This window comes from Emydura macquarii, unplaced genomic scaffold, assembly GCF_026122565.2.
Source record: "Emydura macquarii macquarii isolate MOO-44397 ecotype Brisbane River unplaced genomic scaffold, CSIRO-AGI_Emac_v2 contig_719, whole genome shotgun sequence".
Taxonomy (NCBI): domain Eukaryota; kingdom Metazoa; phylum Chordata; order Testudines; family Chelidae; genus Emydura; species Emydura macquarii.
Window position 1 is genome coordinate 3,585,747 of NW_027130856.1, and position 288,358 is coordinate 3,874,104.

The 288,358-nt window shown below is 40.1% G+C and overlaps 1 protein-coding gene across 2 annotated transcripts; it reads right to left on the minus strand.

The window, feature by feature from the left end:
* Positions 1-67,788: 67,788 nt before the first annotated feature.
* On the minus strand, positions 67,789-190,040 carry NRP1 (neuropilin 1). Of its 2 annotated transcripts, none has more exons than XM_067542618.1 (17): positions 189,647-190,040; positions 185,845-186,019; positions 141,099-141,280; positions 135,220-135,447; positions 127,713-127,868; positions 124,071-124,237; positions 106,724-106,879; positions 103,347-103,491; positions 100,552-100,883; positions 95,307-95,451; positions 91,341-91,424; positions 87,209-87,268; positions 79,110-79,247; positions 75,145-75,416; positions 74,560-74,653; positions 72,686-72,742; positions 67,789-71,467 (listed from the first exon to the last, which is right to left on the minus strand). In XM_067542618.1, the coding sequence occupies exons 1-17, from the start codon at positions 189,711-189,713 to the stop codon at positions 71,175-71,177; spliced, it is 2,751 nt and encodes a 916-aa protein (XP_067398719.1). In that variant the 5' UTR covers positions 189,714-190,040; the 3' UTR covers positions 67,789-71,174. The 2 variants fall into 2 exon arrangements, with proteins under 2 accessions (XP_067398719.1, XP_067398718.1); XM_067542617.1 differs by having other exon boundaries at positions 91,320-91,424.
* Between the last annotated feature and the right edge of the window lie 98,318 nt (positions 190,041-288,358).

Below are 288,358 nucleotides of genomic sequence, written 5' to 3' on the forward strand. Positions count from 1 at the left end.
TTGCCTGAATACAGATTTGTCCCATTGTCTTTTCATCTAATTTCTGTAAGAGGTTCCTCCATAGCAACTCCCTGTACAGTTACTCTGACCGAATTCTGTGTTTTCCACCTGGTGTTTCTTTTCCTCTCCATGACTTGTCAGCAGCACTCATCATTTGATAGCTGGCATCTCTTTAATTTGCAGCAGAACTTGCATATCCCACAGAACCACCCAAAACAAATATTAAATATCTTTTAAAAAAACTCATTAATTTACATTTTGCACACAGAACCACAACTTTTACTGGCCAAATTACATTATAATTTATAAAAATCCAAATCCAAAACTCCTTTCTGACTCCAGACAGGTTGAATGAACAGACCAATACAAAAAGAAGTGTTAGCAGTGAACTAATAATAATTAGAATGTTCATGAATAATTCTTCCAATAACTATGAAAGCAAGAGGCTGATTAGTTCAAAGAGGTTCCAGCTGTGAAGTATATCCAGTATAATCATTTGTTAGAAAAATGTAAGGAAAATACTTGTTCTAAAAGCAAAAGCTCACTTTAAATTGGACAGCTATACTAGATGTCTGCATTTTTCTGCACATACTCAAGGCCTGTGGCTATTTATGTAACCACACACTTTAACATGTGTCTTTGCTTTCATGCAGTAGCTGAGGTTTAGATAAAACTAAAATTTTCCTAGTAGACCATAGTCTGTCCTCAGACAAGAACATGCTGAAGTAAATGAGAGTTCTGTGTCTTCTTGCCCAGCCAGCCCCAATTTCCCTGCCACACCAGCTCCTTCACCCCCACTTCCTCCTCATCCCAGACCTTCCCCAGTCCTAGTTTCCTGCCCTGGCTCCCAGACGCCTTACTCAGCCGGTCCAAGAATTCCCCTTACCCTGATTCCTAATCCCTGGCTCCTTGATCTAATTTACTTGTGGCCCCTCTGGGCCTGGCTCCTCACGCCTCTGAATTTTAGTCAGGCTGGGCTGTCCTTCTGCATGCTTCTTGAGTTCCAGCAAGGGAAGCATTGAGAGCACAAGAGAGGCAGTCCCCTTAATCTCAGGGTCATAGGTGCTATGGTGAAGTAGCTATGCTGATATAATCCCATGGTGTTGATATAGCCTACGCCAATAGAAGGGGTTTTCCAGTGGAGCAGGAACATTGAACAACGGTAGCTAAGTTGACGGAAGCGTTCTTCCATCGACATAGCTGAATACACTGGGGGATAGGTTAGCATAGTTAGGTCGGTCGGGGGTATGGATTTTTACACTCCTGACTGACAGCTATGTCAACCTAACTTAAGTGTAGAACAGGCTTTAGTTCCTGTGACTGGTGCCACGGCAGCCCCCAGGAAATGGGAACAGGAGTTAAAGGGAAATATCCTGCTCAGCCCCTGCAACTCAGAGCTGGAGCCAACCCAGTGCAGGGGGAATCTTGGGAAAATGTAGCTGCCAAATTTTAACAGGTGTCTACTGAACATGTTTGAACTAAAATGTTTTCAGTTTTAGCACTTGCCCAAATTTGGACAGATGTTTATGGAAACAGCACAAATCACATCCCTGTCATAAAGGAAGGCAGCCCACCTACTAAATTTGGAGTCCATTCCCCAAAGCACAGACATCTTAGAGCTTCTCAATGAAACAGTTGTAAGAATTTTTTTAAGAAGGGCAAAACACAGTATTTTTCCCTCACCTTGTTCTAGGAAATGTCAGAATTATATTTGCTGAAACTTTCAGTAATAAGTGAGTCTCAGGCAGACACATGTCATGGAAAATTTCAGCCTGAATGGTTAAGGTTTGGCAAAGTTATAAGCAACTGAAAACAAGGTTTTATAATGGCAAGTGTTAGGCAGCCTTAACTACAAGGCAGCATTAGGAGATTCACCTATAATGTTGTTTTGGGAGATATAAATGGATATTGACAAGTAGTTTAGACTCCAAATATTTTTACTACTTAACCTCCCACTTCGCCCCAACCAATTAACAGAAATGGTGGCATGATTAAAAAATAAATACAAAATTTTATTTAATATACTTATTCTCCTGCAGTAGGGGAAACCTAAGTGCCATGACTTTATACTAATGCATGAGAACCAAAAGGTGACACTGACCAGTGTAATTTCACTGCTCAAGCTGGATAACATGCAAGTTAAAAACACCCTCATCATAAAAAATAAATTACAATTTTAAAACATTCTTCCCATTTTGATCATTTAAAGAATTATTGGTAACATAAGTATTTTTTAAAAGACTATTATTATTATTTGTCTTAATTTATTATAATTTGCCTTTAATTTTTTCTTAATTGTGTTAAAGAGTGCTAAAACTTTAATATTTTACTTTACATGTCTATCTCACTGTTTTCACTACTTGTTAAATAAAAATCTACATAAATCGGTTACACAACAAATCCAACTTTTTGTCAGAGATTATGACTTTTGGTGCTTTATAAAACATAAACACTGTTGCTCTTCAAGGATTCTTCATGGGCAGATTCTTCATGGGCATAAGCAGGATGGGGACCCAGGAGCAAATATTTAGGTGTAGTAAATTATCACTGCTCCACTGGATTCAATAGTCAATGGAGCAATGACAATTTACACTAGCTGAGGATCTGTCCCATTAATGTTTCCTGTATGCTTTGTCAAATGTTGAGCACACACTCCGTGCTCCACATAAACTAGCAATTATCAATGTTTAAACTTGTTTAAACTATTATTCAACAGGTTTCTGAGTAACAAGAAAGTTTAGGTCTGATTTAAGGTGTTACAGGAAGCTCTATATGATGTCATTTGTTAAATAGATTAGAGACTATTGGCCAAGTCCTGAAGCCTTTACTAAGTTCTTACTCAGTCCTTATTTAGTGAACACTCTCAGTGAAGTATTTGCATTTAGTGTTCTGTTCTGCAGTCCGTGGGGATGGTTAATCAGAAATCTTCCTGCAATGTAAATCAGTCTTATTATGCTTCAATATAAATATAATGTATATCAGCCAGGATGTTATGCACACTGGGGGAGGGGGGAAAGGGAATAGTTGGAAGCATTCCATATTCATTGCAGCTTTATTGCTATATGACTTCTAGCTTACTTTGCGTCATTTTCAAAACTGCCATATAATTCAATGGCATGAAGAGTTCACTAACTGCTTTCAAACTGATTTGTCTCAGTAGTGGGTGATTTGGAGACAGTCTTATTTCTGGACTCCATTCAGCTATTATTCACAATTTGGGCTACAAATACTGTAATGTAAATAATACAAAACACTGAATTGATAAAAATACTGGCATTTTACCTGTTCTATTAATTTAATTGCAAACTTTTAAAGGAGAGTTCCCCAAAAACATACATTCATAGGCTTTCCTGTGTGGTGAGGAGCACTGCATTGCTCTAAGCTATAGTACCATAAAAGTACACTGCAGTGACTCAGGCTGACTCGTATTTAGGGCAGATAATGCTTACAGTTCAGTTGTATCTGCATAGACTCATAGGTTGTTTATACTAGAAGATTCTGAGCCTTTAAAATGACTTGTTCATCTTCCTTTACTTAAATGTTTTGTTTTTACCCAAGTCATTGCATCTGTTTTACCTTTTCTTTTTTTAATGAAAGTAAATGAATTAAAATTGTTATAGATATAATTTCCTTTGGGAAATAAAATACTGTGTTACCCATATGTATGCTGTCCTTTTTTATACTGCCAGTTGAGAAGAACAAGCTGTGAGATACCCAGTTGTATTGTCAGATAAAGACTGAAGTGAAGATTAGCAATAATAATGACACTTATTGTTGGGAGTGGCTTTGGTATCAAAGTGAAAAGAGGAAATTGATTCACCTGAAGGAAGAGATTAGGACTCACTATTATGAGAGCTTTGCTTGGTTAGTAACAGTTTGTCTTTTGCTCCTTTGTGATTATTAGTCGAAGAAAGAATGATACAATACCGATAAATACATAATAAACCTATTTCACCATCTCTTTTTTTGTAACAAATCTATTCCTTAAAGAGGGTTGTATTATTTCCTGAAATATACTCTAGATTGGAACACAGTAAATACATTCGTTTAAGACACCTTTCTTTCAGCAGGTCATTTTCTGGCATTTTATTTTTAGTATATTAGAAGTTTATGCTTTTCACAGGCTTCTTTTATTATGATTAATTTAAAAATACTTAACTGAATGTAACTGTGTGTGTTTTGTTTTGGCACTTGGAAAATTAGTTATTCACTGTAAGTGGACTCATATACTATGTTCTGGGATTAAACTTTTGAGTATGGATAGAAGCCACTTTCATGAATGATTTACTCACTTTAAGCAATGATGGGCAAGATTCACAAAGAAAAAAAGAAATGTAGATGTCACCACACCAAGCTTATAGGCTCCTAGAAAATTGCTGAGATGCACAAAGCCTGAGTTCAGTGCCTAGTCTTCCTATACAATGAATGGGGTGTGATAGGCGCCTTAGAATGCGATTCACAAAAGTTAATATAGTAAGAAGCTCCTTGCCTAAAACAGCTTCTGACATGTGCCAAGCCAAGAGGTGTGTGCTAAGTCCCGCACCTCTCATGGAGATAGGCATTAAGTCCAGGATGCAGGGAAGTCAGCTTTGGGATTCTCAGCTGCTCTCTTGGCATTTGTTCTCTATGTCATTTTAGTAAGTAGCAGGGGAGAGTTGGGGGAGAAGGAGAGGGCCACCTCCCTCATAACTTTTAGCCTAGATGTTATGGTACTCACTGGGATGTAGGACACCCATGGTGAGAAGGGTTTTGAACAGCGATCTACCACATCTCAGGTGAGTGCTCTAACCACAGAGATATAGGATATTCTGTTGTGGGGCTCCATCAGTCTCTCCTGTGGAAGCTATTCCATATGGATAAATAATTAAAGAACCATTGAATCAGGGGGACTGGATCCAGGGTCTTCCATTTTTCTTGTGGAACAGCTTCAACGCTGGGCCAAAGAAATGTGAGGTCTCCCTCATCCCAGGTGAGAACACTAACCACAGGGCTAAAAGTTATGAGGAAGGTTCTCCTCCCCTTCTACTCCCAAGCTGTTTTGTGTAAGCTTGTCTATCTGAGCACACTTATTGGAGCAGGCCCCGCAGCAATTTAGGCAAAGGAATGCCTATCTTTTTCTGGTTTATGCATTGCTCTGGGACTCAGGCGTCCAGACACTTGGCATGGGCATGCAATGCCCATGCACAGAGGCAAAAACATAGGCTCCTAGGGAACTTGTACTGCAAATATTTAGGTGCCGAGTGATTTTAGATGCCTGCAGGGCTTTGGGGTAGCTGAGTGGGGTTTTGTGAGTCCCCCTGGGGCCTGATTCTGTGATTTAGGTGCCTAATTCCTATTGTGAATCCAGCCAAAAGATACTCTGAAAGCTGTGGAAGCCTGGTTCTAATGTGCACATCTCTTCACTTGATGCTACTGCTGAGCAGTTTTGCTTTGAATTAGTGTGCACAAACCTCTTGTAATGATTTATCACTGGGAGATGATAATCTCTCCAGAGTCAATATTGTAGCTTCTTTTCTATTATAAACCTAAATTTGAATCCCCTCTTATTTCACTAAAACTCACCAAAATCATTTGAAATTTCTCATGTGTCAGATAAGAATATTTTGGACAGATTTCAGCTTAAGTGGACATGGTAAACTAAATTCAGAGATGCTGTGTAAAGTGATGTAAGTTGGTGATAGTCTGACTTTCCCCATGTGTCTTAGAAAGTTTCAAGACAAGACACTTTTAAAAAATTGTAAGTAATGTGAAAATGAGGCTTAACCTATCAGAGTAGAGGCTGCACAACTATCTAACTTCCTACAAGAATCCTTTGCACTTGTTGATTGTTTTTTTGTGATCCATGATAATTAAGGTTTACTTTTCCACCATTCTCTCAATGTACAGAGATGATGGGGAGTGTTATAAATATGGCATGAACCCTCTTCCTGTTAAAAAATAAAACCACTACCACATCTACATTCCAGTGCCTACCTGTCTTCAGAGCATGAACTTTGGCCTTAGTCCCATTTACATTTCCTGTATGGTATCTGGCCAACCTCATGTTCTCTCCAACAATAGATAGACAATAGATAAACAAATACTAAATCCTTTTTTCTTCTGTTTCTCAAAGGAACCTTTACAGTAAGAATGAAAAATTATGTAATTATAGCATCTGTAGAATGCTGCAATTCAGACTTTTGATCCAGATTATATATAAAATTATGTTTTTTCAAAATAAGTTTCTAATTATCTGCCTTTTATCTTTCCACCGGAAGTGACCAGTTTGGAAGTGGCCCTCTTTTTCCTGTGTACCAGAAGTTTATCATTTTTAGTTAAATCACAGTGGTCATAATCTGTCATTTCTAATCCTCAACACTTTAAATACCTCTTTTAACTGAGGTAGGTATTTCCTGATATCTTCAAATTTATGAGCCCAATACAGGAGTTTGTATACAGGCAACCATGTTGTTGACTTCAGTAACCTAAATAAAAACTACAGGTTCTTCAGGTATGTTAACATTATATTTGCTAAGAATTATGTAAGTGAATTATATGTTTCCTTTCCTGTTCCATGCCTCTATAACAGTCCCAATATTTTTTAGGGATAACTAGGATTTCAAATATATATCTATAGGCCTGATAATTTCTCTTTGACTGATATGTCATATGGTGCTTGGAAATGAAGGAATTTTAAGGATACATTGAGGTATGTATCTTGTTTACCTCTGGGGCTCATAACTAAAATTCTTGACTCTTCTAGTGAAAAGAAGTGAAAAGAGCAAATGATATAAAAAGGGCCCAAAAGTGGAAATTTTGTACTTTGTTCTAATATACTACTACCCATTCTTAAATTATTATAAAAATATCTAATTTGGATGACTGAACAGGAAACTCACCACCCAGTCTCTGAAGATTAGCTAGTCTGATATTTTGTCATACCTCCAAAGCTATTTCCTCCAAATGACTTTTGCAGGTTTTTTATATGTCCTTGTTTTGCTGTAATGCTGGTTAAAATTACATTAACTAGCTGGAAATCAATAAATGTTATCAATGAAGTGAACAATCCTATGAATCTGAGAAACACAAGAACCTTTCCTCACAAGGCATCAAAGAAATTCTTTAATAGTTGTTCAACCAACCCTGTGCTATTTCTGTCAAAGCATTTAAACATAAAAAGATACGCTTTAAAAACAATCAACTTCTATTTTAATCTATTTAGAATAGTTATGCTGTTTTACATACATTTTCAGCTAATTAATTTAAAAAGAAATATGCCCACAGGGTGAAATTCACCATACCCCTTCCCAGAAAAAACAGAATAATAGGGCTTTGTGTGAGGAACTCCACAGGCATTAGAGGAGTCAGCTCTGATTTCAGCTATAGGGTTAGCGTGCTTTCCGCTGGCCCTGCCATTTAGGAGTTCGGGCCAGGTGGGATCCATACAAATATAACTCCAGTGGCTTCCTCCCTGACCCACTTTCAAATCCTCCCTCTGCAGTTCTACAGTGCAGAGGTCTTTCTTAGAACTTTACAGGTGTGTGATTTTCACCCATTATCAACAACTCTCAGAAGTTAGGGGCTTGATGTAGGAATCGCTGAGTGAAATTCTATGGTCTGAATTATGCAAGGCAGAGTATGCAATCCTAGTGGTCCCTGCTGGCTTTCTAAGCTATCAGTGAGGATCCTGAGAATCTTCCATTGGTTGCTACTACCGACACTGAATATTGAGGTGGTTGAAGCCAAGGGGAGGTTTTGATTTGCAAAATATCATCAGTAATGTTTGAAAAAAACACAAAAACTGGATTTGTTCAGTTCTGGAGCCCATTTTATTTCCTCCACTCCCCAAAGTTCAATTGGTAAGGGGTTGGACAAATTCTTCTAGCTTGGGTTTGTTTTCAATTTATTAGAAAAAGGTTCTAAAGAACTGAAAACAAAAATGCCCAGAATATACAGCAATTATAAAACTATATTTCAAAAGACAAAATTGCTATTGAATTTAATAGCTGTTGTGTGTTTAAAGGTTTTGTGGGGATTTCTTATACCTTCTTTTTTTCTCTTTCCTTTTTAATAACGTAAAGAAATAGAGTTTTTGCAAAGCTCACTGGGATTGACAGTGAAAGAAAACAGCAGCCTGAAGGTATTGGCCCAAGTTTTTCAAAATATAAGTTGCATGATAGGTGTGGTTTGCCTTTCCACTGTGTAATACTTCTAGCAGGCAGGGCAGCATTGCTGAACATGGGATTGTCTCATCACAATTATATGAGTAGTTAGGCTATGATTTTTGTTTTGTTTTGTTTCATTAAATGTTGCCAAAAAGTTTTTTTTAAAATTATGGTAAATCAACATGAGCCATAAAGCTTTGCACATAAGTTAATAACAACAAGGGAGCTAGAAGTTGGTTGAAGAGAGCCACAGAAGACTGGTTTCAGCGTATAGCCATCTAATCTCCTCCTAGAGAGTGGAGGAGTGCCTCTGGCAGCAGTGTCTCCTCTGACATCTTTCTTTCCCAAAAAAGCAGGAGAAGAGAAACTCCTGCTCTAGTCTCCCAGATAAGAGACTTCACAGAAATCCAAAATGTGGCCCTGATCCTGTGAAGTCTGTGTGTCCAGAAACCCCAGTGAATTCAGTTCATCACCACACAGAACTGAGCCCTTTAGTTGAAGGATATACCAATACATTAATATTGAAATGAAGAGACAGCTCAGTCACCCTACTGTAAATATAATTACACTAAACTACAGCTATTAGGGGAGGCCGTGTGCCCAGTGGATAGAGCACTGGATTGGAGTCCAGGAGGTCTAGGTTCTATTCCTGGCTCAACCACTGGCCTGCTAGGTGACCTTAGGTGAATCACTTCACCTCCCTGTACCTTAGTTTCCGCATCTGTAAAATGGGAGTGATACCAGCCTCTTTTGTAAAGTTTCTTTGAAATCTTACCGATGAACTAGCACTATACAATACTTTGTGTATTTTTATTATTAGTTAGAGTTAATTAGGATTATGTTTATGGGAATTATTTAAATAAAGCTTGTTAGCATTTTTCCATTTTCCTTAATATAAAAACACTTGTATTCAAATATTGGCTCATTCTTGTGCATCAGCTTCCTACCTCTCCCTACACTAGTAACCCAGGTAAGGTTGTTATAGAATGTGGGATAGGGACTTGGCGTCACTCCCTCACCTTAGTTCCAGACTTCAAACCTATATAAATTTTGAATATGTTCTCTAAATTAGATATTGATTTGGGATGATCGTGTTCATTTGTTTTAAAAGAAAATTTAGATGGAATTTTAACTGCAATACTGCTTGGGCATTAGCAGAATATGTGCTATTCAGGTACATCAAATCTGCATCAATTTCTTAATGTAAAAAATAAAATAAAAGTAAAGATCCAAAATTATAATCACATTCCCCCAAAGCAGCTTTGTTTACAATTGCACTACATACAATAACACTTAATATATGACAGGACCGGTTTTTTCTTTTTAAATTAAAGCAACATGAAAGTTGTTTTGTCTTTTCATCATCCTGAGATCAGGTTTAATTAATCTTGGCCACTCTTCAGAAATGCAATATCGGGCCAAGACAATCATATCTTCAGAAGTCAGTGCTTTCTATCACCTCTTTCTCAGAAAAAGGGAAGGGCATTTCCCCTCTATTCAAGTTAATGACACAGTCGACAGATCAGGTTAGTCAGGTCAACAAGTCCATTCTAGTAGTAAGTTAGAATGTCTGAACATGCACTAATAATCTGTGTACAGCATTTGGCACTGATAAGCATTGTTAGAGACAATAAACTAAGATTCCTGTTACCTGTACTCCTAAGAGATAAGATCTCTGCTACTTTCAAAAAAGGAAGAAGGTATAAACATAGGGTGAAATTCTGGGATCATTGAAGTCAATGGGATTTTGCCTTTGACTTCAGCGGGGCAAGGATTTCACCCCTAATGTCCTGACCAACATTCCCCTTGTCAGTAAAAGAACTTCAAGGCTCTGTGTAATAAATTGATGTGCTTCTGTACACACTCACTGCATGTATTCGAATGGTCTGTCTTAAAACTGTCTTAACATAGGCCCTTGTCCTGAAATGATCTGTGTAGGCAGAATCTTTGCTCCACTGATTTCAGAGAAGTTGTGGAGAGTCACAAGGCTTCATCATCCATGTGGGTGTGATTGCAGGATCAGAGCCTAGGACTGTATTCCCTTCAGGGAAGAATTAGTGCCTTTCTTTTTTTGGTCTGTAAAGCGTCATGGACACTTATGGGATTATATAAATAGAAAATAGCAATAATAATTAATTTCTCTCCAAAGCACTTTGAATCATGAGTATTAGCTCATCTCTTCCATCCCTCTGCCCATGAAGAATTGTTCCATACAGAACATTCAAGCGGGATTTGTAAATGACTCAAGTGATGAGGTTTTATCACATATCTTGAATATGTTATAGTCTAGTAAACCTAGGACATTTTTCCCTGATACTTGGCCAAAGTATACCTTTTCTCTATTTTATATTGTTACACCTAGTTACAGTATATTCCCTTGATCATCCTAAAGAATTATTTTCCCTCCTTGATGTCTGCACTCTTCAGATACTTGGTAACCAATCTCCTCTTATTTTTTAGCCAAACTATACATATTAAGTTCCTTTAATATTACCTCCTAGCTCCCTAATCCTTTTGGTTGCTGTTCTTTGAATACTTCCTAGAACTGTATGGAGTATTCTAGGTGCAGTCTCACTAGAGTTCTGTAGAAAGAGATCATCTCCTCCTTGCTCTGATATGCTGCCTTTGCAACCTCAAATCAGTTCAGTTTACCCCACACACTGCACATGACATAGGAAGCTCACTCTGAATTTTGGGGGGCACGACTTCTGTCTAAGGCCAGGTCTACACAATCAACCTATATCAGTATAACTATGTTGCTCAAGGGTGTGAAAGATCCACACCTCTGAGCGATGTAGTCATACCGAACTATCTCCCCATGTAGACAGCGCTATGTTGACAGGAGAGCTTCTCCCGTCAAAATAACTACTGCCTCTCATGGAGATGGATTAACTATGCCCACAGGAGAAGCTCTTTTGTCGGCATAGGAGTGTCTTCACTAAGTGGTACAGCAGTGCAGCTGCACTGGTGCAGCTGCGCCACAGTAGCGCTGTATGTGAGGACAAGCCTTAAGGACATATCTACACTACCCTGCTGTTGAGACAATGCAGTGTGAATAGCAGTATGCACTGGGATGCTGCATGGTAACTCCCCTGTGTGGACACTGTGGACGTGAACTAAAAGGTTCCTACTTCTCATTAATGTAGTCCTGGATTAAATTGTGGCCTATTGTAAATTACATCTACTGTGTTCCTTTCATCCTCTAATTTTGTAAATCAGGAAATAAAGTGGTTTAGTTTGTCAGATGTCGTTTGTTCTTTATAAACTTCCGGTAATACTGGTTCTTGCTATGGTTCTTTTATCATCTGGCTGCTAATACCTATTTGCTTGTATTAGTCGATCCATTATTTTGCCAGGGCTGGACTTCACAGATGGTTGTTTGGCACGATTGCTGTTTTATATTTTCTAAAAGATTCGCTCCATGTTTACTTTTTCAGACTATGAGAATGAAAGATTCACTGTAAACAATTAAAAACCAAAATAGTTTTGGTGGTTAAATGTTTAAGTGTAGCCTCTCTTCTAGAACATGCTGTAAGCCAACTCAAGGTGATGTGACAAGAGGGCATCAAAAGAAACATTTAAAAAATGTAGTTTGTGCATGACCTTGAGTGTGACTGAGCCTTGGTCTACACTTACCGGGCGATTTGGCGGCAGTCTACGGGAGATACACAAGCTATGCAGTGTAACTCCCGTTGATTGCTGTGCTTCTCTTCTGAGTGGCGCCTTCACTGCACTGCACCAACGGGAAACGCGTTCCCATCAACACAGCGCTACGCCACTTGAGGGGGTGGTTTTACTGCATCGACTTCTGGATCGACTCAGCGGGTTTTCACTGACCGCTCAGTCGATCCAGATAGGTTGATCTGATGGTGGCGACTTTGCCCCGTCAATGTAGATATACCCTATGTGTTCATCTTCAACATAATGGGCAAAATTTATCCCTGACCTTCCACCAATGACTGCAGTGAAATGGCACCAGGAAAGAGTTTGGCCAGTCTTTTGAAAATATACCTTAAAGAGTTCATTTCAAAGCAAACACTTTAATACTATTTATTGGTTATTTTTGAGTTTGGGATTTTTAAGCTTTTTAATGAGCTATTTTTTTTTGAGCTATCTTCTTTGCAAAGAGGCCTTTTGCTTAAAGGAGTCTGTTTGGGCCAGAGTTTCCAGAGCTAAAATTACTAGAGGAGGCTTTTAAAGGATGCAGCCCCAAAAGCTGGAATAGCGACTGTGTTTTCCCCCCCTCAGCCTTTGGATCTCTTATTTTAGGAAAACTTGTCAATGTAAAACGAACTGAAGTGAGTACTTACTTCAGCTCACTAAGCAAATCCCTGGGCCTGCAAGAGAATCCAGGTGATAGACACTTACACTCCCAACATGTCCCACTGTACTCAAGGTGTTGTCACATAGATTGGGCCCTACACTGTCTCCTGTGCTATGTTTCTTTTGTATTGAAATGCCGTCCTCTGTGACCATACCAAAAATAAAGTATGCAGGTTTTTCGTGAGGCTGTCTCAGTGAGCAAAATTTCAAATAAATAGGAAATATTAATAGCAACAGGGGAGATTGAGATTTTATAGAAAATGTTATTTTCACTGCGTTTCTGTAGTATTCCTTGCATGTGCCACCCTATGCTCTGTACATTATCAGTATTCAGGATGAATACTTTGATCCTGTGTTTCTGAGCCAAGTAAAAAGTAATACAGTGGTTATTGTATGCCATCTAGTGTTCTGCCTGGAAAATATAGTTTTCAACAAAGAATTGTCTAAATAAAGCCTGTTTGTTATCACCGCGATTACTGTCTCAGATCCTGCCATGTGCTAAACCAGCTTTGCTCTGTTCCCCCTGTGCAGAGGAATATTATGTATGGTGTGGCATTACTATGGTAGCGCCTCTTTCACCTGACTCCTGGCTGCCAGTGCAAGGGGCATAGCCAGGGTGTGCCTATGCCCTGGCCACCAAAGCAGTCCTTTGCGGGCCATAAATAGACAGATGGTACCATTTTTAAACACTGGCAGGCAACTCTCAACCCATTGTAATGGGCACTAGATCAGGCCCCGGGATTAGGAGAGCACAAAGGTGGTTCAAAGAAATGGCACTGAATACTTCTTGGCCACAGGGCAAGATCTGAAGCTAGGAGTGTAAATCACACCCAAGCAGTGCTTGGGGGCTTACAAGTCCAGGGGTCCTGCAGGAGCTGCTGCCATCCCAGCGAGAAGAGATGGACTCTAGATATATTTACTGTAAGCCATAACTTACCTGCCTCAGCTTTGCTGTTTTCTTCTCTTGTAAACCTCCTTATTTACAGTTCATGTAGGAAAATTACTCACTGTCAACATTTCTGTTTAACTTTTATATAAAATTAACTAAAAAAACAATCCCTGAGCTGAGTGACTGTTATTCTGTTATAGTCTGGCTGGGTACAGATGACAGCATTTGAAAAATATTAAATAGAGCTGTGGGAAATGACGGGTCTCTGGATATAATACCACTGATCTGAACTGAACTTGTCAAAGATCACACAGGTAGTGTGTAGTGGAGTACAGAATTGAATCTTGGGGTATGTCTACACTGCAGAGTGAAGTCATTTACTTTAAATCAACTTTCACCCACTGAACTGTAGAAGTCACAGGAGTGTGATCACACCATGCTCCTTGTGTCGGGCTCTTGCATCTCCACTCACAACGCTTGGGTCAACGTTCAAAGAAGTGCACCATGGGTAGCTATCCCACAATGCAACTAGCCACAGAGGCTTTTGGGAAGCTTGTCGTCCTCCCATGATGCAATGTATTTCCTCCCCCTCCCTTCTTATCCCAAACAAACTGCAAACGCTTTTTCACACCATTTTTCTATGCTGCGTGCACGCCGTTGCTGGAGAGGCATGGAGCCCGCTCAGCTCAGCACTATCATTGTGAGAATCACAAATATCTCACGGCTTATCCTGCAATATTTTCAAAGGCAAGAGAGGCGCCTCAGCATGGAAAATAGCAGAACAATTCCCGTTTGCTGCAGACTGTCACGCATCATCTTCAGTCCGTAGAGTACTGGTTCTGGTCCTGGGAAACAAGCACAGATTGGTGGGATTGCATCATTATGAAGGTGTGGGATGATGAGCAGTGGCTGCAGAACTTTTGTATGTGAAAGGCCACTTTCTTTGAACTTTGCACGAAGCTGTCCTCAGCCCTGAAGCATGTGAATATTCGCTTGAGACCAGATCTAAGTGGAAAAGTGAGTGGCCATCGCTCTGTGGAAGCTGGCAATTCCAGACTGCTACCGGTCAGTTGGAAATCAATTTGGAGTCCGTAAATCCACCGTTGGAGCTGCTGTGATGCAAGTGTGCAGGGCCATTAATAGACTTCTGCTACAAAGGGTAGTGACTTTGGGAAACGTGCAGGACATAGTGGACGGGTTTGCCACAATGGGTTCCCAAACTGTGGAGGGGCAACAGATGGCATGTATATCCCTATCCTAGCACCTGACCATCTTGCCACAGAATACATAAACCGGAAAGGATACTTCTCAATGGTGTTGCAGGCCCTTGTGGATTACAAGGGATGTTTCACCGACATCAGTGTGGGGTGGTCAGAAAAGGTGCATGATGTGCGCATCTTTAGGAACTCTGGTCTGTTCAGTAAGATGCAGGTGGGCACTTTCTTCCCTGACCAAAAAATAAATATTGAGGATGTTGAAATGCCAATAGTGATCCTGGGGGATCCTGCCTACCTCTTGCTCCCTTGGCTAATGAAGCCCTACACCAGGCACCTAGACAGTGAGAAGGAGCGTTTCAATAACAGGCTCAGCAAGTGCAGAATGGTGATGGAATGTTCATTTGGGTGTTTAAAGGCCAGATGGAGATGTCTGTTCACTAGGCCTGACATCAGTGAAAAAAGATCCCATCAGTTATATCGGCATGCTGTGTGCTCCGTAATTTGTGTGAAACAAAGGGTGAAAAAGTCCCCCAGGGCTGGGCTGTGGAGGCTGATAGGTTGGCTACAAATTTTGAGCAGCCAGATTCCAGTGCTACACTCAGCGCCAACCATGGAGTGCTTTGCCTACGGGAAGCACTGAAAAATCGGTTTTGCAATAAATTGCATTAATGTATGTCTCTGTTGTGCCTTTCTCTTTCCCATCCCCCACCCTCGCATCAGCAGCCCCCTCCTCTTCCTTCCCCTCCCAAGCTATGAATTAATAAGACAGATGTTTTTTAAAGCTGTGAAGTTTTATTTGTGACCCATTTCAATGGGGGGAAAGAAGGATAAATTAACATTGTAAAGTGTCACTGTGGAAGCAACTGTGGTTGCGTGCAGTTCTTAAAGGGTCGTTGTGTCTTTTTGCTCACCTCCACCAGTGTGGAGTGCAGCACATACTGCACCCTGCTCAGCCTCCTCCTAAAGCACTTGGGAGTGGGGCTGATAACAAAGTGGTAGGCAGTGGAGTGTTTTGGAGAGGCTGCAGAGAGAGTCTGTCCTGCCCCTGCTCTTCCTGGAGCTCTACCAAATGTCTCAGCATGTCGGACTGATCCTTCATAATATACAACATCTCCTGTTGTGTATCAAGCGCCTCCTCCTGTGCTGATCTGGTCTAGTTTTTCAGACAAGGACATCCTCCAGGCTCTGAGCTCTGTGTCAGCAGCCATGGAGGCGTTCATTAGTTTGCTAAACATGTCATCCTGTGGTTTTTTTTTCCGCTTCCTAATCTGGGAAAGTCTTTGAGCAGGAGTCCTGCAAGGTGGGCCGAAGGCCAAAGTGTCGAGTGTAAGAAAAGCAAAGCACAAGTTGCCATTGTTAGCTGACCCAAAGTAGTAAAAGAAATGTTACAATGTAAAAAGAGCTCCCTTTCATGTTCACAAGGCTAAACCAGACCTGCATTCCAATCTGTAAGTAGCGGACGGGTCGGAGTGGCGCTCCAGACATGGTAAGCAAGGGGCCCTTTGCCCCATGCCTCATCCATTATGGAGAAGTTTAATTAGCACTAAAATCCACAATCTACACTTGAGCAAGGAGAGGGATCATCGGGCTTCCTTGTAACATCCCGAGGACTGGTTTGGGAGAACATGGGCAAAACAAATTAGAGGATGCAGCAGGTGAAGTGTAGCAGCAGAAAACATAGGGCAACCAATGTCCTGACCCATAATGCCCATAGCAACAATACCAGTACTAGGAATTGTCTTGGGGAGGTGCCCAGGGACATTGGCCATGGCAGAGGAATAACACGGAGTGACTATATTAGTCAGGTATTTTAAACTTGCGCTATCTTCCCTAGGTGCCATGTGTGATATCCGTCTCCTGAGGGTAACACAAGTGGAAAGGGAAGATTTGCTGCAACCATTGGGGTACAGGCCTGGCCCTTATGCTGCTATGCTGTGTTCCGCAATGATGCCTGCTCATTTAACAGTAAAGTGGCGTGGTAAAGTCTCCTACCATGGCAGAAGAAATAAGGCTGCCCTCCCCAGAAACCTTCTGCAAAGAATTACAGATTACCTACATGAAAGTTTCCTTGAGATATCCACAGAGGATTCTCAGAGCATACCTCTGCACATAGATAGTCTGTTCTGGGAGTAACCCTCCACTGAAATTTGGCAACACCCAGGAAGCCCATCCCCTCAAAAACACAAACTTCTTTTAAGAAGCTGGACTGGGGACATAACTGCAAAAATTAGATTTGCGACACACACTCACAAGATGTGCCTTTCCCGGCATCTTGATCAGGCCTGCTGTCCTGTGTGTGGCAGGGCTGTTCTGGGGTAACGAACAGGTCCAGGCTTTCAGGGAGAATGGATACCTCACTTTCCTGCACTCTGCTCTCCTCATCCTCATCCTCCTCATCCACAGAGTCCTCCTCATTCATTCTGGACTGGGATTCTGCGGAGGTATCGATGTTGCGTGGTGGCACAGTGGTGGGGTCACTGCCAAGAATTGCATGCAGCTCCTTGTAAAAGCGGCATGATTTGGATGAGGAGCCAGAACGGCTGTTAGCTTCCCTAGTTTTCTGATAAGTCTGCCTCAGCTCTTTGATCTTAACATTGCACTGCTGTGTCCCCCAGTTGTGCCCCTTCTCCAACATGCTGCGAGATATCTTCTCGTAGATATCTACATTTCTTTTGCTGGCTTGGAGTTGTGCCAGAACAGACTCTTTGCCCCACAGACCAATGAGATGGAAGACCTCTGGTCGACTCCATGCAGGAGCGCATTTGGGCCATGAGCGGTTCAGCTACAAAGCTCTCTCCATGCTGTCTACACCGGAAATGGTCATTCAAAATTTCCTGGGGCTTGAGGGGAGGAGCTATTTCCTGTTTACCTGGCTACGTTACAGCAGATCGCGAATGTCCAGAGTGGTCACAGTATTATGGGATAACTCCCGGAGGTCAATGGCATCAATTTACGTTGCGCTTTGTCTACACTGATGCAAATACGACCCATGGAATTCGACTTCAGCCTACGCCACTTGCGGAGGTGATTTTATTAGCTCAACTTTTACCATGATTTAGATCAGCAGAGCTTACAGGCATCGACATAAGAGGCTTTATGTTGACCTCCATTGCCAGTGTAGACCAGGCCAGAGTCTCCTGGCTAATACCCTGATCACCAGATTAACTTCTCTCTCTGATACTGCCGCTCTGATTTTACTCCTGGGATGGCTGTAGGCAAAATAGCTGCTTTCATACCCATTTATTATCAAACGTTATACATGGTATTATGTAGTTAAGGAGAACTAAAGAGTTGAGAAAAGGAAAATTAAATAAAAACAATCATTGAGGTAGCGTTGGTGCTAGAGAAGGAGAAAGAAGTGTTAGTGGGAAAAAGGGAAGAAACAGCCCAAAAGACAGACCACGTAGCACAATGTAAATTAAAAGTTGGAGTTTGGCAGATGTAACCTACATTAGCCATTTTTTACTTTTGTTTTATCAAAATATCAATTATTTTTATAGATTCTATTTCTAAACAAAGGTCAGCATAAACAAGTACAAATATAATATAGAAATAAAAGATAAATCAAATCAAATGTTGTTTGTCAATAGTCCTTGGTCCACAGTAAATCACATTCATAGGGAAATGTTTCTTTTTAAAAAACAAAAATATCATTCAAAGTGCAGCACTTGACTGAAATACTATAACTAATTTAACTTGCTGATGTCTCATTGTTTTCTTGTACTCCCTTGTCTATCCCTCCACTGTCTTTTGTGTTACACTTAGACCATGTCTACGCTACAGAGTTTTGTTGACACAAGTTATGCCAGCATACAGCCACCGCTGTAATTAAACCCCTGTTGAATATTCTCACTATGCTCCTTGTTTCAATAGAGTGCATTCACAGTACCAGCTCTTGCATGGACCCAGGGAGCAATGCATTGTGGGTAGCTATCCCACTGTGCAACTGCATGCAGGATGTTTTGGGAAGGGTTTGCAATGCCTCATGGGGCAAGCACAGCATCACATAATGAAGGTTTCTGAATCCCATTGTTCCATGGGCACCCAAATAGATTGACAGCTGCTTTTCAACTACCCTGTCAGCCAAACTGACATTGCTGAACACAAACACAAGAAGACCACAGACGTGTGTGTGAGAGAGAGAGAGCGAGAGTGAGTAACAGAGAGTTGGGGGACAGTGAGTGTGTCCGCACGCTGTCACTTTAAATTCAGACAGCAGTCGAAAGCAACCAATCTTGATGCAGAAGCTGGTGCACAGACAGCTGGTGTCTCCCTGTCGCCCCACTCAGCAGAGACCTGTACGCTGGCAGGGGGAGGAGAACACCCCGACATCAGCCCCTCACCACCCTCCTTCAGGCCCTGCACAGCACATCAGGAATCTCTCTGCCCTCCTCCCCCAGCAGCAGCCTGCATTGCCTGCATGCCTGCCACAGGAGAGCAGGATTGATTCCCTCAGAGTTCTCCCACAGCCTCGTCTCCCCACAGACCCAGGAGAATGATCCACCCCTTCCCCTGTAGTCCAGTCAGGACTGTGTTTACTGCTGGGAGCCGGCATGCTCAGCTGGGCAGTAGCTGTGTGAGCTCTCCACATTGAGTCATTTCAAAACTTACTGAGGCTTAGAAAGGGGAGGGGCGCATGGTGGCTGGAATGCAGGGCAGTGCAGCCGAGTTCAAAACAGTGAGCAGAGCGGTCAGCGTAGGCATTGTGGGATAGCTCCTAGAGACCAGCGTTTACACTGATACTTTGTCACTCTAACTTTGCCGCATAAAGCTCTATGCCTCTTGTCGAGGTGATTTTATTCCAAAGCAGGCGAGTATTTTTCAGCTGTGGGAAGCGTTGTAGAGTGTACACCTCCACAGTTTTGTCACCAAAACTCAGCTTTTGGTGACAAAACTCTGTAGTAGACCAGCCCTTAGATTGCAAATTTCTTGGGGCACAGACTGTCTTTCTGTTCTGTGTTTGCACAATGAATCCTGATTCTAGGCACTATAGTAATACACATAATAAATTAATAATTACAGTAACATAGTAATCATAATTTTGTTTCCATCCTCCAAAATCCTCAGGAATCGTGTGTTCATGCAGCCAAATCCATTGTACTTGGTATAAAGCCACCATGGAGAGGAAATTGTGATGATAGAGGCTTATTGAATCCAGACACACAGCAGAAGCAATCCCTGATCAATTATTCTAGTTGGCTGGAATGTGCTTCCTGTGGTAAAGCCCATGGCTGTGTCTCAGAGAGGAAATTCCACACAGAATCTCTTACAGAGCTGCTCCCTGCTCAGTCGGGTGGGGGGTGATGTTTATCTCCACACTGAATGAGCTGCAGGAGCCACCCCTGAGCCCAGTGGATATAGGGTGATCAGCAAGAGGGCTAGAGCCATCCACACAAAGGCCCTGTGTTTCTTCATCCCCAGTGTCCCAGCTCTCTGGAAGCATGTGTCCCAATAATGCTATGTTATCAGGAACTCCCCTTAGGTCCTTAAAGAGCATGTCCCATCATGGACAGAAGGGGAGGGAGAAGGTAGTGGGAAAGATACTGCAGCCCCATGCTGTTCTTATCTTTTCTTTGTAATGGCAAGTGGGCCAGTGGGGGATGATGTACATGTTCTGGGACCCTGCCTTTGGCTCACTGACTCTTCCAGCCCCTTGTTGATACTGGGCACTTAGTGATCAGTGTGAATACCAGTGAGACACAGTACACCCGATTTGCAGATCAATAAGGTTTAATGTGCAAGGTTCTCTATAGATATACTAGTTGAATTCAAAACCTAAAATGAACTACAATATATCATACTCACTAAGCCTGGAGAGCTAAGCAGTTACTCAGAAAGCTGTATACAGGAATGGCTTTCTTCAGGGGCCCCTTTGGTCTGACCGGCAGCACCTCCTGCGGAGTCAGGTGTTGATGGAGCACGCCCCTTTGTCTAAGTAATGACTTCTTATACCCTTTCGTAAACAGCTTTCACCTACTCATTATGCCAATTACCTACACTGGGTTTTCACCCTTAACTACATTCCATTCTTACCATGATAATTGGGTTTGTCAAAACAATATCTGGTGATAGGAGGGGCAGTGTAAAAATATGCCCCCTGGCAATGAAACAGTGTACCCCCCTGACGTTCAAGGATAATTTGTTGTTCCCATCATCGTTATCTATGTGCAGCTGCAACCATACATATTGAATATTTTGTTTTGTTATATGCCATGGTCTGCAGAAACGGAGACATCTGCAAGGTTACTCAGTAGTCCTGTTCATCTCTGCCTAGTGGATGATGTCATGCTACAGGGGTCAGAATAGCCAAGCAAGCAATTGAAGCTATGCTAGGCCTGTAAGACAGTGGTCAAGCAATTCAAATTGTACTGAGTCTCCAACACCCCCTACTGACTGGTCCTCTTTCCCCTAGCAGATCTCTGGACCAGTGGAACACCTTCCATGGGGCCAAGAGGAAATGGGGAGAGTTTAAGTCCTTCTCCTGTGTGGTAAAAGGGAGATCCCTGAGTAGATGGTCCCCTTCATGTATGGATTTGTGGAGCAGAGTCCCCTGCCATATAGAGTCATAGGATTAGAAGGGACCAAAGTGCCATCTAGTCTAACCCCCTGCCATATGCAGGGTTTGCTGGGTCTATACCATCCATGACAGATGGCTGTCCAGCCTCCTTTGGAAAACCTCCAGTGAAGGAGCTTCCACGACCTCCCTAGGCAGTCTGTGCCATTGTCCTACTGTTCTTACAGTTAGGAAGTTTTGCCTGAGATTTCGTCTGAATCAGCCATGCTGTAGTTTGAACCCATTGCCACTTGTCTTGCCCTCTATGGCAAGAGAGAACAACTTTTCTCCATCTTCTTGATGGAAGTCTTTCAAGTACTTGAAGACCACTATCTTGTCCCCCCCTTAATTTCCTCTTTTCCAAGCTAAACATGCCCAGTTCCTTCAGCCTTTGCTCATATGGCTTGCATTTCATCCCTTTGATCATCTTTGTCATTCGCCTCTCAATTCTTTCTAGTTTTGCTACCTCCTTTCTATACATGGGTGACCAAAACTGGACACAGTACTCCAGCTGAGGCCTAACCAGTTCTGAATAGAGCAATACTATCACCTCCTGTGACTTGCATGCTACGCCTCCGTTAATGCAACCTAAAATTAGTTTTTTGCAACAGCATAGCATTGCTGACTCATGTTGACGTTGTGATCCATCACAACTCCTAGATCCTTCTCAGTAGTGCTCTGCCAAGCCAGTTATCCCCCATTCTGTATTTGTTATTTGTTTTTTCTTCTCTAAGTGTAGCACTTTACATTTGTCTTTGTTGAATTTCATTTTGTTATCTATAGCCCAGTTCTCCAATTTATCAAGATCCCTTTCAATTTTAGTTCTACCCTCCAAAGTGTTTGCAACCCTCCATCCCCCGAGCTTTGTATCATCTGCACGTTTGATCAGTATGCTCTCTACTCCTACATCCAGGTCATTAATAAAGATGTTCAAAAACAATGGACCCAAAACAGGTCCCTGTGGATCCCCACTTGACACCTCCTTCCAATCTGACATCATTCCATTAATAGCTACTCTTTGTTTGCTGTTGTTTAACCAATTATGTCTCCACTTAATGGTCATTCTGCTAAGCCAGCATTTCTCCAGTTTACTAATCAGAATGTCATGTGGGACTGTGTTAAAAACCTTGCTAAAGTCCAGGTATATTATATCCACTGCATTCCCCCTATCCACCAAACCAGTTATCCTGTCAAAGAAAGAAATTAATCTGGTTTGGCGTGATTTGTTCTTGGTAAATCCATGCTGGCTACTAGTGATTACTCCTTCATCCTCCAGGAGTTCGCAAATTGAACATTTTATACATTGCTCTGGTAGCTTCCCAGGTACCAAAGTCAGGCTGACTGGTCTATAATTCCCCGGCTCCTCCTTTACTCCATTTTTTAAAGAGGGGCACGACATTAGCCCTTCTTCTCCTGTCATTCATGAGTTTGCAAATATTATTGCCAGTGGCTCTGAGATTTCTTCATCTATTTCCTTCAGCACTCTGGGGTGAATAACATCAGGCCCCGCTGATTTTAATTAATTCAAGTTAGTCAGAAGATCTCTGACATGTTCTTCACTTATCCTCATCAGCATTCCTTCCCCTTTATTGTCTATGGCAGTGGTTCCCAACCTTTTTGACTCAAGGGCCACAGATATCATTTTTAAAACCCTGAAAGGCCATGAGTCTCCGCCAGCAGCCTCCCCCTACCCCCTCAACTGCAGCCAGATAGAAGGAGTTCAGGGCGGAGGCTGCCTCCCTCCCTGCTGATCTCCCATCCCCCTGACTGCAGCAGGGAAACCACAGCGTCCTGTAGCCACGTGTGCTCCACCTGGGCCCCTGGGCAGTGGCTCCCTTCTGCAGCCACTGCTAGGGGGATGGGAGATCACTACTCCCCTTCTTCTGGCTCCAACAGGGACCCCAATCCCTAGGGACCCAGGTGGAGCCCTTTGCCATGCTCCCTGCTACAGCCAGGGGGAGGGGAGCGCTGATCTCCAATCCCCTTGGCTGCAGCAAAGAGCCTGCTCCTGTCTTGTAGCTCCGCAACAACGCACTCTGCCTGGCTCCTTGGGCAGCGGCTCCCTATGCAGCCAGTGGGAGGGGAGTGGCGGGCCACTTTGAAAGCCCCAGTGGATCACGTTTGGGCCCCGGGCCACAGGTTGGGAACCACTGGTCTTTGGCAACTTCACTAGTCATCCAATCATATTAGTTTTTGTGAGAAGACTGAAGCAAAGTAGGCATTGTGCAGCTGTGTATACATACCTCAGCTTTAATTCTGTGGTTCTGTATAACTCAAACAGCAAATGGGACAGAGCACACCTTCCCACAACCTAATAAAGGGGAACAAATACACATTGCACATGGCAACGTGTAATGATAAAGCAATCAGTTGCCTACGTGAAAGATGGGGAAGCACGTCTCTCTCGCTCAGCAAATAAATCAATGTTCTCATCACTCATAGTTTGGAATGTTAACCCTAAGCAACAGGCTGCAAATGCAGGGAGAGAATTAGTTTAAAAATTGTACCTAAGGGACATTAAATTAGTGACTTTGGATTTTCAATCTGAGCATAGATTTTTAACTAGGATAAGCAGATTTTTCAGATAAAAAAACCTAGGAGATTTTCTTAAGCTTATTAGCAGGTGAGGAAGGGGGGAAATAAATTGTGTTGAGTAGAAGGGTTTTTACAGCTGGAGGCATGTACACTAAGGATTTGGAGTTGCTGGCTGGGTGGGAGGGAAAGTTTTAGGACAAATGTCACTGAGGGGGGAGATACCCATTACTCCTTGCCCTCCAATTGCCTGGCATTCCAAATTCCTCCCCTCCTGACCTCAAGCAACTCACCCAACCATAATGCTGAAATTAGAACCAGTGTCTTTGTGCTGCACTTATATGAACAGTCAGTCGTGTTCTTCTTGAATTCTGTGCATGCTCCCACAGTGCAGGATATGACATTTTAGAATAAAGAACTTTTCAAAGGGTATCCTGAAAATATCTCTGATGTAATAATCAGTGTTAATAACAAGACAATGCTATATTACTTCCCTGAAGAGTTATCATCATTGCTAGTCAGACTTGCTGAGGGACTAAGCGTCACATGTTCTGCTTTCTGGGAAAAAAACACAGGAGGGGGAAAAATATGAAGGAATCTTTGTCATGTTCACAGTGTGGAGTTTCCTCCACTCATGAGGGTGAGACCTGGAAGCCCCCGTACAGCAGGAAAACTTTTTGTCCTTGCAGATCCCTATTGCCTTGGAAGTTGGCCCTCTATGCACTGCTTCCCTGTTCCCTTGAAGCACAGCTCCTGAGTAGGGTGCAGTGGATAAAAATATAGAGCACGAAATAATTGCTGTAGAAATTTTAAAAAACGCTGACAAACATCTTCATAAGAGAGGCTGAGTTCAAAAGGTTACATGTTCCAGTCTGTCTGACTCATGTCAGCCTGCTTCCTTCCAGCATTGCAGAGTGGAGGGATGCTTTCACAACTCTTCAGAAGCATGTTTGGCCTCCCTGCCCAGCTCAGAGCCTAGAGCTGTTATGGCTCATTGCTTTTCAGATTTTCAAAATACATAAAGGGAGATGTTTTGCTTCTTGGTATCAGATTCCTTAGAGTATTGATCTAATCATCTGTATGCACATCAGGCCGGCTGCAAAAGTCACAACTGTGAGGATAGTTGAATATTTACCTTCTCTTTCAAATGTCTTTTCAACTGTAATGCCTTTTGAGGCACATGATTCAGCTTTAATGTTAACTCAGTCTTAACTTAAAGTTAATGATATTTTTGTCTGTTAATTATCTCTCTTTTACAGATAAGGAAAAAGAGATCCAGGGTGAGATCCTGCTCCCACTGAAGTCAATGGGAGTTTTGTTACTGACTTCAATGGAGTTAGGATTTCATTCCCAGAGACGTTAGGTGACTTGCTACAGATTGCATTAAAATAGTTTGAGAATGATGAGAGCTCCTGCATGTTCACACATTATTACTTATGTTTAGCAGTTATTTGCTTTGAATGATTGGGAACAAGTACAATCTGGAGTAGAAACAGTGGGCCAGAGCCTTAGCTGGTGTAAATTGGTTAACTCTTGACTTCAATGGATATTCCACTCCCCTAAGTACTTGAGGCTTTACACAAAAGAACTGGTGGCATTCAAAATACACTGACTTATCTGGACATTAAATGGGAGTAAAATCAATCAAGATGGCTGTATACATAGCAGTAAAACTGAAGTGCAGGAAACTGACTCAGCAGAAGTCTAACCTTTAAGTAGATGCATGCAGATAAAAAACGGAGAACAAAAAGTGAAGTTCCTTGAAAATAAGTGGATGGCAAAGACACTCATAGATGAAAACATCACGGAAGACCTAGATCTTAGTGATTTTGCAAATGGGATAATTCCTACCATATGGGATTTGGATAATGATTCATTGTATACCGAACAGTTTTCTGATCCCTAGAAAAGGGGAAATAATCCTGAAACACAAGAATTTTCATAACAAAACATTTGGGCAGAGAGTCCTTGAACAAGCAAAAGCCAAAAAAGATTTTGTTTGAATATGAGAGATACTGGATCCGATTTTTCTACTGGATTTAGAATCAGCAACAGTTGGCAAGATGAGATATTTCATGTTGATAAAGTAAAGATTTCTGAATCTAAACATCTCAGCAACTCTTTTCTTACCTGTCAGTAGAATTCATATTTTAGGACAACTCTGCCAAGAAGCTTTTAAAGAAAAAAAACCCCCAAAAGTCTAGAACTGGACTCTAAATTAGATGCTTCTGATTGTTCTACCATGTGATAGGACTTTTTAGTATTCCATAAGATTGGCTGAACAACATGAATATGGAACTAGCAGAATATGGTTTACAAATTAAGGGCTACATAAATCTGTAAACAAAAAGTGCTTAAAAGTTTTAATAAATATATCATCATCCAGAGGCTGAACATATCACTTGATCCAGATTTTAACATGCATTAGATCTATAATTCAGAACAGATGACATTAAAGATGGAAGTGCTTTTTCCATATGTTTCATAGATATTCTTCTGTTTTGTTTATAACTGTCTTTCCCTCTCCCCTACAACTGTGATAGTTAAATGTTATTGCTGTTTGTTGAAGATGTTCCCTTATTTAAATTTAATTATTTTTCCTCTCATTTACATCCAGTACAAGAGTCCATTGTGAAAAAGAATCTAAAACCTAAATCTGAAGTTGTATTCTAATGGAGTTTATGATTGCATGACTCCAACGATTTGTTCGTGGTATTTTTATAACTTGATGAAACAGTAAAGAATATTTGCACGTGTATACCAAGAAAAAAAGCAATGCATTTTTAAAAAATTGTGATATCATCAAGAAGAAACAAGAAAAATACATTACTTACCTCACATGCTACAACTTGCATCAAATCCATCTTCAGAAGAATCCAAATTGCCAGAGATAGATTGTTTTTCTATCAGATCATTAAACAATTTTTTCTTACTTGTAAGACTAGGCGCATATTTTATAGCTGAATGAATGTGTGCTTTCATCACCTCTGATTAGTTGATGTTGTGCTCAAGTAAGGATTTGCTTGTATTTACCAACTCAAGGCCTGATACTACTATACTTCCTCATGCGGACCCATACTTACTTCCATCTTAATGTACTACTTAGCATGACTAGAAGTGGCAGAATTGGGCTCTAAATAGATTTCAATGCATTGAAAGTACAAGTGTGTTTCAAAGGAGAGAAGGAATTAAGTGATACCAACTTAGCCACCATTGCTATAGAGCAACTGTTTTAGGGTCTGATCCAAGACCCAGTGATGTGGATGGAAAAAAACTCCTCTTAACTCCAGGGGGCTTTGAATTAGGCTCTTAATTCTGCCATGTTTGCCCACGAGTGCTCCTTTAGCACCAGTGAAAGAAATCCTATTGGAGTTGCATGTTTTTCTAATAGTTCAAAGGCATTGAATGTACTAAAGAAATGGCAGGATTTTCTTAAGGAAACATGGCTGATAAAACTTCCTTATATTTATAGGACATATTTTAAAAGGATTTTTGAATGTGCTTATCCTCCTATTGTATAGTATCTGAATGCCAGATGTGGTTTTATTGTGATGGTTGTATTCTTGTGTTGCTCCATGGCTCAGTCCAACAGTCCTCACTCAGCCCAAACGTGTATTGAAATTAAGGTGAGCTGTGCCTAGGTAAGGACAACAGGATTTGTCTATGGATGCTAAGAGTGCACTACTCAAGTACACTAAGAAAGTGAAAAGTAAATGTAAAGAATCATTGCACATGTACCAGCTTTAATGGGGAGAAGGAGGAATGATTAGTGGAGAAAGAGTGGCAGGAAAGGGACAATAAGTTAAAACTAATTTTCAGCAGGTTTAATTTGCATTGGCCATTTAATGGGTGCACTGTAACTTGCATCATGAGAGAGCAAGAGCTTGTTCACTGTAGCAGATTCCCTCTGGTGCTACCTGGTCTCTATTCCTCTGTGACTGCCCGTGGATATTTAATTGTGTGGGAATATTTTAACAGGAAAATTCAGCATATGGCTAAACTAGGTCAAAGAAGATTTATGAAGCTCTCTCATGTAACTTACAGGAAAAGTCTGTGCAAAGAAATCTTTTTTTGTTTTTCCTGGTAGTGAGTGGCTGAAGTGTGTGTCTCTCTTGCCTTTCTTTCATTCAGCATATTTATGGATATGTTTATTTATTAATGAAAGTTCTTAAAAGCAAACATTAGACAAACACATCCATTCTCAAAACCACTTACGGTAGCTTTGTAAACTTTCTGGATCTATCACTCACTTAGAGATTGTAAATTCCAGTAAAAAGCGTGTCTAGTTTGAAGGGTCGAGAAGAAGTATTCGGTAAATTTGCAAACATTGTTCTTTTAAAAATATTTGAAGTTTGAAAGCTGGATAGTGCCAGGTGTATGTGTATGTTTCAAGAGCATGCTATAAGCTCTGGTTGATAAACGGCTCTACTAGGAGTAGGTTTTATGTAGTTTTAAGAGTGAATGAATTAAGACTGAAATTTTCAAAGGATCCTAAGGGATTTGAATGCCCAATTCTCATTAAAATTCATAGAAGTTGGGTGCTTAAGGGTATGACTACACTAGAAATGCTTTATTTTGCATTTATTTATTTATTTAATTAATTTATCACTGCTACCATGCAAGGGCTTATCTAAATTGGTTTAGTTACACCAGGACAAAGAGCCTGTGTATAACTCAGCTCTTAGATCTACACCAGGTTCTCTGGGTTGGTGACTGCTAACTTCTTTGTTTGTCCAGAATACAGGACTGCTAGGGGATCCTGCATTATCATGTGAATAGCTTTGTAACTGTGGGCCAAGTCCTGGCCCAGAGACTTAAATGGCAAAACTAAGAACATAAGAACGGCTGTACTGGGTCAGACCAATGGTTCATCTAGCCCAGTATCCTGTCTTCTGACAGTGGCCAATGCCAGGTGCTTCAGAGGGAATGAACAGAACAGGAAAGTTATTGAGTGATCCATCCCTTGTTCTCCACGCCCAGCTTCTGGCAGGCAGAAACTAGGCACAGCCAGAGCATGGGGTTGCATCCCTGACCGTCTTGTCTAATAGCCATTGATGGACCTATCCTCCATGAACTTGTCTAGTTCTTTTTTGAACCCAGTTATTATTTTGGCCTTCACAGCATCCCCTGGCAATGAGTTCTATAGGCTGACTGCATTGTGTGAAGAAATGCTCTTTTGTTTTAAACCTGCTGCCTATTTATTTCATTGAGTGACCCCTGGTTGATGTGTTATGTGAAGGAGTAAATAACACTTCCTTATTCACTGTCTCCACACTATTCACAATTTTATAGACCTCTATCATATCCGCTCTTAGACATCTCTTTTCCAAGCTAAAAAGTCCCAGTCTCTAATCTTGCCTCATACGGAAGCTGTTCCATACCCTTAATCATTTTTGTTGGCCTTTTCTGTACCTTTTCTAATTCCATTATATCTTTTTTGAGAAGGGGGTAACCAGAACTGCACACAATATTCAAGGTGTGGGCTTACCATGGATTTATAAAATGGCATTATGATCTTTTCTATCTTATTATCTATCCCTTTCTTAATGTTAGATTTTTGACTGCCACTGCACATTGAGTGAGTGCTTTCAGAGAACCATCCACAACTCCTAGATGTCTTTCTTGATAGGTAACAACTAATTTAGACCCCATCATACATCATTGTATGTATAGTTGGGATTATGTTTTCCAATATACATTACTTTGCATTTATCTACATTGAGTTTTATCTGCCATTTTGTTGCCCAATCACCCAGTTTTGTCAGATCCCTTTGTAATTTTCAAAGTCAGCTTTGGACTTAACTATCCTGAGTAATTTTGTATCATCTGCAAAGTTTGCCACCTCGTTGTTTACCCCTTTTTCCAGATTATTTATTAATATGTTGAACAGTAGTGATCCCACTACAGCTCCTTTGGGAACACCACTATTTATCTCTCTGCATTCTGGAAACTGACCTTTTATTCCTGCCCATTGTTGCTTGTCTTTTAACTAGTTTCTGATCCATGAGAAGACTTCCCCTCTTATCCCATGATTGCTTACTTTGCCTAAGAGCCTTTGGTGAAGGACCTTGTCAAAGGCATTCTATCCCTTGGATCATCCTTGTCCGCATGTTTGTTGACACCTTCAGAGAATTCTAATAGTTTGATGATTCCAATATATAGTTTTCCTTTACAAAAGCAGTGTTGAGTGTTCCCCAACATATCATGTTCATTTATGTGTCTGATCATTCCATTTGTTACTATAGTTTCAACCAATTTGCCTGGTATGAAGTTAGGCTACCGGCCTGTAATTCCCAGTATCGCCTCAGGAGCCTTTTAAAAAAATTGGCATCACATTAGCTATCCTCCAGTCATCTGGTACAGTAGCTGATTTAACTGATATGTTACATACCGCAGTTATCATTTGACTTCCATGGAACCAGGATTCGGTCCTGAGAACTGATCTGAAATTTTAAGATCTCTCTAGTGTGCTTTTTACTTTTGGATTCCCTGAAGAAAATGAACACTCTACACAACCCCAGCAAATAATTACTTTGACAACCTTCTGATGCTCTATTGAATACTATGACATAGCAAATTTATTGTTGCAATGGTGCTTTAAAAGAGTAATTTTTTCTTAGAATTCCTTAGCTCTTTTTATTTCATTCCTGAAAGCTTTTCTCTTTGCTTTTTATTATGATGGCTTTCCCAGGTCTGCAGTGTTGTGACTTCATCAGGGATCCATTTTCTGGCATCTCACTGCTTGTACATCTCTCTGCAGTCTTTGTTGTCTTGAAAAGCCTGGATAGGGTAGCTTCAGTGGCTGTTCTGAAGCATATCCATGTTTTCTCTGGATCATAGCTCTGTAAGTGACCTAAATTTCAAGTTATAGCTCTACCTTAGTTTCAATATTCTCTTATTCTCATGATGGAAGGGATTCCCTTGCCTCTGATATGCTCTGTAGTTGTATTACAGATTTTGTTTTGAATTTATCTTGTTCTGAATTTATTTTTATTGGATGTTTTGGTTTTATCTGAGTTTACCAAGAGCTAGAATCCCAGATTCCTTACATATGTTAGAAAAACCCTAAAAAGGTTTCCAATGTCAAATCCTTCAGATTCCACCTTCTTCCACATGATGCCCATTGTTTGTACTCCTAAAATACCAAATGACAGCAGGCTTCATCAATGACAATGTCACCTTCTATCTCCTTTCTGCTCTTCGAGTTAAAAGGTAGCAGTTTCTAGTACCCACCCTGGATTTCTAATAAATTGTGATCTGGAAGCTTTGTGAAGAGTCTTTAACATGCCACCATCTCCTTGTCTTCTTTCGACTTCTAGTAACATCCTTTAGATTTATGTGATGTGGTTTCCTTGTGATGTACTGTCCTCCATGGGCTGACATTTTGTATGACCTCTTCATCTTCCACTCTGTTAATTAAGCTTTGCAATATTTTTTCAATATTATTTTGAATACTTCTAACCAAGTTTTAAAACTTGTATTCCTTTTTACTCTTATCAGAATATATTTTCTCACTCTTATCCCTAAATTAAGCTGGCACACAATGGATCATTGTTGTTGTTGGTGATCACAAGATATTAGAGAGACACGACCTGAAGAGCTTGGTGTAGCTTGATAGCTTGTCTCTTTCCCCAACAAAATTTGTCCCAATAAAAGATATTACTTCACCCACATTATCTCACTTATTTTCAGTTTAATTATGAACCCTGGAATTGGGTTGTGTATTCCTTAGATGGAATACTTATGTCTTTGTGGAATGTGACTAACTAAATTATCTTCTTAAAGCACTTTTCTGTGTGATTATTTAACTAAGCTACCCTAAAAAAAGAAAACCAAAAGAGAGAATTTTAGTTAATAAAGAAACTAGGGAAAATTATAGTACTGTGCTAGAAGTTTCAAAATAGCCCATGATTTCAAACTGATTTGGAATAATGAAGTTAGTAACTAAAATTTAGAATTGAAAAATGTAGCTACCATTGCAATGCGATGAGACAGAATTAGAGTTTCCTTGATTCTCTCTTGTAAAAGTCAGTATCACTCACTGAATTTTTCTGAACATAGTAAATTGTAAGAAATGCTATAGATAGGAGGAACTTAAGGGCAATATTTAAGAAATTCAAATGAAGAAATAGGAGAAAATAAATAGTAAGGTAAGAAATGGCAGATCAGGGTAAGATATCAGGAAAATAATTTTTAAGATTAATACAATGAAAATTTCCAAATCAATTCTTATTTATAATAAATTTTATTGTGAGATTAAATTGAATTTCATTTTAAGATAGCTTCCAAAGGAAATTGCCTATGATGCAAACCTCCAGCACTACATAATTTGACTTTTATATTTATTTATCATTAGGAAAAATCTCCATATCCTATTTAATTCATTTTAACCAGTAAACCCTATATTTTATTAACTGAAAATGTGAAAGAAAGATGACAAAACATAAAACAAACCAAAACAACAAAGAAGTCCCCATCTCATTAAGATGAAGAGCCTATAATGATTTACAGGGTCTCAGTTTCAATTGGTTATGTCATTTTATGTCATTTTTCAATGTAGAAATAAGATACACATTTTTACCAGTGAGGATAATTAACCACTGGAACAATTTACCAAGGGTTGGAGTGAATTTTCCATCACTGGAAATTTTAAAATCAAGACTGGAAGTTTTTCTAAAAGATATGCTCTAGTCTATTGCATATATTGGACTTGAAGCACAAATTAATTTGGGGAAGTTCTCTAACTTGTGTTATGCAGGAGGTCTCACTGCGTGATCCCTTCTGGCTTTGTAATCTATGAAGCTATCAATTTTTTGTATAAATCACAGGTTAAGAAAATAATCCCAATTTATAAAAAAAGAAAAATTATGTTTAGCTGTAAATCTACCCTTACTTTAAGTGTTCTTCTACTCTTAAAAATGATTATGTACAACGTCTTTCTCAATGGATCTGCTCCCTGTGTGTATTCCAGGTTATATCTGGAGACTTTAATGACAGCAGTAAATTTGTACTAGCCACACAAAGCCTATTTAGTCAACTGCTGAGAGAGACGGAAATCTTTGGCTCAATCTTGTGCATTATCACATGATGGTTTAATAGTTATACTCAAGTATACCTGTTCTGCCCCACTGGAAACAAAGGGCTTGTACATGTATCACTGAGGGTATAAATGTAAGGAAATGAGACTGTATAGGTGTTACTTGACCTGCAGAACCTCCTACTGGTGATGGTTGTCACGGGGGTTGGAGGCCTCGTACAATCTGAGTTTCTCGACCACTGTCTTACAGGCCTAGCATAGCTTCAGTTGTTTGCTTGGCTATTCTGACCCCTGTAGCATAACATCTTCTAGTTGGCAGAGATGAATAGGACTACTGAGTAACCTTGCAAATGTCTCAGTTTCTGCAGACCACAGCACATAACAAGACAAAATACAAACATGTCTGCTTGCAGCTGCACATAGCTAACGGTTCAAGTTATTCTTGAATGTCTGGGGGTACACTGCTTCATTGCCAAGGAGCATATTTTTACACCGCCCCTCCTATCACCAGGTATTGTTTTGACAACCCCAGTTATTATGGTGATAATGGAATGTAATTAAGGGTGAAAACCCAATGTAGGTAATTAGTATATATGATAATGAATAGAGAGGTAATTAGGTGAAAGTTGCTTTTGGAAGGGTATAAGAAGTCATTACTTAGACAAAGGGGTGTGCTCCGTCAACACCTGACTCCACGGGAGGTGCTGCTGGTCAGACCAGAGGCAGGACCCTGTGGAAAGTCATTCCTGTATACAGCCTTCTGCTTAGCTCTCCAGGCTTAGTGAGTATGATATATTGTAGTTAATTTTAGGTTTTGTATTCGACTAGTATATCTACAGAAAACCTTGCACATTAAACCTTATTGATCTGCAAATCAGGCGTACCATGTCTTACTGGTATTCACACTGATCACTAAGTGTCCCGTATCAACATACCCCATCCCTCTTTTGGGGTGGGGGAAAGGGTGTTGTGGCCCCATAGTTTTAAATGTCCACGCTGCACTTCAGGGCAGCATATCCTATGGGCCAGCGTCAATAAAGTGGTGTTTTTGGTCAGGACAGTGTGGCCTAATGGCCGGAGTCAATAAAGTCACCCACCTCTATGGGATAATGTGACCTAGTGGCATGTTAGGTTAGTGGGGCACCACCTAAGGGTGTGTGGTGTCCAGGATAGGGGGGCTTGGGCCCTCCCTGTTTCTTTGAGCCCCAGCCCAGGGCCCTGACAGTGGCAGAGGTACTCACTATTGAGTCAGCGTGGATCCTCCCAAAACACACTGACCAGTTCCCCAATTCTCCCACCATAGCAATGTTTAAGTCCTCTGGGCTACTTCCTACCCCATTCTCTGACACCAACGTCCATAGCTCTCTCAGGTTTCTGGGGTCATCAACTGGTGCAGCTCCCAGCGACTCCATTCCCTCTGGGGTTCCTTCAGACAGTGGGACATCCGCCTGGGTCACGGTGCTCTTGGCCTCTGCAATCTGGGGCGTAGGCAGCTCCTGGGCAGGAACCTGCAAGGTGTATCCTCTCTCCTCAGCAGTCAACCCCAACTGAGCTGGGCTACTGTCTCTTATGCTGATGCTGCAGGTGAAGGATGCCCAGTAGAGTTGAAGGGGTGTAGCCTCCTCGGCCCACAGAGTGGGATTAACCCCTGCTGGTCCAGTGCAGGGCTTGTACACCCCCATCACTGTGATGTTAAAAAACAACCGACATCTTTACTGAGTTTGTAAGGCTGGCAATTAGAAAAAAAGAGTCTTGTGAACTGAACACGTTTGATGCAGACATCACTGAGCAACAATAAACATGGAACAATTTTTACAGGATCTCTTTTCAGATTAGAACCACACTTAAACAAACGTGTTCCTGTGTATATTCCCTACAGACACAATATTGGAGACTGTGATAGTATTTGTCCCCCTCAGTTTGCGCTTGGTCATTATACCAGCTTCTCAATAAGTCATAAACAAGTGAGGAACAGAACTCACCTGGTGACAGTGAAATTAACATGTTTTGCAGTGTATGGTAAGTAAGTGGCTAGAGAGGGCTTGGTCTTTGCACTGGTGCATATGGAAGACACTCAGCTATGTAAACAACTGAAGTGCCTGTCGTACAGTACCTGCTGGCCAATGACATTATAGAAGAGCTCTATCAATGTTCCCTTTTTCTCTTAGCAAGGTAACTGGCAGCTGTATAACTGAAAAGTGGCCCTTTGCCCAACACAGAGTGAGCTTCAGAGGGACCAGGTTGTGGGTCTCTCCGTCTCCTAGACTGCTGGCTAGTTGGTTGGCCATAGCAGTAGCACCATAAGGAGCTGAATGGGAAGAGAGAGAAAGCCTAGAAAGCAAAGGTTTGTATTTTGAAGTTGCTAGTGAGAGAGCAGTGGAGTGGGCAGGACACCAGGTGAAAGTGGAGGAAGAAGCCCTGAGCAAAGAGCTGAAGTGGGGGCTGAAGAACTGGATCAGGCATCGCTTCCCTTAAGGCCATGGTCAGCAATTCTTTCTGGAAGAGACATTCCTGCATTTCCCTGGACTGAGGGACAATCAAGTGTACAGAACATTGGGAGGGAGTTGGAGCCAAGAGGAGGACTGGACTATCACTGGAGTTCTGTTCTCTTTCCGTTTGAACTTTCATTCATTATCCTGGAAGGGTGTTTGGTTTAACTAGGCCAGGGAAAGTGAGGAAATGGCTGCATCTGTGCTAACGGAAAGGTGCACTGTGGCATTCATGATACTTCTCTGCTTTACATTCAGGATGCTTGCGGACCATTACCAGTGGAATGGAACAGTATGCTAGAATGGTTCACTCTTGTGTCCAGGAGCTTGTTAGAATTTGTGACTTTATTAAAGAAATTAGCATCTATTTGTGATTTTGAAGCCATGCTACTGGAATGGCTGATATAGCGACAGGCAATGGGGAGCCAAATAGTATTGAACTGTTGTGAGCAAACAGCTTTACAAGTTTGCCATAAGCACCACATGACCCAGCATTCATGCAACCAACATCCTAGCAATTATATTTATAGGAGGCAGATGAAGATTAATGCAATAGTAGCATTATCCATATAACCTTGCCACCTTTTCGTCGTCTTCTTCTTTTTTTTTTTTTTTGCAAACATTTTCCTCATTTGTTTGGATGCCACGGCAGTGGTATATGGAGTTTATTCTCCCTCCCGCCCCCGGAATGAGTCAGTTGAAACAACAACAAACAAAAGAGGTGTTAAGAGTAAGTTGTAGCTCTGGGATGGCTCTGGAATGCCATATGCTAACTGAAGCAATGGACAAAATGTTAGCAGAAAGGGAAGCAGAATCAGTGATATTCCTCCATGCCCTGTAGTAACTTGGTGACCCCAGTGGTTTAAGTCCTCAGGGTAGATGGCTCAGTCTGTTTGTTGAAGCCTACAAAATAACTGTGAATCTGCAGAGTTTCATTACCAATGCTGCAGGACTTGTATGCCAGCCTGTAAGAGGATCAGTCTTTTCCATATTGGACTTCCCACAAACTTACAAACAGATGTCACTAGATTCAGCTTCCCAAAAGTTTCCATAGGCAACATATGGGCTGCATCAGTGCAGCGGTTTGGCTCATAGGATGGTTGGTGTGCTTGTGTTTTTTCAAAATGTTATGGGCCAGTTATTGAAAGGGTTGCCTATGCCTGCGTATTATCTAGACAATATTCTTATTAGAGAAAAAGACACCCAAAAGTACTTACCAAATTTGGATAGGTGTTTCCCTGAGGTTGAAGCCATTTTTTGGCACCATACTGGTGTTTTTCTCATTCCAATACTCATTATACTCCAGAGGCAATGATTTCTACTCTGTGATGCACCACTAGTTCTGGCTGTGGTTGCCAACTTCTAACTTGTCCTGTTAAACTGATTTAGGTGCTGTATTAGGAATTGGGGTTATTCAGGTAGGGGGTTATATTGATACAACTGTTCTAGAGAGGGACTCTGTGACAGGGATGCTGGGTATCCTCCAGCTCTGTTGGATCCTAAGCCTCTCAAAGGGTCCCATGTTTCTACCATTGCCTTGGAGGGCAGGAGGAAGTAGTGGTGTGATCTGGGGTTGCTGATTACTTCTCACCTTCTAATAGGGAGCAGAGAGTGTCTGACATCAGCTAGTCCTTCTGGGTAAGTAGAGTTGCATAGACTTTGGTTTCAGACATTTATACTGACAGCGTATACTTGCGAAATGGCTTTGGACTGTGGTTTCTGGTGGATTTTGGATGTTGTTTTTACACAGCATTCCCATCAAGCATAAGCTTTACTTTGGCCCTCATTATAATTATTATTTGTATTATGGTAGCTATAACTGATACTGGGACCCTATTGAGCTACGGACTGTATAAACATGTAGTAAGAGATAGTCCTTTCTTTGAAGGCCTTACAGCCTTAAGCTTGGTCCAACATAAAATGTGTATTGGTGTAGCTTTGTCTTCTGGGGATGCGAAAAAAAATATTTCTCCCTAGTGACACAGGTATGCCAACAAAACTCCCAGTGTAGATGCAGCTTTGTTGATGGAAGAAGGATTCTGTCAATGTCACTAACACCATTCAGGGAGAGGATATTCCTACCCAAGCAGAAAAACTCCTTTTGTCGGTGTAGGCTACGTCTACGGTAGGAGGCTAAGTTGACATTACACTACTGAGCCTATCCTGGTGTAACTGACATACCTTAATAGACAAGAAAGACAAAGGATGGAAGGGGAAACAGAGAAGTGAAATGATTTGCTAAGGTAACACAGCAACTCAGTGGCAGGGCTGGGCATAGTACAAAGTTCTCCTGATTGCCAGTCCGGTACTCACTTTATCCATCCATTCATCTTATCCCATTACCACAGTATCAGAGTATCAACAGCAAAGCCCCTCATGGGCTTCATAGAGGCTCCTTTTGCGAGGTCAGAACTCTGCTGGGAGTGGGCTTTTTGAGGGGTTGCTAGTGGGGGGCTTAGGACTAAAAGGGTTGCTTGAATTGTGTGTGTCACCTATAGTGGAAAGGCTTTCTCAAAGAAGGCATTGCAACATGTCCTAAAGACAATCAGACTCTGGATTTGCCTGATGTGCTCTGGAAGACTGTGCTATAGCTGGATCCCCTTGACAGAGAATGCGTTGTCCCTAACTCCCAGAGGGTTCATCCTGGGCTATGCACTGCCCTAGAGGAGTGTGGTTCATAGATCAAAATTTGGTCTTCGATGTAGCTGGGGTGCGATCCATTAGTTGCTTTGAAAAATAAGACCAAAGCCTTAAACTGGCATCAAAAGGAGTTTAGGAATCAGTGGAGGAGCTTGAGCACAGGCCTGATGTGTTCATGGCAGCTGAGCCATGGAGAAGGCAAGCAGCCACATGTTGTACCAGCTGGAGCCTCTGCATATTCTTCTCCTACAGCTTCAAATACAATAAATTACAGTTATCCAGCCTCGAGGTCAAAAAAGCATGGATTACTGTGGCCAGGTCGTTGTCTGGAAGGAAGGGATGAAGTTTCCTAGCAAACTGGAGGTGAAAGAAGGCATTTTTGGAAACTCATGCAACCTAGTCATCCAAGCTTAGTGAAGAAACAAACAGGATTCCAAGGTTTCCCACCACTTTGAAGAATGGCTGTATGCCTTTGATGGAAGGTGGAGCCAACATCTTGCCCAGCTCTTCAGAGCATTTCTCTTTTTCCATCATCCAAAGCATCACTTTTGTCTTGGTGGGGTTCAGCTTGAGCCAGCTGCTCTTCAACCAGGAACTAACATCCTGTGGACATTGACATTTTAGAAGTGGTGGTGATTTCATCAATTGAGAATGAAAGACAGAGTATCATCAGTGTGCTGTTGGCAGCTAAGCGTATGGTGCCTCACTATCTCTTCCAGTGGGCTTGTGTAGATACTGAAGAGAAAATGAAATAATAATATGGATCCCTGTAGGATCCCGCAGGTGAGAGCGTTTGACAAAAGAAGAGCTATTAGCCTTGGCCTCGCTGAATTGCACTGCTAGAGAGGAACGACCGAAGCCATTGCTGTGCTGGGTCATCTACTCCTCTGTGTTATGTAGGCCTATTCATTAAATCATACTGTCTCTATTGCTAGACGGGAGGAGTGCCTTTAAAGGACAGTTAAGGGTAATACCACTATTTGTTCTATTTGGGTACACTATTTGGTGTCTGTCTGTTTGCGATCCTGCCCTTTGTGGCTTTCCTGTGTCCTTTCCATTTGCTCTGTGTCAGTTCCTCTAGTTACTGTGTGTCTGTCAGCCAGTTGCTATGCAGGAAGCAGGTCACTGTGAGTTAAGTTTTACTGCAGGCATTCATGTTGTTACCTTTCCTTGTCTGCCAAGTGTTTCCTGCTGATGCAAGTGGGAGAAGGCTGACATTGTGGTCAAAATGCATTAACTGGAGAAGTAGGAACGATTTTGTTGCGGGGGGGAGAAAGAAAGATAGCAGTCAAACAAAACAAAAAATAGTACTGAAAATAGCAGGGTATTTCCACAGCTTCCCATATTTTCACTGACATAATTTAACAGGCCAGCTCAATTTCACAGGAAATCTGGATGCTGTCTTCTACCATTAGGCTCTATGGGGATTAGTTCAGGAGAGTGCCTAAATACTATATAGCTATTGCAGAACAACTGTGCAACATTATTAATTTACATAAAGAGGTAAATATGCTGGAAGGGAATTGTTTGAAAATGTATGTAGAGCATTGGATGATAAAATATTATAGGATTACACCTCCTTAGCGTACAAGTCCCACTTGGTGAGTAAAGGTCATATTACACAAGTAGAGTCAGCCTTAAATATTATGTAGTAGAAAGATGTAGGTCTATCACCATTTATTTGAATTTTTATTTTCCATCTCACCAGCAACTCAAAAATATTTTTTCTCCTTACTCTAACCTATACTTGGATGACAGCATGACATTAGAAAGAACATGTGCTAGTATTGGAAGGATAGAACACTTGTATTATTTATTTATAGGCCTTTCTATAACACTTCACACAATAGTACCTGACACTCTAGTAACTTAACACCTATTGGAGTTGAGTTTCTGCAAGTTGCATCTATAGATGACTGACTTTTTGCTGTGTTTTATGTAGGCTAATTGTACAATTTAAAATAAAATCAATGGGAGTGGCAATGAACTTTTTCATGAAAGGTTCCTGTTCCTAATGCAAGAGATATCTTAAGAAAATATGACACAGTAATACACAATTCCTGTACATTCCTTTGAAATAAGCTTACAATAAATTACAGTCTGTATTAATTTTAAAAAAAACTACTTTCATCCATTTTTTAATAATTCCCTTTTGGGTTGTACAGATTGGGTTGAGATCCTTAAACATTTTTAATATTGATTTGAAACCCACTTGAGCAAAGATGAAAACTGGGCTTGTGTTTTTAACATATGAATTCATATTGTTGGGGCATGTGGAGGAGGGGTTAATCATATTTGTCATAGCTTAGTGATTTGTAGTCAGTCACTAACTGTATTCCCAATCCCAAGTGTTAAAAAATAATCATGAATGGGGCAGGCAGAGAGAAAAGGAGTAAGTCGAGTATTACAATAATAATGAATCAGTTACAACAAGGAAATACATATTTTGCTGACAAATTATTTTTGTTTTTTTTTAATTGTAGTCTAATCTCAGGCAACACATCAAAAGAGTGTAAAAGAGTGTTTCCTACTAATCTACAGACTGTCAAAGAGTACAGCTTTTCTGGAATAACTGGCACAGAGGCTGTGTAGCATAGTGGCTTCCTCAAGACTCAGAATCTTGAAGTATATGAGTACTAACTCTAATGGGTGACCCATTGCTTCCATATTTCTTGATTATTCATTCTATCATAGCATTATTCCATGTAATCTACGCACCCACACACAAAGCTGGCCACACCCTGGACCTGGTCTTCAAGTCCTAAATTTTCAAAGGTGCCCATACCATCCAGTGAATTCGGTTGTGGCCATCATGTGTATTGTTTTTTACATAACAGAAAAAAAACCATAATCAACTGAAGACAGCTTTTTGACTATTATAAACTAGAAGGAATTCCTCTAGATTTTTCTGAATATCTCCATAGCACTTAGCATTTAGATACTACTGTCTAAGGAAGAAAAAAAAATACCAAAACTTCCGCCTTTTGACATTGATCAAGAAGTCCAAAAGCAATAGTCCTGCTCTATAATTATGGTACTCAAGAAAAAAACTAAATCGTTTTGTATAGATTTCTGAAAGATCAATATCGTCGCTGTATTTTATATCTGTCCCATGACACAGATAGAAAAGTTGCTAGAAAAGTAGTGCATTTGGCTACTGCAGATATGGAAAAGCTACTGAAGAGACTCTTTAGATGCTGAAAGAAACAAATAGAGTTTTTTATTCCATTGTTTGGGCATGTAGGAGTTTAAGATGTTCCCAATAAATGCATTGTAGTGGTCTCATGTGATAATGGTTGAATTGCCACAGGTAAAACAGCCTCTAAATCATAAAAGGCTTTGAAAATGATTCATTACAGAGTTAGGAATTCAAGATGGTGTTGTTGAGAATGCTTTATTCTTTTTCCCCATATAAACTGGGACAATAAGAGTGTAGGGTCAACATGGCCACAATCAAGGGATTCTGCCTTTTCTGAGTCCTGTTGCTGATTAAATATAGTTTCTTGAGGTCTGGATTTTGTCAACAAACCAAAATATAGCTGTGCTTGAATCCCTCTGTTCTTATTTCCTCATAAGGGAAATACAGAAGATCAGAAGATGATTAAACAATGCCAGGAAATGCTCTTATTTATTTTCAGTCTTATTCTTCAGTCTTTTTTTCAAGCAAAACTCCCAGTGAGGTCAGTAGCTGGGTAAGGATTTCAGGACTGAAAGGGCAGTGTGTTTTATTTGTGTGTTAACTAAAGGCCTGGATAAGTCCAATAGTTCAGTTAAACAAATAAGGAAAAGAAAATGCATTCCTGATGTAAAGTTCTGGTTGTGATAAGTCTTAGGGCTGTATGAAAAGGGAATAGGGATAGTTGGTGAGGATTTAAAGTCACATTTCTCCCTGCCTGTGTACAGTCTAGTGTATAGGCAGGGAGAGATTTCTAGCAAGTGATAATGTAACTTATTGGGGCATTTGGAAAGAATGGAATTGGAATTGCATAGGAATTAAAAGGTAGATCCTAGTGCTAATATTAGGTGGTGATAATATTTGCAGCTGAGAGAATGATTAGAAAAATGAGGTGTTAATAATATGCAGTTGGAAGAGAATTTTAATGAACTAAATAGATGGGGGTGAGGTAAAAATAACTAAAATTATATTTAATGAGGGAAATAGAAAAGTTTAGCATTGTTTATTCTCTAAGGCAATGGGAAGGAAGTTGAATGGGATTAGGGGATAGAAGCGAAAATAGGAAAGAGTAAGTGCAGAAAAAATGAAAATTCTAATCTGTTTCTATTTGTTGGCGATATTAAAAATGGTTAAAAAAATAGCTGTGACATTAAGGGAATGACATATTCCTGGATGAAAAAATAAGTCCCACTTGGTCTATATTTGATAATTTGTTAATCTTAAAGTATTAGAGATTTGGCTAGTGTTTTTCCCTTAATTAATATTGGCTACTTTCGAGGGAGATAGATAATATTAGAGAAATCCTTTATCACATTTAACACAGCTTTAAGAAACTAAAGTTTAAAAAACTAAAATTCAAAACACAACATTTTAGGAGGTTCATCTGTATTTGAGGTGAACATTCCCATCTCTCTCTTTAACTGCATAATACTATGTTTTGGCCAACATGCCTTGGCTCATTCTTGCACGTGGAAAAGGGCGCAGCTGTGTAATATGTAGCATGATTAAAATACCGACTTCTGCATCTGCTGCAATTAACCCTCTCCCCAATGTTTATTAGACAAATCCACATCAATATCATATGATACGTACACAATCCTTCACTATTAAATTACCTAGTATATAGTCTATAGAATTTCTGTATCAAAGTTTTTTAGAAAGGGTGACAAGTCATAGTATCCCCAATATAAACATAAAGACTGAAACATAGAGAGGTTAAAACAATTGCCAAAGGTACATAGTGAGTCAGTAGCGGAGTTGGGAATAAAACAAATTGCCTGACTCCCAGTCCACTGTTCTATCTATTGAATAACATTGCCTCTCTAGACACAGCTCCCTGAGGACAAGTTGAAGGTTCAAATAGCTGTAGTAATATAAATCATTTTTATTATCAATACAAAAATAATATTGAGATTTAAGGTATAGAGATAAGGAACCAGTGTTATGGAAATTCAGGGGGGAACACAGCATCCCTGAGCCTTTTGGTACAGCATTCCCAAAACATGCTGGATAACAAAGTTATTTTTAGTAGAAAGACTAAAGAAAGTGCAGATGCTGCTCCCTATCTCATTCTTAGAATCAGAGTAGCTCAGCAGATCCTAAAGTCTCATGTGTCAGTACCATTTGAAGACAGTCTGATATCCATCAGAGAAGACAGAATATTGCAGTTTCAAAATGACTGCACGTGTGTTCTCCCTCTGTGGTCCACTAAGGGCACATCCTTTAAGATTTATGGCTCCCTCTTTTGGGCAGAAACCCACATCTCACGCCCTCCTTCATTTTATTGATCAGTACAAACTTTTTAGAACTGAGAGGCCTGATTCTCAGTTTTGTCATTGGCTGACTAGCAATCCTTACCTCATCAGTGCCTTAAGGCTTTCTAGTGTATTCTTCCAGAGACATAGGCTACTAAAGCAGTCTGCTAGCTGGAAGAGTAAAGTGGGAAGGTGGCAGCCTTATAAAGGCTTGTTTCACTTCATTTCAATCCCGCAGCTTCTCTAGAGGTGGGTCTGCTGTCTTTTCTTCACTTCCGTGGCAATTGTCCCAGCTGCAGAGGCTCAAGTAAATAGGTGTATGATCTCTCCTGAGGTTGGTTGTTTCTTGAACTCTTCTGCCCATGGCAGCAGCTAGTTATGAAGCACAAGAATCTGAGTCCTCTCTTTCCCTCACTCCAACCAGTAGATATGTAATCCATTTGAAACAGGGATATGGTCATCTATGATGATCCTTTATCTTTGTCCAATAAGAACCAGCAGTTGGGGAGTGGGGTGGGGCAGAAGAGAGACGCCTCATGTGAAATGCAGTATTCTGTTTGTGCAAATATTCATATGGAAGCAGATATGTTTTTTCTGCTAAAGCAATATGTTAGAGAGACAGGGTGGGAGAGTTAATATTTTATTGGACCAAATTTTGTTGGTGAAAGAGTCAAGCATCCGAGCTACACACAGGTCTTCTTCTGGTCTGGAAAAGGCACTCCAAGTGTCACAACGAAATAAAAGGCTGAAGAGAGAGTTTAGCATAAGTACTTAGCATATATTCTACTTATGTAGCTCAAAAGCGTGTCTCTTTTACCAACAGAAGTTGGTCCAATAAAAGATATTGTCTCATGCACCTTGTCTCTCTAATATTCTGGGACCAACACGGCTATAACACTGCATAAAGCAGTATGTTGTAGCTCTTGGGGGCTATAACCCCTCTCCTGCCAAACCTCATGACCTTAAATACTATTATCCATAAATTAATATTTCACTACTTTTAAAACAGTAAAGGACCATATGATCCAACTGGAATGGCCTCATTCTGCCCACCACAGAAAGTTGTTATTTATTAAACTAGCACTGTCACCAAGGTAGGGTAGTAGTGAAAACAGGGAAGAAAACATTGGTGCTAAGTTTACTTTTTAAGGAACAGAAAGTCTGCAAAGTGGGTGGTGTTCCTGTCTTCTATGCTAAAATGGCTTGTCAAGCGTGAAGATATCTTGTCACATGGAATTAGGTGTGAAAGCCACAGGTTTTAACAACAACATACATATATATATGTATGAACCTTATCTAGGCGCTTACAAGAAACATCTGCAATATTATTTCCTGCTTAGAAGTGTAAGAATTTAAGAAGCTGTCACATGTTCAAATGTTTTTGCTTACATTTCAGTAGCTGGAAATAAAAGAGTTAGAACTACAGTACCAAAAGACTTCAAATGATATCAAAATAGAATGGTAATTTTCTTTGTTGTTAGCTGCAAACTAAATTCCTGCAAAATATTAGGCAGACTGTTAATACCAAATGGTCTGACTTGAAAGACTACATTTTACTCACAACAGAAAGCCACATTAATTGCTAGCTTATGCGTTTTACTGGATCTCCACAAGTGGAACTGAAACCCTAAATGCAGTGCAAGTGCCAACCTTGTATTTCATTTTGAGCTGCTTATAATTTACTGCCAAATCCCTAATACTTCCCACTTCCCATGACTTAAAACCAAAGGAACCCACCATGCTCAGGAGGAAGAATCTATATTAATTTAACCTTTCCTCCACTCATTGTAAAAAGGGTAGAAAGATAATTGTAAAGAATGTGTCCCTTTAGGATTATGCACATTATGACCACTAAGAGCTCATGGCAGCAATGGTAATAGAACTGTGATTTTTCTCTTCTAAAAGCATTTGAGCTAAAGGTGTTGGTTTTTTTTTCTCCTTTCCCTGCAGTACCAAAGATAGCTGGAGATGGGACACTGGACAGAGTGAGTCAGTGCTCTGAAGTATTACATAGATTTCTCTCTCAGGTGCTTGACTGGCTGGTTTCTTGCTCACATATTTATGGTCAAACTGATAGCCATATGTGGGGTCGGATGTGGGGGTCAGGAAGACATTTTCCCCCAGATCACATTGGCAGTAACCTTGGGGTGTTTTCACCTTCCTCAGCAGTGTGGGGCATAGGTTGCTTGCTAGGACTACCGGGAGTATATCTCACTTAATCAATTCCCTGTCTTTGCGCGTCAGTGGACCTCGGTCCCTCCTATTCTCTGCCTGTGGTACACCATAGCTTAGTCTCCTGAGGGCTGTAATATTTTGGTCTAATTTCATTTGTTGGGTTTAGTGTGTAAGCACTGGGTGATGTTGGTGGCATGAGCTATATAGGAAGTCAGACTATGTCATCTTGTGGTCCCTTCTGGCATTAAAGTCTATGATTTAAAGGAGAAACTATGTTAGCTGTATTAGTGGCCTACACAGCTAAACCATACTGGCAATACACCAGCTGATTTAAACACTAAACTAATCTCTACCTAGGGCTGTATTATCCATTAGGCACAATAGGCACCGTGCCTGGGGCCTACGAAACTTTCAGGGCCTACGAAAAAATTTTTATATATAATTTTTTTTTATTTAAAAAACTATTTATTAATATCTTAAAATCAAAATAGTTATTTCGGTTGGGGGGCCAATGAAGGCAAGTGTGCCTAGGGCCTACGAAGGTCTTAAAATGGCTCTGTCTCTACCTGGTAGGGGTTAGGATGTGATGACATTTTCATGGGGACAGGTTATCCAACCTCTCCCTTCTGTGGCAGTTCTTGCACTTTCCTGTGAAGCATCTTGTGCTGACCACTGTTGGTGTCTGAACCTTGGGTCTGATCCAGTATGCCAGTTCCTCTGTTCCTATTATAATACATTTTACAAAATAAGATTTTGTCATGGTTATTTTTAATAAAAGTCAGGGACAGGTCACGGGCAATAAACAAAAATTAATGGAAGCCCGCAACCTGTCCCTGACTTTTACTAAAAATAACTATGACAAAATGGGCCTGAATGGCAGATGAGAGCAGCAGAGAGGGTCCAGCACGCTGCTATGGCTGACAGTTCCATGGCCTCCCACTGCCTACAGTGGCTCGGAGCTGTAGGGTCAGGACTGGAAGCTGTGGGTCTGTGGGCCCCCTGCTACCCTGCAGGACTGGTGGCTCAGAGCTCTGGGGTCCCCCCCACCACCTGCAGTAGCTTGGAGTCATGGGTCCCTCTGCAGCCCATGGTGGCTTTGAGCTCAGGAGCCAGTGGTTGGGAGCTGCGCAGTCCCCCGCTGCCTGCAGCGGCTGGGAGCTGCAAGGGCCACCTGCGACAGCTGGGAACTGTGGGGGTCCCTCACTGCCTGCAATGGCTAGGAGCTACTGGTACCCTCTGCCACTTACGGCAGCTGGGAGCTGCAAGTCTTCCTGCCACCCACAGCGGCTGGGAGCTGCAGGAGCTGCCCGCAGCGGCTCATCGTTCCAGGTCCCCTCACCATCCACAGAAGCTTGGAGCTCTGGGGCCAGTGGCTGGGAGTTGGGGGGGCCCTCGCTGGCTGACAGCTCTGGCCCCACTGCCCCAAGGCTGAAGCAAAAAATGTCACGGAGGTCTCAGAAGTCATGGATTCCATGACCTCCATGACGTAATCTTATCTGTAAAAATAACGTAGTGGAATATGAATGAATAGCACGTAACATATAGGCCTTGTCTTTTAGCTAGGTCTCAGCCACACTGTCCTATTATGAATACAGTTCAATTCAGGTGCAAAATTAGACATCCTTTTGGTTTGTATTTATGTGATGCAAGTTTGAGCCTGCAAAAGTTGAGGCTGTTTTTGAAAATGTAGGGTATAATGAGCTGAGCATTATGTTGATTTATAATGTACTTTTCCTTTAAAGAGAGAGGTAAATTATGTTTAGGCTTGGAAAGATTAGATTTTTTCTGTAAATGTCTGAACATTGATTTCATCGTACACATCCAAACCAACGAAAAAATGTTTCCATCTATAATAACCAAAATTTACAGTTAGGCAAAGTAGGAAAAATGCTACTTGAGCATTCCGTTTGATCTAAGGATATTTACTTCGCATATTTTGATGTGTGATGTTGAACATTTGTGTTTTAACAGTTATCAAGCTTTAACTTTTAGAATCTCAACATCTACTGTAATTAAATAGTTGATTTCCCGCCTTTGTAAATAATTTCCCGCCTTTGTAAAAGCTTAATAAAAATAAAAAATGCTTAAAGTAAACATTGATATTATCTCTGTCGAAATAATATCGAATTGTGACAAACCTAAGTATATTTCAAGATCTGCTCCACAGTGGAGCCAGACTTACCCAGGCCCCACCCAGTAGAATCTTGTTCATTCAGAGCTCCACTGCATCCCACCGTATCTCTTTGTACACTGCTGCAGGCTCCCATATCTCTCTGCTACAACCCTGCTCCCCTCATGTTAGAGCCTCCTGGTAGAGCCTGGCTCCTGCCCATGTTCTATTTTTAGGGCTAAAAAATTAGATTTAAGTGGTGCATAGCCTTGAACTGTCTTCTGCAGAGGGATGAATTTCATTCTCTATGCAAAGTTGTGTAGACTAGGATGATTCTGGGAGCCTGACAAATGATTTTTTAAATAATACATTTTGTAGAAATCCTGGGTCAGATACGTCTGCCCTGTCCTCAGAAACAGCTGCCTTGAGCCTCTGTATTTCTGCAGGACTTACACAAAACTCAAACAGATCCACATTCTGTGCTCCTTTTCCTCCCTCAGTCCTTGTCCTTTGCACATGAGATACTCCTAGTCAAAGGCTCCCTGGCCTACCTAGTCTGGGAAGGAAATGTGGCTTGACCATTACCCTTCCTTTTGTGCAGATGCTCTTCAACACAAGGGAATGGTCTTAACTGAACCAGAGAAAAACAAAGTATTCTTTAATTCAGACAATCCTCTTAACATCTCTGGGTGTAGTTATTGCAAGTTATCTTTAACTCTTTCTATGGAAAGTTTAGCCTGGGTGCATATACACCAATGACCCCTAATGCCATTAGAATCTTTCGTCCTACCAATATATTGAGTTTTGTATTCATTCAGCATCTCACCGTTCCCTCAAATGTCTAGTGACATGTTTCATAATATAACAAGTTGGCACTTCCACTCAGTAGTGGAATGAAATTCAAGTCCTCAAAAGGCATGCCTGTAATGTATGCAGCATCAGTGCCAAAGTGGAGCCTATCTGTTGTAAAATGACTTTGATACATTGATGAATGGAGCTAGCTGACAAAAATTCTTTAACAATGAAGTATAATTTCAAAGCCAATATTTTTTTAAGTGCTGTAAGGTACAAGGAGCCTTTAATGACTAGCTGAGGATCATTATGTATGCAGGTACAAAATGAAGATGACGGATTTTATATCAATCTCTCGCACTATGCACTCAACTGCCAGCAGTGAGTTTTTCACTCCTTTCATTTTCTGTAGCCAAATACCACAGAAGCAGACCTGTAAGCAGAGCATTTGGGGGGTGGCATTTACATTAAAAATGAACCTTTTACATAAATTATGACCTCTTTTGTTTCCCTGCTGACTGATGCACTTTAGTTGTCACATTCCCATTGTAAAGAGCCTGTTCTCTCATTGATGTGTTCATGTAGCTCTCATTAACATTAAGAGAAGTTACAGGCATTCATTCAGGGGCAGACAGAACCCAGGGTGCTGCTAAGACAGAGTTCCATGGTATAAGGAATGCAGGGGTATGTCACGCCATGAATAGCTAGTTCTATGTGTTTGGTAGAGGACTAGAGTCAAAGTCTTGCACCCATGTCTTCCTGCCCCCTTTGTGGAGGTTATTAATGCTGTTGGATTGTACAAGGACTGGGACTGAACCTGGCTCATGCACAGAAGTATTGGTATGTGGAAAGAGAAGGTTCCTTGTTAGAGTTGGAGGATTTTTTTTCAATTAATAGTGTAATTGGGGTGGGGAGGAAGCATTTTTTGGGTCCCAAAACCCGTTATTCAATTTCAGCAAAAGGTTTCAGTTGAAAAGTTCTTTCCAAAGAACCAAAATGTTTTGTTTTGATTTCATGTCAAGATATTTAGTTGTGGGGAAGTCAAAACATTTTGAGTTGACTCAGAACTATATTTTTCAGTTTGAGTTTTGATGAAAACTTTTTGGGGAAAAAGATTTTTGGTTCAAATTGAACCAGAATATTTGAGAGTTTGGGAGCCGAACCAAAAAAACTATTAGTTGCTCAGCCCTTCCTCTCTCTCTCCATTTTGTGTTCATACAAAGGTCCAAATCCAATCCGGCACTAACATGTGAAACTAGACATTGCAGACTGACAGCCTGATACAGCATGATTGCTCGGGAGAGGCCAGAGAGTAGAATAACAGAGATGTCGTTCAGACAGACCCAAACACAAAAGTCCTATTCCAAGATGCTGTAGTGACAGGGGCAAACAGAACGTGCTTCTCATTTGCCACAGAGGCAACACAATCTTTCTCCTCAGAAATCTCTCAGATGGTGAATCATAATGTAAATCTGAACTGTCTTCACTTGACCCCAGAACCAAGCATCTGTCATGGTGAATAACTATCATTGCATTTCTGAGGAACAATCACCTGCATCCAGGATGACCTTTTGAGGCACCGTGCCGCACCAGGCCAACAGACCACAGTCAGAACAGGAAACACAACACTCTTATTCCACGAATTTGATCTATTTGCACAAGAGGGAGTGATGGATGGGAGGATTGACAGTATGCAGGATTACCACCTGCAGCTCTGACCCTTGGTTTCCCTGGCTGGTGAAAGAACAGGGAACACCTAGGGCCTCTACTAACTGAAATTGTCAGTTCCTCATTTGGAATAAGACTCCTGTTTCTCACTCTAAAACATGCAATAGTCCAGCCAGCACTAAAGAAACCTACACTCAACTCAGGTAATTTATCCAGAGAAGGGAGATGTGGGATAAATGATCTGGAGTATTTTATCTCCCAGGGTAGATAGCATCGACTCTGAGCTTCCAAAAAAAAAAAAAAGGTTTAGGACCAAACACAACAATAAAGTCTCACAGATGTCCACAGTTTGGCATAGGGAAGAACACAACTTCTCTAAGGAAAAGGAAATTAAAGAATGACCTTCCTTGCTTGCCAGCTTAAGCTGAGTATCGATTACATCTCTCTTAAAATTACAAATCTTGAAAGAGATAAAACTGGCAAGAATGAGTACAATGTAACACAGTGTATGCACTCAGCCTTTCACTTCTCACTCCAGATCTGGTCCTCTGACCTTTTATACTTGGTCACAGTTGCTTCATCTCAAATTAATCTCTTGGTTTACATATGTAGGGATCTTACCTTGCTTTTGGGGTAACTCTTACATAAGCAACCTGCTACTCTAATCTTAGAGCGAGGTGGCCCCTCCCTCCCATCAGTCTCTTTGTTGGGTCTGTATAGTAAGAGCTGTTCCTTCCAATACTAAATGGACCTGGGGAGCAGGATGCTGCTGTGTTTCCACAGTACAGCAGGAAGAGGCACACTTTGCCATCTGGCTCAGTGACTGAGTGTAGGGGGTTTCCTAGCAACTCAGGGTTATTGGGCTTTCGAGACTGAATTGAAACTGAGATGCCTTCTAATCTCTTGAATTTGGTTGCCATGAAACCTTCAGGGGTTCATCATCTAAAGCCCTACAGTGTATTGTGTGCCTGTCAGCTCCTGTGCTCTGGCACCTTTCACAAACACAAAATTAAAAAAACAAACAAATACACATACCCCTGGCCATTTTATAACTTTAGGAACATACATCTTCGCACTAAACATTTTCCTCCTGTCAGGCAACTGAAAGCCTTTCGCTGCTCAACGCATCAGAGTTGTGGAAGTTTGACCATGGAAAACACATAATGGTGTGTTGCACTTCTTCCTATGAAAAGATATTTCTTATTGAAAATAACTACAATTTGTTTCTTTAAAGTCTCCTTCTTGGGCACTTGTATTCTTAATACTTGGCAGAAAGTCTTGTTTTTAAATATAAACAGATGGACAGACTGCCAGCGTGGCAGAGTATAACTCTAAGGCAGTGAAACTGATAGTGTTTGAGAGATTGTAACGGTTATTTGAAGGAACTTTAATGTGTTTGAACAACTGTATTTGCTTTATCTTGGCTGTGATTCTGGTCTGAATGTTTCAGACACTTCCCCTGTGAAGAAGTGCAGCCATCATTGCATGTGTTTTAGTGCCGAGCCAACCCACAGCTTTATCAGTGCCAAAGGCAGTCTATTTTTCCCCTCAGACTCAGAGACTAATAAATCCTATGGATTGCTGTCATCTCCTGGCTGGCGCTACGGAATGCCTGATTTCCTGTACTAGCCAGGAGGCCAAATAACTCTCCAAAAGGACTATCAACTGGTTGCCTCTTGGTCTGGGGAGAGTGGAAAGATGAGAAGAAAATAGATGGTGACAAAGCAACCAGAAAAAGGAGTTAGATGTTAAAGGAAGACAAAAAGAAGGGGATAAGAGATAAACGCGAGATGGCTGGAGGTAGCATTAGATCTTACGTCCATGTGTCATGGTGTACTGGGGCTGCAAGCCAGACTAGTAAGGGGTTCTGTCGCCACTTGCCCTGCAACCCTGCATCCCAGCCTGTGGCACCCATAACCAGCCTACAAGCATGCAGGTCACAGCTTGAGTGTCTGTGTGCTAGATAGCCCTGGTTCATTAGCTCTGACTCCAGCACTCTGTCTACAACTTCCACCAGCCATGGTTACAACCAGCAAGGTGACCAACATCTTCCCAGTCCTGAATTTCCCCGAAACTATGTTCTCTGCAATGTCCAGCCCTCTCCTGGGCAGCTCAGAGAAATAAAGTTTGTTGCTCCTTTAAAGAGTCAAAAACAAATTACAACTTATTAAGCTAACTGCAGTAAATACACCTTCCCATCAAACACAACGCTAAGTTGGTTATAGTAAAAATAAAACAAATATATTAACAGGTTATAGGTTAAGTGATGCCAAGTAAAAAGAATAAAGTTAGAAAGGATTACAAGCAAATAAAAGTGAAGACACATCTAAAAGTCTAAAACTTAATTAGAAAGGTACACACTTCGTTCAAGATGTTTTCTCTCACCAGGCTTCCTTCTTCCCAGCCATGGCTGACTTTCCCTCAGTCAGTTCCACAGAAGCACAAAAAGCTGATTTCCCTTGTCTTCCTAGGTGAAAAATCTTTGCCTAATGTGGGCAGCTTTCTCACCTATATTGAGACTGCAGCACCCCCCCTCGGTTGAAGGACCCGTCTTTCTCAGATTGCTAGAGCTCTGTTTCTTTGTGTCTGCTTAGTAATGGATGCCAAAGATGGCTTTGGTCTTTGCTTATATCTTCCAAAGTTCAATGACTTTGTTTCAAGAGGAAGGATGACCTCATTCTGTTCTTCCTTTCCTGTGGGCTTCCCCTCCCTCTCCCACTCCGGCTGATCTTGATGTAAATGGAGTTTCCATTCTTTTTGGTTTCCTCTTGCTTAATTTCACTGGAAATAGGTAGATAGCTGTGATGTTCCCTCCTGTCTGGGAGAGACTTGTTTCTCCCTTTGTTTGGTCACAGACTGTGTAAAGCATAATATTACCAAGTATCTATAATTCCTTATGTAGTGTTAATACATGCAATTCACAGTTATATTAATCACCAATGTATCATAGGCTTCCATAAAACACCTCACTCTATAAACTTTTTTATTAGTCATATTGTTTACAATCAGTTGATTTAATTACTTATAACTTGAGGTTCAGACCTCCTGTCTTTATAGTCTATACAAAGTTTCACTTCCCTGATGGAAGCTGTCTCCTCCCTGACTTGTTAGCTTTCTTTACCTAATACATAAATGGACCTTCATTTTCTCTGTCTGATACCTGGGCTGGTCAGAGAAACAAATACACATTGCTTTGTCTAGGGCTGATCTGATTACCAACTCACCTTGACATGCTTGGCTTTAACACATTTTAGTCATCATTCCAGTATGTATCCATACTTCTTAATACACACTATATATATACATCATGCAAATATATTAGTGAAAAGTGAATTATTCATTTTCCAATGGCATATTACATGACACCTGGAGGCAGGCTGAGCCGGCAATGGAGTGATACTTCCCTGCACAGCCACATAAGAACTGTGATGATCTAGCCCTAAATAACAGCTCAGATGTTCCAGACCCTTTCATTCCAGAGGATTGCCAAACACCTTAGAAACTATATATAGTGATCACTTCACCCACCACTAAAATGCAGCAGATGAAACACTGCAACTACTCACTGGTACAAGGCAACAGTACAGGCTAGAGCAGGAAGTGAAGAAGGATACTGTGTCCAGTTTAAACTTCTAGGGAATTTAGGTAATCAGAACTGGCCGTTAGAATTTGTTCAAGACACCCAGATCAAATCTAGATTCTTAGTAAACTGTTCTTTATCTAAGTAATGAAGGCAATAATGTAACTAAGTTGTGTCCCCACAGGCAAGGCCTTCAGTGAAGAGCCAACAAAAAGGGAGAACTGATATTTGCCATAGCATGAACCCTGCTTCACTGCAAGGAGAAGATTTTGATGACTACTGGTTCTATTTCACACAGTCATTGCAAACACTGACATGTATTGTCCACATAGAGATAAAGACAGAATGTAAGGCACCTCTTTAATTACACCCTTTGATTAAATAGAAGTAAAAGGATATGGTTAATTATGCTCTCTGTACACACAGAAATCCAAGTTCAGATGAAAAAAGGTAGTATTTTAAATGCTCTTTCTGCAACTGTTTCAACATATTCACATTAAAGTTGAAAGAGGTTTCAAGCTGAGCTTTCAAAATGTTCTCACAGTGCATGACCTCTGCTTCAGGGGATCATTACATCTTCATCGGCTGACAAGATATGCTGTTATTTAGTCTCATAGATATGGTTTGTTTTAAAGGTTTAAAACAGTCCACGGTCTTTGGAGGGTTCAGGCTGGAGTTCATACTGAATATACCCTTAGTGTGTGGGCAAATTTCACAGACATGTCAGGAAAAGCATGGTGATTTTGTAATCAAACCATAATGATGGTTTGAAAAGTTTAACTCTAGTTTCTAGCAGCTGCACAAGAGTTCAACTAGTGTATAGTTGAGAATGAATTTAAAAAAGAGAATATTTAACAATAACTATCAAGCACATTTTACAGTAAAAGAGAATAGGTTTTTTCTGTGCAATACTGAGATTATACCAAGTCCTATAGATATGGTTTTAAACTACTTGCTTGTTTATGCTGCAGCATATGGTGGTCACCTCTCTGGTCAAAAATCCTGGATAGATTCCATGTGCGTATTAATATGTAGCTGTCGTTTTCAAGGTTTCCAATAAAAGCAGAAGTGAGCAGAAGAATTTCAGTGAAGCTATGCAAAACTGCCAAATGTTCATGGCTTGTTTGCCAGCTGCCTGTTTGATACATTATGAGTAGCCAGCGGGAACTGCTTATGGCCTAAGGTATCCTGACATATGTGGTAGAATATCAGAACAGGACTTCTTGTAGAATAAGGTGTTACTAAACCTGAGTAAGGGTATCAAAATCTAGCTCTACAGTTTTTGAATGGTTTGCCATGTGAACATTGATTTGAGTAAAAAATTCTTAAGATCTGTGATGTATCCCAGCATGAAATTCACATTTATTTTACCACATTTTTGCAATTTACAGTTGTAATGTATAGGAATTTTAAATTCCTTGTGTGCCCCTTTGTAGCTTCTCTGTTTTCTATTGCAAAAGGCACCAGAACCTAATCAAGCCACAGTGCATATGTAACTAGGCATTGTATGTTTGGATATTAGTAAACATGGTTATTTGGAATCAAACTGTCCCTGTGGTTTCCTCATATTGTTTACATTGTGTATAGAGCAAAGACACAACTAAAATTTAAGTTTCAATGTCAAAAAAATCATTTTAATGTTGGAGATCAGAGACTAAAATGCCATTGGCAAAGACTAAAATGCTTATAGGGAAAAATGTGATCTTAAAACTGGTGTGAATTGTTAATGCATAGTTTATCCTTTATTTCAGCAATTGGTTAAAAATTTCTTAGTTCTTCTCTGCTCTTCTTATTAATGTTTGGTTCCAGAGGTGAGGGGTCTCACTAATATCCTTTTAAAGTACTGATGTTGCCATAGAGTGCACAACATTTTTACCCTTTACTCATGTAAAAATCCCATTGATTTTAGTGGAAGTATCACTTGAATATGGAGTGCAGAATTAGGCCCATTAGGATTGGTAGCAGCAAGAGCCCAGGGCATATATTCTTGACACTTCCCTAGTGACAGCATTGCCTTGGGAAGCCAGGACATCTTATCACTTCAGTTCAAAAGGAAAGACTTGGAAATTTTGTTTGTACAATATCTTTCAGCTATTTGATATCATCTACACCTAAGGGATAGCAGCTGTCTGCTGCTTTCACTCAGATTTGGTTAAGAACTTGTACTGGACCTGAGGCAATAATACTAAAAGGATGACATATTTATTAGAGTGACTGACCGGGAGGCACAGCCAATATTGATGTTATTCCTGCAGAGGGGGACGAGGGGAAGTAGGAGATTGGCCCTCAGGAGATAAAAGCTAAAGTTACCCAAAATGTCTAGGATTCTCAAATCAGTATCAGAAGATAACAGAGCAGCTCCAACTCTAATCTCTCTAAGCGCACTCTGTGGGCAGCAAGCACAAAAAATAGGACGTATATCACCACACTGGTAAGTTTCTTCATACATGTCATGTATTGTAGTCTGCCTTGTTTGCCACATAAATGCTAAGGAAGGAAGTGAGGGAAGATGGGTTGTGACATTGCTGTTAAAATACCATTTCAGAGAGGAAATACAGGCATCACTAATAAGAGACAATCTGACGTCCTTGCCAGAGGATGTTGTGAAGGCCAAGACTATAATGGGGTTAAAAAAAGAACTAGATAAGGTCATGGAAGATAGGTCGATCAATGGCTATTAGCTAGGATGGGCAGCGATAGCTGTTTGACAGAAGCTGGGAATGGGCGATGGGATGGATCACTTGTTCTGTTCATTCCCTCTGAAGCACCTGACATTAGCCGCTGTCGAAAGATAGAATACTGGAGTAGATGGACCATTGGTCTGACCCAATATGACTGTGTGTGTGGCGCCACCTGCTGTCATGCAGGGTGTTAACAGAGTACAGAGGGACTGGCTGCTTATCAGCAGAAAACATGGTTGTAGGTCAGCCCAGGCTGGAAGGGTAGGGATGCTCAGTGGTATTCCAGTTTCCAGGCTGCACCCCAGAGTGTGCACTCCATGACAGAGCCATCATAAGATCCTGTGTCATTGACAAAAGTATGTTTTTGCCTGAGAGCAATACCCAAGGAATCTGCTAAAATGGTAATCTAAAATGCTTTGTGGGGGGAGGGGGGAGACACAAAACAAAAGAACTACTTCTTACAGCATGAAGAAGTTTGAGACCTTCCACAGACAGCCCAGAATTGGACTTGTGAAAGATATGTCTTATTTAAGAAGTTGGAAGAAGCAGGAGCCTACAAAATCTAAACAAAAACCTAAACAAAAGCCTAAAAATCTCTTTTAAAAGAGAGCCTCATGCAAAACTATGCATGGAGATCAGAATGAAACTGAAATACAAGAAAATGGAATAAAGAACATTAGTATGTGACTGTAAAGTAGGCAAAGAACAATTTACAGCTGGCACTATACAAACTTAGGGTGTCTAAATTAGCTGCTATCACTCAAGAAAGATCTTGGAATCATTGTGGCTAGTTCTCTAAAAACATCTGTTTAACATGCAGCAACAGTCAAAAAAGCTAGCAGAATGTTAGGAACCATTAGGAAATGGATATATAAGGCAGAAAAGATAAAATGCCACTATATAAATCCATAGTACATTCACACCTTGAATACTGCATGCAGTTCTGGTCACCCTATCTCAAAAGTAGACAGTAGGGCAACAAAAATGATTAGGGGTATGGAACAGCTTCCATATGAGTAGAGAGAAAAAAGTTTGGGACTTTTCACCTTGGAAAAGAGATGACTAAGGGAAGATATGATAGATGTCTATAAAGTCATGAATGGAGTGGGAAAAGAATAAGGAAGTGTTTTTTACCCCTTTGCATAACACACGAACAAGGAATTACCCAATGAAATTAATGGGTAGCAGGTTTAAAACAAAAGGAAGTTCTTCACATAGTGCACAGTCAATCTGTGGAACTCATTGCCAGGGATGTTGTGAAGGCCAAAAGTATAACTGGGTTATAAAAAGAGTTAGGTAAATTCATGGTAGTTAGTTTCCCCAATGGCTATTAGTCAAGATGCAACCCCATGCTCTGGTGTCCCTTTAACCTCTGACTGCTAGAAGCTGGGACAGGATGACAGGACAGGGATCACTCGATAAATTGCCCTGTTCTGTGCATTCCTTCTGAAGCATCTGGCAGGGGCAGCAGTTGGAAGACAGGATACTGAGCTAGATGGACCATTGGGCCAACCCAGTTTGGCCAGTCTTATGTTCTTATACAGCTAAGATTTACTTAGCTCCTAGAAACCAGACCAAAGTGAATTTAATAGTAAAAGTTACAGTGGCCTCCTGACTATAAAGGTCCTGGTTTGAGTCTCAGTGGAGGGAAGAGACACATGCAGGATATATACACACACGCACACAGAGCAAGTCGGGTGAGGAGACTTTTCAAAGGCATCGCTACGCTAGGACAATTATGCCACATGATTCAGAGTAGGACTAGATACACAGTGATAAAAAGATTTAAGTTCTGTCCACATTACAGCTTTCCCCACTGCCACCACTAATAGAGACGCACGGGTGGCAAATTATGAGTCCTAGTTTTCTTAGTGTAGCCCAAATGGTTAAATCTGCACTAGTGTCTTCCCGTCAGCTGGCCAGCCCAATAGAGATTATTAAGAGATTAAAAACAATGAAAGCCATTCAGATCTTTGTCCTTGACACTCAAGGATTGGAAATACAGAGACAGGAGAGAAGCTGTAAACAACAGAGGACTAACTGACTGCACTGTTACCAGTATGAAATACTTTTGGATCAGGTAATGGGAAGCAAGCAAAACCCTAAGGAGACCAGAGTGGATAGAGTTAGCAGCAGAGCATTTAAACAGAGAGGTTAGGTTTTAAAACACACGATATCAACATTATTAGCTTTGGGACACAGACTCATTTTCTATATTTTTGTACAGGACTTAGGACAATAGGGCCGTGCAGGTATTACTGCAATATATATGTTAAGTAATAGTAATGATTATTGTAGCTCATAGGATAGACAGATGGTATCCATTCTATTAAGTAACTGAGGAACTTAGTAAACTGCTCATGCGTAGTATGAAGGGATGAATTCACCACTGGCACCTCCTCCAGTGGCTGTTCCACCTATGCACTGGCCTGCCTCTTCCTGTGATTTGGCCCTACAGCCAGGTCACTTCAAAATTTCTCCCCTTCCAGGGTAGTCCATAAACAAAAGGCAAAGGGCATTAACACAAATCTAAGAGGGAGAGCAGAATGATTCTTTCTCAGGGTGTATCAAGATCTGGCCCTCCCTTCCCTTGGGGAGGTGCCTTCTGTCAGTGGTTGTCTGGGAAGCTCCTGCCTTCAGTCAGCCCTTTCCTCAGGCACTTAGGGTTAACAATCTGTGCTTGTCCCCGGGCTCCCCACAAGTGAGCCATTCTGCTCCCCTTTTAATCTCCTCCTCCAGCCTCTGCATGCCTTGCAGGTGTGGCGGTGTGGTGTGGAGCTGGCTGAACCCAGAGCAGCTCCTTCACCCCTAGTTGTCTAGGATGGGGTTTTTATACCCTACCACACATAGGTTATAAAGTTATGATTGTAAAATAAATAAATGATGTATGTCTGGAAAGAAATGGTGTACGTCTTCATAAAAAAAAGAAAAGAAAAAAAGAAATTGGTTTTTCTAAAAGCCATTTAGATCTGTGACATCACTGAAACTGCACAGTTATGTACAAAGAAATTTCCTAATGAATGTGTTGAAAATATGGATGGACAAAAAGAAAAAAAGGGGAAAGAAAGAAAGGCTTCTATATACAAAGCAGGTTCTAAATGCTACAGCAGTTTTATATTAAATGAGTCTGAGTCTGTTTAATATTCTTCTTTTGGTAACCTGAATTGACAATGCTCCTTTTTAAAAAATAAACATGTCCAAAACCTCATTTAAACTCTACATTGGTAAAATGAAATGCAAAATTACTGAACAGATTATGCAAATAATACACACTGTTAGACAAAGTCATACCACTGTATTCAAAATTTGCTTTGTGTAGCTCCTTGTGCATTGCATGTAGAAATGGCTAACGATTCTCTTCTTCAGCACTACATAACCTGAAATGGAGAATTTCCTAGAATACCAACATGAGAGTGAGTTGAAAACAGTTCCACTGAAAAAGACTGTTTCTTACCATGGGTATATACAAGAGCTAACATAAAGAGGTTCCAGTCTTAGCTGAGGTTTCTAGGTGCTTCTCTAACACAAATAACTATTACCAATACAAGGCAAAATAAAGCTTCTTGTGCAAACTAAAAAGTAGCCTTTTAAAAAAATCTGGGACCTTTAGACTAACCTTATATTAACAACACTTCTGAAACTAGGTTCACCTTGTATTGTTGAAATATGTACCTCTGCTAATTGTAGCAGAATCATGTTTGCACACCACAAGCTTAGTATAATCTATCTATCTATCTATCTATCTATGTATCTATCATCAGTCCAAAAGATAAGCCAGGAAAATGTCAGAAGGCTGTTATTCCTGCAAATCTATAATGAAGTGCCTAGAGAAAGTATGTGCGAAGCTAAAACTACAAAGGCCAGACTAGTGCTGTTCTGTACATTAAAATACAGATTCAGGAGAAATGACAATCTGTATTAAAATTCAAAATCTACAGGAAACTGGACTTGATTAATACAAGTTGTAAACTCTGAACTAGTTCTTTATGTGAAGGGAACAAAAAATCACAACTCAAAATCACACGATGCGTAGAGCACTGTTGCTGATATCTTTTCATATGAGTTTAAAGTAGGGATTGCCTTGTAATAAAGCACTGGATGCAACTGTAATGTAGGGTCAGTAATACAGGAGCAAGAAGAATAGCGTTACATTAAAGGAAATGAAAGAGCTGACTGACTCTATCAATTTGCCCCTATTATTCATGATGAAAAGTAAAATGAAGCTTGTGACCCCTTCCACTCTGCCTCCCTCTCTACTCCTTCATATCCTTCCTCAAAATGCATTTCTTCAAAGAGATCCAGAAGGCCATGGTTTTTCCCTCTCTCTCTCTCTCCTCTCTGTCTCACACACACACACACACATTTATATAAACAAAAAGAAAAAAGAAAAGCTGTAACTGCTGTAGGTTACCACATGATCTTATGTTTGTCACTCTCATCCTTCCTTCCCTTTATCTCCCCAGCCACCCTCTGTCAGTAATGCTTATTTTGTTTTTTCTCTTAATCTGGATTGTAAACTCTTCAGAGCAAGGACTTTGTTTTGCTATCAAGTTTTATGCAGATTTATGACACCATAAAAATGACAAATAAGAAGAACCACCAAGAAAGTGGGCTGGTGCCAATTTATTTCAGCTTAAAGGGTAAACTCATTGCTTTAGTAACCAACTACTACTTAACTTTCCCTCAGAGAGCCTTACTAAATAGGACCTTCAGCAAGACACTTATCCTCTGTAGAAATTCATCTTTGCAGTAATAGCTACTAAGAGCCATAAACTAATTGTAGATAATGGCCTACCATTCAACAGCAGTGAGTTCAGCCACTTTGCTAAGAAATATGAATTTAAGATGTCTACTTCAAGACCTCATTATGTACTTAGAAAGGAGAATGGATAGTGAGAAGACGCCTTACAGCAGCATAGATGATTCTTTCTAGCCTACACAGTGAGGCCTTTAGACAATAGATGATATTCAGCTGAACGTCTAATGGACCACATATTGCAAAAAGTATCAAGGCGGCTGTGAAAAGTTGCAGAAGAGGCAGTAAAAATGCTGCAACTAAAGAAATGAAGGTTCTGCTTCTGCAATGTGTTTAGCACTCCCGATTACCATCGGCCCAGATCCTCAAAGACTCTAGGTATTGCTTCACTCAGCATTACAAAACCTAACCCCAAGCGGTTTGCCTATTGGTGACTTCTCATTCCCAAGCTAGGTAGTCAGGCTCCCCATATATTGCAGGGGGGAGAGTTAGACACCTAATAAAAGGATTCTTAGAAACTTGCAAGCTGAGTGGGGAGCCTCCTGAGTTACCCAGGAGTGAAATGCTGTGGAGAGGGGCAGGGAGAGGAAAGTGTGTGGGTGCCTAAGCAGCTGACTGGTGCCTCTGGCTGATGGGCCAGACATAGGCACCTCCCGCTCCCTGGAATCCTCAACTGCAAACCCTATCTAAGCCAGGTCAGCTATGCAGGTAACCCACACCTTAGCAGCTGAAACGGTGTCGCTCTTTTGCTCATGCTTGATACCTCCTCTTATGCCCACCCTACATTTCCCCTATGCCCTTGGCTGTCTTTGGTACAGGTGCTCTGCTGCCCCATCAACTATCTATGGCCTGCATCTGGCCCTCCTGCTATGGGGGCTGACAGATATTAGGTCTTGGGTATGCTTAAAGTACACCTACAGAACTGGGCCCGGCTAACAAGATCGGATTCCCTCAACAAGATTCCCTCATTCACTTTGAGAATCCACTTCAGGGCCTCCTGGGCTTCAGCTTGAGCTAGGGCGTCAAGCTGCTCATTAGCTGTGGGGTGGCATCAAGGATTAGGCACCTTTGTGACTGCTTACCGGTGGAGACTTTGGCACCTATGGAGTTAGGCAGCAATTGAACAGTGGTTTTTAAAATGTCAGCGGAACCTAAATTGTGGCCTTCGGCACCGGAAGAGGGAGACTGGGGCCTAAATATCTTTGAGGATCTGGGCCCTAGTGATGCATGTGCTCTGCACAATGCAATGCTGTGTGTCTTATTGGACCTCGCCTGAAATATTTGGCGGTGGATGACGGTGAGAAAAGGAAAGGAAGGATCTGAAGCCACTCTGACTGCAGCAAGTTGGGCAGCAGCTAACAGGATTGTGTTGGAGTATGCAGCTAAGCAATGTAAGCAAATTGACATCACTTCTTTCAGGTACAGTACAGCAGCTAAGGGGTCCAGGGAGAGGAGGAGGAAAAGAGAATGAGAATCGCGGCTCAAACAATCTGACTGAAAATCTCTGCAGGGATTATCTATATACTATCATTAGTTCCATTTTAACTCCATCTTGGGACTCACACGCAATGGAGACATACTGTACTTGTCCCATTTTTGGGAGACCTGCTTTACAGGGTTAGATGAACACAGCATAGTTATATCATCTCCTCAGTGACTGCAGGGGCCTCATCCCTGATCAAATCACCAGTGGCTGACACTTCACTAGCCGTCACTTCACTAGCCATAGACATTTGTATTAACAGCATGAACTTAAAACCAGGATCCTTGTCTGTTGACACCTCCAACCTTCTAAGGATCAATTTTCCTGTCTTGTCTCTCTCTGTCCATCACCAAAGGAGTCAAAGGACCCAAACCCTGGAGGTGGCACAGAGAAGGGGTTCTATGGCAATATTTAAACCAGATGTGAACAGAAAACAGCTGTAAGAAAATACATCAAGAAAATGAAAAAGAACAATTGTTTAATCAAGGTGAATCAGAATCAAAACACCTGACTTGGAAAATCATACTAGGAAGAGGGGAAGGGAAGTTCTGAAACTGAATATAGTACTTGTAATTGACAGCCCTGGAATCAGATTCCTTTATTAATAACATCCACAAAACAGGTGTAGATAGCAGCCATACAAGCTTTTTTCGTACTGCTCCCTCCCCATAACCATGTCCGGAAGCACTGTGTCTTGGAGTCAGGAGGATAGTCTAGGTTCCGTGCCCATTCAGTCCTTGGCAATTGCCATTGTGATTTTTCTGATGCATAAAGTGGCTCAGATTCTTAAAATGGAAAACTGGGGCACCGTGATATGGTTATGGAAGAAGAAGTGGAGGAGCTGAACATGCAAATTCTCTGAAAAGCACCTCTCAGCTGTCAAATGCCATGTCTTTTAAGACAAGCCTCTCAGCTGAATGCCATCCTAATTGCTAACACCCTCCAGCCTGCGGTTGTGTTAATCTATACTTTGAGCTGAGGGTGTTATCCCCAGCTTGAGGAGGCATACCTGCGAGCTAGTGCGCTAAATAGAAGAGTATAGTCCCTGCAGTGTAAGCGGCAGGAGGGGCTAGTCACATTAAATATATATAACTAGCACCTCAGATGGCTGATGACAAGCCCTACCCAACCTGCACCTCCTGCCTAAACCTTCCTGACCCTTTCATTCTGGGTGCTGAAGGTACTCCACTCATTACAAAGAACAGTGATTTTTCTATAGAAACCACCCATTAAGAAAGTGCAGTCACTCTGGTGTGAAACACAATAACGTTAACAGTGTACAGTAATGTTGCACAATGATTTAGGACAGGAATTAAAGACCTTAGAGGCAATTAAAACTGTAGGATAATTTTAGGTAGACAGAATATAATTACCGAAGGTAGAATTAGGTTTTGCTGCATGATAAGACTCCCCATTCACTTGTGAAAAATGCCAGAGGATTTGTAGTGAGATTTAGTGAGTTTAGATATTGGTATTATTTATTAGTACTTAGATGATAAGATTATAGCTTGATGGAGTATGACTGTAAGACCAGAAATATATATTGTGAACTGATCTACTGTTGTAGAAAAGAATATGTTTTAAAGAACAGGGTAATTAGAAACCTGGAACTGAAACTAGTTGGACTTCTGAGATCAAACATTAGTGATGTTACTAAATTTAACATTTATGTGATAGTCAAAACCAGTTTCAACATTCTGACTGCAGGTAAGTTAGAAGTGAAGAATGTAAGAGAAAAATAGACTAGTTATACATAATAAAAGGATCAGCTTTAAATAACACCAGTGAAAATATACTCTCTGAGCCTAAATATAGACTTTCCTTTTAGCCCTGTCTAACTAGTTGGTAATGAAATGGAACAGAAATTTTAATTATGTAACCCTTACAATGGAGTATGATGATAAGGACATTGAGGAAAAACAGGAAAGTCCTGTACTAGAAAAAGGGAGTTAGAGTTGCACAAAGTCATTTTAATGCACAGTACTTGGAGCGACAGTGGATGGTATACAGTGAGTTTGCGGTATTTTAAAAGATAGTGGGTAAAGGAAATGACATGAGAGAGTTTTAAATGTGTGCCATACTTTAATATGGTTACAAAACTGGAGAATTAAAATCATGCCATCAGACATCATCTATGTACACTAGGTACTGGAGGAGTGGTATGCGTTACAGGGGCCACCTTGTTTGTGGGTAACACTCATTTGACATTCATGGGGCTTATTGGTGCGCTGCAGGGTGAAATTCGCCTCTCTCCACACAAAACTTGAGCAGGTTCTGTGGGAGTGAAGGTGTGGTCCACAGCCTCTGTGAAATATTCCAGAACATTGCATCTGCGCAAACACTGACCCAATGGCCTCTGTTCAGCCCACCCCAGCTTAAACTCTGCCAAGAAAAAAGGAGGGCCAGTAAGTTTAATACATTTACTAAAGGAAAAACAACAAGCCTACAAAATGAAAGGAGTTTTGCATCTGCCCTTATGCACAAGACCTTGTCATCATTACAGCACATCTTGACACAAGTTCTTGAAAAATTCCTCCCATGATTTTTGCACAAATCAGGCTTTTCTTCGGTGTCAGGCCAGCGAGTCTTCATGCTCATCCATGGTTTTCCTGGAAAAGCACCTTCACTGTAGACAGTAAAAGGGAAAGCTCCTTGCCAAGTGCAGTACATTTGAGTTCATCAGGGTCTCCTGAGTATTCTGGAGTAGAATCCTACAGCAAAGCTAAAATGGATTTGTGGCTAAAGCATTAGTATGAAAGTCCAGATTCTATTCCCAGCTCTATCAAATATCTGCTTGTGTCCATGGTAAGCTATATAACTAATCTGTTCCTCCCGTTCCCCATGTGAGGAATAGATATGATAATACTTTCTATCTCACAGGGGTATTGAGAAGCTTAATTCAGTGATGTTTGCAAAGCGTTTCATGTTCTTTGGATAGGAGATGCCATACGGCTGCAAAGCATTATTAAAAATCCTTGCCTTATTCAATGTGCACATGAGATGCGAGTGATATTTATTAACCGTATTTATTAACCACTTTTGCCAGTCACAATTCCATTGGCATGGCAATGAAACGCATTGTCTGGATCATGGCTAATGAAAGCTGAGAGTGTGCCCCTTGGTTCTTTGTTTTAGATAGAAGTAGAAAATGTAGCAGCTTATAGAGCCATGAAAACAAACCCTATTACCACGCAGCATCCTTCTATGTCAGAGTTACAGTTCTGAGGCAGTGCGTCCCATGTTATCTCATGAACCCAACTGTCGCCCATGCAGTAGACGGGGCTGCCCCATTTGCATTCTGTTACCATGTAGAGTTTTGCTGACTACAGAGTAAAGGACATAGCAGATATTCATCCTTCATATGGTGGAAAATGGGGCATGCCCGTGTCCATATTTGAAATCTGGAGTCCAACTTGGGTCCACAGAGCCATGATTCTCAATTAGGAATGAACATTTTCACCATTTAAATGCTCTTTGTGCTAGGTAACGTGCAGCGAGTATTGCACAGGCCTTTTGCTGACCATCTGCACAGGGGTGAGTTTCAGCCAGTGTGTAGATGAGACTATATAATGATTAGGGTTTTTGAGAAAATAAAAAGAGACATGGTGGGATTTTTGTGTTTAAGTGAAAGTGCATGAAAGTCTTTGATTTTGATCATTGCATTTTCCAAGACATGCAGGAATTTAGCTGTGTATTTCTTTCCTTAGCAATGGGAATTGCATGGTGAAATTCCTGGACACTGGCTGTTTTGGAGGGAAAATGTACTCTATTCCCATCTCCACCCAGAATACCAAAGTCTGCTCAAGCTCCCGGAATCACACTGCTACAGTTATGAGCAAGGACAAAGTTAGCAGTGCTGACATTTAAATTGTCATCACTGGGCTTCTCGCAGTGAATGGCTGGAGCTAACACTGTTGTTTCTATCTGTCCATCATTTGAAAGGCTTTCTTTGCCCTCAAAAGGATTAGAAATTATTTTTTTAAATGAAAGCCTAAATTCTGCAGTGACTGATTGGGCTACCAAAGCATATTGTTCCATATATATTAGATCAGTCCAACCCATATGTATGCTGCATGCAAGACTGAAGGGTTAGTGTTAAGGATCCATTAGATTCTAGGTTAATTCATTTGCAATAAATGAAGGTAAGAGATTTTTTTAACTTGAACCATTTTCTCCAATTCCCTAAAAGTGACCCTAGGTGGACTAATTCTATATCTGTATTCTTCACAATACCTCATCTCCACCTGAAATAGTGAAATAAAATACATTATAAGGAATCTGGGTTTGCTGATTATTCTGAAATCCACTTTTCCAAACAGTTTTTGTGAGCAACTCCAGACCTGGGCAGACAGCAAGACCATGCGTAGGCATATCTCCATAGCAGCATCTCATATTTTATACTGCAAGTCGCAACAGCAGTCCCCCTGAAATGGATGAGGCAATGCTTCCTGATCAATCATTATCATCATCAACATTAGGTGTAATAAGTTCTGTGATGTTTTTCCCCTGTGGTGGTAAAGTAGATAAAGAAAAATGTATAAACAACCTAAGAGCACAAAGGAGTGCATGAAAGTGTTTAGGGATGCAACTTAAAATAAGAATAGGGCTTTTAGAAAGTTTAAAATGTACGTGGATCAATATTAAAAAGAAACATGTGGACAAGTATAATCAAAAGGGCAAAGCTAATAAAATATGCAACTTGCAGTTTATGCAAGGTCTGGGATCAAACTACTTGACAATATTACTATTGATTTGTATTCAAAGCTCCCACTGAAATTAGCGGTAGATCAACACCACCATGATTACAGGATTGGGCCTTCGGATCCTACTCTTGCCACATTTACTCACGTAAGTAATCTGCATTTAAATTAATAATCACCTTGGCACTGATCCTGCAGTCTGAGCTGCATGAACAGAACCCTTCATGTATGTAGGTCCATTCAATGGAATTCTGCATTGGGTGTTTGGATCCACATCAAGGCCATTGACCTTAAGTGGTGCATATCCTCTCTGCTGCTCTTCTGTAAAAGGGGGCATTTCACTTTCATGAATAATTGTGGCAGCCTTGGGTTTCCTATGAATTCAATGTCAGTCAATGCAGATTGAGTCAAGGAAAATAGTGTATTTCATCTTTTTATTCTAACCAGTATGATTCTCTTCTAGAAAATGAGACTCTAGTAGTATATTGTGCTTGTTACAAGGTATTAAAAAAGACAAGCTATTTTAAAAACAATCCACCTAAGCATAATAAAAGGCGTGAAGTCTGGGATATTTTATGAAAATGTTTAATTCAACTGTTTCTTTGGAATGTAGTAGTCATAGTTTGGAAATTTTAAGTTACAGTTCAGTTCTATGTGGTTTTTATGCTACTCAGTGACTGAGAATACAAATGTCATTTAAAGTTAAGGCTTCACTGTTCATTTTGAAACAACAATTTACAAGTGTCATCTTGTCATAGAAAATAAAAATTTCTGTAAAAAAAATTTGCACAAAATTTTATGATGGTACAAAACATGAAGGAATAATATACCAGTAAAATGAAATCATTTTACTACAGAAGATTTTTATAGTTTTTCAATAAAGAAAAAATATGTTATTTTACACTTTAAAAATTATGAAACAATCTAAAACAATATAAACTGAACATTTTGTAACACTGCCTTTACAAATTAATAACTTTATAAACATATAATTTTTTAAATATATTTATCAGTGCAAGATACTTTATCAATGTAAAGTTGCAGTATCATTTTTCCTTTATTGAAGGGCAACTTCCATTCCATCACCTTCAGAGAAATCAAATCATCAGTGCTATATTCTTATTATGATAATAAGGGCTGGATACCACAGGGGAGATATATTCCTTTTTTGTTCCTTAATAATTTTTTTCATTCAGATTAGACCAAGACTAGCAGGTGATCCAAAATCCATTGAAAACAGTGGAAAGACTTTGGATCAGGTCCCCCAAACTGGGATTTCTTTTATAAGGCGACACATGTATGTAGGTTAATGGAATGTACATTTTCTTATCTAAGAAAGAACAGACCCTAATGCAATTAAATTGCATTACTGTGATACAAATACAGTGAAAACAATTTTGAAAAACAATCTTCTTTGGGATAATTAACTAGCTGTCTTGATACCAATTTGGTCAGATTACTGTATGAATTGTATGTTATGAATAAAAATCCTGTCCCCATTGGAATCGATGAGAGTTTTGCCACTGATTTGAACAAGGCCAGGATTTCACCCTAAATCTCTACCTTTTGAGGGCTTTCCATTTTTTTCTTACGTTCCTGAAGGACTTCATAGCATTAGCAACTAATAGGTGATTTTTCTATTTTGTCTTATACTTACATTTTCTCATCCCCACTGTCCTGTCACGAGGATACTCACAGATTTTCTGCAAGACTTTCTGGTCTATTGTTAGGACTGGTTGAATAATATACTTGAAACCATTTATTTGATGAATATTTATTAAATCTAACACTTACGTTATTCAGGACCAGATTGAGACTGTACTTTTTCCTAGCCCTGCGTAGGGATACTGCATGGCTGTCCTATGGAAGCAGCCCCGAGAAAGAACTATGTGTCATAAAAATCACAATGCTTTCCCTGGTTCCACTTTACTCCAAGAAGGACACGAACTACTACAGTGCTTTACTCGGATTCACTTTCCCCAACTTCTTTGTGTTGAAGTAACTCCACTGGTTGGTACATTAGGGGCATGTGGTGTCAAAGTTCTGCCTACTTCCACCCCTCTCCACCTGCCCCCTCTCCCCACACTTGCTTGTGGGGAAGGCGCTGTTTTCACACCTACACCTGAAATGGTGATCAGCCAGGCCATGAAAGGACTTTTGAGATGGTTCTTATACACTCTTACTCCCCTGTCTGGATACCAAAGGGCAGTGGCACTTTTGCCTCAGTAACTAATTTCTTCTTTACCTTGTTGGATCAGCTGCACAAGTTGCTGAGTATTTATTTACTGAACAATTTATCTGATGAATTTGTCACATCATCAAACAATTATTTGTGAATATTTGTTTACATTATTCAACCAGTTATATCTATCACTACTTCCAAAAAGTGGGGGTACAAGGAAGCTGTATGCCCTATAAAGAGTGCTGCTCATTCACTTGTAGCCAATAGTAAAAAGGCCTGGAAACCATTTGGTATAACCTGGCCTAAATCTCATGTCCTACGTACAGTGTGGGATCTTATTCTGCCCCCAATGCCCATGAGTAACCCTGATTAGCATGAATGTAACTCTGATTAGCTCGAAAATATACACATACTTCAAGGGAAGAATATAACCAGGGGAGGGGAATGTTTCTTGCTTTGGAGGCAATCTTTCAATAAGGAAATTCTTAATCATTTTCCCAACTGTAACTACATATTAATAGGCATCTTGGATAGGGTAAAAACATGTTTCATGAGGAAAAAAGATACTGTCACTTTATGCTGCTAACAAGAAACCCAAAGTTCAACTTTGGAGAGTAAAGTTAAGAATTTTCCCTTATTTTTTTAACACAAAGTCTAGTAAAATCCTTTGCCATTACCAGCAAGTTAAAGCTGCAATTTTCTTTCCTTTATAATGGCAAATGCTTATGCAAGCTACTCAGAGAGAAAAAGCGAGAGAAAGAGAGAGTTTACATTTGAAAATACATTCTATATGAAAGAACAATAAAAGGGAATATTGCAGCTTTATACAAAAGGGTCAAGAGACATGAAATTGAAATACAGAAAGCAGAACAATCAAGCCAAGTTGTCAAATGTGATTAGCCCTTGCCTTTCCGAGGCTACTTTCTTACACTAAAATATACTTTCTTTTTAGTCAGTGAGCCACCAGAGAATGATTAAAGACAAGGGCTTTAACTGGAGGAAAACAGAGCTGCAGTTAATGTTAACACAATGAGAAGCAGTACAAACAAAAAGGCACTTGAGAGGACATACACTAGCCAGTGCCAAGGACTTTTTTTAGATTCTAGGCAGTACACTCGGTTGTCAATTGTGTCTGATGATGGCACATATTCTTGTATGGAATTCACAAGCACAAAGTTTAGTACAACACTGAAAAACATCAATAAAATTTGACCGTATTGCTTCGTAAACAGAGCTGACACACTATATCAGTACTGATGCTACAGTACATTTCAAAAACACCCTAACCCTTCTTTGCCTACGCACAACACGAGCAATTATATACAAAATATAGGTGCAGGAGTCCACTAAATTGCCGTTACTGCAATATTTTCTGGGCACTGAGCTACAAACAGCATGTCCATCAAAAGGACCCCACTGAATACACTTTGTGACAGCATCTCGGATTTTGCACAATAAAAATAAAACTATCCATAAAATAAAAACAAGAGAGAAGGAGAAAAAGAAAGACAAAATGAACTATAAGTCAATCATACTTGGTCTCAATACCAGCATTTGATTATTCCAAATAAAACCAACAGGAAAAGCAGACTGTACATGATTCAGATTGTTAACACAGATTGTTATCCATGTTTATCGGTTATACTCATTGAAGCTCCTGAGAAAAGCTTGGCTCAGCGTCATCAACGCACTTTTCAGCCTGTACAGTAAAAGAAGATCAACAGTTCCCCAGCACAATCAAGATATGTCCTTCTATTCCAATTCTCTGAAACTTCCTTAGTTGCTTTTTACTTTCATGCTTCTGAATAAGAATTCTGTGTATTTAGTTTATCTTTTTTCAATTTTACACCATCCACAAGTTCAAAGTTGTAATTCTCCAGTGCAGATAAGTTCCTGTCTGACATTCCATTGTGCCAACAGGCACAATACAGGACGACTCCACAGATGGCTCCTAAAAGTACCCCCAGTGCACTCATGGCTATAATAGTAATAAGAATGGGGTCTAGGGTCTTTAGCACGTTGCCTTGCTTTCTGGTGATGTTATTCTTGTAGGGGTCTTCAGTCTCACGATATTGAGGAGTAAACCCTGAAATAGAATAAATAATTGCAGCATTCATAGGACTGAGTATAAGAATGGGTATAAGAAACTCAGGATAAGAATGCACCAGTTTCTTTGCGAATGAAAGTGAGGTTTGGAGGAAGAATGTCTAGATTTTGACATAAATTGATGCATGGTTTGAAAACCTAATTCCTTTGGGATGCTAGTTTATAGGTAAAAACTACTGTAAGGCCTTGATACTATTTCAAGTTCTATTCTTATCTCTGAGTTTGCTGTTGCTCATTAAGGGTCTTATTCTTCTGCCTCAGAATTTGAGTGAGGCAGTGAGAGTCACTGATATCCTGTGGCAAAAGTGTAGTATTCACCTGAGGCCCTTTGTCAGTGTTCTGTCATATAATAAAATGTGACTACTTTGGCTCCCAGAGATCAGAATCAGGCCCTGAGACAGGAACAGGGGAAAAAGTACTTTATAGATGAATTTGTTCTGCCTCCTTATGTAAAATATTCAGTTGATGTCATAATGATTTCCTCCATCTTTATCTGGATTTATTACAGACCTATGATGAGTCTATAAAACCTGCTAACTTTACATTAAAAACGGAAAGGGATCGCTGGGTTAATCTTGCTCCCGATTCAATCATTAATAACATTTCCACTGAATTCAGTGGCAGCAGGATTAGCCTCTTTGACTGCAAACTCTGAGCATATTGGGGCTATTTTTTTTATCAGGATAATATGACAATTATTATACTTTTAATGAATATGTTGAATGATCAATGTTTTTAGAATATCTTTATTACCGCTGGAGAAAACTGCACTGCTTTGGTAGACTGGTCATAAAGTTACATTTTCATGGTACTGAAAAAAATAGTAGCCAGAAGAGTTTTGAGTCTAATTACCTGGGTACTGTGTGAACATAAATTATACTATTTTCTTTAACATTGGAGATCACTTACAGACAAGAAAATTCTAACCAGGCTTGCATTATATTGTGAGCTTTAGAATGAAAGATGTATAGTTTATGCTACTATTCCTTACAACCTGATGTATTTTATTTATACCTATTTCAAACCTCTTTAAATGTAATATACTGTGCAAAATATAACATTGACAGATAAATCATAAATATTCAATACCATATATGATTATAGAATTTAATTTAGTGAAATGGGATGATAATAAATACTCAAATTCACATGAAAATACGCCTTTTAATTTATTCCATTTTAACAAGACCATTTTTACCTGTTTGATTAATTTCTGGGTCTTCTCCGTCTATTTCATTCTTCACATCAGTTGATTCTAATGAAGCAAAGAGAAATGACATTGATTATTAGGGTTACAAACACTGATTGACTATCATGCTGGCAATAATGGTTTTGCAGATTTTTCTGTCTCAGAGCATCATTATGTCAGCTTGACAGAGCTGTTCATTACGATGGGCTCTGAAAATTAACGGAGAAAAAAGAAAGGTTTAAAAACTCCCCTCCGCCCAATCTTGGCACAGTTTTAGAGTTATCAGCAGGGGTTTTCCATGTCTGGGAAAGAGAAATCAGTATGAGAAATTAGCATCTCATTCAGCATATTTACAATTTTGGTGTTCAATCCTGCAACCCTTAATCAGAGAAGTAATACTTAAGCACAAGAGTAGCTCCAGTGACTGCAGTGGGACTACTTATGTGAGTAAGAGTTGCAGGATTGGGCCCTTGATTTGAACACAAGCATCCAGCCTGTGTACTGGGGAAGCATGTGTTGGTGGCAGGGGCTGGGGAGCGGGGGAAACTAGGGAGTTAGTGTGGGACAGGAGATGCTCTACAAACTTGGCTTTATGGTTCTAGTGTCCTGCTTTACATGGGGGAGGTTACTGGAAAAACTGGGTTGTCCCAAACAACCAATGCATGACAGAATGCAGGGTGCACCACTTAGCTGGTTCTCACACTATGGAGGGAATGTACTCAAATCCTGCCCCATACCGCTGCAGTGAAGCCACAATGGATCTACTGTGTGTATGCATAACACGCTGGCTCAGTTTTGTCCCCTGCTAGTGAACACAGAGGATAAGTGCCTACTGTAGGTTATCGTGTTAGCTCAAATGACAGAAGCTGGTGCTGAAGGCAGAGTCATTACATAAGGCTCTTAAAGACAATGGGGTGGGGATAGGACTTCGTGCTTGGTGTACAGCTGGGATTGCTGCCAGATTAACTGCAGTATGCTCTACCCAGGGAGTTATTAGTGAATGGAGTAACTAGAGACTGATCAGGAATTAAAGGACTGAACTGTCCAGATGCTCCCAGATATGAATATCCATCTTTTGCACTGAGTGGCTCAATGTGCCATGTTCTTACATCACTCAATGTACTACACCTCTTCAAGGTGGTAGTTAGGGGAATCAGGTCACAACCACTGCTGAATTACAGATTTAGCAGATGAAAGGAACATGGCAGATGTGATATATCTGGATGTAATATATCTGGATTTTCATAAAGCATCTATTGGCATAGATAGGAATATATAGTATGTGGTTTGAAAACTGAGTAAAATATTATAAATAAAGGGTAATGATAACAGCATCAAGCTTTTGGGGAAGGTGATTAATGGGTCTGGGCTGGGATCACTGTGACGGTCAGTCTTGTACAATATCTCCCCTGATGATCTAGAAGAGGAAGTAAACAGCATGTTCATGAAATTCACTGATTATACTAAATTGGTTGGAATTCTGAATATCAATTAGAACAAAGAAATGGTAGAAAAGGACCTTAAAGGTCTAGCATCATGATGATCTAAAAGGCCTTTTAATTTCTATCTTTTGGGATTATATGGTTACCTCATCCTAGGATGCTATCCCCAGTTAGAGGTTATTATTTCAGAATTCTTTCATCCAAGATGGTGGCATGCACCATCTTGGCCCTGATCCTGCAGTCCTTGACTTTATTGGAAGTTCTGATTGAGTAAAGACCAAAGCAGTAGGCCAGATCTTGACCTTGTTCAGAGTGCAAAACTCTTACTATCATCAATAAATAATCAGTCAAAAACCTTTTCTCAGCAAAGCAACAGCCATCAAAGAAGAATGAATAGTGTTCTGGGTGAGACTTTTGTGGTTTCTTGCTAGTCATACTTACTTCGGCAATCCTCTTGTGCTATGTGGTTGTCAATATTAATGTCATCTACAGCAATTCCTCCATGTCCTTTTCCAATTTCTCCCTCGACAACCACCTGGCAAAATTAGATAATTTCACATTGACTTTAGTGTTAATGTCCAATACCTGTGTTCAGGAATTCTCAAATAGTTCTTAAAACACATCTAGCTTTTTTATTTCACAGGATGTTACATGTGCATATACTTTGCTTGTTGTTAGTCAATATTTATTACATGTCAATATTGCATTATGTAGTTTCACACCTTTTCTAAGCTTTTAAATTTAGAACAATAGATGTAGTGAGGCTGAAACTTTATAATAGGTGAGAAATGATTTGTAAAGCAGTTCATTTAGCCTTCTGCAACACATTGCTTGTATGACTGTCATCTAGAATCCCATGAAATATGCCACTGTTATTATTGTCACAGCAACAGCCTCCCACATGCAGCTACAATATTGTCTACAAAAATTGTTTCTTGACATTTTCTACTATCTCATCTGAAACATAGCCAGCACAATCTCTTAAACCTTGACTCTGTTGCCCCAAAACAATCCAACCAATCTTACCTGATAATGTTTCACAGACTTGTGAAGAAGGACACGTCCTTCTTTCCAGCAGTTCCCCTGATGTCCACTCAATGTCCACAGAACCTGATCATATTCATCTGGCTTCTGGTATCTCAGTTTGATCTTCAGGGTGCCAACATGGGGCCCAGACATATGATACCAGAATGTCATGCAGTGTGCAGAGTTCTGAGAGTAAATCACAGGGCTTAGCAGCCGTGCAACCTTGCCTTTCTGGTTTTCATCAGCTTGCGAGTAAATAAAATTGCCATCTCCTGCTGTCACAATAATACTGTATTAGAAACAGTGACCAAATTTCATTTTTTGTTAGTCTAACAATCCAAAACATTCCAAATCACTCTATTCTCTTTTAGATTTATCTGTCAGGAGTCACAGTGTTTAACTAGATGGAGTAATTACCTTGGGAATTTTAAAAAAATCCCAACATTAGCAATAACTTCTTTTGGTTGTAGATTACTGCTAATGACTTTTTGTAATTCACCATGATAAATAAGTCCGATAGTGAACTAAACCATAGCACCATTGTTGATATTCCCTGCTCAGGCATACAGAGGTCATTCACAATTGCTCAGGAAAGGAGACTAGAACATGCTCATTACAATGAGTGTTCGCTTTTTTAGTGTGTGCCTACTAACAAGAGACATCCATGATGTAGCAGGCTAGATATAAAAACACATTGGCTTACCCTACATTTATTGTGTGAAGGACTATTTTACATCTGTTTTTAAATTGTTCAGTGTTTATTTTTTTTAGAAAGGGAGGAACATAGAAATATAAAACCATTTTAAATAACCATAGCTAGACGTCAGGAACTGAAATACAAACATTTCTGCAGAAATGATTCAATGTAAAGCTGAACCACAATAAATAATGTCTGGACAAATTAATCCCTGGCATTACTCGATTAACTTGAGGGATGAATTTTAGTTTAATATATTTGTGTGAGACACTCTCCCAAAATATCAAGAATGTGGCTGGGATTTCCAAGGAATTCAAGTGAGTTAGGTGTCCTGGGATTTGGGTGTCTAACTCCCTTAGGCTCCTTTAGGCATCTCAGCCTTAATGACATTAAAGGAGAAAAATGTGAAAATTTTGTTCAGTTTGGGTAACAAAATAACACCAGGATGTTTCTTGTAATGTCCATCCAACAAAGGATTATATTTTTAAATTTCCATCCAAGAAAGATTACTTTATAGTTCATATACAATACAGTTATAAAACCAGACCATATGCTGGTGTAAATCAGAAAATCTCTATTGAAGTCAGGGGTGCTATGTTCATTTACACCAGCCAAGGATCTGGTCCATAATCCTTAAATCTCTAAAATAATTGCTACAAAAGATTCAGATGGCAGGACATAAGACTTATCCTGAGATCAGGTAACAATGCATTGTGATTGCAGATGTAGTTCTGCATATGAAGGGATGCAAATGGCACTTTCCTCTGATTAGTACTAAGTAATTTTGAATGTAGGAGGGAGAAAAGGAACAATAAAGGCATATAACACCTGAATTCTAAATTAAGTAATATCTGTATGTGCGCATACCCAGTATTTAAACAAAAGAAGGGGGGGGGGGGAAAAGGTTGTAACATAAGGCTATGGAAGAACAAGGCTATATTTTCAGTGCTGATGTTCATTTACATACAATATAGTGATATTAATATCCTAAAGTACCTTTAGAACAATTTAAATTGAGTGTTTTGTTGAGGTGTTGTGATGTTGTTCCAAACTGGGCTAATGAGTGGCAGACCAGCCATGCCACCCTGAGAAGTATAAGAGGGAGGAAATAATAAAAGCTGAACCAGGAAGAAAGAAGAGAGGAGTGAGAGCCAAGGGCTAAAGAGGAGAGAACTGTCCATTTAATGTGACATGAGGGTATTTCAACTTTATTATCCCTGTTCATTATCCTTTATTTATCCCTGTTCAGTCAGAGATACCCAGTCCAAAGGGGATGCAGGACAGATTAAGGTTTGGAAGAGCTGTGCACAGAATGGAGAGCTAGGATGAAGCAGAGGATGATTCTTTCAGTCTTACTGCAATAAAATTCTGTTCAGCTTCTCAGAAAAGGGCTTCTATGACTGAATGTTCCTCCCAGCCCTCCCTTCTGTTCAGGCTGCAACATATACATGTGCAAGTATGCCTAAAAGTTGGTGGTAGGGAAATCCAGCGGGTTAGGGGAAGGAGGGAAATGACTGAAGAGTTAGGCTGACTAGGTTGGGAAGACCTAACTCAGTCCAAAAATAGCCCTATAGAGGCCCAAACACTTTTTCAGTTGAGTCTCACACCACATGTGTATGCAGAAGTCATGTAAGACAAGGCTTAAAGCTATTGCTTCATGGAAGGTGCTGTTGATGTGAACATAACTTCAGTGGAGTAACTCCAGATTTATACAAGTGTAAATGAGAGTAGAATTTGACTCAGAATGGTTAAAAATTTCTCTCCCATAATATATAAACAGCTCTTGGAGGGGGATTGTCTAATTTTAGTGACTTCAGACACTGATCAGCTTGTTGATTGCTGCAGTTCTGTTCAACCATACTGCTTTCTAGTAATCTGCCTCCCTATCCATTTGTGTAGCTGCTGCTGGGTGGGTGGCAAGTGAGGGAGGGGGAGACCACCTTTGAGTCAGAGAGGAAATTTAGGAACTCTTTGTGTGTTGAAGTGGGAGGGAGGGAAAGGCGCTTCAAGATACTGCCTTGGAAACATATCAAGGCTACAGCTACTGGAAAGAAAAAGGTCCCTGTAATAGCAGAGCTTGGTGGGAGCAACAAAATCTCATTTAAGAAATATAATTCCTTCAGCTCTTGACTGAAGACAAGTTCGGCCTCTATAGTCTTTGGTAGCAAAGTGCAGATATTTCTCATTTCCAGAATATTATTGCAGTGCTGGGTCAGGAACTCTGTCTTCATTGTCTTAATTAGAGCTTTACTTATGCATGGCTTTTAGATTTTGTCAGTCTCTGGCTAAAGTAGCTTTTAACCTCCTTTCAATGTCAGATCTTACTGAGCCATTTAACTTTACTTTGCATCAATTTTTCCACCATTACAGCCTTCATTTCAGCTAACTGCGCTTAGTTAATTTGATGCCATTTATTTGTACGGTGCCATTTATAGTCAAAGTATTTTAAGTTTTTTTCTAAAACTACTGTACTTGTCTTAAGATTCAATTGAAAGTGTCTCAGAATTTAAGGAGTCCAATTTTATCTAATTTCCTTGTCATTCTCATTAGGCAAAGGGACTGCAGAAGTGGAAAGGGGGAATACATCTCTAGCACATTTAATTAGTCTACACATGTAAAAAAGAGGACACTGAAACTGAAGACATGCAGGTCATGAAACACCCTCCCCTCTCTGCTACTCATCGGTGAGCCTGCTAGGCTGAAGCCTGTGTCTAGAGGCACTTCTGGGGCAGGGGTTCCTCAACACCAGCCAATCAGTTCCCAGAGATGTTATTTCTGGAAGATCCACGTGTGAGAAGAGGGGACACCATTTGAGGTAGGTGGGTGTTTGAAGGAGTCTTGGAAGTTACGAGTCTATCGTACATAATGCTCCTTTCGTAGATGTATGCCCATAATTATTAACAAGAATGCATAAAGATTCATTCATTATTATATCAGTTGTTAAATAGCAGTTACAGGGTGATTGACAGGGTGGAAGGGTACTTGAATTCTTAGTGCCCCATAGGGGAGTTATCAGCCAGGGAAGTGGGAGTGATGATTGTCTTTAATTCCTGCCTAAAAGACACACTGCTCTTGGGAGGCAAATTCAGGAGATCATGACTGTAAGTCATAGACTGGTTTAACTAGAGCATCCTCCTCCTGAATACGTATTTTAGAATGTAGATTACTTAGCTTGATACAGCAAAGTCTCATGCTCTGGAAGATCCTCTGACATTAAACAAATTACCCATTCCCCTAAAAAGTGACTCCATCATGAACTCATGATTACCTGCATGATCTTGAATAGGACCGGTTTTGCTAGTCAGCACTGACCACTTTAAATCCACTTGGCTGTCATGTTCCCAGTGGCACAAAGTCTTGTGAGATCCCCAGCCAAATTCACAGTTGAAATCATACGCTAGCAACTCTGCAGGAACAGAGGAAGGTGGGGCAAGAAAAAGAATACAATTTATCAATATAACTTAGAATTTGTATTTAAACAATAACAGACTACCTTGATGAGTCTATGGAAATAACCATTTCTAACTGAAATTCTGGGAAGCCCTTACAGATCAGAATTTCTAGGCAATAGCTAAAATTGCAAATTATTTACAATAACTTATTTAGCTATTTTCTCTGGTCTTTATAGGCCAGATTGTGGCAAGGAACCTTGCTCATTTACAAGAGCCAGCCCCAATGTGGCTGGGGAGCGAAGCCACTGCTCCATGTGATGGTGGTGTTCTCCTCAACAAAAGAACTGGGATGAACATACAGCAAGCAGAGTTGACTCCATGAAGTGTGGAGGATAGAGTGATGGAGTAGCTGCTGCTGTAGAATTCCACCCGGGAATCCAATCGCAGCTTGGCTCTTCCACACACTCCAAGACAGGGCTTTTTAGGCTACGTCTACACTATACGTAGCTTGGGGTGTGATTCCTCTGCTCTCCTCATTGAGCTAGCATGAGTCTAAATAGCAGTGTAGCCACGGTAGCACTGGTAGTGGCAGCAGAGGTATGGTTGAGCCATGGCAAGTACAAACCTGCTTGAAACTGGTGGGAAGTACTCAGCATGTCTCATCTGTGCCTCCACTGCTGCTACCATGCTACCGTGGTGGCTACACTGCTATTTAGACTCATGCTAGCTCAATGTACACGCAAGCAGGGGAATCACACCCCTAGTTCGCTGTGTAGTAATATCCTTAGGCACAGGTAAGCCCTATGTATGGCAATGCCAATTGCTTTACATTAAAATGCAAGAACCATTTCTTTCAACAGCATATACATGATAAATGTCAAATGTCTGCCTGCTCACATCTCTACTCACAATATTTATAGTAAAAATGTGCTTGAGGATCAGAAGGAACAATTGTGCCAAAGCCACAAAATGAGAGTCTCTTAATTAGTAATGAGTGAATCATATGGAGATTTGGTCTGGATAATCCATCAAAAATTCAGAGGATTATCTATGCCTCTGAGGAGGGCTACTAAACTGTTTGAAAACCTCACAAGAAGAGGTTTTTTAGGACTTCTGGTCCCAGGCAGAAGCAGGAAATGCAGAGGGCCTTGGAAATGGAAGAATAAAATAAAACTATTCAAATATTTTTGAATATATAAATGTTTGGGTCCACTCTCATTTTATGTGATCTGATTAACTCATCTGCTTTTCAAGACATTATCAGATAACTTTTGTTGTAATACCTGAGGCTCAAAGGAGATGCTGTTCCAATTATCAGAAATGTTTGCTAATTGTTTATACCATACCATAACATTTAGATCTGTGTAATAGCTCACAATAAAATTTGAATAGAACAACAACAAAAAGTCAGCAACACTAATGAAAAGATTTGGGATCAACATGGCTACAATAACAATGCAAACAACTCTGTAGGAAAGGCCTTTTGGCAATTATAATACCTAGGTTTAGTAGCAAACTGTTTCAGCTTCTTCCAGACAACTTGGCCCACAAGATGGCAGCATTGAAATGGACAAATCAAAAATGGAAAGAGACAAATGTGGCCCATTGCTCACAAGTCCCATGTAAAACAAGGAAAGTCTGGTATTATGGGGTTTATTATGGTCAGGATGAGATCATATCTTGCTTTCAGCTTCTCTTCAACTCTGCCCAAAGGTTTTATACAAAGCAAATTTCAATGGAACTTGGAATTTGAATGGATAGATTATACAAGAGATAGGGTGGAATTCTTTGTATTTCTGGTTTCCAAAAACTATTTCAAAATCTGGCACACTCTGTTCCCACCAGTGTGAACTTTTGGATGAAGGGGCTCATCTGAAGCAATGAAAACTTACAGTGGAACAACCCCCACTCACAACAATGTGACTGCTCAAAGGGCTAAATCCTGAAGTTGTTACTCATTTGTTAGTCAGTCCTTATTAAGCAAAAACTTCCATTAACTTCAGTGAGAGTTTTGTGTGGGTAAGGACTAAGAACAGAGGGCCCCCACTCCAATCAGTATCAGTTCTGGGACATGACCTGTGTTCCTTCTCATTTTTATCTCTAACTCACAAGGAAAGCCAATGCAAACAGAATCTGCTGTATTACAGGGTGCTGTATTACAGGGTGAACCATGCTCTAGGGGAGGTACAGAAGGCAATTTCAGTAGGGGGAACCCTTGAAATCATGGCTCCTGAAGGATCCATGGAGATGCAATGGAGCTGGGTTGTAGAAAAGAGGCAAGGGGCAACTGTGTGGATTCCCTATTCCAGTGGATCTCTGTTTGGACCATGGGCATCCAAAGCTTGAAGGAGCAGAACTCACAGCTTCTCCACATAGCAGGAAGGACCATTTGACTTGGAGGAAAGAATGAGTAAGAAACTCCACAAAATGAAATTAATTGAGTTTCCTTCCCCTACATAGGTTCTTCTCACAGACAATGGGGGCCTGAGTAAATATTAAAGGGATTTGGCCCTAAAAGGGGACACTCCAAAGTTAAGGGAAGTTTTTGAAGGAAGGGAGTCATGTTGTAGTGATGTGAAAGTTAGCAAAAAATATCCTTTCACAGCAAAAGATGAGAGAGACAGCTATATCACATGGCTGTGACATCACATCTATGAAATAGGACTTCAAAAAAGTAGAAGAAGAACCTTAAATAACCTTTATCTTATTGAACCCCAGAGGTAGCATCACACAAAGCTTGTGATATCCCTCACAACATACAAAACACAGCACAGGAAAGTTGTGATATACATAGCACATTGGTCTGAAGCTATCACACAGCACAAACAAACACAAAGGGACGGAAAAGATTAGGACTGTTTACCTTAGAAAGGAGATGAGTAACAGTGTTCATGATAAAAGTATATAACATACTGAATGGTCTAGAGAAGATTAGTTAATGCTAAAAAAAGAGTGCTGGAAGAAATACAAAATCATATGCTTCAGCATTTAAGTCAATCTCTAACTACAGTAGAACCTCAGAGTTATGCAGACCAGAGTTACGAGTTGACTGATCAACCACACACCTCATTTGAAACCAGAAGTATGCAAACAGACAGCAGCAGAGACAATTAAAAAAAAAAAAGAAAAAAAGCAAATACGGTACAGTACCGTGTTAAATGTAAACTACCTAAAATGATAAAGGGAAAGCAGCCTTTTTCTTCTGCATAATACAGCTTTGAAACTTTACTAAGTCAATGTTCAGTTGTAAACATTTGAAAGAACAACCATAATGTTTTGTTCAGAGTTATCAACATTTCAGAGTTAAGAACAAACTCCATTCCCAAGTGTTCATAACTCTGAGGTTCTACTGTGGTAGGGATTCAGATGAGACCTTCATGGGGAGGGGGTATATTATCCCACAGCAGCCTATTGTGGAGTTTCTTGTATCTTGCTCTGGTGTTGGTCACTGTCAGAGACAGAATACTGGACCATAGTCTGAATCAGCATGGCAATTCCCATATTCCTGAGCTTTAGTGTGGTAGATACCAGGATTTGGGGTGAAAATGGGCAGCTTTACCCAAGTAGTCCCATTGATTTCAGTGGGCTAAATCTGGCTCATCTTACTCACATGAGTAGTTCCACTGAAGTTAATGAGACTCCTTTTGTGTATTAGGCAAACAAGCTTTGGGTCAGTATGGCAGAGAAGAGGGTGATTAAGCTCTTCGGTACCTCTGGCACCCCCAACCCAGCTGCCTGGACTGGGATAAGGTGGGCCAGCAGGGCCCCAGACTGCAAGCAAGGAATCCACAGCTGACCACTCTGATTAGAGCAAGCCAGAACCTTGCCTAATGAGGCAATGGAGGACAGCTGTTTCCCTAGCTGGGTGGAGGGAGGTATATAACCCAGCCAGGGAGAACCCAAGGGATAGGTGTGGCTAGGGAGGAGGGTGGAAGCCTGGTACTTTAGTTTGTCTCCTGGCTAAAGATGGGTGAGCAGCCTAAGGCCTTGTGGCCAAGTGGGCCTGGTTTGGGAGTGGAATTTGCATTTGCACACTGTAAATAAATGAGCATGAGTGATTGTATCGGGTGAAGCCTGAGGGTTGAGACCACTGAGAAGACCCAGAAAGGCAGGGGGCCCATGGCAATCTGCTGCAATCCATATATGCTTGCAGTTATCTGCAGTATTCCTTACTCTGTCTCTATCGTTTTCTCAAAAATTCTCTTGATGCTAGTTCATATTTGAGAAAAACAGCAGCAATGCAAGGGAAAGATAAGACATTTCAGTGTGTTTAGAAAACAGCAGAATGGGGAAATGCAGGAATGGGCAGTAAAGAGATTGGGAGTTTAAAAGGGCCCATAAAATGAGAAATGAACATTTTAGCTATAGACATTTGGTTGAGGAGCACCCAGTGTAGAGCTGCTCTAAATCACCCTGTCAAAGGTCCCAAGGGGGTGATACAATAGGTAGAGGTCAGCTATTGTTACTCTCCCACATTCTATGTCGATGTACACTATGTTGGCAGCTGGGAGAAAGGAAGTGTTGACGCTGCAACACTAGCTATGCCACTGGAAGTTCCTCCTGCAGGACGATCCTCTCATGACTAGTTCAGCAATCCTTACGTTTGCTTTGTGTCAACAGCAATGGAGTAAATTGGCCATAGTGCAACTGCATATCAGGCTGTTTGGACTAGAATCAATTAGTGATGTGTGGCAAAGACCTACATTTTTAAAGAGTGGGGAATGTGTGGTATGGAATTAAACCAATTTATCCTCTCAGAGAGCAGCCAATGGATGTACTTCTAGGCTACATCTTGCTCACAGCTGTAATCATTAATGCTGCATATGAACAAGCTAGTTATTTGAAAATCCGGCTGGGTGAGTTTCTTTCAAATCCATTTGTCTTCCTTGAGAACTATCTGACATGGTTCTACAGTTCCACCAACTGGAGGCAAGAAGGAGCAGAGTGGCATTAAAGTCATGAAGGAAACTCTTCATAGGTGCTGTTAATCAGGGGTATTTGAACATTAAGATGAGGCTGTATCAACATAATTGGACCACTTCAATGCTAACATACTGCAAATGAGAATCAGGTCCAGTAAGGGTTCTTTATACCGCTCTGACAGTATAAAGCAGCCTTAAACTGGGAGTAAATTATATTTTCACATACTTTAAGGTCCCTTTACACTACTATAGTGGTGTCAAGTTGCTCTAATGTAAAGAGAATCAGATACACTCTACCTTGAAAATGGTTTCTTATCATAGGTCTTAACCCCTCATTTCCTAGGACTTATTTTTCTTAAGCCAGTTATTACAGTGGCATGAAACAAAACATTTGATTTATGGACTTTCCTGATTTACACAGGGCTGCACACACCTGCTGAGCACATATAATGCAAATGCACAGCTTGGTTTATCTGCAAATAGGCAAGAGTTGAGTGTGCCACTTAGTTCTTTAAATCAATTCCTTGTCACTGTAAGAGAGGTGTTTAAAAAAGAGCTGGGCTGACAAGGTACAGAAACAACACCTATCAGGTAGTCTCCTTGGTGGGCGAAGGCAAAAATCTCATTGATTTAAATAGAAGCAGGACTGAATCCAAGGGCTCAGTCATCTGCTGTGCTGAATTTACACTTGGGCAGCTGAGGAGAGGGGGTGGAGAAAGGTGGCTCTAAGCCACTCTCCCAATTCTGGGTTAGCAAGGACCAAAGATGTCCCTGGAATAATTTAGACAAGCTTCAAGACTAGTTTAAATTACACTGCTTGCAACCAGTAGCTGCAGAAATTGGGGATCTGGCTAGGTGTCTTGCACTCTACCCAACCCCATCCCTCCCAAACTTACTCATCCCCTTCCTGCCACTCCATGCTGACCCTTACGACAACAGGAACTGAGGGTGTAGAGCCACTTACACTGGCATCACATCACTAGAGGTTTCCCCAATGTTAGGGAGCATACTCAGCTGCCCTTTTATGTAGCTTTAAGGATGTCTTGCAGTGAGGAAATGCAAAGCCTTTATAGCTTAAACTAGAGATTCTGGAACTTTTGTTTTTATTGATAAGCATTTTTAAGGGATCATCACTATTTATCTGGCTGCTCATCTGTCTATGAGCCTTTGTAATGTGCTGCCACATAGAGAATTGGAGTTTGGGATCGGAGCTTATCCCTTATGCCCTGGGGAGAAGCAGTGCCGAGTGACTCAAGTGAGTCTGACTGAACAATTCAGGGAAATAACATTGGCAAGCTCCGAAGGGAGGCTCAGAGCAATGTCTTTAGCTAGAAAAATGCTGGCTCATCATGGGGCGAGGGAAGTAAAGAAAGACAATGAGGAGATCCTGAAAGACTCTCCTCTGCCCTTGCCAGAAGTAGTCAATCATATTATGGGACAGTCCACTGAAGCCAACAAGACTCAGCATAACTAGCAAGTAGAGCTATGTGTGGAGTGGAAATGCCCATTTCATGGAGGATTTTGAGATTTTCAAATTTGTTTTCATTCCAATCTGGAACAAAATCCAAAAAAATGTCAAAATTTTCTGTGGAAAAAAAATTAAAAATCAATCATTTCGGCTTGGTCAGAATGTTTTGTTACAATATATGATACACAATCAAAATGTTAGAAATGAAAAATCATTTTGAAAGGAAAAATCAATCTTTCATTCTGAAAATGTCATAATGGGATATTTTGGAACTCCCCCCCACTCCTTTTTACTCCAAAACAAAATGTTGACCACACTGACATGATTTCACCATGTGTTTCGATTTTGACAGAACGGCGCTTTCCGATGGATAACTGCTTTGTCAACTTTTTCTGACCAGCTCTACCTGCAGGCAGGTTGTTCCCTTTAACTGAGGTGGTGCAGGGGCAGGCAGGCAGAGCTGTCCGTCTCGAAATCCCATCTTGACTCTAAAGCAGGACATTGCTCAAAAAAGTACATGCTGACTAAACAAACACATAGGACAAGGGCAACAAACTCTGAGGTGGGGGAAAGTTTTCATTTCTACAGCATGGGAACTCAGCAGGTAAGAACAAAAACAACCTCTAAATTAAGTCAATTTTGCTTCTTATTGAGGTCAACACCATCAGTGTCCATAAAAAAGCACTTTAATTATTAACCACAATTCTTTTTGCTCGAAGCAAAGCCTGACGGTGTCCTACTGTAGAGGAAACAGTGATATACACTTACACACTCTGTTAATAAATTACTTGGGAGACTGTGCCTGGCTGTACTTTACTAAAGGAAATGGAAGTAACTGAACATTGACCTTCTCACCAACCCTCAATTATTAATGCAGGGTATTTAAAATTGCTGCTCATACTTTTAGGAGTTTGGATTTTTTTTAAAAAAATAAATTGTACAGGATATTAAAAAAGGGCCAGAACTCAAATGCTGTGAAACCTGGGCTGTGAAGCAGGGGGAAGTAGCAAATGAAGGATTGTAAAAGCTGTTAGCTATTGTATTGATTAAGGAAAGATGACTTGCTGCCAGTGACAGCTCCTTTCCTCTTAGTGCAAGTTTATGGTAGCAGTTTATATAACCCCATTTTGAGATTACTTGCTAGAAAACAATATTGTAAACTTGCCAACTCTGTGGTGGAGAAACTGGCAAACTTTGTCTTGATTTTTGCAGAATTGTGAGGGATGTCAATAGAGAATCTGCCTTTGTGGCTGTTTGTTTTTTCCCCTGGAGTTCGCAAAAACACAGTGTCATACATATGCTGCATTTAAACAGAGTTTGCAAGTTGGTTTAGTTTATAGCTAGTACCATCTCCATTAGGCATTTGCTGCTGCAGAAGGAAATCTTGCTGTCTACTTCATATACATGTGGATGAAAGGAATTAAATATTTACTGTATGAAGCTCAGAGACCAGATGCTTCTTTACTTCAGAGACTTTTAGGGAACAGAAAGCCAGGAAGTGCTGCAATTCATTATTTTTGTCTTTGGCATGAGATTTGGGTCAGGAATTTACTATGTTTTTAATGAGAAAATGTCTTTTTTTTACCTGGCTGTACTGTAGTGTCTACTACTGTCGGCTTGTCCGTAGTCAGCGCTGTAGTACCACCTGAAAAATAAATTACACATGGTCTGACACATGAAACAGGACAGTGAGACACAGCAATTGTTAAGAGAGTTCCTAAATATACATGTGAAATATTACTGAGATGTTTGTCTGCCTAAGCCCATACATGTGTAAATGCGCATGCATAAATATCTCACACACACACACAGGCCTGGTTTCCTTTATCAACAAGAGAATAATAGAAAATAATAATAGTAATAAATAGCAATGATATAGAGCTTTATATCTAAGAAACCCTTTACGAACACTAACTAATTAATCCTCACAACAGCCACAGTGATTGTCCTGAATTTAACTACCTGAAAGGAGGTTCCAGGGAGGAGGGGGCTAGGCTGTTCTCGGTGGTGGCAGATGACAGAACAAGGAGCAATGGTCTCAAGTTGCAGGGCGGGAGGTCTAAGTTGGACATTAGGAAAAAATTTTTTACTAGGAGGGTGGTGAAGCACTGGAATGGGTTACCTAGGGAGGTGGTGGAATCTCCATCCTTAGAGGTTTTTAAGCTGAGGCTTGACAAAGCCCTGGTTGGGATGATATAGCTGAGGTTAGTCCTGCTTTGAGCAGGGGGTTGGACTAGATGACCTCCTGAGGTCCCTTCCAACTCTAATATTCTATGATTCTATGATTCCTCATTTTATGAATGGTGAAAATCAGGCAAAGAAATGAAGTAACTTATTTCAAGTCACTGGCAGAGCTGGAGACTAGAATTCAGGACTTCCTAAAAACCCCCTCTGTGCTCATTCATCCATACCATGCTGCCTCCCACATCATGGATAGAAAAGATCTACATTAGGGAACCTGTCCATCCCCAGACACTATAGCATCCTTCCCCAGCATTGTCTTACAGCTAAGTTGTAAGAAGTGTTCATCAAAACTCCACAAGGCTCAACTGGATTTGGGCTAGAATGTGACTCGGACTTTGTGTCTCAGGAAGGGAGAAGATGGATGAAGAGCCTCTCTTATATCCCTTCGTGGACAGCCCAGATCTTGTGTTCTGGCACACAGGATAGAGTGGAGACACTATCCTGCTTGTTTTCTTCTTGGAGCAGGGAATTGGTAGAGCCTTGGGTCCAGCCTGCACTCAGCAATTTACTGCTGATGTATTTTATACACTTTGCCTTCCCCGGCCATCATCATATTGATAAAGGAAATAAAAAGTAAAGGAAAAGGAACGCTTGTTTATCAAACAATAGGCTGCTGATCATCAGCCAAATCTCCTTTCCCTCACCAGTGAGCAAGTGTTTTACGTGTTATAAAGAGGATGCCTATGACAGTAAGGTTGAGATTTTGTCACAGTTATTTTTAGTAAAAGTCACGGACACCTCGCGGGCAGTACACAAAAATTCATGGAAGCCATGACCTGTCTGTGACTTTTACTAAAAATAATGGGGAGATGGGCTGACAGGGGCTGACTGAAGCTTGAGGGGAGGGGATGAGACCCTGAGCCCCTTTGCGGAGGGAGGCGGGTCCAGCACCTGCTGCTCATTGCGGCTCAGAGGTCTGGGGTACCTCCAATGCCTGCGGTGGCTTCGAGCTCTGTGGCCGGTGGCTGGGAGCTGCAGGGTCTACCTGCCACCTGTTGGAGGCTGAAGGCTGCAATGGCCCCTGCCGGCTGACAGCTCCCGCCCCACCACCCAGGGGCTGAGATGGAAAATGTCCCAGAGGTCTCTGGAAGTCACAGAATCCGTGATTTCCGTAACCTAATCTTCTCCTTAACGATGAGTTGTAATAAAATTGAATGCCCAAACTATATTGGTTTTCTGTCTCAGAGAGAGTGATATAATGGAGAGTCTGATGAAGATGCAGTTAGACACACAAATAATTTAGCTATATTTGGGGCCAAAGTGTACCAGGAAAGAATCTGGTCTACAGTGTAATTACAGTTATATTGTCAGATGAGATTATTCTGATACTCACGCGTGTGTAAATACGATCAGGCAGGAGCTATACATTTGAAAATGTGTGCACTTCACACGCTAATTGAAAATTAGCAAAAGAAGGGAAGTAGCTGAAAAATCATCTCTTCACCTGTCCAGTATCCTTAGCGGGGCACACAATTTACACACCATAAAACTTTCCTTTTATACATTTTGAAAAAGCACTTAAAACAATTCAATTACTGACAATATATGTTTGTGTAATATATACTATCTCCATAAAATAGTGTGTGTCTGCACAGTGCCTAGCAGAATGGGGGCTGAGACGGGTTTTGGGTTTCTAAGTGCTATTGTAATACAAACAATGAATATTATTAAATCCTGAAGGTTTTATTTATAGAAAGGTAGTGGAGTTGAATGGAAATAAGGCACTGAACTGGGAGTCAGGAGACTTAGGTTCTGTTCCCTCCCCAGCTGGCTGGCGCTTAGGGAAGATGGAAGGCTGCATTGCTGTTGGATGGTACAGACTGCTGCCTGTGGTGTATTATAGAGTCGGCCAATGTGGATGGTTGGGGCCCTGGCTCATATCCTCCTGCCCCCAGGGGCATAGAGGGGTGCAGTTCCTTGCTCCCTGGAGATCAGGGACTATGAATGTGAACAGGGAAGCTCTTTGTGTGGAAGCTCCTTCTTCCTCCTACTTTTCAGACTGCGCATTTGTGCCACTCAGTCTGCCCCTAAACTGTGGGCCTTGCAACTGGGAGCCCCAGTCAAATGGCTTTACAGGAGGTCCCAGATTTCTTTGAATCAACTCTGGAGATAAGTGCATGCAAGAAATCCAAAGGGTTACTCATGGTGAAAGCTTCCTGAACTATTTAGCAGTCAGACACTATTTCCTTATTTCAGATTCACTGCTTTCGCTATTTTCAAAAGAATACAAATCAGCTGGGATACTGTGATTTGAAAACCAAGGATGGGGCTTGTGCAGTGTCACTTCTGCTCAAAGGATTTTTATTTTTTTAACTATGAATAAAACTCCCTATTTGCAACTTGCGTATACAGGAAATATAGTGAAGGCTCAGAAGGAGCCGGACGCTGAAAGTGCAGGTTTTTTTGCATCCACTCTAGGGTGTTCCACTTGGCTGCTTCCACCCCTACTATCGAAGGTTATCTAAAGTGCTTTGAGACACAGCGTGCCAGATTTGAGCATATTTTATATCATGGATATAGGAAGCAATACACATTTAGCAGGCTAGCCATGGCAAGGAGTGATAGTGCAATAACTTGTATCAGCTTGTTTGAAAATAAACCCAGTCGATGTAGGTATATATTTACGCTAACTGAAGGCCTTATCCAATATACCAGACACATAACCCTGTGGGATATGTAAGCCCCAGAAGGATACCTAAGTTGACTGTGCAGCACCAACCTATGCAGAGGGAAGAGGGCTCTATGCATAAGAGCAAAAAAGAAACATAAACACCATGGTCTGTGACTGTATGAGCCCACCAGAGACCGGATTCTTTGTCTTCTTCTCTCCAAGCTGTGAGGGCACCTTGAAAAGTTTGCAGCCATGCCCTATACGGCTGTATTGGAGGGGTGGTGGAGAAGAGATAGGTAGATCACAGATATCTCTCTCTGTGTGAAAGTGTGTGTTTGTTAATGAAACAGTCCTGCAGTTCTGAGCAGAGGCTTTTACTCAGTGGCCTCCTGGGAAAGGGCAGTGGCTGAGTAGGGAATCCTACCCCAGATGTCAAGAGGACAAAAGAAATGTGAAAATGGGTCTCCTGAATCTCAGCAATACTCTCTTTTTGAGCTCCCCTTGGTGTCAGAGAATAAATCTTCTCATAAAGGTCTGTCCAAGGTTTTTTTTCCCAAGGGAAAATTAAATAGTGCATTTGATTAGATGCAATTCTTGGTGCAAAAATGCCCTGTCTGTCTGCTAGTCACTATTACACAAAAATTACACAGTGGAAAAAACAATCAAAAGTATTGTCACATATAAAATGCAGATGCCGATGTTGTGACAGTGCAGACAATGCAAACTGCATACCAATGTCCATTTGCCATGAGTGATTCAATCAAGACAGACATTTAGCTGATAATTGGTGATCAACATGAACTAAAATGAGGCTGCAATGGAATGAGGATGGTTTTTGCACCTGTCAGTTGGTAGTCATCACCTGTTCCGCTGTGACAGTTTGCCTGGTCATCATCACACTCATCCACAGGATTGCCCTCTGTAGTGGTCGGGAGTGATGTAGGTGCTGGAACAAAATCCCAAGGTTACTCAATTAAAATGTGTTCTGGAGACTTGTAATAGTCTCAGCTGCATGATTTTCATGAACAAAGTATGCTGTGCTTCATGTGCTACAGCAGACGAAAAGAATCACCTCGTGTTTCCTTGCTGTGATCTGTTCACTGCCCCCCTTTAACCGCCCATTAAGATGTTCTGCAGTGTTTGTTTGATCTGAAGTGCAGTGAGGGAATGAGGGATTTTATCATAGTAACATCCTTCTGCTATTTACAATTTGATGAGTGATATGCTTCTACTGATGAAGGGTAAAATCCTGGCAGAGTAGAGTACAGGGCAGGTGGGAGGGAATAGAGCAGGTGCTGTATTTGGTACAAGAGCCATCCTTTTGCTGCAGAGCAGGGTGCCCATGGGTGCACCTGTGAGAGGGAATATTCTGGTGCATACTCATGTGCTACATGCCACATACTTCACTAGTGGCCTAGCTGTTGGCCACACCTGGCATACCAAGTGCCTTGGGAGGCAAGGGAGCGTAGGACTGTGCAGAAGCCAGTGTGAAGGGGAAGAAAGAGACAGAGGGAGCATTTTTTTTCTATAGAGCAGGGTATATACTTCACATTAGGAGAGGGACTCCACTACCCTGCAGGCCCATGCACCACAGCCACAAGCCAGCATGATCTCTCATTAGAGAGGTAGGTCCAGGACTCCGCCAGCCAGCACATACACATCAGTCAGCAGCATGTGCTAGTCTGGGGGACATCCTGCTGTACAGCAGGCCCATCCAGCAGGACCCTCCCCTGGTTTGATCACCGGATTTATCTCTAGGATCCCTTGTTCTCATTTATCTCCAACTCCAGCCAGGACAAAATTTGACTCTTAGGATTAAGCTGATCTGGATTTAGTCCTCCTTCAGTAGTGTTTACTTAGCAAATATTAATCCTTGAAAATTTTAAACCAATATTAATCCACCCACCCCTCTGATTACTGTTTTAAGCGTCATCCTGGTGTTTGTATAACTAAGACATTAAAAATGGTAGGTAACATATAACCTCTCCCTTCAGAGTGCACGTGGGAGAGGAACTGAGTATAGGCACGGTATCAGTGACAGGAAAGTATCTTTATTGATGCTATTGCTCCATTTGCAGCTCTGAGGGTTATTTATTTTAAGATATAAATAAACACGAGACATTAATGATGTCAGTAATCACTGCTGGCTACCTGACTTGCTTATGGCTGGTGATGTTATTCTGGTAGCTGCCTATCCAATAAAAGTCTGACTCTTTTGTTACTGTGATTAAGCGCTGTGATTTGCACAATGTGCCAGAAAATGTAGCTAAGACCCAATGTTAAGCAAACAAACAGCAATAACAACTGGGAAATCACATAACATAGATAGCAGACACACTATTTCGACTTTAGATTTAGATTTTGTATCAGGAGTGTGTAGCTATGCCAGCTCCAGTTAGCTGACTCAGTGTAATCAGCACAGGAAACTTGTTCCAAACTTTTGTCTTCTCTGGACCGTTACTATTTTCAGTAACAACTAGTCATTGTACTTAAAGCCCATGCAATAATGTCTCTCTCTCTCGAACTCCTCCCTGCACTGCATCAGCCCGCAGTGCTGGCCAACCATGTCAGATAGCTTATGCACTCCCCTTGTATGCCAGAAATTCCAGAATGGATTGAGGTTCCTCTAGAAGCTCCATTCTGGGATGAAACATGGTGGAGCCACATGGCCTGTATGCAGCCCTGTGCCTTAAAGGCACAATGTAGTCCCAGTTACATACAGAACATAGTACATCTATTCCCTTCACTGGCTTCCTCTAGCCTTCTGCACAAAGTTCAAGCTTTTTATTTTGACCTTTAGGACCCTGCATAATCCCACCTTTGCCTGCATTTCAGCTCTCATTTCATCCTTACTTCTCTGAATGCCCTGATCGCATGCAAACCTTCCTCCTAATCATTCCCATTGGATTCTTCTCCCGCTCCCATCATTGTGACTTCTTCAGTGCTTCCCTTCCTATCGCAATTTCTATCCCCTCTTTGACTAGGCAATTCTGCTGGTCAGGGTGTGATAGTGTGGTGAAGCCATGGACCTACTTCTTCACCACTTCTGGAGTGGCTAGTAATTCTAGTGGCAATATCATCACTCATCCTTGTGTTCAGGTGAGCACAAAGACTGTGACTCTGGTCAGCCCCTGAATGAATGTATAGAAGGGAGATTCTTTGGCCCCTTCCACTTCTACTCAGAGTACAGTGTAGTGCTGTGTGTCTGCTTTAGGGTTTGATACTATTCCTATAACTATCAATAGCAAAACTGCCATTGAGTTCAATGGGAGACCGATTGCACCCGTTGGCTGCAAGTGCCTTTTGGGCAGATACTGTGTCTTCTTTTCTCTTTGATCAAGCGCAAGTGCAATCTCCTGCAGGAAGTGAGAATGGCCCCAAAACAGAGACCTCTCTCCAACCTCATCACTTTGCAGGCCAAGCGTGAAGCACATTTCTTCAACCCAGCTTTCACAAATAAGCAGAGGTGGCCAAATTTACTGATCCTCCGACTCGCGTACAACAATCTTCAGACCTTCGAGAGCCTAGGTGCACCTGCCGGGGCCTCGGACTTCAACCCTGCATTGGGGTGGTGGGGCTAGGGGCTTCAGACCTGGGGGGAAGGGGGTCTTGGGGCTTCAGCCCTGCAGGAGGTGCCTACAGGGGCTCCAGCCTTGCTCCTGCGGAAGCCCTGAGCCCCGCATATGTGCCCCGTGGGGCTGAAACCCCAAGATCTCCCTCTGCACTGGGCAGAAGTCTTTAGTCCCATCAGAGCTCCCTCCTTCTCATTCTAGTAGGCGGAGAATGGGTGGGAGCATGGGGGGAGGGGCTATGTGAGCCACGCTTTGACTCTAAAAGAGCTGCATGTGGCTCGTGAGCTGCAGTTTGGCCAGCCCTGGCATATAGAAACATCAGCTTAACAGCACCCCACACACTTTCCCCTGGGGAAACTAACAGAGAAGGAAACACATGTCATATATTAGTCGCTTTGTTTAATTTATCTTTGGAAGGTGCTCAGATACCACTGTAACAGGACTGGTATAAGAACCTGAATAGTCTTGAATAGTGGTGCCTCATAAATACAAATAAGAATAATGCAGAAGGTCAATAGCAGTACAGTTTGTAACTGCCACCCTATTGCGCAGTCATCCATCTGAGAAAATGACCAAATGCACACCACTTATTTGGTATAACAGAAATGAAGTCACTGTGATACTGTAGGGCACTGCTGAAGGATCGATCCCTCGACTTTGCATTGCCTGGCCAGGCCATCTATCTTCTAGGTGCCTGATGCAGAACAGGGGCCTTGATTAGCAAAAAAACAACCAAACAAAAAACAATGACAACCATCCAACCAACATACTAAAGCCCCCAGAGGGGGTAAAATGATGCCTATCTTGCAGAAACAAGTGATCTCGCAATCTTATTTTGTGTAAACCTTCCTCCCCAAAAGCCTTCTTTTCCTGTGGCATCTCCGATAGCTAACATCTATCGTAAACCCCTTGGTTTGATCTTTGATCTCTCTGAAAAGTGCTACACACCCCTCTAATGTAATATACAAGTAATCCTCAGAGTGCTTAAAGAAGCAGAAGTCTCTATGCAGTGAGACCATCACTCTGATTCACAAGGGAACTGTGGAAAAATAATATATAACTGAGAGCCCCAGACATATTCAAATGTCCTCAGTGAGGACACTGACTGGGCCAACAAACAGCACTGATGGCAGTCACTGAAGCAAGAGTTCCATGTGTTACCTCTATGGAGCAGCAGTGCTCAGCAGTACTCTAAGCAAGAGTGTATCTGTATGAAAATAATTAATACAATGCATTCATATCCGTCAAACAATTACCTTCAAACTCACAGCCCAGTAGTTCCATTCGCAGCCCCAGTCCTCCATGTGTGGCTCTTTCAGGGTAGACGCGAATTAATCTGGTTGTTATGGGTTCAAAAGTCCGTAGCTCAGGTGTATCATAGTTGGTGTTGCCTTCAAATGTCTGCAAAGCATGACAAATGCTGCTTGTTAAAAAAAGGAGATTGCTTTCAACAATGTCTTTTTCTCTTTAGGTCTCCAGTATTTGAATTGGATGAGAAGTAGGCCAAACCCTACCAATTTAATAAGTGCCTGACATTCCTTTCTTAAATGAGGAAGGAACATGTCGTTAAAGCTTCTCTAAAAAGTGACACATTTCATTTTTCATAAACTCAGTAGCAACCAATCTATCAGGGTCATAACAGGAGCTGAGTGTCTAATGAGACATGTTTTTAAATGACACTCTGATCTGGGGTTTTAGTGGGTGACATTTTCAGCACTTCATGGGGGGAAAATGACTGAGGAAAAGATCCTGTCACCTTTTAAGTAGTTATAATAATAACCCAACTATTCAAGAGGAAACTTCAATCTGATTTCCCCCAGTGACAGAGTCAGAATTTCGTAAGTTATAGTTATTTCAAAAAGGTGTAAATTAAACTCCAGGAGCAGCAGCTGCAAGAGTTCTTCCAATGAAACTGGTCTTGAATAAGAACAAAGAAAACTACCTACTGACAGAGCTGCAGAGAATACCCACAGAATCTAAGAGGCCCTGGTAAGTTGATGGACATTTGTTTGGGACAAAAAATCTCGTCTCCGAGCAGCATTGTGGATCCCTTAGCTATACTGCAGTTCTCAATTGCTTATGACTCCTGCTGATGTCAGTGAAATGAAAGTTCTGCCTATGGATCAAGTTATTACTATTTATTATTTGTATTTCATCAATACCTAAAGGCACCAATTGAGAACAGGGCCCACGTTGTGCTAGGTGCTGTACACTCACAGCACATACACAGTAAACAACAGTTCCTGACATGAAGAACTTACAATCCAAATATAGAGGATAAAGGGTAAGAAAAAGGAAATATGATGATTCCCATTTTACAGATAGGGAACAGAGCTATTAAGTGCCCAAGATCTTACAGAAGGTCTGTGGCACTGGAACCTAGATCTCCTGAATTCCAGCATTACCCATAAGACCATCTTTCATTAAAGTACAGGATAGACAAAAGAACAGAGCAACAAACTGTGTGTAAAGCAGCTGAGATTTTACTTTATAAGAACTGGCTGAATCGCAAAACTAATCAAAATCTCCTTTGAACTGGAATCCAACTTTGAGATTATGGTGACATTTTAGAGAACTTCCAGCTCTTAGTCATGCAGGATGAAACTTCCTTTTTGCATTGATAAAAAAAGCAGCTGCCACATATCCTTCTCATTTGGATGAGACCACAACTCAACACACAGTACTTTCCTGCTAATGATCCAAAGGCAGACAAAGCAGAGGCTGCAGGAAAAGCTGGTTTTGTATTTCAATGCAGGGATAGGCCACAGGAAAAGCTGATTTATTGATATTTTCTGTCAGTGTAATTCTAAAAATGCCACTTGTTTTTGGTTTAAATGTCTATATAGTAAGAGAGTGGTTCCCAGCCCTTTCTGGCAACTGTACAAGTTTACTCAAGTGAAACTTTGGCCGTACCAGCTAGTGCCCTGCTGCTTCCTATTCAATTGTGCGTGGTCTAACCCACAATTAATCTTGGGCTGTTTGGAGCGTCTCAGAGACTGGGCTTTGCAACAGACCAAGCCTTACTGTGGAGTGAACAAGGCACAGTTAAATGGGTGGTGTATATATGCATATGCAAGGCCTTGCAATAAATTATTATTCTAGAGGACATGCTCCTGCTCCTTTTGAAATCAATTCCGAGCAAAATCTGGCCCTAAAGTGGGGAGTTGAGTCTTGAGTATCATTCACAAAAACCAATAGTACCAATAAAGGTAAATATGCCAATAGCTGGGATTACTGGTAGCCAGAGCTGCTTATAATAATGACATGACTACCCTCACTCCCTACGGGAGACTGGATTTCTGAGATTTCTTTCAAAGAGCACCGGAGTGGGTAGTGTTCTGAGAGAACTCAGAAGATTTCTGCCAGGAATGGGTATTCAGAATGCACCGTGATTTGTATCTAATTAATTTACAATTATTAAGGTTTTGTCTTATATTTCTATATTTTAATACAGCTCAGAAGGTCATAGTAGCTACCTACTGTATGAGAAAGTCGATGACAAGCCATTTTATGAGTAAAAGTAGGCAGACACATTATCTAAGGAATCCTGGCTTCCCTTTTAATAATAGTCTTAATAGCAACATATAATAATGAAAACTGTGTTATAAAAGACGTCAGTACTCAGTACTGACACCTAGGCATTAAAATTCAATAGGCATCTAGAATTATATTGTATCATTGTCTTTTGTAGTATAGACCTGCCTCTGATTCAGTTTTGACTGTTCATTTACGACATGCACCAGTCTTTGCGGGGGTGGAGGAAGAGGCATACAGCAAAACGTTGTTGCGAGTTGTGTCTTTTGTACAGGCTGTACCATAAAATGCTTTATTTGGTTACAAAGATAAACAATAGCTCAGTAAAAGGGAAGCTAAGAAGTGCTGGAAAGAGAGAAAAGATATGATTCCCAATGACATTTTAAAACAAAGTCAGCCTGGCAGACCGATTAAGGAAGATTGTTCCAGATGGCAGGAGAAGCAGAGGAGAAGATTCTTGCAGCATCAGTGGTCAGAAGGCGTGGAAGGAGAGTGAGAAGGTCAGCAGTAGATGAGTAGAAGGAGTGAGGAGGGAGAATGGAAAAGGAGAGACAACCTTCAGGAGATAGGCAGGCGCAAATCTACAGGGGGCGGGGTTACATACAAGCAGAGCAAACATAAATTGAATCCTAAAATGAGGGGGGAGCCAATGAAGTTGCCTGAGAATTGAAGTGATATATGCTTCTTTGTATGTCTGAGGTAGGTGGAGACATGCTGGAGTGTGGAAGAGCTGGAAATTGAGGAGACCATGGAGAAGAGAATTATAATAGACCAAGTGAAATGAGATGAAGACATGGATGGGGAGATAGGAGTAAAAGAGGTGGCAGACACAGGGCAATGTTTTATACCCTTGACATATATTGCTGATCCATTTAGCTTTTCAGAGTTCTTTCTTTACTTATATAGCATGCAACTGCTTGTTTTTCAAAGTCAAGATTGTAACCAAGTGAAAATGATGTGTTTCATTTCATAAAACAGAGATGTTTCCAATCCACTTTCATGCTGGGACTCAATATTGCTAGCATTCCATACAATCCAGCTCTATTTGCATTTAAAAATAATACATGCCTGTATTAACATTTTAAATCCATCAGTCTCCCAAATCCTAGGATTTATCAGATTCCCTTTTAATAAAACTTTTTCTATGGATGAAAATGTTTTGAATTTTTGGGGAGGATTATACTGTTATAAAAAACAACATTTTTAAAAAAGTCATTAATCTTGGAAGTTAATTTCTGATAGCAATGAAAGCTCTGGGTGGACTTAAATGGATTAGCTAGCATTCATTTTTTGTCAAGATTGTTAGCTTTTGACAATGATGACAAGTGCTTGGATTAGAAACAGAAGGCCATGTAGCATACGGTGTGCCATTTGAAAACATATGACAACATTTTTTTTTCTTATTGAAGTAGAGTGTGGAAGTACATGTCAAAACAACATCCATTTTAGCAGAGAAATGGTTAGATCCCAGTATTGATTTACACCCTCTTCACACTTTATGGTGAAATCACAACTCATAGTAACAAGAAAGCGTAATCAGTTTCAAAAGATGAACCCATTTTTTGTTCATCCCCAAAACAAATGATGAAAAAAAATAAGCAACTGAGAAGGACTCAGTTCTGAGAAGGACATTTACAGTGGAGTTACAACAGAAGAAGAAGAATGAAGCCCAATATTTACAAAATGTGCTAAGAAAAGCTAGTCATGAGTCCACTTAGCTATAATGCTGGAAAAGACATTCTTTGTTTTTAGGACACACAGGTTTGTCCAATGTATTGATGGGGCCAGAGAAGAGAACAGCCTTTATACCTAAAAACTCCAGACTAACACAGCTGGGATAAAGAGCGGCTAAGCAGGTGTGTGGAAATTTATACTGCATCTGTCACTGCTGTTCCTCTCTTTATCCCCTTCTTATAGGGAAATTCATGGTTCCTTGTTATGACCATACCAGTAGCAAAGCATTATGCCCTGCACAGGGAATGGTGATATCTCTTAAAGAACAGAGTAGGAGGCACAGGCAAATTATACAGGTGACAGTATCTTTTTAGGCAAAAATGTCTAAATATGCATTCTGGTCAAAAGATACCAAATAGCACATCAGACTAAATGAATGGGATTTTGGCTAGATATTTTAAAAACATTCCAGAGTGTGCATCCAGGATCAGACCTAGGCAAATACACTATTTGGGGCCTGTTGTTGGTTTCTGATCTCTTTCTTCCTCCTACCAGCTCACTCACATGGCAACCCACTTGGTACTCTATCTATATCATTTCTTCCTCTGTAAAATTTTTGCTATTTCTGCTCAGCCACGTGTGACAGTTGTCTCTAGTTCCCAGACAGGCTCCCAAATCCTGCACTGGTAATAATATAATAGTACTATGCATTGAAGGCACGATCCCTATCTTATCAAAAACATTTGAAAGTCTTTCCACTGATTTGAATGGGCATTGCATCAGGCCCTATCAAACACCTCTGTCTCAAAGCCATTTACATTCAATTCAGTAATTCTAAGACCAGCCCTTTAAGGTAAATAGCATTATCCCCATTTTACAGCTAGGGAAAATGAAGCAAATACAGATTTAGTGATATGCCTAAACTCACAAAAAATCCATAGCAACGTTAAGAATAGAATCCTCCAGAATTTCTTTTCAGCATTTGTCACCATATCATTGCAAAGGAGTCTGAGGTACACCTGAGACCCATAGGGTGCCTGCTGCACATGACTGAACAGAAATAGGGATCACACTCATTTGCAGGGGATGATAAATAAGCAAAAGCTCCATAACAGGGAGGAACAACTTGAGACTGGCCTGTTGGAGCCTGACCACAGTCACAGTACTGTTTTAGTAACATCCCTTTAGATTTGCTGCTGAAGAAGTCCTCCTACTTAGCTTAGACCTAGAGTCACCTCAACACAACCTAAGTGCTCTGTAAAAGGGATTCAGATGTAGTGATTTCTCCCTCACCTTTATCTTCTTCTTACTAGCATCCATGATCATTTTCCAATCGGATCCATTGTTGCTGTAGCCAATCTTGAATTTTTTCATGAACACTTTGTTTTCTCGGTGCTTGCCTCCCTGAACAATTATGCCCCGCACTATTTTCTCTTCACCGAGATCTACCTGAAGCCATTCCTTTGTATACGAGTGAGTAGTTGGTGGCAGTGCCCAGCCTGAACGGCTTGTTATAAGACGAGCATTTTCTGGGATCCAGTTTCGATCAACTTGACTAGATGCTGTAATCTGAGAGTCGGTAATGAGTCCTGACACCATACCCAACATCCCAGAGCAAGGATAATCTATAGAAGAAACAGACAATGTTTAACAGTTAATCTCTGCAAATCTATACAGCCATAAATCAAAGTACAAAAGAAGGACATGCCACAGCCAGTTCAAAGAATATAAGAAATTATTTGACCCTTTCTCATTCTGCTTGAGTCTTTAATTTAATTTATTTTTTGTTTGCTTAATTTTGTACTTCCTGGTTTTGGAAGGTAGTGGAAGTGCCAAAATACCACAAGTATTTCTGGCTTGATGGGAACTAGGAAGCATCAGAAAACTCATTGTCAAGTCTATTGTTATGAGTTTTCCAGCCTGATTTCAAAAGCAAAGGAGAGGAGAGGTCACATCTGAATTTGTGGATGCTTATTCAAATATTCTGAAGTTTGCCATCACCAGTAAGCATTTTGCAGACATAACTATATAAATTCTGTATGATTTTATTAGTGGTCTAAATACTAGGTATCTTCATGTTTGAAGAAGAACTCTGTGTAGCTCGAAAGCTTGTCTCTTTCACCAACTGAAGTTGGTCCAATAAAAGATATTACCTCTCCCATTTAATCTCTAATAACCTGGTACAAACATGGCTACAACAACACTGCAAACAATAAAGGGCATTTGACATTTATAATAAAACTCCTATTTTTAATGATTTATAATGAAACCATTAAAATTTGATCCAAGCTGAAACTTTTCATGAAAGATCTTAGCTCAGAAGTTTATTTTTGTTTTAAATGAAAATATTTAACACACCTGTTGAGGTAAATGGGAATTCTAAGAATAAAAAAAAAGAGAAAAGAAGTAGCTTTTTAAAGTTCTTGGTTGCACCCGTTTTATTAAAAATGGTTATTTTGGTGTGTGTGTGTTTTTTTTTAAAGACAGTATTTTGCTGGTAATGAGGGCAATATGCTGTCATTTCAGAAAGTACTTACATGGATTATTTGGGCAGTTCTCTGTGCCACATAAGGCCAGCAGCACTCGAAGCAGACTAATGCTCTTTCACAAATGGGAATCTGGCCTGATATGTCTAGTTGTTGGACTGGTTGGTTTCACATCTTGCCTAATTTTCAAACATGGGTACTCACTATATACTATAAAGAGAACATGCAATCTTAGTGCTCAAATAAGCATTTAGGCTTGAAGGATGGGCATTTATGCATCTCGTATAAGTGATGATTGAGTTTCAAGTGCAAATCTAGACACCTTGTTTAAGAGTTCCAGAGTGGTAGCCATGTTAGTCTGTATACAGCAAAAACAACGAGAGTTCTGTAGCACTTTAAAGACTAACAAATTTAATTTCAGCAGGCATAAGCTTTCGTGAGCTTCAGCTCACTTCCTCAGATGCAGTTGGTAGAAATGATGCAGCAAATAGGAAACATATATAGAAGGCAACATATGCATATGCAAGGGCATAGATAAAAATGGGGTAGGTGGATAAAAGCCAGGTACTTGAGGCATAATGACAACCATTGAGTAGGAGGTGAGAATGGGTGATCAGAGCAAATTACTTCTTGTAATGAGAGAGCCATTCCAAATCCCTGTTTAAACCAGTTTGAATGTGTCAAGTTTGCAGATAATTTCTAACTCAGCAGTTTCTCTTTCAAGTCTGTTTTTGAAGTTTTTTTTGAGAAGTACAGCTACTTTCAGGTCAGCGATAGAGTGCCCTGGGAGATTGAAGTGTTCTCCCACTGGTTTATGGATGTTATTATTTTTATGTCTGATTTGTGTCCATTTATCCTTTTGCGCAGTGATAGTCCAGTTTGGTCAATGTACATGGCAGAGGGGCATTGCTGGCACATGATGGCATATATAACATTAGTGGATGTGCAGGTGAATGAGCCCCTTATGGTGTGATTGATGTGGTTAGGACCAATGATGCTGTCACTAGAGTCGATGTGTGGGCAGAGCTGGCAACGGGGTTTGTTGCAGGGATAGGTTCCTGGATTGGACTTTTTGTAGGGTGTATGGTTGCTGGTGAGTGAAGCAAATACTGCATACAATCAACCTGTGGAACTCTTTGTCAGAGGATGTTCTGAAGACCAAAACTATAACAGGGTACAGAAAAGAACTAGATACGTTCATGGAGGATAGGTCCTTCAATGGCTATTAGCTAGTATGGGCAGGGATACAATACCATGCTCTAAGTGCCCTAGCCTCTGTTTGCCAGAAGCTGGGAATGAGTGACGGGATGGATCACTTGATGATTGCCTGTTCTGTTTATTCCCTCTGAAGCACCTGGCATTGGCCACTGTTGGAAGACAGTATACTGGGCTGGATGGACCATTGGTCTGACCCACTATGGCCGTTCTTATGTTCTTATGCAAACCATACCCATGTTTAGGGCTCTGACCATGCAAATGTGGAAGACATGAGGACCTAGAGAACAGTCATTTTTAAAGAACATTAAAAAAAAGAAAGAAAGAAAAAAGTGCCAAATGTAAGTACAACTGATGTCAGCTTTTCAAAATTTTCCTGGCACCTACCTGTTATCTTACAGCCATAAACTTCAAATCTCAACGATATACCATTTTCCCAGGTTGCAGGTCTGATTCGAACAAATCGTGCTAAAACTGCCTTGGGAAAAGTCCTATAAATAACGTCAGTGGGGTTGACATTTCCTTGAAATACCTTTAGGAAGAAAGGAAAAGCACCATTTAAAAAAAAAAAAAAGTATTCTTTTTTAAATGTAGTTTATAATTCTGTGTTTTACACATACCAACAATCCAAAATTTAAGCCGTTTTTTGCACAGAGGAATATATCATTAAACTACTTGCATCATTTCTGCAAGCAACTAAGTCTGGAAGATGCAGCTGTATGACATACTCATGCTTAACAATCTAACTGCTGTACTGGGGCTTTATGAAGAAAATTAAAGAAGACACAATATATATGAGAATACTGAATGTAATTGTTAATCCATTATAGTTAGACTGGGATTCATTGGACAGGTCCTGAACCTCATGCTCAGATGAGCTGTGCTCAGTGCAGCACATGAGGTGTTGGTAAATGTAGCTATATGCTGCCTAGATACTCCTGTGAGGATCTGTTTGACACTCCCTCCCCCGCCCGCCACTGAAGAAGATAGAACAGCTTCAGGGAACATTCGGTGAGCGGAGGAGCACCAGAGTGTAGCAATGATCTGGCTATGCCTCTTCTCTCCTGGCATGCCCCTCGTGCCAGGTATCTGTGTGGAGAGCCTGATGTAGCGCCAACTGCACTGGGTCGATGCCATCCAAGGACCGTGCAATGCTGGAAGAAACCTCAGCTCCCTAGTTAGGGCAGCATATTATGGCTTCACTGAGCTGCATAGAGGCTGTTGTGTGAGGTAGGGTCTTTTTCTACGTCTGACTCAGAATCAAAGATCTGGTTTGAATTCAGTGAGGAATTATCTGCATTTTAGACTGTATAAAAGTTCCTTTACTAAATCAGGATAAAATATGCATTCCTTTGCTTGTATTTGGAGTCTGAGTTTTGCAGGGTAGAATATTGCTTATTTTGACCTTCTGTTATATAAAATTCTTCTTAACAAATACCAAAGTTCTTCTTTTATCTTGTATGGTGAGGTTTAATCTTTATAGCTGATTGTTTTCAATCTTCTAGGATCCTGTCTTTGTCCCTTTAGGCCCAGGGTCAAACAATAAGTCCCACAAATAACTTTTGTATTGGTCTTTGCTTTCTAGTTGGGATGTGGTAAACACACACTTCTGTAATAGGGTCAAAACTTCTAAAAGTCACAATGCAGAGAAGGTGACTCAGTTTCCTGCTTCTTTCTCAGATAATGTGAGGACAACATTTCCTGGGTTTTTTTTGTTTTTTTTTTAATGTATGTAGTCTTAAGAACTTCTCCTTTTATGGGAGATTTGACAGCTTCTTATACATAATTCCAGGTTTCCTGTTTGCCATTTTCAGTTGCTGCACTAATTTAGCGAGTTAGCTGTTTGCAGCCATCAGCTCATAACCCTAAATTATTCCTTAGAGAATTAAATATACTGGATTTATTATCTAGGGAGAGCCCCTAGACTGATGTTCAACTTCTGATCCATTTCTTTTAGCGAAATCTTTCCAAGAAGAATTGCTCTGGTTTTTCTTAGTGGGTGAATCTGGATGCACCCAATGATTCTGATTAAAGGCATGAAACTCCACGTTATGCTGTAGCTATAATCATTTCAAAATGAAGGCCTCCTCAAAGAGGTTTGTAGTTTCATGTGCCTGTTGCTGCATCAATAGCCCCAGCTCCCCTGCCTTTTGTTTTTTGAACAGGGATATAAAAATTGAAAGTCAGCCTAGTGTAGATATGTGATTTTTTTTTTAGTACTCTGACCTATGGTAAAATATTGCTGTTTTCCATCAGTTTTGCTTTGACTAGAGAAAAAAGTTTTTAAACTCTTCTAACCAATAAGACAGAACTGTCAAATCTTTTGATTATTACAGCAAAGCATGTACAATAGCCATGTAAATTGTAAGTTTTCCAAGGAAACTGAATTTTGAGATTAATTGTGAAAGAGACATTTGTTCTGACCACACAACTAACAGCCAGGAAACCCTAAGTGCTAATACCAACTTAAACACTGTCTTCCTCCATGACTTTGGATGAGTCACTTCATATCTCTGTATCTAAGTTCTTATATAGTGTCCATCATTGTGGCATTTGACCTTCTCAGCTTCCCCTCATTTGTAAAAGAGGGATAAAAGTACTATGTCACAAGGCTGCTTTGAGGATTAATTTGTTATTGTTTGTTAAAGTGCTTAGAAGATTGAATGAGCTACGTTAAGTGATAGAAATTATCATCATTTTGAGTGGACCCTTTTGTTGAAGGTATGGGATAGGACTATAACATACAGACATGTCAGGATCAAATCTATAACTAGATATGTATATATATTTATATTATACAACTATGGCATGACTTCAACAGTCTGCTCAAAACAGCTATCTTGAAAGAAGGCAGCATGCAATAATTCAGTTTCTATTAGGTCACATTAGAAACTATTGGGAACACTGGCTCCTGGGTGAGCATATGAAGGAAGTTTGAGTGGGAAAGTGTAAGCATCAGTATGACGACTCATGTGAGTAGGGTGAGCAGAATTTGACCCTTAAACAAATTACCTTCATGCCCACCATGGCAGACAATGAGGATTTTTCTTACAAGTGGTAAAAACTATTTCAGTTGGAGGACAGAGAAGGCAAATCCACAGACAAATGGAGTAGGAAAGGTGATTTAATAATCTTTATAAGGTTGCAAAGATATGCTCAGTTATCTATCTGAAGTACTTATATGTCCCCCATCACCGTAGTGTCTAAGAGTATGTCTACACTCCAACTGGACAGCTATGCCAGCTGACTCAGGCTCATGAGGCTTGGGCTAAGGGTCTGTTTAATCACAGTGTTTAGACGTTTGGACTCAGGCTGGAACCAGGGCTCTAGGTCTCGGTGAGGTGGGACAGTCCCAGATGTTGGGCTGCAGCCCAAGCCTGAACATCTACACTGCAATTAAACAGCCCCTTAGCCTGAGCCCCACAAACCCGAGTCAACTGACCCGGGCCAGCCATGGGTGTCTAACTGCAGTGTAGACCTACCCTAAGAGCCTCACAACCTTTTAATTAATGTATTTACATAGCACTCCTGTGAGTAGGAAAGTACTATTATCCCTATTTTACAAATAGGAGCTGGGGCACAGAGAAATGAAGTGATTTACCCAAGGTCACACAGAAATCTGCTGTAGAGCAGGGAATTGAATTTGGGTTTCCCACATCCCAGGCTAGGGACCTAACCACTTGACCATCGTTCCTTTCTCATTATTGTAGCTATTACAATGGTTCACAACTTGCCAAGAGTGAGGTGAAATGGAAAAGACTTACCAAAGGTTTATTTCCCTCTTTAAGTGTAATCCAGTCTTCTCCATTGGAGCTGACATCTACTCGGTATGATTTCACATAATACTTTTTCTTAGTTTCCTTTGAGATGGCTCCCTGGGTCCCGATGCCAGAGACAAATCGGAGAAGCCCTAGGTCTACCTGTGATAAAAAATATGGAGATGTGGACAATCTGTTTAGAGAATAATCATGTTACAATAACAGAAAACAGCCTTCCTTCCAAAGAAGCATAAGGGGTTAAGAAAAAAAAAAAAAAGAAAAGTATCCCATTATGGATGGCAATATGATCTGTAGCTTGTATTCTGTGACTGTGGTTCAATTTATTCCTAAACTGTATTACAATAGTATGTGAGAACATCTGCCTTTTCAGTCAAGAGGAGAAGGCATATACTAAAAAGTTCTCTTTCATATATAGCAGAGGCACCAGAGATTCCCATCAACTTTAATGGATCATATTCCAGGAACTGTTTATTACTGTAGTGCCTAGGAACCTCCCTCATGGACCAGGTGTTATACACCCATTGTGCTAGGTGTTGTACGCAGAACAAAAAAACAGTCCCTGATAAACTTATGAGTAAAAGTCCTTGGTAAATACCTCTGTTCTGACAAATACCATGCAGTTGAATCATCAGAATCCATGATATAGTTAAGACGACCTAAATTCCCATGTAGACAGTGATAATAATTCTTCTATTTCTTCTATAAACCTATCTACCACCTCTCGGGGAGGTGATTTTACTACAGGGAGGGCAGAACCCTTCCCATTACAGGGGCAGTGCTGTGCCGCTTGCATTTTAAGTGAGCCATAGCCTGACATTTTCCAAACTGCTGGGGGAAATTAATGCCATTCTACGAGGATTTCTATGCAGTATATATGTGTGAGTGTGTACACAGACACACACACACATGTCCACATTGTGTGTTAGATGCATTCTCGCTCCCTCTCTCATACACATGGACAGCATCTAAAGGGTTGAGGGCAACCAATAATCATAGCTCCATAACTTTTACTCCTTCCTTATTTTCTTTCTTTGTGCAAAACAGTAAGAGGTGCTAATTAAAATTGAGTGCATTAATCTGTCTCCCAAAAAGCTGTAATCTATCTTTTGCCTCTTATAACAAATTATTTAATTTCAATATAAGAAATATAATTATTCACAAAATATTAGCCCTACTAATATACTCCCCTAAAAAGAAACAAAAGAGACACTATGAAGTCCACAAGAACGTCACTATTGCTACTGATTGTATGTGAAAAGTGCCCAGATACTACAGTGAGGGGCAGCACTACAAAACCCTAAGGTAGGTAGATTTATAACAGTTTCATGAGTCTTTATAATTAATTCTGTAGGAATGAGATTGATAAAATCATGTTCCTAATCAACATGGGTCACTAAAACTTAAAAATGTCATTGTAAAAGCAAAAAACCCCAAAATCTTGTCTGTTGCGGCAATGCAGCTATCATTAAGGAATAAATTGCTCGAATATTTGGTTCCTGAACAAATCCCTATTGAATCCCTCTCTCCAGCTACAGCATAATATCCTATTGCCCAGCCATTAATAGGTTGAATTAACTCCTCTTGTGCTAATGTCCCATGCATGTCTCAAGCTTTTCCATTATTTTCAAAGCATGCAGGATGCAGAATGTATGTCTCCAGTGTCCCATAAGCATTCTTTTTCCTGGATGTGCTATGTCATACATCCAAAGGCACTGGAGTGGCTAAATCAGTATGCTCTGCATTCTTTCTCAGATAGCTGTAGGAAGTGTTATTCAGGACAGGGTGGCTGCTATTTTGATTTCCATGTCATATACAAGTCATTTTGAAATCCTGCTGCAAAAGAACAGTAGTACTATGTGGGAAGGATAGTGCTGACTTTCACTGCAAAACCCTTGTCTCTGCCATGGTTTTTAAGGCTGGTAATGCCTATACTTGCATTTTAGCTTGATGCATCAAACATAGCCCTTGCATGTGACTTTCTAGGGGAGAAATGCTGCAAAGATTTATTTGTAACAGGAAAAAAATTCTCTCTCTCTCTTAAAAAAAAAAATTCCAACTCTGCCTTACAAAAACAATCAAGTGATTTAAAGTTACTGGAGAGCCTCAAATGTTAGATTGCTACAATCTGAAAGTTCATGGGGGAGTCTGGGTATCACTGCACAGAGCAATCTCAACTTAACTTGAAATGCTCTCAAAATTGTACTCTACTGATTGTAAAGTGTGCTGCACAGAGTCATGTCCAATATCACATTCACTTCCAGGCTGAAGTGCACTTGAAAATCTGAAAGTCTGCGAGAGTGTAGTGCTGAGTTATTTAAATGAACTGCTTCTCTTAACATTTCCAACAGCTCTTCAGGTTTGAAATGATTAGGGTCCTAAGCATGTACAGTTCCAGCTGATTTGAAATGACTCTAGTGGGTTTTTTTTTTTTAACATACAGTATGTAATTCATTTTGAATGAAGTCAAGCAACAGCATATTATGAGAGTTCTAGATATTTGAAGCCACGGTAAAAGTTAACATCAGACGCTAGGGGAAAGGTTTGACAAGTTGACTCTAAGGCAAACAGTTATTGCCATCAAACCAGAACTTCAAACACTATGTTTATGAATCCTTCTTACTAATTGAGGTGATAGCAATAATATAAAAAAGACGGAAACTACCTTGGAAACTGCATAAGAAATTTATCTCTGTGCAAAAGGTTTAAGTGTTGCATCGGCCAATAGTAATTTCAATCTATATCCAAATTCCTGCTACCCCCTGGCAACTGAAGGGATAACTATGGCCAGACACAGCTGCTCAGTGTTAGAATTTCCCGAAGAACCATCTTCAGAGGGCAGTAGTTCAAGGATGGCTGTGTCATCATTTCCTTAGATGTTGTTATGCTTTTGGGGTAGTGCTTATAGGAACAGCTGTACCTACGCTTTCTAGTGGGGTCTGTGTATAACAGTATGCTCACTTTTACACAAAGGCTTCCAAACATTAATGTACAGAGATTGCTCATTTTTCTCAAACTCAATCAGCCCATGTCCATTTGTGATAGTAATAAGATAATTTGACAGCTGGCTTTTTGTTTTATATTAGTTATATTTTTGTACATTGGTTTGAAGAACTGTTTTGTGTTAATTTGAACTGGGGAGAGATGTGGTGACGAAAGACTGTACATTTGAAGCGGAACATCAAATGCATTCACTAAAATTATTTGACATTTCACTCTGTGTGTGATAAACAAACATCTGGTATTTATTTTATGGGATGCAAACTATTTTGTATAAGTTTATTGCACTTTGTGTGGTTGAGTGGCTGTTATCTGAGCTAGGCTATACAATCCACAATACTGACATCATGACCAGTACCAGAATTTTATTTTTGGTTATCGTATCTCGATTATTCTCTTCTTGAGTCTTTCCCTACCTTAATTCAGATGAAAACTTGTATCACTTCTAAAAAAAAGGATGCATTAGGGCCTGATCCCATGTACTCTGCTTAGCGTATTACTTGTTGCAATGAGACTACCTGTGCTGGCAAGCACTACACTCGGTAGCAAATGTGTAAAGGATTGGACCCTTAGTTTACATGAAATGAGGAAAATCTGAGATATATCATTTTTCTGAGAGAGAAATGGCCCTATCAAAGGAAAACAGTTGTTCTTGCTCACTGCATCAGGCTTCTTAAAGCAATTCCTGCCCTATGAAAGCATATTGAAAAATGCTGTCTGTTTATGTTTATGAACTATTGCCTCACTATTTATTCTGCAATGCCTCTTTGCACCCAGTAAAAATATTTTTATAGCTGCACTATTGTCTGACAAACTATAGGAGTCCCATGCCTGAGATATAGATATGCAAAGTGCTGCACACATATTTTATTCAAACCACTTAAGGAGGAGGACAAAGAAGCATATGTAGCACTGTGCAGTAAATCATGTAGCAAATCTCTGCAAACTGCTGGTTAAAGAGCAGCATGTAACTTGCAAGCCATGAAATGAATATTACTACTTCCTATAATCATACATAATCATGTCATAATGAGGAAGGCCTTATTTTCAAAATGAAAATCTGCTTTTCTCAATAAAATACAGTCCACTGAAGCAGTCATGGCACAGGGGTAGTGGTTACCAGCTATTAACACCCTTTCTGTAGGCCTGTGCAACAGCCTGAGAAAATAAAGGACAAAGGGCTGGAGTTTGATTAACAACAGGAAGCTTTTTGTTGTGAGCATCTTGTGGCTTGAAAAGCTGTATAATTCATCACTTGACACTACATACCAAAGTAAATATTTTGAGAGAATTGTGTCATTTCCTTAGATAACATGAATCGCCCTGAGAGTCAAATTAACTATTGTGATACTTCACTGCTCTACTATCTGCTACTCTAATTATCCAATTGATCAGCATTGTCTTTCATTAGCATTGTCTCCCATTAGCATAATCTTTTTTTTTAGCTGCTGTTGATTTGATTGATCACTTTGGCCCATGCTGTGTGTAGAACTATTACTCAATTCAATATTTATCGATATTTAAGTCCCCGGGGTTACAGCTTTTAATTGAAACGCTAAAGGAACTTTTTATTTAGCTGGCAAATCAAATTAATTCCAATAGTCTTCACCCTTGAAATCTGTGGTCATTACAAAAGTACAACTCCTTGACTTCCACTTTGGTGTTAAGGGAGTAAAATTATCCTTCGTCTTTCTGCAAAACTCCAACTGATATTAATGACAGCTCCATAAGGAGAATAAGGCGAGAATATGGCCCTTAGAGAGGGCTCTACCATGCACCAATGGACTGACCTCAGCAGAAGCAGGGCCTAAGTTCATTAGTAGAAATGTATACTAAACGTGAATATGAAATTTGTGTCAAAGGACAAAAATATCACAGCAGCAAAACAAGAGCCCCTCTTGCTTTAATAGTTGAAATATTCTTCACAATCTTAGCTTCGAGCCTAAATCCCCATTGCTGCTTTGTAACAGCAAAACGTAAATGCAAAGGAGGCTATTGCATTCAGGCACTGACACTGGTGTTGCAGTACTGAGTACAGAGAGATTTTTCTGAAAGGCAGATTAACCAGCTCTGATAGGAGAAAACTTTGGAAAAGGATGAAAAGGTTTGGCTGCAAGGTATAAAGGAGGTTCAGCAACTGTCAGCACTGTGCTTGCTGAAGAAAGAAAAATGCAAAAAGTGTAAGAAAAATGAAGTCCAAAAAGAAAAAGAAAAGACCTCTGTTTTTTTTGACAGAGAAAAGATAATGCTTGTGTGGGCTGTGTTGCATCTGGATTCATGGCACATTCTCCCACTCTTATGTTAATTTTTTTTTTTGCATAAATCAGAAGCAACTAATTAAAAAAGAAATATTTAATTCTGACATGTTCTTTGAACTGGTGTTCCATCTGGTTCTGTTTGAATAGTAAAATCTGCTGTAGTTGTAAAAATTGGCAAGCAGCACTCTGGTAAGAGAAACAAAAGAGACTCAGTACAGCAGGTTAATACACTAGCATTTCAACTTGAGACATTTCCAGAATTCAGCAAACCAAATCGCTCCAGTATGGAAACTATAAAGATCAAATGTGAAAGAGAAAAATGCTGTTAGTGGGGTGGGAGAAGCACTGCCACTGGTCTACATTAGCTCTGTATGATATTTATAGTCTGAGTCTTTGAAAAGAGTTTGGTTTAAAAGCACAAGGAACGCAATGTTCTGATGAAATGGGCTAAATGTATTTTATGAAATACATTCATTGCATGTACAATGCTGAGAAACAAGTCTTCAAATACTAATTTCCATGCTCCACTAAAATATATAGTTTTAAAATGTCTGAAGTAATATAATTATATTCAAAAGAATCAGAAAAACAACATCTCTCTAATTTATCTTATGCCTGATAACTCCTTAAAACCTGGACACCAAGATACAATAAACTCTGATAACAAATAGTGTAAAATGTAATAGTATTTGGATTTCTATGGACTCCAGAATCTAAGTAATCAGCATTTTATGCAATTTAAAACTTCCCTGTAGCAATGAACAGAAAGGTTGATGTACTCCCAGTGCTTTAGAAAAAGATTATTTTACATGTTCAAGAAGAATATCTAATTGTGAAATATTACTTTAAAATTAAAACATTTGCTTCAACTCTGCATTAAGTTGCAGATGGATACCTAAGACGTGTACAATGACTAGATCAGAAAAAGAAAAAAATGTGAATGGCCCTTTTCTCCAGCTAAGATACTTAGGAACCCTTGCTGAGTAATAAATGATTCAAGAACTTAATACTTTTAATTAACATTTTTTGAATACTTATTTGTAATTTACATTTAATTTTAAACCTGAGCTTAATCCTGTGATCTGGAATAAAGACAAGTATTTAGTACAGTCTGAATGTAACCTTCCTAAGTTCGTGTTAGAGACTATAGAACTGGGAAACTCTATAGCAATACTTACAGAACTGGTTTCTTTTAACAGAAGAAATAATTATAGGACTTTTTTCAAAATTAATGAGTAACTAACACTCACAAATGAGAGGCAAGCACCCCAAAGTCTCCCAGTCAAATTGCTTCTTCCCATGTGAGCAGCTGGGCTTTGTGTGAGAAGCAGTGAATTTCACCTATACAGCAATGTTGTGACATTCTTTTGCCAGTTACACTAATAATAGATAATCATGTCCCAGAGGTATCATACAGCATAGGTAGCAGGACCTGTTGCCTAATACATTTTGGCATTCTGAATCCAAGTACATTACTATACACATGTAAAAACATACAAATAACCTTAGCTGCCCCCTGTATTTCTGCTTTACCACCCACTCTAATGCAGTAAAAGAAAGTTGGTAAGCATGAGGAAGATACATTATAATAGATAAATAAAACCTCTACTGACTTAGATCTTGATTCTGCAAATAGATCTGCATGTGTAGCCACTGACATCCAGGAAGAGGCCCAGAGATAGACCTGATATTCATGAACATGGCAGTAAGTAGGTAGCCTGAGTTACATGTGCATATCCATGTTTTCTTGTTATGTGTGAGCAGCTCTCTCTTTCTCGAAATTTGACATAATTTCTGCAAATCAGGCAATTGCTCACTTTTTTTCTGCATTCATTTTTTTCTCTTTTAAAGGAGGCTATCAAGTTTGTCAGGCCAAAAACTTGACTCCCTATTTCCGGCACAGCACATGCTGCCTGTTGTTTTTTTGTTTACTATTACCCTAACAATAAGTCAAGTTTTTTAAAAATAGATTCCCTTTTGGGGAAAATCCAGTAACTATGATGAGATGCTGTGGTGACTGGCATGCTGTAAACAGAGAGAGAGAGAGAGAGAGAGTACATACATACAAGGATCATCTTACAGTGTCCTTAATATTTCCCCCCTCATTTGAGAGAGGTTTTAGGATTCCCACAAGAGATGAGACCTGGAAATGCAACAGAGCCAAGCAACATTGGCATAGATCCTATCCATAGGTAACCAGCCTCTAAGTGGTGATCTCTGAGCCCCCTCCACTCTTCTGACAGCATTTCTAAAGAACCTGCATTGCCATTGGCTCTCTCCTGGTGCTAAAGGAGGGGAGTGCAGAGTAGGGGGAGATGCAGATGGAAGATAATGGTAATTCAAACTATATTAATTGCCAGGAGGATTTCCCTCGGAAATCTTTTAGTAGCTGAAGGGAACCTGATGTGTTGAATGGCCATTCCCCAGTTCAGCCCTTCTCCCTGCACACCTGTCTAACTCAAACCATGCAGATTTCATGTTGAGGAGTTTCCAAGGGCAGGGGTTGATTCCATGGAGCTGCTGTTCCTCTTCTCTGTGTTCCCCACCCTGTTCTTGCAGAAGCTGCTCCCCTCAAGAAATGTAAAGGGGACCCTTACCTATTTTTAGCATCTTGGTTTTTGAAAACAAACACAAGAGTGGATTTACTGAGGTAAGGATGTCATTACACAGAGGACCACTGACAGGAAGTCAATCTTCTGGCCAAACAAAATTGATAACACCACTTAAAAATTATTTCTGTACTGCAAGGCCCATGTCAGTCCAGAGCAGAATCTGACCTTAATGGGAGTTGTATTGGTGAATCAAGGACAATACCTAATCTTAAGGGTGTCTTTAGCTACTTCTTTCAGTATTAAAATAGTCTGCAGCCTTTATGTGGTTTGTTAAAAAATGTAGCTGCCTCAATTCATGCCATAATGGGACAAGCTCATCCCTGGAGTAGTTTCAGTTGAGCGACACCATGAATGAATTTAGATGAATGCGTTCAACATAGGAGGCTGCCAAGAAGAGAAAAAACAGGCTACATAGATACAGCGAGTTGTTAAAAGTTCTGTATAAACAGTCTCTGAAGAAAAGCCAGTTGTTCCTGAGAGCAGATGAGATGAGCCTCAGTTTAATGTTTGGTCAGTTATGTTTTCTCTGTTGGAAGCTTTGTTTATCAGACAGTTATGAAGTTTACATGGATGCCTCTTTGAAGATCATTTTAAAAAAAAAACAGAAAAAAAAATGAATTAAACTTGTAGACATGAGCCAAAAATAGAACTGGTTCCCTGTAGAAATATACTCCTCTTCTCCCCCTGTGTTCTGTGAGCAGGGTGTAACAAAACTTGGGAGAGAAATTGAATTAATGTATTGTGAAGGGCAGATATTTACTACATGGAGAGAATCTCCTTTGTCCTTCCCCCTTACCTATTGGGCAAGTGAAAGTGTCACCTGGTGCACAAAACAGAATTAAACTAAGACAAAAAGGCAGGGAAACCCATGGACATACAAAGCAAATAACAACAGAAACCCTGGAGCATGGTTGGGGGAATACGAATTGACCCACAGGACCCATAAAATTCTCAGCTTCATAACATTGTACAGATGTGGAAAGAATGGGCAAAAAATGCCTGATAGTCTCAGTGAGGTACTCTGCTGTAAAATAAAGTCGTCTATCATCTACACATAATGGACAGGCCCCACAGGCACAAAGCTCTCTGGGTCAGTAACAACTATCCTTATTATAACACACCTCAGCTGTGTGTTCTGACGCACAGCCCAATATTTCTTGCTGTTACTTTCCGTCATACTCTTCCCACTCTTGCTTTTTGCCTCTGCTGCAGTCTGACACCTGTCTTGTCTTGTAATTAATTTTATTTCTGTGGCACTTAAAGTCAAATCCTGCTCCTTCCTTCATGTGTGCAGATGGCCTTGGATGCACTGGAAGTGGTGTGATTCCACTGCATGATGGTGGGAGGCAGAACCAGAGAAGCCCATACAGAGGGTCTGCTCATCTCCAATGGGGCTTTTTCCTCACAGCTGTGAAAGGGGGTGACGGTGCACTCCCCACACTGGCTTTGAGAGGGTTCAGGCAGAACAGGTAGGTCCAATCAGCCAATTAGGCTGGAAGTTGGGGGAATGAAGGATGGGAGGAAAACCCTAATTAGAAGGAAGTTCTCTTCAGCAGAGGTGGATTGGGCAAGTAAAAACCCAGGAAGCTGGCAGCAGCAGCAGCAGCAGCAAGGGCTGCTGGGAAAGTTTGTAGTCACTCCCTGGGAGGAGGGAGTTGGGAGGCTGGCACACCCAGAGAGGGAGAGAGTGCCAGATGGCAAGGAAAGGGCTCAGGGAAAGGCAGTAAGGTCAAGAAGGGAACAGACATTGGCTGCTGACTAGAGGGTCCGTGAGCTGGACCTTAGAGTAAAGGGTAGGCCCAGGTTCCCCTGCCAGCCACAGAGGTCATGACATCATGGGTCAGTGAGTGGGAAAACTGCCTAAGATTGCTGAAGAAAGACTTTAAAACCACTGAAGGGAGAAATGTATAGTGACCTGGCTCATGGAGCAAGATAAGCAGGGAGATGGTGTGCAACTGTAGGAAGGGACGTTGACCTTGGGAAGCTAATCCCCAGAATGACCAGGAGGAGGTGCCATCCTAGTGGTGAGAAGAAGAGCCTGTCACAAGGTGATTTGGAGCAGGGCTGGGAAGTGTGTGCATGGCTAGTAGGTCTGTGACTATATTGATCCACTGACCCCTGCATAATGGGTGATGTGTACAGAGTAGTCTATTATAGCAATAAGGCTGCAAGTGCAGCCTTGGAGTAGCTGTGCTGCAGTTGCTCCCATATGCTGGAGAGAGGATTGCCCCTTAAGGCCCACATGACCCCTCTATATCAAGCCTGGCTATTAAGGTTTGTAACGGGAGTAGGAAGGGTTACCCTGAGTGTCCCCTCACCATTCTGACTTCCCGGGGATAAAGGTAAGGCCTGGGGGATCTCTTGGTTTGAACTGGCTCATGAAATGTTTGAAACATTCCAAACTTCATACTTTCTATGGCTCTTCTACTTCTACTATTTGGTTTCAGTATTTGCCTTTGTCAAATTGTATCATTTATTCCCATGTCACAGCTTCCTCCTGGTCAATTAACCCAGGTCCTGGCCTGTGCCATCTATACTCTGTAATAATCTCCAGAAAGGAAGATTCCTGTATCATTCTTTACCTTCATACAAACATATCTTAAGACCATAAGACAGCCATAATGATTTTCCTCACACAACTGAAGAGCCAGCATTGCTTGTTATAATTTTTCTGGAGTGGTATTGTGAACGGTAAAATGACATGAAGTGAATATATAACTTGTATTCTTAAAGGAGGGAAAGGGAAGAATTGACAGTTACTGTGCTTTCATGTCAGTGCACTCCCTAATGATGGGTAAAGCCCAGCAATAAAGCCTGTGAAGTTCAGCTCTCAGGCAGCCTTTCAAAGACTGAGAGGACTTAAAAGCTGAGTTTTTCCAGGTTTCATCTTATCACATGCAGTTGTATGATGCACTTTACGGCAATGCAAACTCCAAAAGAACCAAAAACAAAAAAACACAGGCACCACTGGTTTGTACTTCCCCAAGCATTCATGTGAAACATTTAGATAAGCTTGCTCAGGAAAGCCAACCTAAACAACTGCCTGATGTAAGAATAACCCTGTTAAAGAAATTAATGTGCTGTGTACCAGCCTATATAAATACTGACTGTATTTCTAAGTGAATACCTGATAAGGAAATAGGCCAGTTACACAGATGAAAGCCCAAGGCACCAAATGATGAAATGCAATTATTTTCAGACTTACAGGAATAAATCTGCTATGCACCAATTTATATCAGTTCTGCATGCTTTTGTGTCACACTTAAAGGGATAAATATTAAGGAATATAGATAACTGCAAATTTAAAGGAAGAAAGACAAATGTGGAATGAAAGCTCCATTTCAGAAGTCCCTGCCAGTCTTCTGAACTACTCTGTACACAAAAATGTTTAAAATCAATATATATTTTCCCTGCACTAAAGAATTAGCGGTAAATATACAACTGATATCTTAATCAAAGGAGATGGCAGGCAGGGATTCAGAGTATTATTTAAGAAGACCTATTCTTACCTCCCTGCTTCAGACTTAGATTTACATGGCCACAAGAGGCATGTAAACCCCAGAAGACTTAGGAAACCGACTTTGTACCCTGTCTTCTGATCCTCCTGAGGACAGTCGGGTCTAGTGAGTACCTTGACTAGGTGTTCAGCTCCCACAGAGATGGATGTGGTATAAGAATCTAGACAGACGGACAGGAGGATAACAGGGGACCTGCTCCATGGCCAGAAGCCTGCTGCTCAATCTAAGTGCTTGCGTAATTAATAGACAGGCTGTGTCTTCTTTGCAAGCAACCTGATTCTGGAGGGCTTGTTAAATATTACAGGAGAGAAAAAGAATTACACCATCAAGGAGCTACTGCCCAGCTAGGTGGATTGAATAAGAAACACACCCCGAGATGCCATTGCCAAGCTGTGCAGAAAGATGAAAAATTGCACACCCCAGACACCATTGCCCACTATTGGAAAGAATAAGAGTGTCACATGGACCAGAAGGAATATTTTGTTAGTAACTTGCAGATTCTGCAGTAAATATATCCAAAAAGTGTTGTCCACAGAGGGCTTGAAAACCTGTTTTGGCATGAGAATTACTGATAGTGTAGGTTACCAGTGGGTCTAGTAATGAACAGCAAGTCTCCTTTCAAAATCAAAATATATGTTGGTCTCCAGTGTCTTCTGTTTAATATACCTTCTCTGATGTTATGCTCTTTTTGTAGCACTGCAGTCATTTACATTCCCCCTTGAAGGGAAGTGGCTAAGATCTGTTACAGAGGCTCAGAGATATAAAGGCCTGTCATGTTTAGGAATGCCTGGGTTTTGCTCAAGGGCTTCAAAAACAAAACAGGAACACTATTTAAATATAAGAATTTCATGTGTTACGTTACACACTGTAATGTAACTGTAGGTCCTCAATGTGAACATTAAACGTACTCTGTAAAAAATACAATTACTGGTTCTAGGGCAGAAATCAGCCATCCCTTTTAAAGAAAAGTTTTGAAAGTGCAGTCATAAAATCCTTGCATGTTATGGATTTCATTAACATTGTACTCCCCTAGGATTCCCAATTGTACAATAACAGGAGTTCTTTAAATTTTAAATACCACAGACAGGAACAGATTTCACTAAAGCCAGATGTGGAACCGTCACTCTGGCCTTACTGGTTCTAAGAGCTGAAACTGTTTGGTAATTGATATCTATTAACATGTTTGTTGTTTAGATTACAGAAATGGAAACACTATACTATTTATATTAAAGGATATGTTAATGAGGGACACTGACTTACGTTTCAACAACAGTATCTTGCCCTTGATTAAATTAAAGGGTTGTTTTTATTTATTTTTAAAATAATTCTATTTCTTCAAAGAATGGAAACCAAATGTATGAAACATAAGTGAAATAAACAAGTAAGTTTAACTTAAGGTCAGGACTCAGTAACATTCCGTGTGACAATGAACTAACTTAAGGCTTATTTTTGCTAAATATCATCACCTGTATTCCTTTCATGTCTTAATTCCATTCTTATTTGTATATTCATAGAAAATATTTATATGTTAACTTAAAATGCACTAGAAGAAATTCAGCCCAGGGTGACTCCACTGGAGACAACAGGGTTGCCTCTTGGTTCAAGCTTTTTCAGCAAATTTTAAAAATGTGTATAAGTGTAACAAGAAATGGAGAAAGAGCTATGAAGGTGTGTGGTATGGTTTTGCTCTTGATTTTTTGTCTGAGCTTTTGACATATATTTCAAAATGAAAAACAAAAGAAAGTGTTTATTTAGCACAGGAGGGTGTGCAACTGGTATTTCGCTGAGTTAGTGACATATTTTATGGGCACAAAGGGAGAATCTAATTTTCCCACTGAAGAATAGATCCTATGTCCACAGCTGGAATTCCTGCCGGTCTTTGTTCAATTAAATGTTACAACAAGCATCCACCATTTTGCTAACTTTCTTCAGTGAAACGGTCCAAGAGACACCAACATTTCAAGGAAAATAATCATATCACATGCCCTCTAGATGTTCCTCTCAGGATATGGAACTGATTTTTTCTTTTAGCAAAAACATTAACCTTGAAGGGAGGGGAAAGGAAGGGAAAGGAGATTGGTAATATTTGCCTCTTACAAAGAATGGCAAACCAAGGAAATTAATGGTTAGGGCTACGTTTTCAAGCATCTTTGCATACATACAGGTGCACTGCACACATCTCATTTGTATTCCTGATTTGCATGTGTGTTTCAGAAATTTAAAGTAGTATTGTAGCTATGTCGGTCCCCGGACGTTAGAGAGACAAGGTGGATGAGGTAATATCTTTTATTGGGCCAACTTCTGTTGGTGAGAGAGACAAAATTTTGAGCTTGAAAGCTCAAAACTTCCTCATCCACCTTGTCTCTCAGGAATTTAAAAGCAGACATGGCCACTTAGCCACCTAACTGTTCATACGTAAATTGGGGACTCACAATTGTGAGTGGATCAATAAATACACAAACTTTTGAAAATCTGGTCCTTAAAGCTAAGGATCTTTATCTAACTCAGTGTTTCTTAACCTGGGGTTTTAGAGGGGTCGCAAGTGCAGAGCTGGTATTGGGGGTGGCAAGAAAGGCAATTGCCTGGAGCCACAGGGGCGCCATGAAACTAAGTTACATGCCTCAGCCCCGTGGGGTTGGGACTCAGGCTTCAGGGGTACAGTAGTTTGGAAAGGTTAAGAACCACTGATCTAACTAGTATTCTAAGAGAAGTATTTCCACTTAACTGTAGAAGTTTCAGGTTCAGCATTGATATATCATTCAGCCTGTTTTGCGGGTTCTCTGAATCCTAGTTTTCTTACTATGTGCACCTAGTAGTCACTATATTACAGGAACCTCTTTATTTCATATTGCGTGAGTAAATATTTGTATAGAAGTCACATTTAGCCAGCTCATAATTCCACCCAGAACAAAGGAGACTGGATCCTTCACACAATCAGCTTCCTCTTTTTAGAAAGTGAATTTTCTTTCTTTCGCCAAACACTGATGAATATTTTGCAAGGAGTACATCACTGAGCTGTGAGCCCCCATGGAGCTGCATGTCCTTTTTTGGGGAAATTTATGTAAAGGAAAAATGGCATTTCCATATTTTATTCAGGTAAAACCCTACAGCACAGGTTTATTACAAGTGGCACCAAAAGACGCTCATGCACAACAGTCGAGATTTTCACAAATGGGTGCCAAAGTCCGTGTGGAGGTGTCTGATTTTCAGAAGTGTTGAGTGGCTGACCCAACAGCTTCAACTGACATCAGGGGAAAGCACCTAGCCCATTGTTCTTCAGTATTTAATAAAATAAATAAATATGATCCTAATACTGATGATCATTTAAATCAATCAATTTATGTCTTCCGGCATTTTAAACTTCTGAGCCAATTGGGAGGAAAGACAAGTAAAAAAGGAATTCAGCTACTGAAAATGGTGTTGGGACCAAGAGATGGACTCCTCAGCCCCAACACGCTAATCTATCTGAGCTGCCAGTGTGTGTGACTGCTGCCACTGCAGAAAATAGGTGTGAGCAATGGATGTGTCCCACTTCTTCCCCTCACCCCCCTCCCAGGGCCCGACTGGCCTTTACGCTGAAAGCTCTGGCAATGTAAAGGGGCCTCAAAATTACACCTGTTTTGTGGCCCTGTTATGCTACTGGAGTGGTGTAAAGGGGTCTTGGTGTAAATAAGAAACAGGCCCACAGACTTTGGGTCCATATGTCTGCACTGTCCTTACATCCAGTGGCCCCACTGTTTGCATGCTCCTGCCCCAGCCACATTTCCCTCTTTCTGGTGAATTGCAGAGACCTGTAATGCAGAGCTCCTCTGCAGCATGCAGGCTGGGCAGAGTTTTCATACGTAGTGTAACGAATCTTCAAATAGGATTTTATTTTATGGGCTCAGTCATGTCAATCTGTCCCAGCCCTGCATTGGGAGCAGGATGGGTATGAAGCTGTTTTGGCTCAGGATGGCTCTGGGATTAATTATGCCTCAGAGCGACAATTCCCACTGGAGACCCGAGGACATGGGGAGAGTGATGTGAGGCTATGCCACTTCAGGTATAGGTAGGGTCTAGGAGAGGTCAGCTAGGAGTGTGCCAATATGAAGCACATGGCACTCTACCAGTTTGTTGGGTGGCACACCAGCTGGCTGCAGCCTGAAGTCACTCTAAATTATGTTGGGGGCTTTTTTGGCCCTTTGCTATGCTAGATGACTTAAAGCCACTTCCCCTCCTTCCCATCAGCTGTCCCAAGCATAAACTTTGGAGCAGTTTAAGACTGGACCCATTGTGTTATATTTTTGTTATTAAAAAATAAAACATAAAAAAACTATCCCAAAACTTTTTCCTGGAAAGATCTAGTTTTTCAGTTCAGGAATTGAACTACATGTATGTAGTTACTATAAGTGAATAAAGCACGAAGCCACATGAATTAGATTTGACTAACCTGCTTGTTTTGATTATGCAGCAATAAATGCACAAGTTAAAGAGAAAGAAAGAAAGAAAGAGGCAGGCAGGCAGATGAAACACATGGAATTTGATTTGGATGCATTCCACTCTTTTTTTTTCACACACATTCCATGGATTTCAAGTAGCAGTGATTAATACCAAGCCTATTACTTAGGTAAAGATTGGGAGGTTTTAACTCTTATTTATGGTTAGGGAGTAAGAATCAACTGCTTTATTTTGCCACATTCAAGTATTACTAAGTCCATCACTTAAAATTAGCAAGTTTCCAGCAACTCAGGATATGTCTGGGCCTCTTAAGCAGGATACCTGAGAGTCCCATTGTGTGCAAAGAATCAGAAATGTAAGAATTTTCCTTTCTTTCTTCCCCTTACTGACTACTGCTCAACATGTTTTTAAGCTTTCTTGCATACAGCAAACCCCACAGGAAGCACCAGTGTGAACATTCTTGTTGATGGCTAATGATGTATTGTTTTTATATGTCAGTTAGTAATTTCCTATGGAAAACAATAGAAGCAGAAAGAGAGCTCTAGGTATTTAAACTACTGTAAGCCTTAAATACAGCATTATTAATCTAACACAGCATTATTAATCTAATACAGCATTACTAATCTGAAACTTCTCCTGACTCTGCCAGCAACAGAGTTTGGATCACAATTAAGGCAAGAAGTGAAAAAGACTCTAAATAAATAATGCAGATAAGTTTGTATTTTTTTTGTACGTGTGTGATATATAAATATGTGGTATAGAAATATTAGTATTGGTCTTTTAAAATGAATTAATTTGGTTTTATTCCACAATAATTAATATGAATAATTCTAAACAGCAAACTATGGACCTGATCTTGAAAATACTTAAAAACATAAGTAGTCCCTCTGAACTCAAGGAGAGTATTCACGTGCATAAGTGTTTGCAGGATCAGGGCCTATATAAACAGTTCTTTGGTGCCTAGATTGCCAGTCATGCTAAAGAATGTTCTGTTTTGTGAGATGGAAGAATAGCTACTGAGGGCAATACTGAGAACAGTGAACTCATTTCATTTCTGACATAATCTAGAATTGGATTCAGGTATTTAGAGGTGAAATTCTAGTCCATTAAAACATGGTACCACATAACTCTTAAGTATTCTCAGTTAGAGGGTTAGCACATGCTCAGTTTACTGGGCCATTTCACTTTAAGTGTATGTTAAACTAATATTGACTTTTCCACTAAACCAAAATCTTTGTTATTTGTGCCCAGAAGGCTGAAAAAATAATAGACGCAGGAAGCAGAAGAATTAATCTTCTTGACCTTTTCTTTGTTATACCTTCGGGAGTCAGTCTTTTTTGTGTGTGTGTGTGTCTAATAGAGAATGTGAGAGATTCACTTGGAATGGTTCTGCAATTTATTCAGAAATATTTTACTCTATTATTTTGTACATTTCTTTACATTTTTCCATTGCTACCTTGAGTACACTCCACAGAGTCTTATTAATATCTCTATAACATTATCTTCTTACCTGTATCCATTCTCTACTGGAATCTTCTCCAGGGGTCCATCCATTTTCAGCATAATTTAGCCGGGACCTTTCTGAAGACCAGTTGGTGCTATACTGGGAGGAGACAGTGATTTGATCAGAGTGAATTTCTCCTGATTCCATACCTAGTGGTTCCATGCATTGGAAATCTGAATAAAAAAAAATTACCATAATTACTATAGTCAGCTATTTCAGTTTAGTCTCAGGATAATGACAACACGTTTTCCTGTTCTGAATATGAAAACCTAAAGAATTTATTTTATATGTGACTTTGAATTCTTTAACAACTTTAAATGAGGCAGAATGGGTTTGTAGTGTCATTCTTAATGCTGTCACTTGCGTTGCCATGGCAATTCCTGCAATAATAATGTGATACAAATATTTTTAGCCCAGTATTGTAGTCATTTCAACACAGGACAATTAAATCCTTTCCTAGGATAGCAAAACACTTCTGTGGGTGGATTTATAACATAAAACAATGTATGTTTAACCTATAATTATACAAAGAACTGGAGAAAACAAGCCAGAAGACCCATCAAAATTTTTAATGTGTGACCCTTTGTAATGTAGTGGAATCAAGTATAAAAATACTTTAAAATGTATTATTACAAAGTCCATCAAGTCTTCCTACACCCTGGATACTGAGAAAAACAAACCAGGTTTGAATCTAGCCCAGGTGTTTAATGACTAAAAAGAGTTGCCATGATAACTAGTTGTGTGTTACATGAATTGATAGTCCCCATCCAATCTCAGTAGACACAAACATTACCATAACAATTTAGCATTACTTGGCAGCCCAGTTGGTAGTCTTTACAGATTGACCAAAGGCTGAATGGGCCGTGGAGACTAAATTAGCCTCTCACTCCTGGAGAAGGTTACTCCAGTCAAGGGTGAGGCACATTTGCATGGTGGTGGTGTCACTGCCTATGCTATACCTGCTCTGTGTGGGGAAAAAAGAGGAGCTGAGTTTAGTTTCCAAAGCTGTAATCATAGACGGCGCCTGCTTCCTGAATTTTGGGAGGCTGGTTCCTCCTCTGAGGCCCTGCCTCTATCTGCCTCCTCCTTCTGAGGCCCCACCCATGCTCCCCCCCACTTGGCCCCAGATCCCGCCCCCTTCCCCAAGGTCCCCTGCTAGTGCTGCTCGCTCCTCTTGGCCCCTCTGCTCTCACTCTGCGTCTTCCCACCCCTGCTCTGCCTCCTCCCCCGAGTCCCCACCCACCACTTGCTGCTGTGGGGAGTGGGGAAAGAGAAGTGGAAGAGGTCGCGTGGGGGTGGGAAGATGTGAAGTAAGGATGGGGCCTCGGGGGTAGAGGCCGAGTGGAGCTTCCAGCAGCAGCAGCTGTTTGGGGAGGCTCCCCAAGCCTCTTATTCCTGCCACCCATGGCTGCAATCCATTGCATTTCATACCCACTCTCTCTAAACTGGAAAGCAAATAGGCCAGTCGGTGCCTTTCCTAACGCTAAATTTAGACAAGATATATGCAGTAAATGCAACAGAGATATTACTGAATATGATTTTTCTTTTATTTCCTATAATGGTGTTAAATGTATTTAATATTTTTATGTTACTGGACGCTTTAATCTTATGTTGGGGAAAGGTTTCCTTGTATTGCCATCATGATAAATGGCCCATGGAAAAACCAGGATTTCACCTCTAACTCTACAAAAAAACAAGTTTTGTATATGAGACAGCAAAACTGGAGTGTGGTACTAAGAAGCATTAATTAACTCAGAGCCAGAATGTGTTATGGTACAAACATGTTTGTACACAAAAGAGTAATGCTGAAGGGAAGGAATTTTAACGGATGAATGAAAATGTTTGTAATTTAATTGTGATAGCTAGCACTGTTTGCAAATGTGTCTCTTTCCTGTGCAAAATTTTGACTTTTCAGTGAAAAATCACAAAACCTGAACATTTTCATGCAAAGGTTTTTAACTGAAAACCAAAAATTTCACTTAGGATGCAACATGACAGCATTCCCAGGGAATTGTAGTGTGGGTGCCTCATGCCTGAATTCTCCTCTTTGGGCTGAGCTCCCTGGCCAGATTACATCTCCCATGATGTACCACATTCCTGAGCCATCACAGCACATCATGGGAGTCCCTGGAATCTCAGCTGACCGCATGGCCCATTACTGCTTGAGGTAAAGGAGCAGTTCCCTTAGCTCGGAGCCAGTAGCAGATCCTATATGTGGTTTAACCACTAGGGGGAACAAAGACACTCTGTTAGCATCTGTTAAACAAGAAATCTGTTTCTATTGTCTGTAAAAACAGGTTTCACTATTTCACTGTGAATAAATGTGCATATACACACACACACATAGGCCTGGCCCAAGCTAGGAAATTAGTTTGGTATAACTATATCGGTATGGGGTGTGAAAAATTCACACCCGCTGAGCAACACAGTTAAAGTGAACTAACCCCCATGTTGACAGCGCTAGGGTGACAGGAGAATTCTCCCGTCAACTTAACTACGGCCTCTTGGGGAGGTGGAGTACTTACACTGATGATAGAAGACCACCTGTCAGTATAGGTAGTGTGTTCACTGAAATGCGACAGCAGTGCTGTTTAGACAGGCCCTAAATATTTTGACTGCACTATATTTTAAGGGTGAAATTAACCCATCATAGCAGAAGGTTCCAACACAGTGGTTCTGTAGACAGAAGGAAGGTGGCTGTGGAGCAGGTGCACAGGGAAATGTCACATCTCCTGCAGGCTGGTAAGAGGAGAGTCAATGAATTTAAGGCAATGTGCACGAAGTGGCCGGAATACTGCACATACAGGGATAGAAGCCACAGCTCCAGTCTAATGGGTGGAGTAGGGTACTTTACATCCTCCTTGCAGGTTGTGTTGTGTTCCAGTCCATTTATTTAGACTTCACATTCAGAGGGGAAGGAATTTCACCCTATAGAAGGTAACTCTTGATTCTTCTTTGAAGAAGTGTTACCAGGACACATTCATTCTGGGTGAATGTTTGGACCTCATTAGTTGGGACAAAGATGAGAGTGTTTGATTTAAAAAGCCCTGGCACCTAAGGGGTCCTGTTATTTTAAGTTCAAGTCAAACAAGGAAGTCTACAATGCTGTGGTGTAATGTGAGGCCTCCATTAAAAGTTTCAGGCTGTGTTGGAAGGGTAAGCATTGAAGCAATCTGAGATTGACATTTTGGAGAGAAATTTGTCATATATTTCAGAATAATGCAAAAGATTTTTTATGATATGGTTTGAGGAAGGTGATGTATGGTAAATCAGTCCTTTTCATCCAGGACTTGATCATCAAAGCCGTCTGGTAACAAAAGAAGAATATGAATGTTTTGAAGGGTGCACGCCTTGTTCATATTTCATCGTTTCAGTGCAAAGCTTCCACTGCTCCTCAGCCCCAGATTTTCTCTGCCAGCTCAGTTATTTATAACAATTCTTCTAACTTCCTGATTTATTAAAAAAATAAAACCATGAGGAAGTGTCTTCTCCTCACACTGATATTCAGAGGTTATCTGCTTAAAAACAAAACAAAAAATCCCAATCCCCTTACTTAAGATTTCCTTTGAGTTTCATAGGACACCCAGTGTACAAGAAGACATAACAGAATATTTACCACAGGGCCCTGCAGAATAGATCAATACTGACCTTCTGAGACATTGTTCTGTAAGATGCTGTAGTTTGCTGAGAATCCCTCTTTTGCTATTGCACTGTCAGTATAAAAAACCATTGAAAGGATGCCAGTTGAAGAGCGTACTCGGCCTGGTGTGTTCTGTCCACAATAACGCCCTATGTGAGGGCCAACTGAAAAGAAACAAAACATTCACTACTTTTCTCCTACAACAATAGGTGTCTACAATAGCTCATTGAAGAGATCCCTCAGCAGGAAATTCGGAGTCCTTGCAACAGTTTAAAATTATAATCTCCACAATACTATAGTAACAAACAGTAAATTGCTCATCCTACCATAATAATCTCACTCATACAATGTTCCAGATAACAAATAAAGTTAAATATAGCACTAGATTTTCAAAAGGTGCATTTTTAAAGTGCTCCATCATGGGCAATGATGTATAAACTTACATGCACAAAGACGCAGAAGAATTTTCTGATGTGTGATTAAAGCACTTATTGATAATCAGTGACTATGAGCTGCCCAGTCTGCATACCCAGACTACAAGGTGGGGAACAACTTCAATTTCCACTAAAGTAAAGGGAACTGAGTCCACAGAATCAGGCACTTACTGCCCCAGTTTTGCAGACAATGTGTCATTAGTTTTTCAGCAAATTTGGAAAAATGTTTTTTCTCTAGCAATTGCATAGTGATCAATGAATGACCCTTGTCCCTCCTATTTGTGCTTTCAACAGCTTCTAGCAGCTCTTTTCTCCCCTTTGCTTAAACACTGCAAGAAAAAATAAAATAAAATGAAGTATGAACATTTCCCCCACCTATTGCTTTGGAATTCCTTAGAGATATTCATTCTACTTTGAAAGTTAAAAACCAAATCCTGGGATTTTTCTCTTCGGCTTGTGCAGTGTGATGATTTCTCCCCCTTCACTAATCTGTCTAATGCATAGCCAGCATATGAGGCCTTCCCGTGCTTGTGCATCCCTCTTGGATGAAGCCCTAAACTAGTGAACTAGTGATAAATCTCTGCTATTAAACATTGACTGAAGGTAGTACTAGGGTCTACGCAAAAACTTAGCTATAATACTGGCAGGCCATAAAACGACACATTCAGCCTTTCAGACCTAAATTAACACACTGCCTCATCATCATCATTGTTGGAAGCCTGGTTAGTTTTCAGTTTAAAATCTCAAATGTTTAAAAAGCTTAATTGTGAAAAATGCAAGGAAAAACATCAGCTAACATAATTTCTCTAGAAATACACTGGTTTTTGCCAGCAAATAAAACAGTTTCAACTTGGATAAACCTCACAATACTAGCCACACTTCTCCAGTGCTGCCAGAAGGAAGCAGCTTAGATGATGTAGCACCTTCTGCCAATGTAGAGTTTTTTTTTATTATTATCTTCTGGCCACAGTCTCTTATAGAATCAGCTTCCAGTTGCCTTGGCAATGCCATCACATTTAAAATAAATAGTCACCAGCCAACTCAACCCCTTTTTGCACTATGGTTGCTCAGGATGTAGAGATGTAATGGAACACCCTGCAGAGGACATAAGATGGATTCTTTTCTGCCCTAGAAACCATGAAACCATTATGATTTAACCACTTATCTGAAATGAGGAAGTTGTTCTTCTGGAGCACTAGTGTTACTACCTTTAAAAAAAATCTCTACAGTCTGGATACAGCCTGCCCCTTCATTGTCTTTTTTTCTTGGATGAGCAAACAGCTCCTTCCCACTATGGCCTTTGATCATTGTAATCACTAACTTTGCCGAGGACTGCAAGAGAACAGGAGAGATGTGGCCTCCATGTTATGGCATTCAGCATCTCCCCCTGCCCATTTCCTGCAGGGAAGGACCCTTTGAATGGCAAACAGAAGAGAACTTTGTTTAAAGCAGACTCATACTTTCAGATTCACCATGACTCACTGGCTTATAATTTTTAAGACATACTTGGTAACTCTGCATTCTTCTGAATATTGCCTCTGGATATCACAGTCCTATTCTCTTTGCTAGCTGTGTAGATTCAGGAGCCAAAGGCTTTGCAAAACATGATACAAAGAGGTATTGAATTTTCTTACACAACATGTAAGCCTTAACCTACTGAACTAATGCAATATTGATCCTAGCAGAACTAGATTAAATAGAGGTTCTTATTTTTCCTATATAAATACCTACCATACTTTGAGGGGGTTTTTTTCCATTTAAGTCTTGCAGACTTCTGAATGACAATGAATTACTTAATAATGTGTAAAGAGTCACCACACCAAATAATACGCTGTGGAGAAAATAGCTTGAGCAGTAATCCAAGAGACAATATGATTGCTTATTTAGATGGAATGTGTCTCTATTTCTTGTAGTGTCCTACTAATCCTTCCCATTTAGGAGTGAGGGAGCAAATTCTCACTTATGCTGTATGTGACATACACTTCAAAATGGGGAAGGCTCTCCCAAAATCCAGACAGAAGAATGCACCTGAAGTCTGAGCTGTTGACACTAGAATTATAGTCTGAATTGGTCCTGCTGGAGATTAGGCCTAGAAATCTGTTTATAGCATCCAGCAATAGGAATTCATGTCATTTCGTTGGCACCCCACATGAGGACCTGGTCCAAATGTGTGTCACTTGGGGTATGTCTACACTTTTGAGCTGGGGGTGTGATTCCCAGCTCAAAGAGATGTATTCTGATCAAGCTAGTATGCTAAAAAGTGTAGCTGTGCCAGTGTGAGCACCGGAAGGGGCTAGCCGCCCTACGTACGAACCTGTCTGAGACTATAGGCATGTACTCAGGGTGGCTAGCCCCTCCTGCAGCTCACACTGCCATAGCTACAATGTCATTTTTGGAGCCCTAGCTCAATCACAGGCCGTGTGACTATGGCTACGTCTTCACTGACGGCGGCAAATTCGCTGCCATCAGATTGATTTCGCTGGATCGACTGAGCGGTCAGTGAAGACCCGCTCAGTTGATCCAGAAATCGAGGTAGTAAGACCACCTTCTCAAGTGGCGTAGCACTGCGTCAATGGGAACGTGGTTTCCATCGGCGCAGTGCAGTGAAGCAGAGTGCAGAACAGAAGCAGAGAAGTTGACGGGAGTTACACAAGTTTTTGCGTAGCTTGCGTAACTCCGGTCAACTGCTGCCAAATCTCGGAGGTAAGTATAGACAAGCCCTTTGTCTTCCCAAACTGGGAATCACATCCCCAGTTTGAAGTGTAGACTTGGAATTGATCTATACTCATCAGACGATATTTCTGACATTGCCAAAAGAGCAGAGGCATTTGTGAGAGCCCTCCCTGCTTTACCCACTTGGATGCCTATGCTCTATCTGTCCCAGGAGATTCCTGCCTCCTTTGTCAGCTATTCTGCACTGAACTGGTGTGATAACAGTGGAAAGGAATTAATTACGTTTAGGCTAAAGGGTTGGAGGGGCAGCAAAAAATTATTTTGCAGAACCATCCCAAAATGCAGACACTGGTTTGGCCCATTCCAGTTTAAAGCTAGAATAAATTCCTGGGATGTTCTGAGTATGTACATATCATGGATTTCAGCATTTGCTGTGCATGCCTAGTTTGATTTAACACACTCACTAGGAAGTCTATTCCTAGTTGTGCCTCTTTTTTCTCTCTGTACAGGTGAAGCCACAGAAGAGATGTAGAGCTTAAGATCTATTGTTTTCCCTTGTGGCCGTCATACTCACCTCAATGTTGTATGCTTTACGCACTTTTCATTGCCTTTCACATTGGCCCAATGGGCCAAATTCATATCTTGCTTAAATCCATTGAAAAAGAGTGTCAGTGATATCCATCTAAAAATACTAATTTAAAATGTAAGTTAAATCGCCACCGTAATGCTCTTTAAAATTTGCTTTTTGAAGTGTACAGTATGCCATATACAATATTTCACAGGATAGCAGCGTTTTTTTGTTGACTAAACATTTACATATAATTGAGTGTTTAGGGTGCCTAATGGAATTTGAAAAATGAACACCTCTCCTAGCACATCCAGCAGTCAAAAATGAGCTGTTACATACTATTCCTTAAAGGCTATCACCAGTTTAGAGAACGACCACAAGAAAAAAAAAGAAAAAGAAAAAGCAAGCAGCTAGATTAATGGCATCCTTCATTTGCACTGATGTGAACAAGGATAGCAAAGTGTTTTTAGTTCTATAATTCAGTGCAAGCACTTGTGGTATTGACCAGAGCAGTAATGCTTAGCCTGTGGTTCTCAAAACATATGTAAACTTCTTTAAATTACTTTTGAGCCTATGGAAGGCAATCCATAAAGCTTCAAAGAAAGCTGTATGATGAATATGTGCAATTCATCACTTCAGCTCTTCATGGTTTTGAGTGAACTATTTTTCTTGGAAGTCATCAATGGATTGCGCTCAGCCTTAGGTACATTTGTGCTTAAGAGGCAAAGACAGTTTTAGGTATCTCCCTTCCCAACACAAAATCACATACTGACCTACTGCTCCTTTGCTCCTCTGCTCACACCCACCCACTCAGTGCCCTGTATCATTTCCTCCTTTGAAAAGATGGCCTTGTGTCTGCTCAGTCATTTGCAAGAGTTGACTTTAGTTTCCAGATATTCCCCAGAATGGTTTGCATCAGCTGCTGCTGTGTTAAAGAGCAGCACACCTGAGACCTAAAGATGCCCACCACATACAGTTCTGCAAACAGTGCTATCTTGCAGGGTGCTAAGCAGTCTGGCCTTGTTCCCAGCAAAGCACTTATGCTCATGCTTAAATGTAAACACATGAGCTTCCCCATTGAAGTTCTTTGAAGTCAGTGAGATCACTCATATGCTTAAAGATAAGCACATACTTAATTGCTTTGCAAAATCAAGGTCAGAGTGCTCAGCTCCTGCCAGAATCAAGCAGCTGGAGGGGTATGGAAGTTCAGCTGGTCTGAAACTCCATGACTATGAAAGATCTTTCTGAGACTAGCCTGATCATGAGTGAGCATTATAGCTGGTCAGAAATTTTCTGACGGAAGGTTCTTCCAATGGAAAATACCTATTCATCAAAAGCAAATTGTTTCACAGATATGCTGATTTCAATGACATTTTATTTTGAAAAAATAAAAGTCAGAATGGAGCATTCTGCTATGGTCAAAATGTTCTGTTTGACCTTTTTGGCATAGAACATTTCAATTTTCTGTTTTGAAACACCTTTTCATTTCAATTCCTTACTGTAGAATACTATTTTATACTATACTGTACAGCACTGAAATTGTAGTGAAGCACTGGAATTTTATCCGAATTAAATGTTCTGATTGACCCAAAACAAAATTTCTTTTGAAATTTCATTTGATGGGAAATTTCAAATTGTTTCTCTTTCAAACTGGAAAAAAATTATAATCCTTGAATTTCCTACAAAATGGAAAATCCAGTTCCCATCCAGTTCTCGTGCCGTAAACTGTCCCAGCTCTATTCTGATGTTCTCTTTTGCATGATGTCCTAGGCAGCTATCTACTTAAACCTGTAACTATGGCTGCAGCTACAAATATTTCCCACAAAACTGTCCAATAAAATTCCATTTAACATTTATTTTAACCCACTTCAAATCCTTTTCTAGCACATGCAAAACAAGCCATACATATGTTGCTTAGGGGCTGGGTTACGTGCCCACAATTGTAATTCCTGTGTTTTCCCAAACATCTTTTTCAGATAATGCCTATGTTAAAGTACCACATAAATCTACCCTAGTGTATTTGTTCTCAACTGTCTGCAGTCTTGTTGTTTTCCTAGGCTTTTGGAGGCAGACACTGTCTTGTTACTACACATATGTACACAGCTTGGAACAATGGAGACCCTGATACCTTACTGGGGTCTCTAAAATGTACTGCAAAACAAATAAATAATAAATACTAATTTTAACAGCAAAAATAGCTTCAGTCTTTATACATATTTTGTGATAGAATATGAAAGGAGGATAAATTCTGCTGGCTGAAGAGTCATCCTCCTATGAATGATGTTTCAAAAAGGTTCCTAGAACTATCACAACCCCCAACAGAATGTATGTGAGGAGATATTTCACTGTGGCCTACAAGGCAGGGTCAACTAAACTATATGTAAACATATTTATCAGATGACAGAATCCTGCTTCTTAAGAAGAGAGTCAAACATAGTTTTGAACCATGAGTAAATTGGAAGGCTGATAACACTTGTTGTTAATTGTTCTTCAGTTTGGCTCAGTCATTTTCTTCAACCAGAAAATTGCCACTTTGAAAATCCCTTGACATGAATAATAAAGCTTTTCTTTCTGAAAATATTCCATATAAGTTGGTTGATTGGGTCTTCTTTTTGCATGTCATTTTAAATTAAATTTTTACAGGAATTTAGACCAGAAAGATTTGGGCTATATGCAAATATGCCTATTATTAAATGTTCCAGACATTGTTATAATATTGTTATAATTCTGTTTTCCCAACTGGGGAATTAAATATTGAATAGTCTGTCAGACACTCTTTTGGCTCTTCCCTTGACACTTACTGGAAAATGTTTAAGAGAACCATGATAAACCTATGACACAGAAAACAAGAGGAAATACACAAACATACATAAAAACAGATACCTATTTACTGTAACAGGAACAAAAGCTTTTATAAAAATGGCACTCTTTCCCAAATGTGTAAACATGCTTGTGGTGAAAAATAGATCTGGCTGGAGAAACACATAAAGCTATTACTAAGGTGGATTTCAAATGTTAAACGTTTCCATTAAAACAAAATGTTATTACTGTAAAGTATTAATGGTTTGTAAAAGCCTACTCACTACTGTTCATAAACTCAAAGAAAACATCCTTCAAAGCAGGTTATGATACCAATAGAAAAGGGCAATAGCTTTCGTTACTGCACTATACAGTGAGACAAGTTCTGTCTATTTGGCTTTACATTACAAAATACAGAGGAAAAAGGACAACTGAAATATGCCTTTCTTTAGCTGCTTATGGCACACACAAAAAGCTTGTAAAAGGCATCAAGAACAGTTGGTTGCACATTACTGCTTGTATGATTCCTAAGGACTGCCAAGTTCTGATGTGTGCAACCTAAGGGGAAGTGCTCAACCTAAGGGAAACCTACCATATGTTAAACTCCAGTAAACTCAAAGCAATAGCAGCAGCAAACTGCAGGATATCATCATATAGTACACATGTACTCTCTGAATTAGTGCACAAAGTTTCAGTGCACAATAAGGCTTCCCTGTCTAAATTATTTTAGCATAGAAGTCCCTGTTCTGCCTTTGATGAAATTAATGGGAGTTGCATGTTGTATCTGAGGCCAAAATGTGGTCCAGAGCCAATTCTTTGACATTAAGAACAGTTTGTAAAACACCATGCACACTGTTTTGTGCTAATCATGTGTAGCATTGTGTGCAATTAAAGTGTATTTCCCCACCCCTTTAATTCAACTGATTTTGTTTAAATCAAATGAAGACCTCTGTAATACAATATTTAAAAATATGACAATATGCCTTCTGAAGCCCACCGTGGAGTAATGTTTCTGTATACTGCAGTTCATTTTTCTCTTACCCTCAGGGAATCCATCCCAGATTTCTAATCGGTCATACCGACAGAACACTCCTCCTGGAGGATTTGAATCAGGTTCTAGTTCAAAGCTTTCAAATTCCAGCATAATCTCTGACATCTTTGGTGCAAAGACAATGTATGTGCATTCAAGGCTATTGGGATATTTTTCCGGGAATCCTGGAGATTTTATCACTCCACTGGGTGAAGTAAAGTTTCTGGAACACTCAGGTCCTGTATGACAAAGAAAAATACTTAACTTAACACTATCCTACAAAGCAAGCTGGTTAACTAGAAAACAAATTAGGTCATTTTGTCTTTCTAACAGCAAAATGGCTTTTCAATGAAACACCTCATTTTAATCACTGTATTAATCATTCAGCCAGCTTGTTCTTATTATTGATAGTCAGGGATTAAAAAGTAATTCACATTTATTGTGTGATCTCCAATTTTCAATTTGTGCAGAGCAATATGAAAACTTGTGCCAGCTCTAGAAAAAAAAATGATGACAAATACGAAGTCATGTGGGAACAATGAAAGAGTAAGCTGCAGAAATCTCGACCGAGCCCTAGAGAAATAATTATAGTCCCTTCAAGCTTAAATCTTTAAATTTTAAGGTTGACAGCCTTTTATTGGAGAAAGAGAATGTTTTACAAAAGCGGGTGAGTGAATTCAGTAGAGGGAGTAGTGGTTTCAGATTCCTACAGCAGTGACTCAGTAACTCTGCCAGATGTGACCTATGCCTCTTTGACAAACTAAATGTGAAAGGTAATTCGTATATGTACCAAGGGTGAGTGACTCATTCTGAGTGGTGTTGACACAGGTGCACCAGTAAAGTGTTGCTGTTAGTGAAGGCATGATAAACTGTGTGATTACGGCCGCAGTGTTGCTAAAAGTCACCTAATACCAATGTTGATACAGTAACCTTCCCCAAAGTACCAGTCTTGGCATAATTTGGTGTTCCAAAAACTGTTGCTGGTTGAGCAAAGGATGACAATGGGGCAAATATAAAAGGCCAACTCACTGCATCTGCCTTCATGAATGGAAAGGACAAATTCCTTAGCTGGTCTCTTGCTGGCAGGTCACATTTCTCCATTCTTCAGTGTCCCATTTGAGTGTCCCATTCACCACTTCAGGGGTCTGTTCATCACCATTCCTATGTTGAACAGTCAGATCCCACAGAAAGCTTTCTACGGGATTCCAGCTCTGCAGGTGTGTTGGGCGTGGGGATCAAGCACTGCCTATATGTCTATATTAATGTACTGTTGATGCCCCTGGGTAAATTGTTGGCAATGGGACCAAACCTGGGACCTCGGGATCTTAATGCCTGAACCTCAACTATTGGTGTTAAAAGAGCCAGTTCTCTTTTAGGCTCATCAACAGGGATCCTAATTTTCCTTTATTAAAAACCCCCAAAATTCTCTGATTAAAAAAACCATAAAAATCCACTTTTTCCCACAATTATAATGAATCATTGTACTACAGCTTCCCTAGCCACAATACATATAGGTATCATTGAACAGTTTTATTGATATACAGTAGGATCCCTTTTAGCCAAGCTTCCATTATCCATCTCTCTCTATTAATTGACCCCCACTGACATCTTAAAATAAGGGATAGAAAGCTCTTTGCCAATTCTCCTGATTATCTGAATTTTTTATTATCTGATCTGGCCCTAATCCCAATTAGATTGCAAAAACGGGGTTCCATTGTAATTTTAAAGTGCATTCAAAAATCAACCACAAGAGGAAGGTTGTACACACTGAATAGGTGACATTGTTACTTTCAGTAAAATTTAGTTAGAAATTAATATATGTTTTTATTTTTTCACAAAATGTAAAAACTAAAGGTTCTCCGTAAAAATGCAAATTCCGCGTTTTTTTCCATGGCAAATGGATTTCTAAGATCCCTGCTCATCAATCTCTAAGTGGCCTAGCAATCATTAGAGGGGGACAGAGCACAACATAGATTGAACGTGGTTTACATTAACATAGATGCTTTCCTACCTCTGCTTTTAATGGAGAGTGGGATAGGGAAAGGTAGGGGCTTGGGGGACAGTGGCTGTCTTGGGAGTTTGGTAGCAGGAGCCAAATGGGGCAGTTGTGCCATGGAGCCAGGTAAGGACCACAGGGAACAGAGAGCCAACACAAACTCACATGGATGGCCTTGGCTGCATATCATAGACGTCACCTAATATAAATGCTGCATGACTACTGAGGAGTTTGCAGATTTTGGATCCTGGACCCCATATGAGGATGCCCTACTCCTTGGGGGAATGATGTCAGCAAACTCAACAAGGGGAGCCCTAGAGAATTTCCAGTCCTTAACCTAAGTCGCTTACTGAAAACAGTCTGGCTTGTTGCACACAGAGGCATATGAATGCCTACCACATCATAAGAAATGGTGCTTTTGAAAATGATGGAAAAACATACTACATCACGTTGATTTGGCAACCCTCTAAGTAAACTCAACATTTAGGAGATAGGTAGATCTGGAGGGTTAGCTCACGGATTTTAGTCCTTAATCAGACACAAACATTAGATGTTAATTTTAGCTCCTGAACACCTGTGGCCTTTAAAAGGGCTCCTGACACATTTTGGAAGAATGCTGATATGAAAGCCCCAAAAGGCACGGCCGATTCTTATCTCGGAAATTACATTTTGCCTATATTTAAAATTCCCTTTCCAGTTTCCATGGAATAGAGAATTCATCTTCACTCTCAGTCATACACTGTTGCGTAGTGCTGCTGTTGCAGTTAAACAGTTGCTACTCTTCCCCTCACAGGTGACGCATTACACTGCAGTAATTTCTGTCTATGCCTTTGTTCTGTGAAGTGCTTTGTGATCCCCCTGGAATCTAAATGAAAGGTGCTATACCAAATGTCAGTCATTGTCTTTATTGTTGTATTAAAACTAAGGAACCAAATCCTGACCTGTGGTATGCAGGAGTCTTAGGCAAGCCTTTATCCTGACACCTGTTATCTTAGAAGTATCCTGGCTCATTCCGAGCATGTTCAAACCACTGTGGTACAAGAGGCACAAAGTTCATTTAAATGAGATCCCTCACCAATATGCCACATTCCTCCACAGATCTTAGTCCTCTATTTTCCCTGTGCAGGGACTACAGGAGTAAAACCAGCTTCGAGGCTGTAGTGACCGCCATACACAGTAGAGATACAGGGGAGGAAGCAGAGATAAAGGGTTTGTCAGAGGCAACCATCGGATAGCCAGTTCTGAGCTGGGGGAGGCTATGCACATGATTGTGGGTGTGAGAGAGAGAGAGAGGGTACCAGAGGTCTCAGCTACCCACTTCCACTTCCTTTGCCTATTCCTAGGAAGGGGATATCTTTTAGCATGATGGCCCCCTGTCCTTCCTGGCTGACAGCTTCATTTCAGAGCTTTTAGCTGGCTTCTTAGGGCTTGTCTACACTTAAAACGCTACAGCGGCACTGCTGTAGTTGTAGAGCTTCAGTGGAGACACTACCTATGCTGATGGGAGCGGCTCTCCCATCAGCATAGGTAATCTACCTCCTGGGAAGTGGTAGCCAGGTTGATGGAAGAACTCTTCCGTCAGCCTAGCACTGTCTACATGGGAGGTTAGGCTTAACTCTACTGCTCACTGGCTTAACTCACTCCTCACTGGCATTGTTAAAACGATCTAATTTTCTAGTGTAGGCCAGGGCTTAGTTTGGAATCCTAGCTATCAGGCAACACCTCTTTCCCCAACATCACTCCCTTGCTCACCCTCCTGTCACATAAAGTCTCAGACTCCACCACCAGGCATGGGGTGTGTCTGGATCTTCTGTGTGGCTGCTGCTGAGGATAAGTTTCTCTGCTTAGGATCTGAGTAGTGGGTCCCTGGTCCTGGAGCCTACGCAACACCAGGTACAAAATTAGCCCTATATGTGTGATACAGGTGAGGTAACACAACTTTCATGAGTTAAGGATGCCCTTATAAGCACACAGCAAAGGGTTTTTCATGTCCCTAAGTCTATTGCAGTGAAGCTCAGCACCGCATATGTCATTTATACCATACTGGTTGGGGTCTGGATCTTGTATCTGATCTTTCATTTCATGCCTGTATAGCGAGAAAGTATATCTTATGGCACGTATCTGACTAATAAGATCAGGTTAGTCATGTTAGTAGGTATCTATATAACAGAATTATACTGATCCGCTTTATTTGACATTTATTTATTTATTTATTTGCTCAATACGTAGAGTATGCATTTAATACATATATTAATTCAACATTATCTGGGAGATACTAAATGCTCAAAATCAGGAAATTCAATATTCATGTCCCCACAGCAACAGTAACTCATACCCTTTGCACATATGTAATATTTTCCTCCAACGTACGTGGTGATAACTCTTGTGCCTTAATATTAGGTATATGTAGCATGAGCCAGAGTTAAAGTTGCTTTGGGAGCCATAATTCTGAGTGTCCTGACTTTTGTGTGTGTAAAATGTTATTTGTAATGTTACCTTCACATAGCTAATGCATATCAGTATGAGAGTTAGATGATCACAGGGGGAAATAAATACAATGTTCTTGTTAGCGTACTGTGTTGTCACTAGACTATTATGAAAAGGTGTCTGTCTGAAAATGTTCACTTTCAAAAACAGCTTGTTCCCAGGTCATTTTTGCAGTTGCTTTTTCTTGCACTTGTATTTTAACTCTTTTTAAAGGGAAAAGGTATAGTAATAGCAAGCACTAAAAATCTAGGGCACAGATTTTCAAAACAGGTCAGCTCCCTTTTTGGCACCCGAATAAGTGACCAGGTTTTCAGAAGAGCTCAATGCATTTGGTGCTGAATTCTTTTGAAAATCTGCCCATCGGAGTCACAATAGGGGCTGCTGGGAGCTGAGCACATTTAAAAATGTGGCCCGACTGAGGTGCATGAATGGAAGCTCTTTTTGAAAATGTGGTCTCACTTAAAGATGGCGAGCACTTGAAATTCTGAGCTTTGGGAACTTTGAAAATCTGCCCCCAAATGCTTATGTTGTCAAAGGCAATCTTGGTTGCTATAAAGTTACACTCTTTGTGTATTTATGCCTTTATTATCCAGTGTTGTTCTGGGGCCTCCTAGCTTCTTAATGTGTGATTTATCTACCTCCATCCAACTACAGCTAAGGTGAATGCCAAAAAATGATCTCACCGTCCTACAGCCGGTGACTCAGCAAATGAACGAATCAGAGTGGGGACCTTTTACTGAGCCTATTAATCCCGTGCAGCATCTCTCCCAGATGTTTTCTTCTGCACGTACAGCTGCCCATGCTTGGCATCCTTTACTGAAGCTCCTATATAGTCAGCTACCAGGATGTGCTTGAAAGTGGTGTGAACTGCCTCTTTCTGCTGCCTCCCAAAAAACAAATACGGAAAGTGACACCATTCTGATGCTTCCATCATCTGCTGGCCATGTGTAGCTAGGTCCATTCTCAGCCCATGGCTATCTTTTGGGAATGCAGAGTAAAGCCCTAACCAAATAAGCAAGGGACTGCAAAGGTTACAGTGTGATAAGGTGGAAACATTATAAATCATTGACAGTCAACCCAAGGAAAGAAAATCAACAACTAAAAAAAATCTAAATAAACAACTTTGTAGAAAAAAAGTCACCGAAGGCTCTCAGATTACGTTCAGAGGTGTAGATCCTCAGATGGAGCTTGTGCATTGGCACAATGACAATTTACACCAGCTGACAGCCTGCCTTAGGGTTTGGATGACACCAGCAATAAAACTTTAATCTACAACCAAATTCTTGTATTTTCAAAAGAAGTAGACTCCTCTTTTTGTCCTCAAGTATTATGATCAACTTTTCCATGAAAAAAACCCAAAACAAAACACATATACATGGGCTACGTAAAAGTGAATTGTTTGCTCACCTCTTTTGAAAACTTCATAGCGAATGGAAAATCCTGCTCCATGAGTTTCATAATCAGAGACAAATTTAATAAAGAGAAATGGTCCCGAAGACACCAGAGGAGCGGGAGCAATTTTTCCACAGTACTTTCCCCATAAACGCCCATTTGCATTATCTCCATCAATCACTTCGACGTAATCATACCTGATGGATAAATGGAAGAAAGAAACTCCTAACTTCCAGGAAAGAAAGAGATTTAATTAATTTAGAAACCATTGCTACACAACATAGATAATCAAGAAAAATGCTAGCTTGCTTGGAAACTACATTATGCTGAGAGATGTAAGCAAAATGAAATAATTAAAATGGACTACATCATGTCTGTAGACATCATCTGGCAACATGGAACTATTAGGAAGAATGGCGTCCATTATACTTGCAGACAATGTCAGCTTAAGTAACCAATTAAAAAAAAAAAAGAAAGAAATCTCATGAGTACAATTCTGTATTATTAAATTGTGTTCCTTTGTCTATGGTGGTGTTATCAATACATAATGCATAGCATTCTTTTCAAACTGTGAAGTTCTGTTATGAATTCAAAATGTCTTTTTGGCTGGCACTATGAACAATACTTTGATTTCTGTACGCTACCCTCTAAATATATGGCCACAGAATAATAAATTAATCCCTAAACATTTGATTTTGTTCAAAACTCAACTATGTTCCAGACCACTGGCAGACAATATGTCATTTTCCATGTTAGTTGGACAGAAATTGAGCAAATTTTACAGTCCTCACTTTAATTACAACACAATTTCCCTCAGAGAAAACTTGTTCTTTTAGAACATATCCTGGTTTTAAGTTGTTTTAAATGAATGTGTTGTAACATTCCTATTCATATAGCATATGCTCACTGAACAATTTTGGGCTAGGCCCTCATCCTCTGTATATCTGCTTGATTCCTATATACATTATCAGTGGAGTTAAAAAAAATCTCTCAATAATGATTAATAGTAAATGTTTTTGCCTGGGGACAACAGTGGTTCTACGAAGTTTCTTAGTCCTCTAAACTAGAAATCCCATCTTCAAGGACCTGATCCTGGAAAGTTGACTCAAGGAAGCTGAGAGTGCTCAACAACAGGAAAGCCTGTGCCTTATAAGAGAGATTAAAGAGAAGAAGAAGAATCAAGAAAAGCTGCAGGACTTGGCCCAGATCCAAGGATTTCAAAGGTTCATTGGTGGATGATTCTGGAGATTGGTATCAGCCCCTAATAGAGACAGGGAACAGCTGTCACTTACAGAACCAGATTCAAACTTTCCTGCAATTTAGTGGTGTTCAGTACCCACTGTTTGTTTTGGGCCCATTTCTCATCATAACAAAGGGGCTGAGACATTGGAAGGCTTTTGTCTGCCTGAAGTAGTGTATTTCTTTATCTCATCCATATTGCCTTTTTATTTATCAACTTCATTTACGTTTCATATCTTACAACAACTGACATTAAAATGACGCTGTTAATTTGCTTTAGCCTTTTATTCTTCTATCATGCACATCGAAATGTCCTGAGATATATTAATAAATCAGAAATGGCTAATAAATAGCAGTAATATAAACTATATCTGACAATTTTAAAGAGATCAAAGAAAAAATGTCTTCATGATGGCCAATGTCATTTTTAACAACCATGATCCAAACTATCTAGGACACATTACTTATGTTTACATGAAGTCCCGTGAGACTACTGCAAAGATGATATCACTAGTTAAAGTGGACAGCTTAAGGTTCTTTGAATTAAAAATGACATTACCTCATCAGTTAAAATTGTATGCCAGCTTTGGTATATATCAAGTAGAAAATAAAGCTGACACTGATGGAACTGTAAGCTTTAACATATGTGAAATATTGTGATAACTGTATTTCTTTTGATGCATCTGATTTTTCTAGTAGCAGTTGCTCAGCCAGTTAATTTCACTGTCTCATTTCAAAGTGATGGAAATACAAAGAGGAAATGTTCCCTTTTGAGATGCTTTTACAGATGTTTCATGTGTTAAAAGGTGACGTGAAAAGTTTTTTTTTTTAATTTGGTTTGTGCCCTTTTTAAAAAACCCATTTATGATATAGCAAAAGGTCTGAAAGTTGTGAGGTTTTTAAAGAAGGTTTTTTTCCCCTTTTTGTTTTATGCCTTTAGAAATATCTTTCTGAATATCAATTCTCATCTTCCTGGAAACCCTATTGGATGTCTCAGAGGATTCAACTTATCAGTTCTTACACCTTAATTGAACAGGTCAGGGTGTTAAATCTTCAACAAAGACATTCTTTGTCCAAAATATAAGATAAACATCAAAGTTACATGGATAACAAAAAAACAGAAAACAAAAACAAGAAAGAGAGCATTTTAAACAGGCTGATTACAAGGCTTTTCTCTTCTCAGATGCTCAGTATTTACACTTGGGATGTCATCATTTCATTAGTTTGTCATAGAATCGTCCAGTTTAGAAGAACTCCACCCCTGAATATTTATTTAAATTAAAAACAAAAAGCATTTCTTGCCTTTTTTGTAAATCATAAAGGGCACAAACATATTTTTTCCATTGCAGATCACCTACAAAAATATATATAATTATTTTTAACAGTTTTATGATTGCTCTTATATGCAGCGAGAGGCAGCACTACACATTATGTACCAGTTCCCCCACTAACATCATTGCAAAAGATACTCAAATGAAATCCTCTCTCTTTCTCTTTGTGTCTTCCTCTATAGCAGCAGCTTGTCTTCACTCTTCCACTTTTGCTCATAATGAGAGAAAGTGAACAATAATTTACAATGGCTGATCTGCATCTCTATGTGACGCAAATTTGATACTAATCGGATGAATTCTAGTGGATTTTGCAATTTATTTGCAAGCTGCATGGGGTAATTCAGACCTATTGAAGATCAGAAGGTTTTTAGGTGATGGATTTCTCTCTTTTACTTCAGAAAAATAGTAATGGCCATTAGAGAAACTTAGCTGTGAGTGAGAGGTGGGAAGTGAGAGATGGAAAGGTTGATAGATCAGTCTTGCACTATAAGTATATTGTCTTCTGCTTGGCAATTCCAAATCTCATTCTAACAAATGGATTTAGATTCTTCCACAGTGGAAGCTACATTTTATAGATGAGCTGCTGTACATTTGGGTATGGTATTTTGCTTATGGAAATCAAATTACTCTGGATTACAGTGGTTTATATTTGGAACTGAAGTGCTTCTATCATTTTAGCACTTTTTCAAAATACCATCAAACAGAGACCAAAGTGTATCACAAACAACAGTCCTTGTAAATAAGAGAATGTACAGTCACAACTTGAAAACGCTGTTGTTGCCAAAGAAACTAAGAAAGCAGCTTGCATCTCCCTCTGGAGTTGGTACCAGTTCCACTCCATAAGTTTATCAGTAGAAAATGCTGTGCCAGGGATGCAGCTGGCATGTTGGCATCCCTCTTAGGAGACTGAATGTGTCACCTCAGCAGTGCACCCAGACAGTCTTGGCTCAGAGCCCAGAATACTGAGTTTGCAAATTTGGATCTCCCAGTCAGGAATACATTGCTGCCAATGGTGTGGCAAATATTTCTTGTAATGTTATAGGCCTGTAGGGTTTACAGCACAGACATGTAAATATAACTATGGAGCTAAATGCTACTTGAAGCCTTAAGTGAAAAAAAAGTAGGGTATTAACACATGTGTGCAAATAGAAAAGCTCTGCCCTACACGGGTAGTATTTGGATATAGGCCTGGGGATGCCCAACATACAATAAATATACACAGAATATCCTATTTTTGATTCTCTGAGGTCCTCTGGGATCTTCCATTTCCTCTGTGTTTAAAGATTTCACACTGCAGCCAGCAAAGCTCTCTGTGGCCTAGGAGGGCTGAATGTGGTTCTCTGTTACCCAATAGCCATGCACAGACCTCTCACTTGCCTTCCCTTCCCAGTCACTGGCTGAACATGCTGCTACTAGACAGTCCTAATTTTATGGTTCAGTAAAAAAATGTCTGGGAAAAATTCCCATCAGAATGATGAGAGAATATAGAAATCCTCCAAGAATTCCATACAGGAATTGCAAAAAACTCATTCTCTTTTTGGCAAGTGAGAGTTATGGCTTTAGGGAAAAGGCCAGACAGTACCTATAAAAAAGAGCAGTGGGCTATGAGAAATGTAGCCAACCACAAAACATGGATTTTGGAGAATTCTTCATTCTCAGCTTCAAACAGGAGATTACAGTGTTTTGCTTATCTCTGTTTTTCTCTTCTGAATATGTCAGTGGTCCCTGGAATGCACCCTGGCAAATCTTGCTATTGAAGGTAAAGTCAGACAGCTATCAAGCACTGCCTGCTGCTGAAGTCAGCTCCTGTACCAAGCTACTCACAGCTTCAGAAGATTTTCCTATTATTAAAGCAGCAGGATCTCGTTGCTTTTACTTTAAAATCTTCTTCCCAGAGACACATACACACAAATACACACACTGGTGCAAGCGAGAATTCTGCCACTTGACCCTATGAACCGAGTGTTGAGTGACCAGACACGGGTAATTTAGACTAGCATTTCTCATATATATATATTCTGAGACCTATTGTGATTTGTTCCCATTGGTTGATCACTAATGTTTTGGTCAGCAAGGGCTCATATATCTCTGCAAGCAAAGAGCACCACCTATAGAGTTGCATGGTATATAAGTGAAGAACTGGCACAATTATATTTTGGTTGGATTTCAGTCTCCAAATCAAAATTGTTTAAATGTTTGTGAGAGAGGGTGACTGTTCCTAGTCACCTTAAAGTGTATGTATTTTATAAGTTATTCTTTAATTGTTTTAAAAGATAACAAAGCAAGCAGAGTTTACACCTAATTGAGTCATGTTACAGAAGAGCTATGAGAGTAATTAGGGGTGTTCCCCCTAAAGAGAAGTGCTGAACACTCTGGGAGGTTCATTAGCAGTTGTAACTCTTATTGTGGCCCTCACTTCTCCCCACAATGTGGTAGATCACTGTGTAATTGAGAATTTTTTTCCCTGGGGAATGGGAGATTTGCCTGCATCAGTAGATTTTTTTGTTTGTTTCACTGTTATCCACACAGCTCTGCTTTAGATAAACAGAAAGGCAGAGCAACAGGAAAACTAAAAGAAGAGTTTCAAATTCTACTCCATCATAAGTATGTGCACCATTACTGACTGATAGTCCACCGTGTGGAATTTATTGTGCTGCTTGTGGTACCTGTGACACAGGGTGATTTGAATCCCCGAACTCAGACCCTAAGAATTGCAAGAACTCAGGGGATACTAGCTCAAATCCCAGTTTATCAGCAAGAATGGAAAGAACAAATACCATTAAAAAAAATCAAGCACAGGCCAAACTAGGGTCACTTTCTGGCTCCTGCATCAGTGTTGGCCAGACTTTCCTTCATCAGGACTTTCTGCACAGATTGACTGATCTCTGGTATTGGAGGGTTTACCTTGCTCTTTACCCTGTCATAGTGCTGCTATGCAACTTTACAGCTTCTCTCATTATCAACCCCAACCACCCAAAAAGCATGAGTCAGACTCCCTGAAATAATGGAGCCCTAAAACCCCAGAATCCAGCTGGGGGAGAATTCTCCTGGTGCAGAAACTATGGAGACAGTCACAAGGCTGCCTCCCAAGCACTCCCATCTCAAACCCCAGCATTGGTGGGGGGGAGGGGGTTCCAGGATTGGAGCCCTGGGGAAGAAAGGACATGCTTGTCCAACAGCATGCTGTGTTATGGGAATTCCAGGTAGCCCTGCGGTCCAAAGGGCTGCCTGGGGTGGCTACATAATGGAGACAAGCCACCAAAGGCTAAGTTACATTGTGAAGAGGGGGGACTTTCCAGGTCTGCCTGGGCTACAAGTTCTGGGCTGTGCATCTTAGAGGTGCAGCATGTATTCTCACAGCTAATTTACAATTGTCAACATGATGGATATTTAAATAAATCACATAATGTATTTTTGCAATTTACTTCGATATCCAACACTTTGGCAGCCTCTCTTGTTGCTAATACACTTCTATGATTCATGTGTAGCCATGATTTTCTTATAGTGTTTGTTACTCAGGGCCAAATCCTGCTCACCTTCCTCATACAAAACTCCGATTGACTTAGTTGGGAATAAGGTCATCAGCATTTGGCCATTACTCACTAATGCACAAAAAATCTTTAATTCACAATGGGTCTCCAATAAGCATGAGCTAGTGATGTGCCAGTGTACTACAAAACAATTTGCTTCAGCAAAATTGATAGACAAGAAAGAGCAAAGAAATGGAAGAGGTTAAACTCTCACAATTTTATTGAGAGTCATGAGATGGTGTTTTTCTTGAAGCCTCTGTTTCTGAAATCATCATTATGCAAGAATCTCAGCTTCTATTTAAAAAAAAAGTAAGATTCCAACTCTCATGGTTGTAAAGAAAAGCTTGAAATGTGACCCAAGTGCACCATAAAAGTTCAGAACCAGAAGCCAATAAAAAGAACCCCCAAATGTATTTTTTAATATCATAAATTAATTTTAAATTAATCTCTTGACTCATGATTTTTGAATACCTGGAAATACTGAGGAGCTGAATTCAGGGACTAAATCCGGTGTTCATTTACATTCATGCAACCCCATTGAAAACAACTGGCAGACAACAACAATTCTCAGATGGATAAGCCACTGTAGCTCCATTGATGTCAATGAATCTATGCCAGTTTACACTGAGGATCTGGCTCAATAGGGTTGCATGGGTGTAAGTGAGGACTCAGTCTGACCCTTTACATTTACTTAATATGATTCTATTTTAGATCAAATTACAACTGGAAAATTCTGAAATAAAGGTGAGTACCAGATGAACCATTCTTTTCACTCTACAAGTTCGTTCAATAATGTCTTCTGCAATAGATAAAAAAGAGTGAGGCTATGGGCTAAATTTGCTCATTTATGGTGGTGTTACCATTGGGCTGCACTAGTGTAAGTGAAAGCAGAATTTAGCTCCTAAGGGTATGTATACACTGCATCTAGGAGTGAGCCTCCCAACCTGGGTCCATAGACTGGTGTTGGCAGGGCACAAAAAATGGCTGTGTAGATGCCGTGGTGGCTGGGTTCCCAAGGCACCCTGATACCAGCCCAAGCTGCAGCCGTTACACAGCTATTTTTGGCATGCTAGAGAAAGCCCGACCAACGCAAATCTGTGGACCCAGTCCGAGAAGCTTGCTCCCAGCTGCAGTGTAGAAATACACTAAGATATTCAGAAATCCTGTCTGCAAAAGACATTTTACCAAATAAAGGGCTTGATCAAGACATCAGTGGTAAAACTCCCATTGATTTCAGTGGTTGTAAGATCAAGCTTCAAAACCATAATATAATAATCCCAAAAGATAAAAATGGAAACCTCTTCTGGGAAGAAATATTTAATGTTAAGCCTCTTTAGTGAAGAACTTCAGTTCATAACTTTCTGGCATAGAAAAATGGTATTTTTGTATGGGAAAAGACTTCCATCCATTAAGTAAGAAAGAATCACAAATCTAAGAGTTCCACTTTAAGGTGGAGAGCGGAGGTGGGGGGGAGAGGAAGGAACACTTAGCAGTTTAAAGATTTCAGAGAGGATAGAGCTTTCCAGTGTCAAATTGGTGAAGTTCAGTATTTATAGGAAATTCACATGCCTTTAATTACTCTAAACTCAGTTCCCAAGTAAAATGTGCCATCTGGAAGACATTAGAGCCATTTACTGCTTGTTCACCTCCCAATTTCACTGCAAAATCTTTCTTCTTGCCAATTTTCCACTGTTCTCCACAAAATAAAATTCAGTCTAATTTTTATTGGTTGTCTCAAAGCTAGTTGCTACATCTAGGAAGACAAAAATTTACTAAACTGATGAAATTTTCTACAATTCTCTTTGTGATTGTATTAAGTTGCAAGGTGGTGGAAGGGAGAGAGGTAAATGGTGTGGATGGAAGAGATCTTGCATAACTACAGGCTCCCATATTCAATATATTTATTACCCAAAACTCACAAAACAGTTTAGACAGTAAAGAAAAGCTCAAGTATTGGTTTTGTGACCTCCCAAGTGATATCTCTTAATAAGTATACTTTTCATTACTAAAGCATCTCCATCCAAGTATTTCAAAGCATTTCAAACTATTGATGAGTTAAGCCTCACAATACTGCTGTGACGTAGATTGTTGTTCTCATTTTCTATGTGTAGAGATTTAAGTAGAGAGAGATTTCATGCCAAAGGCCTCATAAAAATTTGGTGCACAGCTAAGAAGAGAACTCAGATCTCTAGACTCCCTGCCCTGCGCTGTGCTATAACTACTACAGCTCCCTTCTTGGGCCCTGACTGAACTCCCATTGATGTCAGTGGAAAGACTCCTACCAGCTTCAGTGGGAGTTGGATTAATCTCTACACATGTGATAGAAATGTGGAGACTTTTTAAGTCATAGAATAACTGTGAGTTGGGCTATAATAGGTCTGGGACTAGGACAATTGCTAAAAAGCAGCTAATTAATGAAATTTCCTGTAATGAAGCTAAGGCAAGCATATATATATAAAACCCCCATTGAATCCATTAAGCGTTTCTTTTGATGTGCTGGACTAATTTAATCATTTGCAGTTGGATTAGTGCTGTTAGCATGTAGTGCAGAATTCGCTAAAAAGTCCTCTTAATTGGTAAATTATGGATCCATCAGTGTTGCCTCCTTGAATATCTAAAGAGTGTGGAGTAAGGTTTATACTGAAATGAGATCAGAATCCTTGTGATCCTTTATCTTTCTATAAAAATAAAAAAGGAGCACTTATATATGTTGGCAACCTCATATCACTCCATTTGGGAGTTTTGAACTCCTGATTTAATTTGTAATTATCCTGTTGGGATCTATGCAGTGTACTGAGCATAACTTTATGAACTCAGCTCATAAAAGTATTAGGTAGATGTTAGTTTTTCACAGAAACTGTGAAAGTTCAGAACATAAAATAAGTTCCAAACTTTTGAAATTCTCAGATCTTTATCCCTTGTGGGCAGTCAACAACATCCACATTTAGTGAAACCAAAAGAGGAAGGAAATTGTGGTCATACAGATCAGCTGTAGAGCATAGGTTATGGCAATTTTCTTCCATAGCAACCATGTTTGAAGCTGTAAATGCAGTAAAATGATGGCTATTTATACATTTATTTTCATTCAGAAATTATGTTAAGAGAACATTATGGATGCATGGTTAAACACTCAAAATCCACTCTTGCTCTGTGTTGTTCACTTTGGTCCCCTTCTGCATCAGACTTCCCTCTGGGCAGATTCCTGCCCATGTGTGGAATCTGTTGTGCGATCAGGACCTTAGAATAGAGTACACCATGTATGTCTGATTAATTGCATACTTTTAATATAAATGACTTTCATGGATGATCCTTCTCTGCCATATGCAGAGTAGCAGAGTTTTAGAGGATGCTACGAGTGTACATAAGTGCAGATTTTTGGTGATATTATAGTGTATTATTCAGAAAACAGTATGTACTCATGTAACTAAAAGTCTGTATTGTAATACACACTGACAAGGAAGCAGAATTAATGCAGTACATGCAACCTTAATTTTGACACTTCTTGACTTCCAATCAAGGAAATGTATCTGAGTATTTTGTATGGAATTTCCTAAGTTATTTTAAAAATAAAAAAGAGAGCATTTAAAAATATTATAAAAAAGGAGCTTCACTCTTGAGGACTGTGAAGCTTTACTGGCTTGAAAAAAATATTAGAGTATGTGTATATTGCATGATATAGAATTATTTAGCTAGATACCACGGAAACACCAATTTTAGGCAGCTAAGAAGATCTGCAGTAGTTTCTCTCCTGATAAGCAGATAAGAAGAGTGGTTTTACAGTTCCTGTGAGTCTTAGGAGCTGCACAATAGCTCTCCTTAACTGTGTCACATCGTACAAATTTTGTAGAGGCAGAGTCTCTGAGCATCTTACTTAATGCATAGACATGATCTCTAGTTGCTTTGCACCATTCCAGGCACACAGTGCTGAATGAAGAGATCTTGAGGAATGCTTGCCTCGGTCCATGTCCACCTTCGGCATATTTGCCCTATATTATTAGGTTACCAATGTACAAAAACTTTCTGATACATGCTCGTTACCAGCTTAACAACAACAACAAAAAACCTCATGAGGCGGAATATGCCACGTAATATGCATACCAGGCAACTTTCATGGAGCCACAGCTCAGTTAAATTAAAACCATATTTCACAAGAGCAGCCTAAAGCACCTTTACTTCTTAAAGGCTATTTTCATGCCAAATTTCAACACTCTACCCCCAGCAAGCTTGGCTACAGAACTGTTTGAAAAGAAGTTACAAGTTTATTTTTTTTTAAATGGGAAAGTATAGATTTTTATTCACTCTACTTATACTTAGAAATAACTGAATCATTTTTGTTAAATCTTTCCCAAGAAGTTCACCTTTAAGCAGAGACTAAAGAAAAAAGTCAGCCTGAAAGATGAACATTTTAAAGTAACTAAAATCAGGGGGTTAGAATGGAAACTGTTATGTGAGCTTAACTACAGCAATTGCTACCACTTCTGCTATAATAAACCTTTGTTTAGTTTCAGCAGAGGTTATAGTAATGAAACTTCTACATGTAAAAGGAGTGTTTCTTTATAGCTGTATTTGGATTTTGCATATATATATGTGCAACTAGCCAAATAAATATGCTGCTATAGAACACACATACATATACATAGGGAAACACACTAATGTTCTCAAAGTCATTTTCTTATGAAATAAACAAAACCCTAGCATTTATGGCAAGCAGATCGCTATTTACTCTATGCCCTGTTTAAAGCAGAATTACAGTACATTGTTTTTGTAGTGGTGCTCGAAGTTAAGTTGTATCAAGTCAAAGCACCAGTATATAAAAGTTTATCCTATTAAGCAACTTTAGTACCATTTTATTGTATGTCATTTAACTGAAAAGTAAATATAACTCCAGTAAATGTATTTATATTATGATAAAATATACCATAGATGTTTAAAGCTGCTGAGCCTGAAGTTTGCTTATTTGTATCATGTATCCCAGAGAATGTCACAGTTTTTATGGGTTTTGTGACCTTATGATTTATATGGGCCTTAAGAAATAACTATGTGTTTAGAACCGAGGAAAACAGTGGCCAATAAAAATTCCCGGTAGCCTAAAAGCAGGAATAGCTTGTTAGCTGAGGTCAGCTATATGACCCAGAGCACAGTGACCGGGCATTGTTATGGCTGGAGCCTGGGGCAATTCAACCTAGCATAAAAATCCACCCTCTAATGATCCACCTCTCATAAAAAAGTATTTTTTTTTAAAAGAGAGGCATGCGATAATGGGTATGAATGTAGCGGGGCCCTATGTAAATCCAGAGACTTCAGTGGAGACACACAAGAAATGGATTTGGTCTAAACTATTTTAAAACAAAACTGAAAAATAAATTCCTGCCAGACTTCACAAGTGTAAACTAAAGCATGTAAGAAAAGGTCTCCCTGCTACTAAGTGCTCACTTATGAAAACAAGCACAGATGCACACACACAAGGAGATGCCTAAATCAACTCCCACTGCCTTCAATGAGATTTGGATCAGGACCAGACTGCATAAATATGTGCCAGATCAAATCCCCTGGTGGATAATGCCCATGTAAGGAATGTATTCTTCAGATGGCATTTTGCAGGGGAAAAGGAGCTTATTCCTGCCTGGAACTAGTTGGAGGCTATTCCTCTAAGCTGTTGGAGCCCTGTGCTTCCAAACTCCCTCCAAGCTAAGCTTTGCCCTCTCTAGCTACCTGACAATATGAATCTAGCAAGAGCTGCACTGTCCTGGAATCCCCCAGACCTTGTAATCTATGCAGCAGAGAATCCCTGGTCAGCATTAATTTACTCAGAAATGAGTGGCAGGTTTTGGGGGGAAAAGCAATTGTTCCCAAAGTCCCACCCTCTCGCATCCTTGCCCTGGCAGCCTACACAAATGTGGATCTGGAAAACTGTAGAGCTCCCATGGAGGGGCTTTGTTGAGTCTAAGTAAGTAGAGAATGATGCTATTGAGATGGCGCTGTCCCCTTCAACATCTCATGGGCCAGGATCTGCTGCATGCCCATGTCTGTCTACTCAGGGAAGTGGACAGTGGGACACGGCCCTATATTAATGCATTATTCAAATGCAAAGGAGATTTATATTATTTTGATTAATTACAAACAATATTATATTACAGATGCATGTCTCTTGTTACATATGGGAGATGGATGCCACGTCTTCATTAGGTGATTATAATAAAGGGGCTCTTGAGAAGCAATAAACCATTACATAAATGAGCAACACACGTACATTTGGCTGGGCTATCGTAATTAAATCGATACAAATGGATATGATTAATTCTGTTTCAATTATAGATATAATCAGGGGTCTAGGCTGAAATTTACCTTTGTATAAATACTGGCCATTAATTATTATTATTTCTATTGTGCTAGCATCTATGGACCCCAAAAAAAGATTAGGGCCCCATCCCTAATTAGGGCACTGCATCCCACTTCCTCTGTACTCACAGTAAGCAACATACTAACTCTAGCAAACTCAAATGACATTTCATGGCACACATGCCATTAAATACAATTGGCCAAATTGGCCATGATCAGGTGAAAGTGCATGAGGAGGGAAGGGGCTAGGTACCTTCCCTACTCCCTCTGTACTTTGCACAAAGGGAACCGTAGTCTACCCATTCTGGAGCAGGCAGGGACAACTCCTCTCTTCATGCACCCTTATGAGTGTAAATTGACCAATACAGTATGAGGCAGGCTGGGGAGGAGGTGGCGAAATGCCCCTCACCTCTCCTGTGCTGACCAATGGATTTGTACAGCTACAAAAAGGGAATCTTTCAGGAGAGTGTAGCCTGCACAGTCCCGCTGTGGCCTAACCCTTCCTGAGGTCCTGCTTGTGGGGGGCAGGGTGCAGTCTGCACCACTACTGTGCAGGTCAGATTTTGATTTACCATTCTAAAATGACCATCACTCCACTAGTGGTTGAAGTCACATCAGTGGTGTACCGAGGGGCGGCAGGTGGGAGGGGGCCATGCCCCTGGGTGCTGGCCTGAGTGGGTGCTGGCTGGGCCCTCCTCAGAGGAGCTGCCACCCCCACTGTTGCAAGTGGCCAGGAGCCGCCGGGCTTTGAGATCTCCAGCGGCCGCACCAATGGCAACTTAGGCCTGCTGGTAGCCAAGGGCTCCCACTGCAAGGGGAGCAAGCATCCTCCTGGCCCCTTTGCCCCCATGCTGTGCACAACGAGGGAATAGTGGGGACCAGACCCTGGCATGCCCCCCTTTCCCCACTGACCGCCACCAGGTGGCCCGGAGTCATCTGCCCTTGTCACTCTCACTCCCAGCCACCCACACCGCCTCCACAGCAGGCGGGGGGTGAATGGGGGAGAGCAGGAAACAGGCCCGCAGACCCCCCCATGGGGCACTGCTGCCAATGGTGGGGAGGGCTCAAATGCAAGTATTGGCCCCCAGATGCTGGAACACACGGTATGCCATTGAGTCAGATGTAGTTATTTTATTATGCGTGTTAATCAAATGGCTTGTGAAGAACAACTCTCCCCCCCACTCCTTGTAGCTCTGGTCATCATGAAAATGTTTTCTCAGGAAATTAAATATTAGGTCAAGTTTCTGAATATTATAGCCATAGTATCCAATGAGCAGGTATTGGCCCATTGTACACTGTGTCTAGATTGTCCCAAACTGATCCCAAACATTAGCCAACCTCAGAATCGTAGTTTCAAATGACTATGTTGATATCTTGCTCAGCAGAAACCATTCGATAGCCAGGAGGGGGACCGAAGCTTTGTTTTATTCAGTTCAGAAACAACAAACTTATTTTTCTGATGCTGAAACTTTATTTTCCTTTCATGTACAACTCCTTTCTATCTGAAGAACTCATCTATTTCATGCCATATAGCTTAGGTGTTACTGTGTGTTTCCCTTTAACATTTTACAATGTAACATAACCTCTATTTGTGACATTGTAAAAATTTCCAAGATACAAGATCCTGTTTTTTATTACAGGTCTGAAATGGTAATAACCCACCTCTCCAGGCACAAGCAGAAAACCCCATTAAGAAATTAAATGTATACCATCTTCATTAGCTGTAAGCCTAATTTAGTCCCATGGGTATTGTAAAGTCAGGTGGGCCTCTTTCTTTCTTTCTTTCTTTCTTTCTTTCTTTCTACCATTTATGCAACGATGAATGTAGCAATAGAATGAGAATTGCACAGGCTAATAGTTCAAATACAACTGAGGCAAAGTTCTGATGGACTCACAGCAATAACACGCTGGGACAAATACATCCTTGGTTTAATTCAGTTTTGGCATATCTGGCATATTATAGCCTCTGTTTCAGCTTTTCCGCATTTATTGCCCATATCTCCTTTTAAGTCAGCTGACATGAAATATCTTTCCCTTCACACAGTTGCCATATGTTTAATTTTGGAACCATAGCAACATCTCAATGAAACTTTAAGAAATATTTAAGGCTCTAGCATCATAGCACAGAACAGAGAAAAAGGGGAAATTGTATTAGAAAACACTCAAAATAGCAAAAGAAGGGGAGAGGACCTATGCAGGATTGTCCCCCTTTCCTCCCTGAGCCCATGATAGACCCTCTATGTAAGCAACATGGGGGCATATTGGAAGGGGAGGCATCAGAGCATGAATTCTTTGTGACATTATGCTCTGGTAAAATCACGCTATTTCCATCAGATTTCCCATTAGCGGTATTGCTGCTCAGAGCAGAGGTGACTTCCTATCGACAGCTGCTGCTTCTCTGAGAGAGAGTTTGTGTGCAGCCACAGATTGGGAGCCAATGGCCATAGCACTCCTAATGATCCATGTTGCCCAGGGGAAAGGAGGGTGAGGAGAAAGCATAAAGTCTTTCCTCATGAATGCCACAAGTTCTATGGATTTGAAGCCTTCCATGTGTTAGAGCTCTATGCTACCTCTACACTAATAAAAAAAAGCATTGCTGTTGAGTAGAGAGATTCACAGAACATTCAGGTACATATTTAAAATGCAGCTTTGTTGTGTCTTATCTTAAACTAAGATTATAATAGGGCAAGGACTGCCTTTGTCTGTACAGCACCTAACACAGAGGGGTTCAGACTAGGTTGAGGCCTCCAGCTACTATTGTAGTAAATAAATATTAACAACAATAATAATGGGGGGGCCGTGTTGACTAGTAAATAGAGCACTAGACTTGGACTCAGAAAACCTGGGTGCTACTCCCAGCTCTGCCACTGGCCTGCTGGGTGACCTTGGAAAAAATCATTCATTTTTCTGTGCCTCAGTTTTCTCATCTGTAATCTGGGGATAATGATTCCTCCTATGTAAAGTGGTTAGAGTGTTACTGATGAAAAGCATTATATAAGAGCTAGTTAATAGTAATAATTAATAATGCAATAGTAACAAACACATTAGAATTGAATGCACTGATTATAAATATTTGAGGTATAACTAACACTACTGCATCCTTGCTCCTAAGACTTTTAGTTCTCCCTTCTCCATTCTAACTTTGCACCTAGATAACTAGTAACAAGAACAAGGGGGTCTGAAACATTACACCTTTCTTGTGAGTCTCTCTCTTAATATGTTCTTTGTGACACGAAGCATTGTATTACCTTTCCAGTACCATCAAACCTCATTGTAATAAGCATCATTACAACATCTTCTCTCATAACACAGACTTGCTTGGGGGCATATTCTTATCTAGATGTGCAGGGATTTAAATCCCACTAGTGTTAATAAGAGTTCTGTATATAAATCCCCAGGCTTTGGAAAGAGGCTATTGTGCATCCCTTAGCTCCTAAGGATGGAGATTTAGTTAGTAATGAAGAGTATTCGGGTTATTTTGTTTTGTTTGTTTGGGGACTGACTCTTTCTGGTGTAAACCCAGTGTGGGTGAGGGTTGTGAGGTCTTACACAAGTGGGTCTGAATTGTCATCTGCATGAACAATGAAAAGCCTCGGGACAACTAGCATAGTGACTCTACTGTCACTCTCAACAATATTAGTCTCAGGTCAGCTAGGAAGGCAGAGCTGAGGGATACACCAACAGGATATCCACATCAGTTTTATCTCGGGCTTCATGAACCAGGTGTATGCATTCAGAAGACTTCCTCTTCCTACACCTGAGGTCAGGTGTGAGAGGAAAACATGGTCACTTCTCTCTCTGACTATCTACATAGGGGACACTGAGTGGCTATGGCATTAGTCCAGTCAGTAAACAGGAACAGGAACCATGGAGATGAGTTGGCCCTCCATTATCCCTGAAGAATTTGCTCAAAGCCTGTCTCTAGGCTTTGTGCATGGAGGTGAATGTCACCTTTTGGTATTTGGCATTTACACAGTATGGGAATGGTGCCATTTTTTAAAATAAATGTATTGTAAAAATGTCATGTTGCACATGAGCCTTAACCAAGTTTGTGTACATATAGCTTACATATGCAACATGGAGTTGTCAAAACATTGTGATTTGACTAATGATGCTGTTAATTCTCATACTTGTCTCCCATACTGATCCTGCCCCTCTTTAGTTTATATCACACATTGCACAGTTAATGATTTTCCTCACTAGCCTTTTCATGCTTCTGTCATGTTAAAATAGCTTTCTTTTGACTTGGCATGTGGGAATCAGGATCACTGTCATTTACACCTAGGGGCAGCACTGGAGGAAGCCAAGGTATCAACAACAGCACAGCCCTTCTGCAAGTCAGTTTGAATTTGGAATTCTTGTCAACAAGCATGGCTGTCTTCCTTTTAGCGCAGAACATAAAGAGATTATCTTGCTTTTCTTTGGCACATGCTGTGTCTACCCAGTGCCTTTAAAGCTTAGAGATGTAAACTACTCTGGCTATATAGTCCGTTTCCTTTTTTTTTTTTTTTTTGCATCCTCCACCCACCTTTCTGCTTTAAGAGCAGGAAGCCAAGATCCTGCTATAACGTAGCATATAAAAACAGCATTATAGGACTAGAACTCTGAATATAGCCAAAACAAAACAAAAAAGAAGCTGTCCACATCAAGGGTTTGATCCTGCATTTTTTGCATACACACCTCTCATACACACACTCACAAATTTGTACTTTGTACTTGGCAAAAACTGTTACATTTCATGATTTGTCACATGCATATTGATTTTTTTGTATTTCTTTCAATTTTAGAGCATTAGTATTAAATAGTTGGTGCTTCACAACATTTTAAACAATAATATTCACCACAAATGCAAACTAGACACTTTAATGAAACAGCATATAAAATGCCAGCACAGTTCAAATTCTCCCCCATCCTTTCATCCAGCAAAAACTCTTTGCACTTTCAAAATTTGAGATAAAAACAATGTCGGTACAGATTTGCTAATCAAATACATTAAGAAGTAGACTGTGCAGCTCTTATGTTGGTGATATCAGTAGGACTATTTATATGAGTAAGAGCTCAGCAACATAAGGGTTGAACGATCTAGCCCTAATAGTTTAGAACATGAAAGGTTTTACTGATCTGTAATATAACATCTAGCATGGACAGTATCTATGGCACAGCAATTAAGGCAGCATACACAACAAACGAATAATTCTGGTTATAAGGCTGTAACAATACTTGATGTAGTGTACTCTAAAAATCCTTTAGATGATGTATGTGAATTAGAAATGCGCAATTCTTAAAGTTGAATCGCTTAACATAATTTCAGATAAGCCCTTTTATATTCTATCCAGCCTTATCAGCATCACCTAAGACAGGTTTCCAGCTTTTGTCAAATTAGTTTTATTTCAGTCAATACTGGCTAAGAAGCTGTCACAAATCCTCCAGCCTGTGCATGCTTCAGATACCTTGGAATATTATATTAAGATTTACAAATGGATGTTCACGCTTTTAGCAGTAGTTCATATGTTGTCAAAAGTGGTTTTGTAACAAGCAGAAATTCAGTTACTGCACTAATTGCAATAACTCATCAGAAAAACTTAGCATACAAAGTAGAGGAAAAAGCAGGTTATGAGGTACGCCTTACTATTGTTAATAGCAAGAGAGCATCTCACCTAATAATTCAAACATAGCCCTGTTGGCCTGACATTTTTAAGGCCTTTTTGATCTCTTTCTTCTGGTTCCCTGTGTGTGCCACTGTAGGGTGCAACACATAGCAAGTTATGGATTAAATACCAAGTTTATTTTGCCAATAGCACTTTCAGTGAGGAAAATGATTGGATGCTTTTATAAATAGTTACTCCATAGGTGTCTGTAGAAAGCAACCTTTATCCAGAGCTTTTAAAAGCCATCAGCTTTTCAGGCACAAACCAATCCATAAAACTGCCAACTTAAAATTTTCAGCTATTATCAAGGCAATAACTCTGCAACACCTTATTAAGCTGATTTGCCATTTTAGTCAGCACAAATCAGGAACTGAGATTTAACTAATACAATCTGTTTTTTAAAATTAATTTAATTTAAATTATTCTCCAAAGTATCTTCCAGTAACTTTTTCATGCATTTGCTTTTTAGTTGGTGAACTTAGGTATAATACTAATGAATGGTGAATGTTATGCTATGGAGAAGCAGCTCTCAAATAGACGGAGAAATATGTCTTTCTATGGTTGTTAATTGCTTTAGCGCAAGAGGGAAAAAAGTCTAAACAATCTGAAGATGAAATCTTATGAAAAACTAAGAACTTCAGTAACTAGGTTCTAGCTAATAGAGTCCATTCTGTCACTGAATTCAACAGCAAAGCTCCCATTGACTTTATTGGGAGGAGAATTGGGTCCGTAGCTTGTGCAAAATTGGGTCAAAACATAAAAAAACTAAAGTATGACATGAAATTAGTGAAAACAAACATACAAACTCCTAGGGACTGGGTGAGATGCATCACTAATGTAACTCTACTGATCTCGACAGAGTTATCTTGGGGAGGTTTTTTATCCATTATGTTTTTACTAGGTCAGATTTAGTGTAGGAGATTGTAAATTAGTTTGTAGTTAACAGCTTTACATATTTGTATTTAAATAACATTTAAAATACAAAACAATTTGAGATGAAAGCTGAAAAAGCCTCTTTTCATTATGCACCATTTTACCAGTATAGACATATCACAATATGGAGTGTCTGTAAAGGTATGTCTATACGTAGGGTATGCGTAGCTACATGATGCAATGAAAATCAGGCTGTATCTGCACTGCGGTGCATCGCTGTATGAAGCAGGGAAAGGCTCTGGCATGGGACAGGTTGTGGGGAGCCTTTCTTCACTGCACGGAGTTGCCAGAGCCTTTCACTGTTGCAAGAGCCTTTTCTCTGCTGCCAAAGCCTTTTATTGTGGGACGCTACACTGCTAAAAATAACAGTGTAGACAGGGGAGGCACTGCTTGGGTGTGTAGAAAGCCATGTAGGGTACATACCTTAAGAATTCAGGCATCTTTACTCGCCTAAGCAGTGCCTCCTCATCTCCACTGGTATTTATTCCTGTGCTAGAGGGACATGCCGTGTGTATACTCTACACATCACTCAAGGAGTGTGCAGGATAGCCATACCCTTAGATTCATAAACTCATTTGGTTTGCCAGGGACCACTAGTGCACCTTGTCCACTCCTGTGCATAAAAGATAGACATTTAAATATTCTTGAAACCATCCCTGATAAAAAAAATCACTTCTAGCCTTGAATATCTCCCTTGACATCATGTCTCTTTGCTTAAGTAATCTCATAGTTACATTTTTCATAATATATAACCTAAATGTTGCCTGCTGCAGATTAATTGCATTACTTCTTCCTTTAGTAAGCACAATAGCTTCACTGCTATCAAGCAACATTTCTAACGTGAAATAGGAATTCATGCTAGGACTCTTTTATCAAAATACTTGCTGCCAAGTTGACCTTTGATTCTGACACCTCAAACACATCTCTTGGCATCCTGTCCAAAAGGAAAGAGAGACCACTTACTTCTTAAAGATTTTATGACTTGTCCTTCATTTACATGGTCATATGAAATACAGGCCACAGTCCAAGATTGTCAGAACAATAATTCGCCAGGTATATATTTAGCCAATTAATGGAAAAAGGGAAATGTGTTTATTTGGCCATATTTTTCTTTCTGTCACACTGGTGCAGTTTCATTTCCCATGTGGCTGCCTCGTTATAAGCAAGAACAGGGACAACTCCATCCCTGGTGTAACTCAAAGTCAATAAAGTTACACCTGAGGTTAATTTGGCCCTTTATGTGTAAGTAGTCACTGTCATACAGAGGCCCATTGGTGCAAATTGGCAAAGGGTTCACTGGTCTTTACATGCAAGCCCTGTCTCAGACCAGACAAACTCACTCCCCTAATGCACTGCTTTCATGGTATTTTTCAAGAAAAGGTACTATGTGAGGACTCTGCTAAAAGCTTGTAATTTAATGATATTTGTAATCATTGCAAGATGTGTGTAGAGGTAATATTTAAAGAATAATGTAACTACATTGAAAATTATGCCCGTATTGTCTTGGAGTAAAAGTGGGTCACCAAAAAATAATCTGTCTCAGTGATGGCCCATTCAAATTAGAGGGAGCTGTCATCCCTTCCTGGCTAGCTGATTACTCAGTGTATTGCTCAATTGTCTACCTTTGCACCAATACACAAAAGTCATCCGAAAACAATCAAAGACAAACTTTAAACATCGAAACCACTTGGAACTGAAAAAGAATTATATGACAACGAGGGGATCGCCCTGTCTAGGAATAAAGATAAAAGACTGATTCAGTATATCATGCGACGGAGAAAGACACTCTGGATCCAATCACTGAGGAGGTACCTTGATGAGCTGGAGGTGCTTCATGAAAGACTGGCACATGGCTCCTTGGAGCTAGCAAGCACTGCCAAAAGACTGAACTTTGGGTGAGAATCTACTTGATTAGATAGGAAACTAACTAGATAACTATAAATAAGCGTAGGCCCTAGTTCATATTTGATCATTTTGTTTTGTAGCTAACGATTTGTTTCCATCACCCACGCTTGTTTCTTTTTGAATCTCTAGTCTTTCTTAAAATAAATGTCCTTTTGTTTTACTATAATTGAACTCAAGTGCTGTGTACAATTCAGGAACAATGGGCTAAGGTAAAACTGGTAATATACAGCTCCTTTGGGAAAGGAGGATCTCTGATTTCCATGGGAATCCAGTGATCAGGGGCAGGATGTCACAGGGGGACACTCTGAAGGGACTCAAGGACTGGGGTACATCTATTGTCAACCTGCTGGGCAAAGGCAGGGCAGGTGTAGCCCAGAGAAGAATGCTTGAGTGGTTGACAGGTTGGTTGTGTTAGGGAGTTCAGACCCAGCTGGGACAAGCAAGACTCTTTCATGCTACAGGTAGGTAGCAACAGAATGACTCACAGCCTTGGGTACCCCGCTGAACATCACAGTTATCATCTTCTAAAGCTCAAAAGACACAAAAGAAAAGCCCACTCTGAAACCACTCATTGACATCATAAAGTTGTGAACCTCCTACAGCCCTGTGAAACTATCGCTTTTCACATATACGTGAGAGTCATTTCCTACACTTTGGCAGAGGGAGGGGTGAACAGAAGACTGGAATACATGAAGTAAGAGAGGAGATATGTGGGTGAAGTGGGATTATTTTTTCTTTTCTTCCACTATTTGGGGAGGCTGCTGCATTTATGTCTGCATTTTTAATAAATGGCAAAAGCACCTAGAGCTTGTGGGTAGATGCTTTTTCCTAATGTTTATACAAATCTACATCAGCAACTAAAATAAATACATAATCGGAAGATATTCCAGCAGGGCATTTCTGAAATAACTGGCCCAGAGGGTAAGTTTTTTTTTTAATATCCCCATCTGTTGTGGTTAGTTTGTGCCATGAAGCAGGGGGCAGTCTACATCCCTTATATTATTCTGTATCCTCTGTAAAGTAACTGAGGATGTTCTGTATATCCACCTAATCCTTTCTGGAATCCTGTTAAGCTCTTGATCTCAATTATATATTGTAGCTAAGGGTTCCAAAGGTTAATTGTGTGTTGTAAAAAAGAGTAAAACTTTTTCCATACTATGGACTTGATCCTACAGTTCTTGCACAAGTGAACTTCCCATTGATGTCACTGGAACTTTGCCTGTGTGGGAAATGAAAGGTGAAGCCCTGTCATCATGGGCTCCATGCTGCCACTGAATTTGGACTCAAAACTCCAATGAGTTTACTGGCTATTCAGTTTGAAGAACAATGGCAACATTATACATAGGGTAACACGCAACCTATCAAATCTTGCCAATGCATTTCAAAATTCTGGGTGCGTGGCATCAAATTTTGTTCTGAATTACACCTAGTGAAGCTCCATTCACTTTAACAGGTCTGCACAGAGTGTAAGTCAGAACACAATTTGGTTCTTAGATTCTATTTCTTCATGTGAAGAAAATTACACTTGGGGAAAATTATTCATAGTTTAATTGTTGTTGTTTTAAGAATCTGAGTGAAAACAGTAACCTAAGGACTATAATCAGAACACATATTCAGTGTGTGCAAAACTTTGCTTGGTATTCTGATCCCTAGGGCCAGATCCTTAGATGTTGTGAAGTGGCATAGCTCTACTAATTTCAATGACACTCTGCTGATTTACACTCTGACCCCAATGTTTCAAATGAAAGACTGATTTAGCAGAATTTACAAATATGTAGAAAACTGTATTTTAATATCTGCTTCTTAAATGGTGCGATTGAAGTGCAATTTCAGCAGTCTTTCTCCAATGAAAAGTGTGGAGTTTGCACAGGTAAATTGAATTATTTGTATCAAATCTACATACACTCAAAGGACACCAGAACCTGCCATCCGTAAGTGTGTATTCAACATGTAACCATATATCCAGCTTCTCAGGAGTATGTATTAGAAACACAAGAGTAAAGTGGATCTGTGCTCCTGGATGCTGTTCCTAAGGAGATAAGCCCTCCAAACATTAGCAGCTGAAAAACAAGATCCTTCTGTTAAATAACTGTGTGATAATTTTGACTTGAAAACACGGGGTTTTGTTATTTTACTAATAACTCTACTGCGTGGGTTTTAATTAATGTATATTTTAGAGTTGGGCTCATCTTGTTGGATACCGTCTAGTTGTTTTGTCCTCTTGGGTAGGAAAGATGTTCATTATGGTGGAAGTGAAATTATCGCCTTTCATAAAGGTTCAGTATAAAGCTTAATATCCTGCACTCCAGAAACTTTAAACCTCAGGGAAGTCAGACAGTAGTTTAAAAGTTCTTCATGCTGGAATGAAGGTGATTGGTTCATTCCATTTAATTTGTTTTATTGGATATCTAATCTTAGTTATCATATCACATAATCTCAATAGATGTCAGTGGAAATTTGAATTACATATGATTTATTGAATCAATGTATATATATTGCATGAGGTATATATATTGCATGAGGTAATTCACCAGAGGCCCAATCTTTCGACTCTCTGCTGTGATCTTCACATTGGTCTTTTATCACAAATAATAATTGGCTGTCTTAAGATACTCTGATTCCCAGCTAGGATGACATTCTGGGGTATATGCTTAGCGGGCAGAACGCTGGCTTCCCCATATGCAGGCACAATTTGCACCCACAGAATGAACTGTCGGTGCACATCTGAGTAGCTTTACCTCTCATTATCTGATTTTCACTTGCAATCTTGTAGTTAACAGTGCAGCTACTCAGGAGGTGGGGGTAAAACATGGTCAGAAACTGCATCTATCCTTCTTAACATGTGTCCCTTTGTGTGCTATCAGGTCAGGAGAAAGCCAAGGAGTAAGTCTATGTTTGGCTGTTACAGCAAGGTACATTGAAATAAGAACATCTGTGTAAAATCTACCCCAGACATGGATTGGACAGAAAGAGTTCAGATATGGAAGCCCCAACACCTAGATCAGACTGTCAGATTGGGGAAGATTTGAAATGAGCCCCCCTCATAAGCAGTGAAGTGGCAAGAGAGTTTCTCCTTAAGATTTTGAAGAACAGATGTACCTTGATCACTTCGGTATTTTTCACTAGCTTTGACATAGTCCTTGCTCACTTGGTTGGTTCCTGCCCCCCTCACATGAATTGAACAGTGTCCAAAAATACAGACATTTTCACACAAAGGACATAAATGTATAGTTTGAATTAGAAAGAGGGGCTAAGCAGCATTCTCAATTAAATGATGCCTAAAGCCAAGATATACAGGATCTAAGGGACATGAGACCAGGAGATGAAAACCTTTCTACAGTGCTTAAAAGCAAATTCGTTTAGCTACTCCATACTAGGATTAAATGTGTGTTTTTCCCCTATGCCTGAAATTGCTGAGATAGACAGCACATGGCTGACCTTTGGAGTGGGATTTTCGTAAAATAAATAAACTGGATAGCAGAGTATAAAAGTTACAAACCTCTTTAGAATGCCATATGTGAACAACTTGTAAACAGTCCATAAATATCACCTGCTGGGTAGAAGTCAAGGAAGCTGCTGCAGAATTCTCTACTAATATTTTTTTCCTGAAACATTGAACCATCTGGTAATGACAATTTATTCTCTAGCTCCTCTGTTGGCATGTGCCTATAATTATAAAACATGTTACTAATAAAAGTCTGGAAACATGAACACAATTAACCCTATAGTATGGGTTCAGTAGAAGTATTGTAGCACTGATTAACACACAAAGAAAGCCAGGTCAGGGATGTTAACCAGTGAATATTCAAAAGTCAGGCAGACATTCTGGGTCAAATTCTCTTTTGATGCAACTCCACTGAACTAAATTGAATTAAACCAGTTGAAAACGTGGCCCTATATCTTTGAAGGTTACTCCTACTCCTGCTAAAGCCAATGGTACAACTCCAATGACTGTGCTGGTTGCAAGACTGGGCCCTTAATTTTTCTTCCTGAGCTTAACTTCCTTATGAAGAAGTTAGGACCTGATCCAGCTCCCATGGAAGCCAATGGGAGCCTTTCCACTGAATTTTAGTGAGTTGAACAAGCCTTTACTGCACAGCAGCACTTTTTAAATTAAATGACTTGGTTGTGGCCATTTCTCTTGTAATTAGTTTTCTGAAATAACACAAGTGATTTGATTATTTTAAGAGTTAATTTCGTACCACACTTAGTTTCTGAAAACAAAATGCTTTTCCATCAGATGTGCAAAAAAAATCTAAAAGCCTCAGTGTTTCTGTACTCATAAAACTACTACAAGACCAAACTGATTTTTTTTTCTTTACCCAATTGTGTTAAAAATATTTCACTCTTGGGCTGATTTCATCCCGGCAGTGAATTTTCATGGGTGATTTTTAAATCCCTGAAAACAGGAGTTTAGAACAGAATCTCTTATGCTTTTAACTGCTGTGCAGCTGCTCTAGCTGGCCCTGCTTTTAATCTGGGGTTTGAAAATACAGCAGCAGAAATACTTTAGGGTTTTAGTGAACGGGATTGACGTGGATACTAAATGACTTGCTATGAGAAATGAAATTAAGTGCAGTACATATGGTTTAATAGCTTTATCATTATGAATAGGCACAAAGGCTGACATTTTAAAGTCATTATCCTCTTGCCCAAACTTGTACAATTATACTTTTAATCAAGAATTTCTATTTCTTTTGTTACTTCCTGTCTTTCTGAGTTCCTGTGATATACAGTTTCCAGCATAGCCTCATCCTGTTTTGCCCCTTTTCTTGTACATTAAGAAGTTTAGCTCTGCAGCAGGCTAGTGTTTTTCAAAGCAGTAATGTGATAAACAGGAAAGATTCCCTTAAAGGCAGTGTTGTTTTTCTCTGATCAAAAGACCACTCTTGGCATCTGTTTCTTTTTCAAGAAAAATATTATTTCAGTAAAAAGAAAAGACGATTCTGAGCTAGGCTTGCATTCTTAGCTTTGTTAAAAAATCTAAGCAAAAGGCAATGCTGGAATCATTACTAATAAATGTTCTGTGATGCTACTTAAATTGTAGCAGTCACAGCACACTACAAATGTGGAGAGACTAACAAATCAATTTGCTAAGTGAAAATCCAGTGTACCTGGGGGTTTTTTTTAGCAGATTTTTAAGCTACAGCACTTTCAAGACTGTCTCCTTTTTAGGGAACTCACTACTGTTAAATCAAAGGCATCAAAACTGTTGCCCAATTTAGAAGGGCTGCACTGACAACTTCCCAGGAGCCCAAGGACTGCAATTAATTTGCATGTCTTCAAATTAGTGAGAATTCTGTCAAAGTAAGAACTTAAGGATTTGGGCCCAGTAAGTAGTGCTAAGATAGGTAAACTTTTAGACCCTGATTCAGAAAAGTTTTTAAGCAAGTACTTAAATTTAAGCACTTGAGAAGTCCCATGAAAACGTATTTTCTAGCACCTCATCTTCACTACAGAGAGGTGCGAGCTACGACAATCACAAGCCCCAACTTGCAATGCTCAGTCTTGATTAAAGGAACCTGGTTTCTATGTTAAAGTTTGTTTAAGACCTTGACCCAGCAATGTGCATGTACCTAACTTTAAGGACATGAGACGTCCCATTTAATTCACTAGGACTTACATTTCTGCTTAAGCACTTTGTTGAATCACGGCTTTATTTTTATCTATGCTTATTGAAACTAATGGGAGTTTGCCTGAGTAAAGACTGTTGAGGATGTCAAGAATGTCTATTGTGTTTTCTGAATTAGGTGGTCCATGCTACATGTTCTTCTGATTTTTCTCATTCCCTCTAAATTTCCATTCCCTTTCTTGTCATGGACTCTCATGTTCTCATGCCCTATTATCATCTGTTTTGCAATAGAAGATGTCTGACTGTAAACTGATGTTCCACCACTGTGTAGCCGCTTTATGGAAGCCAGTCACTTTTGAACTCTGTTCAAAGAAAATAATAAAGAACAACCACCTTTTGGCTTGTCACATCAAGATCCAAAATGACTTCTCATTGTGGTTATAGGCTCTGCTCCAGAACCCATGGAAATCAATGGGTCTCCATGGCCTTTGGATCAGGCCCACAATGCCTAACCTGATCTAAGAAGTTATAAATCATAGAATCATAGAAACGTAGGACTGGAAGGGACCTCGCGAGGTCATCTAGTTCCGTCCCCTGCACTTATGGCAGGACCAAGCATTATCTAGAACATCCCTGAGAGGTGTTTGTCTAACCTGCTCTAAAAACCCTCCTTTGGCCATTTATTTATTCCTGACAGTTAGGAATTTTTTCCTAGTGTCCAATCTAAACAGCCTTTGCTGCATCTTAAGCCCATTGCTTCTTGTCCTATCCTCAGAGGTTATGGAGAACAATTTTTCTCCCTCCTCCTTGTAACAACATTTTATATACTTGAAAACTGTTATCGTGTCCTCCCTAAGTCTTCTCTTCTCCTGACTAAACAAATCCAGTTTTTTCAATCTTCCCTCACAGGTCATGTTTTCTATTTCTTTAGTCATTTTTATTGATCTTCTCTGGATTTTCTCCAGTTTGTCCACATCTTTCCTGAAACATGGTGCCCAAAAATGGACACAGTACTCCAACTGAGGCCTAATCAGCGTGGAGTAGAGCGGAAGAATTACTTCTTCTGTCTTGCTTACAACACTCCTGTTAATAATAAGAGCGTATTCTCCCCCAAGAAGTATGGACCATATGAATCTTAAACTTATCACCATGTGATCAAAGATTATATTTTAGAAGAGAAATCTCAATACTTTTCTTACCCTGGAGAAGAAAAGGAAGCAACCCCGTGGCAAGTATAGCTAGTTGTTGCCTCCTTTAGCCTTGATATTCTGCCAGATTTACAAACACATTGCAAAAAATCCCTGTTCAGCCATGTCCATCTAGCCAGAGCAAAAGTAGCAATGTGTATTTCCACCATCCTTGGCTCACCAGGGTGCAGAAGCAGATGTGCATGGGGGTGTGAAGGATGCTGAGCATTCATGCGTGAGCACACAATCCATGTACATTGAAAAGAATCAGAGCACACAGTGTGTCTGCTTGTGTGGTGGGCATGCCTGCTGTTTGTGTCCTGGAGAATGACAACATAAACACTAGCTGCTATCTTAGGATGCAGGTGTGCGAGTTTTGGCTGCTGTGGAAGGACTTCAGGATCTGTTCCTAAGACAGCAGCTATAGTAACATTTACATTGTGATTTCTTGAAATTGGCTACTTGTATTTTGGCTGTTGCATATGATCAAAATAGGACAATTATCCCTGCTAAGGCAAGAAAAAAACAATTCTTCTCTTAAATTAGCTCCCAGGTGCTTTCTTTCCTTTATTAGGTGAAATAAATGCCTACCTACTTCACAGAATCATCCTACCAGTGAATTCCTCAGGTATCATTGACATTTATCATGGATCAAGCATACCAGTATAGCCAGTATTAAGGAAATAATTGGAACCAAACATAGATGTGCTTGTGAAATTGTGGTGTTTTTCCCCTAGAGAAATTTCAACTTCAGCTCCAGAGAAACATACAATAATGTTACCATCTGTGTCACTTTATTCAGGCCAGATCTACACTGCAGCTAGCACAGTGTTCCCATGCTGAAACGCAGCTTAGTTATTAGCAATTACAAACATGGCTCAATTATTAGCAATGGGATGTCTACATCCAGTTCATGTCATCCGTGCTTCCTTTATTTATTTTAGAGAAACAATGAACATAAAACGTCTCTGCTGGACTCTGACATAGTGTTTACAAAGGCAGATGTCTGTTGCAATCTAGGGAACGGGTGGGGTGGAGGTGAAGAGACGGTGCTGTGCAGCCACTGAAAGTTACTTTCATCTGTTTGACTTGTACATAACGGTTCCTGTAACAAAGCCCTTTCAGAAAATGCAAGGAGAAAGGGGGAAGGAAGGAGACAGCTGCAAAAAATGAAATGTATTTTCTTATTGAAGTCAGTTCAGGAGCTTTCTTGATAGATAATTCTTAATTATCTGTGAGACATGGGCATTATTCGGGAAGTAAATGTCTCATATCACTCCCTTCACTCTTAATGCTTTAAAATCTTCTTGAGGTTGTCTGTAATGGCTTTGAATACATACTACTGAAGACTGCATAACCAACAGATAACAATGTCTATTAATGTCTGGAAAAAGTACTCCCTGTAGATATAGCACAACAACAAATTCATTTGGGTTCAGATATGGAAGTTTCAAGAACATGTTTTTAATGTGCCTTTCTGTTCTGTTACTGATTGAGTTTTCTAGTTACCGGCTGAGGGTCCTTAGCCTTCAAACACTGGGTAGTGCATCACTGGAGTCAGTGACAAAACTAATGTTATACACAGACTCCCTAGTATTGCTGTGCAGGGTCATGACTGTGCATCTTTGGAATTTTCCAAGAACGCACATTAAGAGAGGCTGCAGGGGAAAAAACTACAGCTGCCTGACAGGCAGGCAGAAGCCTAATTTTACAGAGTTCTTCTCTGTACACTACTTAAGTAAAAACAATAGGGTGATTCATAGCTTCCAAATTATCCAGGCAAGAAAAGTGGATTCTCCCCTCTCCCCCAGTTAGCCAATAATGGGAGTTTAGGATCCCACATCCTCAATGCTTTGCTGGAGGAGCATTCCGTAATCTGCCCCTCCACCCCAGCCCACCCAGAGCACGCACACTAAAACTGTCATTGCAACAACTCATATGGGTAAAGCTATTCATCTAGATGTTTGCAGAATCAGACCCTCAGTACAGAGCCCATTGTTGCTGCCCTTTCCTTAACTTCTGTCTGCTTCTCTATCTCGCCCTAAATGGAGCAGTGACAATCCTCTTTGAATGTTTGGAAAACACCTAGTACAGTGGGCACCACCATAAAGAAATAATTAAACCATTGGTATTTCCATGTATTTTTAAATAGAAAAATGAAAAGAAAACAAGGTTGATTTTTAACAGAAAACATGAGATATGTAAACATATTTCTTTTTGAAGGCACAAGTGGAGCTAGTCAGGAACTAAAATTCCTGTTCTGTGGGAAAATCCAAAATTTCTTTTTAAATTTTGTTCCAAATCAGAATGAAAAGCAGCAGTTCAGAAATTTCCTGGGAAACAAAAATCCCCCTTCCCCCCCCCCCCATTGATTCAGGAGCATTCATTGAAATATTTTGTTTTGATGCATATTGAAAGATTACATTTCAATAATGCCTGTGATTGTGTTGAAACATTTCATTTTGACTATCATTTCAATTAATTTAATTTTGCCATTTATAGTGTATTAAAATATTAAATATCATATTAAATGCTATATATAAATACAATGTATATGTAAAACATAATGTATTTTACAGAATCAAAATAATAGTCAAAACAAAACTCTCAACTTTTTCCCATAAAATATTCCATCAAAATTGACACATTCCCACAAAACATTACATTTCAACTAAACTGTTCCATGAAAAATTTTCCAACCAGCTCTATGAACAGGTAAAAGATGTATACGATCAGAAGAGAATACTACTAGGTTATGTTTTCCAGTACCACCACACACACAAGAAAACATATGAACATATAAATGACAGCTTCACTTATGCCCTATCTGTACTCACCGGGGAAACTGTTAATATTGTTCTAGCAAGAACCATTGTCAAGCATGGTTTGGTGGAAAGGTATTAACACATTTTTCCTACAGCTTCCTTAGCCAGTATAGATAAAGCATAAAAGACTGTTCTGCATGTGTGTGTGTGTGTATGTATGTTAAAATAATGCCACTTCCATTATAATCCCATTTTCACATCTCATAGCTTTTGTGCAAATCTATCCTTTTTTGCTGGTAGGAGTTTATACGCTGGGCCCCCAAACTCAATGGGGAATTTTATAAAAATAAATAAATAAAAAATTCATTAAAAAAAATCTATTAATCCCTTTTTGAGTTGCAGGAGGGTAAAAATGACACTTTTCCTGCTGTGAAAAGATTCATACAGCCCTGCTGTGACACTGATTTTTAAACAGAACTCTACTGTAATTAATGGGGAGTTCTGTTTAACAATCGATGGCATGATGTGGCCTCATGACTCTTTTTGTGTGGATTCAAAAATGGCTGAACTTGACAAATGGAAACTTTCCGAGTGGCTAGTGCTCACTGAGAATTAGCTTTCAGTCCAAATTTTATATATATTTTTATTTTATTTTTATATTTTGGAGTTGGGTGGGAGAAGGGGATGAAAAATAAATAAATAAAAATGGAAAAATAAGGGAATTACAACTAATTGATTTAAAAAGAATACCTTTGAGACTGTTTTAGTGCTCATTACAAAATTTCTACTAAGTTTAGAGTTACCGGGCCATTTTCTCTCCTGGTGTAAAGTGGCATAGCTTCAATGAAGTTAATAGAGATAAAGATCTAGAACCCAATGTAAATACATACTAGCAGTCCGTCACACTAGTTTTCATTGGTGTAATCTCATTGACTTCAATGGAGTTATATCAGCATAAAACCAGCATAATGTAGAGTGGAGAATCAGACCATTAATGTCAATGTTAGTTAATGGTTTTGTGCTGGATTGGGTTTTTTTTGCTATAATATTTAAAGAAGTAAAATTCACCCCAGTGAACAGGATCTGCATACTTACATCTCTAGATTAACTAAAATAGAAGGGGTGTCTGTTAGGTCTTGAAGGCGTTTTCTACACTGAGGTGAATTTCACTCTAGCTGTGTAGGTTTTTGACTATGCAGTGGTGGAAAAATACACAGAAACAGTGAAATCAATAGATCCGTGCTTTAATCTCTTTTATTATTATTCTCTTTTTTTCTCCATACAAAACAGAAAAACACACGCATAACTCCTGTTCATTTCAATGGGAGCTGCATGGCTGTGACTGAGGTCAAACTTGGGTCCTAAAAGTGCAATGTGGGCAAATTAAGGCTTTGATGAGATTCCAGTGCCACCAACGCTTATGATTTTATCACGTGTATTTGGTTTTTTTTCTTAAAGTACCAGCTAGATGAATTATGTTATTACTTGAGAATCTTAGCTTTCATTTAAAACAAAGAAAGTTTCTAGCCCTTGTGGTTGCAGAGAAAAGCATTAGCGTTGCTGCTGTTAGGTTCACTACTCCTTGGGGGACATTCTGTGGAGCTGAGAATGGACTGGTTTCATGCTGACAATATGCACGTATTTGAAATTGCTTGCATTTGGCATTCAGTTTTGAGTTAGTGCTGTGTCTGTTATAGATTCTTCTCATCATGAGTAATATGTCTCTTGTGGATATGATTTCTGTTCTTTATTTTTTGTTTGGATAACACTTTTCTTTGGAAAACCAATATATTGCCACATGCATTTATACAGAATAGTATATTGTTATAAACAAAATGTAATAGCTAAAAGATGAACAAGTACAATCCAATAGCAAATAACTTTATTAATGATATTATATTATATCCATTCAGTGATCTCAAAGAGCTTTCCAAGAGTGTATCCTCCCAACGCTCATGTAACCCAGGGAAATATTAACATCCCTGGGTAAACGGAGGCACAGATAGGTCAAGTGACTTGCATAAGATCACACAATATGTCAGTGGCAGTGTTGAAAACACAGCAAAGCTGCTTTGTCTCCCGGTCCTGTGCCTGAGCTATATTACTGTTCTTCCCACTGTGCATTTCTAACTCACTATGAGAAATATGCAAATCAGTGTAGCTCCATTGACTTAAATGGAGTTATGCCCATTTACATTAGTTGAGACTGTGACCCATGAAATTCAATGAGATTTCTTTACACATATAAATCAAAGTAAACTGATCATATCATCTGACTGGCCGTTGCTGCAATAGGTTATTCTCTGTAATGGGATGCAATGCTTGATTTCCAATATCTTTATACACTCATACTGTCAAGTTTTGAACTTTATCTCCATTATTGAAAATGACAGAATACAAAAATAATAGGAATAATATTAATATTAATATATTTTTGTTAATACAGTAAACTAATATGCTAATCAAAAGCCTTTGCATATCACTGATGCTATAGTTGTGCTAAACTGATGACGTGTACACACATGTAACCTGTTTAATTAAATTAGTTTAGAAACTGTTATAATTAAAGCAGAACGATCCCCTAGTGTGGGTTAAATGTGCTTATATAGGCATAGCTTATTCCTTATTTATACAGACATAGCTTATTTCTTTTTTACAGGGAAAAAAGCTATTCTGGTATAAGGCGTCTTTATACCAGTATTACTGCATCCATATTAGGGGTGGTACTGCTTTAATTATATCGGGACAAAAATCAGACTCCTAACTGATGTAGCTCAATCAGTTACAATTTTTTTTGTAGACCAGGCCTTAGAAGAGAAAACACAAAGCAACTAGGGATCCATGAATACAGGTAGTAAAGGTGGGAGTGATAAAAATATTATACACTATATATACTATTACTAATATATAATATATCAAATATTATATACTATGTTAGGTTGAGACTTGGAAATCTGGTACTAGAGTGGCTACTGGCTGTACTGGCTGTTCATCCATTGACAGAACATTTGAGTTTGGCCTACAGAAGAATTAGTCACTTGGAAAAGGTTGGGAAGGAGCACAGCTTTTATGGATGGTGAAGCCCTTTTTATGGGAAGACTGAGTTGAATACAAAATAGACAAACTATCTAAGCTGTTCAAGGATAATAAAGGACTTAAAAATAAATTGGGGGACGTGTGATAAAGAAGATGTTGAATTTTTTCAAGTGCATCATCCAGGGTAATAGAAGGGAATAAAACTATATGGAAACCATTAAAAGTAATGCACTTGTGTTATTTTATATTACAAAGGCCAAATCTGGCCCTGATTTAAGCAGGTGCAATTCCACTGAAATCAATGGAACTGCATCTGCATACACCAGGGCCGAATGTGGTCCTATAGCCATTCATACACACACACACACACACACACACACATAATGATAGGTAGATAGAGATCTGCTTTTTTAAACACAATGTAAAACTTTACTTTTGAAATGAAGTGTTAGAATACACATTGGGAAATTAAAATGTGCATCTATTGTGGTTGTTTGCCAGCTGGAATAGAAGGAAAAGAGCTTAAATTTTGTTGTAAATGTATGTAAAGAAGTTTTGGATTTAAGCCCAGATATGAATATACAAATAGATAAAGTTTATAGAATTGTGACACCAAGTCCCAGGGGTTTTGTGGGAATGTCAAAAAACACTCAGCAATCATAAAATATGCCTACCATGTTAATACATTTTATGTCTCTGTCTTCAAAACAGATTATGGAGATGTCTGTGAAACCAAAAAAAAAAAAAAAAAGGCAGAGATTTTATTTAAAAGCTATCTTTGCATATTTTCCTGGACTTAACTAAAGCTACTTAAATGGAGTGATAGCCTAGCATTTCTTCTAAACAGTGTTTTCAGAATGAGGAATGTAAGCTTCCCATTTTGCATCTGGCAAAGAGGCATATTTACTATGGAAATAAGAAGTCTAGCCTGAGCTTCTGTATGGTGATCAAGCTAAAGCTTTTCTAAATTTCTGATCTAGTCCTCAAGTTATAGATGAGCATATGAGAGAATTATCTCTAGAAGCTGATTGGATCAATGACAGATTGGCACAGGATTCCACATTGACGCTAACCTTGAGTCTCTTCAGTGCATATGGCAATTTGCCCTAGAAACATGTACTGTTAGAAACTAAGATCCTTGAGAATAAGTGATATGTTATTTATAGTGATTTATGAACTGCTGTGTCCAAAGAGATTAAATTTAAATTGTTATCCTGTACGCACCTGAAAGTAATTTGCAGCATATAGTAAGTTGTTCTGGCAGCATCTTGATTTCCATTGTTACCAATGATTATTATTAATTTGTATAGAATTATAAATGTATACTGTGCCTTAGAAACAGAAGATCTTCTAACTTTACTCACACAAGTAGTTCCATTGTTTTAATTGGCTTCATTGGGACTATTTATATGGGTAAAATGAATAAATATGACTCCCAAAAATAGTGCTTCCCAAAGTATGGCAGACTAACTATGAAGATGTAGACAGATCTCTCAGTTGTTCTCCAGAGTTCTCCAGAGTTACTTCCAAAGGAGTAAGTCTCTAGCTATGAAAATCTTCAAAATATGAAGCAAATGTAACTGACGCAGAATGTTTGCCTGAATTTGCAGAGAGCCTGAAACAACAGCTTTGACATGTGAACTGCCCCATCATTTCTGTGGGTGCTAACCAAGACATCAGTGAAGATACTTTAAATGTCAACATTTTTTAACTATTTCACAACTCATTAGACCATGTAAGAATGAAAAAACAATCAGAGTCCTGTAGCACTTTAAAGACTAACAAATTTAATTTCTGCAGGCATAAGCTTTCGTGGGCTGTAACCCACTTTGTCAGATGTAAGGAATAGAAATCACATAGGAGATATATATATACATATCCAAAGGAAAGGAACAACAATCTACTGTTGTTCCTTACCCTTGGATAAGTATATATATATCTCCTACGTGATTTCTATTCCTTATGACTGCAGAAATTAAATTTGTTAGTCTTTAAAGTGCTACAAGACTCTTGTTGTTTTTGCTGTATACAGACTAACATGGCTATCCCTCTGGAACTTTTCACCATGTAAGAATGGAGACCCAAGCATTTCCCAAATGTGTGCATGGGATGGGAGAAAAGGAAGAGAGGGGAAGAAACTGAAGTACTAGCCAGGGCAGGTACAGAAAACCTATAAATTAAGATGTGTACACCTTTAACATCAGATGGTGGCATAGTTTATTTTCCTGAAGGGGGGCTCAGCTTTCAAAAGTTTGGGAAATACTAGAGTAAGTCATGAGCCCTGCCATCAACTTTATTTCACAAATAGCTGTTACCAGAACATGAGATTTCCTCTGTATTGTAAAATTTAAACTATTGTATCCTTCAGTTCCAACAAAACCAAGGGTTTCGCGTTTTTGCCATACTAATTGTCCTTGCAAAATTTACCAAGGATAGCCAAGTGTAAGATCTAAACCACACACTGCATTTTCAGGATGACTTTTTTCTTTATTCAAACAACATCCTCTTTATAAGGTTGATGCTTTTAATGTAATACAATATGACACCTGTCATTTAACTGAGAGAGACATGAGGCCTGCTGTCATTGCATCTCTGTGTCTTAGGCATCAAGGCAGTGCATAATCATCTGCATTCCTATAGTGCATTACTGTGACATAGAACTTGCCTAAACTTGAGTCTCCCACTTACAAGTACATTGCTGTAGATAAAAATAAATTATTCTGTTGATTGTCCTCTTAATTTTTAAAATGAAAACCTCTTTAAAACCTTCATTTTTATATTATGTCAAGATCTGCCTTTTAATATGAAAATCTAATCTGAACAGACAGAGTCTCTTTCTACAGAGTCTCTTTCTATTTAAATGAATTGTTATAAATCTCACACAATGCATGATAACATCTTTGTAAATTGAAGTTTTGGATTTTTTATCCTCATATTTTTGGAGCTAGCTACAGAGAAGCAAATGACTGTGCTCCCCAAAAGTTGGCAGGTGACTTATAAAACTCCCAAATCTCATTCAGGAAGGTCATCAAAACTTTATATGGAACTGACCAGGTGTTTGTCTCCCATAGTACAAGAAGGAAATCTGTCACCCTGCATGAAAAATTATTTGGTGACTTAAGATAAAGAAATAATCATTATACCAAACTGTGTGGTTTTGTGATGGAGAACTGTGGCTCAGCGAGAAGAGAGTCAAGGTTAACAAAATGAAAGCTTACAGTGAACTCAGACCCAATTTCAACAGTCATTGGTGGAGGGAGGCCAGAAGAACAAAGTCTCTTCTGTGGTCCACTTGAAAACAGTTTATAAGATTCTGAATGAAAAAAAAAATCATTTGTTTTGAGCTAGTTCTGAAGAGTATTAATTTTTAGTTTTCAAAAGCACATAAGAATTGTTGTGTGTTTGTTTTATGAGCATATCTGTAGCTGACAAAGTTACCTTCTTTGACATCATGCCATTGGATCCTGACCAAAATACTATGTCCAAGTCAACTAACAGGAAAATAGTAGGGATAAGCCTTTTTCTTTCTTTATTCTGCCAAACCACTGCCTCTTGCAATCAGGATTGATTACAAACACCCAATTAAGAAGCATTTGGAACATGATCTGAACACTAATCCTGTCTCTTGTTTTCTTTATACCTAATTATCAGCCTTAAGATGGGTATTAGAGCTTTAATTAGTAGACTTACTTTTGGAAGGCCTGCAAAAGCTGACATATCTATAATATATACATAAACGTATGTACCTATATATACACACACGCACACACGTGTGTGTAATATATATATGTCCATGTAATATATATGTGTGTGTACATAATCTGTCTGTGTATGTGCATCATCTGCTCACAGACAAACAGATAATTTAATTCTTTGGGAACACTACAAAAGAAACATAATTGAATTTGGTTTTACATAAACCATATAAAGGCCTGTATATTGTAATTATCAACAGTTAAGATCAAATTTTGTAGCTTGCAACAAGTTATAATTAAGCAAACTAATTTCCATTAACACGTGGGGTTTTGTTTTAATTAAATCAGCACTGAGGGGGCAGAGGGGAAGTCAAAATAAAGAATGTAGACAACTTCATATGACTGACTCTAATACTCTGTGGTTCAATTTATAGAAGAACCTGATCCTGTACTCTGCCTTTTTATAACTGCCCTTGACATCATCGAGAGCTATGCACGCATAAAGGTTGCAGGATCAACCATGTTACACCCTTCTAACAATGTTATTGATTGAAAGGCATCCGACTATAGCACTTCAACATACAATTTCCCCCATAGTTCACTTAATTATATATAATACATTAATATAAACAGCTGCCTAGATCAATATTATTGTTATTGTATGTAATGCAGTAGCACATAGTGGTCCCATTCAAGTTTCGAGGCCCCATTGTACTGGCACTGTATACACCTGGAGTGAAAAGATGGGCTCTGCCCCAAAGAAATTGCAATTGATAATAAATGAAAGGAGAATATTTGCCAAGTGAGGATCCACTAGTGAAGTGACACATGACCAATATTTTGTCATGATTTCACTAATACCTTGCAGAAAGCTCAAAACCAAACAACAATATTCTGCGGAAGAAACACTTCAATAGTCTGACAATAGAGACTATTCACAACTGTTAACTGCTTAGATGAGCAACAAGAGAGCCTGGCTATTACATGAAATAATCAGCAACACAATATAATTTCCAACTTCTTTCAATTTTGATTTAGTCTCTGAAGCACATTAAAATTACACTGAACTATCTTTAGAAACTTGCGTATGATACTTGGCTGCAAATATAAGCTGAGTCCCATAAAACAAGAGCATGTGCTTTCCTATAGTTCTTATGATCCAGACTGCATAATGTAATTAAAAAAATATTACTTAGGAATAAAAGGCGCAGTCCTCAGTTTTGTCCAATATCCATAACGAAGATGACATTTGTGTTTTTATGATCCTGGAGCAAGCTGGACCCCTTCCCCTCCCCATCTTAGTTTAGAACAGCCTGAGGGGGGGGCTCTAAACTCAAAGCCAAGTTGGCTTTGGCCACCAGGGGGTCATCCTATCTCTGGTTATTGAGGGAATGCGGAAGCATTTCTTTCAGGAAAGCCCACAGCACACCCTGCATGCTATCTGTCTGGAGAAGGCTCCCGGACTGACCCCAGAAAGCTAAGTGTACTATGTCTGAATATACACAGTCTTCCGGGGACCGCCTATAAATATGCCCCTTTTGAAAATGCTTGTTTCTTATTTTCAGAGGCCTGCTGAGGGAAGCTCTCCCATGACAATCCCATATAGCTGGATATTTCTTCTAAAATAATTGACAATGAAACAGTTAACAATGTATTTTATTTGTGTAATTTTAAATAATTCGCAGGCTACTCTAAGCCTGCAGGTGGGTGCTTTTTGTTTATTCTAAATCAAAATAAATAAATGTGGACATTACTTAAGAGTCATTGTTGTTAATACCCACTGAAAGGAATAGGGGCAGTTTGCACTTGTTTAGGGCCTGAATTCTGCTCCCAAGGAAGTATTTGGTAAAGCATCCATTATTGTAAATGAGAGCAGGAGCAGGCCCATAAAACTGCTGTTCCCATCTCTCTATCTGTAGGCTCAGTGGCCCTGTCTACATTAGGATTTTCAGCTGTGTCAGATAGTGGTCAAATATGGCTCCTCCACTCTCAACCAGTGCTGAGTTCAGCTGTTCCTTTGCTTGTCCTTCTAGTCAACCCACCATTTGCTACAACCGGGGTTGCATTCATTTGACCCTGTCTATATCAGCAAGACAGCCAAGCTCAACACCAGTTAAAGGAGGATGTGGGGAACCTTGTTTGAGATCCATTGGCAAACATGATTGAAATACCTAATACAGACACTGACTATAAATCAGCTACACAATATGTATGTTCCAACTTTCTTCACAACCATAAAGAACAATGACTGAATTCTGCTCCTATAGAAATCAAAGGCAAAACTCCCATTGACTTCAATAAGTGCAGGATCAGGCCCTACATAGCTAGGCCCAGATCTCATGCTGCACCTGGAAAGGGCATTGGACAGCCCTGGGGCTGGGTAGCATTGGGCCAGTGCTGTGGCACAACTTAGAGCGGCCTGAAGACTGCTGTAATTTGCATCACTGCCAATGGATTTGGGAACCTTCTCACAGGCAGGGAACTCTGAGATACTCCAAGCAATGTCCTCTTTCACCAGCCTCCTTTGCTGCATAAGCTGGAGTCACTACGGCAGCTTTATGCCACCCAACATTCCCCTTGCACAAGAGCACTCCTCAAGTGTCTGGAGTCACTAGATTTAAGGCAACTGTGCTCTAGCTGGAATGGTACAAAGCAGGCAACACACTGGGGAACAGGAGTCAGAGTTTAGACAAAAGTTAATGAAAGCTTAAATCCTGCAGAAACTGATGGTGCCACCAAAGCAGTGCCAAAAGAGTGCCATACACTGAGCATTGTCTTATTTTACCACCTCTGGGTTGTTACATCTGCAGGTTTACAACAGAATTACACTGGCATTATTTAGAAATGGAAAGGATGCGTGAAATCCTGGCCCCACTGAAGTCAGTGATTTCACCTGATATGTCTAAATATCCATGTTTCTTCTTCAGCTCAAGCACTTTGAGGAGCTGTATTGATCTAGAAGACAAACAAATATTTTTTCTATCTATTCTTGATTGAAATTTCTATAAAATTTCTAATCTCAGCAGTGTAACTAATCCTTTATAAACCCAATTTAAAGAACAATTAACTATCAAATCTCTCCTACAATTTGAAAGTTTCCAAAATAAGCAAATTTTCTATTTGAACTGATCTGGCAACAGTACATACACACTCAGTAACTGTCAAACAAGGATGATTGTACTCTCTGCATATCTAAATTATGGCCAATAAAACCACTGTACTGCAGTAATGTATCTATGTAAGTCTTTTAAAACAATACAGTTAAGTCTGACAACAAAGTTAATAATTTGTCAGTAAGGAAACCACTATTGGGCTTTTTCTATCCAGCCCTCCACCTTCTTCAAGCCCTTGTCTTCTGAAACTTCATATTCATTTTCTTAATGGTTTTAACCTAGTGTCTGTGAAATTTTTATTGCTCCCTAGATGATGATATCTGATCTGAATGTAACCACACACCTCTTTGCTCAGCAGCATTTGTCACAAACCATTATAAATTATCATGCTGATAGTTTGCATTGCTGGGAAACCGGAAAAGTTCCATAAATTCAAAGTACTGTATCAGTGACATCCTTGTTTATTATCCAGATATAAAGTTTTACAAGATTCACGATGGCTACATTTATTCAGCAACACAAGTCTTGACTAGACTGAGCTAAGTGCTGAAAAGCATTTGCAATACACAACAAATATTGGAGCATTTTAGGTAATATTCAACCATATGTTTCATCCCCTTCTTTTACATCTAACTGTTTTCCTCTCTTCACAAATGATGGTTATTATCATTGTTTGTTTGTTTGTGAGAGGGCAAAATAATCAATAAGCACAAGCTTTTGAACCTCCATCAGAAGTTGTGTTCCATTCTCTCCTGAAGCAGGCATGTAGCTCCTATTAGTTGTAAAAAGGAGCATTATGTACATTTGTGAGAAGAATATGCCCGTATATTGTTAGGAATTTACTCCTTTAGGCTACAAGACATGATTTTTCACATCCTGTTGAGACAGAGTATTTCCAGAGCACTTTTCTGGTAATTCTGTCCTTAGGATATTTTTCATTAGAGCTGCCTATCTTGTGTGAAAGTACATTTACTTAATTACTATTGTATCTTTACTCCTTAATATGATGAAAGCTGAGCCCTTTGGGATTTCTCTGGAGAAACTTGAATTTTACTCCTGTTTACTTGAAATTTAAAACGACGCAACTTCCTCAAATGAAGTATATTCACAATAATTGCATAAATATCACATGATATACCATATGATCATTAGAACACATTTGGTAAATATTCATCAGTTAAAGCAAAACATAAGTGCTAGATGCTCACAAAGAGTGCCACAAGTATAGCTAATATTTACAATTCTTGAGCCTAATTCTCCTTTCATTGACATTAGTTTTACATGGATGTAAATTCATCGGCTTCAATTGATTTAATCTTGATTTAAACCAATGTACATGAGAGATAGATGAGATCCCTCGACTCTCCTGTTGCTGATAAAGAATAACTGGACATCCAGCTAAAGGTCTTATTGTTTCTCTCCATGGGCTCAGTGAGCTTTCCAGGTCCTCATCATTATTCTTTAGGTACCAAACTCTAAAAGTTCTTACTCAGTCCTCACTCAGGTAGAAACAAACAATAAACAAATTAAACCTCCTACGGACATAAGGAATACGAGATTTAGCCCAATCTGCATCTCTAGTCCAGTATAATTGCCTCCAGGGCAGAGTCTTTCAGCAGTGTTCCTTTTTTCTTTCCCAGAAATGTTATTCCCTAACCTCTCATTTTCTGTCTGCATGTCATATTAGCTGTTTCTTAATGTCCAGGGTTGCAACTTTTAATAAACAAGAGACTAGCTTGAACTGTCACATTTCTATATTACACACACAACTGGCAAATAAATTGAAGATCATATTAGGAAATCAAAATGAACCTAATTGCAAATAACCTTGTCATATATTGTATTATGTTTGTTTATTGCTTTACCAAAGATCTGGTAAAAGGAATGTGAATTTCTTCAGCAGAGAGTGAAATTTCAAACCAGACTGTTTCTTGATAGCTTCCTGTTGCTGAAATCATTTTTATATTACTCAGCTAATGTGCAAATGTACTCACTCTCAAGTTCAGTGGGACAGCCTTAAGTATAAGCAAAATTGTAGCCAAGGAGTAAATAGTAGGTATCTTAAGGCTCTTCACTTAAGAGTTCACTAGATAACACTTGAACCACCATGGTCACTCCCCAAGAGCCCAATTCAAACCACTCAGTGTGCAGAGTTTCTAACCACCTGGAAACAGACCTTGTTACAGACAACTGTCAAAAATAGGGAGGCCCTTCGGGAGAAAGAAATGATGCAGGGTGGGTTACTGAGAATGAAGAAAAAGGGAGCAGGGAGGGACGGAAGTGGGGAGTTCAGTTCCATTCCCTATGGCCCCAGTGCACCAAATACTAGCCTGCATGTTCAGTGCAACTTTACATAACAATGGCTATTTGTTGTCTAAATAGTTATGTACTGTACATCGCTTGCTGTTATATTAGACTGAAACAGTTTTAGAACCTTGGAATACATGTAATCGGCCAAGGAACACAAAAGGTTTTTCCCTACAATATGTTCTATTTCCTTCTCTGATATATACCTAAACTGAAAAAAAAAATCCAGATACAAACACCTCTACAGATTAGCAACAAGCCTGTATACAGGTGGGAAAAGGAATGCAATGAATTTACAAAATATAGCCAAGTGGACCGCTGCACATGTATAACTAATTAAAGAGTCCTGAACTATGTCACCTGCAGTAATACCCATATTCAGAAGCCCAAGCTTAACTGGGAACTATAGTTGGCTCTATCAACCCACATGGAACTTGGAGAGAGACTCACAGGTTGCTGGAGGGAAGAGTTTGGAGAAGGTACTAGGAAGTCAGTCCATGTACACAGGGCTTGAATGCTAGCTGCAGTTGCAGCACCTCTGTAAATAGGTGCTTTAATAAACAGCCAGTTTAGTTTAACAAACATGGAGCCTTCTTGTGTTGTTATCCTCACATGGTACACGAAACATTGGCCTGTGATGGATTATTCAAAACACTGAAAATTGATGAAATGTAAAACAAACTACTACATTCAGTCACTAAAGAAATTAATTCTAAGCAAATATTTCTGTAGTAACTAACTCAATTTGTTATTACAAAAATGGGAACCAAGAAGATGTGTTTGATAAAAGTTAAGCACTTCAGTGCAACCACTGTCTTTCACTAATCATAACCTTCACATCTCTTCAGATAAGGGAACATTTAGGACCCGACCTTGTGAGATGTTAAAAGGTCCTGTCAGGTGCTGAGTGAGTACCTTCAACTCTCATTGTTTTCAATTCATGTTCTTAGTTAGTTGGGGGCACTCATAACATGCAGGATCAGCATCTGTGTGCGAGAACATGTCTTTTATTTGTATCTGTAAAAGGCCATGCACACTTATGGAGGTAGACAAGAAATGAATCATTAAAATGTGTTCTTGATAAAGAAGTGGCCTGAATTTGTGGACTGTCTGTAATGAAATGGGGCATAATCAGACTATGGGTCACGATTTGCAGACTACCTGCTTTACAGTCACAGAGATGGAGGTGAACAGGAGCTACTGTTGGGCTGCTATTCTCCCTCTCATGGGTGCAGAGTGGGGAGTGGATGATCATCGGGGAGGACTAGGTGGAGCCTGGACTCTGCCTACCTCCTCTCAGCCTGCTGAACTAGTGAAATAGGGAAAGCAACCTGATAGAGACCAGTAGGAGAAAGCCAGAAAGGGGAATTATGACTATTGGACTAATGTGCACTGCCCCTTTCCTATGGGCGACAGTAAATTCTCAGTATAGACTATATTATTAAGAGAAATCAGTGCTTTGAGAAAATGTACACCTCTGACCAGGGTGTCTGGAGCAGTTAACTAACATGAAGGAGAGAACTATTTTTATTGCATTTATTTTTTAATAAAAACATGGAATCAATATGTTTCATGTTGTGGTAAAATCCCTCATTCTGGTCACACTTCCATAAAATGTACTATAAAGCCACACTAATGTATGGCTTCTCTCATCACATATAAGTAATTCAAATGTAGTTTTTAAATAGTAGAAAATTACAGCATTTCCCTCCTTACTCCTACTAATCCACTTTTATTGTGTATGGTTCTCCAAGAACTTTAGTAGCTGACTGTTTCAGAAATGTACAAAACAGAGTTTTAGTGCCTTCCATCCCTTGGCTCACATACACACCATCACTATTAATGACTGAAAACACAGAGAAAAGAGTTTCAACAGGAAAAACAATTATTGGGTCTCCATATCCAAGAAAAACAGACAGAAGGATTACAAGATTAAATCAAAGATAATCTTGCTGAGTTTTTGAGGCTCAGGAAGCACAAACCCTAAATTTAGCGTCTTTGGCACTAACATATTATCTTGTCCGGATTCAATTCCCTGATGGATTCATTTTACACGCTATCTTGGACACAGCTGTTTTTTCCCATATAGACATCATGACCTCATGAACATTTTTATCCACTAGATGGTGCTATGGCGCCCTTTACTGACGGTCTCACTTACTTGCAGTCTCTGTCCTCCAAATCAAAGTGAGGGTTGAAGTTGATCATAATTCTCTGGTATGGTTCGGGAGCCTGAATCAGCCATTCACATTTTTGGCTTGGATGATAGGAATTAGGATAACCAGGAGAAGTAAGGTATCCAGGGTTTACAATTTTTATATGATCACCACATTTATCTGCAATGAAAACAAAAATGTCCTGTTCAGTTTATCCTCTCCAATCAATAACGCATCTTCCAGTATATCTGAATAAGTCAAGCATGGTTTATTGCGTTCTAAGTGTTTAAAGTAATCTCTGATGTGTCTCATTTTCTGGAAGAAAGACGATAATGCACAATTCGTATGGACACCCGTTGTCCATTCAAGGGCTAATCTGTGCAAATGGTGGCTCACATTTTGAGAGGCCAAGACATTCTGACCTTCTAATCAATGGTTGTGAATAGGCCTCATCTACTCTAGCTGAATGGACTTTGTTTACACCTACCCTCCCCATTGTTGGTTCTTACCCTTGGATGTACCTCCTCTCTGATTTCTATTTCATCTATCTGACGAAGTGGGTTGCAGCACGAAAATTTATGCCTGCAGAAATTTCTTAGTCTTTTAAGTGCTACAGGACTCTCGTTGTTTTTGCTGTATACCCCTCTGGAACTTTTCAAAACTGTGCTTCTTTTAACAAAGGTTCCCTTCACAAATAAAACCCGCACAGCATTAAAACACTGCATCTTCACAACTGATGTTAACACTGGCTCCGAGGGGGTTTTATTTCCATTTATCTCAGACAAATGTAATCTTATTAAGCAACAAGTTTTAAAAGTGGAGAGTGATTAAAAAGATGCTGTCTGACCCCCTGCACAGCTTGATGGTAAGCCTGGTCTGTGTCATTGGCCATCGGGGAGTTGTCTTCATAGTCCCCTGCTCACTTACAGAAAAGCCTTCTTTTGTTTTATCAGTCCATAAATCTAAGCAATTTGAAGTTATCTCTGCTTCTTAGATCCAGACTATCAGAGAACAAAGTGCATTTAGTGAAGCAGAAATGATTCAGTATTACTCCTTTAAAGAAGTTTGTTCATGCTTGGAGACCAGATCAAAGTAATGAAGCAGAAACAACTCTTCCTTCACACACACACCCTCCCCCACAATGAAACAACACCCAGGTTTATTTCTAATTGCAAAATAGTTGGGAAAGTTACCACAGTCATCAAGTGCAAATATGAAATATAGTGGCTGCATCTTGCTACGTTGGCAAACAATGTTAGCGTTACCCATTTTAAGGTGTATTGGAAGAACTGAGAGGTAAGTAATCCAAGCTGCAAAGTCATTTGTTTCATTATTCAGTGTAGGTTTGCACTGTCACTTTTTATTATTATGGATTTCTTACCATAGATCTTCAGTCAAAGAAACTTTGCCCTGCATACTGATATGTACTTTTCAGCAATAAAGTCTGAGGATAAATACAGAAGTGAGGCACATATGCACTAATAAATATAAACCTATATATCACTATTTCCCAATAATGGTCCATACAGCTTGTAATACTGTATCTCACAGTTTGCCTGTGGAAGGAAAATGGCATTCCTTGCTATCAGCATGAATTTATAAATGTACCGAATTTTATTACAGGAAAACCAGGTCAAATGGAAATTAAAGATGAAGTGCATATAAAAAATGCATAAAGCTCCAAGCATTATAGAAAGCATTAACCATAAATTAGAAAGGAAAGAGACTACATATAGGATATTGTTTGTTCAAAGGCAGCGCATGAAAGCTTATGCCTGCAGAAATGTGTTAGTCTTTAAAGTGCTACAGGACTCCTTGTTATTTCTAACCACATTGCTTGGTTTGGATGGGGCTAGCCTGTTATTTGATTCCGTTTTTGCTTTCTAAAACAAATTGTTTATCTTTGCCAGGAACAAAAGGTGTTGCAACCGAGAGCTCAAAATCTGCAGCTAGCGATCTGCCTGTGTGTGGTTCCAAAGGAACCTAGCATTATTTCCAGGGTGTAGCAGACGTGGGAAGTGATCCTGTCTTATTAAGTCCACTACAGCTCTGTGCAAACAACATGGCAGAACCTGGCATCTGTTCAGTGAGTGAAATAAAACAGCGCTGTTTCTAGTCACTTGACAGAGTCACTTCAGAAGACGTTGAGGCGGACTCGCTACCCCCACTCTTTAATCTGCGACTTCTGGGAAAGTGACAGTATAATAAGATAATGCGACTGCTAGACTCCCCGGCTCTGCGAAATCTCTCCAACACTTAATTAAGAAGAGCAGTTTCTGATGACTTTGGACCAGTAGTTCTAAATAAGGTTAATGAATTAATTTAACAGACACTAGCCTTGGACGGAGGTGGACACTGGCATGAGCAGGTCTGGTAAGTTACAGAGGAGGTTAACGACTCCAGCAGGTCTATTACGTCTCTACCTTCCCAGGCAGCCTATTTCTCAGACAAATTCCTTATCAACGGCCCTTCCTATTTCTGCTCCGTATTTAAAGGACGAATATTGCAGTGTCACCAGCAATATTGCAATGTCACCCCTGCACATCTCATTCAATTTAGCCCTATGGGCTTCGGTTCAGCCCCCTTAGTTCACCACGTCTGCAGCTGCTCCGAAGTGATGCGGAAACATGGAGCAGTCGTTTTACATTTGCAAAGAATGGCTTCAGACAGAGAGGGGAGGTGAACGTCACTCCCCATCTCCTTACCTACAGCTCCCAAGGATCAGACCAGGCTGGGTCTCACTAAAGAGACACAACCTCAGGCTGGCACGCGCTGTCTTTCTGAACGTGTTTGCTTCTGGGTGTCAGATCACCGGAGGAGGAATCTATTGCTTATTAAATTAGGCAGCCTCCTCAACATTTATTGGAAAGAGATTAACTTCCATCATAAAAAGGTGATTTACATTCCTCTCCGTGCAAGACACTCCACTTGTGATCTCTTATTAAAACAATATACCACTGCGAGTGGAGGATGCGCTCTTCTTTTAATTACTTTGATTGAAAGCCTAGTCGAGCAAAAGTAAATATTTGATCATTAGTTAGTAATAAGTGCTCAGGATTTGCTGGGAAAGGAACAGTCAGCGGAGTTCTTTCAGCTCTGCTGTCAAACAATCCTACAATGAAACCATCTTTACAAAGGCAGAACTCAGTCAAATATTCAACCTGCGAAGGCATTGTTCAAAGAACGAAGATCTGGTAGTTTTTAATTAGCTGTGTTTTCAAGTGTTGCCTGAACGTAAGCTAGGTATAAAAGTCACGGTTCTGGGATTTCTCTATTCGGATTGAGCCCCAAGCCCTTGCAGGAGTATCAGATTCCTCTCTAGACGCTATTCAAGTTCCATGAGAACTCCGGACTTTTGCAACGAATAGGTACTTGCCAAGGCTACTTGCCAGGTACATACAACTACCAAAGATGAGATTCTGAATATTTTACCCCCCACAAAAGCCTTCCCCTTAAGGTGCTCGTTATCTTGCAGATTTTAAAGGAGTTCTTGAATTGCCTATGAGGGGAAACATTACTAAGATAATTGGCTGCCTTGATCTTGTGAAATCGAGCAGCCCTTGTTCCTACAACCGCTGAGAGGGGCTGAAAATAAAGTTGAAAGGGCAGTGAGATGGTTACGCGCCACTGGGAGCGCAGACCGCGTATTTTCAGTGACTCGTTCCCCTCCTCCTAGCATCAGGTTGGTCTTCCTTCCACTGCAAAGCAGCTCTCAGTGTTTGAGTGTTACTAGAACGCACCGAGGGGCCCTAAAGCTGGAAATGCTGCCGGGATAACTTGAAATCAGTTGTCTTCTCTGTCACTTACCGCTCCTTAAAGCCATTGCGAGGGTGAAGGTGAGGGCTGCACAGTGCAGGAAGAGTCCCCAATCCATCTTCCTTGCTGATTACAGAGCGGGGAGAGGAAGAAAAAAAAAACACCCCACCCCTCAGCACCCAACTCCGCTTAGATCTCAAATCCTCCGGCGGGAGTGAGGGCTGAGCGCTGGCTCCGCAGCAGAAGCAACAGCCGCTGAGTCCCGGTGGCGGAGACGCTTCTTTCTGTGTGTGTCTCAAGTCGCCTGCATCCTGTCATTTAGCTCCGGCTTCCTCTCCCTTTCCCCACGCTCGCTCCCATGGGCGGCCTCGCAGCCCCTGCCATTTCCAAAGAGGCTAGAAAACCAGCTGTCAACAAAAACAAAACAAACAAACAAACGAAAACAAAAAATTCTGGCGGCTTCGGGAGCTGCCCCCGGAAGGTTTCTGCCAGGGAGCGGTCCGGGCGGCGGGCTGTCTGCGGGGAGGAGAGAGAAATGATGAGCAGAGAGAGACAGGAGTTTTGCAAACTGCCTCCCTCCCTTCCCAGCCCCGCCGGCTCGCCGCGAACCGAGCCACACGCACAAGTTTCCCCCAGCGCTGTCCGCTTGGCACCGGGCGCCGGCAGCCCCGATGTGTCAGTGCCTGATACTGACCTGCTGCGTCGGGGGAGAGTGCGGGGCCCGCGGCTGGCTACCGGCGGGCACCTGCGGACGGGACACTGCTGCCTGGCGGCTCGGCGGCTCGGCCCGGCATGCGGGAGGAGGATGGGGACGGCGGAGAAGTGGGAAGCGCCCGGCGGCTCCTTCCTGCAGCCTGAGGAGGAGAAGCGCAACTCAGTGGCAATAAGAGAGGCAGAGGAGCCGCCGTCTCCAAAGCCCCAGTCCCCTCCCCCGCCCCGCCCTCCTCCTCCTCCTCCTCCTCCCGCTCAGCCCCCCAAGACATCGGCGGAAAGGAAGGACCAACAAACAAACCACGCTGGGCCTTGAACTTCAGCGGGGGGCTGGGAGCGGGGGCGGGAGGCGGCTGGGCGGAGAGGGGCCGCCCCTGTCACCGTGGGAAGGGCACGTCTGGGGGCCAGGTGAAGCCCAGGGAAAGTGACAAGACGTGAGGGGCCCCTTGGCATCGGGAAAGAGCCGGCGCTGGCCGCAGGCCGACTCCAGCCACCCCCGCCGGCCCACCGGGCCCTACCCCTCACCTCCTCCCGTCCCCCAGCGGTCAGAGCCCCGCATGTCCTCTGCTCCCCACCCCGCATCAGCGCCCGGCGTGTCCGTGAGCCACGCCTCCCCCCGCCGGCTCTCCCCTGCCTTTCCACGCCCCTGGCTCCGGCATCTCCACAGCCTGGCTCCCCTCTCACCCCGGCCTATTGTCCACCCTCCACCCATGGCCACACCCAGGGCTCGCTGCCCGCCATCCACCCTGCACAGGCCAGTGTATCCACCGAGTCACTGACCCCGCATCCTCACTGCGCGACGTGCCACCAGCCCCGCCATCCACTGCCCGCCATCCACCCGCCACAGTCCGGTGTGTCCAATCTGCAGCGCACCGCTCGGTGGGTCTCCCATCCCGCCCCCTCCATTGTCCAGCATCCACAGCCCCACAGCCCGTCTGCTCTACGCTGCCCTGCCTGTCCATTTCACTCCCACTCTTTCTCAGCCCGCTCCCCCAGTAGTGTGAGTGGGTGACTGGGGCGGGGGGGGGGGTCAATAACAGTGCACTTCTCTGGGGCACACCTCGGGAGACGGGACGGCAAGTGTGGGAAATCCGGAGGAGAGCGGGCGGTACCAGGCGCCGATGTAAGACAAAGCCCGAGTACTGGGACGGTCCGTGTAAAATCGGGACAGCTGGTCACCCTGGGGACACCAGGCTCCCGGAGCCTCCCGCCACTGGTGCCCGCACAGGAGTGGGCTGCTCCGGCGGGGACCGTCGCTTGCCCCAGCACTTGGCGGCTGGTTTAAAGCGCTCGGCTCCGGCTCGGAGACGCTCGGCTCCGGCTCGGAGATCTGCCAGCGCCATCCCACCCGCCGCGGACTGGGGAAGCTGCTCGGGGGGAGGTCAGGCAGCCAGGCGCCCCGGCGGAGCTCGCCGACCGCTGCGGGCCGGGGTCTCCTGCGAGAGGCAAGAGAAGCCTTTGGGAGGCCGGAGCCACCTAGTGCCCCCGAAGGAGCGCGCGGGTCAGGGAGAGCCCCACCCCCAAGCGCAAACCCTTCTGCTTCCTCTGGCCGCTTCTCCCGGCGCCTCCCTCTCCGCCTAACGCTGGCTCGCTGCACCTCCGGCCAGCTCCCCCGCTCCGCTCCGCGCCTCCCCTGCCCGCTTTGGCTCTACGCCCCAGCTCCCTCCTCGGCTCCCCTCCGCACCCCGGCTCCGCCTCCTTCTCCTCCCCTCCGCACCCTGGCTCCTCCACCTTCCCCTCCCCTTCCTCAACTCCCCTGGCTCTCCCTTTCCCACTCCTCCCCTCCCCATCCAGCCCTAGCCCTAACCCTAACCCATCCGGACCCTAACTCCCTTCCAACCCTCCCTTTCCTAGGTTGTCTAATCCATGTCAACCTCACAATCTCCTCTCCCTCCCCCCCCATGTTAATGGGCATGAGGGGCAATCTGGGTCCCTTTGGAGCAGCTCTGGTCACCCAAGAGAATGTACAGCACAGTTATCAAGCAGACAAGCAAAGCCCCTTTCCTCAGCACCAGGGAACAGGTACGGGCTAACAAACAGCAGGAACAGAGGATCAGGAGTCTGGCATCACGGCTGGCAGCAGCAGATCCTTTTCTTTCACTGTCTTGCCGTCCAGGTACAGGGGCTATCCCTTTCCCACCCTATTGCCCTGCATTGCAGGCTGCCCCACCTCCCATTGAGTAAATCACCTATCTGAAACTTCCTGCTTCCTTCATGCAGCATTCAGCTCCCTCTTTAGTCAGTGGAAATGCTTTAAGAGCTCTCCCAAACTGGGTCTGCACCTTGAAAATGACCTGTGGCTGAGGATGGGGTCAAGCACATGCTCCTTCCCCAATAGAATTTGAAAACTGTTTGTTACTAGTGTGGGGCAGGGCCACATTCTGTTTTTAAAAAGCTTGTGAAGGATCTCATTCCACAGGGTGTTTCTTTAAAGGATGATGTGAGAGTCAGGTTTGGCCCTGTTGAGAGTCAGCGTCATATTCCAAGGGCAACCAGAGAATAAATCCTCTAAAGATGCATTTGAAATACATTTCAAACACAGTTTTGAGAGTCTGCAGGCGGCGTACACAGAATAGCTACGAATATGTTACATCTGTGTTCAGCAATCATATGCAGTCTCAGACTTCTCTGGTCCTTTGTCTCCACACTTGGGCTTAAGTCCTGGACTCACTCTCAGTTGAGATTCCTCCTTTTGCCTTTCTGAGCAGATTTTCCAGCTCTATTCAAGCCTTGACATGAGGTCAACTTATTCCCAGTCTGCAGATTTAGATCCCAAAGAAATCTATTTATCTCAGAGCATGCACTCCACCGTAGTACCAGTAAGCTCACACATTATCATTCTGTTCCATGATCCCAGTTCTATTCTATATGATCCCAGTCATATTCTGAACTCAGCATCTTGTGTGCAGGCAGATTTTGGTTCCTGGCTCAAGATGAGGCCTGCAGGCACTAGTCAGACTGAGATCTGGGTTTCGTTTTAGCCTCACCTTAATTTCTTGTCTTCAATTACTCTCTGGATCCATCATATATGGTACTTATGCATTTACTTGATAGATTGTGATGTATATTTTATGTATAGCACGTTAAATTCCCTGTGGTTTTTTTTTCTCTTAGGGACATTCCAGTTCATGGGAGGTAAGGTTAACAACATCACTCTGAATATTGAAACTCAGATGTTGGATGGAGATTCCTGATATTACAGCCAATGAGTTGGTGCTGTCCTTAAAGCAACTGCTGGGTTGCTGCTCTGACAAACTGAAACTGTTTTTCTTTGTAGAAGTGTATCTATTTTTAAGTTAGTAAATTACATATTTAATGTAGGTTGTTTACATTTTTATATATTTATGTTTAAAACAGCCTCAGAAGCTGATTTTAGTTTTCTTTTCACTTATTGAGCAGACACCGAGAGAATAAATATATTAAAAAGCTATATTTATCTGAAAATCTTGGCTCTCTTCCTTTGGGATTTGTGCTGTTATATCATGTAGTCTTTAGGAAGCTGAAGAGAGAATAAATCCGTTCTCAATTGTGCTATAAAGGATGCTCCCAACAAAAACCCATCTTTTTTTTGTTTGTTTTTCTATCAGTTTTGAAAGTTCTCTTTTTTATTTTGTGTTGTTCCAGACTTATTAACTTGTATATTATAAAATAAATATAATTCTTTGAACTATAAATAAAATGTGTAACTACAGAGCAAAATATATTCACCACATAGGTGTAGGTGATATTCATGTGATAAATTGCGAATCCTAGCATTAAGGTTGCTTTCACCATCTTACCTGCCCTGTGTCCATTAATTCATATCCCAGGATTTATTCCACCATTCTAGAGGATCCATTGATTCTTCTCTCACATGGAAAAATGTGTGCACTAAGATCGCAGAGACAATTTAGCTACAAGGCAGAAGTGACCTCTATTGTTGCTACGTGGCCTATAAAGCAGGATTCCTATCTATCTGCAGTACTGAACCAAGACTCTTGAGTTAGATAATGGATGTAAGAGCTCTGATATAGTATTCTGAGTGCATATAATACAGTGTTACAGACTGGTACATCAATGGCCTTTTCTCTAACTATATGTTGTTGGTCTGACTTTTAGCCCCGCTCTTTCAGACATCCAGATATACACTCTTCCATCCATGTGAGAGCTGTGTTCAAATGAATGATATGTGAAACCATTCTGTCCATGGCTTACATATATTTATCTGAAAATGTTTAATCTTGAAACATCTAAATATAAATTGGCATCAAATGAAACATTTGGAAGCCTATATGCTGTAATTCACTTTTCACATTTTAGTTAGAATATTCCTAACTCTGCAAATGCTTACATGTGTGCTTCACCTTACATCTTCACATCAATAATGTGATTGTATAGCCGGGATGGACTAGAGCAATAAGGTCTGGATCTGAATCTAGTCCATGCCAATGTTCATGAGGTGTCCTGTCCAGATCTGGGTTTTTGTTTTAGGCCCATCTCGACTTTGTAATTTGATTTAAGGTTAATAACACTTTATTGAAGATTGTCAGCATTTTCATTATAAACCTGCTTCTTGAGAAGTTTATAATTCATCCATAAAAATATTTGCCCTGGGCTAAATAATGTAATATAAAACTTAAACTTCCAAATGAAAACATGGTTTTGCCATTTGAACAACAGCAGTACAGAACAACTTTGAAGTTTACTCCTTTTATGCACTCCTATAACTCTGAAATATATGTAATAAAACATGAAATTTGGCAAGTGATTAATCAAGACTGCAGACATATTTATTTGGTGTTATTTTGAAAAAAAACCAAAACAACCCAACAACCCACAACAAACCATCTAAGGTATGTGCTCATGACCGTGGGAGTTGTGCATTGTTCCATTAAAGTAATTCCATTAGTTTTTATTAAGCGCTAGAAACAAATTTACCCAATAAACTACTATCTAGTAGTGTCTTCATATCTACTTTAGTCCTAGTCCATTCATTGTAAACTTCTCCTTTTTGGTCTTCCAGTCTCTCATTTATCTTCCCACAGAGATTGTCCAAAATGAAGCTTCTGTGTTATTTTCCTCTCCTATTAGCCCCATTCACCACTTCCTTGAAACCTCCTGTTGGTTTCCTGTATTTTGCTGCATTGAATTTAAGCTTCTCAGCTTAAAGATTATACATGACCTTGCCTTCTTTACATTCTCCTCTCCCACACATTTTATATCTTACATCTTGTATGCTCCCACTCAATCTTTCACACCTAATGATTTTCTCAGTCCTCTTATGTTACGTCTCCCTTCAATATGCAGCTACACTTCTGAAAGGTGCTCCTTCTTCTTCTCCAGCACAAAACCTTACATTCTTCTTTTCCAGGCTGTTCTGTTCTACTTAGTTTCTTACATTGTGCCCATCACTAGTATCAGAGAGCTCTCCTGGAATCCGTCCTACATCCCCTCAACTCCTTTCTTTCCTCCAGACATCTGTCCATACTTTCCTTTCCTAAACTATTTTTCTATGTCTTGACTTGGCTTTGTTGGTCTTGTCTGTATTAGACTAAGCAGGGGATATGTAAAGCATAATGCGAATTTATGGCATTATATACAGCAAGTGATATTTAATAATAAATGATTAAGAATGAATAATAACTGGTAGACCAAAACAGTTCTGAAGTAGTTACCTCCATTGATCAGGGAAATAACATGTACCAAATCTGCTCGCCTGAGGCTAAGGCTCTGATCATACTCCCATTGAAGGCAATGGCAAAACTCCCACTGACTTCAGTGGAGCAGGAAAAAGCCTTAGATAATTAATTTGTTTTATTGACTTCTCTTCCCCCCCAAAAAAAAAAATTGGTTAAAAAACGATGTACCAGTGTATGTTTCAATGAAGATAAATGTGCAATATAAAAAATAGCCAGACCGTTTAATATGTAAGTCTTCACTAAACTGAAGATATATAATCATAAAAAACAAACATGAGTAAAGAACAATGCTAAGCTTATCTTTGTATCCTGTCTTTTTCTAGTTTGGTTAGAAAATTAATATACTACCTATCTAATTTATCTGTCTATATACATTATATAAATCATATAGCAATGCAATTCTATATCACATATATTACTATACATATTTTACATAACGATGCTAGAAAGGATGCAGTGTTATTAGGAAAATGGAAGCTGTCATCATGATGCTGCATGTTTGTCATACACCCCCTTTAACTTGAATGCAACAATCACTGTAAACAAGCAGTAGTACTGCATTCATTAAAGATCAGCGTCCCTTTCTCAGCCATCTTTCATCTTCAATAGATGTTCTCTATCATAATTTTGTTTGTCACTTATTACAGCTGATGTTAAATGGCTTTTCAGCTAAATGCTTGTTTGGGTTATTTATTAACTAGAGTACATTTGCAGTGGCATACTTTGATGTTATAAACCAAATGGAGGACCCACTTGTAGAATGTAGTGGATTGACCAGAAATTCAAGAATGGTATTCAAGAGGATTAACCCTTAGGCTACAGATTACCTACAGTGAGATGGTTTCGCCTGTTAATCGGGTTAATTAAGAGATAAAGAAATCGAAGTAGCACCCAATGTGTGCATCTTTATTCAGAAAATTATATATGTTGATGGCCATGGGAGTCAAATAAGTTAAATGTAGTCAGTTTATATAGATTTTGCTGCTCTTCTTGTACCTTAAGGGTGTGAAATTAGGTTTTAAGGAGTGACTTAGATTCTACTTTAGCAAATTCTGATTCAGGCTGGGGCTTTGAAGTAGAGAACAATAATATAACATTTGATCTAACAGGTTCATTTCTGGAACATCAATTGTGGTTTCTTTTAATATTTTCCCTTATTGCTATATCTATAGAATCATAGCTGTGACGTCACCCTTCACAGAACCATGCTTTGAACATTTTTTATATTTTCATATTTTATACTGTCATTTTTTCAAGAAAAAATGAGTTTAAAAGGAGAACTTCTGAAAGTATTTTAGCTTTATGGTATGGATGAGCAACAGATTTGTTTGAAAATCCATTTATAGTGCACACTGGAGGAAGATCAAAAAGGCATGATGGGGGGAGAGGAAAACTGGAGTGATAAACAGTTCTTAGGCGGAACTTCACAAAATAAAAGACCAGGCCTAAGTGAGGATGGGAATAACCTATTTTGAAGAATTGTTGTGGTCTCCATTTCCTCTCTCCAATTCTCATCACCCCTGTTTTACAAATATTGGACCCTTTGCAGTTGTTATTGAAGTCAATGGTCATTCTTTAAGATTCTTTAAGATCTGTCACAATCTCCTGAATCTTATTTCTTGGGAAAAGTGACAGAAATATTGTGGTGTTAATTTTCTTGTGATCATCCAAACTTTTTTTGTATGACAAACCCTCTTAATTCACTTTGCACTGGGGCTTCATGATGACTTAGTGTACTTTAGAATGTGTACTTCATCAGGAGACTTAAAGTTGTCCAGGTTACCATAGCAGCTAAAACTTCTCCTTTTGTAAAATTGTCACCAGCCGCTTGGCTTCTGTTAACCACTTAACCAGATACATTATTACTTTAATGAAGTAGATCTTCAGCAGGCTCCTTCCAAATCTGTAAGTTATCTGTCCAACAAGTATGTCACTGCTGTGTGCAGTATTTTATTCACAGAGGCCATCTGGCTAGCCTTGATAAAGGCTGCATATCATTTGCCAGAGAACATCTTGTTTACTGTGAAAAAAAATCAATTTTCAATGTTCCTCAAAATGTATCCTGGGACGCTGGCTTTTCCTTCTCAAATGCTCTCTTGGCCTTACAGCAGTGGGGATTCTTTGTCATCAGCCAAGGATTCATAAACATAATATTGCCTTCTTTTTCATGTCTGTAGCTACAGTGTCATGAACACCATAACACTTTAGGATTCATTTCAAACTCTAATGATTAACAGTCATGCATTTGTTTATTTCAAAAAGAGCCAGCATTGTACTGAGTCCTTGCCACTTATATGTTGTTTTTGAGCTTTCCTCCTTGGCTTGTTCATCATGCGTGTCCTAAAACATTCAGTTATTTTCTTCTCAAACTTTGGGCCAAATTCTGACATCAGAAAGAACTCACCGATTAAAAAACAAAACAAATGTGTACCATATTTAGGTGGGAAAAGAGGCAAAGCCCACGTAGGGGCTTGTCTATGTGGAGGAAGAAACTGAATAACTTGTGCAGAATAAACAACGAGAGTTCTGTGGCACTTTAAAGACTAACAAATTTAATATTTGCAGACATAAGCTTTCGAGAGACTTCAGCTCTCTTCTTCAGATGCAGTAATACAGAAAATAGAGGTAAATTACTTTGCTCACCCATTCTCACCTACTCAATGGTCGTCATTAGGTCTTAAGTACCGGACTCCACCTCCCCCATTGTTCTCAGTGCACTTGGATATCTATAAGATGCCTCTGTGTTACCTATTTTCTGTATTACTGCATCTGAAGAAGAGAGCTGAAGTCTCTCGAAAGCTTATGTCTGCAAATATTAAATGTGTTAGTCTTTAAAGTGCCACAAAACTCTCCTTGTTTTTGCTGTATACAGACTAACATGGCTACACCTCTGGAACTATAGTGCAGAATAGCTATTGCTGTATAGCCATTGTGGAATAGCTCCCCATATGGATATTTTTATTCCATACTTAAAGGATCTTTGTGTGGATTAGATTAATCCATTTCCACATGGGGAGTTAGTGCAGAGTAGCTATTTCACACTAACTTCCCCATTTAGAAAAGCCCTAAGTGAAGAGATTTGGTATAGCAGCTCTATGTGGTGAATTCTGAAGGTGCTCAGTTTGTACGGAGAGGAAGAAAGGTGGTTTTAAGTTAAGCAGAAAATATTATTGGGTGCTCATGGGAAAGGGCTGAGTCTGAGGGAGGGGGATACAGGCAGAATCATGGGGTGACAAAATAAACATAGTGCTGAAAAAATATCACTTCAGTTAGGACTCAATGTTGCAAGGTATTGAGCATTCTTAGAAGGTGCTGTGTGCTCTTACCTGCCATTGGGAATTCAATAGGAGTTGTGGGTGTTCAACTCTTTGGAGAAATACTCAGCAGCTTGCTGGCCTGCTCTGTAATTTGGAGGATTGAATCCCAATGCAGAAAGTTTAAGCATTAATGCAGATTCAAATGTCCTTTCACTGAATTCTCCATGATTAGGTAAAGGATCTAACACTTTCAGTCCTTTGTGATAACCTGTCTGCATGAAACGTATTGTGAAGATGTTCTCAAAATATAATTTTTGACATGCACTATATCACATGTTAAATACAATTAAACTATATTTTTGACAATAATGGGAACTCGTGAGATTGATTGAAAATATATTATTCATATTTATAGCCCTGTATTTTGTAAAACTTATTAATTAAGTAATGTATAGATATGAATGTGATTAGTCAATACTAATGTTATCTATTTTCCATTACTTCATATATGTAAATAACTCTTAGCCTCAATTCAGCAAAATACAGAAGTACATGCACATTGTGCTTTGAGTCTGAGTCAATGCCTGTCGAAATCAGCAGAAGTTATACAGGTGCCACAGCAATGTCTGATGGTCAGGAGAAGCACCTACAATTGTCTGTCTGCAACATAGCAGAATGCAGGAGAGGGCAGCTAGGATGTTGCCAGGCATGACAGGGATACCAAATATGTGAATGACATCTGGCAGTCCAGTTCCCAATGGACAGGTCTCCGCATCGCAAAACCTCCATCACAATCAGTACACTTGTTGGGAGTCTCAGAAGATAGGGCAGACAGCAAGTGGGCAATGGAGACTGAACTACATTCTTACCTTTAAAGATGGTGGCCTGGACAATGTGGTGCAAGGGAGGGGGTCAGGCAAGGGAGGGGATGTTGAAGCAGGGTGGTGAGGTAATAAGGGCAAGCTTACCCTGTTTCTTTAGGGCTGTCCCTATCTTTGTGGATAAACAAACATCTTCAGTCACCAGGGTGTAGGGAATAGGGGTGGGCATCATGCCTAATGGTTAGAGTCAGGAGCTTGGAAAAGGAGCTGGGGTCAGAGTGAGGTGTGAAGCCAAGGTCAGAGCTGGAGTCAGAAGTCAAGTCAAGGGTCAAAACCAGAGTCAACATCAGGGGTACAGCATAGGAACAGTGACCTGGAATAAGTCAGGAACCATGAACAGGTTGTGAGGTGGGCAAGTAGACAGGGTCCATAGTAACAGCCAGCCAGAGATTCATTTAGTTGCTCAAACAACTTCCTGTGCTTCTTTCTGGTTTAAGTAGTACATCCCAGCCAATCAGTGGGGCTGGAGGTTTCCCCTAATCAGAAGCTTTGGGGCCCTTTGCAAGCTAGAGCTTCACTAGCCCCCTTCTCCACAGGTTCAGGTAGGCTGCTGGGAGGTGGCTACAGTCTGTGCACTTCCTGGGAACCATGGTCCTTCACACAGGGATCTCAGTCCATCACTTTTCCCAAGTATTACATTCCTATAGGAAGAATTTATAAACAAAATGAAACCGATGGATATTGATTCCAAAATTAAGAATTCTATCTGAATTTTTAGAATGTCCATTCATTGAGACCACACTGTGTACATGTAAAAAAAACCACTTGGTACAGGGGCTGTAGCAGCTGTGTAAAAGAGGCTAAGGATATTCATTAATAATTCTTCCCCTCAGCTAAGAGGAGCGTTAGTGTAGAAGTCGAGCTTACTATTATTGTTATCTGGTACTGCATTCTAATCGAGTGCTGCTTTGTTGCTGGGGGAACCACGCTCAAGGTCTAACTAATCACCAGATTTGGGGTTTGGAAGGAATTTTCCCCCAGGTCAGACTGGCAGAGACTCTGGAGGGTTTTCGCCTACCTCTGCAGCATGGGGCACAGGTCACATGGAGGTTTAAACTAGTGTAACTTGAAGTTCTTTAGTCAAGATATTAACCTATTGACCCACTGTCCCCAAAACGAGAGTACTGTCAACCATAATCAACTTGTATTGAAGAATAAGGTGTTATAGACATCGGGAAGAAGCAATCATATAGGAAATCATATGGTGTATTTGAGAATTATTTATTAAAATGGGTTTATTTTCCTAGGGAACTCTGCCCCCTTCTTATGTCCCTTTGCTATGCCCTAAAGGGGTAGTTCTCAGCCTTTCCAGACTACTGTACCCCTTTCAGGATCTGAAGCTCAAACAACACTGCCCGGGCTCAAGCATGTGACTTAGCTTTTCAGGGTCCCCTGTTGTGTGGGGCACCATGCAATCACCCTGCTTGTCATCTCTTAATGCCAGTCCTGCATTTGTGATCCCCCTAAATCCTTCCCGCAACCCTCCTGGGGCTCATGATGCCCAGCTTGAGAAACACTGATCTAGATGAGTTGAATACCCCCTGGAAGACCGCTGCATACCCCCAAGGGTTCATGTACTCCTGGTTGAGAACCACTGCCCTAAATAAAAATTCAGGATTCACAAGTGTTCACTTAATATATATTGTATCAGATTGTCAGTTTAGCTCAATTGCTAATTTAGTATAAGCCCAAATGTTTAGAGTTTCAATTAAAAGAATGAGAATTAGAAGGCAAAAATGACTTGAAATGGAGCACCCTGCAGTAATTTCATTGCCCAAACTGAGTAAAATGCAAGAAGCACAACCATCATTTTAAATGGTGAAAAGTAAATTTAGGGCCGGAGTTTGGAGGGTCTCCATTGGTCTGTGAATGTGGTGAGCATGGAACAGTGGGTGAGCATGGAACAAAAGCCTCCCTTATTTTTCTTCATATACACAGGGGTTAGCCACAATTACAACACAGGGTCGTCTTCTCCTTGTTAGCATTAGGGATGTAAAAATTTGTTTAATTAAGCATCGGTTCAAACATTCTAAAAATAGAACATTTAAATGGTTAAACGTGTGGGAGGGGGAGCCGTGCTGGGCACTGCCAAGCGAGAGCTGTCTGGCTGTCGCTCCCCCCGCCCCACCGCCACACGTGCAGATCTGTAATTGGGCAGCTCTTGCTTGTGGGGAGCTGAGCCGAGCCCAACTGCAGCTCCCTCACCGTCCCCCCCGCTGGGCTCTGATTACTGATTACCGTTTAAACGTTTAGGCTTTTACATCCCTAGTTAGCATCCCATCTGGCTAAGCTGCACTTTCCGAAGGGGAGTCTCAGCAGCTGTGTTCCCCAGCAGCATTAGGACCAGGAGGTGTTGGGACAGTTTGGCTCTGTGCTGCTACTCACTGAGACCTTTGCTTGACAGGCTCAATCTTGCCATCTGTTTGTAAATTTCTTTCAGTTTTAATAATCTACAATATTATCAGTAACAGACTCCAGGTATTTTTTAAAAATATTTTATTTTAAAAAATCGTAAGTGTCGCTGTAGTTCACCATATTGCACTGCTTTGTATCCAAGGTACACCGATATCGTCATTAAAAAAAAGTGTATTTTGAGACATCCTGATGCATGCTATGGTCACCATTACAGTTGCCACAGCCTATATTCTGATTGCTATTTTGCGAAGATATTAACATTTTCCACATTAAAGCAGATTCTTCCTCAACATGGTTTAACATATATAAACAAAATCTGTTGCAGTAACTGTGAAATCATTTGCATTCATAATTATAGTGGGTTTCCTCATAAGTTGCAATCATATCCAAGAAAACATAAAAATAGAAATACATTATTTATGCTTTTTGTTCAAAATGTATTTCTGTTTTATGAAGCTGCAATGATAAGGAATTACATTTACTCAAAACAAGAAATCTGAAATATAACGTGGCAAGGTGTTGACACATCAGACTCAAAAGTGCTGTAGTTCCTTCCGTGAAAAGAGTTAGTTTCTTTGAAATCGCTATCACTGCAGCAGGGAAAAAACAAAAAACACCTCAACTAGAAATAACAGCACACAGTATAGACGTGATGACATTATTCCAGCTGAGGGCCTCTACTGAACCAAAACATTTGAATTTTTTATAAGGTTTTACATTTTTGATGAAAATATCTTAGTGAGGAACTGTTACTAGATTCAAAAATATATCTGTCAGAGAAATACTCAGGTTTGTGGTGTTATGAATGCTTTTGAAAGTGACTATGGATGTTCAGTTGATCAAAAGTCTCAGCTGATTTCAGATGCTCAGCAAAATCCAATTAAGCAAAGTAGAGACCAAGGAATCAGAACCTCTCCTTTTCTATTCAGACACCTGCATAGTTTCATGAATTTAAACTTTTATTTGTAACTTTAGCTTATATGGAAAATAATGAAATCTTTTCACCTTCCCAAGAATTTTAATTACATGTATGCCTCACTTATTCAAAACATTTCAGTAACAAGGAACATTCAGGTAAACAAGTTTTATTTGATCAGGTGGAGCAATAGATGCATGTATTCACTTCTCGGCATAGAATCATTAAAATCAGATTCTGCCACTTTCACACTTGCTGAGTAGTACCTTACTCCATGAGTAGCTCCGATGAGATAGTTTCACTACTCCTGGAGAATAGTATCATTCAACAAGAGAAAGGATGGCAGATTATGTCTCATACTGAGGTCTGGCTGTATTCTGTATTAAGCAGAGAGTGTCATGACTATTGACCATAATCTCCTACTTGAGTTGTTTTCTCTAGAAATTGGCTATTAGAATGGCTGGGGGCCAATTCTGGAGCTGAGAGTTGTTCACATTAAATGCAAAGCCACCATTGCCCAGTGGTTTGAATCTCGGATCTGTTAGCTCCAGCATTTCAGTTGACATGAACTGCCATGGCAAGCTCACTGGTTGCGAGACATTTCTCAGGAATCTAGGACCCAAATTATTTAATGATTTATAGATCAAAGTCAACACTCTGAATTGTACCTGAAAGCAAACAGGGAGTCAGAGTAGTTTTCAGAGTAGAGTTCTAATATGCTCTGTATGGCTAATACAGCCAAGCAGGTGAGCAGCTGCATTCTACACCCATTATAATTTACAAGTGTTCTTTGAATGTGGACCGATACAGTACACATCACAGCAATTAAGTCTAGAAGTCACGAAGGCATGAATCATAGTGGTAAGATTCAGTTTCAAGAATAAATGTCTAAACAGATGCAGATGTAAAATGGTGCTTTGGGCTTCTGGAGCCACCTGTACTTCCAGGTGCCACTAAGGAGCCAGAACCACCCTAAATTGAAAACTTCTTAAATGAAAGAAGGATAGGAAGGACATTCATCCCACTTTCCCTTGACACATTAACAGTGCCTCCATCTTATCCAAACTAAGCTTCTGCCAGCTTGCTTTTATCTAAGTATTACTCTCCGCCAGGCACGAGGAAAGCAAAGATGCTGCACCATCTGGTTTTGATGAAAAAGAGGCATAAAACTATGTATCATGTGCATCTTGATAGAACTACGTCCCAAATTGTTTTATTATTTTTCCTCAGCATGACATACAGGAGGGGCAATCTAATCCAGCTTGGCAGAACATGCATGAAAGCTGTCTCTGGGCAGATGAGCAATTGATCATAATCACATTCTCTGATCTTTTGGGGCCAAATCCTGTTCCCATTGAAATTAAAAGAAGCTTTGTTCTTGAGTTCAGTGGGAACAGGATTTGACATTTGGAGAGGAAAGAACAAAACCATTCAAGCAAGGGTTATGTTGCTTACCACAGCCAAGGACTACAGGTATCAAAGGCTGCTGACTGATGTGAGAAAAATCAGCAGACATCTTTGTCCATTGCAAGGGAGAGGTCAGCAATCAATGAGACTAGAAGGATCTCTGTACCATATCCAATTCAAAATCCATCTGCAAAGGATCAAGGAAATATGAAGGTTCCAGATTACCTTAACGTTGTCTAACCATCATCTTCCTTCTCAAGTGTTCCTAACAAGGGACGATTAGAGCCAGGGTGATTACTGGTAAAACTGAAATGGTTTCTTGAGAAGAAGCCTACCTGTCATTTATTTGAGGGAAGACAGTATGTTGTGTTCCCATGACAGGGAGGCACTAATCTCCCAACCAACATTGGATCTAATATCTCTAAGAGGGACATAGGTTAAACTTGCAGGTCATAAACTGATGTTCTTCCTAATCCTCCAAAACTGTAGTAATTGCAGGAACTGGCCAAATTTGTACCAGAGAAGAAGCTGCACTTGTCCCCTCCAATCACAGTTCTGTGGCTACTGATGGGAAAACTGCTTGTCTTTACAATTAGAAGTAGTGGAATGCAGGAAGTGGACAGTTTATTTGCCTGATCTGTACTCCCCGAAGGTAATTCTCTGCCAAGGAATAGGTTTTGTTTGGCTTCTCCTGAAGGATGACCTTTACGTATCCTAATGTGGAACCTAGCTCACAACCTTCCAGGGCTTGCAAAGCGCTAAAAAGCCATTGATATTTAATGTGGGCTCAAATTCAAGGGATCTGTAACGACTGGTGAATATGCAGATTTAGGATGAAGAGGTGGGGAAAGGAGTGGAATTTATAACACAGTTGTTCTGTAAAATGTTAACAGCCTCAAGTTTGCAAGTGTGCTCTTTCCTGGCTATGAGGAAAGGCCTGTATGGCAGATCTAATTTTATATTGGTCTGTAGATAAATCCTTTGAATAGGATAAAGGCTGCTCTTCTAAGCAATCTCAGCCACATACTAGCATGGGTTGAAAAGAAATCTTTATGGCATTTTAATCCTAGTGATTTTCTGAAAATTTGTAAGAGGAAAAAATGACTAAGATTAAAAACTTAAGCTCATACTCATTAAGAAAACCTAACTCTTTAACATGATTAACATTAATAAGTAGTGATTTTAAAAGAGACAAAAGTGACTAAGCCATGGTGGAGCTTCATTTTTGGAATTTTAAGATAATTTGAGTATTACACTGTGAGAAATTAGTCTGTGGCAGAAGGGAGCAGCAGGTTTGATAGCTAAAGGTGAAGCAGAGAAAAGAAAATCCTTTACAAAAGGTAGTGATTTAATAAGGTAAAGACCAGGGACGTATATGAAAAGTATTAGCAAGGATACCTATGGCTGAAGTGACTATTTCAGGAAACGGGTAGTTTTCTGATGATCCCTGATGGATTAGCATTAAAAAGAACAAAAAAGAAAAGGGCATTTAACTAATTTTAATATCTCTTTTTAATTTAAACACAATTTTACAATAGGCACTGCTTCCCCAGCATAGTAATGGTATTTAAAAAAGAATATACACATTAACTTTCATGGTGTCATCATGACCTGTAGGTATTCAATTGTGTCAAATTGTCAAAAGCCAGATCACTTAATAGTTTATGGATAATTTAAAAAAAGCATTATGCTCTATTTTTGTTGTCATTTTCACTATAGTGCCTTTTTTGGACTTGAGGTACATATTTTAAAATGCCTTTCATCCAGGGTTGCCAACTTTGCATTTTAGTTTTTACTGACATGAAGATCTGAAGCTGATTTTTTTTACTGACCTGGTAAACTTTTTACTATTACTAAAAATATTATAAATAATACAATAATGTCACAAAAGTGTGTACTCACTCACGATATTCTGTACACAGGAATTTGGAATTACGCAATTATTTAGCCGCAGTTAATTGATCAGTCGGGTTCTTTGGGCGTGTGCAATAATAGAAAACAGGAAATTGATAAAGTCATGATCAGTGTAGTTTTATGATACAAGAAGTTATTCTGAATTATTACAATCAATGTCAAAATACAATACATTTTATTTCTACCCAGTTTTACGGACATTTTCATTTATTTACGGATTTACTGACAGTGTTAAAATTGAACATTTTTTTACTGACTGTCCATAAATTTACGGACGGTTGGCAACCTTGCTTTCATCATTAAATATATTGAGTGACCAGGTTCACATGAATTTATACTTATGAATGAACTTCCTCTCTTTAAAAAAAACTTCCATTTGTGAACTGGTGCAAACTTTATAATGTAAATGTGTTTCTAATGATTTTAGGTTAAGCCATGCAGGCTGCATCCAATATACTCACATTAAGGATTTTGATGACACAAAAGTTCAGAGTTCATTTTGCCTAAAGCATTCTTCCTCTATTGAGATATCAGTGAAGTACAGTGAAATGTGACTGCAATAACCAAGTAACGAACAATATTCTAGGTTATCACAAAGATACAAAGGATTAAAATGACACTTTGAAATACAGCTCTGAATGTGGCACATAATGGGGGAAACATTTTCAAAGAGAAAAAAAGGTTTATATACTATCTACAGATTAGTGAAATGCTGCTTAAAAAGGTGCTAAGAATGTTATAGCTTTCCTATCAGTAAAGGAAACCAACAGAGAAAAACAAGAAGTCAAGAAATCTTTCATAATATGAAAAAAACAGGATTCCTGTTTGCTTGTAATTTGCATAAATTAGGCACGTAGGCCAGCATGGTGTTTTAGAACATAATAGGGGTAATGCATCAAATAAATTAGAAGAATTTTCTGGCCAAGAAACATTTTAAGGAAGATTACAGATCCCCTACCCTCCTTCTCACACTGGGGTAAGATGACTTCTGTCTGACTGGAATCTACAAGTAGGAAACTAAAACATTTAAATGGAGGATGTTACTGTTCCCACAAATGTGGTGTTAATGTAGCATCTCACTGCATATCTTTCTATCAACACCACATAGTGCATACAGAGAACACCTTCTCTTGAGAGCCTGGTATAATGAAGTGAAAGCTATATGAAGGTTTACCTGAGAACTGGAGATCTCATTAACAAGGCTCTACAGAATGTGCACTTCAGATACTGTGGACTACATTTTCAAAGAAGACATTTTAAACATTTAGTAATGTGTGTTTAAGCATGCAAATAGCACGTACTGCTAATAAGGGAATTTGCATGCCCAACTGCGCATCTAACTGAGTGGTCAGCTTGCATACATGCATAATTGGTTCTATTCTTGACTTGTTATAGCCATATAACATTATAGGATCTGAATATAACATTTTGTACCTATGTAGTATAACATATTTCATTTGTGAATCTCAAAGTGGTTTAATTAATTAACCCTTGTGAATAGTTACTATAGCTCAGTATTTTACAGGCTTCTGCTGAGGATGAACAAACCATTCTAGAGAACCTTGGCATTTCCTTACAATTCAAAACAAACCTGAAATTTTTGGAGGTTCCAAAAGTTTGATGAACTTTTATTGCTTTTTAATTTGTCCATCTCCACTTCCTGGTTTTTGATAGACCTGGATGCAAAAATATCAAAATATCATGTGAAAATTAGGACTGTCCAGCAGAGGATGTGAAAACAACATTAATTTAACTACATTATCCTCCGCCATATCAGCTCCACTAAAATAACGGTTGGAAAAGAGTATGTATGTGTGCATAGGATATCTTTAACTTTTTCCCTTCATTTTGGGAACCCACAAATAAAGTGTGGGCTGTAGGAATCAGTAGAATCATAAAGCCTTAAACCCCAAGGTTTGTTATGCTTTGTGCCCCTATTCCTTTACAACTACCTTTTCTGAGATTAACAGCTGGTATGAGGGTGGATCACAAGGCTTTGAGAGTGCTGTGTTCTAGACAAATTTAATATAATGGCTGGGATACAGCATAGTGCTTATTCCATGGGAAATTATATGTAAAAGCGATAATGTAATACATCCTAGAGCTGAGAAGATACAATCCCAGAATTTTTTTCAAGGACTTTACAAAATTATTGAGGCCTAGATCCAAGGATTTAGGTACCACTTCCCATTGAAATCAATGGGAGCTAAGTGCCTAAATACAGTGGAGGATCTGGGCCTCAGTGCCTTTTGTTTGCGTGCTCCTAGGGCCAAGCAATCCAGAGAGGACTAGTGACGGTGCTAAAATTGCTGTTGTTCACAGATCTAACTTATCTGAACACAGTGTACAGGTAGTTCTCTATTTCAGCCTTCCAATGCCTAAATCTGGTCTCTGTAATTTTAGGAATAGTATATAAATTATGGCATAGCTGCTATGAAGTGTCCTTCTGATGGTAATTGCAAGGATCATTCTTCTTTTTTTCTTGAAAATTAGTGTGACATTTAGCTCCTCTACACAGGTTCCCAGTCGTTTGGTGAGTTAACTAGCTAATTTTCTTAATACTCTCAAAAGCATGACCCCAGTACTCAATACATTTTCAAAGTGTTACTTTCTTTATAATTTTGATACTGTTTTCATGACTTCCTACCAAAATTATTAGCCCACGAGAGTTGTTTTATCAACAGGAAGCACTTTGCATTTCTTGTGGTTAGTGCATATATGCTTTATATACTGCAGAAAACTCAAAAGTAGAGAAGCCATGAATGACAAACAGAATGGTCCCAATCTTCAACTGCATTCTGACCACTTTGTACCCCTCCATCAGTACAGCCCTGCATATCCACAGATATCCGCTTTATATTCACAGAATCCTCAGACCATTTTTGTGGATCAAGCATGGATGCAGATCCAAATTTTATATCTAAAGCCCTGCAGATCTGTGGATATCCACTTTATATCTACAGATATCTGCATCTGCAGATCATTTTTGTGGATCAGATGTGGATACAAATTTTGTATCTGCGCAGGGCTCTATCCATTGGTGCAAAGCTGCCTAAAGTCATCAGAGCAGCCCACAGGAGGAACACCACAGCTTAGAGGGATTCTCTGGTGGCATAGGAGCCAGTGTATCAGCTCCTATGATATCTCTCTTCCTTGTGTCCAGTGCAAAATGTAGTTGGCAGAAAAGTTGTGGCTTCTCTAAGCCATACTAATGCCCAGCTGCTGTACAGGCCCCTTCAGACCATCAGTAGCTGGTATAACTTGCAGTGAGAGACAGACCCAGTGCACTTTTACAATCTGACCAACCCCCCACTGCTAATTGGCATCATGCCATCCTCTACTACATCCAAGGCCAGCATGCTCATTGTCTGTTAATTATAAACCTCCTGAGTGACATACCTGTGCCAGATGACTACCCTCCCTTTTCCCAAATCCCTGCTGAAAACACATTATTTGATGACATGTATTCACATTAATAAACCAAAGAAAGAAGTGTTTTTAATAAAAAGATACCTTTTTTGAGATTAGTTACTTGGCTTGTGCACTGTGGATTTGATTCTCCTCTCTCTCACCCTAGTGTAGTGGTTTTCAACCTATGGCTCGTAGATCCCTGGAGGGGACTCCCAAAGAAGTCCACACCTCTATTTGAAATTTTGTAGGGGTCCGCAAATGAAAAAAGATTGAAAACCATTGCCCTAGTGTAAATCAGATGTAACACCCAATAGCTCAATGGCACTTCACTGGTGTGAGAGGATAATCATACTAAAATGTATGAATTGCATGGATTGTTTAATAAAGTAAGTTCTTTGGGGGAGGTACCATATTCTCCTGTCAGTTTTGTACAGTGTCATGCACAATGGTAGCACTCAAATAACAAATAAAAATAGAATAATAAAGATGCCCCTTTTGTCTGTGTGGTTAAGCCAATAGCTGAGGCCTTGTTGGATTGTTTTCATTAGAAGGAGAAAATGATGATACAATTCAGGAATATTCTTTGGTGCAAGCTTGTTTATTTACAAAGAATGTTCACAACATTCTGTTTCCCTGAACTCAGTAGATGCAAACAGCAGCAGGCAGTTTCCTTGCTCACAGTGTCCAAGCCTGCCTCTTCAACAAGTTCCATGCCCAGAGGAGCTCCGTCTCTCTGCTCTCTCTCAGGGTCATGCTCATGACTGCCACTCTAGCTGTCTGCCCGTTTTCTCTGCTTTCTGCCTCTTTTTCACATGCAAATTCCTTAGCTCCCATATTTGCAACCAATCTCAGAAAAATCCCTCCTAAGCTATGTTTACACCGATGGTGGCAAATTCACCACTGTCAGATCGATTTATCCGGATCAATTGGTGGAAGTGGAGATCCGCTCAGTTGACCCGGAAATTGATGCTACTAATCCACCTCTGCCAGGTGGAGTAACGCTGCATTGATGGGAGGGCATTTCCCGTCGGCACAGCAAATTGAAGACACTCAGTAAGTAGAAATTAGGAATATTCTACGTAGCTTGCATGCTCTCCTGTCGACTGCTGCCGAATTTGGCAGCAAGTGTAGACATAGTCCTATTTTCCGTGGGTCAGTTCTTACTCAGGGCACGTCTTCACAACTGCTTTAAATTAGCACCGCTGCCATTGATGCAGCAGCATCAGTTTAGTGGGTCTGATGAAGATGCCTTATGTCGATGGGAGACCACTGTCCCATCGACATCTGTAATCCACCTCAATGAGAGGCGGAAGCTATGGCAATGGGAGAGCATCTCCGGTCAAGGTAGTGCAATGTGGACACCGCTGCAAATCAATCTAAGGTATATCAACTTAAGTTATGTTACTTATGTAAATTAACTAGCATAACTTAGGTTGATTTTCAGCGTTAGTTGACCAGGCCTCAGGCCGTTCCATGCAGCCCAGTGCCTTAGGCAGTGGCTTGTACTATTTCCAGCTATCAATATATTAAAGGGGCTTAATTCTTCTTTCCTGTTAGCCTGAATGAAGGCTGCTTAGACACAATTCAGCTTTAATAAGGTCTGTGATTGTCTATGGATCAAAGAAGTGCTTGATAGCACCCATTAATATCTTCCAGCATAACAATAATAATAACCTATGGAGGTAGCCAGTAGCCACAAAACCATTTCTGTAGATATTCATTCACATTTTTGAATTACTTGGCTTCACTGTGTTTGCTCACCTTTTAGGGTCACTTTCCATGAATATACTAATAAATTGGTTTTGAGGCAGAGATATTAAAAAGAGACCAATTTAAGACCTATGTCCCTGAGGGAATAAGTGGTACTAGTGCAGAGGTGAATTTCACCCAGAAACAACTAATTTTTAGAGTCTATTGCAGAAGAATTGCTGGCAATGATTTTTAGAATTCATTATCATAAGTCTCATCCCAGAAAGCTAAGTCTAAGTGGTGGCACACTTGTCCAATTAGAGAAAAGAAAAGTGCCATGTGACCTGTGTGACCATTCCAAACAACCAAAATTTTGAATTTTAATGATCAAATATACATAATTAATTGCTCTCAAATGAACTACAGAGCAAGGATTATTTGGCAAGTCATTCTGACTAATGAATAAATTCAAGAAAGTCATTATCTGTTCATGGACAATTTATAAATAGGATAAAAAAGCAAGATTCATCAGATAAATTATTCATTGCAAATCATTAGCCCAGCTCTACTGACATCCTACCCTTGTACTGTAGATCCTTTACCATATGGAGAAATAAAATGCATTTCTAATTTGTTTTCTAATAAGTACTAATTAGTTCAGGCCTTTGAGATCCATAAGGAAATAAAGTGTGTCCTTGTAGCCTTCCAAATAAAGCTCTAAAACTGCATCTGGTACAGTCCCACACTGATCTTCCTTTCCAGCCTTTAAGAAGAAATTGAAATCATTCCTCATCTAGATTTCAATATAAAATCTGCTGAAAAGCTGAATTAAAATAGCAACTGTCACCATTCAAATCACTGGGCAAAGTATGGGGACAGCTTCTCTGTGCTGGTTTAAGGCCTGAGCTGGAGAAAAAAAACCAAATAACAGAGAATGTTAAAACAACAGTAAAAGGAAAATGTCATTAAAATGTTTTTCCTCAGAACATGTTGTTAAAAGGACCTTTCCCACGGGGAAGCCCAGTCTGCTGTAGAAGATCCCAGACCAAAACCGAAACCACTTTGTGTGTGTGGGAGGGTGAGTTTCAGGGAATATGACAGAATCACAGAAGTCACTGATGGAAATGACCTATTTGCTCATTAGCCTCTCTAACCACTAGAAGAATTTCCCATTTGGAATATTCTTCCCCATTTATATGACTGCATGGGACAGTCTTTTTAAGCATAAAGTGAAAAAATAATAAAATCAGGAGCTGTTTATCGGTTACTTTGTCAATTCCTCCTTCTTCCCCTGCTCTCCCTTTACAGGGTTGTTCTCTGCAGTATATTCTCTGGCATATTATCTAGTAGCCCCATGAGTCCGATGTATCTAAGTGTGTCACAGTACACTAATTGCAATTACACAACTTCAGATCATTGAACTGGATAAAGCAAATAATTTTGCAATCCATCCTAATTCTTGTGGTCCAACCAGTCTGTATTCATGGTTACACATTATTTCCTTTCACCCACTCCTGACTCTAGTTTCTTCCCATTGCCCGCTCTGCTTGGAACAGTCTCCCAATTGGCATCTACTGAGTGTCCTTCCTCTCCTCCTTCAAGTCATTCCTAAAAACCTACTTCTGCAAGACTGAAGAGCACCAATGGCCACACATGACTGCATTGACCACCGTCTGCTGTAGAGCTGGGCTGAGAAAGGTAATTGTGTTTTGCCAATTTGATATTTTGAAATTTGGTTTCATCCAATTTGGAACCAAAAGCAAATATTTCAAAATTCCCCATGAAAGGGAAGGAAGCCCTGAATCCACAGACACTGGAAGGCAGGGAGCCCTGACTCTGATGCAGTCTGTTCTTGTATAGTCATATTGGCAAAACCTTGTAATGTAGACATGCCCTAGGTTGACAAATCACGTAGGCACTTTTGAAAATTGCACCTCACTTTCCAAGTAGCCTCTCAGTGCTATAACTTTAGAAACACTGTCACACTACCTCTGTTTCTGGTGTACAGGAACTTAAAGGAAGTATATTCTCATGTGGGCTCCTGAAAACTGGAAATGGTCCAGCCTCAAGTTCTCTGCTTGTTTGTCATTTTTGCTTATACCTATTTGGCTAGTTTGAGCTTGTGTGTTACTTTCCTGCTCATTTCCATAAATAAAAAAGTTCTTTTGCTGCCATGTTGCTGTTTCCCCTGATTATTTCCCACTGCAGCCTCTGTGTAATAGCATTTCTTCTTTTACTTAAATCAGCATGCAATTGCATTTTGAGTTAAGTTAATGGGGAGTGGAAGAGAGGTAGCCAAGTCTCAACAAGACTCCTGAAGTCTTACCACAGAATCTACAAAACCCTTCTATGGGTCTGGCTCAAATTTTCCACTGATTTCTGTTGGCTTTGTTTATTCCCCACCAAGGTAGAATATTTTGTGTCACTTGGTATTTAATGAAATAGCCTGCAGTAAGTTCAATTTCTAGTATTAGCTTCCAGGGAACCAGTAAGAGTCCAGTTATTGTTACTGCCAGTAGAGCTGTGTTGGTTCTTTGCCATCATTAAAAGAATAATGTATTACATCTGCTTCCTTTACATTACAAAGCAGCTACATAAAGCTCAATGTGAGCTTTATTATCTGTTGGACTTTCCATAATGTCTTGCACACAATATAGTGCACCCATTTAGCAGCAAGGTCCCTTCTGCGATTGAACCTGCTCTTAGAAAGAGAAAAGAACTTCAGGCTGTGAATCTGCAGGTAGTAATTTTAATAGCCACTAATGTGAATTAATAATTCTAATAGCCTCATTTCTGATGCATTATCAGAATACTGGAGAGTGGGTTGCCATGGCTCCTATATTTTATCGCTCAGAGCTGTGTAAACTCTCTTAGGCCAACATAAAAAAAGCTTGTGCATGACTTCTCACTGAGTTTGTTCTTACAGTCATATTCAGTGTGGACTTCTAGGACTCACAGGAAAGTTTTTTCTTCCCTCTGGGAGAATATGCCATATTATTAGCACCTTAGAAAAGTCCCACTACTCTGGAAAACATTCAAACTAGGCAATCGTTATCATTGCCTTGGTCAGAGATGGTTTTGGTCAGAGTTATGTTACCACATATTTATCATTATGAGCATGCTGTCTGCACAATACTCTTCAGGAAATTCAATAGTCCAAAGAAATTCAAAATATATATTTTAGGGTACATTAAGTATCCTAAAAATACAGCAGACCATTTATTCTTGACAGCCTTTGTACCTGGATGGGATCTGGCCTAAATGAAAACTTCAAATATCAGGAAATTTTGACTTTATGAAATAACCAGAAATGTCATCAGGCCAAAGCCTCGTATTTACTTATTTACTGAAGTAAAACTCTACACATGTAAATAATCCCGTTCCTATTCACCAAAGCACTTGAGCAAATGATTTGAAGCATGTGCTTAAAGATAAGCACTTGCTTAAGTGCTTTGCTAAATCGGGCCTATATCAGGACAGTTATCTGAATGAGAACTTGAGGAGTTAGGCCCCTTACAAACATGAGTCTTTTTTATCTTGTACAGTGCTTGGCAAAATAAAAGTTTCTATGTCATTTTTGGCTAAAACAAAGCAAGAGAACTTCCTTAATAGTTTCTGCTCTGACAAAACAGCCTCCTGTTAAAACTGTGGGCTTCTTCTATATTCCCTGCTTTGCTACTAGTAACAATGCAAACATTAATGTGAAGAGGACCTATCAGAGCCTTACATGATAGTCAGAATGCAACTTTTAATTTATTGATGGGTGTACCTCAGAGTGCAGTTCGACTCCAGAAAAGGACCCAGAATTTCAGTTCTCTATCTGAAAGGTACCCAAACCTCAACAATCCCACAATAACAGGATTTCTTGTGATACTGATGGTAGCCAGAAGTACTACAGGAATGGTCTTTCTTGTGGTATTTCAACACTAGCTCTGAGCACAAATCAGAATCACAGTGGTAAGAGGAAATGAAAGGGATATATTTAAAATACTGCCTGAACATTACAAAAAAAGTTTGTTTCAGGTTTAGAAACGAGCAGAAGTTTGGGAAGGGGTTTTCCCCGACCTGTTCCTCAAAATCCAAAACTGGTTCACCCATTCCTAATTTATGTTCAGGTTCCCATGGGACAGAACTGTTTATGCCATAAAGGGCACCAGGGGCATGCACAAGAGGGGGCAAGCAGGGGCACGACGACCCCCAATACTGTGCCGGGGCACTGAACTCCTCTGGCCCCCTGAACGGCACTGAACACCATGTGCCAAATCCTTCTCTTAGGTCCATGCAGATGGCTCCCATGTACTTCAGTAGCAGCTGAATATGCTTATATCAGAAGGTAGAATTTGGCCCTCTATGACATAACAGCCTGAGAGGTAAGAAGATCCCTCTCTCCAGTAATGGTAAGAATTGGTAAGAAGATCCCTCTCTCCAGTAATGTTCTGAGGTAATTAAAGCAGAGCATGGGCCAGTCCAGTATGCTTTCTATAGCTCTCTAGGACTGCAGAGCACCCACCTTTGCATGATGCCTAGTTTGCCTTCACAATTATTTAGAGCTGCCTAAGCATTTCCAGCTATAGTTAATGCATGTTGTGTGTCTCCTGACCTGTTTCTAATCCCTGAAAAGATTTGAATAGTGAGCATGTGAACAAAATCTTTGACAGGTGACAGAGTTCTTAGTTTCATGGAAAGCACTTTTGTCCATCATCAGTGCAGTTTGTCAGGAAAAAAAAATCACTTCTCTTTAAATATCCCATGTGATGTCTTTTGTTACTATGGATCACACTGGCTCCAGTCCAACCCAGTAGGTTATATTACATAAGTGAAGTAACATGCATTAAAATGCATCCTGGTGTGACACACCACACCACACCTCAGTGTTTCCTCCTTCGTGGGTTTGATAAGGCTACTTTTTGTGACAAGGAATTAAATTCACCCTTCTAGACACCCATGCTCACACATTTATTTTTAATTCCAGATTATATGGAAAACAAATGTTCTTATTTTGAATAGTATAAATAGTTTTATTTTTAATGTATCATTTTGCTTGTTAAAAATATTACCTGAACATTTCTAGGTTGTGAAAAGATATATTTTCCTAGGGCAAATATAGAAAAACACCCACACACACTCCCTCCAGCAACAAGTATATAAACGGATTAGAAGATATTTCAGATCTGGACAACTCTAATTAAATTACTCCAACTTTTACTGGTCTCTGTGGATCAATCTCTCTTTGACCTTCACAGTCCATCAATATAAGCCTAAAAAAAATGTTCTCATATCTCTCACTTAAAAAATGCCTTTTCTATATTAATAAAAAGCCTGCCGTTGGTTGGATTCACTTGCCACTTAACCTTCCACATCATAAATTAACATTATCTTCAGAAAACAAATCTACTTTTTTCACATTCACTTTCTTCCATGGTACAAAAATGGTATAAAGAAAATTCTCATGCATTCTGTTTTTCTTTTGCATACATCATTTACCATCTTTATAAACTAGGAATTTAAATGTATGCTGATTCCTTTATCATGTTGACAGTTTAAGGATAAAAGTTCTGTCCAATATGATGAACAAAAGACTTTTCTTTTCAAATGTATAAAGTAGAAGACATTTTCTTTGTGTTTCATAGAAGATTAAACACCACAAATTATTTTGCATAACATTTGGGAATTCCTTTACTCAAAAAGCAGGGAATATACTTCTTTGAGGACCTATTCTGATCTTTTGCACTTACTTAAATATTACTATAATCTGATTGTGCATCTCCCTACCTGCCACATTAATGAAGGGAGGGTACAGTCTGCCTGGTAGTTTGCCCTTTTGATATTGATGATGTGCCTCCATGATAGACAATTCAAGAATCTGGAGGTAGGAATAGCTGTTTGACTCCTGGTGTACTTTGCTGTAGGCTTTAAAAAGGTTCAGAAGGTAACTTGCATTTGGAAACTGACTGTCCAAAAAGTCATGATAAATTATTAAAATGACCTTTGTTTCTGTGAAGTAGTTTTAACTGTAGTGATATCACAATGTATGATGTTGGATGGTGCTATGATGAAACCACACATTGGGTCATATTAGTATTCCACTTGCACTATACACACATTATATCAAATTCAACCTTGAGGTAAGCAAGAGCTATCTCAATTAAAGTAATGCAATGAAGCTTTTCTCAAGATTGGATTTGGCCCACTGATTTCAGTGCAAATTCATAGGTGTATCTGGGGGAAAATTTGGATCAATGTCTCTATCAAGTGTAGAAATACACAGAATCATAGAAATGTAGGGCTGGAAGGGACCTCAAGAGGTCATCTAGTCCAGCCTCCTGTGCTGGGGCAGGACCTAGACTATCGCTAACAGGCATTTGTCTTACTTGTTCTTAAAAACCTCCAATGATGAGGATTCCAGAACCTCCCTTGGAAGCCTATTCCAGTGCTCAATTATCCTTAAAGTTAGAAAGTTTTTCCTAATATCTAACCTAGATCTCCTTTGCTGAAGAGTAAACCCATTACTTCTTGTCAGTTGATCACCATCTTCTTTATAACAGCCCTTAACACATTTGAAGATTTATCAGGTCTCCCTTCTTTTTCAAGACTAAGCATGCCCAATTTTTTTAATCTTTCTTCATAATCCAGGTATTCTAAATCTTTCATCATTTTTGTTGCTGTGCTCTGGACTCTGTCCAGTTTGCCCATATCTTTCCTGAAGTGTGGCATTGGAAACTGGACACAATTTCTCCAGCTGAGGCTTCATCAGTTCTGAGTAGAGCGGGATAATTACCTCCTGTGCCTTACGTGCAACGGTCCTGTTAATACACCCCACAATGATATTAGCCTTTTTTTGTAACTACATCACATCGTTGGTTCATATCCAATTTGTGATCCACTATAACCTTCAGATTCTTTTCAGCAGTACTACTGCTTAGCCAGTTCTTCTCCATTTTGAATTTGTGCATTTGACTTTTCCTACCTAAAATATAGAATTTTGCACAAGTCTTTACTGAATTTCATCTTGTTGATTTCAGACTAGTTCTTCAAATTATCAAGTTCGTTTTGAATTCTAAACCTGTCAGCCAAAGTGCCAGCAACCCCTCCCACTTTGGTGTCATCTGCAAATTTTGTAAGCATATTTTTCACACCATCATCCAAGTCATTAATGAAAATATTGAATAGTACCAATGCCAGATTTAGGCCAGATCCCTGCAGTACACCACTAGATGTATCCTGCAGGGGCCTGTCCTGGGTGTGGTACTATTCAATATTTTCACTAATGACATGGGTAATGAAGTGGAATGCATCCATCATAGGCTTTATATATAGTGTCATATGTGATCACACCATGCTGACCCTGGGAGATGCTGGTTTACTGTCTCAGAAGCTGACAAGTATTCATATGGTCACATTCAGGATTGTGCACAATATTTTTGTGAAAAACAGCAAGAGTCCTGTGGCACCTTAAAGACTAACAAATTTATTTGGGCATAAGCTTTCATGGGCAGAAACCCACTTCGTTGGATGCATGAAGTGGAAACTTCAGTTTGGTAGGTATATATACACATGCAAGGATGGGTGAGTTACATCACAGTGAGGAGGGTAAGTGTTAACGAGGTAAATTCAGTCAAGGTGGATGAGGCCATTCACAACAGTTGATGAGATGGTGTGAATGTCAAGAGGGAACATTATTTTTTGTAGTGGGCTAGCCACTTCCAGTCTTTATTCAGACCTAGTCTGATAGTGTCACGTTTGCATGAGTTCTAGCTCTGCAGTTTCACACTGGAGTTTGTTTTTGAAGTTTTTTGTTGAAGTATGGCAACTTTCAAGTCTGTTACTGAGTGTCCAGGAGACTGAAGGGCTCTCCCACTCGTTTTTGAATGTTACCATTCCTGATGTCTGATTTGTGTCCATTTATTCTTTTGTGTAGAGACAGTCCAGTTTGGCCAATGTACATGGCAGAGGGGCATTGTTGGCACATGATGGCGTATATCACATTAGTAGATGTGCAGGTGAATGAGCTCCTGATGGTGCAGCTGATGTGGTTAGGACCTGTGATGGTGTCACTTGAGTAGATATGTGGGCAGAGCTGGCAACGGGGTTTGTTGCAAGGATACGCTCCTGGTTTAGTGTTTCTATTGTATGGTGTGCAGTTGCTGGTGAGTATTTGCTTCAGGTTGGGGGGCTGTCTGTAAGCAAGGACTGGCATGCCTCCCAGGGTTTGTGAGAATGAGGGCTCATCTTCCAGGATAGGTTGTAGATCCTTGATGATGTGTTGGAGAGGTTTTAGCGGTGTTCTGTTATTTTCCTTGTTGGGTCTGTCCTGTACTGGGTGACTTCTGGGTACCTATCTGGCTCTGTCAATCTGTTTCTTCACTTCCCTAGGTGGGTATTGTAGGTTTAAGGATGCTTGATAGAGATCCTGTAAGTGTTTGTCTCTGTCTAAAGGATTGGAGCAAATGTGTTTATATCTTAGGGCTTGGTTTTAGACAATGGATTGTGTGGTGTGTCCTGAGAGAAAGCTGGAGGCATGTAGGTACATACAGTGGTCAGTGGGTTTTGGTATAAGGTGGTGGTTATGTGGCCATCACTTATTTGCATTGTATTGTCCAGGAAGTGGATTTCTTGTGTGGACTGGTCCAGGCTAAGGTTGATGGTGGAGTGAAAATTGTTGAAATCCCAGTGGAATTCTTCAAGGGACTCTTTTCCGTGTGTCCAGATGATGCAAATGTCATCAATGTAGCATAGGTAGAGGAGGGACACTTTGGGACAAGAGTTGAGGACTATTTTTGTGGACACTTAGAAAGAAATTAAAACAATTGTTTTGAAGTTTTGGGACTTAGGAGAGAATAAAAGCCATATTTTCTGGTATAAAATAAGAAGATTTTTTGCTACTATAACTTTTCATTGCTAAAAAAATGACACTTGTCTGTAAACATGGAAATTTTCACTAAGGGCAAGCTCATGACAATTCACAAATTTACCTCTTGTGTGTATTTAAGTTTTTCTGTTTTTGCCAAAAAAATTCTTCATTTGCTGGGAAAAGTGAAGACGTTTCACCTTGCAACAAATGTATGAATACTCAAAGTGAAAACTGATAGATTTGGCCAACTCCAGTCACACGGATTTTGCCTGTCATATCATAAAACTTCACAAATAAAGACTTGTGAATTGTTAAAAGAAAGCAATTATTTTCTCAAAAGAATAAATCATTCCTCCATCTCTCCTTTTGTTATTCCCACCCTCTCTCTGCCCCTTTAAACCGTGCCCTTAACCCCAATTCTCAGCCATTTTCTTCTTTTGTCCAGAGAATTTGTTCTCCCCTTCTCCCTTAATCCTTGTAAAGCAATTGAAAACAGCTTTACTTCATGCCCTCAGGGAATTCATCCATTTAACATAAAATTACACAGGAATTCTCCAGATGGAATATGAGACATTTCCTAAGATGTCAAGTAAATGCTTTCCACGCATGGTGAACTGAGGAAATAGCATTGATTATGCTGTAGTTGGGTGAGCTTTGGAACTGATCAGCAATTGGCTATGTATATATAACCCAACCAACATGCTTTCTGACCCATTTATTACTTCTCATTCCTCTCTCTTTCTTATCTCACTTAAATAATCACTTAAAACCTAATTACACATACCATCCCCTTGGTGTTCACATCATGAATAATGAGAGATGATTCCTTATGAATCCATCACTCTTCCTAATTCCAAGCAATCTAAACATGGTCACTACAAAAGGCGTTTTTCAGTGAAGGCCACAGTGATATTAAATTAACCTTTATGTAGACTAAACTTCCAAGTGCAATCTGACACTTTAGTCCACTTAAGGAGTTAAGAAGGGCTTCTACAATATCTTCTTAAGTACCTTTTGGATAGCCCTGCTGATATACCACACAGCGCTTTCCAGAATTTTACCCAATGTCCCTTGCTACTATACCATAAAACTTCCATTAGTAAATTAAAGTAGCTGTCACAATCATGTAAAAAGTTTAAGGAGGCAATCTTGTTAAACAGCCATTTGCATACAGCAATATTATAGATAAACCAGTTAAAAAAAAAGTTGGTTTTCTTAGAACAATTATTTAATGCTGTACTTTGGAAGAAGAAAAGATCAGTGTACTACAGTATAAAGTCAGCTATCGATGGGCAGTTGGTTGTGGTTCAGGCTACTCCATGTTCATTTGTAATGCACTTCCATCCAACTCTGGAGGGATTGCTCTTTTCTGAAGTGCTTCACAACATTGTTCACTTTCATTTCACTTTGGGGATTGTTTTGAAACAGCCCTGACAGTCAAGCCTAATGTTTAAACAAACACAGACTACAAATAATTCTTAAAGGAGGGCCCCAAAATTTAACCTACCTGAAAATAGTATTTTTTTTTTAATTCCCATTGCCCTTCTGATCCCTTCAAATCTATCCTTAGCTTCCAGGTGACCAGCATTTTGAGGTTAAGGAGCATTATTGTGAACTATGAACTCCCTGACCAACCTAAAGCTGCCAAAAGCTGCAAACTGAAGAAAAAATACAAAAAATAAGGAGTTTTATTCTGTTTTCTCAGACTCAATGGTCTCCCAGAGAAATAAATGCAGAATATTTTCACTAAAATTGAACAGCGAGGAATTGTGACAGATGGGCATTAATCTGTCAGTAATATATAAATTTGATGTACAGTAGAATAACCTTCAGAGGAAGACATAATTCCTATCTTTTTAAAGGCTAAATGATTCAAGTTGATGACTCCAGCCAGGACAACTAAGGTGCAAAACTATAGGTTTTTTAGGCTACAACAAAAAGCAGATGGAAATAAGAGGTGAACAGAGGGGCTGGAGTCAACTGTTTTCTTTATACAACTCCAGAAGGACTCTGCCAGTGATACGGGAAAAAAAGAGGGACCACAAGTCGTCCACCCAAGGCAGTGAATTCAATCCTGAGTGGATTGGGAACACAGATAATGGACATTTTATAAGAGACTGTCATAGTCTTCTTTGATAATATATCTGATGTAAATACTTTTGTGGGGGAATTAGCAGGAAGAACAGATATAAGTAACTAGAAAGGTATAACTGGGAGCCCCAGGGGAACCTAAAGGAAAGGGAGGGATGACATCAGACACCTGATACCAGAGGCTTGGTCTCTGATATGCCGTTCAGGCAAAAGGTCAGGGGAAAAGGACGAGATGGACACTCTGGAGGAATGTAAGAGAATCCCTGTTCCATGTAATGACATGGATTATGCCTAGTTGGATTTGTTTTTTGCAGTGTGAGAGACTAGAAATTTTATAAATAATATTTCTTTTAGTTTAGTCTGCTTTTCTCTTGTTATTCTTAATAAAACCTATATTTTTACAGTCCTTGTAGCTTTAGACTGTTGTTTGGGAATTTCATACAGATTGTCCCAAAGAGCTGAAAATAATTCTCCAACATCTAGTACCTTACCTGGGTTTCTTGGTCAAAGGGTTCAGACAAAGAGGTTTACCCCACCATCAGGTATGTGGCAGTCAGTAGTGCGAGCCTGCAGATGCACAGGCAATATGTGTGGTGATCCTGGAGGAGAATTGATTTTAAAAGGGCATAAAGTGACAAGTACCAACACTGTATTTTAGATTATGTGCAATATTTACAGGAGCCTCAGAAAATATGCCCTAAAATTGGTGTGCACAACTGGGGATATAGTACCCTATATGTTTGTGCAAATGCAGGGACTTTTTATATGCAAACACATATCTTCACATTTTACAGAAACATTTCTGTAGGCCCACTGAAAAACTTGCTTTTAACATTTTTTATAAACAGAAGGAACTCAAATATAATTATAATTTCAAACAGAAACAGACATAGATGCCCCAAAGCAACACAGATTTTTAACACTGTGAGTCTAGATTCTGTAAAAATATCCAGGAACAATACCCCCAGTGAACAAGATGTGCAGCATATACTACACCTTGAATTTCAGATGCCTTCACTATGGGGGTATCTCTGGATCTAGTTTTCAGAGGTGTTGGACAGCTGCAGCAGCAGCAGCTCCTGTTGATCTAACCTGCAGTATTGTGTGCTGAGCACCTCCAGAAATCCAGCTCTTTGTTCTGTGCGCGTAAAATGTGGTAGGCACTAAAAGAAAAGCTTTGATTACTCTGCTGGTTGATTTAATAAGAAGAAACTCAAGGTTCCTTTTTGAGTGCAAGCATTTTACATTGTACACTTCTTTGCTGGTCTGTACAGATGAGGCCATGGGATTTCTATATGTTCTGCCACTCCAACAATGTACTTGTTTATTTGCTCTGTACTTATTTATCTAGATTTATAAAATGGCAGACATGCCTGTCTGATCGCATCTGATAAATATTTTAAAATAAAATGAATTAATATATCAGAATACACAGCAAACCCATAATATATAATATTAAGATGATGATGCAGCATGAAAATAAAGCAAATTCACTTACCCTATATCTCATCCTTAACAATATTTGCTTCTTCAAGGGCCAAGTTAAAGCAATCAGAGGCCCTAGGTACATCCCCACATGGGGGTCTCCCATGGTTACCACCATCGCAGTAGGTATTCTAGTGCTCTGGCTATCTTTCTCTTGTATTTCTTCTTCCCCTCACCCCCCAGTCCAGTGTCTGAAGGACCTTCTTTCTCCCAGGCAGTGGCAGGGGGCCCAATGGTGAGTGTGGGACAAGATAACTTCCTCCCTGACCAGTGGCTGCTGCATCCAAACACAAGGTCAAGAAACAATCTTTATTTTAAATGAGGGCTTAGACTGTAACTTCACTGCATGACTCTGTGCCTGTGCCTTACCCCAGTCGTGGCTCCTTCAGCAAGACTCCAACAGAGATGTGCCCAGCAGCCTACTCAAAGAATGGAGCAGAGAGTGTGTGAACAGACCAGCAACTGTCTGATGAGTTTAATGTGTGCCTGCAAATGAAGGACAGGTTTATTGCAACCCTAATGTCATGTGAGCAGCCCTTTTTCATGTGACTTGTCCTGTTGCATTAAAAAAAAAAAGACTACTCACATGAGTAACAGTTGCCAGACACATTTAACATAGCTAGCAGAGCTAATTTCAGGCTTCCCAGGATGAACAATGTCTCTTTAACTAGCTAGAACTATCAAACTCATTTTGCTATGGCCTTCTCAGCATCATATGATCTCAGTTACTGAGCTATTTCTAGTGAAGGCTGATTAACTACTGTGCAAAGATACTCTGAGTGAGATTTTTACTGTATTTTTACTGTATCGTATATTTTTTGGACTAATACATAGATGTGCATGACCTATTACCCTTACAGGCTACACCCTATCTGGCCCTCCACTAAATATCTGAGCCCTTGGTAGTTTTCTGGAGTGAAGGGCGAAGCAGCAAAACCTCAGAGAGCCCTGGTGAAAAAATAGGCTAGGGACCACCTTTACAATTCCAAAATCTAAACACCCTAATACCTCAGCTCCACCAGCCACAGCCCCCCCGCATCCTCCAACATCCCAGCCCCCAACCTATCCCACCCCTTCCAAACAGCCTCCATTCCTGCCACAGCCTCCACAACTCACTCCACCCCAGCATCCCGCACCTCCTCTGCCCCCCCAACTTTCCCCATTCACCCTATCAACAATTCTCCACCCACTCCCAGGACCTTCCTGGCCACTTACTGGTACCACACAGACTCAACATTCCTCTCCAGGAGGCGAGGATGGCTTCTCCACATTCTGGACACACAGCCGTTCCACTAATTCCCATTACCCATCTCATGGTCCATCTGGTTGGGCCCCCATAACCTCATAGGCCCTGGCATGAATGCACCACTTGCACCATGTAGTTATGCCACTGAAGGGGTAAACCAACAAGAAAGTAAATCTTTCCTCTGGGAGGTCTTGCATCCAGCTAGTTAAAAGGAAGGTGCCCTGGTGCTCCAAGCCCGTTCTATGCACTGAATGCACAATGTAACTACACATCTCCCATCTGCCACCTCTTTTTCAGATGGAAGTAGAAGAATATTCATACTACTTATGCAGTTGTAGCCATAAAGTTGCCATAGATTTGTGGGACTCCTTGACCACTGTGGACCTTGTGTAGTATTATGTGGGATCCTGGTGTGGCAAGGCCAGGAGTGCATAAGGACTTTTTTCATTAAAACCCATGAGAGATCCAGATGTATGCAGCCCAAGTTTCCCATAGATGAATTGAGCACACAATATGGCCCGTTCTTTAATTAACCTCTACCAGATTTATGTGACATACATAAATATTATTATATTCATATTACAGGTGTGCAAACTGAGGGACAAGGAGATTAAATTACTTGCCCAAGGACACACGGACTCAGTAGCTGAATCAGAATTATAACCCAAGAATCTTGATTCCCATTTCCTGCACTGAACCCCTGAATCAAACTATAAACTCAAGGCCCAGGCCTTCAAACTCTTCAAACTCTAGGGCCTAATTCAGAGTAATTACGTGAGCAGTCTTATTTGAGTTAATGGGACTCTTCACATAAAGAGGAGTCAGGATTTGTAGGATCAGACCCATGCATTTTTTCCACTAATAGCCACCCATGTGAAAATAGAGAAAGAATGAATGCCAAAATAACCAGGTGCAGTAACTGAAAGAGAATGTTGTCTTTTGTTGTGCTGACAACTACACTTTATACAAAAACTGAGAACATAACAACATCCAATCCTCAGCTGGAATTTTCAGAGGAGCCTAGGAGTTAGGAATCCAACTCCCATTGACAGTCAATGGGAGTTGGTGTCACAATCAGGACACGGGTGATCTGACCTAGTGGTCAGAACAGGTTGGGAGTCAGGCCAGGTCAGATACCAGAAGGTCAGAGTCCAAGACAGTTCAGAGGGCAACCGAGAGGTGAGTGTCAGGCAGCAGGGAGGGTCAGGTTACCAGGAGATCAGAAGCAGGAGACAAACTTGAGAATAGAGCCACAGATCAACAACCAGCATCAGGCAGGCCAGGCTATCAGGCAGTGCCAGCACAGAACACACAGTTCAGAGTAAGGTAGATCCCAATTCCATGGACAACTTCCTGTTCCTGTGCTGGTTTTAAATAGGTGCTGTGGACCAATCAGGTCCCCCAGCGTTCTGCCAACCAGCTCCTTGGACTGGGGTCTTCTGTCTGGTTCAGCTCCTATTCAGACAAGAATTAACAGGTCCCCAAATGGCAGGATGGAACCTGCTCACTTCACAGAACCTTGTGGAGCAGTGTTCCAGGCCCACAGCTGGTGCTGCTAGAGTGCCTAATTCCCTTTGAAAACTCCAGCCTAAATTGACAGACCTGGAGGATTTTCAATAGTTAGAAAAGAATTGGTGCTAAATATCAGTGCTATTCAGAGAATTTTTATTCAACACTGCAGCATCTTGTCATAAAGAAATAGTTGCTGAATGAATCTAGAATCATTTAAAACTAGTCAGCATATTCCAGGGTAGGTATTCCCTTCAGAATTATTTAAAAAACATCTTCTGCAAATCAGTTTCTTCTTATCTTCATTTAGAAGGAAGACAAACACAATATGTAGGCAAAGAAAAATTAATTCTATCATATTAGTTAAATTTTCTGTAATGAATTGTTAAGTTTGACACCTTATGAATGAATTAAATTGAAAGCTTGCCTTGATAAGTTTTATTTATTCATTTTCATGCCCTGAAAATAATTTTGATAGATTTATTGGTGCATGATCATTTTTCATTTGCTATTTTTTCCAAAGATATATTATTTTTTAAAACCCTCCTTCAGCTCCACTTCTATGATGCCTACAAGAAACTACCAACTAAAGCCTGATCTTGCAAACACTTGAACATTTGAGTCACTTTATTCATGAGACTGATTGAACTAAAAAATTACTAACAATATTAAATGTTTGCAAGATTAGGCCCATACAGTGGAAGCTCTTCAGGGCAGTGACTGTATCTTCTCATGTGGGTGGACAGCACAGGGTGGCTTTAACTGCACTGCAAACAACAAATAATAATGATTTGATCTCATCATTTTCTGCTCTTGAGTGTATAATGGATATTCTCTCAAAGGAGGAAATTCACCCTGGTGTGTAGTGCCAGCACGACAGCCCCTGCTCCACACAGAGACTGTACATGGAGAAGCATCTATGTGCCACAGAAAAAGCCTCCTCACCATGAATGGGGTGGGCTGGGGGCAGGTCAGGGGAAAGGCCACAGGATCTATGTATACATGAATCTCATGGGTCCAAACCCCAGTACTACTGGCATTAGGGGTTATGGCTCTTGGCAGCTGGTGGGGTGCTGCAAACCAATCCCTGGCTCTCTGGCTGTGGGTTCAGGATGAGAGATTTCTCTTCCAAAGTCTTTCTACATTCCACCTATATAGAGCCCCAATACTTGGGCTTTATGTATGTGAAGTGGATTTCATTTAGAGTGAAACTGAAGTATGTAGCAAAACTTTCATTGATTTAAATGGGGCCAAGATTTCACCTGTGTGTGTAACAGGATTTGGGCCAAATGCTGCTCATCTGACTCATTTGTTGCCTCATGGAAGTCAATAGGACTACCCATATGTGTAAGCAATCAATATTTATCCCTAACCATTGCTTTAACTTACTCTGTTAGTAGACAATAGGAATTCATGGTAAAACTGGTGTATATTACAGGAAATGACATATTACCTGTATTGTAGAAGTAATGCTGTATTTGCCTAATTGCTCTAATCTAAATTATCTATATTCATAGTGTGGACATTTGTGGACAAATCAAGACTATCTCATGACACAGTGCTCTTTCACCATGAACTGAGTAACACAGACCTGATAAATTGTGCCCACATATTAAATCAGGACTTTAAAATTAACTTTGGTGTTTCCAAACAATTTGGGATTAAGAAAAAGTAATTAAAAACAAAAACTACAAAAATGGTAATTGGAAAAATAATCATCAGTCTATTTAATAGCTGAGCCAGTAATCTTTTATGCTCTATTATGGTTTTCTTGGAGCATGATAACCTCCCCCCTCCTTTTCTCAAGGGTCTGCAGAGACATTCTTTACTGTCTACTCCAAGGATTAAGAAAATGACCTGGAAATCTCTGACACAGAAAAATTTCTCATAGGGAAAAGCACTAAAAGAATCCCTAAAACATTTTTAAGGGTTTGGGGGAATAAACTGATATACCTGCAACATATTTGTCAGGGTTTGGACCATCAATTCCAGTATATATTCATTTGAATATTTTCAGTACAACTTGTCCACTGACCAGGTCAAATAATTGAAAATCTGACATCTGTGTTTCCAAAGCCACCACACCTGGATTTCTATTTAATTTTAATTTAATTGTGGGATTCACAAGTGTTATGAGAGTTTTAGAAGGTTGAGATTCACTTTCTGGATAATTAACTGGCTAGTGCAAAGTGTGTCTCAGACTATTTCCTGTCAATGGTGTGTAGTAATTGTTTCATACTAAACAGACCATTACAGTCGGCTGTTGGGCCACAGGGACCAGTGGATAGAGCACTGGTCTGGGCCTGGGAGACCTAGGTTCCATTCCTGGCTGTTCTACTTGCTGTTAGGTGACCTTGTGCAAGCCATTTCACCTCTTTGTGCCTATCCCTGTGCCTTACAAATATTAAGTGAGGGGAAAACTAGGCCAAATTCTGTTCTGTTACTCCCTTGCAACTCAAATGAAGTTTGATATCAAATCTAGGATTAGTGATTAATTTTCTATTATCTTATTACCAGTTATATTCCTTGTTAATTAATTAGCTGTAGTGTTTCATCAAGGATGAAGTTATTTAAACACACCTACTTACTGCAGGTTTTACACACATTAAAGTTGACAGAGTTGCATCAATAGGACAGGAAAAGTCAGTCCAATCTTGTTTTTTGTTTATTTTGTTTCCAGGCTGCAGATACTGTATTAAAAATAGTTTGGAAAAATAACACTTTGTACTTCCTTTCTGGAGTTTGGTGTATAGCTGGTCATAGTTTACATGCAGCTGTAATTATTACTAACGGTCAGATCCAGTTTGCAGAAGTTACTGAGATTTCTTTCTTCATGGATTCCAAGGCCAAAAGGGACCACTGTGATCATCTAGTCTGACCTCTTGTATAAAGCAGGCAATAAAACTTTCCCCAAAATAACTCCTAGATCATATCTTTTAGAACAACATCCAATCTTGATTTAAAAATTGTAAATGATGGAGAATCCATCATGACCCTTGGTAAATTATTCCAATGGTTAATCACTCTCACTGTAAAAAAATGTATACCTTATGAATGATCTAGCTTCAGCTTCCAGCCATTGGATCGTGTTATATCATTCTCTTTTAGACTGAAGAGCCTATTATTAAATATTTGCTCCCCACATGGATACTTACAGAGTGTAATCAAGTCATCCCTTAACCTTCTCTTTGTTAAGCTAAATAAATTGAACTCATTGAGTTTATCGCTGTGACAGTCTGTATCTCTATATGCATACTTTTTACAAGACCATGACAAATTTTGTAGAAAGTATGCCTTGTGATGTATCATTTGAAAACTTATAATTTGTTGATGATTACTGTCCTGGTAAAATGATTGTGGCAATGTTATATGTAAAGTAATAAGATTCTACTGTATGCCTTTACAGAGACATGGTCCAAGTTTTGAAAAGCAGGCACAAACCAGTTCCTCAGAGATAAAAGGCAAACTGATGCCTCAGCCAGATGTCAACAAAATGAAATGGACTATCACCTGGTTAAGTGGCCATTCTTTGGCAGGAAGAAGATTGTGAGTGAAAATTTACATCTTGGCAATGGAACAGCAGGGGGTTCCTATGTAAATAGACTGGCTGTTGCCTTAACCCCTGTTGGAGATGATTCTCAAAGAAGAGGATAAGATATGAAAATGAGAAACAGAGGCCCCAAATCACCTCTCTCCCCTCATCCCTGCTCACATGGCATTAACAACGGTTGAAAGACAAAAGAAGCATCACTGAACTGGGGAAGAGGTCCTGTTTGAAAGATCCAGCCAGACTACTGTAAACATGTGATGAGAAAAACCTTTTTTGCTTTAAATTCACTTAGCTTGTTAAGTTAGACATGAGTTTGTGTTTTACCTTTTATTTCTTTGTAACCAATCCTGATTTTCATCCCTCATTACTTGTAATCACTTAAAATCTATCTTTCTGTAGTTAATAAACTTGGGTTTTTTTGTTTTATCTAAGTCCATGTGTTTGGATTGAAGTGTTTGGGAACCTCCATTTGAAATAACAGGGTTTGTGTGTATCATTTTCTATTAATGAAATGATGGATTTTCTATGAGCTTGTATTGTCCAGGAGGGTGCTGAGCAGTACAAGACATTTATTTCTGGGGACAAGTCTAGGACTGAGAAATTGCTGGTGTCACTCTGCAATATAATTCAGGAGTGGCTGGCTAGAAGCACTCCTATAATTTGGTTGTGAATGACTTTGCATTCTAGAGGCTGTGTGTAAGCAGTACCAAGAGTAGTTGGTCTCACAGCAAAGCAGTGTAAAAGACACCCCCCAGGATAAAGAATTGAGGGAATACAGCTGTTCAATAGTCCAGATTGTAGCCTGTGTAATGTCACAGTTCACTATAAGGCATGTTTTCTAATCCTTTATCATTCTCAGCGTTCTCTGAACCCTCTCCAATTTATCAACCTCCTTCTTGATTTGTGGGCACCAGAACTGGACACAGTATTCCAGTAGAGGTTGCACCAGTGCCAAATACAGAGGTAACATGACCTCTCTACTCCTACTCGAGATTCCCCAGTTTATACATCCCAGGATCACATTAGCTTTTTTGGCCACAACGTCACATTGGGAGCTCATGTTCAGATGATTATCCATCGCAAACCCCAAATCTTTTTCAGAATAATTGATTCCCAGGATAGAGTCTCCCATCCTATAAGTATGGCCTACATTCTTTCTTCCTAGGTGTACAGATTATATTTAGCTGTATTAAAACACCTATTGTATGCTTGCACCCACTTTACCAAGTGATCCAGAGCACTCTGATTCAGCTACTTGTCCCTTCCTTAGATATCATCCTCCAATTTTTGTGTCCTCTGCAAACTTTATCAGAGATGATTTTATGTTTTATTCCAGGTCTTTTGATAAAAGTGTTAAATGGCCTAGGGACAAGAACTGATCCCTGTTGGACCCCCACTGGAAATACACTCATGTCATGACGATTCCCTGTTTACAATTATATTTTGAGGCCTATTAGTTTAATCTATTTAATTTGTGCCATGTTAATTTTATATCATTCCAGTTTTTTAATCAAAATGTTGTGCAGTACCAAATCAAACGCCTTACAGAAGTCTAAATGTATTACGTCAAGACTATTATCTTTATCAACCAAACTTCCAATTTCATTTAAAAAAGGGTAATTTGACAGGATCTATTTTCCATACACCCATGATAATTTGCATTAATTATACTATCCTCCTTTAATTCTTTATTAATCGAGTCCTGTATCAGCTGCTCCGTTATCTTGTCTGGGATCAATGTCAGGCTGACAGGCCTATAATTACCCAGGTCATCCCATTTATCCTTTTTAAAAATTGGCACAACATCAGCTTTCTTCCAGTCTTCTGGAACTTCCCCCAGTGCTCCAAGACTTAATTTAATCACTGTAAAAAAGTCAGGCCACAATCCAGCAACTGGATTTCTGAAAGTGAAAGGTTCCACTTGTGTGAGTCTAATTATAAGATTGAGTCCTTAGACAGATTTCAATTTTCAAAACATAACACTGGACCCCGAAACTTATAATAATCCAATGAAAACATAAAGTTGCCATTTTGTTGTTATTCATTATTCTTTTATTTATGAATATTTACTACAGTATAAATAACTGTTTGATTAAAAACAAGGTATTTTTCATTTTGAAAAGGACTTTAGGCTTTACAGACCCAGTGCTTGCTTAATGCCTGAAATGAGATAGCTACTGCTAGCACTTTAATGACAGTGGCTGTCATATATTTCTTTTGTGAGCCAGAGCCAAACATACATTAAGTTTTCCTAAATATGGATGGAGCCAATGTACCGAAATAAGGGTTCCATGAAATGCATTATTAACTATACACACTGGTGGTATGTTGCTGTTGCTTCAATTGTTTTAATGATAAATTTCCCTCAGAATGTGGAAGGGGTTGTTGACAGACAAAAACACTAGCTAACAATGGACTATTTAGACTTGCAAATGACAGAACAATTAATTACTCCAAAATAGCATTCCCCAGTAAGGGTATGATCATTACATCCATCATCCTTCGGTTCATATGCATGAAACATTTATCATGACTTCTACAAACAGGAGTCAGTCATCTAAATTTATATTTTTGGACCATCCATTTCATCCTGGCATTTCACCAAAAGCCAAGAATTTCATTTATTTTCAGTTACAAAGATAAAGTGTTTGTAAACGATGTGATAAGACCATAAAGAAAAGTGAAGTGAAATTCAGCTCAATACAAAAGAGATAAATACAATACATACTTTGAGCACCCGGATTATTGTGAGAGAAAAACGAGATATCGGAAGTCAGCAGCTATGTTTAAGATAAGAACTTTTTTTTCTGGTGGATTTTTCATTAAATTCATGGACCAATAAAGAATTATCTGAATGATTCCTTTTTTTAAAATGGCTATCCAAAAAAACAGATGTAGCACAGTCCACAATACACCCTGAACAAAGGCCTAGATTGGGTACAGCGAGCGAGAGTGCTAGGACCCCTGGGATATGCAGTGTAAACATTCACCTCATAGCTGATTTGTCAGAGTGCTTAGCATCAGACTACTTAGTTTATTTTATAGCACTTTATTTGTTCAAAATACAGATCTTGTGACTTCATTTGCAATTGTGAATGATCACAGCACAGGAAACCTTAATTCTGGCATTTCCTAATTTTTCATAGTCATAGAATCATAGAAGATTAGGGTTCAAAGGGACCTCAGAAGGTCATCTAGTCCAACCCCCTGCTCAAAGCAGGACCAGCTCCAACTAAATCATCCCAGCCAGGGCTTTGTCAAGCTGGGCCTTAAAAATCTCTAAAGATGGAGATACCACCAGCTCCCTATGTAACCCATTCCAGTGCTTCAACACCATCCTAGTCAAAAAATTTTCCCTAATACCCAACCTAGACCTCCCCCACTGCAACTTGAGATCATTGCTCCTTGTTCTGTCATCTGTCACCACTGAGAATATCCTAGCTCCATCCTCTTTGGAACCCCCTTCAGGTAGTTGAAGGCCAGTATCAAATCCCCCCTCACTTTTCTTCTGCAGACTAAACAAACCCAGTTCCCTCAGCCTCTCCTCATAAGTCATGTGCTTCAGATCCCTAATAATTTTTGTTGCCCTCCACTGGACTCTCCAATTTGTCCACATCTTTTCTGTAGTTGGGGGAGGGTCCAAAACTGGACACAATACTCCAGATGTGGCCTCACCAGTGTCAAATAGAGGGGAATAATCACTTTTCTCGATCTGCTTGCAATGCTTCTACTAATGCAGCCCAATAGACTTCTTGGCAACAAGGGCGCACTGTTGACTCATATCTAACTTCTTGTCCACTGTAACCTCCAGGTTCTTTTCTGCAGAATTTCAACTTAGCCAGTCGGTCCCCAGTCTGTAGCAGTGCATGGGATTCTTCTGTCCTAAGTGCAGGACTCTGCACTTGTCCTTTTTGAACCTCATCAGATTTCTTTTGGCCCTATCCTCCAATTTGTCTAGGTCACTCTGTATCCTATCTGTACCATCCAGCATATCTATCACTCCCCCCAAGCTTAGTGTCATCCTTGAACTTGCTGAGGGTGCAATCCATCCCATCCTCTAGATCATTAATGAAGATATTGAACAAAACCGGCCCCAGTACCAACCCTTGAGGCACTCTGCTTGATACTGGCTGCCAACTAGACATCGAGCTGTTGATCACTACCTGTTGAGCCCAATGATCAAGTCAGCTTTCTATCCACCTTATAATCCATTCATCCAACTGATACTTCTTTAATTTGAAGGCAAGAATATCGTGAAAGACAATATCAAAAGGTTTGTTAAAGTCAAGATATATCACCTCTTTCCCCACATCCACAGAGCCAGTCATCTCGTCAAAGAAGGCAATCAAGTTTGTCAGCCATGACTTATCCTTGGTGAATCCATGCTGACTGTTCCTGATCACCTTCCTCTCTTCCAAGTGCCTCAAAATAGATTCCTTGAGGACCTGCTCTGTGATTTTTCTGGTGACTGAGGTGAGGCTAGGGCTGGGAGCAGGTCCACAGTCAAGGCTGGGGCATGGTGGGGCTTCCCTGTTCTCAGCCCCATGGCAGTGTGGCTTCCCCACTGGGAGCGCTGCAGCTGTTTCTATAACTACTGACCCATCCAAATATCCCCATCTGACTTCTACCCCTGACTCATCTCCTCATCTACTGGGTGTCTATCTTTTCCTCCTATGCTCCTATTTCCTCTCCTTCTGTCATCCTTCTCTGACTTCTGCCCCTCCTATTTTTCTCCCTCTTTTCCCTGGCTTTTGCCTTTGTTCCTCTCCCAGGAGCAGTCCTAGATGTTTTACTGGGCAGGCCAGAAAATGTTTCTCATGCCCCAACCCTGATTAGCTGAGCCAAAATAGTAGATACATTCATACATAAAAATAATAAGCAAAGCAAAAACCATAGGCCAATCAGAGCAGAGGGAAAACAAAAAACTCACTCCAAGTGTGACTGCACTACTCACCCACCCCTAGAACCGGGCCTACCTTCTCCTTGTTTCTCCACCGCATTCCCATGAGGCTGCTTCCTCCTTCTTCTCCATGCTGCCTAGATGCCAGATAGGGATTGTCTCTCTGATCTCAGTTCCTGTGTGAAGCTCTAAAGCGGGCCCTAGCCATTGGGAGGACAAAGTGCAGGGAAAGTCCTGCTCATCCCTTCTAGCTCTGGGATGGAGCATGCTCTGTCACTCTGTAGGTGGCACCTATGCTGTATGGTTGCCATGTAGCAGTTTCATGGGAATGGAGCATGTGTAACACAGACACCAGGACAACACCCTTCCAAATTTTACATTCTTTCTGCAAAACATCAAGGTGCTAGTGCTTATTAATGAAACAGTGAAAAGAATTTTTTAAATGGTCAAATTACATTTTTCACTAACTTTGTTCTTGGAAGTGATTAAATCATTTTAGCTAAAATTTCAGCTCAGACTGTTAAAGTCTGGCAAATGATATAAGCAAATCAAAATAGATTCTTATAAAGGAGTGTCAGACAATCTTAGGTATAGGTGTTGCTAAGAGCTCTTCTTATAATATACACATAGATTATCAACTATTACACTAACTCCCCATTATGCGCAACGATAAAGATAATATATGCAAATCTATAATGGGCAGTTAGTGTCATAGTTATTAATGCAGCTGGCAATCAGAAAAGCACAACTTTATGTGAGACTGTAGTTTATACTTGTATTTTTTTTTATCTAACCTGAGTGGTTAAATACTAACTTCCAAAGTCTCCAAATTTTTCACATAAATTTACAGTTTGTGAAAAGTACTAAGTACTAAGTTTTTTGTTTACATACAGATCAGAGGCAGCATAGACAGCAATAGTGCAAGCTTCCTAACACCGCCCTGATAATGTGTCTCATCCTTGATTTCAATGGAAGTGGTGGTGGTGAAAGGTTAGTTCATTCTTCATGCTCATTCACTCCTTCCTTTCTTTGCTGAGACTGCCATAAAAGGTATCAAAAAGTACCTGCCAGTTGGGTATTGCTTTATGTTATGTGGAATCCCAATTCCGTTGGGAATTGGACTGAGACCACAAAATCATTTCATATAGGCCATTACACAATCATCTAATGGCAAAAGATCTCCATTTCCAATCTAGACAGAATTTGAAATGAAACCCAATGTGAAATGCTGTGTATTCCAGTACCAAGGCTCTGAGTTATCCAGCCTCCCAACACTGTATTTTTGACACTTCATGTGTATCCAGAGGAGTGAAGTGGGGGAGAGGCTCTCCCTTTACATAAAAAGACTGAGAAAATAAGAAGATGGTTAAATTAGAGAAATGTTTCAATAAAACCAGGATCTTGGAAAATCTCTGTTTTCCAGTACGGATCCTTATTGCACATAAAGTCATTCAAAGCAAATTGCCCCAGTCACAGGTTTTTAATAATCCATACAATTGTCTAACTTTTGGGGGACTAGAAGCAAGAAGCAGGCTGGGATGGTGCTGATATAACAGTAACTTAGCAGCAAACAAACAGAAAAGCAGAAACACTTCCTTTTAAAAATAACAAAGGAAAGAGGTCTGATTCCTTGGGCAATTTTTCTTCAAAGCATTAACATTCTGCAATACTAGAGAGAGATCCTCAAAGTATCACATGAAGGCTATGAAGAAATGCCATCTATACGTTAATTAGTTTTTCACATGCATTTCGCAGACAATATATAAAACATTCTGCCACCAATATCAATACTGCTTGGTCCATGTGCACCATAATTCTTGTCAAATGCAGAGCTGTGTTTATAAATTAAGACTTTATGTTAACAAGAAATATTCAATGGTTTAAGTTAAATGCATTTTAAGCCAATTTAGTGAAACATGCAAAAAGCTGTGTAGTCATTTTTATTTTGGATCGAAACAGGCTTATTTTCTTTATACTTGTATAGGATCCAAGAAGGGGGGAGGACAAAGCTTAACGAAGAAAACCACCACCTTTAAAAACCAACCCCAGCTAGCAGAGTTACTTGTTCTCTTATTGTTCTAGGATGCAAGCAAGATTTTCTTCCTTTCCCTTAGGCATAACGGGAAGAGCCACTTAACCCAATTAATAAGACCCTTACCTCAGAGCCTTGAGTCAGAGTAACTAAACTTATAGCCAGAAAAACAAAGTTTCCAGGCCTACGTCAGGTTCATGAGCTGAGATTGTAGCAGCAAGAATGGCTTCTAGTCCCTTCTGCTTTGCATAACTTCCTTTTCCTGTTTATGCAGCCCAGTCCCAAGGACAGGATAGGATGTTCTTTGATTGCACCTAAGCAGTTTTGTCTGTAAATTCCAGACTGCCCCTGAAGGAGCAGTACACTGCATCACAATGCTATGCTGATTAGGAATCAGTGTTGTAAAATAAACTAAAATAAGAATAATCCACTCTTAATCTGAAATAAGAATGTTTACACAGCATTTTGCACCAGTTTAACTAAACCGGTTTAAAAGTCAATTTAAGTTAAAGTGGTGCAAGTTCTGTATATAGATAAGACCTAAGCTTGCACAGCTCAGGATTCAGGTACTCACAGAAACAAATGTTTTTCATCCATTCCTCTACCTCAGATGCACATCTCCTTTCAGTCCCTCTCCAACCCTGCCATTCTTGTTTCCTCTTCTCAATTCATTCACAACCATATGTGTCAGCAGTTTATACTTGACCATAGTCTTTGTGACAGAATGGACCTGTGTTCACACTCTACACACTATTGTAGTAATGTTTGTACAAAGTATACTTTGTGCGGTATCATTTAAAAACTCCTAATTTGCTGATCAATAATATCATCACAAAATGCATGTAGCAGCATTATATGTGAGTTATAAACATAAGCTGAAATCATAACCAAAAATATGTTTTCCAGATAAGTCTGGGCAGTGGCCAAACCAGTTTCTCAGAGATAAAGGGTTAGTTGACGCCTCAGCCATGAGTAAACAAGGCTGTTGGATCATTACCAGCTAAGTAGACATTCTTTGTCAAGAAAAGGGCAGGGGCAAAAAAATCTACCTTTTAACAAAGAAACAGCATGGAGTTTCCTTCCACATAGACAGCCTGTCACCTTGTTCCCAGCTGAAATGCTTCTCAAGGGGGGACAGGACCATAAAAAGAAGGGTTAGACACTCCAATACACAGCTCTCTCTCTCTCTCTCTGCACATCACATTCACTACACCTGAAGAAACAATGGAAGCAGCCGTTGGACTCTGGGGGTAGGGTCCTGATCTAAAGAGTTTGGTTGGTAAGACTGCTGAAAACATGTGATGGGAAAACTTTGTCTTGAATCTAATGTAGCCTGTTAAGTTAGGACCAGTAAGTGTTTTATCTTTATTTTTCTTGTAAGCATTTATGACTTTTATGCCTCATTACTCGTACTCACTTAAAACCTCTCTCTTTGTAGTTAATAAACTTGTTTTATGATTTTATCTAATCCAGTGTGTTCAAGATGAAGTGTCTGGGTAATTCCATCTGGGGTAACAAGTGGTGTGCATATTATTCCTTTAAAGGAATAACAGACATAAATTTGCACTGTCCAGGAGAGGGCTGGGCGCTATGGGACATAGGTTTGCGGGGGAAAATCTGAGACTGGGAGTGTGTTGGGGACACTCTATGGTTAATTTTTATGTTTGGTAAGAGCCAAAGTGTGGCTGGCTTGCTGAAGCACACACAGGCATAGTTAGGAGTGACTTACATTCTGGAGGCTGTTTGTGAGTAGTCCAGGTTGGAGGCTACAGCAGCAAGGCATTGTAAAGGGCACTCTAGGTTACAGACCCAGGGTGACATAGCTACTCATTCATCTGGATTGTACCCTGGTATGTCACAATTTCCCTCCCAGCAGCCAATCTGCAGCAAGACTTTGCCTTGGTTCCAAGAGAAAGAAGGAAGAGTGATACCAAATTTTGAGGGGAGCTGCTGCCTCTGACGAAGAGCAGGTCCCTCTGATGATGTTGGTCTCAAGGAGCCACCATTAAACCACGCTTAAAGACATAGTCCGACTTACGGTTAATCTGTAATACTGTATGTGCTTAGAATGAAATCCAGACCTGTCAATTAGAGTTGAGATCTGGATCCAAATTCTTCTGAGAATATTCAGATCTAGGTGCTTGGCTTGGGCTCATCTTTCCAACAATGAAATGAAGCTGACAGCTGTTTCTCTTAGGCTGGTGTCCCAAAGGAATGGATATAATTATAAAGAAAGACATTAAAATACAAAAAGCATTACTAATTTGTGTATTTTCCAGTTTCCAGTAATATTGTAAGAACACTGCCAGAATTTTGGCGGAAAGGGCCTGAAGTGCACGCTATATACCAGGCTGAGTGGGGAATAAAATCTCCTTTTTTAGCACCTGATCCAGCTTGCACTGAAGTCAACTCCCATTGGCGCTGGTGGTGCAGGATTGATCCGTAACAGTATGGGATGTTAATATACGTGCCCTTTCACAGGAGCTTCTGACATTCTAAAAATGTTTTCCAAGGACCTGATTAACAAAAACATCCCTGTTCACACAGCACTTAAGCACATGCTTAAATTTAAACATATATTTAAGAAGTGTCTTGAAAAGGGATGGATTTAAGCAGGTGAGTAAGTGTTTTCTTGTACTGAAGCCTAAATGAGTAGCAGTCGAAAAGCATGACCAATTTACACAATCCCACAGTTTGAGAAACATTAATAACATCCCCCAATATTTCTTTATAAACTACATAGTGTAGTAAACTCATTTGATCATTTTCAAAAATAGTATTAGGTTGGCATTAGAGATGTAAAAACATGGCTGATAAATTGTTGAGACCATTTGAGTTTTAATGGGCCAGAGTCTACTCTTAATGAAGCAAAAGTCCATCAACATCAATAGCACTGCTCTAGATTTGTAGTGGCATGAATGAGAGCATTTACTCAGTCAAAAACAAACGTTTGTAGCCTGGAACAAATGTCAACTACCTCAAGTTGTCTGGTAATCAATTAAAAAGAAGTCTACTGTCGATATATCCAGAGTTGCCGTGATATTGTAAAAGGAGGCAGGGAGTTCTGCCTGAGTGTGCAGACAGCTTTAATCAGTAGCTCTGAGAAGTGGGAACTGACCTGTTCACCTAACTGAGTGTTATATCTGAAAAATAATTATGAAAATTTAAGTTGTGAACATTATCAGCAATTTCATTGCTGATCAAAGCATGCTGGAAAGCAACATTTGTTTTGTTGTCATGAGTGGCTGGAGCGTGGGCTGTGACCGGAGTTTGAAAATGTTCATGTTTTCCAGACTGGTTGTAGTTCACTCTGATTTTTTATTTATTTTATATGTTGCAAAGATGAAAATAATAATGTGGAGAACATACTTTATGGGATTCTGAGTTATTTCCCATTATTTAAATGTGTTTTTGTCTTATGCAACTTCTGAGTTTTCTTTAAAAGCTCTTTGCCATAGCCCCCCAAACACCCAACCAAACAAAAAGACACTAACCGCAAAATATAATTCAGACCTCTTCTTAACAAACTCCATTAGATTTTTCATGCTTCTCTGCCATCTAGCTTTAACTAAACATTTAATATTCCTCTGCCATTTTAGTATCTTGTTGCCTTTTACAAATGATAGAATTGCCTGATGTGCTAACATAGCAATGGTAAATGAGCAGCTAATACTGCTTCTGTATTTATATAAGCATTATAAATTACAATCATTCTGAAAAGACCATGATTATTAATCACTCCATTCAGCTATATGTTTTATGTGACTAAACAAAGAACATAGTGACCCCTTTGTAGTTAATTATTTACTGTAAGTTGAATTTTAAAACGAAACATATGACTGACCTTATTCTGGTGGTTGTTTTTTTTTTTTTTTTTTTCTGTGGGGGGCGGTATATTAAATTGACTTTCTGCTGTGTGATGTGAAAAGGGAAGAAAATGTTTACGTAAGAGTTATAACATTTAGTAAATTCCCTTTCCTCATACAATAATTAACATTTACATGTACAATACTTAACATGTATACCATGGAAACATTCTGGAACTGAAGTCTGAATAGAAACCAAGCAGAATCAACATGGTTAAAAAACAATGCACTATCCTTAAATTATTAAAGACTCTGTGAGGTTCAGGTCTCCTTTAATAATTATTTGTGTAACAAATCACCCCTTGCCCACCAAATCCAACAAAATGATGTCAAAAAATCTATTACAATGTCTAATATTGCCTTTCTTGCTTGGTTAACACTGGCACTGAATTTAGAACTGTTGCACTCTTAATGAACAATTTGTGGTACGCACTTCTATATTAGGGATAATAGTAGTAAGTGTTTGGAGAAATGTTAATCTTAAATTTCAAACTAGTTTAAGGTCACATTTTCCAAAGGGTCTCAGTCTACTCTATGTATCTGCATGCACAATGGTCTGCATGCACAAATAATAAATTTTGTTGACGCAAACTTGGTCATTAGAAGTCTAACAATCTGATTTGCACACACAAATCATTGTGTACTGAAAATAGCATATACATCTCTTGGGCTAGATGGTGGCATTTATTCCATTGCCTCTGTAGGTGAAAGTGGAGAGCTGCACCATCCTAGGAGGAGCAACTGAGAAACTGTGCTGTTAATCTTTGTATATGTGGGTGCATAAATTGTTCCATTAAGTAGGATGGAAAAGATTGCTTCCCCCAGTATTCCAGCCCTGCTCTGTGGACCCCTACAAATGGTGAGCAGGAGCAAGCACTCCTGCTCCCAGCATGACCAGCTCTGGTGCAGCTGCATGTGTAGAAGAAGCTTCTTGTGTGGTTATCCACCCCTGCGTGTGTGAGCTTCTTGCATTCTTGCCCGTAGAGTCCATTTGACCTTAATTTTTTAAATGTCCTGAGTGAAGCAAACCTTTCCAGGTTCAACTTCTAATAAATTCTTCCTAGAGTAACAGTAAATTGAATGGGAGTTTAAACTCTTTCCCAGCCATCCCATCAGCTGCACTGACCATAGGCCCAAGAAGGGAAAAGAAGCACAGGGCAAGAGAGATGTGTACAGTGATCCAGAGAAGACAGGAAGTTCTAATCTTAGAGCAGTGAAACAGAATGAGTTGAGATGGAAGATCACCTTGGGCCTGAAGAACAAAGAACCCTGAAGAATGAGAGGAGAGTCTTGGAGGGGAAAGAGATGTGGAAAAAAAAGAGAGAGAATGACAACTGAGGAGAGGACTTTAAGTAATGGGAGAATAAGGGGAAGAGAGAGGGAAAGAGATGAAGTTCTGGAAGCAGAGATAAAAATGGGGTGGAAGAAATGGTGAATTACTGAAGAACCAGAGGGAGGAGCAGTGAGATTGAGTCCTGCAGAAGACAAAGGGAGAGAAGTGGATTTACAAAGGTTACTCAAAATGCAGAATGAAAGAGGCTAATCTAGGTACAATGGGGACACTGGAGAGAAAAATTCAGAGAGTATCACAAACGATTAGATCCTGGAGAGTCTTCTGTGAGGCTGATGGGGTCATACATCTGCATTTTTCTTCCAATGTATTTATTACTTATTTTTCCCTACTCGGAGATTACACTGGAGAGACATGTCTTTCTAAAGCCCTCAATACATTTCCATGAAAAATATATCAATGTTTTAATAACAAAGGTTTCTGAAAATTCAAAACTTCTTCAGGTCCCACTCTCATCTCCATTTGTTGTTCACATGGGCTCCAAGAAAGCAAGTGTCCACTTTTTAAAAAAATATGCAGAAAGTCTTTCCAGAAGTGTTCAAAGAAATGAGGTTAGCTGCTCTGTATTTAGTCACCAATGGACAGAAGTTCCCTTAACATGGATGTAATTCAGAATGATTGGCAAATCTACTTAGAAAAGCGTTAGAACTAGGGTAGCTGTGATACTGAACTTAGCTCACCCTTCCAGAGGGCAGTCCCTCCCAGCTCTATGTTGTAGTCATTAGCATAGCGTCTCACATAAAGGTTGCTTGCACTGCACCAGCCAAGTGGATAAAAATAGTCTTCCATAATAAAAATGAAAAGAGGTAATAAAAGTTCATTTCCCATTGCAGTAGGAAAGTACACAAATAGCCTCTCTTATTATTGGACTACTCAGTTTTTATGGTTTTCTAGTCATTAGCTGCTATGCATGGAAAAACATGTACATGCTAAAAAAAACTTATCATCTGCTTCAATGGCCTGTGGTCAAATGTATTTAAAACACCAACAGTAATCATGCATAATGTCTCTTTTTTCCCCTTGGAAGATAATCTCAGGCTCAGTTCCCGAACGGTTGTAGATAATTTTGCCTTAAGAAAAAGTAATGCACATTGACTACTGTTGGCTAAACCTTTTAAAAACTTGCATTTTTGGAAATGCTGCTATTTCTCATCTCACTGTGGCTAAGATAATGCAGTTTCACACTCCTTTGGTTTCATCATTTTGACAAAAGGTTTTGATATTTCTTATGAATTTTTGATTCTGCCTCTCAATCATCTAGTAGCTGAATAGGCAGAAGTTTGAAAAATTCCAACTACTACTTACCATGACTAATTTTTTTAGAAAGAGCTTTAAGCCACATATGACTGACTCCTTATCTACAGTTAGCAGGAAAAAAAATGGCTTTTATGGAAATAAACATGGTGATCTGTTAAATTATGGATAAAGAATGCACCGTTTTATGCCTAATTATAAAAATAATGAGCAAAGCATCAAATAAAGTTTATTTTTTAATTCTAATGAAGAAAAAAGACTGTTCCATCCATCTTGCCCCATTATGACTTATGTAAGAAGGTGTAAAACTTCAGAAGGGCTGAGAGAACAGACCTGGTGCTTGCTAATTTTGTCCTCATTTTTTTGGGATGACAAATTGAATCTGAGGTAGGTAGAGGTGCAGATACTTGGATCTGTGCCTGCAGTGCAAACAAAGGAATGATAATACAGGAATAAATTGTGCTCAGAAAAGGCGGGGAGGGTCTCCTGAGAATTTATTCATAGTCTGCAGGTAAAATATTAACAGCATCTGAGCTCTTAATAGTATGATAAACTCAATCACTGGGCCCGGTCCTTTGGTTGGTTTGTGCAAAGCAGAGGTAAAGCCAGCTTAACCAGTTTCCTGAGGGTTCCCTCTTTCTGTTTCATTGGTAAAGTGTTGTGTCATTGGTTATTCTGCTGGAAAGTCACAGAGATGGAGTTCAGATTGGAATCTTAGAGAAGTTTCTCCACATGTTGTACATTTCAGTTTAATCTATGATTAAACTTAGCTGCCATTTTTCTAAACCTAAATTTGTGAAAGTGGGGGATACGTGGTGGTACATCAGAACTAAAACTTAAACAGTGACCTGGGAGACTCTAGAAAAAATATTTGGAGGGGCATTAGGCTGCCAACAACATGAGACTGATGACACTCATTTTCCACAGATGCAACTCGTTTCACCAAAAGGATGTCTCAATGCCTAAAAGAGATCAGCTACTGAATGAAATGTAGTTGGGCTCAAACTGTACCCAAGCAAGACTGAAATGATGCTGCCTGAAAGAGAAAAATGCTTTGAATAAATAGCCGTTCTCCCCCGACTTCATCAAATGCCCCTGTCTCAATTCATTGAAGCAGTCCAGTTTCTCTCCAAGTCATCATTCATTCTAGATAATCAGGTAGCATCAGGGATGGAAAAAGCCTTCTTCCTTCTCCTGCTTGCCAACAGAAGGAAACACTGTTCCCTTCAGCTGGAAGAAGATCTAGCCATAATATCCCATGCATTCCTCAACTCCAGATTAGATCACTGTAATTTACTGTATCTAGGGCTGCATGCGAAAGCATTGAAGAGGCTCCAGCTTGTTCAGAATGTGGCTGCCTGGTTCCTCAATGGGTTAGATCCTCAAGAGCACATCACCTATGTGCTTAAAACCCTCTACCTGCACCCCTTCTTCTATTCGTCTATTCTTCAAAGCCATGAACAGGTCAAGACCTTGTTACATCAGCAAATGCATCTCTGTCCACAGTCTGCCAAGAGATCTGGGACAATGTAGCTTTATAAACGTTATGCAAGGAATTTTTGGGAAACGTTTTAACTCTGGTGACTGATCATAAACACTTTTCTCACTCTTCATGCTATGCTGGATAGTTATGATGGGTCAGGTAGTATTGCTTCTGTTCCCTAGTTGGATGAAGGCAAAAGCACTTCCAGTGCATGTGTGATATTTTAAAAATTTGCTTTCTGTGAACAGTCATGCCTGTAAAGGTTGGTCATTTGAATGTTTAGGGAGCGTGAATGCACACAGCATGGCTGATGTGTTCATTAATAACATTTCATAATTTTTGTGCTATATTTCCCCCACTCCACCTGAAACTTTTGTAAGGCATAGGTTGGCATTGTTGAGGTTGTCCTAATTACAGAGCAGGGAGTTAAGTCGCTTTCCCAAGGCTCAGCAGGAAAGGAAAGGAGGAGGAGACGGCCAATGCTGTGCTGTTCAGTGCTGTGGTGATGAGGAGGAATGAGGCTTCAGTCAATGCAACTGTTGGGGGGAAAATGTGACCTTAAATTAACTGAGGTTTTTGGTTAATAGGAGTTTGCATATGGCAACATACACTGACACAAGATTCCAACAACATTTACAGTAGGAATTTTATTTTTCTCAAAATTGCTTTTTGTTTTGTTGTGCCATTACCCTATAAACATAGCTTTTCATTCGCTTCCTTTCATCATGACTGTTTTTAAAACCTAAACAAAAGAACAGTAAGACAAATTATCCTGCAGGAGTGTATGAGCTGGCAGAGAGTAATAAAAGGAGCCATTATGATCTGTCAGGCGACTACTTATTTAGAGGCTTTTTAAACCACTGCTAATTGACTCACTAGAACAAAACAGCTTCTTTGGAACTGATGGAGTTTATTGGGAAGTAGTTACCACATTTGCTGTAAATCATTTTTTTTTAAATGTTATTGACCTTGTTTAAACTATTACAGACATAAATGGACAGTTACAGTGTGGCATACAGCAGTATCATGTAAATGCATATTTATTGAAATTATTATGTAAATACAGATTTAAACATTACAAAAATAAAAACAATTAGGGCCAAGACCTGGTTCTGGTGCACAGCCTGTTGTAATAGGAAGATAGTGGGAATCGGAATAGCCCACCCCAAGATACTGATGTGAAGCACCCACACAATCTGCTCCATTGACCTACTGTGAAGGCTGTCATAGTGCTTTGATCCATGTGCACAAAATGCACATTCTACACCAAGTCCCTTCTGGATCTACAGAACCATGTTTGCTATGGAGCTGAGCATGAATTAGCTCAACTCACAGGCTGCTCTAGTTGATGTGGGAGAGCTGGATCAGTCCCCAGGGAGCCCCAGAATCCTGGTGAGCTGCAGTCATCTTGATCATCTATCCGCTCAAGCTGTGCTGAGCTCATCTTGGCCACAGTTGAAGATTGGGGCCCAGGAGCCCAACTGCTTCGTCATGTAACCTGATTGATGGCAGAAAAAAAATCTGATTTCTAGAATCCTAACCTAGGAGAGGACAAAATATGGGGAGAACAGAGGCTGTAGGAGAAAGAGAGATGAGGAAGAAAGATGGAAAGAGAAGTGGGAACCTGCGGCATGGGAGAGGAAAGGAGAGATGTGAGGTTGGGAAAAAAGGAGGAAGAGGAACAGAGACAGACAGGCAAGTTCAGGGAAAAAAATTGAAGAGGATGGGGAAATGTAAAGCTGGGTCTCCTCCTGGAAGAGAGACTGGTCAGAAGTAGAGTATAAAGGAGACCAAGGAGGGACTGGCTAATGAACCTGGTAAGAGGGGAGACCAAGTATGAAAATGAAAACAAAGAATAAGAGGAAATATATTGCATTTCAAAGAAAAATAAAAGGCCACCCAGAGAGGGATAGATTTTCAAAGCTATTTAGGCACCTAAAGATGCAGATAGATACCTAATGGGATTTTCAAAAGCACCTACCCATGCTAATCTCCTAGGCATCACTAACGCCCACTGAATTTGAAATCTGGTCCAGAATAATAAGAGAAGAAAAAAATAAGAAAAGGCAGATGGGAGAGAGAAAACAGGAGACAGAAAAAGGAAAGACAGAATATGCTATGGAGGTAAAAAGGGAGAAAGAATTGACAAATCAGAACCAGGTCTCAAAGCTGACATATATTACAATGAGGTATAACAATGTGGATTGCTACATGTGCTAAAACTTGCACTAAAAGTATGGCATATCATGCTCACATCCATTAACATAGACAGTACAATGACAAGAACAATGCTATTATGGAATAATCCTGAACTATTGCATGCACTTCAAATGGATTCTTCAGACAATGCATCTACAACATTTATAGGTTCAAAATATTATTGTGTGTATTACAGGAGTGCCTACAACACGATAGGTGTTGTATACACTTATGGGAAAGTACAGTCCTCGCTCTGAGGAGTTGCCAGTCTAAGAAGACAAAAACAGATGAAGAGTGGTGGGAGAGAGTTGAGTGAGCAGAATGATGATCGGAACATTTTGCTAGTTCTTTTAGCTTTATAATATGATCCCAACTGCCCTTCTGCCTAGTAGAGGTCAATTCCAATGTTTCTTTTTTTTTGCCTTCCCATTCCCTCCTCCTGATCTCATACTTACCTCAAGAAAACGTTCACTCAAATGCCTCTCCCTTTCTGCCCAGGCTTTGTCATTACCCCTGAGTGTGAGTGAACTAATCAGCCAATTAGCAAAGCTAGAGTTCAAAAGCCACCAGTGGACATCAGTGGCTCATATCACTTCCTGTGCTGTATGTGGGGAATTGAGAAATGTTGTCTGATGGGTTGTTGAGAAGGTGAGGGGGCAAGGAGCACATATGGCCACACTTCCCGCCCAGCAGGTTCCTACTAACTCGCAACAAGTCCCTTGCAGTTCTCCAGCTGTTGGGTTCCCGTGACAGAGTTCAGAGGGAAATCCAGACCAGCGAGGTGTTGTGTCATCACTTGTCCTGCAACTCTAGGTGCTTTACAATGCCTTGCTGCTGTAGCTCCCAGCCTGGGATGCTCACAGTCAGCCTATCAACATGCAGATCACACCCTGGGTATCTGCGTATAGCAGCAGCCCTGGTTCAGCAGCTTGCCAGCAACACTGCTGTCACACTCTGGCTTCCACAAACCTTGGCTAGTACTTGCAGGGTGTTCCCAATAAACTCCATATCCTGAATTTTCCCCATACCATACGCTCTGTAATGTCTAGCCCTCTCCTGGACAGTTCAGAAAAATAATAAGGTTCATTTATTCCTCTAAAGACACAAAACCCACCAGGTTATTAACTTAACTGCGTGAAAGCACCTTTTCATTTAAACACAGCACTGGGTTGGTTTACAGTAAAAATAAAACAAATGTATTAAACTATAGGACATGATACATGTCCTATATAGGATACATGATGCCAGGTAAAAGGAATAAAGTTAGAAAGGTTTAAAAGCAAATAAAAGTGAAAACATGCATCTAAAATTCTAAAACTTACTCTAGCAAGATACAGGCTTTGTTTAGATGGTTTCTCTCCCCAGTCATTCTTCTTCCCAGCCAAGGTCTCTTAGTCAGGACCTTCCACAAAAGTACAAGGGGCTGGTTTCTCTTGTCTTTCTAGGTGAAAGGTATTTGCATAAGCAAGTTTCTCATCTATATTCAGTTCCAGAGCCTTCATTCCCACCCTCCCCCTGGTTGAAGGACCCATCTTTCTCAGCTTGCAAGAGCTCTGTTCTCTTATGGCTGTCTAATCATGGATGCCAAAAATGGATTTTCTTATATCTTCCAAAGTTTGATGACTTTGGCTATGTCTACACTGATGGTGGCAAATTCGCTGCCATCTGATCGACTTATCTGGATCAACTGAGCGGTCAGTGAAGACTCGCTCAGTCGATCCAGAAATTGACGTATTAAGACCACCTCCTCAAGTGGCATAGCGCTGCGTTGACGGGAATGCGGTTGAAGATGGAGCACAGAACAGAAGCACAGAAGTCGACGGGAGTTACTCAAGTTTTTTGCATAGTTTGCGTAACTCCGGTTGACTGCCGCTGAATCTCCGAAGTAAGTGTAGACAAGCCCTTTGTTTCAAGAGGCAGGACAACCTCATGCTGTTCTTCCCTTCCTGTGACCTTCTGATCCCTCTGCTAATTTCTATGTAAATGGAGCTTCCATTGTTTCTGATCACATTGTGCTTAATTTACATAGGAGACAGGCAAAAAGCTCTCCTGTCTGAGAGGGAACTTGTTTCTCCCGGTTTGGCCCCAGACTCTAAAACATAATGTCATTGAGGATCCATATTTCCTTATGTAGTGTTAATACATACATTTCACAATGATATAAGTCACCAGTGTGCCATTAGCTTTCAGAAAATACCTCACTTTATACACCTTTATAATAATAATATATACAATCAATTGATTCAGCTGCTTATCACAAGAGGTTCAGCACTTTTGTCTTTATAGACCAATAAACCTTTGCAATGTATTCTTTGAAAAGTAAACCCCGGACCAAGCTTCTCTCTCCTGCTGGGTGCAGACACCATGCTGTCTTCTCCCCAACTTGTTAGCATGAAGTTTGCCTCCACCTCTTGTTAGCTTGATCGGTCCATTTATGTGATATGTAAATACATTTTCATTATCATTCAAAGCAGGGGGGAAAATACATTCCTTTGTCTAGTACACACCTGTTTACCAAATCCACGGGAATACCTGGTTTATACACACTTCAGTCATAATTCCAGTATATATTCATAACTCTTGATACTATCACATACATACATCATGCAAGAATATCAATGATTAGTGAGTTATTAGTTTTTAAAAGGCATATTTTGTACAGAGATTATTACAATAATATGTAGGATGTTACTCCTTCAGAGACTCCAACTAATCTAAACAGGACTACATGTGGGAGTACATTCAAAGAAGCTGTGTGTGAAAGCTAGATATGCTCACAGCAGTAACTCTGGTTGGGATTGGATCCCTGTTTATTATTAATTATTACTGTTATTTGTATTGTGGCTGCATCCAGTCAGGACTGGGGCCCCAGAGTGTTGTCTGCTGAAAAAACACAAAAGCAGGCACAGTCCTTACTCTGATTAATTTAGTGATTACTACAAAGCTAGAAGAGATAAAGAAAATAATACAGGAGGAATACGATGCTAACAATACGATACCCAAAATAAACAATACACTTGTTAGCCAGAAATGGAATTTATCTTACTACTGATAGCTCAGTCAGAAGGATCTGGGAAGCTAAATAGAAGACAATCTATCTGTCTAAGGCATTTATTTGTCCCCTGTTACCACAGTGTGAGTACCTCACAATCTTTAATGAATTTATCTTCACAACATCCCTTGGAGGTAGGGAAGTGCTACTATCCCCATTTTACAGATGTGGAGATGAGGCACAGAGAGGCTAAAGGACTTGCAGAAGGTGACCAAGGTGATGTCTCTGGTGAAGCAGATTTTATTCCAGGTCTCCCATGTCCTAGTCTAGTGCATTGGACCATCCTTCTCTGACAAAACATTTGTAAAAACACTAGAAATATATCCATCAATGCAAAACATTTCTATAATCCATTAATAAGTTACCCCCAAGCCTATCTGATTCTATTGAAATGATCAAGCATTTGAAAAGATATATTTACATTTCATCCCAGCTGCCATTCCCAGATTGGAATCTTTTGGCCTCTAGAATGGAAATGTACACAGATACAAATGTACTTGTTAAAAGTTATTACACTAGTATTCTGTCAGAGGTCACTATAGACTTGAAATATGTAAAATAACACCTTTGGAGATGGGAATTCAAAAACTGTGAGTTATGAATCTGTCCTCCTTATGTTACTGTAGTTCCAGAGTAATTATGTTGTGAAATTAATTGATTTCAGAGGAATTATTTTGGATTACACTGGTGTGAGTAAGAACAGAATTTGACTTATTTATTTTAATTTCTACTACACAAAAGTGTGCTCATCCCAAGCTCTGGATGAACTTGACAACATCTTACAGTACACTTCATAAAATAGACAGACTCCAGCAATTACCTCCAGATCACAATACCCTGGCAGCATCATAAATATAATAAAAATTTAATTAACCTCACCAACAAAATCACTAGCTTTGTTGTTGGCTAAGTGTAAAATAGCACTCTTCTGGATGAAGAAGTCAATGCTATGGGTTAAGTCCTGGATTCCTGATGTTATGAAAGCAATATTTATGGAAGAGGCCATTTATCAAATAAAGCCAATAAAGGCCAGGACTAAATTCATAGGCTATCTGAGACTGATAAAACGGTTCTGTTGTTAAGAGCATCTTGGCAATACAGTGCAGATATATTGTGCTGGCACTCTGCAGATATATTTATCTATATGGAAGTAAATATACATTTGCATCAAAAGCAGTGGGAATAAAGTGAAGGTATAAAATAATATATGAAAATCATTGAGCTAAAAGTAAGACTGGGCCCAGACTCGAGATCCCCATTTCTGGCATTAAGTTCCATGACACCAGATGGGGGACAATGCACATTCCTCTGGATCCAAGGCTCAGTCACTCGTCCAATAATCTCCCCACCACTCAACCCCTTCTCTTCTGTGGGTTCCTGTAGTCTGCTTTCCAGGTGGGAGGAGAAAATCTGTGGGCAGAAGGCACTTTTTATCAGAATTATATTTTATTTTTTCACTGTTCTTGTGGTTTCCCTAGAATACCAAAATGATATGGGCCTGTAATTGTAACAACAGTGTAAAGAATACTTAGTCAAACGAATTTTAAATAAAGAAGGAAAGAGAATGAGAGTAGGAGGAGGAAGGGAAAAAAAGGGATCAAGGCATAAAGAAATAAAAACAGAAAGAAAAGAGAAACAACCTCAAGATTTTATTTCATTTATTAGTGCCCTTGGATTTTATTGCATTTTCATAAAGGAAAGGGTCACTTAAAGAAGAACTTCATATAGAACTGGTGAAAAACACTGAAAATCCATCATCAGCCAGTAATAGACTAGACATGCGTTACTGTCCATTTTAAACCATAAATGGATTAATTTGAAACAAAGTAATGTACATTTTAATAGTGCCATCTTCAGATTGACCAATATTCATTTGGAAATAAAATATTCAACAGAAGAATATCATACAACATTTATAGACAACATAACTTTTTCTCTCTCTCTTATTTTGTTAAGGTGCAACCTTCACCTAACATTTTCACTGATGAAACTTAAAAGTAAGTAGCAAATCTTACTGTACATTTGCAGGGCAAACATATGTAAATTTATTTAAATGTACAGACAAATTAAGTACAGGCCTGAGGCACCCAGCAAGTTGCAAATGAAGCATTTTGTGTCTTACAGGTGAGGCACCCCGACCTAGAATTAATTTTTATGAGACATTTTAAAGGGACACTGACATTATCTTAGATATGGTGGCATTATAATGCTGCTTAAATTGGCACTTTTTTCAGTAATAGTCAGGCATGGATGAATTGGTTCTGAGAAAATGATAGGTGTGAACTTCGGCCCAACCACAAACTTGAACCTCAGCTTTTATAAAGATTCAGATCAGTGTCCTTCTCTGACTCCCCATTCCACAATTGCCTTTCCCCTCCACCAATCTGTTACAGGGTCTCAGAAGAAAAGGAAATCTGTGCTGGGCTGGCTGCTGCCTTCCAAGGTCAAAGACACAAAGCAGTCTGGAGCAAAAAATATAAAGGCTTAACCAGCTCAGCAGACATTGCAACATCTGTTAAGATCCCACAGCTGAAATTGGTGGAATATCAGCAAAAGAAGGAGGCTCTAGTGGGGTTTGTGAGAAGGAGCTGGATGGTTAAGAATAAAAGGGAAGCCTCAGAGAATGATGAGAGAGGACTGGAAGGCCACAGGTGAGTCAGACAAAATGTTTATGCTAGCAGAGCCTGGTGCAGGGTTAAAGATTAGGTCCAGAGGTCTGATGAATTAGAGGGGAAATGTATTAGAGTTTGTGAGGAGAGGAGAGGATATCAATGGGTAGAAAAAAGGGAGAGAGAAAAATGAAGTAATGGAGCAGTGGGAAAGAAACCACAAAAGGTATTAGATATTTTCAGATATACATAAGGCTTCTCCAAAGTAAATCTTTCAACCTTCTGAGATTTCCAATCACTACCAATGATACAAGTAATAATCATTACCACTTAAAAAGGCAATTTTTTTCTCTCTTTCTCTGTAGGCCCTAATTAAAAAGCAGTATATTATTTTCTGTCTGTTAATTATTGTAAGAAATATAAGAATCTATTAATCCAAGAATCCATTGTGTCTGTTAGGTACATTAATGCCATAGTTTTATCAGAAGTGAATTATTGGGCTGTAAATTAAAACCATAATAACTTGGGCACATAAGTAGGGTTAGGTGAGTGGAGAATGTTGGCACAGAAATTAGGACTTCAATCCCTGAAAGTTACTAATTTTGTGGCATTCAGAGGTGAGGTGAACCCCAGAGTTCCAATGCAGACATTTGAGGATGGTGGGATAACTCTTCCAGCCACCCATGCTACAGAATTCCCAGAAACATTTTCCTCCAGAGAACATTGTGGAAACTGCTAAGAGGTTTTCCCTTCCCTGCTGGCCCCTAAAAGAACACAGAGAGTCTGCTGCTGAGCTCATTGAGCAATCACCAGACAACACTACTGGAGTAACAATCAATGTACTTCCCACTCTAGCAAAAGACATAGGCTTGGTCTCCACTTAAAGTTTGGTTAACAAAGCTACATCAGTCAGGGATATGAAAAATCCACACTCGTGACTGATGTAGCTATGCAGAACTAACCTCAGTGTGGATGCCGCTATGTCAGTGGAAGAATGTTACCATCATTTGATGATATGGGTTTTCCTACAACAATGGTGTGACCTGGGGTGTCTGGGGTGGCCCACACTGAAAATGCCAAGGGCAGGGCAGGCTGCAAAAAGGAGAACAGATTCTCCCAAAAGCTGGTATCTAACACTGTCATTGGATTCACCAACCAGTCACAAACTATGCTCATGATCCCTCATACTGGTTATCAAGAAGCCCAAAAAAGAAATCACATAGCCCCCTTTACTGCATTTCAGTCTCTGGCTCCCACTCAACAACTAGGTCCAGTAAAGTGGTAAGTTATTTAAAACTCTATTCACTTTACAAAATGTTCTTCTGGTCTTTAAAGGACCAGCCACATACCAAATCAATGCTAATTTGGATCTTACCCAAAATACGATGCTGCGAGCCAATCCTTTAGTATCTAAAACTAAAGGTTTATTAGAAAAGAAAAGAACAAGAGAGATGCTAAATGGTCAAAGCTATCCAATACATACATATGACTTCAAAGTCCATCTATCAAGTTCTTCGCAGCATTGGTGAGTTTGCTGGTTTGTAAAGTCTCTCTGGAGCACAAAACTTGGATGGGTCTATCAGTCCTTTGTTCAAAGCTTTAGATTGTAAAGAAGTTACTACGGGGGTAAGAAACAGGACTGAAGACAAGATGGAAATGATGCAGTGGCCTTTTATATCCTCTGCCATGTGACTTGTACATCCTTTGTTCCAAACACAAGCTCACAGAACGTGGGCATGCAAAAACACTTGGAGTCCTCTGCTCACAGGCATGTCTCTAAATGTCATGCTGAGTGATAGGCGTAACCCTAGGCTTCTCTCAAAGGGTCCATTGTACAGCTCATTACCCTTGATATGCCATCAAACAGTGCTGATGCTAATCTGTCTGTGGGTGTCACCCAGATACACAGCACAAGCCTGAGCTATCAATATACCATACATATTTATATCTCATAATATACAGATGATACATACATAGAAACAAGATTATGATACTTTGCAAATAGTAACTTTTTCACTGATACCTTACATGGCATATCTGGTAAGATTCATTGCAATTTTGTAATATTGGTATTAATAATATTATAAATGGTCACCCATATTTCTAGTCAGCATCCCAAATGGAGATATCCTTTCTGTTAGTGTAAATTGTGTCTACATTATGAGTTTATGCCCAGATAGGTATGCCAACATGGCTATGCCAGTTGAGTCTCCATAAAGTAGACATTCACCAGGCCCTCCACTTTCTCTGAGGTGGATTCTGATTTGGTTGTGTATTCAACCCACTTGGCACAGGTGCCAAAGACTACATGGTACGCAAGTAGAGTGGAAAATCATGTAATCTGTAATTTAAATGGAGAATTTTTCATGTAATTGGGAATGGTGGAAATGCTTTTTGAAGGCTTTTAGTATCTGTGTCCATCTTGTATGGACACATATGAGCATATTTAGTGTCACATTACTTTCAGGAGGAAGAAAAGAGCTATCTACTGAAGTGTTCAGGACTTTAACCCCCAAAACTCATTCTACTGACACCCCTGATTAAAAATATTGGTTCAGAAGACGGTTGACAATACACATACGCACACAGTTCTAAATCCCTCCCTTGTCCCTTCTTTGTAATAGGTAATCTCTTTCTTATGTTTACATTTTTGACTTTGTACATATTAAAAAAGAGATAAAAATATAGCTAATGCTACTGTCCTGGCCAATTTATCACTGGGTAATTATATTCTGCTCACCTAATTCCTCCCTGAGATTTAAGGGGGTGCAATGTTCTAAAGTTCCTGGGCCTGATTCTCATTTATGCTAATGTCCATTTATATCACTCTGGCAGTGTAAAAGGGGTGTCCATTTATATCTCTTTTCACCTTTACACTGGACCTTTACACTTCCAGAATGGTGCATGTGGGCCTTAGTGTAAATGAGAATCAGGTCCCTTGTCTGAAATTACTGTGTAGTGTTGTTATGTGCTGTTATACAGCCACTTCATTTCACCCCAGTGGTGGCTGCATTTCAAGAGAGGCAAAGTGACTCCTATATAGTTGTACATTCTGCATTTCTGTAAAGGGCCCTGAGGTTTGTGAAGGTACTAGGTTAAATAAATAATTATGTAACTAAATATCTCATCTCCCTAGCAAATGCTCAACCATTCTATTCAAAATCATCATTACACATAGGAAACTTCTGCCTGAGTAACCAGTGCCATTACTCCAATGTTAAACTGTTGTAATTCCAGTGAAGTCCATGAAGTTGGGCTGGTGTAAAACTGGACTAACACAGTGATGAACTGGGCCCCTTTTCTTTAGGCACTAGAGAAAATATAGATGTTATTCAGTCATGTTTGTGTACGCATTTTTAAAAGGGTATATAAGCAGATCAGACAGCAAAAAGCATTAACCAACTAGGCAGCTGTTTGGAGAACGAAAATTTTATAAATAGGAAAGAAGATGTGCAAGGTAATAGCTGTTCATTTCTGAGAAAGCCATATTCCTCCATCCTTCCATGGTTGAACTCTCAATGAAGTTAATAAGAGAACTGCATAAAATCGTAAAATATGGCCCTACGTATGTAAATTTCTACTTATGCCTGAGTGGTATCATTAACTTGTAATCTAATTATGGCCTTGTATTTTTTTTCAGTGATCATGGTCATGTGCTAATGTGAGCCATCCCCAGAAGATATGCAAACAAATCAGATGTAGATTCCTTGTTTTATTGTATAAGTGAGATAGAGGTAGAGAGAAATTTTTCCTTTACCGTTAAGATAATGGTATAATACTGTTTAGTGTGGCATAAGTGGACTCCATTTTGTTAGTTTCTTGAAGTAAGCTCTTTCCTGAAACTTGTACTATTGAACCTAAAAATATCTTTATAAATTCTCTTTGTGTGAGTCAGGAATGTATGTGCAGGACATAAAAAGACACCAACCTAAACTGCTCTAACAACAGAAAGGGGAGTAAAGACACCAACTGCCATCCCTAACCCTGAAGGTCGAAGAATACCTATCAATAACCCTAAAGTGCAAATTAATGACCCTAAAGTACAGAAGGATCCACCCTGGGAACAAAGTACAGAAATAAGAGAATAGTCATGCTTTCAATTAGCTGGTAATTAACAACTATACTGAACCTAGAGACAGCATGACACAGCAAGGTCCATAGACTTACATGAGAGCCAGCAAGTATAAAAGATGGGTAAAAACATGGAAATTTTGGGTCTTATTCTGCAATTGTCATCTTGGAGCATCGAATTCGTGACTGACAGAGGCCTGGTTCCCTCCTCATGCCCAGCCTAGTTGAACACTAGGCTGGCTCAAGCAATGCATAAAAAGACTGGTAATTATATCACACCAGCTTGCAGAACTTTATGAATGTGTGTGTGAATGTGACTGCTTTTTGATATTCTTACATGTACAATAAACATGGCATATTGCCTTGTCCCCCTGAATAAGATCCTGCTAGTCTTTTCTTTTACAAGTATAACATTTTGGTGGAGAATTGCGAAAGGGGGAGTATAGCAGTATCCCACGATTATTGTAAAAACTGGTGTGTACACCGCTGGCTTTAGTAAGCCTGGCAGTATAGAGGAAGATCTAAAAATGTGTTTGTCTTGTTTGCTTGTTTGTTTGTTTTCTCGGTTAACCAGGAAAACGCTGAAGGATATAGGAGTTTAGGTTTGGGTGTTATTACTGTTGTAATTGCTCTCCCAAGAGTTTGTTGTTGCTCTTCCAGGAATTGATATTGAAATTGCTCTTCCAGGAGTTTGTTGTTGCTCTTCCAGGAGTTGATATTATATGTATATATAAGTTTTAGTGTCATTGTTAGTTGTTGTTCGTGTTTTATTGGGGGAAAATGTTTAAGAAAACACAGTCTAGAAATATCTCCAAGGAAAAGCAGGAAGTGCTGCCTTTTGTACAACAAGAACTTACACCCTTTAAGCAGGTTTTGCAAAGGTTTGGGCACAGCCCCTGGACACCAGAACCACTGTCATTTAAGCTAGGTTGGGGGCTCGGTGTGGGTTCAGATGCTCTGGCCCATGGAGCCCCACTTACAGATTTGTTGTTACTGTCTTTACTTTTCTTGGCTTAGGTTTTCCTTTTTCCACTGCTACTGCTTCTCTCTCCCCACCCTTCCACTTGCACTTCTGTTTCTCTGAGATTTTGATGGAAGGAACTTTGAATACACTTTGAATGTGAAAAGTTTTTTTTAACAAAGCATAGACTAAGGCAGCTGCATAGATGGTACTTGGTAGCTCAGGTTTGAGAAAAAACAATATGCCACCTTAAGAAATGAATAAAATACATTAGAATCAGCTCAGTAAAAACAGTGGCTGTTAAACACAGCCATCTGAGTAAAAGAATGGAAAGTTTAAGATTACAAAACCACGTTACCAGTGAAATATTAAAAGCTATGGCAGCAAAGAATAACATAATAATGCTAAGTAAATTGAAGGCAAAAGTAAATGATTTAAAGGAAAAGAAAAGAGTTAAGAGAATTGCAGTTGAAAGTTGTGGAAAGTGTTATAGGAAAAGAGAAAAGCTAAGAAAATTGCAGTTGAAAGTTGTGAAAAGTGTTATAGGAAAAGAATTCTTGGTTTCTGTGCAGTCATTCTGAAGGAAAAAATGGACCCTTTTTCCCAAAGGAATGGTCTGTGATTCTTGACCAAAATAATTTGAATATGGATGATTTAGTTAAAATCCCTACAGGAAAAAAGGGTTTTTTTTGGAACTTAACTGCCTCCAAATGTATAAAAGTGAATGTAATGTGTGTATAGCTATGTAAAAATAATTAGATTAGTGCAAAAAAAAAAGGTTTGTGTGTGCAAATATATTGTATAAATCAAAGGTTTTAAGGACCTAAACTAATATTTCTGGTTTGTAAAACCCTGGTTAGTAAGTTTAAGATGAATTGGTTTTGTTTCGTTTTTTAAAATAATGCCACTAAAACTCCATTTGAATCTTTCATTCAAAGTTGCAAAACTGACAAACACCTTTTTGCCAGACATACGTAAATTAGTGCTGTTTGGCTTTGTTATTCAGCATTTAACTCTGAAGAGGTACCTCAATGCTTTATAGGTTTAATATCTTTTTAAATAAGGAACAAAGAATGTGGCCATGGCTGTGGAGGAGCAGCCAAAAACAGGAGAATGAAAAAAGATTCTGGATTCTTTTTATTTTTGGTAACAAAATAGCAGGTCAGAGCTGCAGTAAAATAATAAGAATTTAAAAGGAAAGTTGGCCACTACCCTGGCTCAAGCAACGCATAAAAGGACTGGTAATTATATCACACCAGCTTGCAGAACTTTATGAATGTGTGTGTAAATGTGACTGCTTTTTGATATTCTTACATGTACAATAACCGTGGCGTATTGCCTTGTCCCCCTGAATAAGATCCTGCTAGTCTTTTCTTTTACAAGTATAACACTAACTTTGCAGTATCCTTTACAACATAGTATGTCCTATTTTACATTACACACACATTTTCCAATCCCTATTAAGAGATTATTAATTATTTAGTGGAAAAGTTCTTAGGAACTTTAGCAACTCAAAGAAATAGTTTAACAGAAATTCTGCAACTTTATCTGTTTGTCAAATAATTCATGGGAAATACTCCCATAAAATGCCAATTATTTTGTTCATGGATAAAGCTCACAGTCCTATTGCCTTATTTAAAAGTCAGTTACGATTTGCTTCCAATTTTTAATTCCCCCAGGACAATGACATTGTCTTCTCTTTAAAGATTAAGGTTCAATTTGACCTCATATTTTGTGAAAAGGGCTTTAAAATGTTACAGTCTTGATATCATTACTGCTCTAAATTTACTGATAAATATCCACTGGGATATGCAACTCAGTCTGAAAGCTAGTTAAAATAATAAAGTGCTCCTTATTCTCTGGTTGCAGTTGCAAGAATAGCAGGTGGTCATTGTTTACCATGCTAAAGCAAGCCATTCCATCTGAGACAGCTCATTTTGGACCAAAGCTGAATGCCATGCCTGAGTGACTCTACTCCTAACAGAGCAGCCAAGAGTCTCATTCCCATTGTTTCATTTGAATGAGAATTAGCTGCTGCTGCTTGCGTGGTCAGGACCTGCTATTATAAAAGGGTTTTGCAGACTTGTTTATTGAAGGCTAGCTGCCACAGAATATGGGGAATGATCTCTTAATGGGTCCATGCTTTTCACAATCGACTTTACCAGTGAGTGTGAAAGTCAAGAAGAGGCAGCAATGAACGAAGCAGAGACGAGACGGCATTTTCTCTCAGCCTCTGGCAGTAGCAGCCTTACTATCCATTCTTCTCTAGTAATATGCACTGCAGAAACTGTAGGCCCATACATTTTCATTAGGATAAGGGAATGCAACTGCTCAGCATGATGTCAGTGAAACTGACAGGAGACCGTGCTCAAACAGCACAATGTCAACACAATCACAGTGTAAAGCATTGTGATTACTACTGAAATCTTGGACAGAAGGGTAAAGCAAAATAAGATCTGAAACACACTATTCTTACAGGTAAAAAATCCTTCATGCAGTTTAAAAATGTTTTCTTCAATGACTAATACTTTTTCATGATGCAAGTCCTGCTTTGTAAACCAAGACATTTGCACCCTCGAATATCTAGGCCTCGTTTTCTAATAATGGAGTCTAGAGAATCCCACTTCAAATACACAGCATGTCAGAGCTCTTTAAAAATGATTCATATGAGTCCTGTTATAAGCATTAGGACCAAACTGCTCTAATCAATCCAGAGCATGTTGAAAACTACAGGAACCAAAGTGCCTGCTTCTAACAGCTATGCCATCAAAGAAATCTAAGCTATTTTCCCACCCACCCACAGCATCAACCATCCACTTTTTAAATCTCAGCTAAAGATTGCTAGTGAAAATAATAAGTTAGAGATGGAAAAGATCTAAGTGTTATTATATTATAATTATTAGTAATAGGTTATCTAGTCCATCTCTGCAAGTACATTCTTTGTGCCTAAGACAAAATGCCTTGAGGAGCTCCTACTTGGGGTCACTTATCTGTGCATTGCCTTTAGCTAACTACAAGCTTTGACTTTAAGGCACAATTTAGTCCTTTCTATCCAGGGCAAAATATTGTATCTGGACAACATAATGTCATTGTCATTGATGGCATTGTTGTAATTAGGGATGGTCAAACCAGAACTTTTCTCCCCAAAGTGGAACCAAACCAACTCAATCTATTGTTGAGAATTGATCTCACTCAATTAATTTTGTGATAAACCTTTTAATTTCCACATACCTTTGTACTTCCTGATTTTAGCTGCAACCAGAAGTGGAAGTACCAAAATATTTCAAGAGAGGCTTGTTTTTCTGGGCTTTCCAGCTTGTTTGAAACTCAGTAGCACTAGGAAACCTGTGACAAAACATGATCTTGTGAGATTTCCAGCTCAATTTTCAGACTAAATGTTGAGATAATTTGAATTAACTAACATCTGAGCTTTGGGCTTCTTATGCAAACTTCAACTGAATCGCCATTCCTTTATACCTTGCTCCATCTATACTGAAATGTGTTCTATTCCAGACAGTAAACGTGGCACTAGATGATTTTTTAAAATTATTGGAGGTTTTTTGCACATTTCCTCAGTATTGAATTATCTCTGACTGTTTGTTATCATTTAAGAAACACGTTGAACCCTTAACAAGCCTGCCTTTTATCCGTGGAAGAACATTGCCATCTTATCAATCAAAGATAGCATATATGCAAACACTTATCTATGCTTTTGTTTCCTCTAGATCGTGAGATTGCCTGTTTATGGCTCCCAGACCACTTTACTATTAATAGGCTTTAGTTAGTCACTTCCCCTTCTGTCTCTCAGTTTCCCCATCTGCCATTTACTTCTTTTGTAAAGTGCTATGAGATCTACTGATGAAAACACTATATAAGAGCTAGGTACTATTATTCTTAGCTCAGAAACCTGAATCCAAAATAGTGACTGATACAGAGACACTGACTTATTACTCCTCCAACTTTGAAATCTCTCCATTAGTTTACAGTTCAATCCTCTATTAATGTTAAAAGTTTTCCCAATAATTTAAAAACCCAGACACTTTCTTGGGCTTTTATATGTTTCAGAACTATTGGTGCAATAAACTCCATTTCTCCCTCTATGATATGCTGACTCAGTCATTTCCTCTTATCAGTGAAGATAAGAGGAAGACTGCTGGGCTAGAGCTTTTACTGTTCTTGCCCTATGCATCTGGCACTCCTTCCTTTAGCGATTAAACCAATTCCAGTTGGGGAGCTTTTTTAAGTAATAAACTAAACATTTTTGCTTGATAAAGCACTTGATTACTGAAACATCAGGATTAGGTATAAACTGAAAAACTATTGTAACAGCTTTTTTTTTTTAATTGTCTTTTTTATTCACCCTTGAGAGAATACTAAACTCATTTATATCTTCAGAACACATATTCTGCCAACTTCTTTGATTTTCTCTGTTCTGCTGCAGGATTTTGCTTTCATAATTATAGACTGTTGAGGTACTTTCCCCTTGCACAGGTCTTTGTAATAACTTAAGCATTCATCAGTGATTGAACTTTCAATAGCATAGTGTTTTGAGTAGTTTAACCTTGTCTTCAGATTTACAGGTATTTACAGTTTTGTTTTTTTGTTTTTTTAATTCTGACTTTGAAGGTCTTTTCTAATATGTGGTGGGGATGGAGGCCTTCTGCTAAGACGATAGGCATTTCTACAAATGTGGATGGATAATGGGATAGCTCACAGCAGAGGTCATTGTGGTCGGCTGTGAAGATATGCGAGTGGCATGCCTGGGAGAAACAGAAGCATTAAGGAAGCACTGACCTACCAAGTTTGGAAGAGGCAGGAGAAGATTAGAAAGGTGGCTAGGACTAGTTTATTCATGAAGCTTGTGAAGGAGGCCCCTAAAATAGTGAAGCTATGCCAAGAGAAGGATTTGAGCTTCAGGATTTCCTGTCTGGTTGTTTTGTTAGGGTGTTTATGGGACACTGGAATTATTAGAGTATATTGTTAGATGGAGGCTGATGTTGTTATACCATTTGAATCTAGTGTCTGCAGTGAGATTTGAGATTGGGCAATTGAACATTCATGGACTGATCATCGTGTCCTGTAGTCTGAGAGTGGGTCATGCCTCTGTTATCAGGGCAAGGCATTTGTTTCGATGACCTGCCCTGAGACTGTTGGAAATCGAGTGTATCTAAAGGGCTGTGAGGGAGGGAATCATTCCTCCCTCAGACCAGCAATGATGGTTTTATCATTTTATAACAATTTTTTGTCTTCCACCATCAACAGGTTGACCCTACACATCCTCTTCCCTAGTTTTGTCCTTATAGATCACCTTGGTTGACAGATGATCTGCAACAGATAGAGGATAGGCAGCTAGAGCATTTGCTGTAGAATTCTGAGGCAGAAGTGCACTGATTGCATCATAAAGCTGTTAAAAATTCTTGTACCACTGCTGTACAGGAGACAAAGAAGAGATTTCTTGCATGCAGCACAGCAACCACCAAATCTCAGAGTATTTGTTTTGGGTGATGGATAGAAGACTGAAAAGATGACTGAGGGGGGATATGATAATAGTCTTCAAGTACATAAAAAGTTGTTATAAAGAAAAAGGTGATACATTGTTCTCCTTCACCACTGAGGACAGGACAAGAAGAAACTGGCTTAAACTGCAGAAGGTAGATTTAGATTAGGTGTTAGGAAAAGCTTCCTATCTGGAAGGTTAGTTAAGCACTGGAATAGGAGGTTGTGAGAGCTCCATCAATAGAGGTTTTTAAGAAGAAGGTTAGGCAAAACCTCTTAGGAATGGTCTAAATAATGCTTAATCCTGCCTCAGTGCAGGGGATTGGACTAGATGACCTATCGAGGTCCCTTCCAATCCTATGTTTCTAAGATTCTATGATAGCTGGGGGTAAATCTTGGCTGTCTCTACTCCATGGCTGATCTGAGTTCCTCCCCTTGTGAGGAAATTATTAACTCATTTGAAGATTAACATCACTTGAATTCAGACCAAATGGTCTAGGGTATGTGGAGTCAGGGCAATATCTTATTGGTTAAAATGTTTTATCATTTCTTCCTTAGTTTCAATCCTTTAGTGCTGACTGTAGTACTGAAGGAGTTGTGGGAACTTTGAGCCAGAACTTATGCTCTTGTTCCATGACTCTCCTAGCTAGTGAATTATAGCAGTGGGGTGGTGGGCCCACTGTAAATGGACAGTCAACACTTCTTTTAAAGAGGACAGATTACCAGCTTCTCTTATAGCCTCATTGGTCTGACTTAAGAAACCATCAGTTGACATTGACAATCTGGTTAATTATTGGCCTGTATTGACTCCTCCTTTTGTGGTGAAGGTTATTGAAAAGCTTGTGGTAAGGCAACTATTACAGTATATAGATGCCTCATGTTTCCTGTACCCTTATCAGTGTGGGTGCAGTACAAAGACTGCTCCTATTTTGTTGACTGACAATCTGCGAACAGTGATGGATGATGAAGAATCCCTATCCATGATAGGGATAGCTGACTTTGATAATGTCCATCTTGAGGCACTGTTAACCCACCTACAGACCTTAGTGTGAATGGGCTGGGTGTTCTCATGTGGCTTCATTCTTTATCCCTGGAGAAGATCCAGAGGATAGTATTGGGTAATGGTGCCTCTTCCCTTTAAGTTCTCTCATACGGAGTTCAGAGGAGTTTCATCTTGCTCTCTTTCCTCTTGTTCAACATTTATATGATGATGTTACAGATGCTAATAAGAAAGTGTGGGCTACTGTGTTTTCAGTATGTGGATGAAATCTAGCTTTCTGTTTCTGTTGCTTTTGACTCAGATGGCAGTTAAGTGCCTTTCCCAGTGAGTGGTTGGAATTGGTGCATGGATGTACATAAGATGTGTGAGACTCAGTCCAACTAAAATCAGATAAAATTGAGGTCATGGTGAGGAATATATTTGCTTCTCTGATGAAGGGCATTTGTCAGCCATTTGCTATTCATTTTCACAGATTAGGAGTCTGGTTAGATTCCCAATTATTGCTGGACAATCAAGTGTCAGGAATAGTCAGGATGACTTTCTTTCATTAACATCCAGCTAGGACATTGCAACCTTTACTCACTATTGTGATTCATCACTGCAGTATGGCCTTACTTAGGGCTATGTCTTACGACATTGGTGCAGAATACAGCAGCCCACTGTTTAGGTGGAATAATCTTGATGCAAGTATTCCATGGGTGCTTTGTGATCTGATTGCCTACAGATTTCTGGGTGTAGTTTAATGTGTTGGTGTAGACTTATGAAGTACTAGATGGTCTAGGACCTCCTTGTGCCGTACTACTGCAGTTGAAATCTGTGGATATGCTCAAGATGGAGCTTCCCACTTAAAATAAAAGAGAGGGATGTGCTGACCGACAATCATCTGTGAGGGCCCTGGACTTTGAAGCTTAATCCCCCAACTTGGTCTAAAAGAGCATGGTTTTCTTGACTATAAGGGTATGATGCAAAGACCATCATTTTATGGGGTTTTTGAGGAATGAGCAACAATGTTGAAATTCAGTTTTATATATCTTAGAAAGAAGAATCTGCTTGGATTCAAACCGATGATTCCAGGAAATCTGAGTATTTCAAAGCTAAGGCTTAGACCAACCTCAGTAAACAGGGTATAAAACTAAAATGGCCTCAGTGGCTTAGTTTTAGAGATAAAAAGAAACTCAAGGTTATCAGAACAGATAGCGGAAATTAGGAGATTGTTATTGTTTCAATACAGTATCATGAATCAAGGACACAAATTGCTAACAAACAAACATCTGTTGCTGGAAACAGCAAAAAGGTGAGGTGGAAATACAGTGCTAGAGATCTTTTATCAAGACCTGGAAGTAATACCATTTAATGTTTTCAGTTTTCACTTTGAGATGGTAGCAGGAACATTATTTCACGTATAACCATTTTTCAGGCTTTTTCTTGTTTTCTTTGTGTATATATTTAACGGAAAACAAGAAAAAGCTTGAAAGATGGATAAACATGAAATAATGTTCCTGCTACCATCTCAAAGAAAAAAATTAAATAAAATGGCATTAACTACCAGGTCTTGATAAAAGGACATATTTATATTTCCAACTACATATATCAATATTTTTCTCTTTATTTTCATTATCTATCTATCTATCTATCTATCTATAAAACAAAGAGGAAATACATCTTTCCTTCCAACCGACTGACTGACCAATTGACCGAGATGTATTTCCTCTTCTTTTTTTACCTGAATGGGTGGCTACATTGGCTTTTAGTTCCAAGACAATTGGCACTGGAAGACAAGTCTAGCATGGAAGTAAAAGGGAATGGTGCTAAGTAAAGAGTAGTCACCAGAGTGAGCATTTCCTGCATCATCACTAACGCTATTGAGGCCTTTATAGATGGTGCAGGTATGGTCTTCAGTGTCAATTTACTTTTAACTGGTATTCACAATGTTGGGTGAGGGATTTGCTCCCAGGTTAGGACATTCTAGTCTCAAGCCTGTGATAGAAGTAAATGCTGAAGTCAGAGCAGCAAAATGAGTCTTGGGTCCTACATCAGAGACCTCAGCACAGAGCTGGTCTCAGTACACTCATAGGTCCTGTTGAGTACCAGGCTATAAGCACTGAAGCGCCAGATGAACCTGGAGCCTCAAGAGTCTCTCCCTTTTAGCACAGGAGTGAAGACACAACTGACTGGGCCCTGGGTTACCCAGACATAAAAGGCCCAGGACATAGGCAAAGGTATCCAGTATGATCACAGGGCAAGTGGTGCACCTCTTGAAGCCTTTATACAGCTGGGGGCCAAGGGCCCGACATGGCCCCAGAGTGAGGCTGAAGGCTCTCAGTGAGGGAAGGCTGTCTACACTAAATGATCCTATATTACTCTAAACTATTTACAAGAAACTATTAAACTAGACAAAGGTAAGTTCTGGCCTGAGGACTCAAAGGAGATTTCTATTCACTCTCTGTGACAAAGGTGAAGGAACTGAGTTGGCTGGAAGGAGGTGTTCTCCCTTATATAGAGTAGGGTGATGACATCACTCATGCATGAGATGTCTCATGCACTCCCCCAATGAACACAGTTTTTCAAGACAATTCTGCAACTCAATACCAGGGCCATCACATCCCACAAATGAGAATGCACAGAGGCCCTCAAAGAAGAAAATGAAAGTCAGGGTGACCCTTGTTCACTACACTCACAACTTGAACACTGGCAAATTGACTGAGCTAGATACAGGTGTTTAATTTACCTCAGTCTAACTTTCTACCAATTGCAAGCTACAAGACTGAAACAGATATTTCACGTGTTAGGAAATCTATTGTGATCTCTCATAGTATCGTCTGCTGAACAGTAACAGGTCTTTCCAAGGCAGGTGTGGCTCCAGCTGGAGAAAGGGGAAAATGGGGGACTCCTGAGTTTACTATTAATTGGCAATGGGAATCTTGCACGTCTTTTCTGCTCTGGGGGAAGGCCAGGGAAGGGATTGGGAAGTTGAGAAAGAGAAACACTACTTTTCTGCACAGAGCATTGGAACATTATAGTTATAATGTAATCTTTTGCAGACATTTGCATTCTGGAAAGTAAGCCCCTCTAGGTTCACTTGGAAAAGTTTGCTAACTCTTTGCTATTTTCCTGCTAGGTTTAAGAGGGAAAAAGCAGGCCTGAAAGCTGCCAAAATTTCTCTGTAACAATCTGCTGTTTTAGCTGAGATTAAGCCTAGTCACAGAGACAAAAAGAAACAAGAGAAAGACCTTGAAAGGGCAAATAAAAAATAGAATATTTGAAAGCTTTTTTTTTTTTACTGGTGATTTGACTTTAATTAGACTCTCTGTAGGATCATGACTGTGGATAATTTTTTCTTGGAAAAAAAAAAAGAAAAGAAAAAAAGAGAGAGATTGTATGCTATGTGGGGTTTTGGTTTACAAGTTACATTTACCAAGATAGCCCCAAAAGACTCAGTACCTCATTTTCACAAAGATCCCAGGGGATAGCAGGTGCTTTCATATCTCTCCACATTTGTAGCTGGAACGTTAAAATAGCCAGTATCAACAAAACAGTACTTAGCCCCTAAGTCAAATAACCTAGATTCTTTCCAGTCATGCTTCAGGCCAGATATGGCATGGAAATAGCCATGGGAATGGCTATGGATATGGTTCAGCTGCAGTTTCACTTCAGGGTGTTGGTCCTGAACTTTAAAGGACTGATCTAATGGGAAAGACTCCCATTGACTGTGGAGGGCATTGAATTGTTTCATAAAGCCCTGATTGGGTTAGGTCTGGTCTATGCCCTCCGTGACCTACCACAAAGCAATAATTATCACAAACACAGACTGATGGTCCTTAAGAATTTTTCAGGGGCTCCAGCCTTCTCACTGGAAGATCCTGGGCTATAAGATATTTTACTACCCTGATGACTTGTTTACAGTTATTTCTGCACCTGTTTTAACTAAATTGGTAAAAAACACCCTAAAATTTAGTTAAGTCAGTACAACCCCTTAAGGTGGATACAGTTATAGCAGAATAAAGGTGTTCATATTGGCACAGTTTGTTTCGGTTACTGAAACAAGTTATACTTATATAAACACCTTTACAAACAGACCTGTGTAACTGCATCCACAGTAGGAGGGTTTATACTGATATAACTAAATCAGTATTTTATTCATTTAGTTAGGTCAGTGCAAAAACTGAGTGTAGACCAGCCCTGAGTTTTGATCAGAAATGGAGGTTCAGAATCATAGAATTTAAAGCCTGAAGGACCTCATCTAGTCTGACCTCATGCGTAACCTGGGCCAAAGAATTTCCTCCTGTAATCCCTGCATCTAGTTTGATAACGTGTGGGTGAAGTAAGCATATCTTTTACAACAACATCTCATCATGATTTAACGACTCCAAGAAATGGAGAATTTACCACATCTCACGACCTGGTCCACATACCATTTTCTTACCATTATAACTATTTTGATTAGGGGTGTAATTTTTTTACGTAAAAAGTTATTAGAGCTGGCCAAAATTTGGAATTTTTGATTCACTCCAGATTTTGACATTAATGAAATTTGTCTTCAGTCTGAATCACACCAAAACCTAAATATTTTCAAAACTTCTTGAAAAACAGATTTTCAAACACATTTTGGTTTCTAGAAATTTTCCCTTAGGAAGTCAGACTTTTTGTTTCCAAATTTATTTTACAATTTTTAAAAATTATATTATTTTGTAACATCAGTAATACTACTAGTGCTGAAATATCACAATATGACATAATACCGTAGTGAAATATTCTATTTTTATTATTTTTATTTTAGAATCGTTAAGGGTGGCTGCTACTTAGTACCAATTTAAACATTTTCATTTCTAGATCAAAGTATCTCTGTTTGTGTTGTATTGAAACAGTTGACACTTTACCAGTAAAGTTAAAGCAGAGAAATGTAGACAAGCCTTTGGTAATCTATTGCAATGCTTAATTACTCTCACTGTTAAAAATTTAATTCTAATTTGAATGTTGCTAACTTCAGTTTCCAGCCACCGGTTCTTATTATGCCTTTGCTAAATTAAAGAGACATTTAATATCAGAAATCTTCTCTACACACAGTCTTTCAATTAATATTGTTATGCCAAAGGTGCTAATGGTTTGTCATTAGAGGTCATTGAGGTATAAGCACTCTGATCCTCTTTAAGGAGATTCTGTGGGTTAAGTCACTCTCTTTTGTCAGGCAGATAAAACTCTGAGGTTCCTTTGTATTGCAAAGCAGATGCACAAGTGGAGGCTCACTTCTGAATACCATATGGCTTTTCAGAGCTAAAGTAGGAGGAGAAAACTTCCTGATAAGATTTTAGATTGTTGTGAGACCTGAAGAGAGACAGAGGCTCAAGGTAGCTGATTCTTGGGACTAGCAGTCTTGCCATGCCTGATATTTCTGTAAAATGGAGGGTATTCTGGTGTGCAATTTGTTACCACTCTTGTTCAAGCAAGCAGGACGTGTGTACATTTTGTGAAATAAACAAATTGCATTAAGCAAATACTTGACTGATTTTTGCTTCAAACAAGAAGCTTATTTAAAAGGCCATAACATTTTGTACCACTCCCCAAATGGGTCACTATTTATCTATTTTCACACGGGCATGAGTCACAGTGAGTGATGGACAAACTTCAAATTTTTGAAGAACTGGTTCTGATAACGCATCCAAAAGTTTGGAGGCTTATTTTCATATACAAAAATATCCAAATCTCTGAGGGCCTGACAAATTGCTCTTAGAATTTTCACGAGGACAGGCTTTCTCACAAGATTTATGGCACTTCTAAGTTTTGATTGGACTGGAGTTCAGAAGCATGCAAAAATAGATGACGTAGCATTTGTCTACATGTAAAATGCTACAGCAGGGCTACTTCAGTTGGGCTACTGTAGTGCTTCAGTGTAGACACTACCTACACTGATGAGAAGGGTTCTCCTGCCGACATACATAATCCATCTCCCCAGTAGGTGGTTGCTAGGTTGACAGAAGTTTTCCATCGACCTAGTTCTGTCTACATGGGGTCTTAGGTCAGCTTAATGACTCCACTCAGGGGAGTGGAGTTTTCACACCCTTGACAATGTAGTTAAACAGACTTAATTTTCTAGTATAAACCAGGTCTTAGGTAACATAAGGAGTCACTATTGATATAAAGGTATGTGGACACAAGAGGTAAGATAATTCAATAATTTAATAATTAATGGACACGAGTGAAAAGAAAAAGCAGCCTTGGACAGTATATTTTCCATCAGTATTGAGAATGTATCATCATCTGTTACCGCAAAGACACTTTAAAAAAAATCTGTTTGATTTAATAAGATGATCAAACACTGTATAATGCGGGCTATTCTAAGTCTATCCTTTTGATGTTTTTTTAAAACCAATTTTCCATTTGTCATATAATTTATTTAAAAAGTCAGCAACAGATAAGTTTAAAAAAATATTAAACATAGATGCAGCCAAATGACTCACCTACAGAGACCGCACTCCAACCATCTTCTATCAATTTGCAGAGCTGGACAAATGTAAATAGTATAAGCTAAATGGTCACAAATAAAATTGCCCGAACATGAATTTAAAATGAATTCAGAACACACAGAGATTCTGATAAACATCTTTAGAGAGGGCATCCCAATGAATAGGCCCTGCCACTGAGAAAGTACTGGCTCTACGTAAGCCACTGTGAACCTCTGGATGATGAAGAAATTGACACAGGTCTGGTCTACACACTGGAAAATTTTACCAGTTAACTATTTTGGTCAGAGGGTGATATTCTATCAAAATAGTTATCCAGATTGTGATGGAATGTACATCTGTATTCACACCTTACATACTATTGTAATAATATTTGTACAAAATATGTCTTATGAGGTATCATTTGAAAACTAATAATTCACTGTTCAATAATATCATGATGAAATTTGGGTAGAAACATATGTAAAGTTATGATTTGCCCCGAATGAAGTAGGTGGCATATGTTCAAGCATACATAGCCCCAGTTATACAGGACTGGTCAAGCAGGTCCTAAACAAAAGATTGTGTGTTTACCTCAATTTACATATAAGTTATAAACCAAGTCCCCAGCCAATGAGAAGATGAAGACAGAATTCAAGAAAAATCTGCATTTCAGTATCCAGAAATGAGAAGAAACATTGTACATCCTCTTTCATCAGCCACTATGTTGCCTTCTTCACTGTTTGAATGGCCTTTAATTAGGGGTAACCCTCAGAAAAAATGAATTTTAAAGGGTAAATGAACTATAAAAGTGAGGGGTCAAACACATCCCAAGTTATTGCTCCCTATACATCTCTCTCTTTTCACCTAAGAAAGCAAAAGAAACAGCCATTGGACTTTGGGAACAGATCCTGGCCTGAGAAGTTGGTTAGCAATGTTACTGGAGTAAGAATTTCACCTTGAACCAACTCTAGTTTGTTAAGTTTAGAAAGTGTTTTATCTTTATTTCTCTCGTAACCATTTCTGACTCTAGTGCCTTATACTTGTACTCACTTAAAACCTATCATTTGTAGTTAAACAAACTTGTTTTATTCTTTAATTAAAACTAATCCAGTGTTGCGAATTGTTTCGATAACTCCATTTAGGGTAGCAGACTGTTGTATATTAATCCCTTTAAAGTAGTGATTTTCAAACTTTTTAGGCTGTGTCCCTTTCCAAATAATGTAGTCTACCGCGTACCCCATCTGAGATAGGGTCATAATATACCTATGAAAACAGGAAAAAAAAAAGGTCTGTACGGGATAACACAATGCGTTGTCCACCATCACAGGATTTTTGTCACGCACCCCCAATGAGAGCTCGTGTACCCCTATAGGTATGCATACCCGAGTTTGAAAACCACTGCCTTAGAGGATCAGTGAATCTAATATATCTGGACTATCTAGGAGAGGGCTGGCCAGAGCAGAACATACTTTTTTGAGTAATATCTGGGAATGAGAGTGTGTTGGGGTCACCCTGTAAGTAGTAGTGAAGGCTGCTGGAAGCCAGAATGTGGCTGGTGTTTGCTGACAGGCTGCTGGGGTCAGAATTGCAGGACAAGGGCTGTGGCTATACATTGACATTCAGGGTGTAAGCTACAGGCTGTTTGTGAGGAGCCCAGGTTGGGAGCTACAGCAGCAAAGCACTCTGAGGCTACCCAGGTTGCAGGGCAAGTGGTGACACAGCCCCCGACACAGTCTGGATTGCACTCCAGATTGCCATAGTGATAAAGCCCTAATGAGGATATAATTATACCAGTATAAAGGTTACTCATAGTATAGTTACTGGTATAATTATTCCCCTTCCCAATGGGACTAACTATCTCAATATAAGCACCCTATACTGATATAGCTGACACCACTTAAGGTGGGGTTGTAGTGCTTTAACTATACTGGTTAGATAAGGTGGCACACCTTTCTGGTGTAGACAAGGCCTCAGCTGATCTCAGTAGTCTTGCTGGGATAAGGGGCCAAAGTCCTAAGTAGGTACTTCAAGCATAAATTGTTAAGGGCTTTATGTAATTGATAATAAGACCAAAAATCAAAATGGGGAAAAAATTGAACTGAACATTTGTAACTTCAAATTAATTTTAGTTTGACTTTTGGGCAAAGTTTCAGGGAAAAAGGAGTGTTTCTGGTCTTATCCACACCACTTTTCCTAGTTTTAGTGAGAATTGTAACGGATATTTGTTCTCATTTCATTCTGATTCAAGGATAACTTCTTCTAGAAAAGAATTCTGGACCTCACTAATGAAGTGGGCAAGTGCTGTAAAGACTCCCTTCCTTTCTATTGCATTCTGCATTGTCTCTTCAGGCTTGTCTACATAAACATTTCATAGCAAACTTGCGTGCAAATCTACCCTGTGCTAGCCTGCTACAAACTGTGTCTATGTAGACCCTAAAAGTTTCCTAGTGAGCTTTGATCTACTCCCATTTCAAAGCAGGGGAGATTCCTGAGATTTCTCTGTGAGAATAATGGACCCCAGTTATGCAGATTTCCTGTGGTGGTGCAAAACATCATTTCTCTTACTTTAAAAAAATAATAAAATAATTTAATACTCATTAGAGATGTTAGACTGACAGCCTTGGAGAGTAAAATCTTCTGTATATCCCCAGGACAGATACTGTACAGTATGAGCAGTGAGTTTTCCCACACCCATCACCAATGTACTTCAGTCCCATGGGGCGAATGGCCTCGGGAGTGAAAGATTAATTCAGTCTCCCTGTCCACTGAATCCTCAGCCTCACTGCTTTGATTGCTAACAAAAGTGCCAATTAGCAATGGATGTTTTAGTAATGCTGACACATGTCCATTAGGAACTGAACTGCAATCCCATAGGTCACTGAATATAGCCATCAGAAGAGCTCGTTGTGAAACCTAGAGAGCAGCTCTGTATCCCATTACCAATCCCCAAGCTAGCCGGTCTCCCCAAAGCAGAATTTTTTAATTTACGTGTTTTATATTGTCCTGGTTTTATATTGTCCTGCTCCAACATTAGACAACTGACAATGGTGACACATGTGGTCTTATTCAAGGATGGGGCAGTGACAGGTTCAATGGGTAGTGGACTGATTTGTTGCTTTGGAATTGAAAGCTCAGTCTTCCATGAAACCAAAATATATATTCAGAGTGGCAGATTTAAAACTTTGGCATGTTTTTGATCTCATAAATGCTGGCATAGTGTTCTTACAACATCTACAAAGAATGTCTGGAATATGGATTGTTTTACACTGTGTTTAATAAATGTAGATGTGAAATACTATGGGACTTTGTGTCATTTTCCATAGGGGATATTAGTCCATAATGGTTTCAAAACATTTTGATTTGATCACCATAATTCTGAAAGTAAATTTAACGTGCTAAATGGAATCAGGTGACAGATCACCTGTTATGGGCAGAATTAGAAGATGTTCCATATTTTGACATGATGTTAGAAGAAATAACGTTCTGTTTTAGTTCTACAAAGATGATTAGAACGCAAATGTTTGTTATGCTGGTGAAGCTGGCATTAATCCCTGAAGTCAGTGTTACCCATTCCAAGTTAAGGGACTGCACAGTGAACAGATGTGCCAGTGCATATGCACAGTCCTTATGGGAAAACACAAACCACTTAATTTTTCACATAAGTAATGTTTCAGGATTGGGATTGTCTCTCTGCCTTGGAAGCACACAATTCCTAGATTAAATGCAGACATCTGCAAATTGATTTTGTGTCATGATGAAAGAAAGATTTTATAGATGTTCCATAACTATATATTATGAATATTTGGCTACATTTTATTAAAGTACAAAATTCCACAGACATAACTGTTTATTTCCCCCCCTCTAAATTTAGTACTCAGTTCATTCATTTAATAAGGAGCTTATATTTTTCCAAGATACTCACTTAGGGCCCAATTCAACTCCTGTTGGAACAGGTCCTGGACCTTTATATTAAGAAAAAAGGATGAAACCTCCCTAAAATCTTTATCATGTTAAAGAACTTGGATCAAAATGATGCCATTAAAAGGCTGTTGAAGAAAGACTTGGTGCAAAGAAAATAACATGGAGACCAGGTACTTTTACATTCATTATATATAGTAGGTTACCACTTCCTCATCCCTTATCTTATTATGAGAGAGTTCCCAGAAGATAGAAACCAATTAACTCTTTATTTTGGCAGTGATCATCTTAGGTGTTCTTTTAATGGGCATTATTCTTGCTAAATTATAAATGAGCCTTATAGTAAGACAAATGCCATTATCTAAGTTATTTATTCATGGGATGTCATCTGTAACATACCCACACTAGTTTTCCTCAAAGTTGAGTATTGATCATTTGCTTTAATCAGATGTATCAAGGGATGTTAAAAGATTCAGCAATTGCAGCTTTGAATATCAGTATCTATCTCTGGGTTTCTGCCAGACAATAAGTGAGAGCTGAGGCAGTGTCAAGCATTAGGTAACGATAGCAATAAGTGGGGGCTTACTTTACGTACATTAAGATAAGTGACTGTGGGTCCCCCAAACTCTATGATGAATTATCATTAATCCGCCTGATTTGGTATGCCATTACTGTACTTTTTCCAGCTGAGTCTGAGTTCTTACAGTACCTTCCACAAAACTATGGTGAGATGCTATCCAGAAGGATTGCTAGCAATGGAAAAGGTTCCTGCTTTCCTTAATAGTATCAGTTGGTATTCATTTTGTATCTTTAGGTAAAATCTTCTAAGACCAGGTCTACACTACAGACCTGTATCGGTATAACTATGTTGCTCAGAGGTGTGAAAAATCCACATCCCTAAGTGACGTAATTATACTGCCCTTAACCCCCCATGTATACAGCGCTATATTGACATAGACATTCTCCTATTGACATAGCACCTGCTTCTCTGGGAGGTGGATTAACTATGCCAATGTGAGAAGCTCTCCTGTCAGCGTAGGAGGGTCTTCACGTAAGTGCTACAGCAGTGCAGCTGCATCAGTGCAGCTGCATCAATGCAGCATTTTAAGTGTAGACCTGCCCTAAAGGAGAATAAGAATTCTCTGCTCCATAGAAGCTATGAGGCTCAAAGCTAAGTCTAATAGCAACACTCAGTCTGAAGGCAATTTAAGATGGTGCCATTTTGTTTTTGTTATCATTTATATAGTTTAATGTGGGTCCAAAAGAGAAGTTACATTGTACTCTGCCACAGCACAGTGAGTGCCTCTCAGAGATCTACATTAGGCAGAAAATGTACATCATTTTTTACATTTTACCACTTGACACCAAGATTCAGCATTACCTGATGCTAAGTGCTGATGCAATTAGCAGGAGATCTGCCCTTTCTCCTTCCACAGCACTGTTGCGGTGGGTACCACTTAAACAGTAAGGCACCATTTTCAGTGCATTTGTGGGACATTATAGCATGCCTTCGGTTGTACTAAAAGGTGTAAGGTCAAAGACTGAGTAATGTTAGCGTCCAGAGAAGTGCAAAGTCACCCGAAAACCTTGCAACATACTCCTAGAGTGTGGTTTTGCTATTATAAAATGAAATCTATATATGAAAATTAAGGGGCCAACTCCTGAGGGGCTAGCCCAGCTTGATTGAAGTCAATGGCAAAACATCCTTTTGGGAAAGATTCTATTTTCACTTGCATGGTGTAAATCTAGAGTAACTCCACTGAAGTTAATGGAATTACATTTATGTGAGTGTAAGATCAGACTTAGGCCTGCTAAATTCAAAGGGTGCAAGATATGGGACTTATTTTTCACTCAATGCTCATATAGGCAAACTGCCTTCATACGCATTAAAACTGAATGAGGAATTTCACATTTGGCTCCATCTTGGGAGCTAATCATTAAAATAGAATGTTTTACTAGTTCCCGTACAGTTTTGTGCGGTTGTGTAAAATCTAAAACAAGTGTGTTTGTATGTTTAATCAAAGGCATGTTTGTTAAGATAATTACTCCTGTAAAATGATTTATAATACGGTGTCTTCAAATCTGTCACTCTTACCTAGTGGATTCAACAAATTATACTTTACTACAGCCACCATTTTCTAAAAAGACCTGACCTCCCTATCCTTTTGACGCAAGCTGTAGTAAGAAACAGCATGCACATCTTTCTGTTACAATGGGATACACAGTCCACCCTATCCTTGTTGGAACTCAGTGGTCCCATTACTTCACATAGCCCCATCTGTTCCTATCCAAGGCATCCATTCTTCTAGCTCAGGGGGACCCCTGTTAAAGCCTGTCAACATCTCTGGTTAAGCAGCTGGGGAAGCTGCTGCTGCTTTCTCTGCAACACTCCCAGACCATGACAGCCCAGGGAGCTAGAGTATTGGAATAGAATCTGGTTCTCCTAATGTGAAACACATCACCCACGCTTGGTCCTGGGATTTCTTCTTTTGTACATTTCATGACGCAGCAAACAATGGTTTTAATAAATACACTTAGGAATGATTAAGCTAAATGCTGTAAAATAGGACAATTATCAACAGGTCAAATTTCAAAGCACACAGGATAACATTTTCAAAAATGAGCAAAAGACCCTTTCAAAAGGGATTTAGGCACTTGAAAGTTTAAATCCCACTGATTTTCGCTGAGATTTAAGGTCCTATTCTCAAAAGCACCTACATGACTTGGGAGTCTAAGTCTGAACATTTTATCCTAAGGGCTAGCACCCAAATCCTCAGAAATATTTAGGCTCCTAAATTACACTGAGTTCAAGGGAAGTTAGGAGGCTAAATTCCTTCGCGATCTGGGCCTACATCCACATACGGCACTTACACTCAGCATTGCAGAGCCTGACTTTAGCACCTTGCTGACTAATGGAATCCACAGTCCTGAGTTAAGTGCTCAGGCTCCCTGGATAGTGCATGGGAGAGCTAGACACCTAAAAATGGCATTCACAAAAGCCAGAAAGCTAAGCAGGGAACTGTCTAAGGTAGTCAATATGGATTACCAAGGAGAGGGATGGCACCTAAGTCCTGCTCCTCAAAGAGAGTTAGGCACTTGACATCAGGCCAGAGTGAGGGACATCTGTCCCATTAGGTTTCTCAGAGGGGTTGGGGAAGAGGCAATTGAATGAGACCTACCCGGAATTCTCCATAATCCAGTGGTAGGTCCTGCCCCTCAGAGGTAAGAGAGCCAGCCTCAAGTCTCTGTGCTTCCAGGCAACATGGGAATTAGAAGCTAGGTCTGCCACATCCCACATCCCTAACCACTGAGCTATTGGGCCTGGGATGGGGAAGAAGAGCAAGGGGTGGCAGCAGCACCATGTCCTCTGGCTGTGTTTTGCATGGGGCTCCATCCAGTAAATGTGCTCCAAGACAGGCTCTGAGCACCACTAGCGTATTGGGCCATTCAGGTGATACAGGAAGTGGAATGCCTAGTTTGTGGCTCTCACTGGGGCTTAGGCATGAGCTAGGCACTGCATGTCAGGACTTAGGCAGTTGTACATATGCCCATTGGTAGTAATTTTAGAGGAATTTATGTATAGAAAGTCAGGCAGCCAACAGGGCATTTAGGCACTGTAGGCTAGGGAATCCGCCCAGCAGGGGCATCGCGGCCCTTCCTAGGGCCCAGGCACCGAGGAAGGCCACAGTGCTTTGCTTCAAGTGGAAAGTCTGCGGGCTGCAAGAGTCTGTGGCCCCCAGCCCCCAGGCAGGCTGGGGCTGGCAAGTAGTCTGTAGCCCCCGACCCCCAAGGCGGAGTGGGGCTGGGCTGGCAAGGAGTCTATAGGCACAATGCTTGGTATCCTCTGCGGCGGCAGGTCCAGAAGAGACAAGCACTCCCGGGATGGCTAGGGAAGGGGGAGAAGGGATGCAGGCCCACCCGACTCCACTGCATCCCAGCCGCAACATGCTGACACTGGTGTGAGCGCAAGCTCAACCAGACTGTAGTCGGCTGCCCCAGGCTACTTCCTCCCACCCTGAACCCAGATACCTGGAGCCAGGGGTCTTCCACAGATTCTCTGGGGTAGAGGGCCAGAAGGAGTCCTTCGCCAGCGGCTGGCGGCAGATCCGGGAACTTCTCAGGGCCGTCAGCGGATGGCAGCACCTCCAGGTCCCAGGGTCCCAGTGGGCCCTCCAGTACACAGGGCTCAGGCAGCTCTGGCAGGTCCCAGGCGTCGGGCAGCTCCTCTAGGTCGTGGCTGACCTCGGGAGGTCCTTCCCAGTCAGCAGTCTCTGGTAGCTCTTCCCAGTCATCAGTGCCTGGTAGTCCTTCCCAGTCACTAGGGCCCGGTCAGTGGAAGGCTTGCACTGCACAGCCACGGGGCATGGGTCAGGCTCAGACCGCAACCTTGGGGAAGGAATGTCCTTCTCTGGCAGTAGCTTCCTCCTGACTGAGCTGCTGGTCTGGCCTTTTCTATTTCCCCTTCCTGTCCTGGCTCCTGGGGTTTGTGGGATGCAGTGTCCTGATCCACCCAGCAGGGAATTCATGGCCCTTCCTTGGGCCCATCCTCCGAGGGAAGGCCACAGCACCATGCTACAGGCACCTACTGGTTAGATGGCAGCTAAGCAGGGGTTTAGAAGATCTAAATTTTGGATTTAGGTTCCTCAGTGGCAGTTAGGGGGCAGTTAGCCCTAAATGCTAGAGTTATTTTTGAAAATGGGACTTAGGGTCCTTTTGAAAAAATGGGCCTACAATTTTATATATTCTAAGGCCAGCAGGACCACTGTGACCATCTAATCGGACTTCTGGTATAGCACAGGCCATAGAACTTCCCCAAAATAATTCCTAGAATGCATTTTAGAAAAACATCCAGTCTTGATCACGTCCCTTTTAAATCTCTTTTCTGCTACACATAAGTAGAGTCCTGCAAGTGTGCAGTTCCAGAATGGAATATTGAGCTTGCCATAAGGAGAGACCTTTTATAGATTTCAGTGCTTATTTTTTATTTTATTAACTTTTTCTGGAGCTGTCGAAACTTTGTAATTAGTCTGTTTCTTAGGCTTCTTTCAGTGCTGAGAATGCTTTTCCTGTGGGGTGAAGATCACATTTGGTACGTCTCACCTTTGACACTATTTTCTTGTTGTTAAGGAAGTGCATTCAGATCTATCATTTTATTAGATACTGTCAAGGAACTGCTGAGGCTGGTGACATCACCAGCAGTGACACCATGAGAGGGGGTGGAGCCTCTCTGGGGGTTGGTCAAGATGATAGTTGGAGAGTGGATCTTGAGAGAGGGGGATCTGGGAATGGTGACAGGGCAGTCACAGGGAACAGGGGCTAGAGGATTAGACAAAAGGCATGCTAGACTTGCTTGCAGAAGGGGACTAATCTAAGAAGGGTTAGTAGGGTTCTGAGGATGGAACCTGACGGGCTCAACTTGGTGGCTGAAGTCCCAAAAGCTTCCCACAAAAGTAGATCTTGATGGGCTCTGGAGGGGAGAGAGATTCCTCAGAGGAAGTGAGGGATTCCCTAAGCCATTCCAGTAACCCAGCAGCATGGTACTGAGAGGTGACATCAGCCACAGACAGGTGATGTCTTATGTCTTATATGTATTAAAACTCTAAAGATATATTTACTACTTACAGAGTAAGAAAAGCCATTTCTATGTATAAACCTATTTTTAATGCTTCTACTTCCATGTTAGATTATATTTGTTTTTTGTTTAATAAATAAGACACTTTATTTTCACTGATTCTAAAACTAAGCCTGATATGAGCTACTAACTTATTTAGATACCTGATTGCTGCTTTCAAAATGACACTACATAATAATTACCACAAGCAAGACTATATTTCAGCTTCTCAGGTTCCTGGGGAGAAAAGACTAAAGCCTTTTTAAATCTAAGTCTAAAAGGGTATGTCTACACAGCAAAGAAAAACCTCTGGCTTGCCGAAGCCAGCTGATTTGGGCTTATGGGGCTTGGGCTATGGGGCTGTTTCATTGCTGTGTTGATTTCTGGGCTCAGGCTGAAAACTGGGCTTAGAAGCCTCTCAACCCACATGGTCTGGGATCTATACAACAATGAAACAGCACCACAGCTGCTTGCAAGCCTGAGTCGACTGGCATGGGCCAGGTTTTTCTTTGCTGTGTAGACTTACCCAAAGAAACAGGGAGTGAATACTGAATGGTGGAAGCAACAGTACCAGATACAGTCTCCAAGTATGTATGTGTATATGTGTTAACAGTTCACCAGAGGAGCAGGTCATTACACATATAATCTGTACATGTTACAGTAGTTATTGAACATCCTTTTGTAGTCAATGTTTAAATGTCCCTTGCCTTTCCTCATTGATGCTAATCTACATTCACATGTAATCTGTTTTTAATACCTTGTATGTCATTTGTGCCCTTATTGATAAACAAGCACCAGAAAACAGATTTATCACTAGTGTGATTTTCTTTTCAGTGTTTGGAAAGTGTAAGTGCTCTATAATTGCCAAAAAGTATTTATTTATGATTACTGGGCCAAATCGACATATCCCCTTTCTTAATGATTCTTTCTTGAATAATCTTCAACTGAAATCAATATTCTGACCCATTATTATTATTAAGAATTATACAAGAGCATTCATATGATAAATTCAGACTAAAGGGGACTCCCTTTTTTTGTTTTGAAAAATATAGGGAGTGCTGGATTAAATAATGGAGATGATATTTTAAAAAATAAATCAGAGTTATAAAGTGATTGCTGAACGTGAAGTCCAGTCAAAGCACATTAAAGGGAAAATTGTCAAGATGTGCAGGGATTTACGCATGCATCTATCACTAGCACTAATGGGAGTTCCACCTGGAGGGATATGAGAATACACCCCTGGATGCTGTTTGAGCAGACCTTATCCTCAGCAATCATTTTATTTCCACACTTTACTGTCCCCGTTCCATAATGCAACCCTCTATACTTTTTTAAAAAAAATGTTTATCAGTCTTGATCAAGTGTGTTAGTTGATACATGGTTGAGTGGTACAGACGGCAAAGAAAGATGCAATGAGTCATGCTGTCTCCTAGAAACCAGACAGCAAACAGCTTTCAACAACTATGTCAGACTTCCAAGTACCCTTTACTTCAGCACTCTCCAGATGTAATACTCTGCAACGTTACATGTGCCTTCAGCTGCCTAGAGAAACTTGTGAGGCAACAATAAGAAAGCAAAGTTGAAATGGGGCTTCCTGGTACCAACATATCAAGCAATCAGAGAGCTGCAAATGGGCAACAGAGGGATAATGAGCATGACAAAAATTTGTTATGTTATCTCAGGTAGAGTTGTGTAATATCAACAAGTATATTTTTTATTACACTCTAAGGCTAGGTTGTGCCTAGGGGACATGAGCCACGCTGGGGGTACTGCAGACCTGGGAACTATCATGTCAGGAGCAGCTCCAGGAAACAGTTCCTCCTGGAGCTCTCCAGTGTGCAAGGATTGCATGTGCTTAGGAAGGAGCCCATAGGGAAATGCATTGTGTGCTTTCCTCTCTACATCCAACCAATTCCACTGGCTAGTGAAGAGGGAGGGTGGGCACTCGGCTTGGAAGGATTTGATTTTTATTGTAACTGTCGGTAAATGTCAATTTCACCATACACACAAACTGAGAAAAAAATATTTCCAGTCGCTAATAACTAAATGTACAGATAGGCAAAGTAAGAAAAACGTAGCTTAAGAATTTATTAGAATTTGATTTATGGCTAAATTTTTTATATATAATTTTGACAGTTTGTGTTTTAACAGTTATGAAGCTTTGACTTTTTGAATCTCAGCATCTGTCAATAATTATTGTCTGACCCCCCCCCTCCTCCAATAATTTCTCCCAACTCATAATTTTGTGCAATCGTGAACATTTAAATTAATAAAAATTGAAAAAAATGTTTAAAACCAAACACCAACATTATCCATCAAAATGATAAAAAAATAAAAATCGAATTCTGCCAAGCCTAGCCATGACCCAGACTCCTCCCCCCACCAGTCTCACTCCTTTAGTACAGCTTGAGCCTCAGGGGCACAGTGATGAAGCAGGGAGCAGAGAGACTAATTATGCCCAGTTCTTGCATAGAGAGAGCATGCCACACAAGAACCAGGCACAAAAAAGGTCATAAGTTTGCAACAATAATGCTTAGCACTCATGTAGTCTTCTACAAAGCCCCTTAGAACACTGCCTACCTCATAGGAATGTTAACACTAAAGAATGTCTCCTAATAGCATTCCTGTGACGTAGGTAGGCATTATCTGAGTTGTACAGAAAGGAAAACTGATGCGGAGAGGATAAGTGGTTTACCCAGAGTAAGACAGAAAGGCAGAATCAGCATGAGGAATAGAACCCAGGAGATTGCAGTGCCCATACCTGCTCCCAGACCACTAGCCCCTGCCTCTCTGTCTCCCATAGTAATAGTTACTATGGTGATGACCTACAAGAAAAAGTAACATTTGCATATGTATTTACTGATCTTTATGGATTTCCTTTAATTTCTATTCTCACAGATTAGAAACAAAGAACACACTTCAGGAAGCCCCTAAGTGGATGTGCTGGAAGAAAAAGAATACAAGAAAACTCCTCTCTTTCTAGGCGTGCCCCTGCTTCAACACCAGCACAATTCAGAGCCAGAACTCCCTTGAATCCTAGATTCTAGCTGGAAGAGTGTCCCATGGCTTCAAGAGGTGTAGTCTGCAGTGATGCAGGTGTGGTCAGAGTGCCACACCCTCTGCATAACTGTTATCATCAAGCCATACATTACCCCTGTCTGCAGCAGGAATAAGGAGCATTGCACAACACACTCCTATCAGCGAACCACAAGATCCCTGAGGCATCCTGTTTACAATTGTATTGTACAGACAAAATGCATTAAACACCTCTTCTCAGCTGCGCCAATTATTTCCATACCCTCCTCAGTGATCCTCACAGTAGCAAGGCCCCAGTTCTAGCACCATGTTTTTGTTACATTTGTATTTTAAGACAGACTGCTGTAAAATGGTCAGGGATTATGGGTTAAACTGGGTTTTCTCCATGTTATTTATACAATAGCATGTATAACCCAGCTCATATGAAGATCTGAAGAGATCCAGTTATATATTTAAACTTGACAGGAATCTGTTGTTACTTGCAGTTATCATGATCAATAAGAAAAAGCTTCTAAATAAAAGGTTTAATAAAGCCTATTTGCCTTACATCCCTTCTCATCTCTCTTTTTTTTTTTTAATCTCAAGTGAATATTCAGAGGGTTTGCTTTGCTGTGAAGTAGGTTACTATGAGATAGGAATCTGGAATCTGATCTCAGTTTTATAAAATGTGTGTAAGCCTGATCTTGAAAGGTTTGGAAGGATGATCTATTTATTCTCAATAAAGACGGTTTTTATCTCGCAGAACCAATCTCCTCTTTCTGTTTGCTCCTACTTTGAGGTTGTAATCCTCTGTTTGTGATACTACAAGCATTCTCACAGCAACAGATTATGATGTCACAAGCAAAGGTTTATGAATCCCTTGCATGGAGAAGCAGGAAGAAGGGATCTGTTGTGAGATGTGCCCGTCTGCAAACACTTTCTTCAGTAATTACCCTAGTGGGAGGAAACTAGTCCCACAAAAGTTACATTTTAACCATCCAAGTGACTTGTTACTAAAGTGTGATTGAATATGGCTCTTCATCTTGAGGTTTTCTGCTTTAAAAGCCATTTGTAAATCCAGACTGAAGGATTCTGAAATCCTTTCAGATGATTTCACAAGTGCCACTAAAGAAAGGAAGAGAATGCATCAACATGGGCAACATCTATATCATCCCTTTCCATAAACAAAGGTCCAGACTGTACCCATAAATCTGTACCTGCTTTGAGGACAACATGGTGCCTGGGGGGGGGGGAGGGGAGGAGATTTCCCCAGCTCCCTGGTATGCAGGGGAACAGATAAGCTACACTATACTTGAGAGTGGTGCAATTGCTTCTCTTTGTGCACCTTGCCAGATCCATGGGCTGGAGTGGAGTTTCTGGTGGGGAAGCCCAGACCATGACCCATTTGGGGCAATTTGCATGATTACAGCACTCTGAGGGAGCAGGAGTGGGATGATGCTCCTTACACCCTTTTCTTCAATGCATTTATACAAGACTCAGAGATAATAGGACCCCCAAAATAAACCAGATACTGAAATATATAGTGAAAATATACAATTTACATAAAGGCTACATAATATTTGATCTTGCTTTCCACAGGAAAGCAACAACAGGGACTTGGGCCAGAACAGGGACTTTAAGTGTCCTTATTCACGGGCCCACATTTTGATGGAATTTATAGTCACATCCCTAGATATCAGCCTGTCTTTGTGGTTTGAGTCTGGGTTGGAGTCACATCCACAAAGAGCCTATTTTCCAGATCTAAATCAAGCACAACACAGGACAGCAGAAATTCTGCAAGAACAGCTATGATGAGAAATTATGATTCTCTCACAAGATCAGTTGTTCATGTGAGGTGACTGCCATTTGGGGTCAATATTTTGCTAGCACTGCTTGCTGTCAAACCCAAATCCAAGCCTTAACCAAGGCTGACCTTCCCAGACCTGGAAAGACTACAGGCATCACTGTCCCTAACTAGAAATATAAAGGACAATTTCAATTTCCAGTTTTTCCTTTACAAAAAGGTAAATTTCTAACTCTTTTCCTTGTGAAGATATTCTTGAAAATTGCAAATCAACACAAACTGATCACTAGTGTTGAAAGCAGTCACTGATTTTTCCTAATGCTCACAAGCTAATTGAAGAAACTGAGGGAGGAATTACAAAATCTTGCACACATGATATCTCGATTACCATGAGAAAAATCTTTTTTTTTTTTTTTCTTGTGCAGCACAGATTGAAGCACATTTTCCCGCACATCTGCACCTTGTCTTGGCAGTGCCTGTTACTGTTGCTTCTACAGAAGACAGCTGTCTGAAGTTTAAATTGATTTAGAATGTTCTGCAGGCCTGTCAAAAAACGCTAAAGTTGTACCTAGCTTTAATTCTGTGTTCAGTCTCAAACCTTTACTCCAAATCCTGGTCCATCGCTAATTCAGATGTGGATCCATACATGCTCTCTTTGTCCTAATATTAATCACACATAAAGGATAAGCGCCAGACTAGAGACTGGTTAGAGGATTGGGTCACCATTGTTACAGTCTCTCAATAATTATATTAGATTTACCATTTCTTGCTGAAATAGTACAGATATTTCTGATTACGAATAAGCAGCTATGATGCCAATAGAGATTGGCTGAGGTAACAGGGAAACCCAGTACTTGGTTCTTGATGTTATTCCCAAAGACTGTTACTGTTCTACATTGCAGTGACAGGGTGAGTGAGGTAATATCTTTTATTGGATCAATTTCTGTTGGTTTAGACAGAGGCGATGTGTGTGGGCGGGGGGGGGGGGGGGGGGAGGGGAGCGGCACTCAGGGTTAGGTGCCCCACATATTTCTGCGAGTGCCAAGCTGCCCTTACAGGATTTGCTCTGTTCGGCCTGCTGGTGTGGGGGGGTCTGTCCAACCCACCTCCTCTGCTCCCCACCTGGGTCCAGCTGCCGGGGACACGGGCTGAGTGAGCTGGAAAAGTGTCAGGAGGGAAGTGCAACAGGAGAAGGACAGAGCACCTCCCCCCGCCAGCATGTAACTCTGGCGGGGAGAGTGCAGTGGCCTTGGGTGGGGGGTCACTGGGAAAAGTGCTGGCAGTAGTTCCCTGGCTTCTGCTCAGTCCAAGTTAGGACCACTGTCCATGCCCTGCACCTTCCCTGATGAGGTGTCCATGAGGGTGTGGGAGCTTCAGGGAGACATTGTGGTGTTGTGAGTCTCCTCCAGTCTGGTCAGAGACACATGCTCCCCCACTCCTGTGGCCCCAGCTCCTAGGAGCCAGCAGGATTGGCTGTCCTGGCCCAGAGAGGTGGGATTGGAAAGTTCCTCCCAGAGGCAACACATGAGGTGGTCACATGCCCCCCTCCTTTACATCAGTAGGCACGAGTTGTCTCTGGGTTTAGAGATAAGCTTTCAAGCTACACAGCTCTTCTGCAGGGACCAATATGGCTACAGTAACACTGCATATGTAGTGTCACTTTATTTTAGAAGACAGAATTTAGAAACCTATTCTAAAACAAGACCAAGAGAATACACTGTCTAGAACCAATTTTACTGTAGCACTCATATTGATTTTGTTTTTGCCGGGGGAGGGGAGGTTCATGAACTATGAACTACTGAAAAATAAATTGACTCCCAGCCCCTGTGCACTAACCACAAGACCATCCCTCCTCTGCATACAGTATAGATTTTCCAGCAGTCTAAAAGGCCCTGTTCCTGCAAAGAGTACTGCATGGAGACAGGGGTCCGCCCACAGGGTTCTTTTTGTAGGAATTGGGACCAGTTTTACGATAACAAACACTATGGAGGACATGACTTTTGTTTAATCTAACAGTATTTTCATTATGGCAAAAACCACAAAGGACCAGATTCTTGGTCCTGCCTCGCTCCTTTTGTACCACTCAGGCAACACAAAGGGAGCAGAGACGTGCCCAAGCATGGAGAAGTCCCTAGCAAGCACAGGATGCAGCTGCATTGCTTGCATTCCTTCCTCCCTCCAGCCCATGGTATTGGCGGCATCCCGGGAGGGGAAGAGTGTGTTGAGATGTGGGGAGTGGCCAGAACATAATGTATTCTGGCAATCCCCAATTTGCTATGATCCCCCGCGAACCAGCCCATGCAGTTTACAGCAGCTCTATCTAACGTTGGGCAGAGAATTAGCAGTCTATAGGTAGCTCCTTGATGGTCAAACTGGAAATAAAAAGCTAGTGCTTCTCTTCCAAGTGCTACTCACAAAATAAGCTCCACTTACAACAGATCGTGAGGATGTTCCAAATATGATCACACGTAGCTTTTGTGCTCAGCTCCGCCTCAGTGGTGTCCAAATACACCCAGCTACTTTGCCAGCACCTCAGGCTGGGCTTCCCTTCCATGAAATTTGTATACTCCCATGGGCTTCTTGAGCTTTGCTCTTCCTACATTCTGCAAGGCTATTTGGCCTTAGCTCCTTCATGACTGTGGAGTGGGGGTCGGGCTGGGGTTGGAGCAGAATTCTCTCCCAAACCATTT

What these genes read in the sequence shown, in the direction of transcription:
- NRP1 (XM_067542617.1), bottom strand. Translation starts at nt 189,713, where the DNA reads ATGGATTGGGGACTCTTCCTGCACTGTGCAGCCCTCACCTTCACCCTC. An exon ending in CTATGAAGTTTTCAAAAGAG is followed by an intron (nt 135,448 to 141,098) that starts GTGAGCAAACAA and finishes TTTGTCATACAG; the next exon opens with GACCTGAGTGTTCCAGAAAC. An exon ending in AGTCTGTGAAACATTATCAG is followed by an intron (nt 74,654 to 75,144) that starts GTAAGATTGGTT and finishes TAATTTTGCCAG; the next exon opens with GTGGTTGTCGAGGGAGAAAT.